The 235,150-nt window shown below is 39.8% G+C and overlaps 6 protein-coding genes and 1 long non-coding RNA gene across 12 annotated transcripts; 3 read left to right on the plus strand and 4 right to left on the minus strand.

Annotated features, from left to right (window-relative positions):
* Positions 1 to 4,707: 4,707 nt before the first annotated feature.
* On the minus strand, positions 4,708 to 5,543 carry LOC130602019 (uncharacterized). The gene is made up of 2 exons (XR_008972796.1): positions 5,501 to 5,543; positions 4,708 to 5,266 (listed from the first exon to the last, which is right to left on the minus strand). It is a non-coding gene; the product is annotated as an uncharacterized LOC130602019 (long non-coding RNA).
* A 7,449-nt stretch (positions 5,544 to 12,992) lies between these two features.
* NID1 (nidogen 1) lies at positions 12,993 to 57,826 on the minus strand. The gene is made up of 20 exons (XM_057414485.1): positions 57,623 to 57,826; positions 49,963 to 50,262; positions 48,534 to 48,763; positions 47,445 to 47,872; positions 46,178 to 46,327; positions 44,580 to 44,831; positions 43,199 to 43,399; positions 41,600 to 41,845; positions 40,221 to 40,364; positions 38,861 to 38,989; positions 35,396 to 35,539; positions 34,584 to 34,706; positions 26,686 to 26,910; positions 25,843 to 26,015; positions 24,379 to 24,505; positions 19,563 to 19,734; positions 18,883 to 19,040; positions 17,378 to 17,501; positions 16,135 to 16,247; positions 12,993 to 14,465 (listed from the first exon to the last, which is right to left on the minus strand). Exons 1-20 carry the CDS (start codon positions 57,824 to 57,826, stop codon positions 14,344 to 14,346), a joined length of 3,765 nt encoding a protein of 1,254 aa, XP_057270468.1. The 3' UTR covers positions 12,993 to 14,343.
* A 20,305-nt stretch (positions 57,827 to 78,131) lies between these two features.
* GPR137B (G protein-coupled receptor 137B) lies at positions 78,132 to 105,849 on the plus strand. Of its 3 annotated transcripts, XM_057414503.1 has the most exons (9): positions 78,132 to 78,245; positions 78,699 to 78,791; positions 80,301 to 80,747; positions 90,556 to 90,605; positions 95,590 to 95,812; positions 98,959 to 99,112; positions 101,208 to 101,332; positions 104,104 to 104,228; positions 105,240 to 105,849. In XM_057414503.1, exons 3-9 carry the CDS (start codon positions 80,379 to 80,381, stop codon positions 105,349 to 105,351), a joined length of 1,158 nt encoding a protein of 385 aa, XP_057270486.1. In that variant the 5' UTR covers positions 78,132 to 78,245; positions 78,699 to 78,791; positions 80,301 to 80,378; the 3' UTR covers positions 105,352 to 105,849. The 3 variants fall into 3 exon arrangements, with proteins under 3 accessions (XP_057270486.1, XP_057270487.1, XP_057270485.1); XM_057414502.1 differs by lacking the exons at positions 78,132 to 78,245; positions 78,699 to 78,791 and having other exon boundaries at positions 80,225 to 80,747; XM_057414504.1 differs by lacking the exons at positions 78,132 to 78,245; positions 78,699 to 78,791; positions 104,104 to 104,228 and having other exon boundaries at positions 80,218 to 80,747.
* Positions 105,850 to 107,897: 2,048 nt separating this feature from the next.
* Positions 107,898 to 139,470, minus strand: ERO1B (endoplasmic reticulum oxidoreductase 1 beta). Its single transcript, XM_057414451.1, has 16 exons — positions 139,236 to 139,470; positions 134,469 to 134,588; positions 130,633 to 130,716; positions 130,195 to 130,236; positions 125,654 to 125,736; positions 123,640 to 123,713; positions 120,965 to 121,085; positions 120,828 to 120,874; positions 119,681 to 119,692; positions 118,821 to 118,847; positions 117,289 to 117,381; positions 116,871 to 117,117; positions 116,020 to 116,089; positions 113,891 to 113,977; positions 112,328 to 112,461; positions 107,898 to 111,464 (listed from the first exon to the last, which is right to left on the minus strand). The coding sequence occupies exons 1-16, from the start codon at positions 139,332 to 139,334 to the stop codon at positions 111,404 to 111,406; spliced, it is 1,401 nt and encodes a 466-aa protein (XP_057270434.1). The 5' UTR covers positions 139,335 to 139,470; the 3' UTR covers positions 107,898 to 111,403.
* A 1,096-nt stretch (positions 139,471 to 140,566) lies between these two features.
* Positions 140,567 to 161,516, plus strand: EDARADD (EDAR associated via death domain). Of its 4 annotated transcripts, XR_008972791.1 has the most exons (7): positions 145,673 to 145,822; positions 149,951 to 150,012; positions 150,702 to 150,741; positions 153,422 to 153,510; positions 156,270 to 156,315; positions 158,837 to 159,774; positions 161,081 to 161,516. XR_008972791.1 is itself a non-coding variant. In XM_057414465.1 (6 exons), exons 2-6 carry the CDS (start codon positions 150,010 to 150,012, stop codon positions 159,211 to 159,213), a joined length of 555 nt encoding a protein of 184 aa, XP_057270448.1. In that variant the 5' UTR covers positions 140,567 to 140,585; positions 149,954 to 150,009; the 3' UTR covers positions 159,214 to 160,878. The 4 variants fall into 4 exon arrangements, 3 of the variants coding, with proteins under 3 accessions (XP_057270448.1, XP_057270445.1, XP_057270447.1); XM_057414465.1 differs by lacking the exons at positions 145,673 to 145,822; positions 161,081 to 161,516 and adding an exon at positions 140,567 to 140,585 and having other exon boundaries at positions 149,954 to 150,012; positions 158,837 to 160,878; XM_057414462.1 differs by lacking the exon at positions 161,081 to 161,516 and having other exon boundaries at positions 158,837 to 160,878.
* A 7,073-nt stretch (positions 161,517 to 168,589) lies between these two features.
* Positions 168,590 to 183,117, plus strand: LGALS8 (galectin 8). The gene is made up of 9 exons (XM_057414561.1): positions 168,590 to 168,651; positions 170,666 to 170,793; positions 174,382 to 174,470; positions 175,695 to 175,905; positions 176,544 to 176,660; positions 178,306 to 178,332; positions 180,150 to 180,238; positions 182,089 to 182,254; positions 182,705 to 183,117. Exons 2-9 carry the CDS (start codon positions 170,752 to 170,754, stop codon positions 182,852 to 182,854), a joined length of 891 nt encoding a protein of 296 aa, XP_057270544.1. The 5' UTR covers positions 168,590 to 168,651; positions 170,666 to 170,751; the 3' UTR covers positions 182,855 to 183,117.
* Positions 183,118 to 184,929: 1,812 nt separating this feature from the next.
* On the minus strand, positions 184,930 to 220,198 carry HEATR1 (HEAT repeat containing 1). Its single transcript, XM_057414560.1, has 44 exons — positions 219,913 to 220,198; positions 218,020 to 218,236; positions 216,940 to 217,081; positions 216,317 to 216,418; positions 215,463 to 215,603; positions 214,666 to 214,877; positions 213,306 to 213,439; positions 212,500 to 212,602; positions 212,054 to 212,164; positions 211,440 to 211,557; positions 210,081 to 210,188; positions 209,574 to 209,669; positions 208,505 to 208,593; positions 208,019 to 208,230; positions 207,634 to 207,755; positions 206,930 to 207,127; positions 206,253 to 206,436; positions 205,832 to 205,980; positions 204,170 to 204,362; positions 203,471 to 203,643; positions 202,984 to 203,151; positions 201,872 to 202,114; positions 201,037 to 201,168; positions 200,540 to 200,646; positions 199,161 to 199,304; positions 198,274 to 198,392; positions 197,882 to 198,003; positions 196,293 to 196,421; positions 195,459 to 195,689; positions 194,673 to 194,799; positions 193,632 to 193,798; positions 192,950 to 192,996; positions 191,989 to 192,112; positions 191,023 to 191,163; positions 190,525 to 190,814; positions 189,815 to 189,965; positions 189,168 to 189,326; positions 188,382 to 188,516; positions 188,018 to 188,122; positions 187,756 to 187,924; positions 186,885 to 187,039; positions 186,356 to 186,514; positions 185,571 to 185,679; positions 184,930 to 185,154 (listed from the first exon to the last, which is right to left on the minus strand). Exons 1-44 carry the CDS (start codon positions 220,052 to 220,054, stop codon positions 185,066 to 185,068), a joined length of 6,468 nt encoding a protein of 2,155 aa, XP_057270543.1. The 5' UTR covers positions 220,055 to 220,198; the 3' UTR covers positions 184,930 to 185,065.
* Positions 220,199 to 235,150: the final 14,952 nt, after the last annotated feature.

A 235,150-nucleotide genomic window follows, 5' to 3' on the forward strand; every position in this document is an offset into this window, starting at 1 on the left:
ACAGGAGTAAAAAGTCTCACAGTGTGGTGTGAGGAACTTGGTGACTTACTGAGTGGGCAGCAGAGCTGTGACCCGCTACTGTCACTGCCAGTGAAGCAGCAAATGTGGTCAGACCTACACAGCCTTTCTTCTCACCCATCTCCCCACATTAGACCAAGGCTGTATGTGCCCCAGTTCCGTCAAATGACAATTCTGTAGATGTTCCGATACTAATGGTCTAAAGCTGATCCTGACAGCAAAACCATGAGGTGAGAAGCTATTATCTCCTCTATTTTAAAGCAAAAAAAGTGAGCAAGCCATACTGTCTTTCTGTCATAAGACTGCCAACAGAAAAGGTTTGAACATAAAGCCTTGTGTCCAAACTTGGAATATGGGATGTTCTGTGCTCCCTTCCATGTCTGATTTACACAAGAACTGAGGCATATTTCTAATATTTCTGAATCTACCCATTATTTCTTCTCAGGCCTGTTGAAGTTCTACCATGCACAGCTTGCAGTCCTGCAGACTATTCAAGCAGAATGTGCACCCACAGAAGCAGAGACATCAGGCAGACCCCTCTACCAACCCCCAGCAAGTGCTACAAAACTTCAATGAACTCCATAACCCCCTCACCTCTCACTCTAACAGGCACTAACCACCAAACCTCTCACCTTTCCTGCTCTCTAACAACCTCTGCTCAGTAGCTGCCAAAGACTCTTTTAAATGCAGACTGGCTGCTTCTGATCTACAGTGAAGTATGTTACTTCTATTTCACACCTGTGCTTAAAACAAATTCCCCCCAGCTGTTTGCTGTAATAAATCACAGCTTCACACTAATCTGACTTCTTTCAAACAACAGGGATGTCAGCAATTTCATTTCTGTATCAGATCAGTCTGTTCATTGAGTTCTTCAGCCAAAAGCAGCAAAGACAACTTGTTGGAGTTTTACAAAACCAGTCAGCTGCCAGTGAGACTTTGAAGAGAGGAGGCGTCTGGCACAAGCTTCCTGATGTTAGACTAGGGAGAAAGAGCCGATGGTTGCTGGGTAGGTGAAAACCTGCAGGTGTTGGGGCTGTGTAAGGCTGATTGTACATTGATGCTCATTTCTTAAGAAGGTAGAAAAGGTAATTCAAAGTGCTGTCAGCAAGTCTGGGTGCAGTGTTGAAGTGGCTGTGCTCCCACAGGGACTGGCTGAGGATAGGCTTCCATGGATGCCTCTTAGGAAAAAAAGAAAGACTTGTGGTATCAGCATCATGTTTGCTACTTGATGCTTCAGATATTTTACCTAGTGGTAATGGGACTGATTAATAACAGGATTTAAGATATTCTATTTGTGTTTCCTATATCAAAGACTGCAGAGTCAATATTGTAAGAGTTTTCCCAGTAAAAATACGTTTGAGCTTGAGGCTTAAATTTACTCCAGTGTTTACATTGATCTCCACTTTTCATGCGGTTCATTGGAGACACCGGATAAAGCAAGACTGTATCTACAGGGTTTTCTCATATATGACTGTTAGCGCAAGATCTCTCATTCTGCTTTTATGTGTAGAACCTATATGTTTTAACATATTTATTTCAAGGCAGAAGTTCACCCCTCAGGTTTTCTGCGCGCAGTCTAAAGCTCTGGTAAAATATGAGCCTTGTCACAAAAGAGAATGAGACCCAGCTGCAAAGTTTCAAATTTCAGCCCCTCTCCGCTTCCTAAACTCCACTTTCCTCTTTGGATGCTGTAAAAACCCAGCTGGTTTGTTCTTGGAGAAAGCTCTGTTTTGCTCTCAGCAGCTCATATTAGATGCCAATTTAAGACCTTTGGGCTTCAAAACAGTGACCTTGTCTTCCACTTAACTATTGAAGAGTGAATGACTGTCAAAAAATGAAGTGAAAGGAATTGAAATACACTGCTAACAAGTGACATCTATTTGTGTTAGGAGACAGCTCCAGCAAGCAGGATGTAAACTCCATATCGGCTTCCTGTGCTGGAAAGAAATATCCATTTTAGAGAAGGGGATGAATTTCAAATTTGCAGTTCGTCAGAATTTTACCTTCTTTTGCCAAATTTTCATTCCCAACTGAGAGGCCATGCAGGCTTCAGGAAAAGAAAATACCTGGTACTGTTCTGAGGTTTAGTACCTCTAACAGCGTACAACAGCCCTGTATTAACACGGTTGAGATTTGTTCATTATTTTTCAAGTTGGCTTTATTCTGCTAAGAAAAGAATCTGTACTATCAGCTGAGAGCCTCCACAACTCATCCATCATGCTGTGCTTGCCAACACAAAATTACTCAACATCCTGTTTGCAGCACAAAAGCAAGCAGAACTCAGGAAAAAAAGTAACACCTTATTTACAAAAAACAACAACAAAAAAAAGGCAAAACACAAAAGCCTTAACATGTCTGTTTGTGGAAACAACATCCAAACCAAACACTGAATTGTCTTTCACATTTTTTACACTGCATTCTCCAGTTGAATGTGTGAAGTTTGACGCAAATATTAGGGAAAACCCATGTTGCGAATACTAAGCAGTACTTTACTTGCAAAGTTGTTCTTCAGCACTGCACTCAAGTAATTCATGCTTTTAAATCAGAGCAGAAAAAAAAAACCAACCAACCAACTTGCAACCAAAGAAAAACCCATGCATGTCTAGGAACCAACAAGTTTCAAATGCATTACTGAATTCTACACATCAGACTACTCCTAAACTGACTGATCATACTGGTTGGAAAATAACTTCAAATTATAAATACACTGGTGCTGTTTGCAAACTGGTAATAGATGATTTGACAAGAAGCTGACTTTTAATTTCCTGAGTTTATGAATCACTACTACAAGTAAGTTTTTGGTCTGTGATCACAGAAAGATCTTAAGCAAGAAGACTCAATATATTGCCCACCATAAGCTTTTGGATAAACCCCGGAGAACAGATCAACACGATTGCAATCAGATTATTTCTGATCTTGTGCCACTAGATGGTGTCCAGTTACATGAGCTGTAACCACACCTGCATTAATCAAAATACAGCCTTCTGAACTGCTGAATGCTCACTCTTACAGCTTTTGCTGACATTTTGGGAAAGCTATTTTCCAGGGGGATTTGGCTTTTTAAGTCATACTTTTGATCTCTGTATAGTCCTTTAAACGGGGAATGATAAAGTCTTTGATGTGGATTCTTGCATAAACAGAAGCAATGAACTACAGAGCACCTAACTGCAACCAAAGAAATGTGAGCCAGAGTTGAAGTAATGCAAAATATCCTCTCTAAAAGTTGGAGGGAGGGTGGAGGGAACAGAAAAGAGAAATGAAAAGGGGAGTCCAGAGAGCAAACACTAATACCACTGTCCAACTGAGCAAGAAAAAGAGATTATAAACAACAGTCTGAAAACAAACTAAATCCTTCCTGTGTGCTGTGGAGCTTGGTATGTGGTCTTTCACCTCTCATTTGAGAGCTACTGTAGAACCATACTGTTATGAGGCAAACTGCAAGAGAAAGAAAGGCTATGACAGCAGTAAAGAAATAGGGGATCCAGACACGAATGTGTACTGGAAGCGCGTTTTCTCCTTCGCCTTTATTCTGCTTTTACCCCTATAACTAAACGCAAGGACAAACGGAAAACTTAGTTACTGCAATGTTTCACGCTGCTCCCAGCTCATCTAATAAATAAGGCACCAGGGGGCCTCAGTAATTCACTAGCAAGAAACCCAGGGCACATTAACTCTTTACTTGCCGAGTTAGTACACTTAAGTTTTCATTTAGCAAGACTGAAAACAGCTTCTGCAAGGCAAGAGAGGAAGGAGCAATAGAAAAGGAGCATTAAAGCGCATTTATCCAGAGATTTGCAGTGAAATGACTAGAAAATGTGGCTTGAACTCACTGTTTGCATAGCAAGTCTCTGAAAGCATGGTTTCATTGTGGAAAAGCAGCAAACCCCTTTACTTACCAGTATCACAGTGGGGGATGGGGTGATTTAAAACTAAATATAAGAATTCATTTGAGACCTTTTGATCAGCTCTAGTGATTGGTAATGAGAGATTTGAGAGCTACCTATGCTGTTCATGGAGAAAGCCAACCCAGTGATGGAACTCAAGAATTCAGGACTGTTTAGCTGCAATTTAAGAGAATTCTCTTTTTCAGCTTCTCCTCAGAATGACACCTGCACATACAATTGGACTCTTACTCCATAAGAGTGTTAGAAACCAGTGTGTCCATCACAGGCAGACATCACTGATGTCAGTCAGGTTACATGTAGTCTTTGTAACTGCTAGCTTAATTAAACCATTCAAGTCCCATTTTCTATGGGATTACCTTCATTTTACTTTTTTGTTTCCCCACCCCTTTCCCCCACAAACCCCACTACAATTACAGATATCTGAGTTGCCGTAAGGGGACTGCACAGCAAAATAATAAGGCTCTAGGTTCCAGACAATTACAAGCAGCCTAAAAAAAAGTCTCTGACACTCAATCCATTTTCCCTGTGAAGCAGCTGCAGCTGGATGCATCTTGGAGCTCCAGGCAGCACACAGATCCAACATACAAAGCACAAAAGATCATTCTCTTGCACAGCTTTGGGAAGCCTCTCACGGAAATAGAGAAGTACCTACCAAAACTATTTGTGAAGCCTCTTCCTTTGGAATTAGTGATTTACCTAGCCTCCTGAAATGCTGAATTGGAAATTACTGTAACTTAAGTGATACTGGGCAATTTTGTGTTAAGATAATGATACCAGATCCATATGCAATGCTATGGTTAACTTTAAAATGATAAACTGTGCAGTTAGGTGGCTAAACATTGGTAGTTAGATGGTTTAAAACACTGTGTTATGCAAATTATTGATATACCTTGGCATCAAGTATTAAATTCTGTGACTTGCCTGAAAGTATATTGTACTCAGCTGTATTTGCTGCTGAATACTTTGGTATCCTGTGATTGGACTGTCTTTTAAATATCTCATGAGCTCATGAAAGCACTGACAACTCAGAGTGGCGCTAATGCAGAACCTGAAATACAGACAGATACAGAAACTAAGAGATCTCATAGCTTTCTGTGACACACAACTAGTTTCACATTCTCCAAACCCATTATTGTATTTCAGACTTATATTAGAACCATTATTTTGTTTGTATTATGCCTTGTTAGTAACTGAAGTAACAAAATCTTTAATTTAAACGTGTTCCAGAAGGCTCCCTTTCCTATGACAGCATCTATCATGACTTCAGTATAATATAAATGAGTTAAATGAGGGTTCTTCTTGCCCTACTGATCTTCTGAGATAATACTTAGCCTCATCCCATCCTCCTACACCTCCTCCTACCCATTTGCAGCACATGTATCTTTGCAGATAAGTCTGAGGGCTGCACTCCTGAACTTCATGGTTTAAGACTACAGTCTGATACGTAGCAGAGCTGCTGACATGATTCCTATGTTAATAATCTTTCTTTTAACCACCTAAAGTTTGGAAATTTTAACATCCCACTAGTGAGTTTGAAGCTGTTGATACCACTTCCTGGCAAATACTTGCAAGCAAACAGTAATTTGTCACAGAAAACCCCTTGACACTGGAACACCGCCATGAATCACATGAAAGGAATGGGGAGCAGACCCAGAAGGGGTCATACCCATCATCACAGGTGCAGCACGGAGACCTTCACACCCCGTTCTGCACACTCAGTCACTGTAAGATCAAAATTTTAGCTGGTGCATATCCTGCTCTATAACTTGAACCTGCCCAGTCCCTAGGCCCCGGCAGAACTTTAAATGAGACATTTCTTTGCCTCATGCCACCCTTCCCTGTGAAGCTCCCTCCAAGCACTCCTGCCCTTCTGTACCCAAAAGCCTTTTGGCTGCATTTTGACAGAAGCCTCCTGTGTTTACACTAGTCCTTCTAAAATTGCAGTTTGGTGGATTAACTCCTCTCAGACATGGAGTATATATAGAGCACTCTCATTTTCCAGGACTTCTGCCAGTTCCAGGGCTTTCAGTGGAGGGGGGTAGTGGCTCAGGCCCTTGTCTTGGTTTCAGCTGGGGTAGATTTAACTGTTTTTCTTAGCAGCTCGTACAGTGCTGTGTTTTGATTTTAGTATGAGAATAGTATTGATAGCACACTGATGTTTTAGTTATTGCCAAGTAGTGCTTCTGAAGTCAAAGACTTTTCAGTTTCCCATATTCTGCCAGTGAGCAGCTGCTCAAGGAGCTGGGAGGGAACATAGTCAGGACAGCTGACCCGAAGTAGCTAAAGGGGTATTTCCATACCATTGAATGTCATGCTTCTTATGGAAATTGGGAGGAGCTGGCTGGGAGCCATCAATCACTGCTCAGGGACTGGCTGGGCATCAGTCAGCAACTGGTGAGCAATTCTATTGTGCATCACTTAATTTTCTTTGGTTTTATTCCTCCCTCCTTCTCTCTCCTTTTCATTATTATCATTAGTATTACTAATATATTTTACTTTGTTTTGTTTCAATTCTTAAACCATTCTTATCTCAACCCACAAGTTTTACCTTTTCCCAATTCTCCCCCCCCTCTCCACCGTGGGGATGGCTGGCTGGTACTTAGTTGCTGGCAGGGGTTAAGCCAAAGCACCCCTCCAGAACTGAAAAGAGAACCAACAAATGGCTAAATACCTATTCTGTGTGCTGGAATAAGGCTCCAACAAGACAGAAATACAAAGAGCCATGAAGACTAACCTGCTTTTAGAATGACCAGGGGAAAAGCCTGACACCAACTCTCCCCCCTCAAAGGGAAGCTTAGTGTAAGAAACCAAAGTCTCTATAGACAGCTCTTCTTAAGAACTGCATTCACTATTGACACCCTAAGCATTAAAATAAAAGCCCTGGTCAGGTACCAAGACAATTACATCCATCTATTCGGGACTCACAAGACGATGTCTAGAGTACACATGTGTCATGCCTAAGGGCAGGAAAGATATTCACAAACTGGAGAAGGTCCACTGAAGACCACTAGGATGGTTCGAGGGGTAGACTATGTGTCATATGAGGAAAGGATGAAACAACTGCTGTCTTTTGCTACCTAGAGAAAAGACCTAGTGCCAAACCCTCCACAAAGTGAAAGGAGAAGAAGCAATGTCCACTAATTGCATCAAAGGGAATTCCCATTGGACTTGAGGACTTCCAACACCAAAGTGGTTTGGTACTGAGGGGGAGGTTGTAGCACCTCCATCTTCGGAGATTTCAAAAGTCGAGCAAAGTCCTGAGCAATCTGCTCTTATGTGAAAGTTGTCCTAGCTTTGAGCAGGCCATTGGGCTTGGCACATTCCAGAGGTTCCTTCCAATCTAAATTTCTGTATGGATTTTCTAAGGCGGCAGAAAGTTAAAATAGATTTGGGAAAAAATAGCATCACATTGTTAGCTTTTTTACTTGCTTTTTGCAGTCAGGGTTATTTGGGGTCATGCATAAGAGCTGAGGCTCCAGGAGAAAAAGCTTTTGATAAAAATCTGTGAACACATTCATATTGTGTATTTGTACATGTTGTACATTTGTTGCTCATTAAAACAATGTCTTATGGTATTGCTTTTTTTTATATAAGATTCTTCATTCAAGTAAAAAAAATTCAAGTTTAAATTGAAAAAATAAAAAATAAAAAAATTGCATAATCACAGGGACATAAATGTGTCACAGAACTAGAGACCAAAAATGAAACTGTATTTTCTTGCCCCACTAGTAATAAAACACGGTATCAAAACAAAAGTGTAATTTGCAGAGGTTTTCAGACTCTAATGTCATTTCTCACAGGGAGCCAAACTAGCAGACAAACTAAGAAACAATTAGACAAATACAAGTACTGCCAACTGGTAGTCAAAAAGTCTGGATTCCAGGGAACATCCAGAAAGGACTGAGCTTTTGCAGGGAGCACATAAATCTGTGGCAACACCTCTCCTGAGAGAATCAGTTTCCTCCTCTCTGTCTTAATCAATGGGTAACATAAAAAACATCTTTACTGGCAAAGTCCAGACACTCAAGTTCATAAAGTTAATCAGTAAGACCTACCAGGTAAAGGAGTGCAAGTCACAGACAGGTAGGGTAAAGCACACAAAGACCACAGCCATCTAACACTGCTGGAAGTTGCTCCTGCCATGACAGGACATGAACACATCTATCTGGAGAAGATACATCATGCCTATTTCTTTAGGGTCAGGACCAAATATGTTTTCTTTAATTGATACAGAAGCCACATCGGACTTCATACTCTGCCTTACTAGGCTCTAGCAGACATATCGGGATTTAGGCTGAAACAGATATAAAGCAAAATTCTATGTTGTGCAGGTGAAGGTCAGCAGAAAATGTCAGTGTGGCATGTCAGCATGCGTACATTTGAGTTACAAAGCATATAAGCACAAAAGCCAGTTATCACCCCATCAGGCTGTTGTGAAGAAATCAGTGTCAGGGTTGCAGTGTCACTTGGGAGCCAAGATCCTAGAAGGTTACTCTGCCTGGAAGAGAATGAAATTAGCTGTGTGGTTTGCATTTTCCCAAATGCGTATGTCTGAAAGGACAACAGGCTTCTAAGGTAAATTATTAATTACAGTGCAATCACTTAAAAATACATGAGATACATCTGCTCAAAGGTTAATAACCAGTAAGATAGCCTGTAATACAATGCAAGGAGAAAAAAAAATCTCATGCTTACAAATGTGTCAACAGGGACCTTTGGATTCAAGCTGCTGAATTAGGTTTAGCAGCTTGTTAGCAGACTAGTTTTTTGTCCTTGTTTATTATTAAAGAGCCCTGTGACACGCTTTGAAAGCCGTTAATGTGCACAGCAAGTCATAGGTAGAGGATCTAGTCCTGGAAGGGGTGGTGCAAGTGGGGATTAGAAACCATTTGGGGAGTATCAACATGGAAGAGCAGCTGCACCATGAAATGCCATCAGTGGCTCACCAGAGTATTCTGGGGCAGTGTCAGAAATGAGGGAAACGATGCTTGACAGCATGCCCTCCCTCTGGTAGGAAGCTGGATGGACTGCATTTTTACTCTCTTCTGGCTTATCTGCTTGGGTTTCTCATCTGCATAAAGTAGGGAAGAGAGGTAGAAAGAATTTGTGCTCTTGGGTTTTGTCCTTAAACAGAATTGGATCTGGAATCCCACAGTTTATCCCACAGTGCCTGAAGACATTGCTGTAGTCAGTGCAATACTGTGGTAGTACTGGGAAAAGAAGAGACTGGAAAGGTTTCCAAAACCCACTGTAGCTTAACAACTCTGCATCTTGGTCTCCTTCACTCCTTCCCTGTATCATACTGCTGAACTAACTGAGGGCCACAAAAGCACAGTATCACCATCATCATGCTAATTGCTTCCCCCACCTCCCAAACTTCACACACATCTGCAACCACTGTCATAAAATCTTGCCCTTCAGTTGCCTTCCAACACATTTCTCTTTTCTCCATAATACTACACAGCTCCTGGAAAGATTTCCACTGTCATCCCCAATGCTCCTGTGCAAGTTACTGGGTCAGATCCACAGCTGCCACTTGGCATACCCCACAAACATCTGTACACCACCCCATTCTTCTCAAGTTGAAGGCCCTGCACTAAGCAGCTCCTCTATGTGCTTCCTGTGTGTTCCAGACACCCCACTGGGTAGGAAACACTTCCTGCCCAGAGCAAGCAAAACCACCACAAACTGAATGGACTCCGGTGAATACTTAAGACAAAGAAGCTAAAGGCTCAAATATACCATCCTGATTACTTGCAGGAATGGCAGTCTGTCCCCATTCATCAACTCCACAATCCTTCTGGAAAAAGAAGGACATTAAGTTACTACAGTCACATCTGCTTTGCCACAAAGCAGCAGGGAAGCCCACACACTGCATTCAACTGGCAGCTGAGCCTTTTGTTAGTGAAGCAAAGCCCTAGAGTCAACAATATGCACATCGATAGGATACAGTATATTGACCTGTCACCTATAGTGTTGGCATGCTGTCCTAAACTTATCCTAAGATATAGGGCAGATTTCAAGTGGAGTAGAATTTAAACAAAGGAGGTGATTCGACCACATTATGACCAGGCTGCTGCCAAATCCCCAGCTAGGGACTCAGATAGGAACAAAACTTTCTGGAGGTAATATTTAGTTCTTGCAGACTGGCCAAGCAGGGGGCTTCTCACAACTGTATTCTGTATAGCCATGTGAGTTTCACATCCTGCCTTTTTTTTTTAATTAATCCCCAACAAGATATCTAAGCAATACACTATGAAATACTACACAGAAAGGTTTGCATTTAACCATAGGTTCAACTGATGCATTGTGACACTACCACTGAAAGGCCATTATCCTCTAGTATTCATCTGTCATTTTTGATTATATGCCTGCAACTTAAAAATCTAATATGTTGTGACAAAACTGTGCAATTGAAGAACTGCAGAGTAAGCAGTTTCCCAGCTTGGAACAACACTGGACAGGATGCTGTGTTTCAGAAAGCCACACTGAATTTCCACCATGAGGAAAGAGCTCTTTACAGGTTAAAAAGTGAGTAAAGTAGGGGTTTCCAAACACCCTTTGGATGGAAAGATAGCTGAACCACCCCATTAAGTCACCAGGAAGCCAGTGCTACTTTAAGTAATTTCACTGTTTTGCAACTTATTACATTGTTGTTAAACATCACTAATGGTCTTACCGTCAAATATTTCCATGTGTGCTGGAAGATCTGAATGGAAACTTTTAAGAAAACACTTATCTTACCTCTGGAATAAATTTAAGATGTATTTTGTCTTTTGTTTAACCATTGGAGCAACTGTTCTCCTTTCCTGGAAATCTACTATTTTTTGTAGCAAAACAAGTGAACTGTAGTCACACCGGATCTTTTCTTCAACCAGAGACTGATATGATTGCCAGTCCCAGCCTATTATAATGCTAAAAAAAAAATGTTAATAATGAAATAAAACACAACCCATTTTCCATTACCCTTTTAGCCCAAAATGCAATGTAAAAATATAACTGAAATGTACTTGCTCCCAAACAAAAGGACAATAGTCAGACACTAATAAGCAAGTCAGGAAAATGAGAAGGTAGATGAATTAGACACGTCAGCATGAGAAAGCTCTGTATTATAAAAAGATGCCATTAACTCTTTAGGGGTGAACGAAGGAACCAGAAAACTCACATTTGCAGCATTCAAAACACTTGTGAACATTTAACTGAAAAAATATGATAGGCATAGGACAGATACCCTGGAATAGCTAACGCCAAATCTCAAAGTATAAGATTCTTGCCCCAGCTGTGATAAAAATAAGGAACTCAACACCACAGATCATTTTGGAGAACAAAGATTGAGGAAGATTCAATGAGAAAGCAAATTTATATGGGAATAAAGAACTCCAGAGTGTCAAGACCTGGAGCACGCTCTGACCACTAGCAGCTAGCCGACTGTTCAAGGCCAGCAGGTTGATAGAAGGTATGAAGAAAACTTGGAGGAACTTCAGCAGAGGCTCACCCTCAAACAGTCTGTTGGGAGGCCTCAATAAGGGCAGCGCTCTTTTGCTTAAAGGCTGCTATAAAGCTGAAGCTCTCACCCTGGCTCTTGCCTGAGCTGTGCTATGGCCATGCACCCTATTTTGATCCAGATCCAGCCCATCTTCCCAGCTTTAACTGCAGACCTGCCTCACCACTATGGACGTGTCTGGAAACCACTGATGCTGGTCACTCTGTCCAGACCTGATTGTGATCCTGACTCAATTTCCCCAACTCGACTTTGGACCTACCTTGTCACTACAGAACTGCCTGATGTTCTGGCCCCTGGGCTGAACCAACTACCCTCATGGCATTATCTGCCTCACTTGGGGTACAGTGGGATTGGTTCCTTGCAGGTGAAGCCACCGCTTCTGCTGGGCTCCTTTCCCTGAAAGAACAGTTTAGCCATTGCTGCGCTCTGACATTAAGCTACAACAGCTAAAGTGATCAACAAGTATTTGCTGAGAAACAAAACCTGTTGAAGCCTTTAAAAAAAGTTCCTTATTTTTAGGGACCAGGGTGCTTAAGGTTGGTTCAAAGTTGTGTAAACTGCCACATCTATACTGCTGACACGCATCTGCTGAAGTTTCCCCTAATCTAGGTGTTACCTACTGCCAGATGTGATACCAGAATTAAGAGACACTCAGTTTAAAAACTGAGCCCATAGTAAAATAATTTCTCTCCTTGACCTGTAGACTACATAGGAGCTCACATATTAACGCTAGAAGTTCTGCTGAGGTATATTTTCTTTGACATCCGTCATTGTTCATTCATAAGCACAGAATTAGCTGACTGGGATTTAGTAAATTAGCAATTGCCATAATGCACAAAGAGAAATATTGTGTTGGTCCATACACAAAGCAGACAATCGTGAATTTTGAAGGATCAAAATAAAAAAAGAAAAAAAATTCAAAGCAGAGAGTGAATAAAAAAACTAAAGACCCAACTTCCTCCAATATCATGTGTAGTTTCCACTACGGATCAACACCAACCTCCTTCTGTAATTCCACACACCACCCTTTAGATCTCAATAGCTCTTTGCTGACTCACTGTCCACCTTTCCAACAGCTCCCTTGACAGGCATGCTCCATCTGTCTATCTACACAGTACTACAGAGCCTTTTGCCACCCTCCCTGAGGCACTGACAGGCTGTAGCCATAAAAGCTGAGTTCAAATCTCAGCATCACCACCTCACACTTCAGTGAACTTGCGACAAGTACATGCACTTAATCTAGTCCTTGCCCTATATTTCCACTAACATGCATGTCTGAAGTATGATATAACTGAATTTTGCTTACTTGAAAGTTCAGCAGCCATTAACAGTGCCCTGTGTCAGAACAGAGGGAGCTGTCTGTTTAAGCACTCTCACATACTTGTTTTAAATAAAAGTATCCTATGAGTTTCAACATACAAAAACCCAAAGAGCAGTTTTTCCCCTACAGTATTGCATCTTACAAGAGAAAGACCATCACTAGATAAAAGAGTTAGCTAAAACCCAGAACTCAACAGGAAAAGAGATTTGAGACACCACATAACACTTCCTTCTGCAGGCATAACTTTCTTTTTTACAGAAAATAAAACCCAAACATTTTTATTGACTGTACTGTAGATACCTGTACAGAGTGTAAACTTTAATATTTCACCAGATACGTGAATAATTCTGGAGAAAGAGTTATTAAGCACCTTCTTTTCAACACATTTTTGGTATTTACATTAAAACATACCTGATTAAGTGTATGAATAAAATGAATTAAAAGTTATAAAAAGTTATTAAAAATCTTTAAAATGTTTATATGCTTTGTTATTTTATGATAAATATACAATTAAAGAGGAAGTTGTCACACAGTTAAGACTCACTTGGCTCTATTTAAAACTGTTACTGTTGTGTCTGAAGAGGGAGTGAGGAAATGGGGATGTTAGCTTACTACTCTGATCATGACATTGTGAAATGTGCTCTGGCAGAAGCTTCACAAGCCCCATTCTGTTCTGCTGCTGCAGGCTGGCTTGTGGATAAGCTTCCTTCCCAACACACAGTGTGGAAGCCAAACTTCACTCCCAGATTTGTACTGCTAATTTGACATAAGAATATGCATTTTGATTTTCCCTACCTGCTCCAAACTCACTGGTGATAATTACATCAACTTTGCTTTGATTTTCAGCACACTTTTTGCTGTTACTAAACACTGGCACACAAATAGGGGATTACTGTCTTTTTTCTTTTAAGCACCAAGACACAGGTGACATTTCTGGAAATCAGATTTTTAACTGCTGTGGTTTCTCATTGTCTACAAAAAGGCATAGCACAGTTTGCTAAAGGAGGAAGACTTCTAGGCTAGAATTTAAAGACCACTTTCAGGCTAATAGAATCAAGCACAGAATTCTTATTTTAAAAGCCCTCAGGAAACAAATGTGACTGTGTGTCGCTAAAGCCAAATGTCTCAAATGAATCAACATCCATTCTTTGATGAACTCTCAGCAATTGAGATCTATATCTGAAGTTTGTTTAGTGGATTTTAGGAAACTGCTCAGGAATTCACCTCAGAAGAAAAATAAATCTCTTAAAATCTAACAAAAACTTCAAATACATCCACTAGGCAGTATTGATCACCTATAAAGAATCACTTGCTGTGTGAAAGGATCACATGAGCTACTGCCTCCACATTTACCTTTAAAAGCAAGTAGATAATATTACAAGGAACAAGATACAGTTGGACCCAACCTGGGCAGCTCTGTCTTGCTCAACTGCTACAAAACAGTTATTGCCTGTGTGTGTGCTTGTATATGTGCATCATGGCTTTCCTCTCAGCAGCAGGGAGCACTTATCTTTAGGGCCTGATTGTGTTGATAGGAGTGAATTGTTTACAGCACATTTCCAAAAGGCTTCTGCTGCTCTAATATATTTTAATGCTCAGTTTCTTTCTATACAGTCCACTCCCACTGTGTTGTCAGGGCAGCGGCAAGAGCGGCCTCCTGGGGTAGCCAAGCAGAGGTGAGTACAGCCGCCATTATTCACTGTACAGTAGTTATGTCCTGGAAAAGAACAGAGATATAAAACGTTAAAGAAAAAACAGCAAAACCTCAGTAAAACCAATCCGCATAATACAAAAGAAGCGCAGATTACATGACTACACTAGGAAAACAAGCTGTAAGAAGATTGAGAGTGAAACAAAAGTATGCTTTAGGGAGAGGAAAGTCATCATACCCCTGTGTCAGCTTCTGATATTCACCCCAAAGAAAGATCATAATATAAGGACAGAGCAGGAGAGGCAACATGAAAAAAAATGAGCTGAAATGCCTTTCATAAATTGGTCAAGTGGTCACAGACATTAGAATGAAGACACAGTGAGTGAGGAAATACAAGTGCAACACATGGGGACAAAATCCAAAATACTACATGACATCATCCCTGAATACCACCCACTGCAAAAACATGGAGGAGTGACCCACAAAACCAAAAAAAATTAAGTAGGTGGACAGGAGCACATTAATGTGGAAGGGTAAAATGAAAGAGAAGCCAGTGCCAGAAGTAATGGATCTGAGGGGTAAAGCATCTGTTCCAGAAAAAACACTTGAAATGGATATATGATAAGAAAGAAATGATACCAAGGTTCTGAATATTATAAACATACGCATTTACTCAGAGCACACAATGTTGTTTTGTCTTACACTGCCTACCAAAGTGGAACAGTGAATTAACTAGTAAAAACAATGTAACTGATGTCTTAATTATGACATTTATATGTGCTTTTAAGCTGTGAAGAAAGCTTTCAAGTAAGTTTTTCACTCTATATGTTGAATCATTTGAAGAGAAATTATCTTAGTTGTTTGTAGTCTTAAAGTAGAAACACTACAACTTCTGTATTTCCAGCCATGCTGTAATAATGAAAAAAGTGAACTCTTCTGTGATTTCCTAAGAACAACATAACTGAACAGTGATATTGCTTCCCAAGGACAAATTGTTATTCCAAGGGTATTAACTTCCTCTCTTCCAAGTTTCACAAGGAGCTTTTCAATAAGGTATACGAAAAATTTAACATTCCACAGAGCAGAAATACCAGAGCAGCCACTCTACCACCTGCTGTGTTCTCAACATTCCCTTTCTAAAAACATCGGATCTCATTAAGGCCATCTGGAAGACCATGATATTTCTGTACTTTAAAGTTAAAAATCATAGAATCACAGAAACCCTTCCAATGGGTTTGGAAGGGACTTTAAAGATCACCTAATTCCAACCCCCTAGCACAGACAGCGACACCTTCCACCAGATCTGGTTGCTCAAAGCCCTGTCCAACCTGGCCTTGAACACTGCCAGGATGGGTCATAATAATAAATAAGTAAATAAGGCCCTAACCATGAAAACAGCATTCAATTTAGACAATGACAAGATAGCAGCTTTTGCCATGTCAGATACTTCTATTGATCATACACTTGTTCTTTCAAAAAGGACAGACCAGACCCCTTCTTCCCTCTCTATTCTAGTTTCATATGGAAACCACAACTACTGCTTTTACAGCGGGAAAAAAAAAAAAAAGAAAAAAATAGGTAGCTTTTAATTTCTGAGTAATCAAATCTAATCATTGACCAGGTCATCACTAGCTACCTAGATCAGTTGGCAGCTAGTCAATGGGAACCACTACTACATTCATTTATCTGCCAAGGTGCTGCACAGCTGTAAAAACTTGAGAATCATCTGGATTACCTCCTGGGCACTGAGCAAAGGCAGTAGTGATTCCATAGAGACGGGAGCGCTTGTGAGGCTGGAAGTTATCATTTTCTGTTGAAATCGTGCGATCCACTGCTACAACAGCATCCCTGCCATATGCAGAACAGAACATACAGAATGAGATGAATGTGGAAGTACAGGGGAGAACAAAACAAAATAAACAAAAAGAAAGGAAGGCTTTTGAAGTTGCTTCTTTTTTTACAATTAGAAAATGATGCCAGAGGCAAAATCCTCCAAGACATCATCTTTCCTGGACAACTCAAATGAGTCATAACCTTCATTCTAGGCAGCTAAGAAATTTTAGACAGAGCCACCTTACTAAGTTTGAAGGTAATTCCAACACTGGACAATGTCTCTCTACAGGAATGCATTCAACACATTCCCTGTATTCTGCCTCCCTGATGTTTTCTGTGGGAGAGCAGACATTGCAGCTATTATACATAATGATCATGGACAATGTTGTATTTCAGATGGCGCTTGATATCTGGAAAGAATACAGCTAGTCATAAACAATCTTTTCTTCCTGAAAATAAAAGGGCATTTTACTGACAGACCTGTAACACAGTTTCCCATTTCACAAGCCTATTTTAGAGTAGCATTTCCCAGTTGTTAGGTTCTAGCTTGGAAATCCTTACACATATTAATAGCTCTTCCTGGTGGAATTGACGAATTCATTTGTGTAAGAGTTTGCAGACAGAGCCCACACAACCATTTATGTCAAGGAAAACTAAATATTGTTTTCTGTAAAATACAGTAAACTCTAAAGTCATGATCATATGTCAATGGTTTACATAATGTGCCACAAATAAAATGTCAGCAAGACAGCAAAATAAGTATGTTTTTTTTCTTATTGCTGGTTGAACACTCAGATAATATAGGGCATAGGAAACCATGAGTAATAAATTTCAACCCTCTACGACACAGCAAGAACAGCCATAAGGGAAACATGTTAGCTCCCACTCCTTTCCCAAAAACGTTCACTGTTAAAATACTGTCTTAGGGGACAAATCATTATGCTGAAAATGAAATCTCAGTTAACTGGCAACATCAATAGGTCAGCTTTACAGATCCACCCCACCCTGTATCATCTTTCACTAGGAAAGCAACAAAACAGGAATGGGTGAGAAGTCAGACACGAGAAATGCAGTATCTACTTCAGTTTCTACCAGGCAGAAGAACAGATTAAAGCAATCCATAATTTCTTTAGCAGATAACATACCTTCTCCAGTCTGTGTAGTATAAATTCTTCCCATAGCTTGTAACACTAAAAGGATACTGAATTCCTTCAACAATCTTTCGTCGACCAAGCTGATTAGGGTTCATGCATTCCAGCCTCTTGGTACCTGGGTGTAGTAAAACAATTAAGCCTTTGAACCAGAGCAAGAGAACTCTCATGACGGATTAAGGATATGCATAAATATGCAAGCATGAACTGAATAAATTCTCCTTGAAGTCATTCAGTCATTCAGTACTCTGCTTAGTCAAAGCACACCCCCATGCCACATCTCGGCGTGTGCCAAAGACTGGATGGTAAAGCACTTTGGTACTAATGCTAATCAACACACTTACAGGAACCCCACATGGCCAGTGAAACCATGGCCATTGTTCACAAGCTGAGATTCCCGTTTCAGATACCAGTATCCTCAGGCTGAAGTGGAAGCTGACTCTATTCGGGAGGGATACTTCAGCCACTAACCAGTTCTACCTCCTCTGGAAGGCATTTTTGCAAAGTTAGTTTGGCGAGAGTGTTCCCAAAATGCTTGCTGGGTTAGGCCATGAAGGCAAGACTGCAGAAAGAATATCTAACTTGTAGATGCAAATAGGATGTAAAAAGGTCTACCTGAAAGGCTACTATACACACTGAGAACACTGCCAGTGAATGTGAATGCCTGTAGGTTTCTCTTAAGTAGTTTCAAACTAGGGGAAAAGAAAAAAAACAGAAGAAAGAAAATGTGAGAATGAGAGGAAGAGAGAAAAAGAAGAGAAAAATAGCACCAGGAGATACATTTAAAGGTAGGAGAAAGTGTCTTACAGTGAAAAAGAGAGCTCGATCTTTTTAGTTTATCAAAAGCTTGAAAGGTGACTTGAAGTGTAAAAGCACCTCCACAGGAAGAGATCTCTGGTAGAGTCTACAGAATGAAAGACAGCAAGATAAAAAAAAAAAAGTTTAACTGAGAATTAAAAGCACTTTGTTGTTGTTTTTGACTGGCGGGACACTGGCACACAACTAATAATGGGTTGGTGGCAGAACCTTCATCTCTTGATCTTTAAATCTAGTGTGACCTGCTTTTTCAATAGTTGATTCAGTCACTTATAAGCTGACTTTTGCCCAAGGTTACAGGTCTTGCAACAGTGCCATTATGATATTCTGTAGGGCCAGATTAAATGAATCACTGTGTTTTCCTGGTCTTAAGATCACAACTTTTTTTACAAAGGCCTAAGCACTACCTAAAGACATAGCCACACACAAGACACACATATACAAACCTGTTGCATTTCTAGAAATTTTTGTGATCAGAATTGAAATCTTTCAGCTTTCACACACTCTGATGTAAATACTACAGCAGTAGTAACAATGAATAAATTGAGAAAATATTAAAGCCAAAAAGACAGACATGAAGACTGAGACGCAGCCCAAAAAGCTATTAATTGGCTGTGGATAATTCAGGATTGGATATACTTATTCTATTACTATTATGAAGAAAGACTTTAGCAGCTCTTCACCTGCATCAACCCAGCACAGCATTGAGGAATAAGGATCAAATGTCAGCCCATTTGGTAACCCAAGATCATCTTTAACAAGAATTCTTCTGTTTGTGCCATCCATGTATGAGGTTTCAATTTTAGGAGCTTCTCTGTTCCAGTCAGTCCAGTACAAGTTTCTTAAGAGGAAAAAAAGGTAAGAATTAAGACAGTGACTGATCTCAGAATATTGTTGTAATTAAGAAAAATGCTAAGGACATAAAAGTAATATGTGCACACCTTAAATCATTTAAATAAATAAGGATGACATTGTACAGAAAGAAGGGTTGTCTTGATGGAAATGAAAATATAAATATTTAAATCTAGTATTTTAGACCAGTAACCTTGAAAAAAGAAAAAAATATTCTTTTAGGTAAGAGCAACACTTGTCATCCTGCAAACAATGTACCTAAAGTGAGGTACAAATAAGTATTTGACAAACATCTCAACAAAATATCACAGTATTACCTAGCAGGTATTTTACAAGTTTTACTTCCAGTGTACCACTCAGACAGAGGACACAGGTACCATTTCTGTTTGTTAGTTGCTTTAGGAAAAGCTAGTGCTATTATTGTCTACATACAGCCTAAAAACATATGCCATTGTTAAACAAATAAATAAAACCCAAACTTTGCACATGCCTCTTGACAACATATCCATACCCTCTCATAGGATCCACAACAATTGCTCTGGGGTTCACCAGGCCAGTGTCAAAAAGGATGCGACGCTGGCGCCCATCCAGCCTGGCCACTTCTATTCTATCCAGTTGAGAGTCAGTCCAGAAGATGTTGCGACCCAGATGATCTACAGCTATCCCTTCAGGGCTTCCCAAGTCTGCAGGAAAACAGATTAAAACATGCCTATTTATTCCTAATATACAATGTCAGTCTCATAAGCATAACTGTTAACTAGAGATAGATTTTCTTCTGCTTTCTGGCTATGGTCCAACAAAAGCTGCTTCATGTCAGTTGGAAGACAAATATGCAATTTGCCTTATGAAGTTCAAATGCACAAAATTTTCATAAATACGTAGTATAACAGATTCTATGAGGAAGCAACTTGTCGTGCACGTGAGCTTTCCTTGGGGGGTGGGCACAAAAAAAAAGTTGATAGTAGAGAAATAAATAGAGATTATCAGAATCTTTTTCTATTCTCCTTAACAGGCCAAGATCTAGAATGGATTTTATAATCCTTAATGTTTCCTCTTCTTTGGTACTGTCATATGTGGTCTCTGAAAACCGGATTTATGCTAAATTTAGCCAATGCAATCCTTCAAGATAATCAAGCTCCAAAGCACTAGAGATAATGATACTAGTATTTAGCTCCAGTTCTTTGTTTTTGCAGAGCAATTCTTTTTGGAACATTTTAGTACTGTATGTACACAGTTTTTCTTGGGCAGTTAGTTGTTCCAAAAGCAACAGGAACTAGCAGATAATGACATTACTAATATTAAAGCAGTAAGTTCTAGCACAGATGAAGGATGCAGAGTAAATATGTAGCTATAAGGTTTAATTCAGCCACTATGAAAAACAAGATTCATACATCCACTGAAAAAGAGCAGGCAGGCTGTGTGGGTTATAGTGAAGTCAAAGCAAGTTAAAAAGCAAATTCAGTCTGATTTCTGTTCCAAAAGAAAGAGCATTGTACATAATCAGTCCCAAAAGAAGATGAAGTGACACTTCATACCAGCCAGCTGTTGAAAAGAGCCACCTTTCAAATGCAGATCCACACATCATGTAACTATCCAAGAATGACACAATGTGACCCTGTAGCATGCTGTTGATTTTCAAGTTTATTTACTGACAGCCATTAAACAAGCAGTATGTGAGACAAACAGCCTTTGTGGAGAAAAGGCATATGGTCCAGAACACTGGGCAGAGCTGGCTAAAACTTGCTACCGTGACTTCGCTATGAATAATGGTTGCACAATAGCTTCAAAATCAACAGAGAGAACCTCTGTCCTCTCACACAGGTAGATTACACTTACCACACTTAACCTGGACACATGACATTTTGGATGTATATTCATTGCTGAAGAGGCAGAAAAGAACAAATAAGATGCACCTCACTGCTTCTGACTCACAACTCATACAGAGTGGGTGCCCAAGAAAGTGAATCAGTTATATCTCTTGTCCTCCAAAGGGCACTTGGCATCCTTTAACTTAGTTACACTGACTTCACACTATTACCTGTACTTCTCCAACTGCCCCTGAGGAGCTAAACTTGTCATTGCAAGAAACCACCCTCCCTGTATATTTCTGACCCTCAAATGTTTCTACTTTTCTTCTTGCTCATGGCAGTGGCTTCCTTTTTTAAGGTGCCGTTGGTGATAATCCCCAGTCTCTGAGATTACCAACTGGCGGCAGTGGAGCTCCCAGTCTCTTTTAGGAACGGAAGAAAGTAGCAGGCAAAAGATCTTCTGCCACCGATTTTCAGGAGCCCCTGTTCCCTGACTGGTTTCCTTGCTTCATTTTTCTTGTGTCAGCTATATGCCAGGAGATTTAAAGAAGTCTCTTTGTCCTGTTGACAGTGAGCCAGAAAAAACTGTCCCCCATGGAAGGATAAATGAATACACAGCCTTCATGTATCACCAGTCTTTCCTGAGGCATAAATATATTCCTGCTATACTGTCATCAGGCCTGATAGTCACAGGCTCTGTCCCTGAGGACATGCTTGTATAGTCATGTATGGCTGATAAGTTACTAGTACAAAGAGGAAAGCTCTCCTTCCCAACCTGCCCTCCACAGCTGCAAAGCTCAGAAAGCCTCCACAGGCTATACAGCTGCAGCGATGGATGAGAACTGGATGGAGCTCCACAATAAAACATGTTTCTGCAAAGTAACACAACTTGGATCACAAGAGTTTTCACTAATAAAAAAAACAGTGCATTCCACAAAAATACATGAGAACTGAAGAAAGCAGCTGCAGCTCACAGGAGGAGAAGGCAAAGATCAAAACAAGTGATTCTCATGAGTTTTCTAAGAGGGAGGCATTCTCTTATTTCCTGAAATTTTAAAGTTTCAGTTTTGGGCAGCATTGAAGACATCCATTCAAATACTGAATATTCAGCCTTCTTTTATTCTGACTCCTTACTGAAGAGCCCGTTAACATATGGAAAGTAAAGTGCAACAGTGTTCAACATCTCTTCAGGAACGGCATTCACTTTGTATGCAGACAACAGAACAGAAATCATGAGATGTCTGTGCACATAAAATGTTATTTGTGGCAGATAAAACCTGTGACATTTCCATGTGGCATTGAAGCATCTTGAATTACCTAAACCAACCGAATTTAGTTGAAAGCATTCACAAATATTCTAAAAATATTTTATACATTGCAAGATTTTTTATGTGTGCTCACACTCATTAGACTAATTCACATCCACATCCAATTTTTTAGCAATAGCAATATCCCTCCATTTTTAAAGGGCAGAATCTGAGAAAATAATAGTGGAAATTAGAAATCCTTTACCCACAGAAATGGAGAATTTGTGAATATACAGGCACAGGCTTACACTACAGGTTAGAGTCCCTTTCAGATTAAATATGTTGAGATGAAAAAGACATCTTTCAAATATCTCAAACTGGACAGAAATATGAAGCTCTGTAATTGCCGGAATGGTTAGGGATGGTCTTAAGCTCTCCATTTGCAGGACAATGGTAGGATCCAAGCTGCTTCCATTTTCCACTGCCCCTAAGAGCCTGAATGGAGTCCCAGCAAGCTGGTTATTTTGAAGTACCAACTCCAGGCGGAGATACTCAACCCATCCAAAGAAAATTAAAGCAAGTTTGTTGTAGAGTTTTAAAACTGGTTGATCATTTTTTCTAAAATCATTTCCTAAGTATTTGTGACAAGGGATCTGCAAAGGATCAAAGCACAAGCAACTTCCTTAGGGGAAGGAGTGTAAGAAGAGGACATAAACCATAAAAGCATTAACTTCACAATACCCTCTAGTCCAATTCCCAAATCCTTGAGCAACTCTAAGGGCAAAAACTGAACAAGGTGGCTTTACTCACTTTTATTTTACAGCTTGACTGGGAGGCATGGAAAGGTGGTTAGAAACTGTTTCAGCTGTGACTTCACAACTGTTTGACCCACAGCCCAGGAACAGAGAGCAGGGGCTCTTCTCTTCAGCCTCTGCTCACCAGTCATTTTTCAGCAGAGCAGGCAGCTGACAGGCAGAGAACAGGAGAGAAACTGACACCTAAATCTCAGCTAGCCAGCATCTGTCTTGCTTGCCAGATGAAAAAAATAAGTGACACCCACAGATGATATTCCACAGAACATACAAATGCAACTCTACTCAGCCTGAGTTTTGATTGCATTTAATACCCATTCAACAGCAAACTGACAATCTATCATCCCCTTTTCAGATCATAAGTACACTGAAAAATGATGGGTCTAACTCCAGTACATGACCTAGGTTTTAATGATAACCTTCTTCACATAGTTACATCTTGTAGCCATTGCATGTAAGCAAGAATAATATCTATCTACAGCAGTGTGAGTTTAGCCTACCTATGCATTCCATTCTTCATGCCCAGAAGCATGGAACCTTTCCAGCATGGTTGACAAGACATGACTACAAAAGAGGTAGGCTACACAAAGACTGCCAGGCTGAGCACAACATAGCACAGCCACTCTTCAACAGGGGAAAGTGAGGCCTTGGCTTTTTTTAAAAATCCAGGTTGTCATGACTTGGGGATTTGCCCGGAGATTACTAGCTGTGCTGCCCCACTTTAGTGGCAGCCCTTAAGATCTCACCACATGTAGAGAGAAGTAAATGCCTCAAAAGCCTGCCTCAAAATTCCTCCCTAGAAGGGACAAAGCATCCAAAGGAGGACGAGTTTGGGTTTTGGTTTATTTGTTTGGTTTTGTTTTTTTTTTGTTGCTTTTTTTTTTTAAAAAACATTCCTAAATGCAGCAAAAACATAAGCAGTACCTAAGACTGTAATTAGGTACAGATATCCTCTAACCATTTCTGTGAGAAGCTGAGACACTGTCCAAGGCCCAGATTATGAGTCTCTGAACCCTGCACACATTAGTGCCTTGAGATATGCTTTAAAAATCACCAGAGCAGCTTGATTCATCTTTAAAAACTCTCAACTTTTTATAAAAATGTTACCAGTGATGTTCATAAGGTACTCCGTGGTTTGACAGATACAGTATTCTGCAACTGCAGATAAGGACAGAAACATCTCACTGACATGCTGCTCCACTTCCAGCCGTAAAGTTAGTTTATTTAAAGAGATCCGTCTTCTTGCCTATCTTAGCAGTAGAAAGATAGATGAAGGGCTATTGCGCAGGGAGCAGATCTTTTTTCAGTTTATGTTATCCATGCTTTTTGGCTATTGCTTATGCAAATAATTCCCACATATAATGCTATATCTCAGGCAATAGCTGGGAAATACCTGTTACTAAATTCATGTCTAATGCCATTCTTAGGGAGTAGCAAGAGGAAGAGTTTTGTGCTGTTACCTGTTTTGATGATGGTTGTTGGCTCCCCACCATTCAGGCTAGCCCTGCTGATTGAAGGGCCACTGATGTCTGTCCAATAAACCATCTTGTCTGTGCAATCGTAAGCAACTCCAATAACAACTTTGTCCTGTTGGTCAACAAACAAGTTACATCACCTTATGTTAAATAACAATTATTTGCCAGCAGCACTAGCTTACACATCTAAGTCTCAAGCCTAAAAAAAAATCCCAAATTCTAGTATGTATGTATCTGCAATTGTCCAGGCAGAAGAAGATAGAGTTTGAGTTTAGAGTTGAAACTCTTTCCTCCAGGCAAATGAAAGTGACTTTCAGGGTAAAACAATTTCACATGGATTCTCAGGTCTGTCACCATTGCTGCTTTTGTGACTCACAACTTCTTAGAAAGACTATCAAAAAGCATTAAACCAGACACTCTTACTCAGTGAACGTTAATGGCGTAGGTTACAAAATCTAAACACCTCTATGCTGCAAAACACTGTCACTTTGCAAATACACAATGCTGAGACAACACAGAGACAACACTGTTAGAGATGGAAAGATTTTGCACACTATTTTACTTCATTTTTATATTACTGCAACAGCACTTTAGTCAAGAGACAAAAGCTTGATTTTACCTTTACATCACAGCACAGTTTGTGATACTATTTACTGAACTAAATCTGTGTAATTTAGTCAGTATTTGGACTCTTAATATTCACAAGCAATGTCAAAAGCAGCCACCATACTACCTGGTCTTGCTATCTATTAGAAATACAGTACCACTGGAACAAAAACAGAAATCCCAGGCTTTGGGCAAAACAAATTAATGTGATGAAATTGGAAGCGAGAAGAGTTGGCTTGTGTCACAGGTGATGGGAAAGATAGGTTCTCAGAAGAAGGGATTCATTCTCAAGGAAAAGGATTCTTAGGACAGTAGTAAGAAGTGTGGGAAAAAGATTTGCCACCCACTGGGCCTGCACATGGAGAAGAAAGCAAAAAAAACAAACAATAATAATCTATATATATCTGTAGCCAAGAAGTGCAGAAAACTGACTGAAAACCAGGAAGAGATCAAGACTTAGGAAGAAAGCTGGAACAACTGAGAAAGAAAAATAAGGCCTCTCCATATACTCGTCTTGTAAGTCTCCTAGACTTCGATATCAGAGTCAGAAAGCAAATGGAAGTGAGAGTTTATGTGATGAACTGGTGGAAGCATGTGAGATCACAAATATTAGATTTTTGTCTTATGAGCTATTCTTTAAAGGCAAAGCATTTTTTCTATAGCTCAGTTTTAGGCTTTTGACTATGCAGGTCAGGAATTTTCAGTGGCAAAGTGATGGGATACTGAAATTTTAATCAAAGGTAAAATGGAGTTTGGAACTTAAATTATTAAGTTATATAGATAAAACACTCATCTTTGTCACACATCTTAAAATAAATAGATTTAGTATAGTAGGTTACTTACTGGAATATGCAGGAGTGCTTTTGCACCATTTTTCTTCATATTGTTCCCCTCTAGTGGAACATGTTCAATTTTACCACTTTGGGCAAAAAGCAAGTGCGTTCCTGGTGGCAGAGGTACTGTATCTGGTCGAACAGAGGGCCCAATAACAACAGGAGGAGCAGCTGTGCTCAGACCTTGTTAACAGAGAAGGAAACGGATAGGGATAAAATTAGCTTGTACAGCATAACAAACTTTGTTATTTGCAGAGACACAATTACAGTCAGACTTCATAGAAGGAAACAGTCCTATAAACAGACACTAATAGCTATAATTAGATGCAGAAAGCTTCCGATTTTTTTCCCCCTTGGCTGACAGAGAAGGACCAATTGACATAATAGGTCTTTTCATGTTCAGTTCTGTAGTTGCTCTTTCCTTCTACTCTTTAGAAGGACCTATCTTATTTCACAGAAGGATGCATTTCACAGCTGAAGTGAGGAAGATGTAGGAAGGAGCATTCTTATTATCCTGAGGCAAGTCTGTTACCACGCATTCAGATTTGCCACATCTCCCAGACGGCAGAAACTACAGGACCCCTCACAGTTTCAAGGCAGAAAAGAAGTAAGAAAACCAGATTTTTATCCAGAGGCTCACCACAGTGGTTCAGGTGCCCTGACTGAAGGCAAAGCACATGCTGGAGTTACTGAATGGCTGCAGCATGAGCCATATTATCACTGAGACAGCAAAGATCTGCATTGCTCCAAGCCAGTGCTGTATTTCTCAGGGGCATGACTAAGACCCACATTTGGGGGCCAATGCACCTGGGTCGAAAGACACCTACGAGGAACAAGTACTTCAGACACTTACATGGTGGTCGAACTCCTGGGCCACTTCTGGTGCCACCAATCTCATTTCCATCCCTATCCACACACCAACAATATCCACTGCCAGAATGGCACTGGGTAGGTAGGTAATTCCCATGTTCATCACACTGGGGAATGAAGTGATGAACTCCCATCTCCCTTGGAAAGAACGCGCTTCCACTTCCAAGAGCTGCTTCTCGCTCGTGTTGGCATTTGGTCTTTTCCACTTCTGTGAGGAAGGTAAAAAACGAAAAAGACCAGTGACTATTTCCATTATAACTATGTTCCATAAACAGTTAATGTATACTGACCACTTATGATGCAAGTATTCTTACTGCTGGAGGAGCACAGCAGTGTTACAAACCTTGAAGGCATATGCCTTCAGTGCACCATCAGGAAGTCTGCCCTGTGTAAATATGTCTCATTTGCCCTAAACTTACATCACTTTATTTTTTGCTGTCTAGTTTAAAACAGAACAAACAGCCCCCCCTGTAGCTTCCTACACTGAAAGGTCATAAACAGAAGCTGGAAAACCCAGTCTTTCTCCCTGAGGCACATTAGCAAGAACATTCTGTCCGGCTTATGAACCCTACATCTACTTACATGATGATTATCCATGGACCTTAAAATGTAACTAATCAGCCAGACCATACAGTGGATAAAGGATTTTTTGTAATACTAAAAGTCAAGTTTCCCTTCAGAGCCACAAGAGAAAGCCGCTACATGAGACAGATGCTGAGTCCTCTACAGAACCTAGGAATTGAAACTCCTCGTTGCTTTGATGTATATTAGATTTTTTTAGAGCTTGGTTATCAAGTTTGAGCACTCGTTTGATACTTTTGGACTTAAGAAGGAACTGCAAGGACAGAGTACCCATAAGAGCATAACTAAGGCTATGTAGAAAAAAGGAATACTACTGTGTATGCAGAGAAACATATGCAAACCAGCTACACCACATGCATATGTATTGTTGTAGAGATTACATAGGAAAGACTAACTTCCCAGATTAACAGGAGATTCAGGGTTTCAGTTAGTTTGGTTTCAATTTTACAAAACAGTCTGGACTAAAAGATACATCTTATTGTATTATCTGTTATGTGATAGGGAATGTCATCTGGATCGATATACCCTTCTAGATACAAAACAACATAATGAAATTAAAAGAATACAATAAAAATAACATCTTTCCTTCTCAGACAAAGAAACCTGGCTTAGTTTTACTTAACACTTGAGACCTTGAATAGTTCTGTGCACTGGGAGAGAAAGAGCTCTAATTATTTTCTTTTCCTTGTCAATGATTCCTGCAGACAGTTAGAAATACTTACGACAAACTGCCTGCTGAAGAGGCTTTAACATTACATTTCCATTTATTCCTTCCTTGTTTTTACATTGCCTGGTGGACAGCATTAGCTATGTGTGGTTCAGACTAGACCCAGCCCAGCTGAGTAAAGATAATCCCCCACACTCACAGACTGTTGTTGTGTAAAGCACACAAATAATAAAAAACTATCCTTCTATTTCATATTAAACTAGTTATGCAAGCAAAAGCTTTGGACAAATTTCATGCACCTGGACACAATTAGTGAAATATAAATGTCTGGAGAACAGCTCACTCTAAACAACTGAAATATTTGGCACCAGCTGTAATGTGGGTGGTGGAGAGCACTGAATCAACCTACAAAGCCAGAGGCTGAAGGAAAGTGCCTCTATCTCAAATTTTCTTTTCATGTATCCAATGCACTATGAATATACAGGTAAAAAATATTGATTCTAGCAACCAGATAATTTTGTGATAGGTTTTGGTTTGGTTTTTCGGTTGGTCTTTTTTTTTTAAGCTCAAATTATATGCATTTCTCACAAGAGAAAGCAGGAGGAATAAAGAATATTGGTAGACTGACCCACCCTATGTTTATTTATTGCAGAACAAAATCTTGACTGTATTCATGTCATCTTTGAGAGACACTATTAGCTCCACCTCAGTGGGATATAAAAGCAAGTGTAAAAGCTGGTTGGTTTTCCTTCCCATATGAAACTCCTAGAATTAGGGAATACTCAACAGTCTACATATTTTTTAATCCACAGACTAAATCAACTTTATGAAAATGAGTTAGCAAATATGAGCGTGTATAGACCCAGACAGGACCCAGGTATAATACATAAAATATATTAGTATTATTGGTAACTTGAAATACCAGTGTACATTCCAATTTCTAGACAATATTCACATTTCTATCTGCAGATTTTAAACAGGAATACTGATAGAATTTTTGAAGAGTACTGATCTTATAATGATCAAGATCAATCTCACAAATGGCCTGCTTGTGCAATTAGCCCCACTGAAGTCAAGAGACTAGTCAAGCAAAATGATTTTCAAAATTAGTACTCAGCTTCTAGAAGGCAGAAAATACGATTTGTTCTTTATAAAAAAGTCTCATCAACACTGATTTTTCGGCTGCATAAAGAGATGTCAAATACCCTATTGCCACTCACTTTTAGGGATAATTTTTGTGTTTTACTGCTTCTGTGCTCCTGAAAGCATCTTATATTTGCTATAACTTTTTTAACAGTATCAAGTGTGATAAGTAATCCATGTTAAAGAAATATTCTGGAAAGGAACATGGTAGTACTGGCTTTATTTATATGTGTCAACTCCATCATTTTAACCTGTCTTTCAACATTAAAATCCTTTCAACTAACATGAATTTAGCCAATATTAAAATTTATAAATCAAAACAACCCCTAAACTAGTTATAACGGTCCAAACCAGGCACTTGTAATTCACCCTGTATTTTTTTTCTCTCCTAATCTCTGAATCATGAGCAGAATTACTGTGCTTACAGTTTAGAGACACCCAAGGAAAAGCAAGCTGAATCCCAGTCCAGTGTTGTAGCCTATGCAGCAATAAAGGCTCAATAATCTGAGATAGCAGTGACATCTGTTTGGGATAAATGGTCTGCTTACACAGTTAATACATTTTACTCGGTGTGTTTAAGAGAAGATGGATCAGTTTTGTAAGTTTTAAATTCCATTGATTAACTGCCTGAGATGAGGCTAGCTATGATAGAGTTGGAAAGATGAGATTGACACAGTAAATAAAGCACATTCCCTGCCTTGATCAGCTAACAGCACAAGTTAAAATATCTAACAAGAACTGGCACATATTTAAGTAGTCCAAGGGCAAGGCTACTTTGTAAGCCAGCTTTCCAGACACAACCTTTTTAGTTAGTAACTTTCCTTTCCTTCATTACAGTAGCCTAAATGAGGTTTCTTGGTGCTCTTCCTTTAATATTAATACAGTAATATTTCATCCAGTCAAGACTTCAAAGATACAGAACAATTAACATTAGGACAGTTCTCTGATCCCTTGATTAGCATGAAAAAAAAACCAAAACACTTCCATCAACTACAGCAGGTAGAGCTAAGAGCAAGTAACACCTACTGGGTGTAGCGGTGCTGTTAGATCTGCTACTTTACCTGATTGTAACAAATGGAAACCAAGTCATGTCTATTTCAAGACTCCGTATCTATAGGTTATCAGCCCTGATTTTCAGAGGTTCTTACCAATCTTGAAGCCCACATTGGAAAGCCAAGCCAAATGATCATGTCAATAATAAGAAAAATGGTATACACTAGGGTTAGTTCATACTGCCAGAGGTGAAACAAACAGTAAGAGCAAGACCTGGGTTATCTTCGGTAATGCAGTAAGGTAGTGTTGGCAACAGCATTTTATGAGCAGCAGAACCAAGTTTCAATATTTTTCAGTATCTGTGTTTCAACATTACTGATTAGATGTTGTTAAAAAAAGTGAGTAAAAATCCATTCTCACTTTCTTTCAATGCAGTTGATGCTTGGCTGATGAGGGTAACACGCTGATCCAATAGCTTGTGTTTCCCTATGGCACTCTACCTACACCCACAGGACAGTATCATTTTCAAGACAAAGCAACATGGTGTGGGCTACCATAATTTGATACACAATTAAAAATTGACAAATCACCTGAGACAGTGGACAGATGTCATGAAGTAGTGATATTTCTAGTAAGTTTCCATATTACCTTAGCCTTGGTTTTAAATTTCCTTATCAAGAAATTTGATACCCTTATCAGGATTGCATCATTTCTGGAAGACAAATAGGCCATAAACATGACAGCAGGACCTCATCACTAGCTAAATTGAGCTTATGAAAATCAACCAGTAGATTCACACAGCCAAATGGAAAGTTACACTTCTTGGAATAGCTGTGTAGTCCATCCTCTAAAGATATAGACCTCTCTTGGAAACCACAATCAAAAAGAGCTATCAGCAGATAAGTGCAAGCAGATAAGCTGTCAACACCCAGCTCAGTGCTATAGGCATTGTGAGGGTGTATAAATAAGAGCTCAGCATGTACACAGGGAATAACACACAGGTATAGAAAAGCAATGTGGGATTCGGGAGATGATTCTCTGGTACCCACAGTTCAAAAAGAAAACGAAAAACTGAACCAGTGTAGAGAAAAGAGCTCTTAAGAGAGAAACTATAGCATGGAACAGAGATTAAAGGCTTGATGAAGAATTTATGTTCCATGGACACCACAGTACACACAAGTCAGATTAGAGATGTAGAACGGTGCATCCACTTGCTTGATAAGCTACTAGTAGCAATCTGAAATTTAAAAGTCATGGACATATATCATGGAACTTGAAAAAAATGAAATGGGAATAGCATGGATATGCAAAGCAGCCAGATGAAAACCAAACATGTAAGCACTTCTCAGGTAAGTAAAGAAATAAACAGAATTGGGGAAAAAAACCCGCAACCTAAAGCCCTGTAGAAGTACTCAAGATCTTAAAGGAAAGCTCTTGAAACAGCACTGCAGAAAATGATTTATGGACTTTTCCAAAAACAAGGGAGGCTAAGGAAACAGGATGAGAAACAGAGATATATGGGACATCTTCCATTTCGCAGGGGATTTTAGTATGAAACCCTAAACCAAATTAAATTAAATTCTGCAAAGACATCTAGAAATTTTTAAAGATCTGACATAGATACTCAAACAGGTTTTCATTCATCCACAAGCTAAAGGCAGAAGTAATTTAAAACTGTGTCCAGAATCAGTATGTAGTCAGAGAGTACTTTTTAATTTCCTATGTGGGTTACTTTATTCCCCATGTATCACAATGAGTTATATTGGACATATTTAATTGCTGTTCTCAGACTTTGTCTCCCCATTCCCCCCCCCCCCCCCCCCCCAAAAAAAAAAAAAAAAAAAAGAGAGGAGTATAAAACTCAAAAATCAACAGACTTGCTTTAGTCCCTTCATTTTTCCTTTGTAATCTTCACTTACAGCATTGCCTCGCTAAGTGCATTTCTCATGTGAAGTGGATTATATACAGCGGACCAGCAAATGACACTTAACAATCAGACCCCTAGTTCCAAGAATCTAGATTTGTTTCTGTTTACTAAACAGTGTCTGGGGTCTGCAGGGGTAGAAGCACTCAGACATCTGGTTTTTTGAAATGGAAAAATGAAGCGTGAGGAAATAATGAAGTACAGACTTCCTTAATAGCTGTGAGCAGTGGGACATTCCAGCATCATTAACTCTTTCCTTAACTTATTGGCTCACTCCTACAGACTCCTGTGCATTATTCAAATCCATTTTACTTGTTAATCTATTTGTTTCAAGAGTTACTGTTCAGCAGTGGTATGATTCAATAGTAGGTTTCATAGAATAATAAAGACACCAAAGAAGCAAGGAATTGTATGCATGGATTGGAAAAGGGTACTGCAAAAAGAACTGAGTATTTAGATGAATGAAACTTTCCATGCCATTAACAACCAGGAAAGACTTAAATTACTTGACTGAGGCTAATTAGATCAAAGCTTTAGTGGCTAAAAAGGGGAAGAAAGGGTCTGTATTCTCTCTCAGCTGAATACAGTACAGCCTCATCTGGAGTCTCCATTCTGAAGCAACTTACTTTACAAATCGGGTGCTAAAGTAAACTAAGATGCTTTTTGCTAGGCTTCAGAAAGTGTATTTTGATTCTATCTCCTGGCAATGATTAACTGTTGGATATATCCATTTAAGAAGTACTGACACTTTAGCAACAGATGACATCCCAAGGGCAGCTATTGTTCTATTAACTCTCTAAGAAGGAAGCAGTAGCTAAATTTGTTGCAAACACTGCCATTGCTGCATACCAGCAGAGCAACACAGCTACTCTCAGCTTCAGTCAGGATTCAACAAAAGTAGGACTTTTTAATCTACACAGATTTTTTTCTGCTCAATGCCTTTCATGAGGAAAGCCAAATTATACAAGTGATTCTAAAGCATGTCTTCTACTAGTAGTACAAGAGTGCTAAAACAGGAACTAATCAGAGAGGCATATATGAAGACTAACAAAACCTGGCAGATCCCACCGACTAAAACAGTAGGTACAACAAAAATTTCCAAAATATTTTATTACTACCATTAAAGCTGTGCCATGAAAAAAAAACAAAACCAAAACCAAACAACTAAGCAAACTAAACAAAAAACTAAACAAACAAAAAAAAACAAACCACAAAACAAACCCAAAACATTCAAGATACAATTGCTCTGCTTGTAGAATGTAAAAAAGCATACAGGATAAGGACAAAAAATAACACAAAGCTACTACAAAATAGTACACTGTGCTTAGCAGTTTAGTAGACACACTAACCACTGCATATGAAAAGGTGGTGTTCTTAACAACAACAAAACCAAACAAAACCCCCCCACTAAAGTATGCTCTCACATACACTCAGAAAAAATTGTGCCCTGGTAATAAAGTAAATCAGTTGGATTCAAGTATCAGCCTACCAAACCATCTGTTTCAGCTACAAAGGGGATGTGCCAGCCATGAAAGCACTATTTCTGCCTCTACAATTCTACCTGAAGAACTGGAAGCTTTGAGGTTTGATGTTGCTTCAAGTTATTCACATCAAGTTTCTCCTCTAGGAGGAATAATCCTGCTTTTATCAGCTAGTTAGTTAGCTAAATATTTTGACACAGGTCAGAAATATGAGGTAGTTCTTCGTTCATCTGGCATTAAAATGAAAATACACATGGACATTCATGCATGAAAAGCTAGCTAAACATAATACTGAAGGACTGACAAAGTGGAAAAAGCTAGAGCTTCAGAATTAAATACTGCAAAACAGCAATGGAAGCGTTTGACATTCTGCAAAACCTGAGTGCTGTCCCATGGGTTTGCCATGCTTTTTAATTAAAGCAACCTGAATGATGCTACTTTGTGCTTTGGTATTCCTTACTTTCTTTTCTTAAGCATACCTTCAAGATCAGAAGTTTTATACTTCAAGGCCCAAAGTACAACACAAGAACAGATGTGTGGGAGGGTGAAGAACTTTCTGCTAAATATAGAACAAGCTGGGTAAATAGAAAAACAACTAAGTACCATTCTTTTTGGACTCTGGCTGGCTATACGTGGCATGGTGGCATCTAGATCCCACTGCAGACAACAGTAGTTTGGTCTCATCCTTCACTTTTCTTCTGAAATTGTTGCTTTTCATTTACAGTGCCAATAATTCCAGATATTTTATGATAAGTAACTACTGGGTATGCAAACCAAATCAACCTGTGACCAAACTTTTACTCAAGGCAACTTCAAAAGACAGTATCAGCTTGGGGCTGAGAACTGCTGAGTATAGAACAAACACAGCATGAAATGGCACATTGAACAAGGTATCACAGAAAAGTGGTAATAGTCAAGATACAGATTTTGACACAAGTTTGGTGAAGTTCAAAAACTGAAACATTTGAGAAAGAATAAAGACCTCAATAAGACAATACACAATTTGTTCCAGAGAAGAACCAAATTAACATAGATCCTTCAATTCCCAAATTATATTTCCTATCCAACTTTCAAGAACTGTAAAATTTTACCTCCTAATACACACCGGAAACCATCCCCACGATACCCTGCCTTACACTGGCAGCTGAAGGACCCAGGAGTGTTGTAGCAGAAAGCATCTGGATGACAGTGGCCCTGTTGACATTCATCTATATCTGTAAAAGAAAAGAGCAATCTCAGGTAACTGTTCCTCCTGATGGACAAATGAGAGCCACAAACTAAAGTGCAAACCTGCCGTATTATTTTCAGGCTTCTGTCTTAGGTTCTGATTGGAGTTAAGAGACAGTTCTGTGAAAGAAAGTCTATACAGAAATGCAAAGAAGGAGGAAGAGAAAAAAAAAAGCAGGCATGTATTTTAGCTACTGTCTCCCATCAAATCTGTGCACTCTGCTGTTCTGATTAATAACTAGCATTAGCTCACATAGTACTTTAGAAATACGTGCCCATGTTCCTCAAGGAAAAGACTTAACACAGCAAGATAAGTGGGATTTGGCCAGCAACATTTCCAACACATAGTTAGGTAAAGCTGCTCCTCTACTGCACTCCAATTGATATGAAACAGAATATGATTTTTTTTTTTACGTAGCTTGAACATCATGTGCCACTGCCTCATTCATATACTTCAGTATAGTGCAAAGTATTGCATCAGGTGAATATCTTGTTTGCTAACTGCAATACTGCAATTTCTGTATTTAACTCATTTTGGACATTCTTTAGTTGAAATACTGAAGAGTGAACTCAAAAGTGAGGGGAGAAAAGGACAAAAGCTATCTTTCAAGTAGACACTTTCAGCTAAACTGTGCAATAAAGAGTATAAAACCCCCCAACAAATGGTGCTACCCACCTTCACAGGCTCGTCCATCTCCAGAGAAGCCAGGGAGGCATGTGCAGATGTAGGCAGACCCTCCGGTGTACACACACTTGGCGCGCTGAGGAATGTCACAGTTGTGTGTACCTGTCTGGCAATGGTTTATGGCATACTCAACAGCTGCAGGTTAGATATAAAGAGAGGAGATGAAAATTTGAATTTCCCTCCGTGAAGTCTAAAGCTGATGATAAGTTTCTAGGGAGAGAAGACTAGCTGTGAAAGCATACAGAAGAGAAAGGAAACAAGGGAAATTAACTGAGCTGGTTTGGGGATTGGGGGATTTCTTTTTTTTTTTTTTTTTTTTTGGTCAAGATCTCCCCCTTCACTGGTGTTAAATCCTCTTATGAATGTTTTACAAGGAACCTAATGCCCTCAGCATCTCCTAGATATTTGTTAATACTGAAGAGGGCAGAAAGGCTACCACAATGACAGATCCTAATATCCATGACAGTTTTGTTTAGAATAAGGGGTCCTGAATACAGAAATGCAAGTCATCTCACAGACATACCTCATGTGTCAGTTAGTGGCCAGTTCACTTCACTGTGAATTACTAGATATCCCACTATACTCATCTAGCACTGACCAAGGGCTGTCATCACTTGGCAACAAAGAGGAGTTGTGACTCACTCAATAGCAGATAGACACATTTGTCAACTCTTGGGGAGATTTTTGACCAACAGTGGAAGCTAAGACCAGTCCTGAAGCTTTTTAGAACTTTCTTGTTGACAGCAGTAACTTTGAAGGTATTGCACTGCTTTACACACAAATTATTTCAGGTAGTCACTGGAGCCCTGCCTATGCTTACCTGTTATGTCAAAGAAGTGGAAAAGAAACCATAGTATTTAAAACAGGAGGAGGCAAAATACTATGAAAAGTTGGGCCCAGAAAGAGGTGAGTTTGCAGTGTGTAGATTTAGGAACAGACTTCCAGCTGCTGTGACAGAGAATCAACTAAGGCTTTCTTTACACAGTTCTTACAGGGAGTTGACAGGGGTCCGAGACAAGACTTTACAATGCTCCTTTCATCACAGTACTCATATGTGAGCTACCACACTACCAGCAGGGAAATAACAAAAATCTACCAGAGTCACATCTGAAAACAGTTGTGTTTTCCATTTCTCTGGAGGAGATGACATCATTGTTAGATTCATTTATATCTCTGTTTGACAAAGCTTTATATTACAAAATAATCTATTCAGAACTGCACAATAAATGCATAAGACTGGGAGTTGGAGCTCAAAGGGAGGGCCCAAATCTTCCTGTTCCTCAGCCTACAAAAAGGAGAACAGGATATATTTACAACTCTCTTCTAAAGAGATCCAGCAAGTCTCACAGTTGGTACGAAAAAGCTGCAGTACTAGAAAAGCTGAATCAGAGTTGGTATCCCACTGCAACCTGCAAAAGCACAAAGATGTTAACTGTTGCCACTTCTGGGGGTCAAGTTGTCTGTGGGTTATAAAATCCTCCCCTGAGGAAAGGGGAAAAAGATTGCCATGATATTTATTTTCAGTTCATTGAGAAACTAGAGCTCATCTTGGTTCTCTTCAGTCTTACAGATGCAAAGTTTGGTTTTTGATCGAAGGAAGGGATCAAACTGAAGTCCTTCAAGCTGGGCAAGGAATTACTTAGTACTTGTTAGAAGTGTGACACATTAACTTCACGAAAAAGTGGTAAAGTGAAGCCAGCATGGTCATGGCTGGAGGGAGGAATGATCCCCTTCAGGTCCAAGTGATTGAAGTGCAGTGGTAGACATAATGGAAAGAACATAAAGTTGCCTTTACACATCTCACCCTATCCCTTCCAGCATTGTGGCAGAAGTTGCTTTTTCCAACTGTTCTGCAACAAAGGGGAAACTTGGGTGCACTGTGAACAGATGTGAATGGCAATTATTACTGAAGTGGAGAAATGGGGCTTGTGATGGAATGCAATATACAGCATGCAAAGCCACACTTTAAGGGAAGCAATGCAACTTTCTGCTGAAAGATGAAGGCTTCTCAGTCTTAACTGGAGAACACTCTTGGCTATAATGAGGAAAGACGTGAATGCATTAGCTTATCAGAGTGTAACTAAACTCCTACCACAAAGCAGTCACAACAGAAGCAAATGTAATCCTCAACTATTATCAGTTATTTCCAAATAAAACAGGAACTGGTTTAATGGTACTGGAAGAGTGTGTATAGGTTTTGTCAGTACAGAATTACTGTCAGGTTGCAAACAGACAAAATTTCTAACAAAGAAAAAAAACCCTAATCTATATCCTATCCTGACAGTTGCAGCTCTAGCGGGAGAGTCATTACCCCTCTTCTAGCTGCCATTTGTAGATTATTTTTTATTTAGCTTTTGATATTTGCAATATAAATGACACCAGAAAGAATCAGATTAATGTTCTGGGGTGTAAAGTTTATGGTTTTTCTTTCTGTATGGAAAATTCACTTTCAATATGCATCCCACACAATCATCTTGCAATTCTGCCAGATACCAAATGGCATTTCTACAACTTCAGTGAAAAACAGAGCAAACTGGAAAAAAAATCCCTTGCTAGGACAACCTTAGTCCAGCAAGTACAGATTAACTCGGGCTCCATCCAGAAAACAAATTATTTTTAATTAAATAACCAGTTCAGTGACAGCTACTGAAGTTTTAATGGCTCATCAACAGACCAGCTAGCTTTCCTCCAAATCACAAAATTTTTAACAGTGAAACGATCTGTAGTTGTAATTTCTTTCTAGCATGATTAACTATCACTTCAGAATAAGCCTGCAATAGCCAAGACACACTCACACTGGTTTAGACCTGTGGGTTGCCTTGTCAAGGGTTGAATCTGTAACTAAAGTCTAATCTGTTAAATTTAATTATTTTGGATTAGATAACAAAAAAACAAAACAAAATGAAACCAAACAAAACCACTAAACAAATAATAAACACCCCCCCCAAAAAAAAACACAAAAAAACCTACCCCTCCCAAAAAACAGCAAACCAAAAACCCCAAAGTCTGCAAAAGCCAAAGTGCAGTACTGCAGAAAATGCAGAAAAAGCCCTACCTCATCCTGTATGTGAGATGCTGTGAAATATCAACAAATCATAGAATCATAGAAATTAGTAACTGCTCACTTTAATTTTCCTGCTTTTAAAAATTTGGATTTTACTTCCATGTGAAATCTACAGCTAATGGTACAGAAAGGACAGAAACATTCAGTAATTTCCACTTTCTATTTGGAAACATTCAGAATGGGGAATTTCTGTAAGATGAAAACAAAGTACTTTGGGCAGCTTCTTCAGTTACTGTTACCTAATGGATTGTACCACTACCTGCACCATGAGTTCCTAAGTTCAACTCATGTTAAAAGTCACTGCAGATCCCTAAAGTTGTTATCTGTCCCTGTGAGATGAATAACAGCCCAAAAGCCCAGTGGGCAGTGCTTTTAAGAAATGTGAAACTTACCAATACAAGTCCGCCCATCAGCTGCAAACTGGTATCCTTCAACACACTCACAGCGGTAGGTTCCCGGCTGGTTGTTGCAGACCGCATTGCTGCCACATAGAGCTGGTTGCTCTGAACATTCATCAACATCTAGAATATTATAAGGAATCCAGTTATTACAAGGATACATTTAATACTGATATCAGAAAAACAGAAACCATGTAACTGTTCAATAATAGCAGACTTGCATATTTAAACCACATCTTTGATAGACCATACCTCTTAAGAGATATTAGTAACCTGAAAATAAGTTTTCAGAAAACTGTATCTTCAACTAATCTGCATTAAAAAAAAAAAAAAACAAAAAAACAAACAAACAAACCCAAGATGAACCACACAACAAAACCACAAAACTGAAACAAAACCACAGAAGAGGTCAGGAAATCAGGAAGAAGGAACCACTGAGAAAACAATAAATGCAGCCTACAAGGTGATCAGAAACAGTGATGACTACTGTGGGAATGTGAACTTCAGGAAATACTTCCCGTTTCATTATCCGTATACACTTCTAATCCACTGCTGCTCAGCTCACAGCACCAGAGGACTGAGAGGGACAACGTGGTGCTGGCATTTTCATTTGATAGTTGTTTTAAGGATTGGAGAGAGGGTTGTGTTTTGGGGGGGGTTTATTAAACAAACAAACACACAAGACTGCCTAAAACAACTCAGTTAATAAAATATGCATCATCCCTATTGGTTAATAATACACAATTTCATCTCTTGAAAACAAGTATTTGTGCTGTGACTTGATTATAAAACAAACCCCAGATATATTCAAAATACAGAGCTGAGAAATGAAAGTCTCCTTCAACAAAAAAGGATTTTCAAAGCAGATCTTAAAATAGATTATTTCAATTGGTTCCACATATCTGTATGTATGCCATTCTTCATCTCCCTCAAGAGCTCGTAACCTTGTTGACTCATTTTAACCAGAACTTGTATTAAATGTCTCACAACTTAGTTCCTACAGATTTTATGAAAAGACAAGCTGGGTAAGAAAGATGTTTTGCAAGCTAGAAAAACGTACCCAAGTTTGACCCTTCAAGAGAGTCAAATGCATACTTTGATTATTGAACTACGCCAGCTACCCCAGCATCCCTCTAACCTATCTTAGAATCATAGAATCAAATAGGTTGGAAAAGATCAGCAAGTCCAACTTTGACCCCAGACCGCCAAGTCCACCATTGACCATGTCACTTTCCCTAAAACAGCCTTTCAGGATATTTTCACTTTGCTGGAATGGCTAGTCCTAAGGGTCAATACACTCAAGCAAAATAAATTCTACATTAGCTGTCATTTTGTAATGAAAGTTTTCTGATACCGTAACAAACGCTTCCATCTCCACGGAAGCCAACTGAACATTCACAGAAGAAACGATTCCCAGTTCCTGGACGACAGATTGCATTGGTGTCACAGTTATGGGTACCAGTGTAGCAAGGATTCCGGTTAATGTCAGCAGAGCCATCTGAGAAGAGAGACCATATTTAATCACAACAGCCCTACCCAAGTCATAGCACTCAGCTAAAGCTCAGAAGGAGGTTGCTTGTAGAACACATGAAAGAAGGAAAGAGAATACTTTTTGCACCAGGAAGAAGAGGACTTGCAGGTGATACGCAGGACATGAATGTTGGACATGGCAACTGCACCCTGTATTCCTTGTTACTTGTGCAAAGGACTGCAGGGTTAAAAAAATAGAGAAGCTACACAAAAGTCTCTAAAGAGTAAGACTGACAATGATAATGCATCTCCCAGTCACTGCCACTAGACTCAAAATGTGATTCTTAACAGCTTGGTTTATTCATTTTAATTAGTAGAACTTTATTTTGCAACCAACAAAAGTGTCTTTTCTTGTACTCAGCCAGTGTTAATTTTCAAATTGCTTTTTTTCTGATTTTAGGGCAAACAGACAAACTTGAATAGCTCAAACAGAAAATACACTTCATAGGCTGCCTACTTTCCAGGATAGTGTCATGTTTCAAGATCAGTTATAGAAATGAGCTGTTTCAATGGCAAATTTTGTTTCACTCTTTTGCCCTTTGCTCTGACAATACAAAAAAAAATAAATCATTAATAGAGGAACTATAAATTAGGTAAATGATACACTCCATGTGTTTGGGCAGCAACAGAATTAAGGTGGCACATTGAGATTATTTCAAGCAATCAGACACAAACTCCACTGAATTTCAAGAGGAGATAATCCCTTAAATATTCTTCTCCAACTAAAGATACAAACTTTCAGAGGTCCCATTTTTCATCTTAATTGATGGACCTGGACAGGGAAGCCCCTGTCCTTCCGGGTAACTCCCAGTTACCCCTCACCCCGGGCATGACGTGCTGTGGTATGGAATACCTCCCCGGCTAGCCCGGGTCAGGTGCCCCGTCTCTGCTTCCTCACAGCTCCCCCTCCTCCCTGGCAGAGCATGAGCCTCACAGAGTCCTTGGTCAGGGTAAACATCACTTAGCAACAACCGAAAACATCGGCTTCACCAACACTGTTCTCAAACTAGAAGTCAAAACACAGCACTGCACCAGTTAACACAAAGGAAAAACATGACTGCTACTGCTGAACCCAGGACACTGACTAATGCAACAAATTAATTCAACTCATTAATACCCAACTAATGCACTCTAAAATAATATAGAAGCCTGCTCTTAATTACTCAAAAAAGAGAAAAAGAAAGATTTCCAATTCATACATACCACTGATTGGGCCAATGGAATTACTCATAGCATATCGCAGAATCTGCTCATCTCTGTTATACAAGACAAATACACCATCCACTGAGAGCTGCTGAGTAGCAGAAGTAGCATGGTGAGAGTCATCATGAATGCATTCATCAAATGAGATTGTCTGTCGCCACTGATAAGCGCCTGTGTACGTGGAAGCAACCCCATCCCTTTCTGGCTCTGTCACCGTGTACTCCCTTGTGGATGATGAGGTGATCACTGGAACATGGCAACAAAAACACTGAGCAGAACAGGAAATAAAAATAGTACACCAAATCCTATCTGTAGACTTAAGATACAGGCTGAGCAGTGTAAACCAAAATTTCAAAGTAAAGAAACTATGAAAGCGGACATATTTCTGTGCAAAGGAATAGGCACTTGACTAGGCTTACCCTGTTATCAGGTATTGCAGCTTTGATGAATGAGTCACACAATTTACCTTTACATTTCAAAAATTTAACTTTATGAGTTGCCAGGTAAAGGAAGGAAAAACTCAGAAAACTCAGAGGTTTCTTTAGATGGATCTGTAAGTGAAGGACAAGAGCCATCTCACCAGCACTAAACTACATCCACTTTTAGTTCATTGTAGGATACTGGCCTTGGATTTCAACACAGTCCTGAAGAAGATGCATGTCTGAGAGCTCTTGAATGCTTCACAAGTTTTCTACATTGTGAAAAATTGTGACCAAAACTCTTCAAAGCAAATCTGGGCTTCTGCATTCTCCCACCAACAGAAAAGCTCCTCAATACTCCACTATTCCTGGGCATTTCACAGACTGCTTTCTCTTTATTGCTCTTTGCTGCTGGCCAGCTAGCCTAGCTGTCAACACCTCAGCATCACTTTGATTTTGATGTGCTGAAATACCCATAATTTTATCCAGGAAGAGAAAAGCAAAAGAAGGGAGATTTCCCTGTATATGGTGAAATGAAGAATGGCTCTCTTACCAAATCTCAGAGTCTGGGGTAAGGAAAAGAGAGAGAGGAGGAAAGTACTGAAGAGACAACAGATGAAACTGATCAGGGAATAAAGAGCTTCCTAATTATCCGGTCAGTTGTTCAAATTGAGCTCAAATAATACTGACAAATGCATATCGCTACCACAAGGCACAGTTACTGCAATGTAGTTTACATGGTGTGTACTGGTAAATAACTGGTTTGCACACTCTCAGACAAGACCAAAGCCCACTTAATGACATTACCACAAAAAGGTACATACCAGCACAGCTCCTACTGAATTGTTGTAGACCATACAAAGAGCTTTGCAACTTGTATGACAGCCATCAGCAATGTAAAGATAAAGCCAACAAAAAGGGAAATTGAGAGTATTTTGCAAACATCTGTTCATAGACAGTTAAACAAATTTTTTCAATAAAAAGTTTTAGAAATATTTGCATTGCCCCACACAAAATCCACCTTCTTTTGGGACCTGTTCCTAAGAAGCAAAAAATCAACCTTCTGTAAATTAAAGGTTTCCAAGTATACTTGCTAAGAAGGGAATAAAATGATGTTTTCCAAATTATCTTACTGTAGGATTGTTTACTTTCTTATAATTTCACTCTTAAGGAACCTTACCAGAACTGGAAGTGTGATAGAGCTCAGTATATGGTTCTATATGGACTGATGCACCAGATGGGATCTCAGGTATTCTGCCCTCCATTTCTGTGCTGATGGTAAGGTGACCATGCTCATCAATTCCGCTGAATTTCTGCTTGATAACAAGTTTCTCATTGTTTCCAAGAAAAGTGACTTCAGTTTGACGTGTAAACTCACCACCTAAAGAAATAGTATTAGTTAAACCAGTTGATACCATATTTTGAAGCATATGCCAAATCAAAATTATACTTTCTATTCAAAGTATTGCTTCTAGTAGATAAAATATAAATAAGTCTTTTCTGCAAGCTTTGATGCAGCATAATTGCTAATGTTTTGGGTTTCTACAGAAATAACTTTAAGAGGTATAGTAAATATGACTGAATGCTGCGTGGAAACTATCTTTTCTTAAGCACTGGACACACTAAATTTCAAGTAAGCCTGAAGAAGCAGGATTTGGGTTTTTTTAAATTTAAAACAAACAAATAAAAAAGTTCCAACAAAACTATTAACAGTAGGTCTTATCCTACCAGTGAAATGTCAAAGGAGTTGTACACTTTAGAGAAAAACTCCCATTAGGAATACAGAGAGTTAAAAATAAAAAAAAAATAAAAAAAAAGAAAGAATTAAAAATCTGGTACAACTGTTTCCAAATCAAAACCAGATGAAATGTATGTTGTAACAAACTTAAAACATACCAAATCCAAGAATCCCTCCCAAAACAAACGGTTATGTGCAACTAAATTCATAGTAGAGGGCTGTAAAGTATAAAATTTTATGAAGAAACACATGTTCTTGTAGAACAGATGGGATCTACAACTTGAATTCATGTGCAAAACCAACCAGATTTGGCCTCAGATTCTGATGAAAACATGTAATTGTGAAATGGGGTTTTCCTCCAAAAAATTAACTGAATCATTTGCACCATAAAGCAATTGCTTCTGTTCAGAATTTCAGACCTTCAGGACGTCAGATATTCACTTCTCTTTTGCTCTGTTAGTACAATCAGGCAATTAACACGTCAGACCTCTTACCCTCTTGCAGATACAGGGACAGCTTTCTCCAGTAGCTCTGTAAACTCTAGTACCAAAAATCAGATCCTTTTTAATAATGAGTTTCTTGCAAAAGAAAAGACATTCTTCTTCCCAAAAGACTTATATGGTTGTGCACCAATAGTAAATTAAAAAGCCCAATATCTATACCCTCTAAACAAGAAAAATGGTGAGGTTGGTTATGAAAAATCTATTTTCAGTTCAGAATAAACATGTTTTCATCCTATATTGCTTCTAAATATACTTTTTTCTCTCAAGACAGAGGAAAGCATAGCACAGTTTTTTGAACATTATTTTAACTTAGAAATTACCAGTAATGCTGAAGCCATTTTTATATCCTTGCTGTTCCACAGCAAACATCCATCCTATGATACCTCCAATAGAGGCAAGAGGCAGCAAAGAATACCCCAAAGTCTCTGGGATTGTGCTGATAGCAGTGTAGGCACGCCCTTGGTTCATCACAACATAGGAGTGGAGATCAGTGTTCTCGAACATAATTGGAACAGGATTATTTCCTACAAAGATTCTTCCTTTGACCTTCCCATTGACTCTCTGAGGGGAACCTGGCAAATCAATACAATCCATCAGAACAAAATGACGGTTCTCACATACTTTCTAAGGAACATGTTCAGAGTGTTCACTGTGTTAAAAGATACTGATGTTGAAATAAAAGGCAAACAAACACTCACAGAATTCAAACAGGAAACTGCCCACAAGCAGTGTGTTAATTTGCTCACACATGTACATATGTGCCTGTGTGTGTGTTGTCATTATACAGATGATTATCTGGCCAAAACTGCCAGAAGAGATGCCCTCATTAACAGTTTTAACTATTAATTAACAGATAATCCTCATTAACAGTTTTGTCTGCAAGGATAACTCTGTAATGCTGGTACAGTATCTCTGACAGTAAGTGGCATACAGAAAGTTCTTTGAAGATCTCACTTCATATCAAAAGCTAATGAATGTGAATTTGTTCATTCCCTATTAGAAGGCTAATGCAATTGACCTATTATTCTAATCTATTTTATTTTTTGACTCAGTGGTCAAAAATATTGACCATTTTAAAGACTGTCAGTGTTTTACACCAATAGCTCTCTAGCACCAATACTCTCTACTGCTAGTTTTCTTCTGTATATAGTATCCTACATGCAAATTCAAATTCCATTATCACCAGATCCTTCTCTTTCTCTGGAAAATTCAGTTTCATGAACTGAAAGCTAAGTAGTAGCTTTTGCTTTCCTGTCTTATAAAGCACAAAGTCTGTAGTCAGCTATTTTGGTTGTTGAAATGTATCTATACTGTGGGTCATGTCACTGAGGATTACAAGTGTATACATAAGGAATTCTTTTATGGATTTTACACAGGAACAAAGTTTAAATGGGTATCTGACAAAAACCTGGCAGATTAGCCTATTAGTAAAGTTTAAGAGTCAGACAAAGAGGAGCCATGCTCTTTAGTTTAACAATCAAAGTAAATTTGTTCATCCTCTTTGAACTGTCCATTTCTAGAGTGAGGACCATATCAGATTATAACACATTGGACTTTCATCACTAATTCTAGCAAAAAAAAAACCAAAAACACCCCCCAAAAAAAACAAAAAAAAAGCCAAAACACCAGATATTACTCTATTAAATGGTGCCAATAACAGAAGAGTTTATTTTAGGCTGTCAATTATATGCATCAGGCATTTTAACATGACTTTCTAGAAATAATAATCTGCTTCATTCAAAAAACCCACACCATTTTAGAAAGTGTAGCTCACTTCCTAAGATATCTTTCAATACATCTCAGTGATAAGTCCTTCAAAGCATATGTAACCACGTCTTCTCTTGTACTGAACAGGTCACTTCACTCAAGAATGCCGTGTGTGATTGCTGCTTATGCACCTCATTTTCAAAAATGTTACCTTCTGCTATGCACTGTCTGCCATTTCCTTTGTAACCAGCAATACAACTGCAACAAAACCCGTTGGGATAATCTTTGCAGATGGCATGAACAGAGCACTGGTGGCGGTTGTTAGCACAGGTCTGTTGAACATCTGTATTGTAGCGAAACACTGTAGAAAAAAAACCCAGACACTTATACTTCATGTAATTACTTTAGTGCTCACATATACCTGCTTTAGTTTAAATTCTCTCTAGACTAACTTGATTAGGGTTTTTTTTCATTTTCTCTGAAAGGAAAACAAACAATTGAAATTGATTTTTGTTAACCTCGCAATATGCAAGTAACATTCTACTGTTTTGAAGAAAACATCAGGGCTTCCAGGTGTTAGAAAACCATTTAATTCTGTTGACTTCAGCCAATATGTTGAATTGTCTTCGTGAAATTAAAACACACAATTTTAACCTGCCCTCATTTCCAAAACAAGGCAAAAAGGAGAATTTCCAACCTCAAAATAAAACACATCAGTACGGTACCCAGGACCGTGCACCAGCTGATGCACCCTGTAATCCTAACTGCTTTACCCTTTCATTTCATGGAGAAAACAATTCTCACATCTGCTTCAAGAAACAAGTAACATCTGGACAGTCAGTCACACAGTTTTGACTTTTCTATAAACACCTGCTCAGAGGTTAGAATTGCTAATCCCACCCTGTAAAACTTGAGGCCATGAAACCCTAGCAAACATTTTTTACAAGAGTTACTATTCCTAACCTTTATTAAATAACCTGTATTCAGTAACACATCTGTGAAAGGAGAAAAAAAAAAAGCTAGATTTCAGTAGAACTGATCTACTAATTCTTACCAGAAGCAGCCACTTAATGCAGCTGTTTAAGTTAAGATCATACTTTTAACAGTAGTCCTGGGCAAAAGAGATGGAGAAATCAGTTCTCACTAAGAATGTGTCATCTTTAGGAATATGATATCTCTGTAGGAGGAATCTTTCCTTCAGAGGGATTCAGATTCCACAGACACGCTGTAAATGCGCTGTCCTGTGAGCTTGACAGGGAAACTAGTTTACCAGACTGGCAACATTTGAGTCTAAGATGACATCCAAGTTAAGTAGCTTGATGAATAACACAAACTTATTAAACATGTCTAGATTTTCAGATATGAAGGTAGTGAGAAGGAAATGGATTATTTCTTTAGTACTTCAATTTTTTTGCATGTCGCTGTGTTTTCACAGCCTATACATCTCGGAAGGACCCAAGCAGTACAAAAGACCTTACCTATACCAGTTTCATCAAATTCTTCCACATCTATGACTTGGGGTTGCTGTGGGGGAAACTGCTGGACCTGGAACAGGCGAGGTGGGGCTTTTGCTGTTGGGAAGTCTTGATGACTGTAAAAAGACTCAGTTGAAGGTGTTCTAGTTACATCTTGGTATGAAGTCAGATAGTCTTCTTCAGCCAGCTGAGGAACACTATATGTAACGTAGTGCTGATCCTCCTCTGTGCTATCCGTACTACTGGTGACATACTGCTGTTGTATTTCAGTGGAGCCATAATCTGACATAAATGGTTTTGAAGTCAAGTCCTGGTCTTGTTCATTGGACTCTAGGCTCTCCAAAATGTTGCTTATCTTGGCAGGCACAATACTGTCAGATGAACTACTAATCTTGAACACCCAGACTCCTCTCCTTCCAGCATTGCTGCTTCTATCAAAGATAAGCACACACCAAATCAAAATGATCAAGTACAAGCTGTGTGGTATTTCTAGCCTACACAAAATGCTATCCTTCACTGACAAGTATCAGGATGAAACTGTTGAATTATTTTATCCACATATTTATCTACACTTTATCTACAGGTACAGTTTATTCAGCTATAAAAATCCCTGACAGTTTGGATGGCATCTTTTTCTCCACACCCAGAGATCACTTCCTTAGAATTTCTAGTCTTCTTGTCTCCGAAGTGATGGGAATAAAAGGAGACAGTTGGGCCACAGAGATCTTGCTAACACTTACTAGAACTTCTTAACTCATTCCCTTTCCTTCTTGTTCACCCTTTCTTTCAAGAGAGAAGACTGTCCAGGATAGACTAGGAAAGTTAAAGTCTAAGTGGTCTTATTTATAGAAGGGATAACTAAAGAGTAGTTCCTGCCACTGACAATGGAACCATGGACTTTCAACAAATTAGAACAAAGTCCTCATATTTCCCATGAGGGTGGATATTTATCAATGACAGCCTTTGCAATTTCTCATGCAATGACTAATGGGATCTTATTGTTTCTCATTGGCTCATACTACAATTAAGAAAAATATGGAACTCCTCGATGTTTTCTTAAGGAGTTTAAACAAACAAACAAAAAAAGCATACTTGTGCAGGTTTCTAATGCTGTCTTCATCATTAGCAATGACATTGTAGGATCCTGGCTTTTCCCAGAAGTAGTAGTTTGTAGAGGCTTGACTAAAGCCAACCATAGCAGGAATCTTTTTATCATCTTTCTTGGAGTATGTGCTATAGAACTGCAAACTGTCTTCTGGATAAAGGAAAATAGCATAGGAACTGGAGTCAGAAGAGGCTAAAGCAGCCTGGAATGTGTTTCTCTGTGGAGGGGGGGAAAAAAAAAGGAAAAAAGGAAAAGCATCCATTTACTTATGAAAAAATAGTCATGATTGACAATGGAATAACTTATTTTTAAATACTAAGTCAAAATCAGAATTTCCATCACACATAATGCATCACGTTCTTCCTAGGAGAAATAAGTATTACACATGCTTAAGTTTTGCTAAGGCAGTTTTAGCTTTAGTATGCATAAACACTAAAAAAAAAAAAAAAGCATTATCAAAGGTAAGTTAAATCTGTTAAAACATAGCCAGAGAGGCTGCCTAAAACACAACAATTCCAAGTTCTATAGCTTGCATAGTATTCTATATCACCTCCTTAAAATAAAGGGAGTGATGTGCTAGACTAAAGAGAAAAGTTCTGTAAACAGAATATTTAAAGAAGAGTTCAAGTTTCATGCTGCTGAAAATACCTTGTCTTGGAACCATCAAGACAGCACCTCAGGCATCAGTTATTTTCTGCTACCTGAGTGCAGGGCCATTGCTATAAACACAATGGTTGTGCCTAACTCGACAAAATAAGGTTTTCTAAGTTGTGATAATGTTCTCAACTTTAAACACTCTGAGCAGAGTCATCAGATGGGATAATTATAGTACATAAAGTGACATGTTTTTTTCAGGATAGTACCTAACATGGTTTTAAAAGGGAAAACTGGTTGCATGTATTAAAAAAAAAAAAACAAAAAAACAAAGCAACCTCAAACTGCTTCTTCATTCAGTACTAGCTACAAAGCATTTCTGTAAATGCAGTGTCACTTGTCCAAAAGAGTGCCACAGTTTCAAATTCCTATTAGTCCACATAGTTAAAGAGTTTGATGTCAAAAAGATGTAAGAGTCTATTAAAAAATGCAAACTGACTGCATTAAATTGCACAGATGGAGGGCAGGATATCCTACGATTTCAGTTATTCCCAAACAAACTTAACATTGAGAGTAAGAGTTGTCAGGGAATACAAAGAAGTCAGCTATGTAGATTCAAGGATTTTCTTTTGAATAAATACAATACTCTAAATTAAAAATGAAGTAAAAATTCTAGAAACTCCTATTTTGCTACAGTTTTTTCAACAATAAAATACATTCTGAACTGTACAAGATTCCTTTAAACACAAAGGAATTCAAGCCATCAAGACAACAGCTTATGGTGTTCAGCTGACCATGTGTCCAACATGTCTTAAAACTCACCTTTTCTTCCAAAGCATGATCTTCTCTCAATGCCAGATAGGGAGCCACAAGCTTCCAGGTAACAATGACAACACTGCTGGGATCAAAAGTAGTCTCAGGAAAACCTCTTTTGATATAGTCTGATGCAAGTTGCAAGACATCCGAGGATGAATCTTCTCGGTAATACACATTTCCACGTTCATCTGTTGTGTCCAGGTCAGCCATAAAAGGAGCAATAGCCCCAAAACTGATTGGAAATTGACCGAGATATTTTTCTTCACTTGAAGGTTGATTCACTGCAATAATCCCATTAGTGGTAATCTAATAAAAAAGGTGGAAATTATAAAATAGATACTGTTCATATGGCTGTCTCCCACACCTATGTGTTTTAAATCACAATATTTTGATTGCATTTCCAAAAGAAATTGAGTCAAAAGTCAATCTTGTACTTGAAAAGTAACAGAATTTTTTCAAGTTTGGTTTTTTTTTTTTTATCCTATTTTGTCAGGAGTCCTGGGATTTCACTTGCCCAAACCCAGATGCCTACTTTACAGGTAGACCAACCTTTTTTCCTTAGATAAAGATTTTAGTTATTTAAAGGTCAGACACTTATTGCCTCTCCTAACAAAGGTTTACAACACCACCACATTTCACAAGTTTCCAAGTCTTTCTCAGGATGAGACCCAGCACAAACCCTCTCTGAGTCTGTCAAGAATTGTTTACAGACAAGTGTCAGCATCACTGGGCATGGAAAGGACAAAGCAAGTATTTGCAACAGCTACTTTTTTGGTTAACCAGCTAGCTAGATTCTTATCTGGTGTAAAGCAACGTAGACTACAGAGATGCTCTATCAGAGTAATAGCATACCCTCTGGGAATCTGGACTTCTACCATGAAGGCAGAGGAGAACACTCAGTCTGGACAGTTTAGAAAGCTGTCTGTTTCTGAGAAAGTCTGACGCCCATAAAAACAAACCACAAATGGGCAGGGGGAGGAGAAACTGAAGAGCCTTGTCTTGTCCCACACAGCAGGCCATGTCATTCCCACGAAAACCTCATTAGGAAGTCAGGATGCAAGTGGGTCAGCTGAGCTTTCACTGCTACTACAGCACTGCCTCAGAAGCTGATATAACTTCTGAGCAAAGAACTAATTTATACATAGATGCTTACCCAAAAAAACCTGTTCCACACTTAAGTGCTGTAATAGTTTAGGTGAAAGTCTTCTGGGAAGATGTACAGATTTCCATTTGTCTGGCCAGGACTGCTTTAATCGTCATTTCAACCATCCTTCTTGGAACTTCTCTGCTACCATGCAAGGTTGATTGCAACAAGCTGCTGCTCACTCTTAAGACGTACTGTGAGCTCAGCTCCTATACCAGAGGCTATAGAGGCTAGGAGACAGGCTTTCTACAGCAGATACAGGCTACCCTATAAATTTCCTTATAGTTGAGTGCCCTGACACTGTCCTGTGGCAAACTGGCCCTATTACTTGGGGGAGGAAAAGGAGAGGAAAGACAACACACAGGGGACAGACAACGTACAACACCACAGTAACATATATAAGTGAAATCTTGGTATGAAAATGCATATATACTGACTCAGTGAGATTTAGCTGGTCTGTGAGATGATGACTTGCAGCCAACCACCTGACTAAAAATAACATACATACAGGTAGATGCTGGGGCCTGTCCAAGCATGACAGCTGAAATCCCTTGGCAAACCAGAGCTCACTCTCACAGCCATAGAAGCAGCAAGCAAGACTACAGGTGTCAGGCCTCGAGGCAGCACACAAACTGCTCACACACAAGACCTGGGCCCTTCTTCCAGACATGTATGACACTGTACGGATCAGGCACTTAGAAAAGTATTCTCAGTGCTTGACTACCAAATAACAGGGCATACCTGACTACCTACAGGCAGCCAGGCACTCACCATTCTAGAGCTGCTGCCACACACACATGACTCAGAAAGAGATGGAGGTCCTAAACCCGGCACCATAAGGAATGAAACTAAACTGCAATTTCCCACAGGTTTATCTGACTCACAGGGATTCTTGGGAGTCCAAGAAGAACAAACTACTGCTGAATCTTCTCACACGGTCAAGAAGTTTATGACACTACACAACCTTTATTAGTGCTTGGAAAAGGGTCAGAATGGCCACTGTGACTCAGGCTGCAAGACCTTCTAGCCCAGTAGCCTGTCCCCAGGTCTATCTGCTACTTACAGATGCAGCAGAACAAGAGAAGGACATGTGCTCACAGCCCAGAAAGCCAACCATATCCTGGGCTGCATCAAGAGGAGTGTGACCAGCAGGTCAAAGGAGGTGATCCTGCCCCCTACTCTGCTCTCATGACACCTGACTTGGAGTATTGTGTGCAGTTCTGGTGTCCTCAACATAAAAAGGACATGGAACTGTTGGAGCAAGCCCAAAGGAGGGCCACGAGGATAATCAGGGGACTGGAGCACCTCCTGTATGAAGACGGGCTGAGAAAGTTGGGGCTGTTCAGCCTGGAGAAGAGAAGGCTGTGTGGAGACCTCATAGCAGCCTTCTGGTATCTGAAGGGGGCCTATAGGGATGCTGGGGCGGGACTCCTCATTAAGGACTGTAGTGATAGGACAAGGGGTAATGGGTTAAAACTTGAACAGGGGAAGTTTAGACTGGATATAAGGAAGAAGTTCTTTACTATAAATGGTGAAGCACTGGAATGGGTTGTCCAGGGAAGTTATGAATGCTCCATTCCTGGCGGTGTTCAAGGCAGGGATGGACAGAGCCTTGGGTGACATGGTTTAGTGTCAGGTGTCCCTGCCCATGGCAGGGGTTTGGAACCTGATGATCTTAAGGTCCTTTCCAGCCCTAACTATTCAGCTCACTGGATTCCCTGTGGTTTGACTGGTCATCCTCAGTGGATCTCCTTCATATACTTACTAACTCTTCTCATAATCTTCATATTTTTCTTTCCCTTTTCATTTGGAAAGAAGGAGGCCACTACTACATATATTCTTCAAGACAGAGAAAAACTGTGGGCTGTGCAAACATGTCAAGGATGTTGACTACATGTGTCTTGGCAATAGCCTTTAAAATTCGGACCACCCTCACTACTACTACATATAGCAAACAAAAAAAAGGATCTAGTACAGAAACTCATGCTACAGATCACCCCTTCATATGCAACACACACCTATATCTTGGAACACTTACCCTTTGGCTACCCATCGGGTCAGAGAATGCCCCCTGCCACAGGCAAGTGGTCAATCAGCTTGGTGCATAACTGGGCAATGGTTAGCATGAACCATTAGCTAAGCTTTGCATACAGTTCACATGGTATATCAGACTACTTTAAAAATGGCTTGATATATGATTACTACATTCTCTGCGGACGTATAATTTCATTACCTGCTACAGTGAAAAATACTAAAAACATCAAGGTCATGTTAAAAAAAGGAAGTTGGCTTTATGGATGAACAGCATATCTAAGATATATAAGCAGTACATAATCTGCATAAGCATGATGGGAGCACAGCTCATGTTAGAAAGTGAGAGAAGCAGCTGAGCATTGTGATTGGTTTTCCTCTAATCATTTGTGACTAAACAGTAGCCACAGATCCTAAGGTGAACTGTGAATTTCTGGAATACAGAACTAAAAAGACTGGGTTTCTCCAGTCTAGACCCTGCAATTGCAGGCAGACATGCATCAGAGAGCTAGTCCAGATAGGTTCCCAAAACTCTATGACATGATAGAAAATGCCTCAAAACCCTGTAAAGCAAAGCTGAAACCCTACTATACTGTTAAACTATACCACTGGAAAGCAGTAGGGAAGACAGGGGCTGGGGGGGGATAGGGGGAAGGGGGGTGGGGGGACATAACAGTCTACTTGCCAAGACCTTTTAGCAAGGAGATGCACTCCACTTTTAAAGTAATATATTTATGAGTAAATTAGAAGTTCTTCCCTTCCTTCTCCTTGCTTACACGTTTTGTACACAAGCACCCCTACTCCCACTCCAATTTCTCTTGTGAGAGATGACTGATGTTTGAAGTATTTTAAACAAATTCCATGCTCTCCATCAGATTTGGTGTGTGCAGACTTTGTGGCTTCATGATCCCCCATTTATGGCAGAGATTAAAATAACATTAAGAGAAAACACAGTCAGTACTAGTTAATACTACTGAACAAAGTAGAGAGCAGAAGAAATGACCCAACATTTGGCCCTTCTCTTTTCACCTATCAGGGGCATGCTTCTGAATACTCATTTCCTATCTTGCTAAAAACTTAAATGCAACAAGCATTTTCATTAAGAAAATGCAAAACCGCCAACCCCATTTTCATTTGTTTGTAATTCATAAATGAGGCAGTTCACTTTTAAATGTGAAGGGAATGCTTGGTTGCAAGTACTCAATCACCCAGAAAACATTTGCAAGCCATTAAATGAAAATACACACACAAACTGCTCACTTTGAAAAGGGATTTTTAGTGTAGAGAAAGAACATCCATTATTACTGAAAAAAAAAGTGCTTTTAGTTTTCAGATTTAACAATACATTTATTTTGACAGAGATGGTGAATAGTATGATTTAACTTTACCATGTTCCTTTTAAGGACACACAGGTTAAAATGTGAAGCCCAAAATAAAGATAAGTAACTCAGGGTAAGTAACTGGTTTCATTAAAGTATCATTCCTGTCAAAAGAGAAGAGGAAGGGGGCGTTGTCTAAAGACCAGCTGTACGGTGCATCTTTCCTTTTAGGGTATTATACTATGTAACTTGACAAGAACTAACACAGATATATTTTTAGCATGTTAAACTTCTGGATTACACGCATAGTTAACATACATTCGTTGTTTGTAGCAGAACAAATCACCCACTATGACAGGTCAACCTTGAAAAACCAAGCGAGAACCAAGGAACAAAGTACTTCAATTGAAAAAAAAAAGAGTATCTGTGTGTGTATAATAGTAACTAAAGTTTCAAACAAATGAGGTACTTCCCCTATTCAATGACTAGGCATTTTGAGGACTCGAGTATTTCTGCATAAGAGAGTTTAGAAAAGATGTCATTTATTTGTATAATGGAGTGCCAGTGGACTTAAAGCAGAAAAAAAAAAAAAATCTTTCTAATGCAAACATGACAAACTCTTAATTTAGGAAGTTAGTAAAGGTACTGAGCAAAAAATTGATCCAAGCTCGTCTTAAAGGACTCTGATTCTTCCCTAAAAGGAAGTTATCCCTAATCCTTTAACTTTTCCACACCAGTGAGCCCTAGTGTAAACTGCTAAAAGCTTAATAAAAGCATGCTATTAAAACAAATAGATCAGTATGGGTTACTGATACAATTCAGCGCTATAAATCTTACCTAGGAAAACACCATCTCAAAGATCATAGTATGTCAAAGTCTGTTTTCACTTATATTAAATAAAAGTTTTGTTGCCAAGAATTTTATGACAAGTTGACATTAAACAATCATTCCTTGGAATTCCTTGCATTTCTATTCATGTGTAGAGCTAACTCAAACAACTCAGCTTCTCAAATGCTGGGGTGGGGGGGGGGGAATAGAGAACGCACACAGATTTGCAACTGACTGAAGGCAAAAATCGCAAAAATCAAGCACTGGAAAATTAAGATAAGCTTATCACATTATCCTGATGAGCTATACAGAAAGATGTATTACATGACAACTCAAAATCTGATTCAGGAACTCCTTTATGTATTATAATGTGTCTCTATCAACACATCAGTGATATCAGCTTGATAATATTTACTATTAACTAGCAATACTGTGGTAAATTCTGCTTACTGAATAACATCAGAGAGCTTAATAAGTACTCACTGCCAATATACAGTAAAGTTGTGTACTGTGAAAGAGCAGTTAAGACTGCTCAATACATTTCCTTAACAGGTATGCTGAGACCCAGCACCTCCTTTTCCTATCCCCATATAGTTTGTACTGTTCTGTTTTGCAATACTTGTGACAGATGAAATGCAAGATAAAAAGACTCTGTATACTATGGAGACTAATACTAAAATACCTTTCATTATCAGATTTCGTATTAAAAATCACCCTTACTTCTTACTGAGTAATCATGCTGAAGAGAGCCCTAAAAGTGATTCTGGAACACAGCCTCTATACAGGTATTCCTTCAGACAAACACTAACTAGAACTGTTCCTGTTTTATGGCACAGGCAAGTAACAAGATCATTAAACTAAAGAAACCTAGTGTGGTTAGCCGATTTACTGCTCTTTGAAATCACTGTCCCCTTTCTGTCACTTATCTGCCACATTACTGGTTATCTTTTCTTCTCAGTGACAGGATACAGAGACTGCTATCTTTCAAGAATATGCCTGTACTTCAAAAAGTGTGGTTTTTACTTCTGCTGGCTAATCAGTGACCAACTTAGAGTATGGAAGACAAGACAATGAACTAAGGGTCACACCAAAGTCTGAACTCCACTTAATACTTGTGAATTACTTGGTCTTCACTGGCTGGCAGTGAAGACATCCATTTTCCACACAGACATAACTCGAATCCCTCAAAATTCTGGATTTTGGATGTAATTCCAGGATTTATATAGGAACAGGCAGGGTGGAAAATGAAAGAATATAACTTAAGTGGCAGCATGTTAAATCTTTGGTGAATGCCCATAAAACTGACTCAAGTACCTGGGAACTACATCACATTTTGAATAACTGTGACCAAATGAAGGCCTAGTTTTCCAAGTGTTTCCATGTAGATAAGTCCCCAGAGTCTCATGACATTGCATCAGTCCTCCAGACTGACGATGCCTAAAGCATGTTGTTTTTTTCAGACAGCAAGGTGGGTTTTAACTTGACCAGATAAACACACACTGGGCCTTCTTTACTAAGATCAGTCAGTACTCTTGCAGTATTTTGAAAACGTCCTGCCATTATAAACTTTTTTTTTCCCCCTAGCTACTTTTGACCAGCTTTGTTTCAGACAATCTGTTTTCAATCCCACCTTCACATACTAAATGTCTGCCATTAGCTATAAACATGCACACGCACCTCTGGGATGCGGATCCTGCTATAAGGCACGCACACATAGCTGAGCTCTGCCTGCAGCTCAAAGCCTGCAATTGCTCTGGGTGTGGATTTCCCCACCCCAAAGACCATTGAGCAATGAACATCTGAGAGTGCCCAAGATATTAATGGGCAGAAAGCACTCAGTGCTCAGAGGTGCTAATCTTGGATATATCGGGCTGCTGGTTAGAAATTCACGGTTTCAGTTTGTGACTTTGGCACGCTGAAGCACACAAAACATAGACCACGACGAGCATGTTCCTTAACTGGATGTGCACCCTATGAGGGAGCACAAAAAACGCCTGGGGATGGTGCTCACTCTGGACAACCGGTTACATTCTATTCTCTTACTGACTGTTCTATCGCCTTCCAGTACAGGCTGCCATGCACTGCAAAGAATCAGCAACAACCACACTGCGAGAACTAACACGGCCCTGATACCTAACGGAACACAGATGGAACAGTGAAGCTGTTTGGACCGATAACTGATCACGGAGCTCACACAACCGACGTGAAACCCAACAAGTACGATCAACCCCAAACCAGGCAACATCACGGCAAGAAGGGACAAGCCCCCCGGGGAGACCCCAACGCCTTCCCACCCCTCCGGCAGCCGGAGAGGGGCCCCGTGCCCTCTCGGTCCCACACTCACGTAGAGGGAGCGGACGGCAGCACCGTAGAACCGCAGCGGCGTGCTCAGCTCCAGCGCCGTCGACCGCACATCGTCCCCGTGCGCCAGCGCGGCATCGCCGCGCTCCTCGCCATGGGGCAGCAGCACCAGGCACTCTGAGGGCCGCGCCAGCTGCAACGCCAGGGCCAGCAGCGCCCAGCGCGGGCAGCTCCGCACAGTGCGCATCCCGTCGAATCCGGGAGCAGCGGCGCCGTCCCGCCGATATAAGAGCGAGAGGCCGGGCCTGGCCGGCTCCGCGGCCAATGGCTGCGCTGGGGACGAGGGGCTGGCAGGATTCATACGCCTCCCGCCCCCGTCCCCCCCCCGTCCCCCGTCCCCCGTCCAGAGCGACCCGGACCCAGCTTCGCCCGCCACTGCGACCCCGGGGTCTACTCCCACAGCCCGGGGCGGGACGTAGTGGCATTAGCTCCGGCACGGAGGGGCTGTCTCCGGGGGTCGCTGGGTGGTGAGGCTCAGCCGCTATCGGGATCAGAGCGTGCCGCTTGAGGGGTGAGGAACTCGGGAAGCTAAGTGAGTGCGGGGACGTAGGAGTTCGAGAGTTGCTTTCAAAGCTGTGGCTCTTCTCCCAGGACCGCTGCGGTTTCGGAGTTAGGGAAATGCAGACTCCAAGTTACTTCAGCAGCTGCAGGATCTTCCACCAGTGCGGCAACAGCTAACGCGCAAAGTACCAAAATCGATGTGGAACAAACGTATGAGCCCCTCTGCTGTATTCTGAAATCATTTTGATGCCAGCTGCTTATTATGGCGGTGGAAAACTAAGAAATACACTGAAATGTATTTCATAAATTAGTATCATCAATGACAGGCGTGCACTTAGTTGTAAACAAAAAAAAAAATCTGTAAATGAAAACTCACTGTTGACATGAGATACACAGAAAAGAAATACTGGATATCTACATATGTTCTTTCTGACTATGTCTTCTTAGTTTATAGCTTAGTAAAACTCTGAAGCAACTGAAGAATTGGGTACTTTTAATATATCTTTCCTAAACCTTTGAAGTGAAGACAGCAGTGTTTAAGCCTTGATCAGCAAACTGTAAGCCCCAATATTTCCACAGAATGTTTATAGCAGAAAATCACCAGAGGGAAAGCAGCTGAAATGCCACCCACATGCTTTGTACATGGCTTTTTTACAGTTATTTACAATTGACTTTCATATTTCGGTGTAACAGAAGCAAGCGCCATGGTGCTCTTGGAGGAAGGCAAGTCTCCCCTCCACACAATTCAGTTCTTGCTGTACTTGTACCTGCAACTTCCCTCCATAGTGTCAGAGCCCCTAAGACAGTAACTGGTGGATTCAGGGATAGCTGGCTAATCACTGCTAGAAAAGCAGCCTCTTGGCTGGATCATTACTCTATCTGAGCATAAACATATTCACAAAGACATCTCAAGATGGCCAGCTGAGGTATCTTTCTCCTCATTTGACAAATGGATACCTAAATGACAAGGAGTTAAACACTGTAACATCTTACCCACATTAAATGTATACAGTGGAATATTACTACCTTCACCATTCATCTTTCCGTTACAACCTTGTCTCTCCAGCATAAGCCCATTCCCAAACCTGCAGAACCTAAAGGCAAGATGTGCTTGTGCAGTGTAGCAAAGAGAAAGCCTAAACCAAACTCCTTAACACCTCCAGGATCCAATATACACATTCGCACATTCACAACAAAAAATGTCATTCCTATTAGGCTTGAAGTTTTCCATAGCCACATTTCCCTTCAATACTAAAGTCAATGTGAAAAAAAAAAGAAGATATAAATGCAAGAAGAAAACTGTGAAGGTAACATTTTCCTGTCAGATCCACATGATTTCCTATTATTATGTCCAGAATTCAGAGGATGAGGACCACTGGGGAGCCAGAAACTTACTGTAATAAATTTTAAATTGATTTGAAAGCCAAAGAATTAAGTATCTTCATCTGCCTGTTTAAAACAGAGTAACAGCAATGTCATGGTAAATCCTTTGTCCATTAGTCAGTATATTGTGATTGTTTATTCTGTTTTTAAGAGGATTGCAGTGTCTCTGTTGTAGCTGAATAATTTGAGCTTGCAGCTGCCACTGTTAGGGTAATGAGATATGTTAGTTCTAAAACTAAAAAAAAATTTTTTCAATTGTCCTTTCTAGCATCTTCAGTAATGACCTGAAAAAGGATGGAAAAGCATGCTTACATAATATGTAATTAATTGGGAGATACTAATTGCTAACACCAACCAGAATGGAGAACGTGAAAGACTTTAGCAAGATTTGAGAAGGAAGAAATATATTCAAGTGCAAACTGCAATATCATCAGCTAACACACCACCAAGAAAAATCTTCCAAAGCATAGCTCGTGAATGCCAAGATGACCATCACATTTTCAATAGATCATAAATCAGAGATGACAGCAGTTTACAAAGCAACAGCATTCCCAGAGCAGCTACTGAGATCCTGTAGAACAAATGAGCAGGTTTTACTGTGTTACAAGTGACATTTTCTAAGACAGAATGATGCTGTTTTTCCAGAGATTGCTTGTGAGATCAGTGTTATCACAGAAAATTCACCATTAGAGAGACTTCAGAGTTGAACACTAAAAAAGATCAGAGGACCAAAGGGAGTGGAATAAAAGGAATTGTTCAAGAACCAAATATGTGTACTTGGCTAAATGATAAAGGGGAGGACACTTGATTAACATCTTCCACCAAAGCTACAGAGTGTCTTCAAATATCTGAAGAGTGCTACCAAACAGACAAATTACATGGGTAAGTTTGAAAAGTACAGATAACTAGGAGATCACAGTAACCAAAAGAAGCCACGGAAGTGTCAGAAAATGCTTCCTTACAATGGTCTATTTTCAGAAAAATTATAGATTAGGCATAATAGAAGCAGAATCACAGAAAGCTCCAAGTGTCCAACACTAGGTTTGGTAGGGTTACTAAAGAATAAAACTTAAGAGAGAATTCTGTGTTTGATCATGAGAGAAGACAACTGATTTTGACCTGAGTTTCTATGGTCATACAGTACTAAAATAGCTCACAGGCATACACACACACACACACACACACACACACACACACACACACACACACATATTTGAAAACTTTCACTGCCCACATGTGAGGAGATCTGGAAAAGCGGATTGCAGATACTGTGACTCTCCTGACCTCCTCAATCCCCACCCTCAGGTTCTATCAACAGAGAGAAGAGAGTTAGTGATCCGTTTGCTGGCATGACTGGAGGGAGGAAATGATGGGCCCCTCATGATGATCTTCTGCTGTTGAAAAATGACAAAGCATTCTAGAGGACAGATCATCAAAGGAGAGGGTAACCATGTGGTAATAAAATGGAGAGAACTGAGCATCTGGGGTAACGACAGGAAAGAATAGGACTGAGGTCTGCTGAGAAGGAGCATTTTTTAGAGGGAGAAGGTCATGGGAATCAGGGTCAAAGGCAAGGCTTTCAGGAAGATCATGGAGTGAGCACCATAAATTTAAATCACTCTGTCTTGGAACTTAATGTTCGTTAGAGTGGAAAACAATGAGATTCCATCTGTAACTCTACATGAGCCATGTCACATCTCAGGATCAACTGCAAAAACTGTATTTTACAGCAGAACTCCCTACAGAAAGACTAATTTTGAAGCACTGTTAAATGCTCTTGAGAGGAGATGTACATGAAGGGCAATATTGCATCTCATCCTCTGCATTAATGTAGGGTACGGAAGATTGTAGAATTCCTTCTTTTTCTTGCACGCAGAGATCTTGCAGGTCAACAAAAGGACAAGCTCCTTGTGAACTCATATCCAGTTCTAAGGAACAGCTGGGCAAGAATAGGGAAGTGTTAACACTTGGCCAATGACCTGGTCACTACAGAAGACATACCCTCATGCGATGTAATGTTCCACGGCAGTAATGGATTAGTAACTGCCTGGAGCAGGGCAAGAAGCACAGGAGAAACAGTATCTCTCAGGCTCTTCCTAGGTCTGATGCTAGGAGAGACTGTTTACATTTCTAGGGTTACCTCCACCTCTTTCCGTGCAGCATTATTAGAATAGATAACTACATTAATAAGAGAATGAAAAAAAATTATCATGGAAGAATTTATGCAGTGAAGTTATGTTTGTACAGAATCATGAACACTGTTCTTCCTCCCAGTTTGTAACTGAGGGAAAATTAGATGGAAAACAGGACAGAAAAATATCAGCATCACAGAAATTGGCTACATAAAAAAGCAAGTCTTACAATCCTCCCATCTGTCATGTAGCCACATGAAAAATATGAGGCTTTTTATCTTTTTATATGTTTTAATGAAAATATCCTTCTTGTATCCTAATGCTTGTTGTCCTTCAAGAATGGAGTCTCTAATCCAGTAAGAATACTAGACCTCTCTAAGAGAGAATTGTAATAGTGTAAGAAGGTATGTAATTAGTCTTCTATTTCAATATTCAGCACAACACTAACTAGTACACCTACACCAAGTCAACTACTACCTCTACTCCTAGTCCTGTTTTGTTATTATCTAAGTTTTCTAGCTTTGTGCAACAGAAAACTCCAAAGAGACAATAAGTACTGACTTTTAAAAAACACACAGAAGACAGGAAGACAAAATGTATGAGCAGTTTCTCATATATGAAAAACCCAATCACAAATGAAGGAACACTGTTTTTTAAACAATGGGAATGACACGTGGAAAAGCAGTTTAAATACGAAAGGAAGACAGACGTAGAAAAGGTATCCTTTACCTCTCATCTACTCTGAGACTAGAAAAATAAGTACTTTGACCCACCGGTATCTTATTGTGTCAGATTTTAGGACAGAGGTAACATAGGCAGGGAACATACATCTTATAGTCTGGTGATGAGATGGTATTTAATGCATCTGAAGTTAAACCATCACTTCAGATTGAATGTGCACCCAAATCAAAAGCATTGCTAAATTTTGTATTCTGTTTTACTTGGAACCCAGACTTCGACTGCAATGACTGTGAATTTCGGTTGTACATGGAACACACAAAAAAGATATTGCATTGAGTCCCAGCAGCAAAGCTTCTACAGGACAATCATGAAGAAAAGAGAGGCAAAGCACTGGTCTGATGCTAGTGGCAGCTAGAAATTCAGTAACAAATGATTACAAGAGAAGCTCAGCCTCAACTTTTCTACATTCATAAGGGCAAATAAAGTTTGAAACATTGGCACAGTCTTTCCTGTGACAGCCAAGCTACTACCTCATGTCTGCTCCCTGTGCCTACAGAGCACCCAACCTCACAGTGCCTGGCCCTGCCTAGATTCTCTGCTTTCTGAAATATCACAACTTGCAACAGCTGTCATTTAGAAAAAGAATACATGATTTCTCAGGTGAGTCTGAATAACCATGATCATATAGAAAAGACACAACTCTTTTTCCCCCATCATCATTGGACGATCCTTTTTACAAGGAAAAAGACTATTTCTGAAACTGATTTTCTGAAGTGGAATCCATTGCCTATGCCTATGAAATTTACCCAGGAGAATATATCATCACCTTGAACAGCTGCAAGTAAGACAGAGAAACAGAATTTTATTCAGGGTAGGTGATGCTATGGTGCAGCAAAGGCCAACAATTTTAATTATTCTCTTTTTTTACAACAGGCTGAATAAAGGAAGAAATATTTAATAAATGTAACATCTATTCTTACTAATTATATGGTCTCGAACTTAGGCTTTGGTTCATCTTTACCTGTAGGTGAAACACAAAAGCCCTGCACAGAGAGAGAACAAAGTTCCCTGTATCAGTCCATGCTTGGCCAGATTGAACGCTACGTTTTAATATTTCCTTTAAGGAGGCTGCTTGAAAATATTTTTTTGAACTAGGTCTACTAAGAAAAAAATTCCTCCACCCCCCAAAAAGATGTGCTTCCTGACCTCTCCTACCTTTGGGAATTCACTCAGCACACACCAAAGCTTCCTACAATTTACTGAAATATATTTGTGAGCTTAAGACAATTTGCTGAGTGAGATTGATATAAGTGTGTGCTCAAAGGCTAAAATGTTTCTTTGCAAAACCTTGCCTGAGGATGGCTGAATCATAACCTTAAGACTCCAAGAATGGTGTCAGGAGGCAAAATTTTGAAGTGACAATTCTGCTGATCATTACACACAAACTACTAGTAAAAACTGCTGCATAGAAACTCAGTATTGGCACTGGGGCTCTTTAATTTATTTTTCTTTTCTTCATAACATTTCTACTACCTTGAGTTGAAATTGCAGCTATGAGGTCCTATTAATTTAATCATTAATTCTTAGCTTAGACATGCATAAATTCAAAAACTTACAGTACATTTTTGATCTGAAGGCTTAATTTGTGTGCTTATAGATATGCTTAAAATGTTGGACATAACACATGTAGCTGGCTCTAACACACTAGGCATCTACAGTGCTGAAGTATTTTTCTCTCCTTTGTTTTTAAAAGCTGTGTAAAGACTGTGAACTTTCCCCTTGCCTGAAACAGTCCAGATCCAAAAACCCAGGAGTAACTCCATGAATTACAACTATTTATTCTTCCTGACTCAAGGTCTTATATTGCTGTCCACTTCACTTGGAATCTGCAGACTAACATAAACAGTGGCCCACTCATTTCTTCCCAAACACAGTTTAGTGTTTTAGCCTAGGATGTGAAACAGTAGTTTTGTCATAGAGCAACAATAAAATATGAGGATTTGCCCTAAAGCAACTCTGTACAGAAACAATCACATTGCCCCTGGGAAAAAAAAGAGGCATTATTTGCAAATAGTAGGATTGATGCAATAACTTATTCATTGGAGAAGCTACAGGATTGGAGCAAGAAAAGCAGGAACTCTTTTTTTCGACAAGAGGCTGCTGAGAACAATCTCTGTGTGTAGTCTACATTCCCAATTAAAAGAGGGACAGGGTGTAATCCCTGAGGCGAAGTAGCAAGGACTGGATTGCGTCCAAATTGCTAACCCCTAAATCTTACTGGCTGTCCCCACGCCACACAGCATATAGCCCCTGATCTCTGCTGGGTTACTGTAGCCCTGGAACACATTTCCTTTATTTTCTTCCACCAGTTCACAGTGTCTGAAATAAAGTGAACTGTTAAGAATCCAGAAGTGGCTTAGTTACAGCAGAAAATTAAGGGCATACATCACAGCCTGTGACATGTGCAGGTACGTGAAGCTGCAAAGCCTTCGGGCTAGCTTTGGATAATTAGACGGGGCCACGAATGAATTCTGGTCCTGGCTTGGGACTGCCTTTTGAGCACGGTCCTTGAAGCAAACTGTCCCCAGACCACATCCTTGATTGGTCTTGGAAAGAGCAGTTTGGAGCAGGCAGGAAATCAGCTAACACTTAAGCAGTTTGGACATCCATTCAGAGATCTGCCTCTCTCATATAGCAATATAGATGTACCTGTGTATCTGCAGTCAGAGACACATTTTTAAGTTTTTCAAGAGGGAAAGACAACAAGATTGTTACAAATGAAAAAATTACACTTGCAAATGAAAGGTTACCTAAACCCTTTTCAAGTAATGTTTATTCTTGCTCTGTAGTCACTATTGGACTTCCACCTACACACATGATCTTTCTTGTCATACTTTCTCTCCCTTGAGCTCTCTGAATTTACTGTTAACATCCTCCTCCTTCACCTTTTCACTGATAGGGCCTTTAACTCTGTACTGGTTATGTTCACCCTGGTTTCCTTCCTTGTCTTTTTCCAGAAGAGGCATTTTATTAACCTTTTGGGATCTTAGGCCTGACCCGCTTCATGGCTCATTGACCAGTTCTCATTCCTTGAGTTCTTTCTCAGAGAAACTCATGTCTGTTTTCCTTTAATTGCAAATCTTTTATGATTCTCTAGCACTTCCTGCATGAAAAATATTTGAAAGTTTTCCAGCAGCACAGATCTTTCAAAGCACAATGCTGCCAGCATGGGCTATTCTTATTTAAAAGTAAGGCCACTAAACTTAAGGAAATTACTTAAGAAAGAAAAAGTATTATCCAAAATAAGACTATCTAAATCTGATCCCTAATTCTCCGTGGTTTTTTTTTCTTGAAATATACTAATTCTTATTTATGCATTTTATTTAATGCATTTGTTCCTTAAAACAATTATCTGATCCAGCAATCCCACCCATCTTTACAGCCCTTTAAATAGAATTTGAATTTGCCATTTAGAGACCCCCTGTTCACTGTGTGTACACAGCTTATGTAGTCTGAAAATAGATAGATGCAATTATTGAAAAGAAACAATGGAAGAAAACATGTATTGCATTGGACCTAAGTTTTAACATGATGATTGTTTTCTGTAGATGTACTGATATTTATATTTTTATCATCTGAGGAGGAATCTCACTTCTGAAGAATAAACCACAATGGCTGAACAAGGGCATTGTGTTCTTACTGAGGGAAATCTACTGCCCTCTGCTTCTTCCACATGAGTCAATACATTTCTGTTATTTAAGCACTCCGAACAGGACTTTGCCCCATCCAAAATGTAATTATTTTCTGCAGCATATTCCCTGCAGCCGTGCTAAAGTATAAAGCAGATTTTCATAGAGGAATCATGATAGTAATAGTCTCAACAGCGCTTTCTATTACTACTCTGTCAACTCTCAAAACCTTTCCTGGTGATTTAAGAAAGATTTATTGTTTTTCCACTTCACAAATAGAAAAATTAAAGCACCAAAGAAATACAGCTTGTCCACCTGGCAAATCAGAAAACACACAGGGAACTCAGTGGAGATTTCCTGACAATGAGAAGCAGCTTTCTGAAGTGAAGCAGATCATGTTTCTTTCCAAGACAAATGCCAGTTACAACTAATGACTTTCTCTGGGTATCCAGAGCATGGAGCTGAGTAGTTTTCCCTAATGCTCACTAGCCTCAGGAAAGCTCACCAACTTGAGATATTCAGGGGGCTACCACATGGCAGAAAGTAATTTAAAAAAAAAGAAAAAAAATCAGAAAGAAAAATTAAGAGTAATTTTTTTTCAAGGTGGATATGTGACAAATACTTATGTCGCTAGCTGCCAAATTCAGCCCAAAAGGGGGGCATATGACTGACAAATTATAATCCAGTAAACCGAGAAAGATACAAAATTTCTGCAACAATTTCCATTCTGTGTGGTAGAGGAATTAAAAGGCTAGCTTTCAATATCCACAAGCTGTTTCTGATCTCCATAAATTGTGCTGTCACTTTGAAAACAGGATGCATGCTTCAGAGTAAAGTAAAACAAACAGACTGATATAACACAACAGCAGCAGAAAATCACCCCTGACAGTGCAGTATTTTTCAAATAACTCCCTATCCAAAGACAGCAAAGTACAAAGAAATAGGGAGGAACTTGTTTGGAATGATTCTTGCTTAACACTTTACCATTAAAGTTTTCATAACATTATGTGCATTTTACATGGCAAACTATGACCAAAACTAACTTAATTTTCTTGTTTGCTGATGCTCATCAGCATACATCCATATGTTTCATGTATTTAAGTGTTCTCCAAAGTTGGCAACATTTCTGCCTGAGTATTTGCAACCTTGAGGCTTTTATGTAGTATCATATATATTATACCTACAGAAGAATTTGTAAGTGCATTACCCTTATTATTTCACTGCCAATAACTCTCATAATTTTTCTATTTTCTATGATTTCTGAACATTACCTACAGTGAACTATAGCATTCTCATGCTTTTTGGACTGACTTACAACAGAAATCCCCCCCAGACTGCTCAGCGTTGCCAAAGCACAAGACCTCTGTCTTCTCCAAAGAGTTTGTCTTCACCAAACATGCTTTATCTCTCTTGATACCAAACATTTGTTGTATGTGTTGCTTCAGCAGAGTAACAATTCCGTTACTGTTCCATCTTCCAAACCAGCTGCTTTCAGCTGCTCCTAGCAGTGGTGCAGCCTGACCCAGTACTGAGAAGAGGAAACCTCCTGGACTTCTATTGGCCTCAGTAATCTCACTCTTATTTTGAGAATGTCAATTGAGGAGGAATAAACAGGGAGGGGAAAAAATGGATTTCAAAAAAGAGTCAGATGAGATAAAGATGGTGGGAGAGAGAAAGAGAAGCTGTGTCTTTTAAGCCAGAAGATACAAATACAACCCTTGACATTACCAGAATTTGTGCATGTGAGTTGTCTCATTCACTTTAAGGGGGCTGATCACAAAGTAACAGCAACCAGAAGAGAACAACATGGGCTATCCAGTCCTGCAGGCAAAGAACCAAGAGGTGGACTGCTGCCTAACCATGAGCACACTCCCAGCCCTACCAAATGAAACCCCAGGTCTGCTGATTCTGCTGGTCTTGGCACCCTGCATGAAAGATCTCTTACCTTCAGCAATGCTCAGCTAAGGTGAGTTAATTCTTTAAATGAGTTCCTACTGTGTTTGAATAAAGGAGAAATTCTGCCACTTAATTAATGAGGAAGAGTGCTTAGAGAAAGGAAAGAAATAGGCATGCCTGACTTGATTGAAGGCACAAGAAAAGCACTAGTAGTGGTCCGAAGAGCAAAAACTGGGTGAAGTTAGTGACAACCAAAAAGACAAAGAAGTACAAAGGAGGCACTGAGAAGCTTAAACTGTGTATTTAGAAGTTATTTCTTCTTGAGTTTGACTTCTGCTTCTTGTGTCTTAACAGTTTATTTCTGTCTTCAGATCGCATTCAATATTAAAGACTTCTTGGCATTGCAGGCTTTCTCTTTAGGATATCTGGCAAACTGCCAATATAAGGAAGCAGAAGCTGAGGGCTCTGTTAAGTTTTTCCTTGTCTGAGATCCCATACATGTGAAGTCAACCAGCAAAGATCCAAGCATATGCTGTTCAACATGCATGGGCTACAGTAAATGATGCTTTTTGCTTACCTTGCAACCTCTAAAAGGTGACTCTTCAAAGTTGGCATCAGGATTGCTTGAAAACAGCCGAGAAGCTACAGTATCAGAAGGGAAGCAAAAGGTCACCACAAAGGATGTACCCATGCAGCCGAAGCTTATGCTAAAGGAGGTAAATCTCTGTTGCATAGCTCCACAGAGATACTTTGAAATAGAAACAGAGCTCAAACACCTAGTGTGACAGACAGGGTCCAGTGACTGACGAGAACCTCTTGCCTTGCCAAGGTGTCAAGTCTTAAACATTGAAAGTGAGACAAACAACTGACACTAACCACACAGTTCTTTGCAGCACTCTGCTGCAGACTCCTTCACAAGAGAAGCTGCTCCCTTCCTGCTCCCCCACCTCTCCCGGTCACCCTGTAGTTAACACAACCTGTGTTTCAGACCGAGATGGTGCTCACTCTCAACCACTATCAACCGCTGCATAGATTTTCGAGGCTGTGGGAGTTTGCACAGTTCATGCTGGCAGGGGAACAGCTGGCACACTGCGCTACTCAGCTTTCTTCCAGCGCGCTCTGCTACAGAACAATAACAACAGCACCCTCCGCTGGCCACAGCCATGAACACACATGCAGATACCAGCCTCTGATAGATCTGCTATGCTAATACACTATTTTACTAAACATACTAATAGGTCATGCTCTCTAGTAGTGGCCTCCAGCTGCCTCCAGTCACTGCACCATGCATACCTTAAAAGCAGAGGCGGAGACTATAAAGCTTATGCACAGAAAGAACACGTAATAACAAGATTCATAACCTGTGCTACCATATACAAAAAGATGTATTTCCCAAGCACACTGATCCTAATTAGCACTTTAGTTATAGTACCAAGTTAAATTAGCTATTATCATCATTGTATTTTTTCCTCCAAGATTCCCAGCAATTGGATATGTGCAAAATTCAACAAAAAAAACCAAAAACCACAACAAAAAAACAAGCCACTACATATGATGAAGACAGGGTGTCTGTGTGCATGACAGTCTGGCAAAAATGTCTTTCATTTGATCCAAAAAAAGTAAATAAAGACTCTCTGTGATTAAACACATTTAGCATATTTGAACTTGTTTTGTTTTGGGTTTGTTTTTTTTTTCCCTTTGAAGATCATTTGCATACTAATGATCTAAAAATCTTTATTTTGTATAGGTACAGAAACTCTTTAGCCATATCAAGGTATCCAATAATAAACCCCTAAAAGTGCATGCATAATGATTTACCTAAACCACTTCATGACCTCAACATATTTCTTTGGAGGAATATTTTCTTTCTTTTTAGAATATGTGCATTCATGCAGGTTAATAGTTTATTCTTATTTTAGTGGCTGCTCCTGCAGGACAGCAATGACTCCAAGGCCCAACTGATGTGTATGTTTGATTCTGACTACTCTTACCAATTATAAAACCAAAAATACCTAGACTGAAACAGGGGAAAGTCATTTAGAGACATTCTATTTGCTTACTGTGACTACATGTAATTTGAATATTTATGTGGAATTTAAATGGATAGACTGCATTTGAAATATGCTCTCCAAGATCATGTGAGTGGATAGACACAGCCTACGTATGCAGTGACTAAATGAATTCTTACCACAAATTCTTACCAGTACATTACACAAACTTGAGTGAAGTCAATACGTACAGTTGAAAAAAATAATAATTTCCAAGACAGAAATATAACCCTGAGTTGTGTAGTAAAACCAACATTATCTGTCTCTCTGCCCAAAACCACAAGTGATGGCACCATTAGTAAATTTACCCATTCCAATTCTAGTGATGCTCAAGCTTTTTTCTAATAATCTGGTAGTGTGTAGGTTCTCATGTAATTTAAAAATGCTTTCATTTTGCATTATCAAAATGAACAAAAAAAAACCTCATAAAATTTCTTAAATGTAAAAAATAGTGAAAAATGTGGTTGATGCTAAAGCAAAGCAAAAAAAGCAAAAAATATATAATGAATGCTAACACAGTCAGACTGTTAAGTCTGTATCACTTGTATCTCTTCCTTATTAACCTCTGTATTTTTTAGGGGGCCTATAGGGATGCTGGGGAGGGACTCTTCCTTAGGGACTGTAGTGATAGGACAAGGGGTAACGGGTTAAAACTTGAACAGCAGAAGCTTAGATTGGATATAAGAAGGAAATTCTTTCCTGTTAGGGTGGTGAGGCACTGGAATAGGTTGCCCAGGGAGGTTGTGAATGCTCCGTTCCTGGCAGTGTTCAAGACCAGGCTGGACGAAGCCTTGGGTGATATGGTTTAGTGTGAGGTGTCCCTGCCCATGGCAGGGGATTTGGAACTAGATGATCTTAAGGTCCTTTCCAACCCTAACTATTCTATGATTCTATTCTATGGTTTTACAGCAAATTAAAAAAGGCTGAGAACTTGCCATGGTCTCTGTCAGTGTTTACAAGAGAAAGCATCAAAGGAGAGGGAGTTGCTTTATTTTTAAAAGAAAGACTTGGGGTTTTTTGTTTTTTCTTTTCAAAATACACCTAATTTCTTTGTAACTTTAAATTCACTTTTTTTTTAAACCACTATTATTCACTTTTGATATACCACTGTAAGACTTTTATAAAGAGGATATACTGTGCAAATAATATCCCAACATATGGCAATCCCAACAAGCATTGGCAACTAGTTGAAATCACTTTTGATTTTAGCTTTGTCATTGATGCCACCGAGTGCTGTCTTTTAGTACATCTCCCACATTTAAACTGACAAATTAGGTTATGCATATCTCAAAACATTTCATACTGATTAATCAAAATCAAATTCAGCTGCTGTTTCTTTCTTTAGGGTAGTTTGAAATTCTATATGTTTTTTCTCTTAATTTACCAAGCAGCTGTACCCTTTGCCTAGCTGAGATAGAGACATTCATTACTCTTTTGGAAAGGGGCAACAAAATGTGAAAATAAAACAAAAGACAGCAGTTTCTGATGAAACATTCTCTGAAGTGGCATGGTTGAGATGAAGCAAATACAGCTGCACATAAGAACACACATCTTAAAACATTTTAATAGCAAAAGTGACTGAAGTCCTTTTACTGCAATGTTGTTTTTTCTATAAGAGGATTGGAAATCTGCCATTGCACCATACTGGATTTTGCTCCCAAATAAACTACAGCCAGCACAGCTGGAGGTGACAGAAGCTTGTCCAGGATAAACACCTACTCTCTGCCCTCCATCCCAGCTGTTAAGTCATTATACCCCTTTTCCTTTCACAGCATGTAGCACTGGACAGCTTCTACCCTCTCCTCTCTGCAAAACTCCTCAGATCTCCTCACTGAGTAATTACAAAGCCCTGATATGCACCCTTATGCAAACCCTTAGTTTACTAAACCTCAATTCACATATATTTTACACCCTACAACCAACCATATCACTTCCTAACTACTTTGATTCCTCCTAGAACACTTATTGCACTACCACTCTATCCTCTGAATGAAGCAAGGATCCTGGGGGAAAAACAGTCACTAAAGGTAACATCAAAATACACTTGCAAAGGCTTTAAAACAAAACGTGCATTTGCAACCTTAATTCATAATTTTCCTAATCTTTAAATAATATCTTATTGCTTAATAATTACATAATTTATTGTCTAGTTATAATTTATATTTCTATTAATATATAATAATATTGCTACAGAATGTATTTCTTTTTATAACTGTGTTGCGAATGTATTGTTAAATATGATTAAGGAATTAGAATTGCAACTAAGATGGTTATTTAAAATAATAAACTTACAGACACAAGTTAATGAAAAGAAATGGGAAAGCCAAAGTTGTTGCTAATCACATGATGATGCCAAACAACTTGCTGCGAGACTCTTAACAAAACTCCCCACAGGTTAAGAGATCCGTAGAGCGCTCACTTTCTCCAGGTAGAGTTTCTCTTTTGAGCAGCCCCTGAAGTAACAACTGCAGCTCTGCTTCTTCAAACTCTCTTCGTTTTTTTCACACTCTCACAGTTCTCTGCTCCACCACTGAGGGAATTTGTTCAGCTGAGCCACTTGAAGCCTAATGCACTTAATGTTCTGTCGCAGTATAAAAAACCATAAATAGCTTGCTTCATTATTAAATTCATGAAATTATCCTCTTCCATTTTACTGTTAGAAGCAAAAGTAGCTCCATATACAAACATACAGTATATTCTCAGCACTTTTCCCCCAGTAAACCCAGTTTTTGTTTAGCCAGCTTCTATAATTTTTCACATAAAGGGATTTTAATGATGTTAAGGAGGAGATAAAGCTGAGTTGATTTCTGCCACCGGGCCACAGTTCATGGACACATAAAGCCCTGCAGAAGCAATCAGAAGAAAGAGTGGGACAATCCTGGGTGCTGCTTTGCAACAGGGATAAATCTGGAAAAGCTGTTGTTCCGGACAGGAAACCAACCGCCTGGCTAAATGCAGCTGGCTGAAGGACATGAACCTATGTAACAACTTCTGTTTCCTTTCCAGGGGAGTTTTACGAAGAAAACTCCCCTCTTTACAGGCAGGCGTTTAAAAAAAAAACAGATGCCCTCAGGACAGGCAGCCCTCGAGAGAGCAGAAAACGCGTCCTTCTCAGGAGATCAGCAAGACCAGTCAAACGCCTGCCTAGCCCCCTGGCCTCTGTAACTCTGAATGCTGTACGTGGCAGCCTTAACAAATGAGCAAATAAATGATCCACAGCACACAGGTTAGTCCCCTCGCACCCTCCGGGGTGGGAGACCAGTACCCGCCGCACACGCTGAGGTAACCCTGGCGGCCTGCGGCCGGTTCCAGCCGGTTCCAGGCAGCTTCGGGCAGCGCTGCAGATACTGCGCTGCGCCACTAGGGGGCGCGGTGGTGCTGGAGAGACAGCTCCAGGGGGACCTCTGCAAGAGGAGCGGCGTTGAGCCTCTGCCCGTGTAATTGGAGGGGAAGGGCCGCCGGGAGCCCCTCTCACCGCACCCTCACACCCCTTTCCGTTCTTCTCGGGGCCGGCGGGTCCCTTCGAGCCTCTGCCTCCCGACCCGTGGTGAGATAGGTGTAGGACCTTGGCCACTCCCACAGCGAGGCAGCTGGAGGAGGCAGTGAGCGTGCCTTCTGTACCCCTTGCTGTTGGGAGGGGTGAGCTGGTGCCTTGAAGTGAAGGATCCCAGACAGCCGTCATCTCTTTTTTGCTGACGGAGGGGTACCTCGGAGGGGGTGAGGACACAGCTTAGTCCAGGCAGCTGTAGTTACCATCTTCTGCCCTGCCAGGTAAGGTGCCAGCTGTCTCCCATTCTTCTAATTGAACCTAGAGGACCTACCAGAGTCCTTTGCCCTCAGGTATGGGCTAATAGCTTGTACAAGTCATACAGCAACAGGGAAGTAGCTGCGCAAAAAACACACGTATGAATATAGTGTACAACATACAAGTGATACATATGTATGGGGCAAGGAAGGGTGCTGTTGGCTGAATACTGTGTGTTAAATTTTGCACACAAAGTTTCTGTGAAGGTTTGTTTGCAGTTTTGTTTTTACTCCAGGAGTTACTTTTGTCTCTTGGGTCTTTGCAGAGGTCTTAAGTACAGATTCATTAACAATCAAAGAAACCTCATCCTGTAGGAATTCATCCCTGACCTGTAGATTTGGCATGTAGATCAGGAATTCTTTGTTCCTCTGCACAGCTACATCACCTTGCAGACCCAGACATGATCCTTTTCTTCCAGCCACAGTGGCTACCACTTTCCACCCTGTTTTTGTATCCAAGAAAGGCCAGGTTGGAGTCCCTCACCAACAAAAATGTCTTAATCACTACTCCAAGTATAGCCCTACAGCTGGCAGGTTTCTACAGCAACCACTCAGAGGGCAGCTTTGCCAAATGAAGTTCTGGAAAGTGAGGAAATATCAAGCTGCTCAGTCCATCTGTGAGCCCACTTCCTACCATCCCACAGTCCTCTGAGCTAGTATGGATGTTAGTACCAACTGGAGTAGATTTAGGATATTGGAGTTAAAAAGCCTCTCCAGACATTGCCCTTGAGAAGGATGCAGCAAGTTTCATGGCTTTTTGCTTCCACAGCTGAATTCTTAGCTGCTGGAACAAGCAGATCATCAGGGCTGAAGCAGGTGATTTCTTACATGTGGGGCTTTATTAGCTGTGAGCCTGGTGCTTCTTATTGTTTGATTATCAGAAGCCAAGGGAAGAAAATTATTTAACTTCTTTTGCTGGATGTGGCTAAGATCATCCCTATTTAAAGGGGCTTTTATTCTTTACTTGTCAAGGTTGTTCCCTGCCAGAATGTGCCATAGATGACATGAAACCCCAGACATTGGGCCAAGCGATCTTTAGCACTCAAATCCACTCCCCTCTGTTGTCAGTTCACATCTAATCCACCTCCCTTTTCCAGTCAGCTCATACCCAGCTGACTGATATATCTAAAGGAATCCCCACTGAAGGGAAATACCTAACTGCTTTACTTCCTCTTTTATGGGTTTTTCCAGTGGGGGTGGGGTGGGAAGGAGTGAAAAGAACAGGGTAAACCATAAATCAAGGAAAGCAGAGAAGGCTACCAAAGGAGATAATATATTCTACTTAGGCTAACATGGATTTAAGGATCCTTCTTGGTTATGGAGGCATCTGGGAAACTGAAGGCCACAAAGAACTTAAAACAGTGAAAAGCAACAAATCCTTTTCAGTGCTTTTTAATCTTAGCTCTAAAGATGTTTTATACCCCAAGGAACATGCAGCATGGACAGAAATTTCATGGTGTTCAAGACTTTCTTACCAGTCTGGAATGCAGACTGCATCTCTGAGCTTGAGTCTGCTCCTGTTGCAGGTTGTGCAATGGAGAAGTCTGCAGGAGAGCGTAAAATCTATGTATAACCACCCTAATAGAAACAAAACTCCAAAATGAAAAAAAAACCCACTGTCGTTCTGATGCTTCTGTTTCACTGAATCTGCCTCTTTCCGTCTTCTATTCACTGGATAACATATTTAATTCTTCTAGAAAATTTTCTTCGGGTCAAGTATTGGCTGAAATTATGAAACCACAGTCTTCTTGCTTTAAAGCTACTTGGATTAGTCTGATTAGTTTGTGTGGTGAGTTCCTGCCCTTGATGCATAGGCATTACTTTATTTGAAGCAATGGAAGCTTTGGCTGCCTTAAGGATTATGGGTTAAGGCCCTACATTTGTAGTGTTGTATGTCAGTGTATGACCTAAATGAGATTAGAATAATAAATCCTGGTTTATTATGAAGGCTTTATTTAGACATGTTTTGAGTATGAGGTCTGTGTCAGGATTAATAGTGAAATCTAACATGCCCAGGCACAGAGAAAGCCCAACAATGAAAGGACATTTTTTCCCTTGAGAAAACTGGTTCCCAGCCCTCTGTTTGGCTTTTGCCAGAGTTGCTAAATGTTGAATGGCACAGAGACACTGGATCCCAAAGATGGTTACATAGTCCATGACTTGGAGATGAGCCCACATCAAATGAAGGACAGAAGTATCCCATCAGCAGTATTTTCCAAGAATAATTACTCATGCTGTGCAATGCAGTAACATTCAAAAAACTTCAAATGTAAGGTTTTCAGAATCCAAAGACAAATGAGGAATTACAGTTTCAGGATTTACTGGCTTAATTCATCCATCTTGTTGAGCAGGCAGGCACTAGTTTAGGTGCTTGCCCTGTAGTTAAATCAGATTCCTGAGCATCTTCCAAGGGAATGTCCATTGTTTTCAGCATTCCGGCCACCATCTCTAATCAGGAAACATGACATCATGTCATGTAATACATCAAATTGCAATGGCCTAAGAATTAGATGCACAATGTGTGTGCCTACACCACATAGTTAATTTTCTGCATTCTAGTGGCAGCATGACTCAAGGCTTCAGAGGAATTTGCCTTTCCAAAACCCAAAAATATTTAAATTGAAATGAGTGGACCATGCAGATGTGAGCTGCTGTATCTGCAGGACACAAAATGAAGAAAGAGGAGGTGTACATGTTGTGACAAATTTGGGGGAATTAAATCATCATGAATTCCACAGTACCACTGCCTTTTGTCTAATTCAGAGAGTCTTAATACTCCCACTCTCCACCAGCTATCTTGACACTATCTTGTTCTGCATCAGATTTTTGTCCCACTTGTTTTTTGAGTAGAAATAGCAGAAACTATTTCCTTCAAAATGTTATTGTCTAGTTTTGTAATCGTAGGCTTCATGGAGTATGGAGCAAAAGAAAGTGTTGAACCAGAATACCGTTTTCTTTTTCTGTGGTTTGGCAAGAGGCCTGCCTATCTGAAAGCCTCTTCTGATATGTCTCAGTTGGGATGGAACTGGATTGAACGGGCCCTCACAATTTTTCAGATAACCTGAGGGAAAAGCAGCTTTTAAAGAAGGACAAACTTTAAGGTCCAGCTACGATACTTTACTCAGTCCTTGAGGTTTAAACTGTAAGCCTGGTATTTGTAAGAAACACAATTCAATAAAGCATGAAACCTCAAAAGAATGAGAAACCTGCCAGTGTAACTGAGGACAAACTCTCTGGACTACCACAGTATAAAATCAAAGATGAAGATGATTCAGTATCTAACAAAATCTTAAATTACTTTATTTTCTTTACTTCTTAGAAATGCTCTTTTCTGCAAAACTCTTTCTAAAAGGCTTTTTGAACCAGTGAGAGTCATTAGGTGCAGAGCGCTTTAGCAAACAGTGATTTACTAGCAATCTTGCCAGCAAATTTATTAACTGCAAGTGACATCAAAGATGAGCACTCTAGACCTCTCTGCTCAGGAGCAGGGCAGCAGTTCAAGTTGCAGAATCCAGATACTTTATGTTATCTACTTTTTTCATTTCAAGTCAAATAGCAGTGGGACAGCATAGCTAAGCAAATTTTTAAACCCTTGAGTTCCACTCAAGTTTATTCTCTTGGACAATGACCCTTAGAAAGAAAACAGTAACACAAACAGATCACCTGGAATTGCTCAACATCCCTGGACAGCAGCAGGACTGTACTGAAGACTAAGCAGTGGCTAGATCTCTTAAGCACTGGAAAGCTGCATGGGAAGTTTGGTCTATCAAGAAGTTTCTTGTAATACTGCAATGCACTGTTTCCCAACCAGCCTTTGCTCACCTACTGGCAAGGACACATCTGATGCAGACTGTGTGACCACTGTTCTTTGCTGTCCCTTGGCAACACCTGACCCAAGAGAGAAGCAACTTTCTTTGGCTGTTTACAACATGCTGCCCATGAAGCATGAGTTGGCAATCACGTTCACAAAGGCAGTAAGGTAAACCAGCAGCTTGTTGAGTAGAAATGGATTCCTGCTTCTCTTTTTCATATACATTTTATAGTATTCTTCAGGCATGTGACAGTCTCAAAATCCTGGTGTTTTTTGCTACTGGTATGTTGCGGAAGCCTTTACCCTCATTTAGCAGGTTAAAGTCTTACAGCACAAGCTGTGAAGAGTTATTATGGGTCACTGATAAAAAGCAATAGAGTACTTATGGCCACCATGGGTTAATGTTAGCCACAAGCATAATCAGAAAGTTTATGCTGAAAGTAGAGAGGTGATGTGTAACCCACTGAATTTATTATCACTGTACTCTGTCCTCTAGATAGTGCATGTGTGCACTGGGGTTGTGGAGACCAAGGGATGTATAAGGCAGGCCTATTAGTGGAACTGGGAAAAGCTAGGAAGAGGTTTTCCTTGTCTGCCAGAAGGAAGTATGCATCAATCTAGGGGAGATGTTTTCCTGATCTGGGAGACAGAGCCTTCTGTAGTATGTATTGAAATATATATTGTTGTATCTATTCTATTCTATTTTTTATATATCTATGTGTGTATATATACATATATATATATATATATATATATATATATCTCCTAAGCTCCTGTCCAGGCCCTTTATCTTCTCCATTTTTGTGTAATGAACGTGATGGCCTGAAGGCAGACAGCTTCTCTGACAAACTTGCTTCAGTAATTGCTAAGTTTCCTATGTTCTATCCTGGTTTTGAGTAAATTTTACTTTTTTTCCCAGGAAATACACAATGTCTAAGAGCAGGTGGTAATTTAAAATTAAGTCCAAGTTTATTTATGTTGAATCTATAAAATTCTCTTTCTGTGCAAAGCTATAATGTATCTCTGTAAATGTACATGATGTTTAGTGGTTCAATGTTTCTTATCCTCTGTCCTCTTTCCCATCATTCATTTTGTGTTTTGTGTATTTCTATAGGTAGTCAAATCAACACAGCCACCTGGTGGGTGCTGTGTATTCCTCTGCCTCTGTAAGCTGTTTATCCAGGATTTCCAAAGCTGACTGCTCCTGGTAAGGATCTTAAAATCATAACTAGACACCACAATAGAAGTGACCTGATTTACAGAAGCACTTGGAACTCACAGATCCCTTTCTAGTCAATGGGAGCTGTGTTTGCTTAGTACCTTTAAAATCAAACCTTTTTTTTCAGTACCTAAACACAGATTTTGGAACATAGCTTTAAGTGTTCAGTGTGGGTATTTTTAGAGCAGAATGGATTTTACTTAGAGATCTTTTTCAGGGACTATGCAAACTTATATATACTGTGTTTCTATAAATAAGCACAGTTATAAAATTCGTCTTTTTCAACAAAACAGTAGTTCTGAACTCCTGTTGGGGTGACCATTAATAATAGAAATCATAGTTTTAATTAGTACTTAGTATCAGTATCTGTGTTCCCTGGACACTGTATCAGTTCATTTCACAGACTCTTTCATTAAAAGAATCAGATATGTGGGGTCCTCCCTGGGGATCATTCCAGGTAACAAGGACTTCTTGTAATCATCTTACTGTAAATGATAGAACAAAACATGGCAGTAATCCAGCCAACACACATCTGAAAAACCTTGTTGTCTGATAGTATATGGTGCTATACATGACCTAGAGATAATGAAGCGTTTCCACCACACTACAAATGTCTAAACCACTCAGTTTCAGTTCTCACTTCTCACCCCCATGAGTCGAACCCAGCAGCCTGCCATGGCACCTATTAATTTATAGATTTAATCCCAAGGGCACATCTGCACTCCTATGAGAAGGTATGTCTGGTCAGCTGTTGCCACAGTGATGGCACAAATAGGCAACAACCAGGAAGAAAAGAACCTGTAGCTGCATGCATGCTTTGGTGAATTTGAGTATTTAGGGGGGTTTATTTGTCTCTGTATACACACTACGTTTGAAAGCCCTGATGTGCCTTTTCTTCCATTCTAATGAAATGTTTTATGTTAGAAGAAAAAAGAAGTTACAGAATGTGTTAAATTTGCTGTAAATTGTATACTTCCTTATAAACACAAAGGTTTCTGCAATGCAGAGCTGAACTGTTACAGCTTATTACAATGGTTTTGATTTTATTAGTACTTTAAGGTGCTTAAAAATATTCCTAACAAAATGCATATAAATAAAGTGCTTGCTAAACAGGAAACAAGACCAAAAAAATCTGACAAAGATGCGATGTGGCTGCCACAGGGAAAATGTCAGGTACTTGCTTCTTGTAGAAAATAGAACATTACTTAACTAATTGAAAATCCAGATAATTTTCCTTAGGAAAAACAAAAAAAAAAACCACAAAACAGCAGTAAACCGTTCAGGGGCTGGTGGATTTCTTTGTTTCTTGAGGATGGTAAAGATTCGTGCACAGACATCAGCAAAGGGCAGCTTTCTGAGCTGTTCCCTGCCAATTGCTGACAAAGGCAGTCCTAATGAATCATTCTGAATAGTGATCATGTGCTACCAGCCCACAGTGAGCTGCCAAAGAGGAAGTGCAGCTTGTTTTCTTTCATTTTCTTGATTCCTATGCTGTAGGAAGATGAAAGGAGAAGAAGGAGGAGGCAACAGCGGCAGCCAAACTTAATAAATAATTCTGACGATTCCTGATATCAAATGGAGGCCCCTGAGTGGGATCCACTGAAAAATGACACCCTTCCACCGACCCTGACGCCAGCTGTCCCTCCGTATGTGAAGTTGGGCCTGACCATTGTATATACTGTTTTTTATTCGCTGCTTTTTGTGTTCATCTACATCCAGCTCTGGCTGGTCCTTCACTACAGGCACAAGAGGTTCAGTTACCAGACTGTCTTTCTGTTTCTGTGCTTGTTTTGGGCCTCTCTCAGGACTGTGCTCTTTTCATTTTACTTCAAAGACTTTGTGACAGCAAATTCTCTCAGCCCCTTCATCTTCTGGCTTCTCTATTGCTTCCCAGTCTGCCTCCAGTTTTTCACCCTGACCCTGATGAATCTTTACTTCACTCAGGTAAGCAACAGATATTTGGTTGATTAAATCTTGCAGAATGGTAAAGCATTATTTTATAAGAATCATACGAAAGATGTAAAATGCAATTTACAAATGTACCTTGGTAATGCAAAAAGAAAATTCCAGGTTTTCAGCTGGGAATTTTAACTTTTGATATATATTCAGGAGATCAGTGTTACAATGAAACTGGAACCTGAAGTTATCATTTCAGAAACGGCAAATTATATATATATATATATATATATATATATATATATACACTGTCTATTTAATGTGTGTCATTTAATTTAAAGGTTGGGAAAAGAATGTACAGGGGAGCTTGAAAACTGAACACCCAAAATGCTGTTCTTTCATTATTATTTTATTCCTATTGTTGTTGTTAGACTTCATAAACCTCCTGGTTTAGCATTCTTGATCTCTATCAGTCAGAATTGTAATATCTAATTTTGCTGAAACTGTTTTTCACAAGTTGGCTTATATGTTTCTGAGTGAGATTTCTGTTCTGTGCATCACATTCAAAACTGTTGATCAAGTCCTGCCGCAGACCCAAATTCCTATCGTCATCTGTATTACAAATAGCAGTGACTCTGGACCCCAGTAAGTGCTAAGTGCTGTATAAAGAGACACTCTCTTTTTCAAGGACACTTGATGTAAAGGTAAATTAGCTGTATAATGAGTTAGAGGAAATTGTATCTCCATTTCAGAAGCAGGTCTCCAGAGTGTACCTGTGCTGCGCATAGCTAAGCCAGATGAGTTAGGCTGCACAGCACTCCAGGTTACTGCTGGTAGACTTGCTTGGAAGTGTTTATGGTGAACGTGGGTATCTTGGCACTGGGCTCAGGATGGGATATTGGCATGCTGAGGCAAAGGAAGTCTGCCGGGCTTATCTAAGATCAAGCAGGGAGCTTGCAGGATGGCAGGGAGTGGATTCCCTACCTCCTCAATCCCCCTAAGGTGCCTGAAGCAAGAAGCCAAGCCTGTACTCAGATGACCCTTGTCAAAGTCCCTTTTCCCAGTGTAGGGGTAGTTGGCCAGGAGAGCACCCCCAGCAGTGCTTAGGATGCTTTGGGTGTTGCTGTGTGCCCCATTTGGAACCAGCTCGGTTCTGGGTCTGGGTACTTCTGTAGTACCTAGTGTATTTAACAGTGCTCTGAAGTGATGACAGGCATGACGATCCTGAGCAGCCTGGCTGGAGAGATCAGGCCTTTTGTGAGAGCTGCCATCTCAGAGCTGAAAAAGCAGCAATGGTAAGCATGGCAGCTTTAAGAAGATCACTTGAATTGTAGAAGGTATTAAATACTTAGAACCACATACACAGTTTGTGCTTAGGTTTACTTTTCTGGATTCAGTGTCTGAAACACCTGCTAACTCAACCTGCTTTGCTCCCTGGGACTTGAGATATATTAAGGGATTACAGGAACCTTTCATCTACATGCTACTCAAATTCAGCTCAGGCATGTGGTGACATATGCTTTATCCCATAGCTATTGTGAGAATTATTTGATAATGGTGCAGTTCCACAGGGGCAAATGTCCATCATCGCACAGCCAGTCCCCATCACTGGGACTGTCATAGCTCTAAGTCTAATTCTTCCCTCTGACACACACGTAGGCCTGCCATGGAAGTCTGGAGGCAGAATGCAGCATCCTGGCTCTTCACCAGGAGAAGCTGAGCCTGGCGTGAGCACAGGGGGGCACAGCAGCCTGCACTCTGTGCATTACAGTGCCAGCACTCAGGGGCTAGCTGTTGACAATAACTGATTCCTTTCATATAAGGAAGATCTAGAAAGAGAGCATACAGAATGCACACGTATGTCCTTGTAAATTATTTTTGGCATTGCTGTCTGATCTCATTCAGGAAGTACAAGTCAGTGGTGGGAAACAGAAAAAAATGCTAAGGCTATTGATTCTACCTTTGAGACAATTTCTGCTTTGTCATCATGAGTCCTCACAATCTTCCTCTGAGCCCCTCTGTAAAAGACTGCAAGAGTTACCTGTCTTGAAGAGCTGTTGTGAGGCTTTTGAAATGATATTTGCAAGGGACTTGCAGAGTTCGTGATGTGCGTCATCATCTTTAGAGATTGTGGGCCACTGTAGACAGGCGTATTATTAGAACTGTTGTTTGCTTTAGAGCTGGTGGCTCCCAGTGAAATCTCATCTCAAATATCTCCTCAGCCAAAGCAAAGCCTCAAGAAATAGAAGCGCAGCCATTGTACAATATATAACGTAAGACACAGAATAAGTGCTCATATTTTTAATTCGCTATTATTAATTCTTTACTTCTAACCATGAAAAGGTGGTTTGGCTTGAAATTCAGCATCCTCTTGAGACTGTATGTTTAATGTGCATCTAGCTTTCCACAGCAGGCAAGCAAGAACTAGCGCGAAAGGGGTGGGGATAAAGAATTTTGTTTTCAGTAATGGCTTATAACTTCACAGACCTGTTCAGAAGCAACTTTTATCCTTTTTTCTCTAGAAGGCAGGCAGGAAGGGTCTGCAGCTGTGTCTCACTGCATGAAAACCATGCTACTTAACTGGTTCTTAGCCAGAGGGAAAGAAGGGATCTATGTACAGTACAGGGACAGAGGACTGGAAGAGGCTTTAGGGATCTCTGGAATTTGCAGGTGTTTATCATCTGCTGTACAGCACCCACCATTTATAAATGTGGCACTGCTAGGAAAACTTCTAGACATAGATGTGAGAAATAAAAATGATTCAAACTATATTGCAAATCCTCCTGGCCAAACAAGAAACCTCATTTGGCAAGTGCCTGAGGACATTTTTCAGAATAATAAGCACCTTCGAACTTGACAGAAAGTTAACCACAACTATTCCCATTTTAATAGGTATCCTAAAGCAATGGGGACACAAATTTCAACTGTATTTCATGTGTAGCATGACAAATAAGCCACAAAGACGTCAGCACAGCAGGGGTTGTTCCCAGACTTGAGCATCAGCAGATACAGCAGAAGGAGCCGTAGTATATTGGGGCTGGTTGCTAAAGCAGGGGACCCATGGATGAAAGGGAAGTTACAATCAAAATAGTTTTGACTCAGAACAAGGGATCTTTGGATTAAGAGCCAAATTCATGGTCCTTTGCTGTGGTCTTGTTGCCCTACTTAGGCAGAATAGAAAGGGTGCTGCAGATAAGGCCTATACAATATTAACTCCTCTTAGAAATCCCATACAGGGGAAAATATGTGATTTCTAGTGAGAGCACAACACTTATTAGAATTTATTAGTCCTTTGTGTGTATTCATTCTCTTGTAAAGGAAACAAAAAAAAGAAATAATGTGACCTACCCTCTCAGGATAAGCCTCTGTCTGCTTACAAATCATTGAACTAAATCTCAAGTGAAGATCAGATCCAGTGGCACTTTTGTAAAACAATAGAAAAACACTGGCATATGACTGCATTGTACCAAGCCAGAGCAGCTCCCTGATCTTAACCCATCAGATAGGGAGCTGAAGTGTGTGTTTCCACCTACAGAGACCAAAAATCCCATAGATATTTTTGGCTCACACCTGCAGCTCCCACAGGTTTATTCTGCTGCTTGATAAAGCAAAGACTGCAAATCAGCAAATAAGGCAATTTCCACTTTCAGTGACTCCAGTCAGTGAGGATGCCAGGACTCGAGCATTCTTTTCCTGATGTCCTGCTTAGCCCAATCTTTCCTGCCCCTGACAAAGGGAGGCTGAGATGAGTCCTCAGGCTTTACAGTCAATACAGTGCACAAAAGTGTAAAGAGGCTCTGTGAAATCAAGTAAGAAGTTGCCTTTTCTGGTGTATATTGAGGGGAGGGCAGAGAAGGATTTGCTTCATTTCATCCTGTTTGCTCAAACTTTACATTTCCCAGGGGAACAGGATACAAATGAACCAGGAGGGGAGTTTGGATGCAGGGTTACAGACTCAAGAAAGAAGGTCAGGGCCAAAGACCGTGAGCCATGGAGAATGCTGGAAGTCCCAGGCCTCCCCCATGGTCAGGCATAGCAAATCATTTGGTGGGTGGTAGGTTTATCTTCAGGTTGGGAACTTCTCCAGGAACTAAGGAGCTGAGCTAAAGAACTGAGGCCGTATGGGTGGAGAGGGGCTGATAGGCAGATTTACTTCTTCCTCCTCCTTAACCAGTTTCCCTTTTCTCCAGATTGAGAAGCTTACCCTGCCTCCCAGGCAGGGCTGATAAAATCAGGGACTTTCAAATGAAGAGAAACTGCACAGAGGAAGACAGTGTAGAGGAGAGCTGCCATGCTGGCGGTGCCTGGCAGGGTGGGGAAAAACCAGCACAAGGCTTTCTGGGAGATTACGTATATCTCAGTGGAACTGGGGTACGTGTTAGCTCTGGGAGGAAAATTAAGAGAACTTCTCATCCTCTAATTACTGGGCATAGTATTTCAAAAATAATACCACCAGTGAGAGGACAGACACGGCTTTTTATTTAGGAGAAATATTTATTTTTTAGTAGGAATGAATATACCTATTATTAATTTAAAGCATATTTTAGTTGTACATAGAACTACACAGGAGTCTAACTATGGATAGTAAAGCATCAGCAAATACGTTGAGTGTCAGACATTGCCCTCAGTATTGGATCTATAGGAGACAAATTGCAGCTTCAGGCTGACAGCATCTGACAGCATCTGACATGAAGAATGACATTATCTGACTTAGAAAATAATTTGATAGGAAAGCTACACATGCAAGTTTACTGTGGCTGGCTGCCCATGATGGTCACTGTCCTTTCAGAGCTTTTGTTACCAACACAAAGCTGAGTAGTCACCTTGCCCATGTCTGTAGGTCTTACAGTCCATGTAGAGTTTAGAGAATAGAGGGAAAGCTTGCATGTTTTGAGGAATTTGATCCAAATGAAAGAATGAACAAAGGAGAAAGAGAGAAAGGGGAAGGTTGGCCTGGGACAGGAAGATATACAGCAAGGTTTGCAAGAAAGGTGTATGTGCTAATGGTGAGGGGCTATGGGCCTGCATGAAGTTGTGGCATATTTTCAGGGTGCAAAGAGAAGCTTGCATGTAGTATGACAGGAAGAGAGGGGCCATGGTGAAAGGAACTGGGAAGGAAAAGTACATCCTATGTTCCTTGTGGAGTTTTTGAAATGAGAACTGGTAAATAAAGCTGAGCTTCATTCCTGTGCAAAGGGCCAGCTTGAGACATATGTAAGCACTTAACATACCTGAGGCTTTTCGGTAAGCTAAGCTGTGGCTGCTGTAAAAGTGAATTGATCAGCTAGCACAAGAGGTACAGTGAGGTTTTTGCCAGCCATCATGTCAGTTTAGCTAAATCAGAGCTGAAACTCCAAAACTGAAAATTACTGCAGTGAGATTCTCTTTCTCTTTTGCTCTGGGAATATGTGACTTGGCTTTGACACCTGTTTCACTGATACTTATAGGGCCAGAGCGGCTGTTGATTTAACTTTCATAACAGTACCTGGAACCCCCTTAAGCTACAGCAGCCTGGCCCTGTCTGCCTACTGTGCTGCCCAGAAGTTCTGCAGAGCTGTCTGCAGCTGAGCTGCTGACGGGCTCCCATGCCATCCACACTGCTCCTCTGCTGGGGCCTGGTAAAATGCCTTTAAGGTCAGCTGTTTACATCAGTTCCTGCAACAGAAATTTTCCCTGACTCTACGAAGAGATTCTTGGAGTCTTTTTGTGCTGTTGCAGTTTTGTATGCCAGACATATACCTCAGGGGAGTGGAGGAGGGAGTGTGAGAATCTAATTTGAGGTTTTCAGTCCTTTGGCAAAAACAAGGAGTCAAAACAGGATATTTCTCCTTTAAAGCGCAAGTGAAAGGGGAAATACCTTTAAGAAGAAAAAGTAACCCTGTAGACATTAGAAAATTAGCAAGGACTTTCACTGAGTTTTCTGTGGTGCTGTTCAACTTGGGGCTCTCAGAAAGCTTTTTTTTTTAAAGTCTGCCTTCTGCTTGCTCTTTAGTCTATTCTTAGGAATAGCCTGGTTTGCTCTGGCTTGCTGGAAGACTTACTTAGATGAGTCAGATATTGACTGGAAGCTTTCTCAACACTATTGCAGGGAGGGGCCATTGAACAACCAGTCTCTTGAGCTGTTATAACCAAAAGGCTGCACCCACACATATAAAGTATATTGAGATCAGCTTCTGACATCCTTACTCCCACTAAACAGCTGTTTGTTCTGTGTCAGTCGTGTTGCTTCCAGCAGCTGAGGCCCCATCAGTGTTTAAGCAAAGGTGGCAGAACTTGGCTGCCTGTGTTTCTGTCTAGCAATGATTTAGTAAGTGTCCATGCTTTATACTGTAGCTTTCATTCCATATAGCATCCACTCGCTGTACCATGTTCATTTTCTTTCTTAACAGTCATTTTGCTCTGATAAAGTTCAGAAGCATTTATCATCTGGAGCAGGTCCACCACATGTAGAATCACAGTAACAGCTGTTCTAGTGACCTTGCATCTGGGGATCCTGCTGGATCTGCAGCTGGAACATCATGTTTGGTTTTAGCTGTTATGCACAGAGCTTTTGCTGGGTAGGGCAGCTTGGACTGGTTTATGTGATGGTTCTGCTCTATGACATTATAGGGACGAGTGGATCATTATGGGGAAACCACAGGAGATTGTATTCAGGTTCTTGTGAATTTCTAGGTTTTGTGGACCAGCACAAATTGTTGCCCACTGCAAACTGCTTGTCTTGTGCAGTTGTGTGCACAGGCTCTGAACACTCTGCAATTCCTGAAAGCTGTCAAAATTAACGGTACAGTATGTGTGAGTGCTACTCAGAACAGGTGAGGATTGTGGAATGGCCCTAGAGACAAATTTTACTTGTTTAGTTTCACCAAGGTCAGGAATCTGTTCCTCCTGCTTACCCACAGTCTCTTCAAGAATAAGCAGGGTGGGCAATAAATCTTGCACAGAAAAGTGTACGGGAAGAATTTTGAACCCCATCTTTTCTCTAATACATGACAGCCCTTCTTTATGCACCACAGAAATGCAGAATATACACAAGCCTCTTATACCTCTGTTTTCAGTAGCAAGTGAGTGAAACATAAAACTCCTTCCTGAACTCCTGTGAGAATTCATGATCCAGGAATCTGGAGAATGAATCACAGAAATCTTCTGTAAGGGCTGTGGCCAGAGATGTTAACTATTTGAAAACAGTATCCAGCAGGATATTTCTAGAGACTTTTTTCCCCAACCTTTCAATGTTATTCTCAGGTGATTTTTTTTCCAGGCCAGCTGAAAAGCTCAAGTGTTCTCTGCTGCTTCAATTGGTCCTGAGCAGGCTGGTACATCACAAAAATTATTTCCATGTCAAGGCAGCTGTGAATGGTGAATAGGAGTTAAATGACAAGTTGTTCCAGGAGCACTGGAACAAGTGGAGCTTGATTTTTCTCCAAATCTATGTCTCATGCTTGACTCTGAGCTGTTTCCTTCACTGGGGCATTTCTTACGATACATTGCTATTCAGACTCTCACATACTGGGTGGTGTGTAGGATCTTTACGCAGGGTTCTCCTCACAGAAGTCATGTATCAAATGTATTTATAGGGTTTCTCACTTCTTTTGAGTCATTAACTTTTAGAAGGGTGATAAAGGCTCATTTGTTGCTACTTCAAGTGTTTTTCCATCAGTTCTCTGACTGCAGTATTTTAAGATCAGTGTAGGGACAGATAAACAGGTTGACAGGCAGGCACATGCCTACACATACATAGTGATCATGTAAGTCCTATTTCCTTGGGAAAGCATGATAATCATAGGAAATATTATGCAAGCTATACTAAAGAGCATGCAAAACAAAGTTAAATGGATAAGGCAGAATAACTTGAGGAGAAAACAATTAGGAAAGAACCCAGAATAAGTAATGTTTTTTTTTGCAATACGAGCAATCAGTGTGCTTCAGTTCTGGTTTAAATGAACATTTGTAAACTAACTGTGTTTGGAAACCATATTAGCTTATGAAAAAGCAGTGATGCCTTCCTGTCTTTTTTTTTTTAGTGACTAAGATATAAAGTATGCTCATATATTTTTGTATAATTTCTGGTGGTGGTTAAACACCTATGACTAATATTACCTAGCGCTGTTGCAGAAAACATCCAGGTTTTGTCTTTTCTCTTACAGCAAGGTAATTACTGGGCCTGAGCTCTCTCTCCGTAAAAATACATACTGTTTAGTGAAAAGACAGAAAGCAGAAACCAGATAATAACTCAGACTAAAATAATGAGTTTGGTTCTTTATGGCATCTTTTTTAGCTATGTAACATGGGTGCAAACATACATAGAATCATAGACTAGTTAGGGTTGGAAAGGACCTTAAGATCATCAAGTTCCAGCCCTCCCTGCCACGGGTAAAGACACCTCACGCTAAACCATGTCACCCAAGGCTTCGTCCAACCTGGCCTTGAACACTGCCAGGGATGGAGCATTCACAGCTTCCCTGGGCAACCCATTCCAGTGCCTCACCACCCTTACAGTAAAGAACTTCCTCCTTATATCCAATCTAAACTTCCCCTGTTTAGTTTTAACCCATTACCCCTTGTCCTGTAACTACAGTCCCTAGTGAAGAGTCCCACTCCAGCATCCTTATAGGCCCCCTTCAGATACTGGAAGGCTGCTATTAGGCTGAACAGCCCCAGCTTCCTCAGCCTGTCTTCATACAGGAGGTGCTTCAGTCCCCTGATCATCCTCGTGGCCCTCCTCTGGACTTGTTCCAACAGTTCCATGTCCTTTTTATGTTGAGGACACCAGAACTGCACACAATACTTCAAGTGAGGTCTCATGAGAGCAGAGTAGAGGGGCAGGATCACCTCCTTCGACCTGCTGGTCACGCTCCTTTTAATGCAGCCCAGGATACAGTTGGGTTTCTGGGCTGCAAGCTCACGCTGAAGCCAGCTCATGTTCATTTTCTCATCGACCAACACCCCCAAGTACTTCTCCACAGGGCTGCTCTGAATCTCTTCTCTGCCCAACCTGTAGCTGTGCCTGGGAATGCTCTGACCCAGGTGTAGGACCTTGCACTTGGCATGGTTAAACTTCATGAGGTTGGTATCAGCCCACCTCACAAGCGTGTCAAGGTCCCTCTGGATGGCATTCCTTCCCTCCAGCGTATCAACTGAACCACACAGCTTGGTGTCATCGCAAACTTGCTGAGGGCACACTCAATCCCACTGTCCATGTCAGCGACAAAGATGTTGAACAAGACCGGTCCCAACATTGATCCCTCAGGGACGCCACTCGTTACTGGTCTCCAGCCGGACGTTGAGCCATTGACCACAACTCTTTGTGTGTGGCCATCCAGCCAGTTCTTTATCCACCAAGTGGTCCACCTATCAAATTGATGTCTCTCGAATTTAGAGACAAGGATGTCGTGTGGGACAGTGTCGAATGCTTATATATCCAACTGCATGCCAGGGTACTATGATGGGCTGTTCATGGGAACAGGGCATCTGATGCAATATGCTGGTATAACCTCATCTACATGAGACACATATGCTGCTAGGTCATATAAGAGCCTAATAATTACTTGCCTCTATGATTTTACTGATACTTGTCTTCTAATGAACCCTGGTATCTAGGATCTTAGTCCCAAGGCAGAGTAAGTAAAAATAATGGAGTAGACAATTTGTGTACAAGCACATCATGATCTCCTGCTGAGTGATTTTAATATTTTACTTAGAGCTTGCCTGCCATGGATAAGCAATAAATGCAAATCTCATGTAATGAAACCTATCATTGCCTTTCTTGTGGCCTGTGAGACAGGATTCCTGCAGATCACAGCATCTTGCCTTATTTATATGTATCATGTATTTGATGCAGTATTTTTCTGGTTTGCAGGTGATTTTCAAAGCTAAGTCAAAATATTCCCCAGAACTACTGAAATACAGGTAAGAACCATGCAAACATTTAATGTGCTAGAGAAGAGTAGACATGCTTTTTGAAAAACATTGCATCTTTTATAATTTGCGGCACTCATATCTCAGCTATTCGTATTTATGTACCAGTGTTTTATGATGACAGTTCTGAGGCCAGCTTCTTCCTATGGCATTTAGAAGTTTGTGTCATTTCTCAACACAAGCACCATTTTTAGATATTCACTTATTTCAAAGGTAGATATTTCAGATGCAAGCAGGAGAAACAGACCCTGGTGATTAGTTTACAGGTTCTTAACATAAGTATTGCTAGGTGAATTCAGATCCAGTGCTTTGGTAAAGGTAGCAAAGTGATATATTTATTTTGACAGGAATGAGTGGGACTGGGTATATGTTAATCTGTGAGGTCAGTGGTAATAAAAGACTCAAAAGTTTTGTGAAGGTGAGAGAAGACTTTTGAAGGGAAAGACCAAGAAAGAATGAATTCAACTTGATGCTGTGTTTGGGAGCTCACAAATAATGTCCCCTGACTCCATGAGATTGAGGTCATCATAACTTTGCATTTAGGTGGAGATATTTGTTTGGGATCTTGTTGAGCAGGAGAAATTGTCAGGAACTACTTGACAGATCCCTATAGGGCAGTAATGTCCAGAAAGCTGAGGAGGAGCTCGATGCATTAATGTTTATTGTGGCAATGCCTAAAAGCCTCAGTTGGGCAATGTTTTTTAGACAGGGGGGAAAAGCGTGGTTGTCTCCATTCTGAAGAATTTACACTCTGAATTCAGGATAGGAAGATTAATTTGAAACTGAAATCTGACCTGTTACTTGCTTACTGTTAGGAGAACATAGTACTGTATCAACAAGTCAAATACTAACATTGTCCTTGCCCTGGAAAGTTCGTTATCCAGGTGGGTTTTGATACAGCTGGAGAGGTGATCCTCTGGAGCAGGTGCTTCAGAAACCACGTTCAGTAGAAAGGCAGAATGGTGAGAGTAGGCTTGGGGTGGGCTGTGCTTAGTGAGGGTGTGGGACACACAGGGGGTGATGGCTGACTGAGGGATGTGGGCTCCATGCTGAACCGCAGCTGATGCAGAAATTATCAGGATGGGAACAGAGAGGCTGCATCTATTTTGGTGGCCTCAGGAATGCTTTCAAGTTAGTGGGTCTGTGTGTGTACCTTGGCCACATCCCAAACCACAAGGAGCAAGAGATGGATGCTCTCTGGTAAACACCGTGGTATACGAATACATTCACCCCACCCTTTGCACTCTGCTTTCTGTGGGAAGGAAATCCAGGAGTATGGTGGCCAGACAAGCACAGCATATACCAGCCAGGTCCCCAGCCAGCCCCCAGTGCAAGAGTGCCTGCCCCTGGTGGTACACATAGGCAACAGGAACAAAGAGGATGGCTTTGCCCAAGGCCTGGGCTGCAGGTCAGGGTGATATAGGGCAGGTCTGTGAACATGTTCCTGGCTGGCTTTAGAGATGAGAGACAGAAGCTCTGAATCCCATCTGTTACTGATGTTTGTGGCAAGGCTTTATTCCTGAAAAATGCTTGATAATGTCTTTATTCCAGCAAAGGGAGCTTGTGATATTTAGTCAATACCTGTCAGCACTGCGCATGAAGTTCTTGGAGCATTTCCGTTCCCAGCTACTTAAGTACTGTGACTGGAATTACTCATGCACAGATTACCCTCCCCACAACACCTCCACCCTGACTCTTGCCTACTGCATTTCTAGCACAGATCACTCTTGTATCTGGTCTAGCCCTTTCTTTCTTATTTAGGTCTGTTTGTAAAGGACTTCAGTAGTATTTTGTTTTAAGGTCTAGCTCTCTTAGCACGAAGGAGCTTAGCCTGTGTGAAAGAGCTACATAAATAAAGCTGACCTCGTTTCCTATCTCACACAGTGCCATTGATGTGGTGTAATACATGCACATCCACAGCTGAGGTCCTGAATTTTAATTATAGCAGGCTAGTGAATGATCACAGACTCACAGAGTTGTTTGGGTTGGAAGGGACCTTTAAAGATCACCCAGTCCAACCCCCCCATCCCATGGGCAGGGACATCTTTCATGTTGCTCAAATCCTGATGGAGAGATGGATGATAGAAAGATGGACAGCATACAGACAGGGGATGGAGTCTGCACTTACTGAATTTGATCTTTTTTCATAGCTGAATATTTACTTTTGGTTTTTTTCCCCATTTCCTTTAAAAAGTGTCAGACCTTATTGACTGGTATTGGCATTTCTGCAATAGATAATGGCAACATAACAGGGCAACAGAGGGGTAGGACTGCTGTATGTATTGGCAGAAATCAGAGTAATTTCAGATAGAGCAAAACCGGATAAAATCCTACCCAGAATGTTATCCGATCCAGAATGTTAAGTAAACTTTGCTCAGCACAGCCTCCATGATGTTAGTCATTGTGGCAAAAGACCTCAAGGCGAAGCCTGTGCCAGTCCAACTTTATATTTAAACAGCCCTTCTGCACATCTCCCTGAGCTTGGGGACTTCTCACAGTAAGTGGGTCTGAATGAGGTTTGCTGTGCTGTGTGTGCATGCCTTGTTACACACAAGCCTCAGACCCTGTATGGGTTTGAGGAAACCACATATAAAATACAGTAGTTTCAAACAGATTTTCCTGTTAAACAAGGCAATGCTCACTGCATTGATCTGAAGTTTGATTTTGAGCTCAAATTAAAATGTAAGGGTGCATCCAGCCCAATGCAGAAAGAATAAAAGACCCTGGCACGTGCCTTCCCTGGCCAAGCCGGATTACACACAGCTCCTTTTAAGAGACTAGCCCTGAAGTGGGGTTTAGGCACAATGAGCTTTTGAACAGTCACTGGTGCAATCTGGAAGCAGCTTTCCTGTCCTGCTTTTCTATTTTCTAAAAAAATCCCATATGTTTATTCATGCCTTGTAGGTGCCCTTGTAGTTGAGATTCTACTTTTAAGTTGAGAATACTTTCTGCAGCTACAGAGACCCTAAAACTGCCCTGAGACACAGCCTGCATCTCTATCAGTGCTTATTCAGAAGTTCAGCAACAAACTCCTATTGTCAAAACAGGCAGCCATTTCCCCAGCCACATCATGTTAATAACGAGGATGGAAGATCATTATGTGAAGAGCTGCACCACTGACTGGCCATGACAGCTCGCTCTGGCACGTACGGACTGTGTGGGCATGAAAGCGTGACAATGCTTTTTGTTTCTGCTAAACTCCATCAGGGAGCCTGGCCTGCTGGTTAGGGAAACCTCTAAGCCTTGCTGGTGGCAAGCCAGAAACAAGGACAGGCAGGCTGCACTGAAGCAGAAGGTCCTTCTGACTAAGATGGGGAAAAAGAGAGCATGTACTTATTGTCCAGCAAGTAGGCACAGTGTGCGAGAGCATACCTTTCCTTGTAAGCCTAAACCCCACAAGAATGTTTTACCTGCACTATAATAGTGGAGCAGAGATGAGACTATTGAACAGACTTTGGGAGGGGAAGAAAGGGAAGACACATGACCATCACTTTTGAGATATTAATTAAAGCTATAAAGGTACAATCACTGCAACTGGGAACTGCATTCCCCAGAGGAAGCTTTGTAAGAGGAGCTTCAGGACTGCAGTGCTTCCAGCATTACACTTTGAGATTTAAAGGAACTATCTCTAGCTGCTAATCCTAAAAACAGAGCCCTGCACTGGAAGGTTAAGAGTGAGCACAATCTTCTGCCTGAGAGGAAATTTCCATGACTGTCAAGGAAAAGACAGCATCCTCATTCACTGCCAGATACAGCTGGAAAGGGCACTGATTCACAAGCAGGGACTTTTGGGCCTTCAGTTCTCCCTGTTCGTTACACATTTAAAAGGTCTCAAAGTTACACCCCTTCCTTTCTTGCCCTCTGGAAAGAAACCAGCTGTGCTTCAGCTTTACGGCTTCATTGATGCTATCCGAAAAGGATACAAATGTGTGAAAGAAAAAGGCCACAATTAAGTAAAGTATTCTTAAGCAATCAGAACTGGATTTCTCAGAGACAGTCTGGGTGTTTGTTGTTTGCCATATTCAAAGTTTCCAGCAGGCATAAAAGCTGTGGCCAAAACCTCTTGTTCAGTGTCTGCAGATTATGACTCTTATTAGTAATTGTGATGACAATGAAGTAAGCAAACACCTGAACTGGAGACATGCCCCTTTTTTTAGTGGAAAGCTTCACAGCTGTGTGTAGGAGTAGAGAGGAATTAGAAGCAGCTTTCCTTGAGTATGTGGTATTATATTGCAGGTATCAAGGCTGAGTAGGTGAGAAAAAACAGATGGAGAAAACCAGTCCAGCTCCTGGGTGTCTGTCGCATTTCTGTTCCAGCTCTGCAAATACCCCTTCTGCCTGGCATAGATGGCAACATGCCAGCCCAGAATCAATATGCATATTTAACTTTCTTGATGTTTCTTTCAAGAAGTTGCTTATGACCAGGTTATTTAGGAAAAGGGATGAAGATGCTGGGGAACCATTAACTCAGACATTTTCCCTATTGCTAGACAATTCCCTAATTTAATATGAGATCTCATGGCAAACATCAACAGTCAGTGATGATTCTCACAGCAGTGTTGGTATAGCAAACCCAGGGTCAAGCCCAGTCCATTCCAGGCAACTCAGCCTTTTGCAAGATTTCTCCTGTCAGTGAGTAGTAGTTAGACAGTCTTGCTGTGTATGAAGTGCATGCTCTAAGAGAGTACACGTGTATTTTAAGTAGTTTTTAAGAACGGTGCTGTTGTATTTCTGCTGCAGTCTTACATGTTTTGCTGCTTGATATTAGTTTTTTTACTTACAGCTTGTTGTGTAACTGTAAAAACAGGTTTGACATGAGCTAAATTAATCTCTCCGGCAATCTGGAGCACTTTGATTTGGATATATGCTGATGGTCACTCTGTCAGCTGTGGCAGCCTAACAGGCGCGACTTGGGTCTCATTACGTACACTTTCTGAACAATGTTGCTAAAACTGTTTTCTCCTCACTCTCCCAGGTTACCCCTCTACCTGGCTTCTCTTTTCATAAGTCTCCTCTTCCTCTTGGTGAATTTAACATGTGCAGTATTGGTGAGGACACAGAATTCAGAGAGAAAAATCATTGTCTCTGTCCGGGTGGCAATTAATGACACGTTGTTTGTGCTGTGCGCCGTTTCACTCTCCATCTGCCTGTATAAGATTTCCAAGATGTCTTTAGCCAACATTTACTTGGAGTCCAAGGTAAGGTACATTTTCAGTTCTTTTCAAGTACCTTCTCAGAGACAAGGGCAGTGCAAGACAAAAGCCATGCAGTTCTTCAGATCCCCTGAGAGCTGGAGGCCTTAAACTTCATGGCTTGCACTTGGCTCACAATGTAGGTCAATATATGAATTAAATACTAAGCGGCAGTAAGGGTGCTTTTGGCCAATTCCAGTGGCCCCCAAATATGTATTTTTTAGGCAGCCTTTACAGATCTTACTGGCTGGAGTTTTTCACAACTGCTTTCAAGTGGATACTGCTTTCTCCAGGTCCCTATCTGAGGACCACTCCATTTCAGTACTGCCACAAAGAAGTCGTTTATACTTCAGGATCCTTCAGCTTGTCAAATTATTGACTGATTAAGTTAATTGTTTAAGTTAAGAGCAGGCTGAAGATAAACCAGACAGAGGAATCTCCCTGTGTATATTTGCATAATGTCCTATAGATAAGGAGAATGTGTTTTAAAAGACTGAATATAGTATAATTTAGCCAAGTGGGGAGAAGGGGAAAAAAATTTCTCCTATTACGCTACAAAATATTCTTTAAAGAAATATTGTTAGGTTTACAGCTTTGCACACATTCAGTGGTCAAGGTGCTGAGTGGCATCACATAAGCATGCAGTGTTTATTATGAAATCAGCGAAGATGGGTTATATTTATAAATAATGAAACAGGGTTTTCAAAGGGCCTTGCATTTGCAGTAGATATTTGAATCTGAAATTATTAGTTTAATCAATAGCACATTACTATTACCGCAATAAACCCTTAAAAATGTAAGTTTCAGCTGCTATTTAGAAAACCATATAATAACATTCCTCTCTCCATTTACTTAATCAGATGAAAAGAGTACTTTTCCTGTTTAATAAATCTGGCCATATTGCACAACAACTGAAAGTTCAGGGCTGAATAGATTTAAAAACTCAGCTTAGTTTGTTGATCTTTTTTTTTTTTAATTTTCTTTCAAGCCTCTCATTTGCTGACCAAAGGGCATGCATGGGCAATGGATTATTTTTACTAGTAAGAAAAGTTTTTCTGCTTTTGCAAATCATGGAAGTGTAAATCTCTGTAACAAAGCAGTGTTAACCTGAGGGAGGCTTTGGGAGATTACTTTGTTCCGTTTCCTCCTCCTGCAGGAAACCTGATCTTCTTTACTTCAAGTTATTTCACAAAACCCAAACAAACTCTAACATTGTTGCAGACGGGAAAGGTCAGAATGCTCAGCTGATGAAAGTTTGAATGTAGAAATGAGAATTAAAAAGTGCTTTGCTGACCTGAAATGGAAGTTTCTGTGGGGACTTCCAGTAGGATTTGACTGCTCATACCTTAGGGACACAGATGGCTGGAGCTGGCAGTGAAAAAAAACACATCCTGGTTTATTCTGCTACTGTTGTGTGAAAAAAAAACAAACCCTAGCTAAAGAAGAAGAATCCATCCTCTGCAGTGATACAATAGAAGCAGCATTGGAGATAATGTGTGCTCTGCAGTGTCTGTAGATAGGCATTGATACTGGCAGCCTTTTATTTGCGTCTCCAATCTGCTGGCACCTATCTTCTGACAACATGTGGGAACACATTCACCTCCATGACCTGGCATGGGGATCTGGCCTGGACCTCTGCACCACGGCTACAACAGCACCAAGGGGGGTGCCCTTTGGTCCCCACTTGGGCCAGTTTTGGGCTGGCTGGAAGCATCACGTAATGGGACATGCTACCAGCTTGGAGCGACCCCTCTTTTCTGTAGGGGCTTGCGAATGATGAAGGATTCCTCTGGCTTTATTTTTACTGCTGCACTCTCCCTTCTCCAAGCCACTAAGTTGATTTGACTGGCAGCAAAATCAGGACGCTTCTGCCCCTGTTTTTGTATTTGTTGGGGTTGAAGTTTGTTAAATCTCTACCATATTTAACTATTAACTATTAAAGAATGACAGCTATGTTGGGAAACCTCAATAGGGAGATACCAATCCCATTCTGCTCTTCACTTCTGCAATCACCAGTCTGCGAATGCCACTGAGCTGTGATATGGTATGTGCCAGTCAGCACCTTCTCTCTCCTGCCTCACCTCCAGTTTCCATGACGGCGCCACTGGCTTGCTAATACCAAAGGAGAACAGAGAAGTGCCTAGCAAACATTTCCTCTTTGTGGCACTTCCTACTTGCTGGTCTTGCCACAGTTTTCTCCACTGCTTACTATGGATCTGGCTCCAATTCCAGGCTCTTGGCTCACTGCTGACATGGCTGCAGGATATAGTCTGGTGAAGAGTGGTAGTTCCAGTGAGCTGTAAGCAGGAATTCAGTCAGGGAAGTTGACTGTACTGGGGGTTTTGTAATGCTCCTAAGCCTGGCTGTTCCCTGAACCGACATTATTTTGCTGGGAAAACAGGCAAGCTGGTTTTCTGCAGGCTTTTCTAACTACTCCTGAGCTCCTTCTTACTGACACCAATAAATGCAGGCTGAGGAACTGGGCTGGCAGAGCTGCAGGGTCCCCTGTCCACTTTTCTCTCAGGGCTTAGGAACTGTTGTGGTTTCACACTTTGTAGTCTCATTCTTCTCCTTGTGCGTAAGCTCCCACTTACAGGCTGCCCTGCCGTGGTCACTCTGCCCATAAACCGTGCTTCTACTTTGTCTCCTCTGTGTTGACATTAGGCAAGGCAGGATGTTTTGTTCCTGCCTGTGTTGTATTTAACTGCTGACTTTTGCCATCTACTTGATACTTAGGAAATAGGTGCATAGCAAGCACTTGTAAGAAGATGCAAGGTTGCATCCGGCTAACAAGCCAACACGTGATACAGGATGCTCTATAGCTAATGGAGAGCTGAGGGCTGAATTCTCTTGCTCCCTCTGATACCAAGTGTATTTCTTATGTGTTTTCATTGCTCTGAAAATAGCATGCAGACAGAAAGTTGTAGGAATTAATCACACCTCATCTTGGTAAGGGATGGAATTGCTGTCATTGCCTGGAAACCACTGTACTGATGAAATACAGGAAAATACATAATGTAGGTTGTGCTGATCAAAGAAGGAAAAGTCCATTGAATTACAGACAGTTGCCTGACAATCCGTGAAGCCCATGCAAAGCAATGCTCTTCTCAACTTCCCTTATGAATAATAACCTGTGCTTAAATCTCTTCCAGGGCTCATCTGTCTGTCAGGTGACAAGTATAGGAGTGACTGTTATACTACTTTATACCTCACGAGCCTGTTACAACTTGTTCATCTTATCGTTCTCCCAAACCAAGAAAGTCAATTCTTTTGATTATGATTGGTACAACGTGTCAGATCAGGCAAGTGTGAAAATATTTGATAATGAAAAAACTCATTCTGTAAGTGATGAATTTTTTAAATGCTATCAAAAGAGGAATTAATATATTAAAACCTTTTTTTTTTTTTAATTCAATGCCCTAAGATTTTTTTGCTCCAGAAACACAAATTTCTGGTAATTTCAGCTTAAGGAAGAAAAAAAACCCCACCTTCAGTGCTAAAAGAAAGAGGTACACAATAGGCAAATAATGATAATTAAAAAACCCCTCAATCTTTTATCTATCTTGACTTTATTGTTAAAAAAAGGTGCCTTTTATTAAACCAGGCAGTTATTTTGTCCATTAGAAAGACTGTTCTGTACTTGGAGAAGCAGAAAACCAGCACCTGATTCCTCTGAAATGCTCAGTTCTGAAGTCACCACCAAATCTCCCACTGGCATCCTGAGCTGTGGAGTTACTTACTTTAATCCTGTCATTAGCATGACAACTTCCGTAGTCTGAGAATAAGACTAAGACTCTTCCCAAACTTTAGTTGCAAATGGCAATTCAGCTCACAACCTAACAGTGATAAAAGCACAGAGGGATATAGCAGGGGATTCTTCACTGAATTTTATGAAACTTGGGCATCCAGCTCCGTTCTCTGCTTGGAAGCATGTGGTTAGATCCCCAAAGTTTTCCAGCTCTGTCAAAGCCAGGCAGAATGGCAGGCCTGCATTTGGACCATGGGTATATTTTTGTGGCCTCAAGTTCCCAGACACTTGATGTCTCCTCACCCTCTCAGCAAGCCCCTGCATTCCAAAAGCAGTGCTCCCAGCCTCACAAGGGCATTGTGTTGCCAGGGTGGCCAAGCAAACCTGGAGCCATTAACAGTTCTCTGTTGAGCGGTAGATAAAACTCTAGATGAGAAGCAAGGTAAATGGTAGGGTAGGATTGCCCAGAGGACTTCATTATGAGTTAGTTGAGCAGGGTCTGTCAAGGGGCCAGGAATCAACCCTGCTATGGTGCAGAGAAGGGGTGCGCAGCAAGGTGTTCTCAGGCCATGTCACTAGAACACACAGGTTTAGGCAGAAGGGCACTAGATTGGGACTTACCTCCTGAATCAAACATTTGCCCTCTTGTTGCTGGGGCTTGGAGTGTCGCTGCTGCTCCTGCTGAGCCCCTGCAGGGGCCACTTCTTGTGCTGACTCATGTAGTTTGGAATAACAGGGGCTGGAACTTTATGGTCAGAATATTTGGTCACATTTTCCCGTGGATGCAGAGGTTGTTCATAGGGAGCTCACTGGAATGCTTTAGGCCTTAAGTCACTGCTACTGATTTTTGAACATCTGGTCTGACTTGTTGCCTGGATTTTGGGGTAAATTATTTGAGCCATATGTAAAGGGCCTGAAACTAAGGAGCAGGTATTCAACTTGGTACCAGAATCAAAAGTCGCTCTTGAAAGTATAGCCCAATGTTTGTACTGTGGTACTGCCTCAGGTCACTGTCAGAAACATTACCCTTTTCCCTTCTGTACACAACACAGAAAAGGACAGGATTTTCCCTCTGCAACTATGGTGAATGGCGGAGGGGAAACCTAGAGAGAAGTTCAAAGCTAATGCCAGAGTAACAACATGGTTATTCAAGCTAACAGTGTGTACCAATTTGAAGGGATACAAGCCTTCATTTTTAAAAGCAAGATTGCCAGGAATGCCCTTGAAGACCTGGGCATGAATTGTTTCTTTATGTATTATTCCGAGCTGGAAAAGACTGGAAAACTAACTTCTCATTACCTGCATTTGATCACTTGATCAAACGGTTGCTTGCCAGGCTCTTAGGCTAGGAAGACCCCTGCAGTAAACTCTGATTTTGCTCAAGCGAAGATAGCAGCAGGAGGAGGAGGGACGAGGGAAGGTAGAAAGAAAGGGATGTACCCAATGAGACAGTGTATTGATTTTCTCAGTATGTCTTTAATCATTAGGCAGGTTAATCTGGCTTTACCAAATGGAATTTCTGGCCATGTTGTCCAGCAGTTCAGCCACTTAAATACAAATCTTTATAAAAAGACACGTTGCTCCTGCACCTTTAAATAAGCTGCCGTCTTTATTTCTTTTGAACACTTTTCTCTCTGACTTTTAAACAGGCAGATCTGAAATGTCAGCTGGGAGATGCAGGTTACATAGTGTTCGGAGTGATCCTTTTCATCTGGGAGCTCTTGCCTACTTCCTTGGTTGTGTATTTCTTCCGAGTCCGAAACCCTACAAAAGATCTGGTAGGTGGAATTTGTTACTGTATTTGCTAGTGTGGTGTCCAGGCAGGTCTGGAGGCTCAGCTGCTGAAGCAGCTTCTGCTTCTGTACGTTTTTGACTTTTTTTTCCAATGTGTCCTTGGCAGAATAAAAGCAACTCAAACGTCCCGCTTCCTTATACTAACTCCCCATGAAAGAAACTCATTGTATCTACCCAGAAGGAAGACAAGGTGGTTGGTTCTCAGGTTTAAGTTTACCTTAAAAATAGGAAGCCATCTTAATGTAGGGACATCTTCCCCTTGAGTTAATACAGTACTTTACTGGAGTCAGTAGAAAAGGAGTTAGTTTGTTACCCAAACTTGGGATCTTTCACCACATAGCAGTGAAAATGTATGTGTGCTGACTGTTCAAAAGCATGTATGAAATAAAGGATTGAATTCTTTCAGCCGTGCATCTGTTTCCATGTTAAAGACCAATGCAGTAATAAACACTTGTTGACATATTTGTCTGCTATTTCAGCTGAGCAGAGATTAAGGTGTGAGTTGGAAGGATAATTCCCTGTAAGTATCCTTAATATTTAGGTAGTTAATAGATGGACAAGCATTTTTTTATAGCTGTAGGCAATGTCTCCAGGTTAGCATAGGATGTGTTGGTTGAGAGGCACATGGGGAATATCAGCCCTGCACTAGGATTACCTCTGTTTCCATAGGCCAAACCAAAGATAGTATTCCCCAAGATGGATGTGAACGGTAAATTCCCAAGTAAGAGAAGCAATTAACACAATAAGCTTTTACAGAAGGCGGTTTTTATTTTCACATGCAGATTTCAGAGACAGTAGTAAAGTCAGGCTGATGTAACACCTGACAGCACAGTTAAAGGAACCCCATGGGCCTCAGTGTCCATCTCAGCCCCACTCCTGCTGAGGAGTTACCCAGGACAACTGCAAAAGAAGAGATGTTTTAAAGGACAGTCCAGCGCTGCTGCTCTTCTAAAAAGTGACCCCAGAGAGTCGTCATTTTATTTAAAGTCAGTTTAGTAAGGCTGGACCTGGTGGCCAAGCTCGGATAGTGTGGGAGAGATTCCCAAGAAGATGAAAATAAGGGATGTGGCCTAATCTCTCCTTTCCAAAAGCTGGTCACATAAAGACTTGGAACCTACTCAGATGAGGGCTGACAGAGTCAAACAGGCCATATTCTCTCACAAGTCAGAGAGCGCTGCAGTAACAGCTGTAACGTTATGCTTTTGCATTGTGATTTGCAGAACGCCTTAAATCTCCAACTTCATAATGGTACAGTTCAGAAGAGCCAATCAGTGATATCACTTCTTTTATAGGTACATTTTTTAGGGTATGACGTTATCTGTCATAGTGGGTAGGTCACAGATGGATTTTTTTCTACACAGTAAAAATATTTATGTTAAACAGCAGCACGGTAAGAAGAAAACTGGGAACAACAAGTGTTAGAAAGAAGCAAAAAATGAACTCCAGCAAGGCAAAAGTGAACTTCAATGCAAGTGTGCCACAAGAGGGAGGCCAAGGCCCACAGGACCCTCGGTTCAGAGGCTGCTCCAGCAGGCTGTTACTGCAGTTAAACACCAAATTGGCCCAGCGGCTGAAAACACTTGACCAGAAAACATGGGGTTAGAATTAAAACAAACCTTTTTTAGTTAAAAATCCTAACAACTCCCATTTAGTGAAAATCAAAAATGTTCGTTAGTAAGTAACAATCCCAAGAAATAGTTGTTCTTTGGTGTTAAGTTTCTCTCTTCAGAAGGTTTGAGTAGAGACATCTTGTGTTCACCCTGGAAGGAGCTCTCTGCCTGCCTTGGTGCTGACACAGGGTCAACTGCAGCACGCAGTCCTTTGCCTTGCCACACTTTCAGCCAGACAGTTTGGAGCTGGGGAGACAGCAGAGGTGCACCTATTTTTATTTCATCTGTGTCAATTCTTTAACATCAGTAACATAGGGGGAGATTAAACTGCTCTCCGCTTAAGGCCAAGAAGATGTTGTCCTGGCTTATCCGCAGGTGCTGGGAACCCTGTTCCCTGGGGATGGAAGCAGTGGATCAGTGGAAGAGGCTCAGCGGGGTCCTGTGTGTCCCTGTGCACTATTTCCAGAATCAGACTGCCCTTTTGAATATTTTGTTATTGGTTTTTTTTTGTTTTCGGTTTTGATTCATAGGGAAATAAAAGCAAAACGCTTTGTAAATGAAGGCGTTACATGTATATCCCATTCCCTGTTTTATCAAAGGGCCTTTCCTTGGGATTTGACTCTCACAGCACTGTAGGGTAGATATTGAAATTGCTCAGAGAGATCCTAAGGGGCTTTCCAGCTGTGGCTTCATGAGGCAGGTGCCAAGGTTCAGCATGAGCAGTTCCTGAGGCAGGGGATGTAATGCACCAGGATAGAGGGTTACAAATGTGGGGGGTAAACCACAGTCTCTTTAGGCATTTCCTATCTCGCAGCTCCTCAGCTGCTTCCGTACTGCTCACTCCAGGCTGAAAGTGCAAAGTGTCCAGGATGGATAGGAATTCAGCAGCCAAGTGAAATGCAGAGCAGAGGGTGGTTTCAGGAATAGGTTCTATCTGTTGGCCAGAAGGAAAAGGAAAAGCCGTTTGTAGACTATGACTGTGCTGGTAGAGAAAAACAGAATGCAAACAGCCTATAGGAAATATAAACCTGCCAGTTTTACTTTGGAAACCAGGAGGTAAGTCTGCAGTGACATCTTTTAGAAGCCAGGCCCCAAGCAGTTGATCTCTCTGTTGCAAATACTGACTGAGGTTTCCCTTCCCCCAGGCCAATGCAGGAATGGTCCCAAGCCATGGCTTCAGTCCCAGATCTTACTTCTTTGACAACCCCCGCAGATACGACAGTGATGACGACCTAGCATGGAATATTGCACCACAGGGGGCACAGGGCAGGTGAGGTACACGAGGGAACTGCTTGCTTCCCGTAACAGAAACTGGAGGAGGAAAACCCCTTACACACTGCAGAAGACTAATGTAAACTGTCTAGCTCCAATTGTGGCATAAATTCCAGGGGGTGAGGGGAAGCTAAAGTGGAAAGCACTGAGCCAAGGGCTCTACAAGGAATAAGAATGAAAACATACTATAAGAATTGTAACAGCACTGCCACCTTTTGAAAAACTCAGGTCAGACCTTTGGGCTGCAGGCTTCACCCTCTGTTTCTTCCAAAAGTGGCCTAAGTGCCATTCACTATTTTAAGTGTGTGAGCAAGGCAACCTAGGAAAAAAATGCTGTCTCCCTGCTCAGGGTGAGTGGGGAAAAGCTTGACAGCAGAGAGAGCAGCTTGTGATGGTGGTGAGAAGCCTCTCAACTTTGGTTGCCCTGTAATATGGCTAAATGTCTTGGGGTTCACCTGAAATGAAGGGGGCATTTGCTTTCCAGCTTGCTGAAAGCTTATTTGAAGCCACCTAACTGCCAAAATCCCACACAACCCAGAACTGGGGTAAAAAGTCAATTCTCTCTGTGTAGCTATGAGCTTTAGGTAAGGATTCCCTTCCAGGAAGGAGCAGTTCCCAGCAAGCATGATAGCACCCTGTTCAGAGAAGGAAAAGCACTGCCAGGACACTCTCCTGCCCAAAAAGGAGCTTGTCACATTACTCATTCACTGTTCCTGTATCTGCACTATGGTAGTAGTAGATTAATCAGTCATCTTAAAATGAAAGCTAACCTGGATATAGTTCTTGTCACTCGTTTACCTAAGATTGCGTAGTCACTGCCTCTGAGCCCAAACTATGGTTCAGTACAGCTGGATATTCACTATTTGCAGTTATTGATCATCCTACCCCCTATTTCTGCACTTGAGTGTGAGAACTACCTCTATGTGGTTGCATGCTCCCCACATTGCCTAACAGGGTATATCTACAGAAACAACCTGCCAGTCACAAACTCTCCTGTTTCCTTTTCCAGTTTCTCTCCAGACTACTATGACTGGGGCCATCAGAACAACAGCTTCATGGCTTACATCGGATCCCTCCAACATGATCCAGCCCTGGACACAGACCGGCCAAGCCCTATATAACTTCAACCAACTAGAGCGTCCCAGGACATTCCAATATTAAAACAAGTGTTCTGCAAAGCAAAGCTTAGCAATTTTTCACCTTTTGGTTTTTAGAAGTGTTCCTAAGCACAGATAAATGAAGAACTTGTCTTTGCCACAAGCTTTCCATAGCTAAAGGAAAAGTATAAGCTAATGATTTAAACTTTGAAGACTGTTCTAATTAATACCTTGTTCTAAGCCACAGTATTTTTGGCTGTGAATAGAGTTGTTAGAGCACATAATTTAATCATTTTATGCTCATTTTAAAAGAGCAGATTTCATGAAGTGAAATGGCATAATTATTTTCTAAGTATTTTTATTTTTACAGTGTATATTAGGTTAGAAATACATGATTATGGTAAATATAATGTAAGCAGCTGAACTGGTTGTTCAGACGCATGACAGCAGCAATTCTTACATGCACATGAAAGCCTGTACAGGAAAAGTATCAACCCGATTAAAGACTGTCTTTTCAACCTATTGCTACGTTCTCAGAGCACAATTTACTCTTTGGATCATCACTGCTTAGTCCATGTGGCCAGCTGGTTGGAGGCTAAAGGTTATCTACACTCTAGCTACCACCCCAAAACACACGACATTTGTTTAAGCCGATTGTTATCTTCTCAGCAGCTGGAGGGTCAGTCTCAGAGCACAGGGATGGGCATCTGCTCTGCTGGGGCATTGTGAACAGCAAAGCAGGCTGAAAATTCCTATGTTTGAAAAGTTAGTTATGTGATCACCTCTGTCAATCAGCTCTAGGTATATTATGTAGAAGAGTAAGCCAAATACCTAGCCAGAATACTGTAACAGTACTTGGTTATATATTAAAGACCTAGGAAGCACAGTCTGTGAACAGGGCAAGTGCCAGGAATACATACAGCAGAAAAACCTCAGGTGGGCCTAGAGGATAAATTCTGTATAACTAGAAAAAGGTCAGCCAAGCCCTGCTTCAGCCTTGTACGTTCAGGGCTAAGTGTGGGGGTTTGGGGTGGAAAGGGTAGATAAATATCATGCTAGTGTGTGACATTTGCACATAGATTTAGTGCATAGCATTAATTATTTTTAGGCTTGCTAAGGTGAGTAGGAACCCCTACTCCAGGTCTTTTTACTGTGCCCAGTACGGACTAGTATGCTCTACTGTGAAGTACTCTACACCTCAAGCATCAACTCCTCCTTTCCCATGTGAAACAAATACTGCCAATCAATTCAGATTTCCCTAGGAGAAAATCTAATTTCTTTTAGTAATATTTACTTCTATAAACATGTAGTTAATTTTGAGATGAACTACAGCATCCCTAAATGGTGGAACAGGCTTGATGTTTTCCTCATATTCAACTTCAGAAAGTACTAGAAGTAGAGAATTCTGGTACACATTTCACAGAGGATAAAAAAGAGATGGGGACTAGATCTGATCAGGTCTGTTTGGAAGCTGAAAGCACAGTAGGGCCACATTAATATGACAAGTCTTCCACAGTGTCTTTGATTTCTGTGGTAAACCCAAAGTATAAAGCTCTGGCAGAAGCAGAGCACATCCTGCAAACCCTCCAAAGCTCCAATTAGTTTCTTCACTTCCTACCAAATGTTCACTAAACAAGCCGATTAAATGATCAGCCAGAGACTGAAAAAGGTGCCACAGCACTGGGAGAAGAACAATAATTTTATTAAAACCTTTGGAGTTCTACGATCATGTCTGTACAAAACTGCCTGACTTCATGCAAGAAACGTCTGCAGGAACTGTATTTCTTCCACAGCAGGTAGAACTGCACAGCTAAAAAAAAGTCAGTTATGAGAATTCTGTGCTTAAAACAAGCCTGATCTTTGTGTCCCAGTATACACAAGTGTGGAACGGCAAGAGACTATAACCAAGCACACCAATGAATTAAATACTATCAAACCACAGATTTAAACAACAATGGGAAAGGCAGGATCTTAAATTAAATCACTATAATTATTACCACCTGTGTAACAAGTACTTACCCACCTAAACTGGGGATGAACTGTGTCTATCACATTTATTACGGAGATAATTTGTTACAAATGCATATGTGGAATGAAACAGAGCACTGCAGAAACCCTGTAAGGGAAATAATTTCACATGAAGAGTCCCACTGGGTGAACCAACCAGAACAAATAGTAACAAAATTGATGTTATAAGCTATGCTGAGAAAAGGACAGAACAGACCCAGCTTCATTTCAACATAAGCCCTTCTGCCTCTTAAAACGATTGAACTTAAAATGGAGCTAAACTGGGTCATGTTCATGCAGAAACATACTTCTGGGACATGAATTTCTGATGTGCCTACACACACACACAATGCACTGTAAACAGCAATAGACACACAGGTTGCATTCACCTTCTGAACAGCATTAAAGTGAGAACAAAAGCCTGCTCATCAGCTTAAGTTTAAATGGCTGACCTGTAAATAATTTACTTGATTTCTACCACATGTAGTTGAAAGGTAAATGAAAAGGTAAAAAATACAACCCAATTCAAATGAAAATCAAAAAATTACATTCACAAAAAGAGGTTGTAGCAGAAAATACTTTAATTTGCATTTGATCGATTCAAACGTAGCAAAGATTGGGAAGTGTTCAGATCTCAGTAAGCAGTTCCAACATTGATTCTGGTTTTAATAAATATTACATTTTCCTAGGCTAGCCATATGGAGGAGTTGTCAGGTGATGAGTTGCCAATTGCTACTTTGTAAACATAAGCATCTTGGTTATTCACAACATATTACAGGTCATTTCCCAGAAAAGCACAAAGCAAGGTCACATAAAGGCAACCCAACCATCCAAACTCAACTCCAGGAAGTGTGGCACAGTGTATTTCATATACATACAATAACATACAGCACAAGTCTCCAGCTGAAGTAGGGAACCACTCCTCCTAGCCCAGCTTACATAAGTCTATTTCACTGGCTTGCATCTATACTCTCACCTTCCTCCTCAGGCACTAGAGAGGAAGTTGCTCAGCAACAGTGCCCTACATTCTACCTATGTGGTCTCCACCAAGTCTTTTTTACCATTTCACATAAGCCTTCATGACTTGGGAAGAAGGAAATGTGCTTTGTCTTTGTCTTCTTGCTACCTCTGGGATTACAATCATTGGGTCATTTGTTCAAGGAAATGTACTTTAAAATGAACAACAGACAACGCTGACAAGCTGATCTCCAATAGGGAGCTGGAATCTGAAATAGTTTACAAGTGATGGGCAGTGTAACTAACCTTGTTCTTTAGTATAAAAACAGATCTGTAAGTTTCTAAAATTTAACATATAAAGAACTAAGCCATCCGACTCGCATGGCAAAACTTCATAGGCAGCAGAGTCACAGAATGTACATCAAATACAGTAAAAAAGATGGTGACAGGAAAATTGTTTCAACTGGATTTGTAACCGGAAAAACCTTATGTCCTATTCCTACAATGACAGGGAAATGAAACGCCTTCCTTATTTGACCACCAAGCCAGACGTACCTTCAAACGCAACAGAACTTAACGCACACAGAGGATTTGCTGGTCAGTTGCACCCTGTGTTTTCATGAGACAAAGGAAAAGAAGAAAAGCTTCCTATCTCTATGTCCTTACCCAACAGCATTAACCGTTAACATTAACTGCCTGCAGTGTGCCAATGAAGGCTGCAAAGAGCAGGTGACCAGGGCCATTCCCATCCCATGTGCAAGCACATGATGGTAGTACGTGGTGCTGCTTTAGTGTCTAGATTTTAGCCAGGCACAGGTGGAAAAAAAAGTAGCAAGTTGCACCCCCAGAATAAGGTTGGAAGCAATTCACTTTCCCCACAAAGCAAGGGGGAAAAGGAAAGAAACAATTCTGAAACTCTGGTCCTTCCTGGGGCAGCACAGACAACACTTGCTTTTCAACCAGAAAATCCTGCCTCAAGCTTTAGGCACTATACAACAGAGATAAATCCCAACTATACAGCATTCTTCTCACAGGTGAGCCTACAGGTTCTAGCCTTTGCAGGTCAATCCAAAAGAATTAATGGCCATCTGAAAACTACGCTATGTCAGTATATACAATTACTCAGAAGAGTTAGATACCTGTGGTGTAACTCCCTTACCAAACACAACTATTCACATCTGAGCTAATTACCCAGATTCCTACTTCAATTTAATGGAGAAAAATGAACTCCTGGGTGCAGATGCAGAGTTCAGAATAAACCAGATGAAACCACCTAGAAATCACCCGCTCTTCTCCACTAACTAGAAAGAGGAAGCCTGCGGTGATGTGCTCAGACAGGCGAGTGCCCACAGGCAAGAGAAGCTGCTAGGTAAGACTGGCATCAGCCTTCTCTAACACCACATTAACTACTGGCTTAAACAGAAACTTCCCACTGGTTCATTGTCAAATTGTGAAACTACCACCAAAACCTGGGGGAGGTGTCTGGTGGTTTGTTTGGGGTTTATTTTTTCCTTTATTTTTTTTCTTATCCCAGTTTGACTCAGGAGGGTTGACTTCCTTGAAAAACAATATTCATTCTAGTAGCAAGTGCCAGCAGGATAGTCTGTCATGTTTCCAGTCAGGTAGAAATTTGAGGCTAGTCTGGAAACAAAGGACATAGAACATATTCCAGCTTTCAGACAATCTCAGCTGTAAAATACCACATTACTGAAGCCAACACAGTTACAATCAATTATATAAAGAGGGCACTAAATATCTGGTAGGGTGAAAAAAGTTTAAGAGCACTTTATTTTGTGTTTTAAAAACAGGAGATGCATCTACGCTGTACCAGCACTTCCCACATTCCTAACTTCACTTTGAAACATGCTGGTTTAAAACAATTTATTACTTCCTTTCAAATTAAACCAACATTTGGTTGCTACTAATCATTTTCTGGATTCTGGTTTGGACAATGGTAAGTTACCACTCACATCTGTGGACAATGATACATGAGTAATTTCTTATTTTATGAATGTTATTAACATACCCGTTTTTTTACACTGAATGTCCTTTTAAAGAAGACAGTTAGGGATTGCATAGATAGAGTATGCAGTGGTAAATGTCAGTGTGAATGAATTTTAAAAAGGATCTTTTTTTAAAAGTCACTACAAAAACACAAGTTGTTACTTTTTGCACTGACCTTGTAAGCACAGCACTAAAACACAACCCATAAAGAGCAAATATATTTCCATAGCTCAAAGACTGAAATGTGCTATTTTAACATTTCAGACATCAAAAAGACCATTTCTGGAAACTGAACCTGTGATTACAAACTAGAAAATAAAACGTGGTGGATGCGAATTTGATTGACTGAGGCTTTCCAGCCAGCAGTGCTCCACTAACCACCCCCCCGCTGGACCACTGCGCCCCCAAGCAAATGCAGGTAGCCAGGGGGCTGCAGAAAAGTCACTTTGAGCTGTGCTGAACCAGAGACAAGGCAGGTGTTTTAAACGAAAAAGGAAATTGTGAAAAGCAGCATGAAAGGAAAAAAAACATTGCTATTAGCACAATGCAATAGAGCTCGTTATGAAATGCAATCTCTGCTCAGTCAATTTCCATTAAATAACTTTCCTATTACAGTGAGAAGGCAGAACTCAACAGGAGCCCCACTTCCTTTTTGATTTTATTGTTTTTCTCCCCTCTTTTCTTCTTTCAGACAGCCAGAATCAGCATAACCCCATCCCCAGAATATACTGAAGCTCAGTACTGGGGAGAGGCGAACACCCTCCCTCAGAACCGGCCACGTCAGGGGAGAGGTACATATGTTTTCATATAAAACAACTGTCTCAGAAAGGCAAGGAAATAAGAACATTTATGAAGTTTCAGTACAACAGACTGTGAGCAGAGAACTTAAAAATAAACAGATCAGCATAATTTACACATTTAAAAACTATAATATTTCATTCATAAATATCTCCTCTAATTAATAACCATTCGTAGCTTAAACATAAATATTCAAGTTGGTATTCGATTTTACTTTTCTCAGTTCATGTGAGTCCTGTAAGGATTAGCTCCTCCTGCTCAATGCAGTCATGTAAATGGTCTTCACTAGTGAGTTGTGCAAAGGCCTTCATTACCTCGTTTGTTGCAGTAAAACTTTAAAATTCTGCAGCTCTTTTATACTTGTGGAAAGCCTGTAAAGCAAAAACCCTTCAGTGTTAGTAAGTCAGCTGTGAAAGAGAAGTGCAAATCATCACCTTCCATCCTTCCGCGGGGGCTTTTTGTTTCGTTTTTAACAAACACAGTTTTGTTGCAAAAGATGAACACGCTTAAGATACTGCTTTCTCTCGAAAGATCTGGCTCACCATTGTATTTATGTATTATATTACAGGGATTAAACTATATATATATACACACACTTAATGGTCTTGACTTCATTAAACTCTAAGCAGAGGTAATAATGTTTATTACATTCCTTTAAACAGGAACTGATTGTTAAATTCAAGATGTGAGGAGCTAGCATGATGAACAAAGCAAGTTCTATACATCTTTTAAAGCTGTTAATTTATTTCATCACTTGAATAGGATAAAGTTTTAACAATAATTACATCATACACAAATATCCAAAAGGCTAAGGGCTAAAATGAGAGTGTTAAAAGTTTCCCAAGTACTTTTCATTTCTTTTCACTACATTTTACATGCACACATTTAAAACAAATACAAAATGTAGAATAGCTGTAGTCCATGCTCAAAAAGGGGAACATGTACTCAAAGTCTAATGATTACTGGTGTTTACGAGACTTAAATCCAGCTCTCACAAGATGGACTTTATGAGATTAGAGATAGAAAGATAAATTAGATCCAAACACAGAATGATGACCAAGGCTAACATATCAACACTCCACATACTCAGTTTTAATGGCATGAAGTTTATCAGTACCACTAATCCAGCCTTTAAAAAGCTAAAGCTACCTGTAGAGTGCCAACTTTCCATAGAACACGAGTGCTGACACTGAAGTTGTATGTTTTTTCTACAACACAAATGGTAAGAACTTACCTTCCAAAGGCATTTACAAGAGCAACTATTTCTTGACGTGTGAGCTGAAAACCTTTTGATGGGCTATTCTCAGGAAGGCTTTGTATTTCCTTCTCAGAAAACAAGATTTTCAGAGCAGTTCCTAAGCCTTGAGTCTACAAAGAAAAAAGTGCAGCGTTTTTTGGGTTTTTTTGTAGTAAGATCACTCCTCCAAACACTCAAGAAACCATTAAAAAAGGTAAAAAATTACTAATCCAGGCAATTCTTCTATACTGACACTCCCTTTACCCAAAGAACTACACACCAACAAGGACACAAATGCAAACGCTTGCCATCGACTATGTACCAGGTTCACTCACTTATTTGAGAACATTTGTTTCCCCAGGTATACTTGCTCTTCATCCTCATGTATTTGATCTCTTCTTTTCCCACCTCTTTTATTTTCGGGCACAGCAGATGCATATGAAAACATGCCTGTTACATGACTTCCAGTCCCTCCTGCCTCTTGCTTTAGAGATGCTCTGCTGTGGCAGGAGCTGTTGGATCAGCTCGCCCCTTATCCTCTTCCATCCCCCTTCAAAGTCAAACTAGATTTTATTATGAGGTATCACAACACTTCTGCTTTTTCCACCTCCAGTCCTAGGGGCAGACACTGCAGTTTCAGTTTCAAATCCTATTTTCTATACAGAAATAGAACAGCAGAAGCTATTCTTATTTCCTCTTTTAATTGGACAACAGAAAAAAAACACTGGGTTTTGACAAAAAGTGGTCAAGTCTGGCTGCAAGAGAATTTTATAGGTCAGGGAACCTGGTCCTATGCCATTTTGAGTGAGAAGGAAAAAACAACAGATCAGAAGTGTCCACTAGGCCAGAGTAGGCAAAACTCCAGAAATACAGCGGAGACGACCGAATTTTTGATGTTGTAAATTTCTTTGAAAACTGAACTCTGATAAGCTTAATGCTACAGAGGAATATATAGTACAGTAGAAACCTCACAGGAACAACTATTCTCTCAGCCTGGACTTAACATTATTCTTGAGGTTTAAAATCTTGTTATTAATAAAATGAAAACAGTAAGTGTCCAGAAACTGATATTGGTTTGCAACTTCCAGCTTTACTATGCACCTCTGCATTCATTTGCTGCCTTCTGCATAAATTGTGAACATCTGAATTGCTTCTTTTTCTTATGCCTCAGTTTGTAGAGTTAAGTCCCACACTGGATTTTCTAACAAGTAAGCAAGTGCTGTATTTCCAGGAAGGCTTCCCACAGGTGATTCTACTGACTGCCAGTAAAACTTTGCCATGAAGCATCTGGTTTAAATAATTTTTGGTTTTGTTTTTTTTTTTTTGAGAATAAAAACTATAGCTTTTAGTAAACTAAACAGCTGTTGGCTAAACATAACGACCCTTTTTTTGAACTCCGTTTTTAACAATGAACTAAAGATATGTCCTTTTTTAATATACAGGTAAGGATATCAAATATCAACCATGTACAGAAAGTCTGAATGCTAAGGTAAGGGGCATCCTGGCAGACTGAAACAAATGCTTACCTTCTAACCTCCCCCTCCACACAATAAACTGTACCTGTAGTTTGCCCCACAGCCTGCATTTGTCACATCCAACACAATCCATTATGCGGGATATGTTCTTGAAATGCAATCTGAATTCTTCCTATCCATTAAAAAACAAAACAAACAAAGAAAAAGGTTAATTTAAAGTGTCTCTTAGCTTCGCAAAAACACAAGGCTAACTAATCTAGTACCACTACAGTATCAATTCTCTAGTACTAAAAAACCCCACTACTTTTGTGGTCAGGCCATAACCAAGTTCCATGTAAACCCAGAACTTTGTTTACAAGACACTGCTAACAGTTAATTCCATAAAAACCAAACAAACTCAAAAAAAAACCCAAAATACAGAACATTCAGGGTAATACACTGAGTTTCTACCAACTATCTCAAAATGTTCTGAGCTGTAAGTACTGTATTTGTGTCCCTAATCCAATTTTTCTTCTATTATTCAAATCCCTTTCGAACCAACTCGCCTTTCTCATGAGCAGGAAAACATGTTACAATTCACAAAAGACATTTCCTGTCCAAAGCTATGGGTAGCTTGCTGCTTTGCAGCTTCAGTCAGAGCAAAAGCAAACACAGCACAGAACTAATTAAGATGATTTCAATTAAATATTTAAGGTCAGAAAAACACCAGCTGAGCTGATGATGGCACCCTTCTAACAGCATTCTCTCTAATGCTGATGAAATTCCATACTACTAGTGAGATAAGTATTAAAAGTGTTAACAAGTATTAAACCAGACTTTTTTTACTGAGGCACATTCCAGGTGTGTAATTGTAGTGCATACCAATCTGAATACCTGCATGTTAACACTGGAAGTTGCTAGGTAGTAACAACATTCACATTAGGTTCCCATGTCTAGGAACTATGCTTTTCTGATATTAAATGTAATATTATATTGCATTATATTATACTATTGTGAGGCCCTGCTTTCACGGTCTGTATTCATGCTGAAAATCAAGATCAAGCGAGCTTTTGCCCTTCTGCTCCGCAGGAGGTTTCCATCCTCCCCGAGCTCGCCTTAGGACACCTACGTTACGCTTTGACAGGTGTACCGCTCCAGCCAAACTCCCCACCTGCCGCTGTCCCCGGAGCCTAAAAAATCCACTGCGCAGGCTGGAAGGGCTTACTCTCACTTGTCTGTAAGGACAGGCGAGGGTGGAAACGGTAGGTGACAAGGTGCATGGGTAGCTGCAGATCCAACGCTGCATGTGGGCGGACCAGCGCATGGGTAGCTCAAGATGGCTCAGGAGATGACAGTCCTGGTCGGACACTTCCTGATTGCCTAAGCACCCTTTTTTCCAACCAGATTTGCATATCTCACATGCCCTTGGTCATCGTGCTTGTAGTTAAGCATGGTTAAAGCCCCTCCCAAATCTTCGCTCACTAAGCCAAGCCACCAATCAATCAATCAATCAATCAGATATTATACTATAAAGGGCATGTATTTTTTTAAGCAGACATCACTGTAGCTGCATGGAGACCTCATAGCAGGCTTCCAATATCGGAAAGGGACCTACAGGGATGCGGAAGAGGGACTCTTCATCAGAGACTGCAGCGATAAGACAAGGGGCAATGGGTTTAAACACGGGAAGCTGAGGTTCGGTATAAGGAACTTCTTTACTGTGAGGGTGGTGAGGCAGTGGAATGGGTTGCCCAAAGAAGTGCTGAATGCTCTATCCCTAGGAGTGTTCAAGTCCAGGCTGGACAGGGCCTTGGCTGACATGGTTTAGTGTGTGGTGCCCCTGCCCATGGCAGGGGGGTTGGAACTTGATGATCTTAAGGTCCTTTACAACCCTAACTGTTCTATGATTCTATATTGATGTGAAACAGGTACTATCTAAAAAAACACCATTGTGTCTACTGGTAATCCAGTTCAACTCATTTGCCTCACCACAGTCCTAATGGCAGACTCAAGGCACTACACCACAGATTTCAGTCTGCTTGGCTCAGGACAACACATCATATTCATTTATTATAATGTAGATTAATTAAGAGGCCTCAGATATGATTCTAAGTTTTTACCCCAGCCTTTTCCCCTCTCTGCAGTACATTTCTGGTTGGTAGAGAGATTTTCTAAAATAAGGCAACTTAATTCCAAAATGGGTATTTTGGATGTGATTCAGAAAACAAATTTTACCTTTAATGACTTGGCTCCTTTTTTATCTCCAGCAAACATGGACTTTTCATCAAAGTGCATATGGAAGGACCTAATAAAGACAAAATGCAAAATAAAAAAACCCCAATGCTGACATACTGTGTTCCATCAAGCTTGGTGAGCAGCTGATGCCATCAGTATGCAATACTTTTTAGAGTTCCTAGTTTTTACAAAGTAGCTCTTAAGAATTTACTGAATGGTATCAGATCTACTGCTCAATCACTGTAACTTGAAATATGTTATTTACAGTTTTGTTGAGAATTTTCTTCACTCCATTTCCACTGATCAAGATTTCTTTCTAATATACACTGCAGCTGTTTTAAATGTTCACCTTTCAGTTGATTGTTGTCTGACCACATCTCAAATACCTACCAAGACTGTTAGCAGGGACAGCAACAAAACCATACAGAATGTTACAAATCACAAAAATTAGCAAGAAGGAACCAGACTAAAAAACTTTACAGACTAAACAGAAGAAAGAAGGGATAGCTAAAACCCCGGAAGTCTATGATAAAAGCTGGATTACTCACTGTGTTCTTATACTGAAGAATCAGCGAAAGCAACAAATAGAGAGTAGTAGGGAGTTGTGTGGGGTTTGGGGGAGGAGGGGAATTTTTGTTTAATTTTTTGTTTTTTAAAGATTGGTATATTCAAACTGAAAAATATTCATCTCTTCCTGTCAAATGTACAAATTCCTCTTGTTCTCCCATTACTTAATGTTATTTCTTCATTCCACTCTCCTTCTTGTCCTGTCAAGGACTCATCTGTTCTCACTTGTGAATATAAATGAGAATTTCAAACAATTCATAAAAAAAAAAAATCCTATGCCTTACTTGGTGTCCCTGAAGATATCCAGTAAGAGAGCTTTAGATTCAGCATCCTCATGGCCATTTCCAGTGTAAAGGTCAACAACTGAACGCTCAAAGTATGGTGCAACCTTCGACAAAGCACGTAACTCTATCAAATACAGGAAATACAAATTTTTGAGCCTCCTTGGTCCTTCTCCTTTTGTTTCAAGAGGGTCAAAGCGGCGAGTAAACTCCTTCACATTTGGTCCCCAGCAAGGCTTCCCCCATGTTTCTATACAGAGGGGAAAAAAAAAAAACAAAACAGGTGAGGGAGAAGTAAAAGACACATATTTAGAATGAAAGAAACAACTAACTACACAACAAAAAATAATCAGAAAACAACAAATACATATTACAGATACTGTAGAATTCCATCCAGCAATTTTAAATAGATTTAAATTACCTTCAAGAAGGTAATTTGCACACAGATGCAAGTTGATGCTAGCATGAAGTCCAGAAATGAGCTTATAAAACACTCTTTTCTCAAGGCAAAGACCTATCCAGGAAAAAAGGCAAACAGACCCCAAATTAAACACTAGAATTAATGTATTAAAATGAATATACCTTGATATTTCAGTTATGCAAGTCCACATTGTTTAGATTTCAAGAGTTACAATTACAGCACTTAAGCATTGTTAATAATTCCTTGGGAAAAATTTACCTCTTAATTCTTTTATACAAAGCAGTACTAAGAATGAAGTTTGACACTTCTTACTTGGCATTTCAGTGTTCTAATAAATACAGTCAAATAAGCCTGCAGTCAACTAATACAGATAAATCGCCACACAAAAATATTATGCTTACAAAGTTTGAGCAATAAATATCAAATAGCCTTGAATTTTAACATTCTGGAGGCCAGAACTATATTGTGGCATATCCTAATTAGAATTAAACCTACCACTGAATTAGCAACCTTACAGAAAAACATCAAATACCTCAGGAAACCTTCTGGCATTGGAAAACAGCGAAACTATTTCTTCCCAGCTCTACTGTAAATTCACTGACAATTTAAATACACAGAGCAAAACCTAGCAAAAAATGACTTTGATAGGTACTGACTTCTACAGTGGAAAGAGAAATGCAACAGCATTGGGTGGCCAAAACAGAATTTAAATGCAGAAATTACAATACCACTTAGACCCAGGGACAGAGATTACACTTGGAATTAAGAAGTTTGTTCCTTTCTCAAAGGTATGTTTGGGTGACTTCTCTGCCACTCCAATCTCCACAAATGGACGAAGCAACAGCTGATGGTGAAGCCCATCTGTGAGGCTGAGATATGACTTCATTTACAAACACTACCTATTAAATAGCAAATAAATTTGTATGCTTTCCTACAACAGCACCAGTCAGAGATTTCCAATGAGACAAGCGAAAGGCTTATGAGAGCCAGAATGAAATTTAAAATTAAATACATTTAACTCATTTACTTTTCCACATACCTCCAAAATGTGATTTTGATTGCTACCACTGTAATAATGTTTTCCATTTAAATATGAATAAAAATCAAATTGCTTTGCCTTCTGAACACACATTACACTCATGTTAGTTTATATACTGGGAACAGAGCCATCAAAAACTCTGATTTTTTTTTAAAGCTGTTTTTAAATAAAAGGTCTTAGCAATGTTATTAATAATAATGTCCCCATTTAAATGCCTAAAATGAGCAGAAAATTCAAAGCAGATGGTACTGGAGTGAACTCCCTCATTGTAAGAGGTAAAACACTGAAGGGTTTAAAGGAGCAGACCATCTGAATGACTGAGATTTCCAAAGACCCTCAAGAAAAAAGTATTCTTTGAATGTCACTCAGGAGTTCTGCACAATTTATTAAGGATCCCGCACTATGGAAAATATTTGGGGAGATGAAAAAAAACCTACTACAATGGTTCTTCTAGTGAATTTAACATTATATTAATCCATCCAAGAGCTTTTACCTTCTAGCCATGTGTAGAAAGATTCTCCTGCAAATACAAGGTATATGGTTAAATGAAGAGTATTCATTTTCAACATCACAGTAGCTTTGAAATACTACGCATACTAACATTAGCTGCCATCTGGACATAAAGCTAAATAACTCTGCTATTAAAGTGAGAAGAGGCACTGAAGTGGCTTAACGTTGAGGTTAGTTTAAATCTGTGGGGGTCAGAATAGGAGAAATACAAGAATGGGCACAACTAAGCTGCTGGTCAGGCATTCAGAAATGTATAGAAGCACAAACCTGATTAGATGTGCTAGCAGTGAAAAACGTGACTGAAGAGTGTAATTATATCTGATAGCCTTTATCTTGACAGTTTTCTGAAGATTTCCTGTAGGCTTAGGTCTTTGCCTGAGAGCTTTCGGCTGACTGAAAAATCTTAGTCTGTCTCACTGTAGACAGACCAAATTTTCTCCCCACTCTCTCTCCACCTTCTCAAAGGACATTCAAGAAAGTACATAAAAAACTGTCCCTCTTCTTTTAAGTAATCTGACATCAGTATCAACCAGGCTCAGCAGGAGACCCAAGAATCCTTTAATCTATGCATCTCCAGTTACCTTGCTAGTAACATTATCACAACACATATTCTGTTACAAGGATAAGAATCAACAACAGAACTGTATTCTGCTCTTACCCACTCATTCCCCTACTCCAAATGAAAGAATTACCTCAATAAAAACATTTTCTGATCAATCATCTGCCTAAAATCATAGCTTTCCTGCCCCTTAATGCAACAACAATAAAGCAAATAAATCAGATATCCAAAACTCTTCCATGTTTACTTCATTTCTGCAAGTCAAGCAAAACAAGGTGACTTACCATCATCTCCTCCTTAGGGGAAAAAAAAGAAACAAAACAAGAATTAAAAATCCATAAGCATTAAAAAGATTATTTCCACAGCAAAGCAGTAATGAAACACAGACTTTACTACAAACACTGAGAAAACAATAAATGCAAGAAACCTTATTTAATCTACAAAAAGTAGGCTACTTTCCATCTTCCTCCTCCTCAATATCACCTGAGTTTAAACAAGTAATAGTAATGAAAGTCACTAAGAATTTGAAATCTTAGCAGCTTATTTGCATACTCTTGGAAGTTATGTTTCACCTTCAGAAAGATGATTAGGAAGTCATCTTTGTATTATTCAATATTACCAATGCTCCTTTATGAAACTCTGACCCCTGAGTTAAACTGCTCTTGAACTTCTTTTTGTGTACACCAGCAGTACATGATCTTAATAGCTATCATTACTAAAAGCTATCTTGATTTCCTAATGTGTAGTGATGTTTTCTAACTCAATCTATTGGCTATTTTTAAGGGAAATGACACATACTGATGGAGAAAGTGGATTCATTTGCAACACCAGGTTATAGTTTTCAATTTAAATTTAAACACTTAAACCCCAAGTCACCGGCACACTTTTTTTACCCATGCTTGCAGATAACTGAGCCTTCCTAAGTATCCACTCTTTCTTCAAATAATGCAATTATTTGTACATTTGTAATGCACTAAGTATTATGGATGAAAACTGTAAAGCTACATTATACCAAAATGACTATGAGCTAAAGTGATAATGTTCTAGAAAAAAACCCAAGCAAGCAACAACTCCCAGCCAACCAAGGGAAGAACACAGAGTGCTGATTTTTTTATTGAACTTTAACTCCTTCCCATCCACATTGGAAAATTACTGCAACACTTACTAAACAGTTTGAGATGTATTTTAGTTTTCACATTAGCTCCCCTGACATTAATATGCCTATTCCTATGCAATAATTTTAAGCATGTACGTCATCAAGTCTCACAAATCTTTGTCTAAGTATTTGAAAATGAACAGCTACTGCTACAGAGGAAATTTAAAAAGCAGAAAGCACATCTACAGACTGAACATTACTATTTGTATCACTTCTATTGGGAAAGTCACTATATTAAAAGAAATGCATTAGAAAATAAAACAGGCAAGACCTACCCCTACTAGGTGCCAGTGGATTTAATGGACGGTAAACAGATCGAGGCCTAAAAAATAAGATAGAAAACATAAATATCAGTTTTAAGCTAAACTGAAGTGCAAATATAAAAGATCGGCTTCCCCTCCCTCCCAATTACTTGAAGCAGTTTTCTTCATAGATGCTGTTCCACACTCTCCAAGCAGAGGGCCCCTTGTATCCAGTGTAACGTTCTGGATTCAGAAGCAAATCCACATACTGTGCATCTGGAGATCTCTCATCTAAATAGGAAACCTTTTGTTACATATTCTAACTCATCAGTTAAAAAAGACTTTATCTTAAAAAACAGTCACAGATTTTAATATAAATAAGAGGTCTTATATAATACTATCTTCTGGCTGGATTATAGATGCATTGTACACAAAAATACGGCAATATCCACAACAAACAGAAAGCTCGAAAGTATAGAATTTATTCCAAAGGCTCTTATGTGGCCATAATTTCTACAGTTTCTGAACATCCATATGGCTTCGTCAACTCCACCATACACACTTGTCATGCAATATGTTCTCTCACCCTATGCTAAGATATAAACAGTATTTTGTTTTAAATGGGCTTCAAATTCAGGGTTTATTTGCCTGGCAGTATTTCACTGGAAGGGCTGCTTTTCTGAAGTGGGTATACTGCTAAAAGGGCTTCTTAATAAAGACAAGAGTGAAGAAGTGCATCTTGTAGTTGGTATGTATTGTATATTTTAGCTAAATCACTCTTTCCCCCCACAAACCTTTGTATACTGGCAGAGAATCTGGATCACATTGCTTAAATGAAGAAACTTTCAACATATTGCAGAACGCTCTATTGGTTATGGCAAGAAACATGTTATTTCAGTGCATTTCATCTCTGAAGTTCACTACAAATTCAAGCAAGATATCCAAAGAAAATTTTGAAATAGTACTCTCTCTGCTTAAAACCTCTATATGAACAGAAACTTAAGTTTTGAGCTACAACTAGTAAAAAGCAGGAAGAATTCCCTCTTCTTTGAAATTCTAGGTCAAGAGCAACTCATGCTTAAAAAAAAGCCCACATACAATACAAGCCAGTAGTCCAGAGACTTATTCATAGGAATAGGCCAAGTACTGCCACTGCATATTTCCTCAGATGTCAAAAAACACCACAGAGTGGAAACTGCTCTAAAAAGATGATTCTGCACGAGCAGTTAAGCCTTGCTTCAGCAATAACAGCAAGAACAAAGCAAAGAGACAGACACAAAAGACACACAAGACAGTGCGTGCCAGATGAGACAATGTCAAATTACAGCTTTATTTATTTCTTTGACAGCATGCCTGACCCAAGTAGTTCCTACACTTCCTGGGCACCTCAGGTCTCCACACTTTCTTCTCATTACCCATATAAAAGAGAGTCTGTGGGGCACTGCAACAGAAAGATGGAAAGCTGATCTGGGCTATGAAGTTTTTTTCAGCTAGATCAATTCCCGTATCTAGTTTAACATTAAGCCCAACAAAAAAAAGTAAAAAGTAAAACTGATTCTATGGTCTTGTGCTACAGTTGAGTGAATTAAGAGCTCTCTCACTATCAGAAAGAGACAAGACAAAAGGGTTTCTACCTCCTACTGTCACTGAGAGTAGTTATCCTCCCTCATGTCTCTCTGCTCCAGCTCACAAACTCACTTGATAAGCCAATTCATCACAAAGATCCAGGAACTGCAAGGCAGAGGGCAGCTTACTTTCCTGTTATTCAAATAAGCTGAATCAGCTTAACATGTGAAAAAATGAACTGGAAAAACACAGCTGAGGGCAGTAGGGCAGTACATCCCCCTTCAGCAGGGCATGATGTAAGGAGAGATGGAGTTATAATCAGGAACCACTTAAGCTAGTATATACTTCTAAAAGAAATGCTCCTAAACTACACCTTTCCCAACTGAGTCCTGAGTTGAAGACAGTGAAGAGAACTGCAGCATATTGCATTAATAGTTCAGAACCACAGTAACGCTCACCGACTGTTTATTACAGACACAGCTTATACAGAAAACTTTCAAAGATCAGACACAGCAGAAGTGCTAAAGAACTGCAGTTGGAAAGTCCACCACACCTATTACTTTCTCAGGTGACTCCAAACATCAGCCTAAAGGTAGATTAAAACACTTTCTATTATGCTCTAAATCTTCCTAGCATAGTAAACTTTTAAAGATATTTATTAGAAAGGCCTTTAGCAGTCATTCCTGAACTTGGCAATTCTCATGTTTTTCTGAAGAACATTCCTTTGACCTTTGACCATTACAAGCAAATAAAAAGATTTACATATGCGGAGCAGAGGAAAGACACAATCTAGTATCCTAATGTTTTAACAATAAGAAAGTCCTTTCAGATAACAGGTGAATTTAGTGCAGAGATCATCTGGAAACATAGCAAGGCTGGAGAAGGAACAAACTCAGTCTAAGCATAGACAGAAGAGCAACAAAAATAATATAGTAGCAAGAAACAACCAGCTGCAAGTAATTTGTGTTGTATTTGTGCCAGATGCAACTTCTTTTGTGAGAAGATTTTTAAAAATTAGATGCTAACTCTTCCCATTTATCTTCTTTATTTCCATCAGTCTCCTGTGCACTATACCAAGAGGAGGCAACAGTGAATGTGCCAAATGCTCCTTATAAAAAAAGGCATATTTTGCATGTAAGATGATATGAACTGTCACATCTCCATTTAGCCCAAAATTAAAACTTTTTAAAAACAGTTATTTGCAGAGAAACTATAATGTTTTGTTTTTTAAGAGACAGCAAATAAAACAAGCATTGTGAGAAAGCTTAAATGTTTTTACCATCAAGTTCACAAAAATGATCCTGTGAATCATCGTATCTTGCCCAGTCAATGAAAGCCTCCTTACTTTGGTTACTGAGGGGGAAAAAATATATTTTATTTTAAACTTTTAAATAAACAACATCAATAAGAGCTACTGAAAGAAATACAATTCACATACAGCAGTTAACTTGAAACTGCATTCTGAATTACTGTATCTGAGACTCAAGAATACATGGAGTTACTAATTGTCAGTTGCAGAGAGATTCAAGCAGGCATCAACTGCAATACTTTAAAAAGTCATCTTCATGTTAAGACAGCAAGAAAGATTTTTACCATCATTACCTGAACAAACTGTGCTGCAGAAGCAACTTCCTTCAGTAGGAGCTTGGTAAAATGCTTTCATAGCATACATTTTTAACACTTCAAAATACTCCTTTAGCAGCTGTCACTTAGGGCAGGGGAGAGAGGAGGAATAATCCTGTTTTCATAACCTGTACTATCAATGAGATCTACAATAGTTAGCCTTGCTTTTTAGCGGGAGACTGGATGTCTAAAAGCCCCTTCTAAGCTAAATTATGCTATGAATATGATTTATCTTAAGCCTTTTAAATAATAATGCTATTCCATTTTCAAAGGTGCACTGTACCAGAGACAAGTACTTTGAAGTTCCCATGCTATGAAATACAAACATTGCAAAAAGCTGAATGCTTTCTTCTATGTGGCACAGAACTACTGGTGCCACACTACTGACAGCAAAATGTAAGCAAAGTCAAGATTGGGAATTTTGCTCCAGGGTGCAGTGAAACACTTTGAAATAATGAAAACAACCTATTCTGTTTGATCAAATTAGTACTAGCTCAATTCTACAAACACAATTCTATAATACACTAGATTTCCAACCTTCTGCCAAATCACAACAGGACACTAATACTTGGCATTAAGTGAGGAACTTCTCCAGTCATTACTAGCAGGCAAGATTTGATAATCACAAGTAATACAGCTGATAAAAAAAAATAATCCAAAACCATGAGGATGATGCACTGGTAGGCAGAGAACATGGAGGTTTGCCTAGAAAGCACAAATTCTTCCTGTACTTGCAGGATCCTCTCCCAGCTTTAATTGTCTATGTTACTCTCGCAAAAGACATTCTCTTTAGCTCTTCATATGTGTACTTAATCTCATATTATTTTGCCCTACAGGAGTGGAGGAAATTTAATAGCTTCTTACTTCTAAAAAAACCTTGGGTAAGGGCTCTGCCCAGTCTGGTTTATAACACTGCAAACCAGGCAGAAGCAGTCACTCTTTCATAGCAGTCCCATTTTGTCAGATGACAGAGTAAAGAGCGTCAACATTTCTATCAGGTAGAACTGCTGAAATCTGTGGCCAAAGGCACTACGCCTCTTCAACAGTGAAGAATTGATTTTTCTATTTCTACTTTTGAAAGGTGGGGAATCTAGTAGAATGCAAGTTTTCCTAAGTGCTGTTCCACACACTTTCCTACTCAGGGGCAACACCATCCTGCAGAATTCCTCCCACTCAACCTTGACAGCGTCATGCATCAAGTAAGATCGGGGAACTGATCCAAGCTAAAAACAACTTTGCCAACAACACAAGTAACTCAACAAGCTCCCTGACCTGGTTCACCTAATGATCACAAACAGGTGCATCAGTGTAACAAAGGGACAGAGCAGAACAGAACCCCTTAATCCAGCACAGTCATCAAGAATGACGACTGATACTGGCAAAAAGTGGAAAAAAAGGTAGGGTTATTTGCAAGTTTCCTCAGAGTCTTGATACTGTAAGTTACCTTTTTCACCTTTTGCAAATAGTATCAAAGTGTACTTAAAAGAAGTCTACTTATCACATAAGACCTTCAGATGTTCTTGCATTATTTTACATTTACTTTCTAATGAGTTATGGAAAGAATGAAGAACAAAAACTAGCACATTGCAAAAACTAGCACATTGCAAAAACACGACGGACAAAATGAAATGCTCCTTTGTGACAATTTTTTGTTGTTAATCACAGCATACCTTAAGGTACTGTTAACTGCTCCCAGTTTGTTAGCTTGCTCGCAGTCTTCCAATTCTTTGGAATTATTTGCTGCTTTTGAATACTGGAAGAAAGTTCATATTTAATATGTAAATGAATTACATACAATTCTCTGAGAACAGGTGATGTGAAAGGTATTTCTAGGTTTAGCAGTGAACTGGCAAATATTAGGGAAGATTCTCAGATTCTTGATGCGGTAAATAATTTTGGAACATTTCTTATTTCTTTTTCTTCACTTAATTTTATCAAGTCCATTGCACTTCGTGGGTTTAACTACCACAGAAAATTCAGCTGAACATGTAAAAATTTTGTTTCTTTTGCTTTTTCTTTCTGTTTAAAAGAAATGGTGTTCTGAAGTCTTTCAGATACTTATTTACAGTCTTACAAAAAGACCCTGAAGACAAGCAGTGTCATACCTATAATCATACCTTGTATTTTGCAAGCATAATCATACCCCAAGTTGCATTGGTCATTTCAGTATGTCTGGCCATTTTCCCCTCATGTTTCACTTAATTCTATTCATTGGCATGCTCCAGATATGCACAGGTCTGAAGACAGACTTTTCAAGCTGAACTCAAATTTCGGTTATTTGAAAGCCAGAATTGGAGTATTTAAGCTGAACCCTGATTCTACAGAATTTTTTAAAAAGTAATCCACTAAAATAGAGTTACTACTAGAATAACTCCAAGGAGAGCATTTGAAGAATTAAAGATTCGATTCCACTATTCTACAATAGCATAGTTATATCAGCAGGGGATCTGTCCAGCATGTCAACTTAAAGCTCAAAAAACCCTTTTAACAGTTTTGGAACATGACAGGTAGTATCAGGGCTCTCTGAAAAGATAAAGAAACCAAACTTCCTCTTTTGGGGGGATTTTGGAGCTGGGCATGTTCAGGGTTGGTTGGCTGGTTGTGGTTTTTTTTTGTATGAGTGGTTTTTTTTTCAGACTGAGCCTTAGGTTTACATAGATTTCTACGTTACTGCAGTCCTTAAGAAATAACAAAAATTATTTAATGTTAAGTAACTGATAGCTTCCATAAAGCTAAACTGGTTTAAACCACGACACTTCACTTCAGGGCACATACATGCTGACATGAAGGATTATAATCCAAAACTAGCTGAAAATAAAAACAGAACCTAAAGGCCTTGGTCAACCCTTTGGAAAACAACAATAATAATTTGATAAATTTAAAAGGAAAAGGAATAGTTCGTATCTGAAGACAGACTTGTGGTCAAGATGCCAGAGGCAAAGCACCAGTACAATACGTATCACAATACTTGTCAATAAAAATGAAGGGTTTAATTAAAACCATTTAGATGAGTAGGCAAGATGACTTCCTTTAAAAATACATTTGCCAGAACCAGTACAAGGAAAAACAGCAGAACCAACTGAAGACCAAGAAGGTCTGAAGGTGATTAAAACCCCCAAGTATTTTAAAGCTAAAAAAATCCAAGTAATTTAAATTTTATTAGTGGCCTTGCCCATAAGAAATATTTACTCTAGAAGGAACTTCTCACTCAATTTTCTTGGATTTGCCAGATGTGGGGACTCATTCTTTAGCATCATATGGATGTCAAATGGAAAAATATGAACAAAGAACAGATCTGACCTAGAATGAAACAGATATTGCTGATGAATTAACATACTGAGATGCTGAAGTAAACATTCTGCATGAGTTGCAAACCAAACCCTACCCTGAAGTGAAAAAAAAATTACTGCCAAGAATATAATCCTAAATTGAAGGTTTCAAACAGAATGAACATTCAAGTCTCAAAAAACATGCATCCAGTCCTCACTGTTCTCCAGTGTTCAACAGCAGTATCTATCAGATCAGTGCTCTCTGATCACCGACTAGACTTAGACAAAGTATCTGCTCCTGCCAAGGCAGGATCTTGTAAGAGCAGTGTCTGGAAGAAAACAGAAAAGAGGTGGGCAGGAAGTAAAGTATTAAGTTAAATATTGTAACTTGAGTTACTGCATCCCAATCCCTGCTTCCAATATTAATATAGCAGCTGTCACTACAGCTACTGTAATGTCTATTCTCCCAAAACATGTTCACCAGTCAAATGGAACAAGACTACTGAAAGGGAAACTACTTTGTGCCTCTCCAGCACCATTTCAAAAAGCTTATCTTGGTTACAAGAATTAAACAGATCCTGTATCGCTAGCTGCATTTTTACAGGGAAGCTCTGCTAGTGTAACCCAGGTCCTTATGGCTTGATGAGCTTTCAAAAGAACTACTCTCTCCATTGGTCAGCAAACAAACAAAAATACCTCTAAATAGCCTAAATAAAGCTAGAAGTTTACAAACTCATCAAGGCAATGGGAAACTGAACAGAAGGCAAGCACTTAAGACCACAGACAACTCCACAGGATTCTACCCTGAGTATATCTACTCAAGAGATTGTATCTCTCATTATTAAAAAGATGCCTTTGACATTTTCACCTTTCAAGGCAGACACTGTTAGGACCAAAGAGAGCAATTGGGCATGTATCTTACCCAGGAGAAAACACACCTTCTATTTCTTTTTTTTTTTCCGCTCCTAAACTAACACTTAAAGGATAATCCACAAGATGCAGGACACTCCCAAATGGACCAAGCACAGGCTAATATAATAGCAGAGTACCTGCATAGTCACTGAAACAAAAAATTCATACAAAGATGAGTTTGATGTTTTCTTAAAAGGGATATTAAACGGCTCCAAGAAAGACCTTGTACTGAATCTTAAGAAGTAAGAAAACAGGGTAGCTAAGATTTAAATCAGCCCTGATGACAACTTTCCTGCAGAAATATTTAATTTTCTTACAGAGAAGCAACAGATATTAGTGTCTTTGTTCTGCCACAGATTAAAGGTACTGAATTGCCAAATTTTCAGTACTGTAGCTGGCTGCAACACCTAGAAGGCAATTCAAAAGAAACGACTATAGCAAATATACCAGCAAATGACAGATTCCCAAATAAGCTATCCCAGTTCCTTTACTATGGTGAAAGCAAAAGGTGGCTGATTTGTAACTTCCAAAATTGAACTCGATATGCCCATGTGAAGTATCTGAAGAACAGCATACCTTACAGCTATTAATTAACAACTTTGTTATGGTTCTCAAAATTATCAATGAGGAAATTAAAATGCCTGTAAGAATCCTTTCTAAAACAGTCTTTAGAGTCTTGAAATGCCTCTTTGGGGATCCAGAAGTCAGTTTCTCTACAATTAAGCTTGAAAGAGAATAGTCTCGATATAAAACAAACAAACAAACAAACAAACAAACACCTCAAAAACTCAAGATCTTCTGCCCAGATAGTGCCAAAGATGTTCCAGAACAAGTACTGCTACTTGTGCTGAAACAGTGAATGACTGACATTTAAACCAGGTCAATGAGAAAGATGTTTCTTCCCCAGTCAGCATAAACCTTCAAAGAAAGAGGCACACTTTACTTCTGAGTGAGCTTAACAATGTATATATAAACAGTAGATGAGACTTCCTCTTGAGCTAAAGCTTGGCCAGACTTGCCTGCACTCTTTATGACAGCAGAACACAGAAGTCATCAAATCACAATAAAGTATTCCTCTCATCTATTTTTGGTAATCTTTCTTGGCACAAAAGTCTAAAGCTAATGCTAATGGTCATTTATGATATGGTGAACCACACTCAGGTAAGCAAGTGCCAACTATGCCTGTCCAGCAGAAAGTACTGGGCAGGGTGGAGAGTAAGTATGAATCTGCAACACAGCCAAGGCACTCAACAGGAAGATCTCTCATATGGACACTATTATCCCATTAACTGCTAAAATCCTTACTCTTGGGCACTGTGTTTAGGATCTGGGGGTGGAGAAGGGTTGTTGGTCTTTCTGCTCTGACCTCTTTTCTAGGCATATATACATACCCTCTTCACTTCCTTGTGTTTGCTAATAGCACTTGGTGATCTAGGAAGGATCACTTGGAGAGAAGCAATCGAATGCCAGAAGCACAAACTGACTACTTAAGCTTGCACTGATCACTTGAACATATATTGTCTTTAGACTAATTAGACTAATGACCTGCTCAAGATTAAATATGGCAAAACTACATGTAATCCTTCAGGTTCTTTCAATATTAGAGGTTGTGGTTGTACATGATGCTTACAAAAGACTGCACTGCTGTTCCCTTTGTGCATCTTAGCCTATGGCTTTATAGAAAATGAAAAAAGAAGCCTGTATTGAAAATGAAAAAAGAATTTTGTATCAGGCATTCTGTGGCCATGTACTGATGTCCCTGGTCATTCATTCATTGACTGAGAGCCTGTCATTGATTGAGAACCTGTCATTGATTGATTCAGAACAATACGACAGTACCAGCTACGTCTGAAACACTATTATACATAAAAGTAAAAGCATACAGCTACATACAGGAACTGATAAGTTATGTTAACATTTTCATCACTATGCCAAGACTGAAGGTTTGTAATAAAAAGTTACACAGCTACCATAATGTTAAGTTAAAAAAAAAATATCAGTAAGAACTTAGCAAACAAATAATTACTTACCTTATTAGAGCTCCCAGCCTTAATGCCAACTGGTATTTTGCTCTGGAAAAAAAACAAAAAAAAAACCCAGTTTTTAGACTGCTCATAGAAATCATCATGCCTGATTAAAATCCACAAAGTAAATATCATTCCTACAGAGATCGAAGTAAACTTGTTTTTCAATAATTAACTTGCTCCTTTACCTTTTCAACTTGTTATACCCAAAACAGTGCTGGAGCTTAGAATAGACTTACTCTTCAAGTTATTTGTTTTATTGGTAAAATGACTAAGATTTTAAAATACTTTGTTTGTATTTCTGCTTTTGAAATGGAAAAAAAATTTATTGTCACTTATTTAAATTTCAGTTCTCATTAGTAAATATAGTTAGCATAGACACTGAAAATTTGCAAAATTTTTAAACAAATAACCTTTTTCTATTTTATGTTATTTGATCCATACCTCAGGACAAGGCTCTACATGACAATCTTTGATAGAACAATGGCCATCATCAGCCCAAAATGGGCATGGTCTCTTCAGGTTGACCTAAACATACAAAAGAAAACGTTTGAAATTGACACATAAGACAATTTTTTCGGGGGGGGGGGGGGGGGGAGGAGCTCTCAGCATCAAGAAATTTTTTAAAATTAAAGGAGAGGATACAATGAAAAAGCGTTAAATTCAAGTTTGAGGGTTTTGTGGGAGTCTGGTCGGTTGGTTGAACTACTCTCAAAGTATAAAAGATGAAGCTTGCTGCAGTAGAATGGTTAGTGATAATGATCTCCAATGGAGACAAATACACAGTATATTAAAGCACAAATTAAATCTCTTACCACTAACTTCAAAGCAGTAAATAAACCACTAAAATGAAGGCAAATCAGTCATATGTTGTTCTAAAATGCTTGCAGTTACAATGAGTTGTACTTGTACTATACAGATCACGAAAATACATTTGATGTAGGATAGACTAGTGCACAAGTTTCCTAATTCAAACAAGTGCTTGGGTGATTTCAGATTTCAAGAAATAAAAAACAAGCAATCATTACTATACATCATAGCTAGTCAAGGAAGAATGAGTATCATAATGTCCTCAAATTAGGGATCTGATATAGTACAAATACAAATAAAGAAGAGAAACCATTTCAGAAACATTACCACCAAACCCTGTGATGATTAGTGCTCCTATTTTTCATGACATGGCACAATCAAGGCAAGAAGTACCACATATATTCGCACATACTACACTGCAAGAGATTAAAACGCTTTACTACATTTGGACTGTCAATGTGAAAACCAGTGAAGGTAAAGAAAAATAAAAAATCCCAGCTTTCCTTTACATTAGCCTTACACAAAGAAACATCAGTGATAAAACCCATTCTGAGTGGCCTGGTTTAGGGGGGAATACGGTATCACTGAATTGTCAAACCTGAAACTCAGCAATAAGAAACCCTGAATTTAATTATTTTTTTTAATTATTATTTTTTTTCTGCCCGGCATTATACACTGTATACTAAGCATAAGGGAAACTAGATCAATATGCCTCTGATACAGAACTGGCACAGTATGAAGAATCTGAGATGAATTATAGCCAGATTTTACTCTCCCTATTCTATTATTTTATTAATAAATTAAAATACTATAAATATAAGGCAAAACTATGGACCTGAAATAAAGACACAACTGCTCCTTGAAGGATAAATTGTTCTGGGACACTACATGCCCAAACTCAGGTAAAACAAAAAGAATTCCCTCTTCAAGTGTACTGTCAATACCACAAGAGATCCCCAAAGACTAAAGCTTAATGCTCGACCTGCTCATCAGCCCTTTATTATACTAAATTCCTCTACCAAACTTTTCAGCAAGTAAGTTCTCTATTTTCAACACACACATACACAGTTAATTGCTATAGAACATGTGAAGAAAAGACTGCTTTCCAGGTTTCCGTTTTGATGTACTTATTCAGCATGACTGGGAATTGTAAATTCAACTTTAAAATGCTAGAGATTCCACAGTCAAAAAACCTCTAACAAGACATTCAACAGATGGTATGACTTCTTAGAAATGATGACAACTATATTCTAGTTACAGTTCAAGCCATGCTAGCACAGATACATCTAAAGCAGAGATTTTAGGTTGCTTCACCACCCTTTCCTCTTGTCACTCTACAAACATCATCCCTAGGAAAAAAAAAAGTGTAAAATTCTAGAACTTTTTGTACCTCTTCACTCATCTTTTTTTTAAATAAAGCACAAAGTGTTACATTTTACATCACTTTCACAGTAAGATCTAATACATAAAACACGCTCCTCCCACCAATTTCTGACAGCAAAAGACCAGCTGACAGTTAAGACTACAACCTCATCCAAAGTAAATTCTAACAATAAAAAATCCTAACTTAGGGAAGATACAAGCAACTCACGCAGTAACTTCTTACACAGAAAAAACTGTAAACAAAAGAATACTACTGTCTAAAGTGCAGATTAAGAAAGAACACCTGCAAATATACTAGTCCTAGGTCTGAGACAAACTGAAGTTGTACAGCACTTGTACTTTAATCAATACCTATCATTAGCTGACTATACCAAACTTCTGCTTTTTTCAGGGTGTGAAGTATTAATTTCATTATTATCATTTAGAGTATTACTCAATACTTGTCACAGATTAAAAGTTAGACTTGTTATCATGAGGCTTCCATAGCCTGCATGCTTTGATGTATAAAACTATACAGAGACAAAATTTTTTATTCCTTTCTTTCATTGAGAAGTCTTGCACTATCTAGAAATCACTCAGCACAATTTCAGCAAGAGTTTAAAAAAAAAAGTAGTTTTCTTCATCCTTTAAATAAAAATTAGCTAGTCCATCCAGTATTATATATTATGACTGTTGAACTGTAACACAGTGGAAACACTGTGGCTGGTAATTAGAAATGTTCATGATCCAAATTCTGCTACAAACTAAATTACTTCAGAGTAGGAGTATTTTCACACAGAACAAGTATACTTCACCTATGCTTACTCAGTATTTATTTACACTGTAGTTGACCTAGATGATCATTGCCTACCCTCACAATTTCCACATGCATCTATGTGCTTAACAGAAATTTCATGATTCTCTGCAGGGACAGAAAAAAAAACCCTCTGTTCCTTATTCAGAAGGGAAAGGGTGAAAAAAGATGACTTACTCAGTTTGCTTGTTCAACAGAAATTCTTCCCTGTCACATCTGGAAGTACTAAGTAACGTATGGTGATGGGTGGACTTCACATTGGCCCTTGTAACTGCCCATTCATTAGGAAGATGGGGTAGGACTGTAACACACCATTAAAGTATGGTCTGCAGAACCACTGTTGAAACTAAGATTAGCTCTAAATTTATAGGATGAAGTTACTGTTGTATGAAACCCATATACCTGTTGCTCATCCTCTTCAAATACTTTGGTTTGTATCTTTCTGGTGCTTCTGGAGAATCTAATTACTGCTACTATGTGATGTATTATCACTGAAGTTGCACATATGCTGTTTTCCTGAAAAGTGAAGTTAGAACTGTACCATGGAGCAGGAGTTGATTTAGGGTGAAGCTACACATTACTGGTTGCTCAGACTAGAAAAGGAAGATTTTAGCAGTCTTTTCTCCTTCCTCACATTCATAACCCTATCTTGCATTAATGTAATGCTTGTCTGATACCAGATCAGCTCAATAGCTTGCTATGTCCTGAGAGGGAAGAAGAAAAAATAAAAAGCAGCAGCTTTCAAGCTAAACATATCTGAAAAGAGTAGTATCAGGCTTCAAAGTCTTATTTTTCTTATTAGTCTAATACAAACAGTATTTAAAGTCATTACAAAGTGTTATTACATACTACTTGAAAACTGAGTACTTTTACCAGTTTATCAAAGGAATAACAGTTCTCTAGATAGCAAATACTAAAATAACTAAGCAACTTACAAAAAAAAAAAAAAAATCACTGCAATATTTCAGCTCCAAATTACACAGGTTTCTTAGAAAACAAGTACTGCATGCTGTCAGAAAGTTGCTAATATACAATCCTTTCTAGATGCAGCAGTACAAAGATACTGCCTTTAGTAGTAGCCATGATTTATTGTCACTGACTCCAGGATTAACACAGCAAACACAACTTACTACCAACATAACTGTCAGGGACTGAAAAGCTGCTACAACCAAATTAAAGAGCTGTTGGCTTCTGAAAGACAACTTAATACAGACAAGTTGATTTAATGTGTAATCCTCCCTACATTTTCTGGATTTTATTTAAATTATTCAGGAAAATACCATTTTAATTGTACCTTGTAATATCTGAAGTAATCACGTTCTTGCAGTTTCTGTATTTTTGGGAAGATCTTGAAAGTATTGAAGTCATCAATGCTTTCTATGTCACACAAACAATCATCTAGGACTCCTGTGAGCTATCAAAAAAATACATAAAAATTTATTTTAAATCAAGAAATGCAATATTAGCTACAGAAAAATCCCCTAAAGAGAAATAGATGGTGATCAAAAGAAATACTAGTGAAATGCAAATACTTTATTTCTTGTCATTAAAATAGTCTACAACATACCTTACACATACACATAGAAAATAACAGACTTTAGCACTTTTTTTGAGTTTAACTCCACCTCTACATACAGGGCTAGCCAGACTAACACTCTTTATTTCTTGACAGAGTCAGCATATAGAACTTTCTGCAGAATGAGCAGCAAGATTTTCCAGACTACAAACACAAGGTATATTAGCCCATTAGAGTTCCATACCAAGTATTCTCCTAGCAAATGCTCGTTAATTGAGTTGCCTAAAAAAACTTCACAATCACATACTGTCATCTTATTTTTATAATTCTTGTCAAAGCACAGAAATGCTTCAGCTAGTTTCTTCAGAGGCACTGGATACAGGGAAATAGGTACTTATCTGCCCAAAAAGTTAGTAGCTGCACAGTTAGATTCTGCAAATAAATACTAGGAAAACCAGGTGCAGGCACCTGTACTGTAAGGCTGTAAATCTATCGTGAAATTAAGTGTGAACTTTGCAGGTCCCATCCCACTTCTTCTGCCAGGAGAGCGAACTGGTTCAAGGTACTGCACTAGCTTAAGACCATGAAGAGGAGGGTACACAAGCGCAGAAGCGCTACAGCCAGCACAGCAGAGGAAGGCAGGATTGTGGCAAGCAGCAGAGAAGAAAGGGCAAACTAATTTAGTGGACTGAGCTATAGCAACACTTTTGTCGAGACTGTGACAGTGTCTTAGCAAAAGGTGGAAACAGTGAAAGTGTTTTTCTATGGACATTTGTAGGATAAATTTAATTAAATCCAAACTAACTACTCCTAATCACAGCATCTTAAAAAACTACAAACATGTTTGAAAGGCCTTTCAAACATGAGGTTGAAGGCTTAAGATCATATGTTAAGGAATGGAACCAAACACTCCTGTTAACTACTACTGTTCTTCAGCCAGACAACAAATTAATTGACATAAATGATGGCCTAGAAAGCATATAAAATAGGAAAGTCTATGTTGCATGGCCCTGGAAGAGCTTGTAACCATTCAAAGGTTATGTGCAAAAGGAGACAAAGAGTATTTTGTGGTGCTTTTTTTCTCCATAAATTTCACACAGATGAGATTATGAAATCACCTAATCTGTTTTATGCATGATAGATCACTACAGAACAGATAACCTTATATAACCAAGCTTGATGCAAAAAAAGTCACTAGAAAACAAACTGTACGCTTCTGTTCTTTTATGAAGCATAAAAGAGGCCTGGAAAATTAATTTCCCCCAGCTCTCTGTGAGAATAAAGGGGTGAAGGTTTGGCAATAAAGCACTTAAGTAGAAAATTCAACTTATGTAGATCTTACATTTCCAGAGGCACTAAATAGGCTGTCACAATTCTACAGAGTAGATATGGACAGCAAAGAAGTAAAACTCATTTAAGGGAAGTTACTTTACCCAAAGTCTTCCATACTGTTATGCTCGCCTTGTTAATGCTATCTAGCATCAAACCAGAGCAAACAGCAATTACAGGCTTTTCACAAAGCCAAGAAAGCTCTCAGCCCACATGACTGCCAACCCCAAAGTCAAAAGACAAAACATATAAGGGCTTACAGAAATAGCCCCCCCCCCCCCCCCCCCCCCCCCATTTTCATCTATAATGATTTCATTCAAATTTTAGAATTTTCTTATTGGTCACACATAGGCAGAAATTAATTTTGCAGTCTTTACAGGTAATACCATACCACAAAACAAACAACAGTACATTTCACTGGAATATAAAAAGGCAAAAAAGATAACTTCCAATATTTTGCTCAAACATTTAACTGTATAAACAGTGAAGAACAATTATTAAGCTGAAAGCAGTACCAAAGATCCACGATATTTTCCTTGGACTCAGGAAATAAAGAGTGGGAAACTATTTTGATGACCACCTCATGGAGCTATCCACTGCTTACAAAAATATTTTTACCATCTATGCAAAACCAAAGATGCTTTTCCAGGGAAAAAATGCTCCAAATAAATATGCAGTAATTACACTCAGCATCAAATCCCCACAGAAAAATAAAAAGCTGCAGTTGTCTTATTCAACTAAGATGGCAGACTACTGGAGGTCACCCCTTTGCCAGCTGTCTCCGATAAAAATCTCAATTCTAAGAATGGCTTTCAAAATGCAGTACAGTTTACTTAGAACACTATGGAGTTTCAGAAATAAGCCCTCCCCAAAAACTAGAATTTCCTAACAAATTATCAAAAGAAAAAAATAATTTGAATAACAAGAGCAAGGAAACAAAATTCTCCATTTCTTTCTCACAACTTTTTCAAAATTGGAACAGTTAGCTCTCTGTATACATAGCACAGCAAAATCAACGTTTCCTTGGAAGGCATGCTCTAAAATTAAACTATGCTATAGCTGCACCAAACCACAATTTATAAAATGGTTTGACAGCACATATGAAACACCAATACTGCACAACAGTGGAGTCAGTTAACAGCACTAATAAAACTCCAACACTGCCTTCTAGTATTCCAGTTGGAGCTCTTTTATTAGTCCAGGTGTAGTCTTCAGTGCTCTCACATAACGATGTAACACTATGAACACGCAGAAAATTGTTTCATTTCTGTCAACATCTGGATGTTCCAGTGAATACTTTTTTAAACTGGAGACACAAAACTAAGAACAGTGTATTACCCAGTTAAAATTACATATCATAAGACTTCCTTTGGTATTCATACCATTGTTTTTTGCCTTTTTTGTAACTGAACTATACTAGTGAACTTAGTCCACATATATAGTCAACTGTAGTGTAAGTTATCACAAATTTTATTACAGTGGCCAAATATCATGCCTTTTTTTCACCTGATAATTATTTGCAACTGTATGAGAAACTCTAAAAGCATGAGCCTACTATAAGCTATGTTAAAAACTCGTCTGACAATTGAATAGCTTCAAACTCTTCTCTATTTCCAGTATGCTTATCAAAGTATTTCCAGGTATTGTCCAACCTAGCTTAGTTCTTGTACAGGTATGAGAGCTGTACTGCAGATGCTGAACTTCTAACTCATCTTCTCCAAGATAAATCAAACTTTCAGATTAAAAGGTCAATGTCCAACCTGTATCAACTTCTTATGAAATCTGTAAAGAGAAATGTATTCAGTACTTTAACATTAAGAAAAAACTGAATAAACGCATGCACTAATGAGCAGTCTATTCATACAGCCAACCTTTTTAGTGTTATCAGGTGGTTGTACTTAAGTTGCTTCAACAATTAGAAGACCAAGGGACACCTTGTTTTGTTCCTTAATATTTTACTTTGCCATAGTCGCAGAACGAGAGAAAAGCTATAGGTAACAACTCCAAGAACTACTAGCTAGCTTATCTTTTCTCTGTGTAAGTCAAATACAAAGTATTTAAACTCTAAATACAATATGCTGACAATTTGCTGGAATAGCAATAACCAATCCCTCTGCCAAGTGTCATAATAAAACCATGCCAGTTAATGGCTTCCTTCAGAATTCAAATTCAATTAGCATTTAGGTACACTAAACCAGCTTCTAAAATAATGGATTTTTAAACCGGGTAAAACCTTGACTTACAACAAAAAAAACCAACCCTGCAATTAAAGCTATATGCTAGACTAGTCATTACTTTGCATGGTCACTTACAATACAGCATGTTATACAAAGCAGAAATTTAAAAAACATGTGAAAAATAATGTTAGGATACAGAAGCCAAATTTTGCTCCACATGGACATTGTGACTTTCCATATAAACTCGCTCTAATGTCTTTGACCCAGCTAAAATCCTTCCCTACTTGACATGAACTATTATTTCAGGAACGGTCACACTGCTGATGAATAGCAAACTCTCAACTTGAGACACCTGCCCTCCTGAAACTGTAAAGACAATTTACAGAAAGCAGCAGCATTCTCATCCTCCTCTGCAATGTGGGCAAATAGACACAGACCTAAACACAAGCCAAGCCGGGCCCTTGCTATTTCCACTTGACCATATGGCTTCTCACCAACTTCATGAGTACATCAAAGTTTCTGCCTACAGTCAAGGGTATGATGCAACCCAGAACTCTTCAACACAACACCCCACAGACAACAAGCAGATTTAGCTACATGAAACAACTCCTCTGTATGTCTGGACCGTTATATACGTGTACCAGCAGTGCTTCCCAAATCGACCAACTTCTCCCCTGACGGCAGCAGCGGGGGCCCACAGACCGGTCCCGCACTGGACCCCAGAAAGGAGGAACCGCACGGTATAGAATAGGAAGGACGTGGGCTGCAGACTTCAGCGGAAGATCCGCCGACTTCTCAGCCGGGGAGGCTGCACAAGACTCGGCCCCGAAGCTGCCCTCTCCCCCACGACCCTCCGAAGCGCCCTCGCGACCTCCTCCAGCCCACGACAAGGAGGATCTCTGCTCTCCCTTCCCTCAAGCACGGGTCCCCAGCCCTGCCCGCGGCCGCTGGGACATCCCTGCCCGGCCACGCTTCTCTTCCCGCTTTCCTCCCCCGCCATGAGAGGGCTCCGCCGCATCGTTCCACCGCTGGCTCCTACCTGGGCCTTAGCTGTCACGACGCAGCCGAGCACCGCCAGCAGCCGCGCTGCCACCCGTGCCCTCACCGCTGTACTCCGCACAGCACCGCTGCCGCTCATGCTGCTGCTGCCGCCGCTCCACCCGCCGCGGCTGACGGGGGAGGGCGGCCCTCGCCCCGCCGCGCAGCAGCCGCTGCCGCCACAGGAAAGCGACGGAGGAGTCGGGAGGCAGCGGCGGCGGCAGGGTCTCCTCCCTGCGCGGCCGTTCCCGTTTGCGGCGGGACCCGTCGGGCGGGGGCGCCGCGCTCACCTCAACCTGCCCGCGCGCTGCCGCCGCCACAGCACCGACGCGCGCGCACACCCTCGCTCCTCGCGCGCAGCCGCCACCCGCAAGAGCCACGGCTCCTCCGGCCGCCGCGCGGCACCCCGGGAGCCGTAGTCCGCGCGCGCAGCCCCTGGCGGCGGCGGGGCCGGGGCGGGGCCCGACGCGGCGCCCAATCAGGGAGGACCACGCGCACCTCCAAAACAAGCGGCGAAGGGCGGGCCCGCGGGGCGCGTGCGCGCGGTGGAGGAGGGCCCGCTCCTTGCGCGGAGTGAGCGTGAGGGGAGGCATGAAGCGTCCGGTGTTCGGGGGTGCCCGCGTCCTGCCTCAGCCGGGTGTGCGACCGAGACAGAAGTACTGCGAGAGACTGTGCGTGTGTTCGCACCTGCGGCGTGCGGGGAGGAGCCCGAGCGCTGAATCGCGTTTATTGTTTAAAAGGGGCTTTTTTTTTTTTCTTTCGGGTCACACTGCTTTTTCTCTTAGCACGGTTTCTTTTATGAGAAGCTGTATATGCGAAGATGGGCTCACCTCATTATTTTTGCCTTGTTTGATTCTTGTTCCCTTTGAGAGCAAGGCTGAAAGTTAATTGAAAAACTACAGGCTCTCCATTCGTTGGCTATTTTTTTTAATTTTTTTTTCTTTTTAGTTGCAACACCCACCTCCTCCTCCCAGGTTTTTTGGTTTTGTTTTGTTTTGTTTTTTTTCTGGGAGGCACAGGCTACTGTGAAGGTACAAGACGTTAAGAAGATGCTTTCGGATATGGTTTTACATTGCAGCTAAGATAATGAAATACTGAGTTGTGTGGAAAGAGGCAGTACTGTTTTTCCATCCATCTCTCCTTCCTCCCCTGTATCTGAGCTAGCGCTCCTGAAGCTGCATGTTAACTCAGCTGCTTGAGTGATTTGTATGTTCTTTATCCTAGGGATAATTTTCTGCCAGAGCAGCCAGCTGAACTGGCTCACTCATGTCTGCTTCCTCACTCTACGTGATCCAGAGAGGAGGCAAGGGTGCATACATATCCCAGTAGGAAGAAGAGAGGGCCCCTTGAGGTGGCTGCTTAGTTAAGTTTAGCTACACCTTACTTTTTTTTTTCCTACGACCCCTTGGGGAGACTGTTTGGCACAGTTGGTTATGGGATGACATCAGCTGAGTTTGTCTAGCTGTGCTTTGCCAGTAGCTATTGGAACTGGTCTGAGGCTTTTACTGCTGCTTCTTTTCAAAAAATTAAGAAACCCCAAAAACATGCAAACACCCTAAAATTTCCCACAACCAACCACCACCAACCCTAAGCAGCTCAGCACAGTCTTTTGCTTCCAACAGTTAAATGAGTATCTGTAATTCACTTCCAGAATTGCAAAGTGAATTTCCTGCAAGAAGATGAGTGTTGCACTGATTTCATGTGCAGGGTTGCTAGAATTAGGGTTTTATTTTCAGTCCATCTGCTACCCTTGTTCAGTTAGAGGAGACTGTGCCTCTACCAGAGTTTGGAAGCAAACTTTAAAGTTGGGGTGACTCTCATCTTAAAAGTTTTCAGATTTGCCATTGTGATTTACTTACACATTAATTTAGTTTCCCATTATATTTGTCCTTCAGTGTCAGTATGTCACAGATTTTGCATTGCTGAAAATGTCTTGAAAAGCTGAAGGATAGCTAGCTATACAGAGAGCATGAAACGGAGTAGGCTGTAGTTTTACAGTTTGGTCTCGGAGAGATGATGTAATGGCTCCTTCCTTTCCTCTCTGAAGTACAGACAGTACACCTATCATTTGGGAACGATTAAATGAGAATTTATTTCTACTTTCTGCTGAATCAGTGCTTTTTAGTCAGCTCTTGCTTGCCAGAATTGAGTTTATACACTCTGGGTGCACACAGAAATAGTGATCTGTGTTCATCACCAGTGTAAAAACGTGTCTCAGAAATGACTGCAGACTAATTTAAGTGAACAGTCAGGCAAAGAGGCTGGCTTCACGTTTCATGTTAGGAGAAGTTTGGTAAATCCCAGCAAATTTTCCAAGTTCATGAACTAGATTTCAGTAATGTGACGTGGATTTTGGAAACTTTTTGCCCTTGAAGCTTTTGCCTGTATTTATTTTTCCAAAGTAACATTTGAGTGAGACCTTTCTAAACTTAGGAGAGTAAACCAGAGGGATCAATACATCACAAACTTCTGATTCAGACTTCTGATTAAGTCTGGCAAACAGGAGCGGTGGGAGTGTGGTGCCTGTTGAGCAATGGAACATCTTGTGGTAGCCTAGTTATGAAGATTTGACAGCAAGGCAAAGCTGTGGGTGAGAACTGTTAGTAAACCATCTCATGTGACTACAGACAAATAAAAAGCAGACAAGTAGTGGGGCATGTGAGTGCTGTGGTCTGTCCGGCCTGCTACAACTGAAGAACTCGTACACCCAAATCCCTGTTTTATCCAGCTGTAGTTAGGCCCAATATAATGTTTCTGTCAAATGTCAAAATTGTGACATCTCTGTACAACTGTAAAACAACAGACCAATATCATTATTGGGAAAGAAAGTAGTTTTAACTTTTTAGGTCCTGGTTAATTATTCCTACCCCAAAACAACCTCAGAATTTTTAAAAACTGGCTTAGTAACACACTGAAGCTACTGACAATTGAAAATAGATAATTTTCAACTGATAATTGAAAGTTATCGATAGGATATCCAGGAAAGAAAATGCAGGGAGGTATTTCCTAACTGTACTGCAATACATTACCGTTGAAGAGCTTACGTTGAAACAGAAGTATTTTACTCAATACAAATGTCCTTAGATAAAGATGTTTGAAATGTATAAATCAAAGAAATGAGGAAGAAAAAACAAGATTGCTGCAGGCCCACAGTTACCATCCCTAGTAGCAACCCTTGTCAGGGGGAAGGTTATACTGTTCCTCTGTGTTAGTGGTATTGTAATCAGGAACAGAAGTTCTTTATTTCCATGGGGAAAAGCCATAGATGATGAGTTAAAACAAAAAGTGTTTCATCTTTTTTTTTTTTTTTGTCTTTTTTTAGGTGTGGGGAAAGGGGTGTGTTGGGGAAATAGCAATCATATTCTGCTGGAGAGGAATATATTGTCCATGGGATGAAAACTGCTTCATCTGCAGCCTTGTACTCAGAAGGCAGGAAATCCCTTGAGACTGTGGGTTAATTGCTATTTCGAGCAATAAATTAACTGGCTATGTATTACTGGATAGTTTGCAGATTTTAGGGAGAAGTTTCTGTGCTCATCAAATACAGCAGCTTTTTGATGGGGCCAGGAAAGGGGTGAGAAGAGGCATCTGTAGACTTGATCTGTAAAAACTGTTTGAAAATATTAATGCCGTATTTAAGTGGAGATTTACAAAATGCTGAACTCTTCACATCATTAGTTACACTGAATTTAGCACTTTGCAGGGTTACAGCAAGACAATCTTTAGATTTTACTTAAGTATAGAAATTTGATGAGAAAGATAATCTGTTTTAGAGAATGCTGTTACTTAAAGTTATCTTTTACTGGATTTAGTTTTTATGATACAGTTATATTTAGTTTTGCTAAAATAATTGCTGACTTTCTGGATGGGTCAGTTAAGTAACAAACAAAGATTTCTGTATCACTCATTAAACAATGATACAAGAACAGGCATGCAACAGCCAAATTAAACGGTACTGTTGACAGTGCTCTAGAGATACTTCTGTGTAATTGCAGACTCTTCCTTCAGTACTAGGAAAAAAACTGCTAAATTATGATGACTAACCTAAGTTTTGAGGCAGTAATGTTATCTAGACTATTCACTTATAGTATTAAATTTCATTATTTTAAAGAATTATTAATGAATAATTTGTTCAAAAATCTGTTTCAGATTGAAAAGCTGGTGTGATTTACAGATACACTTTTAAAAATACACAATTTTTAACAACATTAACCAGTTTTGGTTGCTGACGTGTTGTTCAGCTATACTTATTTTGTGATTGTTTACTGAAGTAATTTTTTAATTCTGATGTAGGAAGATTTAATGTTGTAAGTTATCAGAAGAGTAAATGCTATGTTGATGGTAAAACCTGGTGCAGACCACAGTACCGATGCTGTGTATGTTTCTGCAGTTAACGGCCACCTGTGTAACAATAGTACATTAGGGGTATTCTGAATGACATTAATAAATACATTTTTATATGGATTATATATATATTTCTCCAAAGCTTTTTTAGTCACTGACTATATCTACTTCTGGGGTTAAAGCCAGTAGTCCAAGTAGCACACAGAGGCAGCACATATATGCAAGTCCTGAGGGCAGATACAGCATTCATTTTACTGAGGTAAAATTTGGCAGGTTTAAAATCCAGAAAATTCTTAGCTCTACTGTGGCTTTGTCATTCATTACAGTTATAGGAGAGGCTCCAGTTACTACTCTGGCATTTATTCAGACCTGTGTTGGTAAGAATACACTTTGTTGGTCCTCTTAATTCTCAGGCTGATTATCCATCACTAAAACCATTGTGCCTCTGAGGAAATCTAAGCAAGCATACAGAATCAGCAATTTTATTTCTAATTAGACTTGATGTTGCCCTTTGAAACTAAGAAATGCCTCTGTTCTTTCAGAATGATATTCAGTATTAATGTGGAAAATAACAGAGTCAACCCATATCTTGGACAGCCAGACTCCAGTAATATGCCTAAAAAAGAATACTTCTTTGGGTTTTATACATCATAAATTACAGAAATGTTGGTGATCTGTTAGCTCTACCTTGGAGATTAAGATATTTAGAGATATACATGTGAGTGCGTGTATAACCTAATGGCAAAACCTCCATTTGTCTCAGGCAAAATAAGGGTGATGCTCTGTATCTTCCAAATAACCATGTCAGTATTCCCACTGGTAGGATAACACAAAGACTTGCTCTTCTACAAGAATGCACAAATTCAGTACCAGAATCATTGAAGAACCTTAATATTATTGATGTTAATGAAAAGCCAAATAGCACGAAAAGCCACTGTAGTTAATCTAAATTCTGAAATTAATCTTTGTAAGTTTGGTTTTGGGGTTTTGGTGGGGTTTTTCTGTGTTGTTTTTTTTTTGTTTGTTTTTTGTTTCTTTGATTTTTTTTTTTTTTGGATGTTGTGGGGTTTTTTGTTTTTTGAGGGTTTTTTGGTTGGTGGGGTTTGTTTTTTCTTTTTGTTTTGGTTATTAGATTTGTAACATGCATGAGAAATGAAAACAATCTGTGGGACACTCAGTTTTTAATGTGTTATATGGACCAAAGGCTACTTTTAGTATTCCAGTGCAAGCCAGTTGACTGAATTGGAACTCTCCCAGTATAAGAGAGTAGAATGTGGCCATAAAGTTACCTTGTTAATAGATGAGGAAGATGACTAACACACAAATGTGGCTGGTTTCTTCTGTTTGTATTGCACAATAAATAGCAATATGTGACTTTCTTATTTAGAAAGTGGTTTCATGCATAGACCCCATTTAAGAAATCTGTATTACTTTAAGTATATTAAGTAAGAGAATTTGCCAGAGATGACAGTGGGGACCCGAACCAATTATATACAAAGATTTGACATCATCACGGTATTTGGAGTGCCTGTAGCATAAAAAGATGATTTTTGGTGTTTCTGAAAAAAAAACAGTGCAGTTTGATTGTTGCTCTGCAAAACTTGAATTAACTGTACCCAGGCAGTGCAAGCCATCTGCAGGTCAAGACCACCTTTCTATGTCTGCAGGTGGTTATTGAGGCATGTAAATATCTGTAAGAGCAGGACAGCAAGCACTTGATTTTATATTGCTGAAATAACTTCCCTTAGGTTCAAACTAGTATTACTCGACAAGCCACAGTATGCACCCCTTGCCTGGGGCCGTAACTGAACAGAGTTTTCACACTGTCGAGCGCCTTCCACTCGAAGGAGTTGGATCATAGAGCCGTAGAATGGTTTCGGTTAGAAGGGACCTTAACGATAATCTAGTTCCAACCCCCTGCCATGGATAGGGATACCCTCTACTCGACCAAGCTGCTCAAAGCCTCACGCAAAATTAACCCGACGTATCCGTGGGAGAGTGGTGTTTCCTGTTGGGAAGTGCGGGCCCCCAGGCAGCCGCCGCACTCGGCACCAGCGGGAGCAGCGCTCGAGGTGGGACCTCCCTCCCGCGGCGGGCCCTACCTGCAGCGGGGCGGTGGCAGGAAGGGGGCGGTGCAGTGCGGCGGTGGTTCCGGGCACGTCGGCGGCTGCCGCTCGTTCCTCGCACTGGGACCCGCCGCCCCTGCTCGCCTCATGGCCGCTCCGCAGGACCCACTGCCCCCAGGTGAGGAGGACCCCGCCGGCGGCAGGGGGAGGCGGCGGGAGGGGTGGCGGCTGCGTCTGATGCGAGCGCCTTCCCCCATCACCGCCGGGAGTTCGGGGCTGCGCGGTGCGGCCCACTGCGCCCCGCTTCCACCCCGCCCGGGGGTAACCTGCGGCCGTGGCTCACGGGAGCCTAGCCCCGGGGGAGGTTAAAAGGGTTTATTAGTTGCGCCCTTCCCCCTCCGCGCACGCTAATTAAGCATGGTAATAATTTATCATGTGCTCTGCTAATGTGATTTAGTGCAACTTGTCTTGTCAAGCCTGCGCCGGTGTTTAGTGTGTAGGTTAGCTTGTGCTTGCTAACAGCACACTGAAAAGACACTTTCATGAAATCCTACACTCCGGGTGTTTGAAAGTCCAAACTCTTTAACGTGTGTGGCTAACGGTGTAAATGGCTTGAGTACCTCATCTTAGGTGTGCCGGCATCACAGCTTCTCCCTATGGATCTGCTCAGTCAGTGATAAAGTTTTGAGTAGTTAACAGGAAACAAAAATGCTCAAAAATGATGGACTTGGATTTTTCAGGTGACCAGATATTATAGTATTATTTGCTGTATTTCCTCCTCTTATTCAAATCTGAAATTCATGTGCCTCTGATCAAAGCACCAGTTGATTTGGGTTTAATCAAAGGGTTCATTTTTGTGAACGATATTAGCACTATGGTGATCACTTTGCGTTGTAGTGAGTTGTACTTTTAATGTATATGGCCAACCTTGGTGTGTATGTTTGAATACATAACTGCAGTAGACCTTATGTGCTTCATTTGCTACTGGTGGTGTCAATGCTGTGTTGCAAGAAAAGACCTGTAATGGGGGGAATACCATCTCTGCTTCATGTTGCTTTGTGAATCTCCTCCTGCTTAATGGTCAAAATGCTGTGATCTCCTTCAGACTTCTTTCCAATAAAAGGCGCAAGAGCAGATGTAGGATTAGAAGTTTGAATGTGTATATGCATAGGCATATATATACATCTGTGTATATATAAAATTGACAGATTGTTCACACTGGTAAGTGCATAGCATTGCACCCCTGTTAAGAGTGTCAGTATTGAACAAAGAGAAACAGTAGTGATGGGTACAAGTCCACTGTTCCGGTTGCAGACTGATTATGCTGGATGGTCTCAGGCAGAAGAGCTGTGGCAGCCACTGACAGCATGCAGGGGATGTGCAGCAGAAGGGAACCTTGGCAGCAGGCATAGAGCCTGATGTATGTTTGTCCAAGTGGATTTGCATGTGCTGATTTATGTCCATCTGAGTCAACTCACGTGTGGTTCCTGGCAGAAGTGTGGGGAAGTAAATACAGACCTGCAGGAAATGTGGCTGTATGCTGTCAGTGGGCAGTACAGTGATAGTGACTTTTATAAGGGATCACAGATAATGTTACAGGCTGCCAAAGTGACTATGAAATCAGACAGTCTGCAATGAATAGTCAGTCAGATGATACCTGGATTTCCTGTTGGCCTTTCAACATGCAAAACTGTGGATGTTTTACATTTGAGATGGACAGTGAACTTTCCACCCTGCTGTTTTGTGCACCTGCATCCAGCTGTATGACATGAGCTGCAGAGTGCTGTAGGAAAGAGAAAGGGGACATGGCATTTTAATTGCCTTGTTCAGAACTAAATATTAAGTCTGTGGTTTTCAAATTACCTGCCTATTATCATTGGTCAACAAGACCATGGTGAATTACTTGCAGCCCCGTATGTGGAGCCTTTATTCTTAGGTACAAATATTCATATACGTGCCGCTTACAGAGAATGCTGGGACTTGGTAGTACTCTACAACCTAAAACCCATGGAAATTACTGCTCTTCACAGAGAACTAGAAAAACAAAAGGGAACAAATTGAGATACAGGAAATCTGTTTTAAAATATTTTTCAGGATGGATACTCAGGAAGATACAAAGTGTTACAAAGATAGAGATTCACAGTGACTGTGTTTCTGTGCAAGACCTTAGAAAGCAGGAGGCAATTAAAGGTGCCACCTTGCAGGGTGGTACACCCTAGCACCTCTTGTACAGGCACCCTGGGGTCTGTGAAGTCCTTATTTCTAATGACTGTGTTCTTGGGGCTTCTCTCATTTTTCCAGTGCTTCCCTCTGGACTGTGAAAATTAAATTACCAGTGTTGTAATGTACATTGGCTGTATCTTGGAGATATAACAGAAGACAACGGATAAAGCCCTTACCATAGCTGCAGTAGCCACCAGGGTTCACCAGGGCATGGACCTTTTGTGGGCTCTGCTTTCAGATACCTCAAGGCTTCTTTTATATTACAAGAGTGAAGGAAGGTTTTTATTTTTTTGTAATGCATCTAAGAATCCATAAGGAGGAGCTGTGAAGCCTTCAGAATAAATTGACGATAAGCTGCGTGCTTTGACATTGGGTTTGTTGGGTCTTAGCTGACAAAGAAGGAACAGTGAGACTAGGGATACCTGGGCTGGTCTTCTACCCTGAAGCTTTTGTTGTTGTTTTTCAGCTTTCCTTCACAGGGTAGGCTTCTCTCTTTGCCCCAGCTCTCTTTCCAGTTCCTTTGCGGCTCTCCACGACAGTTCCCAGTTGCATCCTCTGTTTTTGCCCCTGCTGTCATGCAGGGTCTTACAACAGTTTATTGTGTTTTCTCATATCCCAGTCTGACTCTCAGTCTCTCTGTGTTTGAGTTGGGAAGATTATGGCAGCTTGTGCTGCCCCTTGCTATCAAGGCAGGCCTTATCCAGAACATTCAGTTAATACAATGTTTCTATCATATTTACAAAAAAAGGTGCGTGTGACAGGAATATGGGGTTTGGCTTGGGATTTTTACGTCTTCTACATATGTCTTCCTAAACTTTGTACCGTAGTGTGAACATTCTTATCTGAAGTTTCATAGACCTCTGAATTCTTAAAACACTCAGTGTGCCTGTGTGCAAAGGGTGTGCTCAAGCCTCGTAGGTGTGCCCCCTCTTATGGTGCGCCTCCTGCCTCGACAGTGTGGGTGTATTTTCTGTGGGCACTAGCACTGGGAAACACTCCTCCTGACTTTGCAAAGAGGGCCTGGGCACAGCACCAGACACCCAGGAACTGCTGCAGCTGTATCACAGAAGCAGGAGGGAGGATGGCGCTGTCCAAGAGCCGTGGGGCTGCTTCTGTCTCACTGCTGGCACCTTTTTTATTTTCAGGCCTGTTTATTGTACTATCTTGTGTTGTCAAATGCTTTAGCTTGTTGTTGTACTGTACTGAGTATATTTGTAGGATGTGGTCCCAAAATAAACAGTTCTGTGCTATGTTGGGACACAGTGTTTATAAATTAATTTCTGGAATTGATTTCTGGGCCTGTGTTCTAAATGCACTGATTTTTATAATTGGGAGAAGGTAATCACCAAATACTGATTCAAATCACTTCTTTCTTGAGGAAATGGCAGGATGTTGTTGAATTACAGGAGTGGTTTGTGAATCCTGACTTCTGTATGAGATTTGTTTTGGATTCTTTGTGTGCTTCTGGTCAGTACACCACTAGTACTTGTCAATTTAGCCATTGATGTAGAGGGGTTGACGTTTCAACCTTGAATCATCTGTAAGTACTACGAAGATTTATTCTTGTATTCTTTTGATGTTAATATAATTGAAGTTTATGATTCTATTGTATACAAATAATGTTTACCTCAGATATGTTTTTCACTAGGTTTTGTACTATCTGCTGTTTATTATAGTATTATTTTTTGTTGTAGTGGGTATGTTCACTATTTGAATTACTGCTTTGAGGAAAAGAGTGTTGTCATTAGGAGAACAAAACAGCTTGTAGCAGTTTTACTGGATTTTATCCTTTATTCCTGAATTATTTTGTGGTTTAAAATTTGTTTCTTTTACTAAAAAGAATTTAGAATTTTCATTTAAGTCTGTTTTTCATTATCTTAGAGTTGGGTTTCCTTGTTGCATATAATTTCTCATCTATGAGCTAGTAGCTCTGTCATTTTCCAGTTTGTCACGTTTTCTTGTGGAAATGTAATTTGACATAATGCTTGCAATGGCTTATCTTGGTCAAAGAAAAAAGCAAAATATGAATTCCCAGACAGAAATATTTTGAGATTACAAAGTGATAAAGCTTTCTTATTCCCAGCAGATCATGCAGCAAAAGAGCCAGTGGAGGATACGGATCCAAGCACTCTTTCATTAACAATGGTATGTGTTTTGAGTCTAACGGAGTTCAAATCATTATAGTTCTCTATAGTTAGCTATGTAATGCAGAACTGAGGTAAAACATTCAAGAATGTTAAACTGTGAGTATATATGGGGTTTTGCTTATCTGTATGATTGCATTAAATTTTAATTTACTAACCTTGTGCAATTAAAGTAAAAATACCAATATGTAGATAAGTTGAATTGGATGATACCAGCTGAGCAGGCTTTCACAGTACCATTTTTCTTTTTAGTTGAAGATTGGTGACTGACATTCTTCTGTAGTATATGGGTTGGAGGGATAGGAAAACCCACTTAGGCCTTAAAATTTCAATTGTCCTAAGGGTTACTCCTTCCTGTACCTATTTTATCTGATGAGTTGAAGTCATGGGAACAGCGTAAGACAGCAGGCATGAGTGAACCTGGGGAGGGACCAAACAGCGCTCTCTAGTGCTTGCTGGCAGATCAACACCGTTTATGACAAGGTTTTATGTCTTAGGATATTAAGTGTGCCAGTCTTACGCTGATATATCAGATAACAGTAATATGAGTGTTACTATATGTGATTGTAGACAGATCAACAGATAACAATTTAAGGGATGTAACTATAATGATGCGTTGTCACATACTCTTTCTCCAGCACAATTACACTCAAAAGTAACAAACACCTGTCTCTTGCCTTTTTATGATAGACTGAAAAATACCCTGTTCAAGACACAGGAGTTCCTAAAGGTAAGTATTGCGAGTTCTGTCTGTTCAGGTGTTACAGATCTGTGTTATTATGTGCAGTAAAACAGTTGGTGTTACCCTACACATTGAAATATCTTACTTTTTTTCTTAGATTCATATGTTTTAAATGCAGTGTCATCTTGTGTATTTTTGAGTCAGTTTATATATAACTTCTGAAATTTCCTTCCAAAGCTTAATTTTGATGAAAAAGTCAGTTTAAAGCTATCCTCAGAAGATCTTGGTTCTCACTCTGGAAGGAAAATACAGTGCTGCCATTGAAAAACAGTGTGCAGAGGACAGATGGTAGAAACACAATAGTGTTAGAAGGTGGATTTGAGGAAATTACCAGTGCCTTCAGATTATCAGAAATATAATCCAGAAATACCTTCCAGGTTTCTTGCCTCTGATTGCATTCTCAGCTCCATAAGAAATCAACTCCTCATGCCATCTTTTACCTTTGTCAGGTATTAATAGCATCTGAATTCATTTTCACTGAAAATGAGGTGCTGGAGTGCAGGTTCTGTATTGCACCGAAGTCAAATACTTGGATTACACAGTGTGAATATCTCCTTTATGGTTTCCTTGACAGGTGGCGTGTTTTGTTTTTTTTTGTCATCCTAGGCTTCACCATTGGCTTTTGCCCATGGAATACACTGCAGAGGCTCAGTTGAGGAGCGTTCTGCAGGTAGTATGTTCTCCATCCTGTGTTGCACAGCAGGACTGCAGTAGGGACAGACGCAGGAAACCATGCAGAAGCTAGTCACAGTGGAAGCTTTTGCTGTGTAAGCAGTGTACCACTGGGGTTAAAAGAAGGTTAGAGACTACTTTGGGGGCTTGAGGGAGCCAGCCAGAGGAAAAGAGCATCTTCTCAGAATTGCTGCTCAGTAGGGAAGGAGAATGCGGGATGAAGACTATTTGAAATCATAATTACTTTATTTGCAGGCAGGTGGTTTGTTCCTTCAAAAGTGTTTATTAATACTAAATCAATTTCTCTGTAATATTCTTTGTCATGTCCTGTTCTTTATTTCACCTGTGACATTATGTCCTCCTCAAAATAAATTAGATAAATTCCTAAATTTTGAATTTGTGAAAGTTGTTTGAAATCAGAGATTGCATGTTTTAAATGCATTTAATATAAAAAAGATTGCCGAGAGGAGGTAGAAATTTCAGCACTTTCTGTAGAAAGGAAGTGAACTCAGTTTTATTTTCATGTGAATACTAATGTAGTTGACATTTTACCTCTTGGTATTCTGTTCATTTCCGTGGTTTAAATTTTTTTATGAGAATGATTTTTCAAAACTATTTCTGTAAAAATGCATACTTAGAAATATGAATTTGTGAGCTAAAAATTGGTATCAATGTGCATGTCTGTTTCTCTGTAACACAAAGTTATGTTTGCTTCAGATTTAATGTTTGAGTAGAGTAGGCTTAATGTTTACATCATGATTTGATTATAATTCTACCTCCGCTCAAATATGAAACAAATTCACACAAATTTTTTCCACTCAAAGGAAGTGGAATGTTGGTGCCCATGCTCTGCATTTTCAGCCAGACCTTTTTGGTTTTTATTATTATTTTTGTTGTTGTCTCTGGACCTACAGTCGTAAAGAATAAAGGTGATCCTCATTAAGCATTTATCCTGCTGGGGGTGGAATGCAATTTGGCTTTAAGTTCCAACAGTGTTACAAGACCAGAAAAAGAGGAAAATTAATTTTAGGTTTTTTTTTTCTTCCAAGTGTAAGGATAAATTCTTTGATTCAGCTCAATTTCTTGAGTGAGATGAGGAGCTATGCCATGTTTCTGCTATCTGATCATTCATAAGCAGCTATTCTTTAATGAGATCTTACCATTAAACAAACAGCAAATGGAAAGGCATGAGCACTACAAACAGCCATCACTATGGCTTACTTGTGTGTAAAAACGTGTAGAATATAATCTCTTCTAATGCTGTGTTAATGGTTGGTCAGCACCTGACACGGGAATTATGCAAATGGTTTTATATTAATCACGCAGAGTGAAATTTGTCTGTTTGCACAAGGTTCACAAAGGGCTTATATATCACTTGTACCTTGTTTTGAGGGCTGAAGTAAGGCTTGAAAGGTAAATAAAGTTTATGCTGTTCTGGGGAATGTTGTGCTTTTCAGTGGGCTTCCAGGTCAGTCAATAAACACACTGAAATAGATTACTTCAGCACTTTGGAAAACTCCTGTGTAGTAGCGATAAGTAGTATGAGCTTAATTTACAAAAGGGTGGAATAAAAGGTAAATATTTGTGTAGTCCGTATTTCAACAATTGTTACTGTAAGTGTGACAAGAAAAGCAAAGCAAAAATTACAGTGACTTGGAACAGTTGTCTTCAGCCTACTTTCATATATTGGTTCAGTTTGGCCTTTTGAAAGAAGAGCATGACTCTTGTTTCAAAAATAGTGTGGTGTTTGTTTAAAAAGCAACTGCCACACTAATACCTAGTCTCTGCAAGGTTTATTTTAATTCACACGTTGTGCTCTGCATGATTGTTGAAGTCTCTGCCAAGTTAATATTAGGGCTTTTAAACCAGCATTTCTCAGTGGCTGTGGTATGCGGCTAAAGGTTATAGGTTAGATACCTGTAATTTACATTTGATAGTCTTAATATTTAAATTTGTATTTGGGTGGAAGACCAGTGTTTCACAATCTTTGTCTTAGATGAGGAATACCTAACAGATCAAGTTACACTGGAAATTGCATCTGTGAACATCAAGACCCTTACATCAGATTCTGGCCTAATCCAGCAGGTAAGAAAAATGATGCCTGAATGTAAACTGAATTATTGCTGTTTTTTAAATAAGTATGTTAACAAATAAATCTGTCTTCCGTCTGTATCAGGAGAGTGTGGAATTACTCAGTAAAACAGATCAGGAATAGACTCTCTTTTTTGAGTTCAATGAAGTGAGCTTTTGTGGAGAACAGCAAAAGAAAGGTTATATAATCATGTGTATTTCATAGTTTAAACAAGTTTTGATTAGTGGAAGATGCTCCAAAGAAGAACTGACAAAGAATTAAGGCTTTGTCATGCATGCTTTTCCTCTTTCCTGCTGAGAATAGAGCCAGGGCAGAGAATAAGTGAAGAAGTAAGCAATCCTAGGTTTTGGAGTTTTGCTCTGCGAGAGGCATTTTACTCTTCTGCTTTGAATATGGGACACAGCTCCTAGTATAGTGGAAACACTCTCGTGTTTGTCAAATCTTATGTTGCAGTAGGGTGGGCAGTGCTGAGTGACCTCCGTGCTCCATGGTTACCATCTTTCAACTGAATGTTTTTTGCTGAATTTTAAATAGATTCTCTTTGGGTTGAGCAGAAAACTTGGAGAAGAGAAATGAATGAGCATTTTCCAGCAAGACAATTAAAAGGAGTTCCTTATGCCAGAGTCCCAGCTGAGTTTCATCAGGAAAAAAACATGGGTTTGATATGCATTTCACAGATGGTGGAGCTAACAGTCTTATTCCCGTTATCAAGAGGAGATCATTTGGGGTTTTCATTAGACCTGTAGAGGTCACGACTAAAGTGGGCAAAAAATATTCTTGCTTAATGACTTCCTTTCATGGGCAGTAACCCTACATTGTCCTATTGCAATTACATTACAAGAAAGTTATCTTGAATAAATCTGAGTGCATCTGACTTGATAAAAGTGGATTATAACTGATCAGTAAAAATAGAATTTTTTAAAACAGATGTGTGGCACAAGTAAGTATCTCCGGTTTTCTTTGTACTTTTTGCAGTACTAGCCATTCTTGTTATTTTTTACCACAAGACATGAGTATAATGACATCTCTTAAAGGCATTTAGATACTAACTTTCACAATATGGTTTGAACTTTCATGAATTCATAGAATCTGGGAAATGTTACTGGAGCTCTGGAGCTCAGGACAGGAACTTAGCTATTGCAGACTAAGTGAATGGTAGCCACTTTTTTTCTCTTTTTTTTTTTTCTTTTTTTTTTCTTCCTTTAGTTGTTATTTGCTTGTTTATTGCTTTTCAAACAGGTCTCTGGGGAGGCTGGATCTGTGATGGGCAGCTCCTCATTCTCCCGGTGATTTATCCCTCTGGGGATTAGTTCGTCAGGGTTCAGTAATAATGTTCTACTTTTTTAAGGGATTTGTGGGAATGGAGACAATTATTATAATCAGGATCTCCAGACTTAATTTTTCTTAAACTTCTGGTGCTCACGTGGTGCCATGAAGGTAAAGCTCATGTTTAAAAAGCTCTGTCCAGAGAAAGCTTAAATGGTGCTGGTGGAAAAGTAAACTACTAGAATATAATAGCAAGGATTATTCTGTTGGAAGTGGCATGTGTAGTGTTAGGTCTCTCAAGCAGAGAGCAGACATTTTGTGAGGTGAACTGATGTTGCACATGTGTTCTTGCAGTTTTCAGGGAATAAAGAAATGCTGAAAACAGCATGCAAATTTTTCCTTTCCTAGCAAAGTCTTTAAATATTTTTTGAGGTAGTTTACCTTCTTTATAATTGGACTGTGAATGGCATGTTCACCACATCAACTGAAACTGCCTATATTCTATTTTTAGTGGATTTCTTAGTAAACAAGGTGTAGCAGGTAGGAATAGAGTATCTTATTACGCTGTGTTGTTAACGCAGTTGACTTGTGTTTGCATGCACTGCCTGCAAAATGTAAAGGAGCCTGCTGTGATAGTTTTGGAAGGGTGAAGTGATACAGAAAATCAACAATGTTTGATTGCAGCTATCAAAGGGGAAAATCCCTGTCTTGAAATCTTTCATCTTGAAATCATCAGCAGAAGAAAGCTATTTCACCTGGCTCCACACCCGCAAAGTTAATGTAAGGGCAGCTGCAGTTTCCTGCAGTCCTAGGAGCAAGGTACTGCCTTTCTAGATTTTACATGTTGCTCTCTAAATAGAAGAATAGAAATGTTACAATGTGTGTTGCAGACTTAAGCTGCTAAGTAATTTCATGATGTTTAATTAGCAGGCAAAAAGCCACAGACAGAATGTTTACTTTTAACAGGAGGAGCGTTACACATGAGTCAGCAATGTTCAAGTCCACCTGTTGCCTAGAAAAGCTTCCTATGTATGTGAAGAAGTTTGTGAAAAAGCTCCTCCACTTTTCCTAGATAAATGAAACAATCCCTTACTGCTGCATATCACAGGCAAATTCTTGATTTTTTTCATTACAAAGCATTTAAAAATGTTTTTAATAAAAGCATATGAATTGTTGAACAGCTGTTGAGGGTTTTATACTGTATTATTCAAAAGATGTAACCCTATAGCATATCATTAATAAGGACGGCATTGTTGAGTGGGTATAACCAACAGGGCAGTTCTGTGAGCCAAAACATGAGAATGCTGTCTGAAAGGACTGCAGGCTGTCAGTAATTCCTTGAAATCGGATATATTCTATGTCTGACTTTACAGATAGCTTGGGTTCTTCTAAGTAATCTCCTGCCATGTGTAAATTAGCCAAATAGTTATTCTGGTGTTCAAATACATTGTTTTGCTTTCATTTATATTTGTTTTCTGCTTTGTAGCCAGAAGACAAAGACATGCAAAGCCATACTGACGACTCACTGGCAGGTAATATGTCAGCTTTACTGTTCTGTATATTTTATTTCTAGGTTATCTTTTAAAGTACTTTATTAAAAATTGGTATTAGTCATAACCAAGAACTGCCTTGGTAAACTAAGGCATTACCAGAGTCATTTACTCAACATAGCTCCCTCTATGTTCTAAGGGGATGGTGATCAATAATACAGACCATACAAAATGTGTGAGTTGGGCTTTCCAAATAAATATAGTATATCCACCTTTGTAAGAAATCTGTAAACACCTCTTGAATAAGCAGAAGCTGACAGAAGGCTGTGGGGCTTTATCCCATAATTGTATGAGCTGTCCTGGGGATGGAGTGTGTGTGGATGATACACAGCCCTGTTAATCTAACAGTGAACAACTGAGGATTTCCTCTTAGTAAAGAAGCTTGCCCTATTGTGTAGCATTAGGATCATGCAATTAGGTGGTTAGGTCATCATTTGCTTATCGGTATCTAACACCAGGGCTTCTTAGAAAAAGCAGGATCTTTTATAATGCTTTTGGTAGTCTGTACACAGTGTAGCACACGAAGCAGGTTGGTTTAGTTTTGTTTACCTATAACTGTGCCCTGTGTTTTCCTTACACCTTCATCCCTGCTGCTATTGGAGATAAAACTTACTTTGGCATCCTTGCAAAGCAAAGTAAGATGAAATTGAGATAGGTTGCTTGCTCTCCTGCCCTTTGAGCCAGAGGCTCAGCAAGGGCTTTGACTGTATATTCATTTTGCCTTGTTTGTGTAACTAGATATTGGTACAAGCGAAGCAAACAAATTTTGTCTCACTTCAACAAGAGTTTATGGTGCACAAAAAGAACAGAGTACTTAACATAGATATTTCTATACAGAACAGCTGCAAGGCCTGTGGAATACCTGTGAGTGAAGTTGTCACCAGAATGTGTTTCCCCTTAGCAGGGAATCTGAGCATTTGTATGAAGTTATGTGTCTGCAGCAGTGTTGCTGCATGTCCTAACTTGTTGAAAACTTCAGAAATTGTCTCTGGCCTGCTAAAAAAGCAAGCTGATGAGCAATGTTACAAAAATAACAATAGCCTGTTCTTCCCTTAAAAGCAAAACCTAAAGCCTGTGCAGAAGCTACATTCAGCTCACAATTTGATGGTCTTTCTGGATTTTTCACATAATCTGACAATAATTACTGCAAATGAAACAAAAACCCAAACAAACACAAAACAAAACAAGAAAACCAACGACCAAAATAGGATACCTTCCCCACCAAAAGAAAACAAAAAGTCACAACCTTAACAGATGCTGTCGTCTGTATGAATAGGTGGCATTAAGTACCAGATCTGCCCTTTGCCAGGGATACAGTTCAGGTCTCTTAGACTGGCACTGATCCAGCACTTGTATATTGTGTGTCACAGTTTTATATTGGTTTTAATTACTCTTTTGATTAATACAAGTTTTCTTATTGCAGTGTCCCTTTTTCAAAGAGTTTCATCCCAAGTAGGACCAGTTATTTCCCAAGCTATCCAATAAGGCTGAAGGGAAGAAGCTTTAGAAAGTGCTTGTAGGCAGCATTCATTATCTACCACTCTTTGGAGATACCGCATTCTCCTTGCCTTCAAAAAGGAGCAGGGAGGGTTAAGGTCATATTTGCAGCTAAAATGCTCACACAGTGACCTACACCACTGCAATGTTAAAGGTTTTGGTATTAGTTTTTAACTAGCAGTATGACTAGAACTGGTTTCTGCAAACTTTTACAGGTTATTAATATATAATATTGCCTGACAGCACCACATTGTTCACACTGCACACCACATTGTTTCACACTGGGGAAATACTGACTGGTGCGTGTGGAAGACCTCAAAATGGCAATTTTTGGTATTTGATGCACATTTTGGAACATATCACCACCTACATCCAGCAACTTGGTATTCTGGAGGAGTATGCACTTTCTTCCTTTCCATAATGTACATTTTAAACAGGCTTGCTTGGTAGAACAGGGCATCTATTATTGTAAGAGCCCTATAAAGCAAAAAAACATTTGAACTTACTCATTGTTTTAAAATACTAAATGTTGTGTTTGCAGCTGTCAGCAGAGATTCTCCTCATGAAAATGTCTCATGTAGTTATGAAGGCAGCAGCTCAGAAGTGCAAAACCTTTTCCTTCTTCCTCCATCACATGTTTATGAGATGCATGTCATATGCACATAATCCTGTTGGTGATGTAAGCAGGGGTTATGGCAGATTTGAGGAAGTGACATAGTCCAACAGCAAAAAAAAGGAATTGGCTGGATTGAATTGCATGCCCTTTCTATAAAGTATAAATACGATACTTTCAAAATTACCGCCTTTTGATTATAGCCACTGAGTGTAGTGGCTGTTTCATGAGTACTTCATAAGGAAAGGCATTATATGTCACTATTCTGACTTTCTCTGAAATTATTCACAGGAACATAATACTTTACAGCCTTTTGTGCTTTTAACTTTGTGTGCCTGGTGAAACCACAGCAATAGATCCTAACTTCTTCCCATGTAATGGTTCTCACTGCAGATCTCAAGAAAACCTGCAAGGAAAATGGCACCTGCTCCTTGTGCTTATTCCGTGCACCAACCATCAGTGACATGCTCAATGATGAGGACTTGTTGTATACAGTGAGGATAAAGCTGGATCCCTGCCACCCAACAGTGAAAAACTGGAGGAATTTAGCAAGCAAGTGGGGGATGACTTATGATGAATTGTGTTTCCTTGAACAGAAGCCCCAGAGTCCCACCTTGGAGTTCTTGCTACGGAATAGTGACCGGACTGTGGAGCAGCTGATTGATCTCTGTAAATTTTATAAGAGAATTGATGTTGTGAAAGTGCTGCTGAAATGGGTAGAGGAGGAATGGCCCAAAAGAGGGAACAGAACTTACCAGAATGACTTCTAGGTCAAAGAAAGTTGTTAGTCCATGCGTGTTAAATGCTGGGACTAGCTGCTACATGGGAAGTTTCCTTTGCAAGAGAGAGAGAAAGCCTGTACTGACGGTTTGTATACTGTGTAAGCTCTATGTACTGTATACACATATATATGTTCTGTGCCCTCGGGGTTGCAAAGATAACCTTGCAAAAGTAGATGGAATATGCAGGTTGGTTCTTGAGTCTATAAATGCCTTCAGTTCCTGTGGTGCTGTTTGTAGGCTTCCTAAGCAGAGGAGGTATGAAAAAGCCAGCCCTTGGTTTCACAGCAGTCCTTGTGAACCATGTCAGTTGTGTGTTGTTGCTACTGGGAAAGGCACCACTAGAAGGCAAGTCTTTGGGCCTTTCTGGCAGCCCTTCCTCAGTTTTGTATGTTCTACCTGGTAGAAGATGTGTTATTTTTTTCTTTTTTTTAATTTTCTTTTTAAGCTTTATGATACTGTTTTTGCCACAGGAACACCTCAGTGTTCCAAGCAGCAGTTTGGATTTGCATACTACAATTGTTCCAGTGTTTCAACATCACGTTCAGGCAAGTTAAGCTTTACATCTTTTTTAGACAAGAATAGGTGTTAAAATAATTATTTGCATCACAGGGCATATATTTGCTATAGAAGAAATCATGCAATTCAGAGATACTTTCCAGCCCATAACCAATAGGGACCAAAAAAGTACTTTCCAAAGTTTTGAAGACAATATATACTCTGAGTGCACTTATCTTGAATGCCTCTTGCTTTGCAGTGTGAGGTGACAGCTAATGCCTCACTCACAGTATATCCTTAGTATTGAGTATAACTTCCCCTTTCACATGCTGTGGCTTGACCTACTTTCTGTCTCATGCTGAAGTAGTTGCACACTTGCATGAAACTAGCACAAATTTATATATTGATGAAAGCCACTTTAATGGGAAATTAATAGGTAAATTCATCTACAGTCCAGGTGGATGGTTATTAAAGCACTTACAATGGTTTGGACTGATGTTTCTCAAAGAATTTTGATACTATGAATTACAATTTACACTTTAAATATTTTAGAAATTGGTATTTTTCCTACCATTATTCTGTATTCTGATGTTTAACTCCTGAAAAATCAGTTGCACAATACAGTGTGTAAAGTACTTAAGCTATGCCACACAAAAATGTTGTAACTTTAAAATACTTCTAGTTGTTACCCGTACCAAAAGCATCTCAAGACAATACTAATATGTACATAGGTGTATATACCAAAGCACTGGTGAACAGTATGTCAAGATGTGGGAGAAAAATAGAATGGGGTACAGGTTGATGCACTGTTTACTTTTCTCTAGTAGAAATTACTAAGCATTAGTAGCAAAGCTGAGGGAAGTCTAATGCTGTATACTGAGTTTCTTACTCTTAAGAGAATGAAAAGGGACCTCTAGTAATACTATACTATAGATGCTGAGTGATACAGTTACAGAGGAGGTGGAAGTAAAGACTAACATTTTCAATGTCAGGCACTAGTTCTGAGGTGGCAATTTTATTTTAGTGACTTCAGGAAGCTGAAGGTACAGTTTCAAGGGGAAAAGACTGACCTAAATTTGAGATTTGATTTTTTTTTTTTTCTTAAAACTTGTGGAAGACTGGAATTTTTAATACCTTTTTTTAAAAAAAAAACCATTCCTCATAAAAGCTGCTACCCTTTAGAACAGTAAGTCTTCTAGCTATATATTAAAGAGGAAATTGTTCTTGGGGCTACAGTTCAAATGTTTTATGTTCCTCTTCTAGAAACAGGGGGTTTGTGTTTCTCTTATAGAAAAAGGGGTTTCCTGATAAATGTCTGTCAACTCTTAATTTTTTAAAATAATCTTCTGTCTTTAGGCAGGAGCTCTAGAATCTTCTTTGAGGACTCCTGCTGTGGCTGGGCTTCCTGCTATGTTCAATACCTACAGAGGCAGCCACTGCATACATGCAAATAGCTCATAATGCAGCTTGTCCAATGTAATTCCTATACCTTGGGCCTACTATATCCATGATTTAGGATCATTTGTCAGTGTATAAGTTGTTCTTCTGAGTGAAGAGTGCTGGCATATATGCCAACAACTTTTCTCTCCCATAATATACCGCAGCTATATGTGTGTGGTGTTATAGCATGCTCTGCTTTGGTAGATGGAGTCCAAGAAGGAGCTGGAGCCCTCACCTAAGAATCACGATGTGAGTATGAGATGATGCAGCAGCATTCCTGAATCGGGATGTGTTCAACTGGAATCTACCCCTTTTCCTGTTTTATGGCTAAAACTTTTAAAATTTTGAAGAAACACTGTTGTTCCTGATCCCTTCTGATCCCTTGAAGACCTTGAAAAGTCAATGTCAGCTGCTAGGATTTATGTCTGATGGAAATAAAGCTGCTTTTGAGAGTTCATAGGTGGATTCTGCATAAATCCAGCACTGAAGGTTGAAAATGTTAGCCTTATACTTCATCACACACTGGATTACTAATTAGTATACTTGAAATATTTTTTTCCTCTTTGTATGGATTGAGATGTGCACACATTTTTGGGTTTTATATCTATTTACAAGATATGGGGTCTGAGTGTTCAGTTTATACTTGTATCTTCTGTTATAATGTATACTATTTTTAGAAGAAATATAGATTGTCAAGGGTTGACTTTATTGTATTTGTTTTTATTACAGCTAGGAAAACAGCTGTTTTTCTCTCACCAGTCACCTTGGAACCACTGAACTAGGTGTGCTCTGTAAAAATGCATTTTATCTACAAGACTTATGGCGTCTTAGAGCACCTATCTTTGCAACAGATACAGCTGTTCAAGAAAGGAAGAACACTTTTTAATCTTTAGAATATGAAAAAGGAGTTAATTTTGATAAGATGATGACCAAAGACGTTTATCTAGACACTTGCAGTGGAGTTACTAACTATAGAGAGGTATGAAACCTACACTGGTTGAACTGTTCCTGAATTAATAACCTACCTGATAATGGTTAGAGAATCATATAGACACTGAAATGGCTATCAGTTTTGTTCCATTACAGCTTCTATTCTTGTATGAGACTCTCTCTCTCTTCAGGTATTTCTGGGTTTTTTTGGCTGCCATCTCTGTGCCTGCAGAATAATCAGTGGCCCTTCCCATCCTCTTTAGCTTCTATGAAGATATCCAAACCACTGTATTCTTTCATTCCTACAGCTTTATCTAAGACATGATGAGTCTAATAACCATTCTTCAACAACAAAGTTGTGTGCTCCAGGAGCCCCTAGTTTTGCTGTGAGGTCAAGTATGGGGCATCCCCAGCAAAATGGTAATTCTTGTCTTCATGCCTTTCTTTCTGCATGCCCTTTGATCTGTGGAGAGGAAGGCAAGATGAGTTTGGGGCTGTCCTTTGGAAGCCCACTGTAAAGGACAGGGTAGTCAGTATAGGTCCAGGTCCTTGCTTGGAAATAAGTTGTACAGAAACTGTAAACCATGCTTCTTTATTCACTACTGAATAATGGAGCTTGCAGCACTTTGTGCAAGAGAGTGCATGTTTTCCACTGTCTCAAGCTGCCTCACTCCCACAGTTCCGAGTCAAGCTGTTAGCAAGTGGGAAAAAGTGTGAATTCTGCCTTATGGTGGTTTAACTTAGGGTCACACTGTTGACTTGTGGCCAGATATATTTGGAAATTTTTTGTCAGCAGAATCGCTTAAATAATATCAAAAAAAGTACATGGCATTTATAGTAATGTAAGGAGCAGCCTACTTCTGTAACTTCTACAGCATATCATGTTGTTCTGTCCATGAAGGAAATGCAATTAGTGATTCTTAACTAATTTCAATGTATCTTGTAAGTCTGAAGTTTTGGGTCAGTTTTGGACAGTAGGGCAGAGTGCTGCTAAATGAGGACTTGGGCTTGTTGCCTGTTTTGCCTGAAAAGTGCTTTTCCTAGTCCCTGAGCTCAGCTAGTCCTGATTGCATTACTAAGGTCAGTTGTTGCCCTTAAGTGGGTAGAGAAGATATGGACCTACTGGTCATACAGGCTGAATATAGCAGCCCTAAGAAGAATTTATTTGGAAAGGTGGAATCTGTAGTGTTTGTTTGCCTGTACCTCGGCCAAGGACTGGGACTGACTCCATCTTACAAGAAACTGATGGCAAAGCAGAGTTTACAGGCTTGGGGAAGGCTTACCTGTATCCTCCCTTGGGGGAAGAGGGGAAGCAGCTAAACAGCTAGACAGACTTACTAGCTGGTTTGGTCTGTGTATTTTACATTTGCAAAATGGTGATTCTTGATTTCAAAGGCAGGTTGTTGGGGCAAATGTGTATTTGTTACTGTGGTAAATGTGAAGAAAATAGAGCAGCGTGAGTTCTGTTAGGGTGGCATCAGCAAGGTTGCTGTCGCCTTTTTAAATTTCAGCATGAAAGAGTACTGGTATGTTTGCTTTATTCAGGCTTTGTTTACTGGCCTTCACAGTACTATGAAGATGAAAATTAAAATTTGAGAAGAGATGACGAAGTATCTTCTGTCAGAAATAACTGGTGAGAAGTAATGTATGTCTGTGGTGTTAATGTTCTCTTTCCTCTGATGTATGTACAGAAATAGTTTCCTTGACTAAAAATTTTAGTTATTTACAACTGCATTATTTTTTCTTTTTAGAAAATTCCAGAAACAAGGCCAAATGTGTTAGCAGCTTGGATAATAAATGTTCTGTGTACATCATGAGACAGATATGCAACTTTACATAGCCACGTGAAGCTGCTTTTTTTTTTTTTATTATGAGTTTGCTTCAAAATTACCCCGTATTTAGAATCGTAGAATCTAAGAATGGTTTGGGTTTGAAGGGACCTTAAAAATCATTCAGTTCCAGTGCATTTGTCTCTGAAAATAACCAAAGTTTCATGTTTTTGATGACGTAAAACACATTCACACAACTAAAAAGTTTCGTAACAGGAACAGTCATGGTAAGAATCAGACGGGCACCCAAATCCTTACACTAGCAAGAATACCTTCAGTCTAAATTGAGGATATTTTTTTTTTTTATGTTTGTGCTTAAGATATGTGAGCTTCCCATACCGTTCTCAGGCTTCAGTTCATTCACAATCCTATAAATAGTTTACTAGGGTTTTTTCTTGTTCTAATTTACTCGTGTGTACTTTTTCTGAAGCTGTAGAGTTTACGTGCTCAAAGGGCTATTAAAAGACTATTTCACTCTAACCATCAGGAAACACCTACCATCTCGTGGTAAGAGGTGATATTGCAGCCCTCTCGTATCCTTCCAAAAATGCAGGAAAGGCTGAGGCCAAGTGAGCGGATTGGTAAGTGCAAAGACCCACCGAGGAAATCCAAAGACAACTGCAAAGAGGATGATGGTGTAGCTAAGGTGTGAAGGTGTAGTCCTAGGGATCTTGAGTCTGGCCACTATCTCTAGTTTGGAGAACATCACACAGTTTTGCATTTTGCACAGATGTGTGATGTTTCTTATCTCCCTAGGTAGATAGGGACTGAGTCACTATGGTTAGACTTTGGCACAAGCATCTTTTCCAAGGCAGACAGGGCAGGAATAGGCACAGGCTTGCACTAGTATCTAGTGGTGCATTGCCATATAAGCAGTATGTACTATGGAAGAAGCTTCTAGTTCTGGTTAGGATTTTCCTTGTGGGTTAATCAGACAATGATTCATTAAAATATACTACATGCTGCCATGGAGCATGTTGTTGAGGCCCAAAAGTGGTGTCATTGACCTAAAAATGAATTGAGAAATTCATGGTCTGTTTATTCTGTAAGATGGTGCAATTGTAGCACCTGGCCCAGAAAGTCCTAAACAGCTAATGGTCAGAAGCTGAGGGTGTTGTAGTGTTTGCTTGTCTTGGTTCTCCCTCTGTTCCTCCAGGCAGCTTGTTACAGCCACTATCTGTAATGGCTGTAAGACTCTTTGACTTGATGTGGTACAACCAGCTTTGTCTTTACCAGACCATTGATGTTTTGTACCAAGCTTGAAAGAACAGCAGTACTTAAGAAGCTGTTATGGTACTGTATGAATCAGAAAAAGGACAAATGTAGCCAGTGGGGCACCCAACCCTGCCCTCCTGCTAAAGTCAGCATAATTTGGGGCTTTGGTACATAAGCTAGGAAAAAAAGCAAATAAACATATCTGAACATGGGGAAACCACAAGTAACCTATTACAGAAAGTGCTGGATAGGCCTAAAAAGGAAAAGCAGCTGCTTACATAAAGGGAAGAATGGTGTTTTGAATTGTGGAGAGAAGTGTTGAAAAAGGGACCTGTGAAAGGTTTTGCAATGTGTTTGTGTCAAGTCTAAGGACTTCTCTTTAAGTAGCTCACCGTTGCTTGGTAGAAATTTTATAATTGGAACTGTGTATAAAATATTGGGCCAAGTAAGTGTGACTGTGTATGTTGTTATCCTGATTCTAGAATCATAGAATAGTTAGGGTTGGAAAGGACCTTAAGATCATCAAGTTCCAACCCCCCTGCCATGGGCAGGGACACCTCACACTAAACCATATCACCCAAGGCCTTGTTCAACCTGGTCTTGAACACTGCCAGGGATGGAGCATTCACAACCTCCCTGGGCAACCTGTTCCAGTGCCTCACCATCCTAACAGGAAAGAATTTCGTCCTTATAACTTGCTGCCCTGAGAGGTACAGGTATAGAGGCTGGGAAGCAAGGATGGGAGTCTGCTTAAGAAGTCTCCTTTGAGAAAGTAGGATACCATGTAATCATGTACTTTGTGGTGCTGCTGAAAACTGGGAGGCCTTGGAGAGCAGGAGCAGATAGCCAAATGGCAGCACATTGCTAAGGCAGCTTGCAGAGCCAAATCACTGCTGGAGTGACTCCCAAAGGACAGAGCAGCTTGTAATGCTTCTGGGTCTGGTGCAGTTTGGATGCTGCCCTGCTGCGCAGCAGAGAAGGCACCAGTCTCTGCTTTGGAGAAATGCAGATGTAAGATGAGGTGTTTACTGCAGGATGAAAGAAGCAAACATAGCAGCTCCTTTACCAAGAAATTACAGGAGGGCTCAAAGTCATCTATGGCTGTAGTCTTTCTATCCAATGAAGTGGTGTTTGTTAAGCTAGTTAAGTGAATATGTGAGAAGAGGTTAAAAATAGTGCCTGGTCATCAGTTCAATTTTCTCAGATCTCTGAGTGAGCTTTAACTGTTACTAGCATGGCCTGTGTTGCTGTCAGAAGCTTACAGTGAAGCATGCTGCAATTATACAGGTGATTGTAACACACTGTGTCAAATCCATTTTTGCTGACAACAGACTCGGCAAGCACAATCTTTATCTAAACTAAAAATTCACTGTCACTATTAGACTCTGTAATCTAACAATAGAGCTGCTTATGTCTTGAGGATTATTCCTCTCCCAGTTCTTGTAGTTGGGGCAGGAAAGGCAGGTACACTTTTTTTGCTCTAAAAGCAAAAGCTGGAATTAGGATTTGGACCGTGGAAATAAGAGAAGACTTTATTTGTTGTCATGACTGCCATTAGTAAATGGTGCTAAAAATAGCAGTCATAAGAAACCAGCTGGGAAATGACAGTCTGAACAAACCAGCTGCAGTGTAATGCAAGGCTGCTCAAGCAGTAACCAGACTGACTCATTGTCAGGGGCTCAATAGGGTTGGGGGCTGAAATAGGGGTTTTCCTATAAATTTCATAAACTGCCTTCCAAGAGGTGTTAGATTAACATGTTAATGTTAATCTAACAGCTGTTCTGCTTCAGTAGAGAACTGGTGCATACTTTAAATCACCATATTTCTTTGGATCATTTCTTCCCAAAACTACAGGAGCTGAGCCAGAAGGAGTAGTAAAGTAGCAAACCTTTATTCTCTATGGTTCTTCGGGAAACACTTCCACTTAGTGCTTCTCTTTTCAGTATCACTACTTCTTTATTCCAGCTTGTCAGCATCTTTCCTGTCCTTGTTTGACCTGCATTTTCAAACCTTCTTTAAGGTTGCTTTCTGAGAAGTGAAGGCATTTCATGTCCTTCTGTCAGTTTAGTTTTATCAAAACTTTCTACTTTTTAAACTACTGGAACAATACTTCAAAGGAAAATGTATGTGGTAGTTCAAGCTCTAGGACCTTTTCTTATTCCTTTTTAGAAGAGTGCTGTGGAATTTTGTACAACGATTGAAAAGCATGCTTTTTGCTACCACCTGACTACAGGCAATAGTTCTCTGTTCTCTCTCAAAACCATGCATGACTCTTAAGGCATCTTTCCCCAGGCAATCTGCTTTGCTGCTCTTCAATCGAAGTAGCTGCAGTTCCTAAATGTTACCATACCTTTCTGTGAAGGAATCCTTCAGGTCTCATAGAGCTAAACTACTGTATCCCTTAAAGCAGAACCCGTACAGCTAGTAGCAGTACTCTAGCAAGTAGATATGATTTGGTATGTTGTTGGGTTGTTTTTTTTTTTGGTGCTGGTTAATTGTAGAATAGAAGATATTATCTAGCTAAGCTGTTGAAATGGTCTTTGTGACAAAAGTGGCTGAATACCATTCTAACTCTGCTGTAGCCATGTGCGCTGCTTCCTGCAAGGCAAAGAAATGCTGAATCCCTGTAATTGAATAGGGTATGGTGATTTAATTTTGTGGGCATTTTCTGTTGCAGCCTTTATTTTTGTACTCATTTCCCCCCCCATCCAGCTTATAAACAGGGAGAGCTTTAAGTAATGCTTCTCTGAGCAGCTCATTGTTACACATCATGAGCTGCAAAGCTACTAGGGACTTCATTGCCTTATGTGCTTACTCGACAGAAAAAGCCAGAAGCACACTTTGTGAGGCCCGTGAGGGAACAGGAAGGTGAAAGCACAGCTTTGGTGCGAGGGGTGTAAGATTTCCAGGTTTCAGAAACTTCACTGTACTGGAGAAACAAATGATCCAGTCGGCTTTGAAAATCGCATTTGTGTCTGGTCACAGGTGATGGGGTCTTCCTGGGTATCTATCTGGGAAGAGATGGGTTATGCTGTAAGAAGGGACCTACAGAAGACACACGAAGCAGAGAGGAAGTGAAAGTTTCGCAAAGGAAGCTTGTGGTAGCCTTAAGGATTTGAATTAACTCCGTGACCAAGTTGTTGCTTTAGCGCTTGTAAACCCGAGCCCAGGGGCCAGGGTCCTGTGGCACGGCGTGGCCTGGGCCCAGCCGCCCTATATGGGCGGGGCGTGAGCCACCCCAGGAGCGGGTCGGCGCGGTTCCCGTGGCACGTCAAACTCACCTGGGTACCGGGCGCAGCCGCGGCAGTGTATCAGCCACCAGCACGGCCGGTCCCGGGAGAAACAGTGCCCGCTGTGGAGCCCAGCGTAAGGTTCACGCCTTGCCTTGCGCGGTGACGTCGGAGGCGGCCGGAAGCGTTTGGGAGGGGCCAGTGCGGGCACGGAGCCGGTGCCGGGGTGCAATGGTGTGGGCGGGCAGCTTTAGCCCGCGGGTCTGCAGGCGCTGCTAGGCACGGAGGTACGTTGTCCCGTCGGGGGAAACCGGAGGGTAAAAGTAGTAACAGCACCTCCCGCCCTCCCCCGGGAGCGCCTGCACGGCGGGGAGAGTGGCTGCTCCCCGGTGGGGCTGAGGCGGGCCCGACTGAAGGAGGGGTATCTGTGCGGCCGGAGCTCTCTCGGGGCGCGGTAAGGCAGAGGTTTCCGAAGTGTCCCGGTGGAATTAGCCCTGTGTCCTTACAGCGTGTTGTCTGGTCGGGTTTATAGCTGGGAGGGGGGAGGGCACGGGACTGGTGGTTGGTACTTCAGTCGCTTGCAGATACCCAGAAAGTGTCTCGCTTACTCTCTCTGCAGACGTCTTGTGTGCCTTGGTGTAAAACCTTGGTTTGATTATAAAGCCTAATTTGTGTTACCCTCATGAAAGGCATTTTCTGCATGTCACACTGGGACAGTGTAATACCTGATTTTTGGTCTTTATGTTTTCCTTTTTTTGTATTGAAGAGGCTTTCAGCTGCTTTGCAATGTGTGAAATAACAGGAAATCATATGTGCCTTTTTCAGTTCTAAAAGTAGTCAGAAAACCTTAACTTGGAGTGCTGCATACTTAAGGTTTGGCGTTCCATGTTACAGAACCTCATCCCATTGCTTTGCCATAATGCTACCTGGTCTGCCAAGACCAACAGTCCTGGATCCTCCTTCAGCAGGATCCCGATTTCTGTTGCACACCCAGGGGAGTTCAGTGAGCAGGCTGTTAGACATGGGGTTGTAGCTTTCGGTTTTGTTTTCTTGGGGGTCTGCTATTGGTCTTTCTGATGCTAAAGGCAGAGTTATAGTTTCCTTTGGTCTTGATTTCTTCCTTTTCAAAATTAAAACAATTAAATTTGTCTGTCTTTGCATATTCCTGTTGTGAATTGATGGTGTTCTCTCATGAGAAGATCAAAGGTGCAAAACAGGGTACCTTATATTCTCTGAATTGTATTCTAGATATTGGTTTTAAGTATGAGAAATAATACCCTTCTGACCCAAATCTCCTGCAAGATAAGCTAAATGTTGCAATGGGCCACTCCATTGTTGAATCATTGCAGAAGATTAACCCCGGGGCCCTGTGGAACAGGTCACAGACCTGAGGGGTTTGATTTAGTGGTGTTTTTTTTATTCCTCCTTTTTTTTTTTCTTCTGATATTGCTGACAGTTGTCACCCAGTAACGATGCTAGAACTCTCACCTTTGACTTCTACCCTGTCTGCCTGTCACCACCACACAGTTTGCATGCTACCTTAAGTTGGTGGCATTCTCCATAATGTGCAAGAAATAATTACTTAGTAGTTTCAACTGGGCTCTGATTTTTGGTCACCTCATTAAAAAATATGCAAAAGAAATTGCAGTGTAGCTGAATACACTCACAGACCGTTGTTTCATTTTTTATTAATGCTGTGCATTTAATGAAAGTAGTTAATTGTGGAGTTCAGGGATTGTGTGTGTTGGAGGAAGGAACATTAAGCACCCTTTGCTTCCCTCATATGTCTTTGCCTAGGATCTCTTAACTTTATGCAAGATAAAACTGGGAAAATCAAGTTCAGCCCCTAGGGCTTGTCTGCCTTGGGAAATTTGGGTATAGCACAGAAAATGTTAAAGGAAGCAGAAGTGGTTGGTTGGTTGTCTTGAGAAAACTGCTTTTGTGCCGGGTTTCTTTTCCCTGTCTGCAGGCAGTAGTCAGCTGCAAATGGAGAGCTGAGGGGCACTGAGGTGTCAGCGTTCCCCTGTACAATGATGATCTTTATGTGGGATTCTGTCTCAGTAGACATAATATCTGGAAGCTGCTGATGACATTGTCTACCTGTGTGCACTGCCCCTTGTTCGGGTGGTGCCTTATTTTTTTAAGCAAGCCTTTAATTTTTGTTTTTCGCAACTCCAGCAAACTTACTGGAAAGATGTTTGCATCATGTCTTGTGCTGTTAAAGTTACCTCGGAGGGTTTTACTCCATGTAGTTTCATGTCACTTTGTTTCTTTCTAATTGAAAGGTTTGTTGTCTCAAAGGGATCTGTCCTTTGGTGCTGTCCAACCAGTCCGTCCTTTAAACACACTCCAGCAGTGGTCACAGAACTTAAACTGGAGGAGGGAAGATGATGGCCTTGAATGGACAGGAGACGACAATCAGTAACCCGGTAACTCCCCTGTTATGTCAACAGCTTATCCCTTGGGAAATGGGACTTTGCTGTTTTATGTCAATAGTTATTACTTGTACTGTTTTGGACAGTGAGGGGTGTTACTGAGAACTACTTGCATCTCTTGCTATTTGAGGGAGAATGTCACAGGCGATACTAGGAGCTGAGGTTTAGAAGTTGTGCTGCAAATAAATGGGCACTTAATGCACAGGACTTTTAAAACAGCAAGGAAGTTCTGTTTGCCTTGGAGGGTAATCCTTTTTCATACACAGCTTATGTGGATGTCTGGCACGTTTGCAGGACATGCTGTATTGAAAGTGAAAGTATGCAAAGTGGTGTTTTCAGTCCTAATACTCTGTAAACATGGGTATTGCCTGGCAGCCCTTGGAAATGTTTGGGTTTGTTGTGCTTGTAACTTGAGTCTGACCAATTACACTTGGAATCTTTCTCAGTAGTTGATACCTTACCTTAGAATAAATCCTGTTTTTTTTTTTTTTTTAGGGAAGACTTGAGCTAACACAATTCAACAATTGCAGAGAGCAGATTGGACAGAATGTTGTTTGGCTAGCTTGGAGAGTCTGGAGACTTTCTCTGAAAAGCGCTAGTGTTCTTATGATCACGAACAGTGGTCTGACACTGGCATATGGATAAAAGGGTGGGCTGGAGCTGTGTTTTTTGTTGTATCTTTAAAAAGGTAGTTCCTTTGAGCCTGCAGGAAATAGTCTTTTTAACGTTCTGTGCTTAAACTCTTATAAAGTCTGTAAGGTATCTATGTGGAATATAGAGTAGTGCAGATCGGCACAGTACTTTCTTACCTATTATGGCTTTGCACTGACACACACCTGTGCCCTAAGTGAATCTGACTGTTCAGTCCCACTATATATTCACTGCTTGCAAAGTGGATAGAGCTAGGGATGATGAGCGAATAGCTTCAGCCTTCTTCATAAGAACCCAGCTGGGAGGGGAATGAAAGCTCTGTGGAGATTAGATAGGAAGAGTGAATTGCAAAAGGAAAGTTGATAGATGGAGATTTTGGTGGGAGAGGAGGTGTGAAGAGGAGGATCTGTGTAAGGAAGAGAGTAAGAGTTCAGCAAGATTGGGTGGCTGCAGGGGGACTGATGAGTATGATGGGTAGGAAGACCAGGCTGGAGAATAAAAAGGGGTAAATCTGGGTTTAGGGATCAAGAGCCTAAGGCAGCAGTAAGTGTGAGTATTTGGGATTGGAATGTGGAGGCAGAGCTGGGAAAGAGTGTGCTGATGACCTCAGGGCAGCCTCCAGGCAAGGCAACCTGCTCTATCTGGCCTTGCTTTGATCAAGGCATTGGGCTAGAGACATCAGAGGTATCTTGCAACCTCAGCCCTTCTGTGATTGTGTCCCCTGTGATACCACAAGATGAACTTAAGAGGGATGGAGGAGGGCAGGCTATGAAGATTTCACTATTCCAGCGGTTGTTCCATGAAAAGCAAAACTTACGAGCTTTATTACAGGTTTCAGTCTGAAACGAATTTCTTCACTAGAGTACTGTTCTGAATCATTCAGAAAATTCTGCTTTCCTCTTCATGCCCTTTACTCCACCTGTCTGGCAAGAAATGTTGTCATGTCCCATCTGATGAGGTAGCTGTCTGCTACCCAGCAAGCTGGATGGAAGTTGTGTTATCACAGTTCTTTCCTCTGTAAAACCGTAATCTGTCCTTGCTTTATGAAAACTGGCAGATATTAGGGAGAACTTGATCTTTGAGACCTCTCAAACTCAGTTGATGTTGACCAGTTGGCTTCAGAGGTAATTTTTGGAAGTCTGGAAGAGAGCTGGGATGCTGGTCGATCATATGATGTTACAAACATTAATCTTAATAAATAAGGAAAAATTAGTAGAGGAATGTCTTGAGGTATGAGGAATTACAGGCACATTCTGTCATAACAAAACCTCATTAAGGCTGTAGTACTGCACCCAGGAAATGCTCTATTATGGCCTCGCAGATTCCATAACTTAGCTTCTGAAGAGTTGGTGCTCCTGCTTATGCCAGTAAAATACATACGTGAGACTTAAAACAACTTGACCATCTCTGAGTTCATGCTTGAGGAGCAAGTTCTTTAAGTCCATTTTGCCTGATACAGGAGACGACTGCAAATTAGGTTTTGTGCAAAGCATGGGGAGCTGAGAAGGGAAGTGGAGAGGGGGCAGAAAAGGGTATGTATCTACTGGCAGAAGTAATCAACATTCTAGATTTAGACAGTTTTTGCTGTCATTCCCCCTCCCCTCCTCAGCAATTCACAAGAACAGGTGTCAGTAAACGCATCCCCTTTTCATACCTTCCTCTTTCCCATGAATATACATATATTTAAAAAATAAAAATCTCACCTTGTCCTTTTATAGTTCAATATTCCATTAAACAGTTATATTTTCAGTCTGTTCATTTTTTGTTGTTAAATTACTGGAACTCATGTTGACAATTGATGTTTCATTTCAAAGATGTCCTAAAATCTTACACACTGTTCCATTGATAACAGATTTTTTTTTTGAGAAAAACAAAACAAAAACCCCAAACCCCAGCCCAGTCTTGGCAGAATTTTTTGTCTGTTAAGCAAAGCAAATGCAGCATTTGCTACCATTTACTTCCTCCCTCAACCTGAAGCACAAGTGATGATATGCATACTTACGGCTTTACTTTCAGATCAGTCACTTGTGAACTTCCACAGTTTTCTGTTAAGTTGCTCCCCTTCTCTCCCTGAAATGCTAGATGCACCATCTGATGGTCAGGGTAGGGGCTTCTGTCAGCATGTCTGAGCCTTTGCCAGAGAGCCTTGCTGGGTGTTCAGGGCTTTTATTTTAACTGACATGTCCTCTTATATGGCTTAACAACTCCTACTGTGTTGCCATTTAGTTTAGCATAACGTGTGTGCGTGTTACCTTCTCCAGCTATCGATATGGAGTTAAAAATGGAACGGCTTTGAACCAGACTACATGCTGTAGATACCACAAAGACCAAGACCCCTGAACGGGGCTAATTCATTGCACCTTGCAATTTTTAGCTCATTAGGATGAGGTATTTTGTTGTATTTGTCATGTAGTTTTTACTAGGAAGACACTCTGTGACATAGCTTCTTTTTCCATTACTGTTTTCCAAAATGGAGCAAGAGCAAGCAAAAAGGCAGCTGCTGTAGCCTGGGGTCATAAGTGTTGTGGAAGGTTCTTCCTTCTACCAGCAAAGGGCTGATAATAGGTAGCCCTTAGCAATGACCTATTTTAAAGTGAATCCTTTTTATACTCTATTAATGAGGCAATAAAATATTACCACTATTCATCTGAGAGCTAGCAATGGGGGCTGGAAATGTTAGTTTTAATTTTATCTGAGAAGCCTTGTTTACACAGGTGAAAATATGCTGAGTTTTTCCATCCTGTTGTGGTGGGTATTTAGTGCTTTTCTACTGTTAATTTTAAATAAAATGCTAGCTGTGTTTCTTTTAATGTGTAAGAGCACCACATAACTAAGCATTATATTATTATTTTAAAAACTATTGTGGTTTCTTCTGCTTCCATTACAAAATGTTATTTAAATATTTTTTTTCTTCCCCCCCCCTTCTTTGAGATCATTCCATATGTTGGGACAATATTTGGTGGCCTTGCTCCTGGACAGCTGATTAAGATCCATGGGACTGTTCCTGATGATGCAGACAGGTAGTGGTTACCGTATCACTTTATGCAGTGTCACCATGTGAACAGGAATGTAATGAATAAAATGTGTCCAGGGATTCTACTTATTATGGTCAAAAAGGATTGGTCTAAATACTTGTGATAGCATCAGAGTGAATACAGGTTTAAGTGGTTAATTAATGGATGAACTGATTTTTTGCTTTATGTTGATTCTTTCTTTTTGATTTTTGCTTTGCCTGCTTTGGCAGTTATTTTCCCTGTCATATGTCTCCCTGTCTAATGGGATTATCTGAGACTAATAAAATTGATAACTGAATGTGTTGCATGAAGGAATTAATTTAAGCTGGGATAGGTAGGTATGAACTATTGTCTCTGAGAGTTATCCAGTGTGCAAAAGGCAATCAACACACTCAGTTATTTGCCTTTATTGCAATTCTGCTCAAAAGAGCGTACCAGAAAGCTAACACAGCCGGCATATCTTTTAGGGAAACAGGTAAAGCCTTTTATACAAAATGCTAACAAGGGAGGAACCATGTCAAAGTAAGTGTCTGGTTACCTGCACTTTACGTAATGAAATCTCAGTCATGCATCTCTTGATTTTTACTCAGCTCATTATACCAAGGTGGTCCTATACTTATGTATAAAATCTCCTCTTAGAGGTGTGTCTTGTAGTATTATAATTACCTAAGGTAACTACAGATTATATCTTGGTCAGATACCACTAAGTTCTTGCCTGGCCTTATATCCTCTTATGGTTCTCATTTGAACAATAGTTGGCCATAATGTAGGCATTCACAGCATTCCATTTTGAGGATCTTTCCAGTCTTGTGCTCCCATTGTCATGGTCTTGAGACAGGTTGTTTATTTTGTACACTTTTAACTCCTTTTGACATCAAACTAGAGCATGTGCCTGATATGGGGGTTCTGTTCACTGACTTTGCCCAAGGTTCATTTGGTTATTCTCCTGAAGATGGTGGGAGAGAAGGTGGTGAACACAGTAAGTGAGGAACTTACGTAAGGCAATTTATAACCATTAAGTAAGTAATGTAATTAATTGCAAAAATCATGGGAGAGCTTTTCACAAATGTGTAGAGGTTGGACAAATGTGGGTTTGTTGTTTTCTTTTCCTTATCCAACAACACTCATTGTGTCTACCTGTTTGGATCCTCCACAGTAAAACACAAGTTTATCAAACTTTTAGGTGATTTCTTGACAGACTGAGCTAAATATGGTTTGTCTTATGATTAGGTTCCAGGTGGATTTACAGTGTGGCAGCAGCATAACACCTCGAGCTGATGTGGCATTTCATTTCAACCCCCGCTTCAAAAGGTCTGGCTGCATTGTTTGCAACACGCTAGAGAGGGAAAGATGGGGCTGGGAGGAGATCACTTACGAGATGCCCTTTCAGAAAGGGAAATCATTTGAGATTATCATCATGGTTTTAAAGAATAAATTCCAGGTGAGTCTGTGTCAATTCTTTATCACGAGCCAGTTGTTCAAGTCAATAAAAAAGAGGTATTTTGTATAATTACACTGAACAGGAGGAAGCCTTGGTTTCTCTGTTACCTAGGTATAGTCTAACTACAGAAAAGTTTGTAAGCTTTTCTTTAAAGAGCTGCTAAATAAATCAGACCTTTAATTTGTGTTGCTTCCCTCTAAGTTGGATGAGTAGCCAAGTAACTTCCTGCCATAGCTAATGGCTAACCCTCCCTTCCCTTATGTGCTGACCTTAGGATAAATATTTTTTGTGACTAGTGTAGGACAGCCCTCTCGGAGTGAATGTGTGAGGTGTATTTGTTGTGCTGTGTTAGACTGCATTAATAGATTCTGTTACATTGGTAATACCACATTGATAAATGATCAGGTGATAGAAACAAAAGGTGTGAAATGCAAATTTTAGTGTAGGCAAATAAATCTCATAGTGATGGAAAAAGACTGAATCATAGATGAGCTGAACTTAGTTGCTCTGAAATTTCTAGGACGCTCCCTGCTTCTGTACAAAACCAGTGTAAAACAGATACATGCATATAATCTGATACATGCCTGGTGTAATGTATGTGTAATATAATTTTCCTATTTTGTTTCCTATCTCTCTAGGTGACTGTAAACAAGAAGCACTTGCTCCTCTATAACCACAGAATTAGCCTTGAAAGAATTGATACTCTTGGAATATATGGCAAAGTGCAGATCAAAACTATAGATTTTGTTCCTGATGTAAGTTATATTGACAGCTGACTTATTCAGTTCCTTTTCTCTGCCTTGCTAAACTACAGAGTAGGATTTTATGGTGAAAAGGAGACAAAGAAAAGCAGCTACACAGTCTAATGCTAGTAACTTTTTTCTCCCGCCTACATTTCAGCATGTGAGTCTCATGTGAGGACCTCTGTGCCTCTGTTTTAGCCTTGAAGCTAAGGGCAGAAGAGTGACAAAGTTCACAGCTTACAAAGTTAATGTAACAGATGGTGTAAGAACTGATGGGATACTGGATCTGGGAGTGCATTAGACTTTTCAAATATTGCAGGATCTCCAGAATGAATCCTCATAATTCAGTGCTTCTGACAAGTTTGGCTACGACTGTAAATTGTTGCTTGGCTTCCAAATGCCAAATTCAGCCACAGCTGGCACTGCTTTTGCATATAACCCTGTTTTTCATGCTAAAATCACTGAGTTGTTGAACAAAGTGTAAAGTAGGAGTGTACGTTTGTTTCTGGGAGGTGAGGTTATCTTTTTTCAAAGACTTGGTGGCTTCATTTGCACTTGAACCAAACTTCAGTGCATCTGAAATTAAGGCTGTGCTGAGCTTCCTCAGCTGCCAGCTCTACTAGAGAAAATAAACCAACAAGGAGGAGTTGAACAGTATTTTCAGAAGGGGAGATCCTTCTGCTCTGGAAGGGTGAGACTTTTAGAGCAGAAAAGGTGATAAATTGCAGGGAGATACAGAAGGTTAATGCCTTTTCTTTTTCTTCCTGCCACTTCATTAAGGCAGCCTACGTAGTGCTGTGTAATATTCTGGGTCTCTGCTGCCCCATCTTCACTACCCTGTGGGCAAAGCTTGAGTCTCTTACTGCCAAACATCAGGTCTAACTCGGGTCAACAGACTAATAAACTGGGTTGATAGACAGTGGAGATGTGGACCTGAATGAAATGGGGTCTAGGCTTTAAAATTATGTCTATGCACTGAGCATTTGCAAAGCCTGTGCACAGATTTTAGTGGGCCCCATCACTTGGCCTTGGGCGTGTTGCCAGAATAATGTTACTCCAAAGCTGTCTGAGGTCTTAAATGAAAGGTCTTAAAGGACATAACTCCCAGAAGAGCTCTGGGGGCAAGCAGGTTCTGCAGGTTGATTTCTGTCCCAAACACAAATTGAAACAGAGTTGTTTTAGTCTATGGTTGCTGATGCTGTATCCTTTGGGGAAGAAGGGAAAATGGAGAAGGGTGATTGTTTCCTTTTTGTCTTTGCTTCAAATATACTCTTCTGAGGAGGAAGGTGGAGGCTTGTATTGAAATAAAGAAGCTGAAGACATAATTTGGCTACAGCAATTGATCTTCAGGACTTTTTCTTGGTTTGTAGGGCTTTGGTTAACTTTTTTTTTTATCATAGCCCTAATTTTCTGTGTTAACATTTAAAGCTTTGGAGCAGCATGGGTCCTCATATGGTTCTAAACCAACTTCATGTTAAAGTTCTGTGTTGTTAACAGTGACATCTAAATATCTCTCTGCAGTCTTTACAAAGCTCTCAGCCATCAGCTCTAGGAGTAACAAAGATAAACACAGAAAATATATGTATGTTTGTAAAAGGTTGAATGAATCTCCCCATTATGTGATAAACTAGTTAATGTTGTTTGTTTTCTCATGCAGGGGGAAATGCCAGATGGTTCACAATTCGTAAGTAGACAATTCTCGTGTAGACTTGTGGTAAATGTGAAGAGTAAAAAAAAATGAAAATAAAAACATCTCAGTTATTCATGACAAAAGCATGTACAAAACAAGGGGATTGAGAATCTTCTGGGAGATGACTATCTGTGAGGTTCTGTAGAGAGTAATCCTCTTTTCTCTCGCTAGTAAAAGTGAGGCTATTTGTTAAATCATTTAGAAAACCCGAAAGATAAACACAGCATCCGCAGCCATAAACAGAAAAATAAAAAGAGGTGCCTGAAGTTTTAGAGGACCAAATCACATTAAAAACTTTTTCAAATAAGCATATTTAGCTTTCTCCTTGGTGACTACCTGCAAAACAAAAGTATTCTGCAGTCATCTTGCACCAGATGGCCTTATGTTAACGTGTGTGTCTCAGAACCTGTCTGGCTACATCTTCCTCTATGCACTTCAGGTGGCTGGATGCCAGCATTGCACCTTAGGGTTGGAATTCACATCCACATAGCAGAGAGCATTGATGGAGTAAGGGCTCATCTTTTTGCAAAAAGCTGTAGAGGTGGACAGTATCCAGGCTGGAGTAGGGACCATGCTCAGACTGAAAAGGGGTTGGAAGCCCAGAATATATACAAATAGAATTTGTGGAGAAGGTGAAGTTGCAGTGAGCACCATGATTTTAGTTGTCTCACTACTTCAGTCAGCCTTATTCAGTCTTCTTATCAAAACCAAATAACATGCAATATTGTCATTTGCCAGTGGTGGACTTCAACCAAAAAGAAAAAATAAGGCCAGGTATTTCTCCATTCACTCCTTTTCCCTGATTGAAATAACTTGTAACACAACAACAAAAAAAAAGGGGCAAATAAAATGTTTGCATTATCTATGTGCTGGTGCCAGGAGGGCAGAATGCTGTTGTGGTTTAAGCCCAGCCTTACATCAGAACCACACAGTCTCTGTCTCACTCCCTCCCTTGTCCCCCCACTCCCGGAGGGATGGGGAGGAGAATCAAAAGAATGTAATTCCCAAGGATTGAGATAAGAGCAGTCCAGTAACTAAGGTATAACACAAACCACTATTGCTACCACCAATAATAATAATGATAAGGGAAATAACAAGGGAAGAGAATAAAACCGCTCACCAGCCACTGACCGATACCCAGCCCGACCTGAGCAGTGATCTAGCCCTTCTGGGTAACTGCCAGTTTGTGTACTGGGCATGACGTGCTGTGGTATGGGATACCTCTTTGGCTAGTTTGGGTCAGGTGTCCTGTCTCTGCTTTCTCCTGGCTTCCCCTCCTCCCTGGCAGAGCAAGAGACTCAGAAAGTCCTTGGTCAGACTAAACATGACTTAGCAACAACTGAAAACATCGGTGTTATCAGCGTTGTTCCCAGGCCGAAAGTCAAAACCACAGCACTGCACCAGCTACTAAGAAGGAGAAAAATGACTGCTACTGCTGAACCCAGGACAATACTCAGTGACCCTATTTCTAGTACTTAGGCAACTGTGGGACTGAATCTTATTCTTTAAAGCATTACTGAAGATTTCAGAGAGGTCAGGATGTCTGTATCTGTATAATTATATGATACAAACTTAAATTAGTGCAGGGAGTTTTGTGCTTACTTTTTTCCCCCCTTCTTTTTTCCTTTTTCCCCTCCTTCCACCATTAGTGATGGCAGAAATGTTTATTTTCAACCCAAATTGGTACTCTAAAGAAAAAAAAACAATATTGATATGTTTATCTCAGCATAACTTGGTGCTGTAGTTAAGTTCAGTTTGTATATTTTAAAAAAGTAAATCAGTAAAAATTTTTACTGGTGATGTACTTCCAGACTGTTCCTTATGTTAAGAAACTTGACACAGGACTTCGTCCAGGATGCACAATTACCGTTAAAGGAGAAGTGAATAAAAACCCAAATAGGTAAGTGTTGCTGATTTTTTTTTTTTTTTTTTTCTTCTATTTAGCTGAGCTACTCTTGAGAATGAGTAGGCTTTTTCATGCCTCAGTAGATCCTTACTCATTTACAACTTTGCATCTGGAATCATCTGAAACTACAGTGCAGTTTCTCAGGAACCTGCAGGATACTGCTTTAGAGAGGACTTTATGAAGAGCAGCTCCCTTGTGAAAAGTGAAGGTAAAACCTGAGCGTCTTACCTGCTCAATCTGCATCATTCACAAGACTGTGTGTCTGTTCAGGGTTTCCATTGTGTGAGGCATGTGAGCACATGTCATACAAGATAGCTTTTATTCTTAAGAGATCAAAGAGCAAGAGAACTAGTAGAAGTAAATGGAAAATGAGTGAGGTGAGATGTTGGTGTGCTCAAATGCTGCATGTTGCAGCATTTCTCTGAGTATTTCTTGATGGCCTCCTCTGGGACAGCATTAAGCATGAAGGTGCCTGACGAGTGATGGAAGCTGGTAGGGCAGTATGAGCTATAATTTTGATAGCAAGTTAGGAACAAGAGGTTGCCAAGAAGAGATGATTTCAAAGAGGGTGGGGGTAGGGGAAGTGCAACTCTGTCAAAATGGAGCTGAGGGAGTGTGGGTGCTTCAGCATGCCCTTTGCTTGAAGAGTAGTTTTGGCTCTGTGAAGCACGCCTAAAAATGAATCAATTAGTGCAAACAATGAGAAGCATGCTTTTTACGCTGTGTGTACGCATTGCATTCCTGCTTCCTCAGAGCACATAACCTCCCTGCAGCTGAACAGCACTCAGAGTTCATATTTATACAGGAACCCAAGGACTAGAAATGTCAACACTGTGTGAATGACTTTAAATTGGACAGGATAATTAATACTTACATAGGAGCATTTGTTTTCAGACTTTTGGCTTGAAAAGCTTAGTAGCTCATCTCAAATGCTGAACGTACTGCTTACAAGTGTGAAGAGGCTTTTGGGTGTTCAGTTAAAACATTGCCGGTTACTCTTTGTGCTTTTAAGTATATTGAGTTTGTAAGTTATTGAATGTCTTTCAGTTCACAGAGTTATAGATACTCCTTTTCCTTGGTGAAAAAGAGAGCTTCACAGCTTGCTATTTTGTACTTGGACTAAGCAATTCTAGCCTTCTCAAAGGGCAGTAACCTGGCAGCTGGAGCTTATCTGGGGGAGGAATATTTCTTCTTCAAATGCAGTAAGGTCTTTGCCACATGTTGAAGTATTCATTTGAATTTGGATGACTTTTCCCTCTGATCAGTCTCCTCCAGACTTCCCCTTTAGGCGCTCTGTGTTGTGGACATAGCTGACATTAGACAGTATTCATTCAGCCTGGGCACAACTTACTACAAAGTAACACTGTACGCATTGTGTCCCACGACTCTTAAATGTACAGAAAGAATCTTCAAACTTTTCCTTAGAGTCTAACTAGTTCGGTAGCAGAAAGACCATCTTTAGGCAAAACAAGGCTTCCAACTCCACTGCCCGAGTTAAGAGATGGTGGAGCAAGTAGCACCACATGGTTCTGTGAGGATGCTGCTTCCTCATGCTGTAGGGGAGCAGCACTTGGCCCTCTTGGCTCAACACCTCCTTACTGAGAAATGAACAGAAAGCTGTGAGTGATGAAGCAGATCTAGCAGGGTCATGTTCTGCATTTACTGCTTGTAGCCAAGTTTTCTGTGTGAAAGAGGCATGTTAAGTGCCTGCTTGGTCTTCAGGTGAATCACAATCCTGGCTTCCACACTGTTCTGAATATTGGCTAAGGATTCAGTAAATAGCATGTAATACTGCATTGTGTCTATAAACCCTTGGTATAGTAAACCTAAAATTTATCTTCCAGCTTTACAATAAATCTGAAACCAAGTGACTCCAAGGACATTGCATTACATCTGAATCCCCGAGTGAAAAATAAAGGTTTTATAAGGAATTCATACCTTCATGACAGCTGGGGAGAAGAAGAAAAGGAAATTGCCAATTTCCCTTTCAGTCCTGGGATATACTTTGAGGTAAGGTTAACTGAAACACAGCATCAAACTGGTAATTTTATCAAAAGGATTAGCAGTGGTGCTTAAATATCTTGTCACTAATACAGATTTAAATAAAACTGACATTCCTGCATTTCAATGTCTTGAGAATACTTAGGATTAAAAGGGAACTGTAGGGAGCAGAGATTTCACTTGTGTTTAATGACAGCTTTCTTTTTAAATAGTTGCAAGAACTCAGTCTGTGCTCAGAACAAATTGTAATTGAAATGAGTCAGACTCACGGGTCCCTTCCAACTTGAGTTATTCTATATGGATTTTATTGAAGTTTTGCTTATTTTAAAATGTGTCTTTTGCATGAAACGTTCCTTGTAACAGAAGCAGGGCTTGCCCAGGTCTAGGCTTGATCATCAAGTTCGTTTTCCATGTCTTACCTGAGCTTAAAACTTAACTGTTTCTTTTCTTGCTTTTCAGCTGATCATTTTCTGTGATGCTCACGAGTTCAAAGTTGCTGTCAATGGTGTTCACACTCTGGAATACAAGCATCGTTTTAAACAACTTGAAAAGATCAACACAGTAGAAATCATAGGAGATATTCAGTTGTTAGATGTGAGGAGCTGGTAGTATTTCTCAGTCAATACTAAAAGAATTAAACCTCTTTTAATAACAGTGCCTCCTTGTCAAGTACAGACAGGTGCTGATTCATGCTGAGCCTGCCTTTATCTGTCTAGGCTTCTGGGTCTGCCTCTCGTGAGGCGAGTACCAGAACTGCTAACTGCGAGATTAAATCCTCCTCTACTTTACGGTATCCTGGCAAGCTAAGTGTTTGCTCAGATAAATCTCCTATATTACTGAACCTAAGAATATGAAAATGCTGCATCATACTTCATCTAACAATTGCACTCGGTGTGTTCAAGTTAAACTACTACTCAGCATTCCTTGATAGCATACATTCAATATACTGAAGCAAAACTATACTGAAGTAGGATCTTAAGATATGGTTATCCACACCACAAATAATTCATTTAAAATAGAATTCTTAAATATACTACTTATATTAGCACTACTTTACTAGTTTATATTAGCAACTATAACCTTTTGACTGAGGTGGATTAAGGAAACAATTGACCTATCAGTTCTAGCAAAAGGCAAGGAATTTTATCTTCTGAGCCTGCTGTGCAGTAGGACATTATCTGACACCTTCTGCTTGTAAGTGTTTTAAATCAAACATAGAGCAGCATTTCTAGATTTTAGTTTCCCAAAGTGTTACAAATGAAAATTATTTCACTGGTGGCAGCTGTGTGAGCTTTTGAAAGCTTGTTTGATCTGAAATGGCTCTGAACTGAGTTGAGGTTGCTCAGGGACTGAAATGGATGTTTGCTGTTATCACTTAGAAAAAATAAATGTGTGAACCCAAGTACTCCAGGCAGGGTTTCAGCTGAGATATAAGACTCAGATACTCATCAGTGGAACAAAGAATGAATCCCTTTTCAGTCTTGTATTAAAATACTATCTGAAACAAGCTGTTTCTGTTCAGTTTTCTGTACAAATGTCAGTCTCAATTTTTATACTTTTAAAAAGTTGTTCCTGGATGTCAATACATGTATGAGGGATGTTCATATTTATCTTAAAAAGAGTGAAGCAATTTCAAGAATAAGATATACCTTAAAAGACTGTTTAAAATTAATCACCAGATTTAATGTATAAAAAGCATAAATAAAAACATTTGTGAACTCTGCCTTTCTCTTAATGTAGCTACATAGCTATTACCCCTTTTTGGTTTATATTTTCTCTTGTGTTGCTTATTATCTTACTCATATCTCCAGGGTGACACAGTGATTGTGTCTGGAAGACCACTTCCCCATTGAGGAGTTAGTGATCCACAGACCAGTTACCCTGAGTAGGTCTCGGCTGTGCTGGTGTGTCCTTCAGGAGAGTGCTGTAGTGCACGATCAACTTAGCTGACTGATGGTAATGGAGGAGCCGGTAGGCAGCTCCCAGTTGGGTGTCCTTGCCTTTATCTAGGAGTTGAGCAGGAAGTTCTCATGTGAACATTCTTTTTATTTGGCAGCAGACATGATAAATAGTTGTTTTCTAAGAAAATCCTGTAAGAGCATGAATGACCACAAAGGGGCAACCTTGCTGTAGAGATCTGCATGGCGTGCTATACCCTGAACAGAGGCCCGTTCCCAGCACTAGATGGGACATATGAGTACCTTCTTTATAGTGTTCTTACCAGTTGCATTTTAAATCATACTTTAGAATTTCAGTGCCTTTCATATTAGTGATGTAAGGAACCAGCACCTCCTGGTGCAAAACAGGTGGTGAATTTTTTGGTACATTTATTAACAGTGCAAACAATTTATTCTTCAGATAAGTAAGTGCTATTGCTTTAGCTTGTCTTTAAAGACTAAAAAAACATGAATCCCGATTTATTAGGATTTATATGAATCCTAATTTATTGTAACTTCCTTTTCAGTATCTTCTGTGGCTTTACTTTTTGCTTCCCTGAAAAGACAGAAAAGCAGATTCTCAGTACTGTACCCCAAACATAGCAGAACTCAAGTGTCTTGCGTGTCACTCTGTGCCCTATCAGAATTTGCTTATAGCTTGCTCCAGTCTCCCACTGTTAAGAAAAAAGCAGTTAAGGAAAAGTCATGCAGAAAGTCCCAAGACCATCCAGAAATTACAAAGCCAGATTCTTACAATGTTTTATTAAAAAGTTAAGATCTTAGCTCTGATAAAAATTAGTATGACTGACTAATTTTGCCTGTAACAGTAGCCTGTGTGAAGCTAACATGATTCAGACAAAATCTGAAAACAAAGGAAATCAACTTAGAAGTAGCTTTGAAGTGGTTCTCCTAAAATGACTTCTAGTTGTTGAATTGTCTTCTGACACAGCTGTTCAACTTCTTCACACTCATCTAGAAAAAGAAAGCAAGCAGGAATTAAGTAGAGCAACCACTGAAAGCTACCCTAGGAAGGCCTCATCACTCGTCAAGGCCAGAACTAGCTTGAAACACCAGGTATGAAATTATTATTAAAAAATACTTTGGCACTGCCTCAGGACTTGGGTGAATTATTTCTATTGTAACACTGATCTAAAACATGAAACTAGGCAGATGCGCACACTGAAGAAACTACCATAATTGAACTTTTAGAATTGTTGCATGCAACCCACTTCAGTTTGCATCCTGTGCAGTTTAACCTACTGTATACCAATATATAAGTTTTACAGCAACTACAGCAATCATACTGTCTGAACCTTTGAAAAGTGACCCTTTATTCTCTTTTTTGTCTTAGGCCAGTTGTCTGCACCAGTGCCACTTTATAACATTACCTTCCATGAGTTCAGCTAAGAATGGAATGGATTCAGGTAGCAGGACCAAGTAGTTCTCTTTCAGTTTTTGTGCAACTTCTACCAAAGCAAGCAGAGCAGCAAATCGGACCTAAATCAAAACAGTAATCTTTGTAAGGAAACAAACATTTCAGTATAATTCTGTTTTCTCCCCTGCCTGCCTCCACTTTCTTTCCATTGAAGTTTGTAAACTAGCTCCTGCTACTGAAAGGAACTAGTTTTACACCAGTTTAAATCTCAAGATTTGGGTTAGGATAATGTGAAAGGAAAAAATAGGTCGCAAGAAGCAGGTAAGTTGATAAAATGGTCTTGAACTTCCGGTTGCAATGAGACTGTTTCAATGTATCAGAAGGACTTAGCTCATTACAATGACAACCCAAGTACTCCCCCGAAGAGCTACAGCCTGTCAAATAGGAGAGCCTTGACAACTGTATGTAGTAAAGTCTGGAGGTTTATATATAAGTGTCTTCCAATTCCCCCTCTTTTTTCTTACACATCTTTTACTCCAACAGCTACCCAATCTTTAAAGAACCTAAACCACACAGTGTGGAAGCTATCCACATGTGGAATATTGACAGAGCAGAAGGCCATCTTGTTCACATCTCTCTATGGCCTGGGAGTAGCACAGTACTCCCAATACAGTATCAGTATTTTAACTTAGGCGAGTATTTTAGTAGTGACTTGGCTAATCCAATTCTGTTTTCAGATACACTGTTCCCATTTTCTAATGCAACAAAAAAACAGTTTGAATGCTGACAGCTCCCAACCTTAGAAGAGGTGTGCCTCATTTTCAGCAGGATCTGGTAGTTCAGTGGTTTCCAAAGAGAATCATCTGCCATTGCCACTGCAAACTGAGCTATGCAGGGTATCAGGTGCGCTGTCACTCTGTCCTGGAACTTCTCATCTCCTCCAAGCGTATTTTCTAGCTGTGGAATAAAAAGCTTGTCAAACAGATCCAAACAAATAAATCAAGCCAAAAGCACTTCTAGCTTTGGCTTTTAAGTACTCAAGAGTTGCATCAAAGACCATCAATGGGAGTGCAACTGGTCTGCAAGAACTCAACAACATGCATGAACCTTACAGAATGATGATGTTTAGAAAGAGGATAAAAACGTAATTCAGAGCCTTAGGCAAAGCAATTAATACTGTTTTGTCTTTGGGCCACAGACAATAAATTAATTCCTCCCTTTTTAAGGGAGAGGACTGAGGTAAGGTTAAATAGGTAAAAATAATAAACCTTTCAGATGGGGAAAAAAAAGTCAGTTTTGAATTGTTTTTTCCTGTATATGTCAATACCTGATCAACCAGAGGCATCATCAAAGTTTCTGCTCTTTCCTTACTCAGGAACTTCTGGGTGTCAAACAGGAAGAGCTTGTGCAGACAATTCATGGTGAACTGCAACAGCAGACAGCTCTTCTCTGTGCTATTCTCACAGTCAAAGAAAGCTTCATCTGTATGTCAATCAAGAAGGGGAAAAAAAAAAAACGTAAAAAAAAAATCCCTGAAGCTTTCCCACAAGATAGAAACATCATTCATTTGTGAATATAGCTAAAGGATGACTACATAGCAATTATGTACTCATCACTCAGAACAATAAAGATGCAATATATTATCTGGCTTTTAGCTAATGCCCTAGCAGGTCTGGCACTGCTGTTCACAGTCAGCTGGGGATAAAAGGGACTAGACATGGGCTACAGGAAGCCACAGGCCATACCAGTGGATGTGGAGAATTTCTTCACTACAAATAGGATAAGCAAATAAGTTTCCCATACAAAAAACTAATACCTATTTTTGCCAAGAAAGCAGAGGAGTCTGAATACACCAGGTAACATGTAAGAGAAGTCAAAGTATGGAAAAACAAGAAAGAAGGCTGAACAAATTGTCCTTTTCCCACACAATTTCATTCTCATGGAATTCACTGGGACTGACATTGAAAATTTTCATGTGGTCTCAAGTTTGTACTGGCAGTCCAGAGCCCATGGATGAAATATGTCCTTTTGTTCCACTAGAATAAGAAAGATGCCTTATTTATAAGATAAAGAAGAAATGAGGTATGTGCCATGAAGTAAATCCTGTAAGACTAAAGTTTCATCAGTTATAATTAACCTATTTCAGCAATTAAATTAGCCTGCCAACACTTCTCTATAGTTAGTAACTGAAAACTTACCAGTTTTAGAAACATTGACCTGGTTCAGTGTCTCAGCAAATGGCTTCAATAAATGACCAGCAAACAGGGTGAAGAGGCCCTTGAGCTTGTCTGCAATGCAATCTGCTATTCGGTGGAATGTCAGTAGTCTGTCTTTTAGGGCAGACTCTGTTTTGGACCAGTCAAAGAGCTGAAAGTGGAAGTCAGATTAGCTCTTTACTGTGTCTGTCCACTGGAAAACACAAATGTGCTGATGCAGATGTATTATATTTAAACTTCTTACCTTAAAGAAGAGGGGTCTGAAAGAAGCCTCGGAAAGTTTCATAACCATACTTATTAGACAATCAATAATGTAAGTCTCTGTCTTACCAACTTCCTCTAAATCATCCTGGGAAAAATTAGAAAAGAGAATTCCAAGTTTGAAATGTAAGACTTTCAGTTTTCAAATCATATTTTAGTTTGTTTCAGACTAAATACCTAACTGTGATGTTTTCTGCCCCAAGAACAATTCCCGAACGTAGAGTATTTGATACCCAGAATTTCCAAGCACAAGTGCCATGGAAACTACTAATATTTTTTTAAAAACAACTGATAGAATTAGCACGCAGAGGTTGAGCTGCTGTTGTTCATCCCCCTAAACAAGTCACCTTGGCATGATCTGTTCTGAAGTCCAGGGCTTTCATGAAAAACGCTGTCAGCTCAGACTGATGAGAGATCAGGTGCTCCTTCTCCATAGTAACAATGTGCTCCTTCAAAATGTTCATAAGGGGAACCAGGCAGTTCTGCAAAACAAAAGCAAAGCAATGCGAAGGCAACTGTGATACTGATAGTAACTGAGAAACATCATAACAATGAAATAGGATTTCAGCACTTCATACATTTACTCATTAAAATACTGTTGATAAAATAGATAAGCTTTTTCCTGTAATTTTGGGGGGTTTAAAGTAGTAGGATTCCTGAAAAGAGTCTGGTCTCTCTTGGTTGAAAATTATGACTCAACTTGTGTTCCCAGCAGATAAATCAAAGCCTTTATGAATGGACAATCTCTCAAGCATTCATCATCTAATATGCTAAGGATATTAAACTGGTGCATTTCTCCCAGGTCTAACTTTCCTGAATCACCACTTCAGTACAAAAGAAAACAGAGATAATATAAAGACTGTGCTAGGTTTGGCTGGGATGGAGTGAATTTTCTTCACAGCAGCTCACATGGTGCTATGTTTTAGATTTGTGACCAAAACAACACTGGTAGCACATTGACCAGTGCTCACAAAGCATTAAGACTTTCTTTGTTTCTCACTCTGCTGCCCCAGCAAGACAGGACACAGCCAGGACAGTTGGACCAAATTTTGCACTGCTTGGTTGTATTTTTTTTTCCCTTTCATTCTTTTTAATCAGAATGCAAAAGAATGATAAAAAATAGAAGTCCTTACCTTCCGGGTATTTGCCACTTCACTGTAACACTTCATAACTGCAGGCAAGAATATTCGGGGAGCAAGTCTTGTAGCTAGGATAGTTTTCAATGATGATACACGTAAGCTTATCTGGGAAGAAGGACCAAACTCGACCACAAACTTTTCCAAGCAGACAACCTATCAGGAAATCCAACAGAAGTGAGACATACTTGGAACAACAGGAACTTGTCTTACAATAATCTGTTGCAAATGGCAGACAGGAATGTTGCTGTTTGCAGCACCTGGAGCACCTTGTGTTAAGATGTCTGTGTACAAAGCTTCGCTGTCTTTTTCAGACTGAAAAAACACACGTCAGCAGTAAGGGGTCAGAATTATCCCAACACATTTGATGATATCATGGATATTATAGAAAGATCCTCCAGGATTCAGCTTCTTTTCCAAACAGGCAAACTACAATCTATCAGAGGGAGGAATAGCAGATGCTCTCATATTCTTTTAGTTATCTGCATAAGAAGGTGAGTGGAAAAGTAATATGTTATGACCTTCCACATAGTTGGCACATCTATTTCAGTTTCAGACAGAAAAAGTAATCTCTGTTATCTTCTTCTAGGAACTGGGCAGATCTTGTCCCCCTTTACATATCTGTAGGAATTAAGAGAACTCACCTGCAGCAAGCAATCCAAAAGATAAGGGCTAAGGAAGTGTGGTAATGTTTCTGCGACCTTCAGGAGAGCAGTAACAGCACTCAGCAAGTAAATCTCATTGGAGACCAGGTCCTTCTTATTTTTTAAAGTCTTCAACAATGCTGGCATCAGCCTGTGAATAACCAAGCATAGACAGAGGAAGGTGAAACCACTGAGCAGTTGGCGACACATTTCCAATCCCATAAATCCATCTGTTAAGCCCGCAGGGACAAATTCTACACAATTTTTTACATGTGTATTTGAGAAAACTCAGTATTCTTGGCTATTCTGCTGTATTTCATTTTTTCAAAGCTAATGAAGGGCATTAGATTTCAAATTGCAGAATGGTTCTGATCAGAAGCTATCGTTAAAATCACCTAGTCCAATCCCCCTACCATAGGCAGAGACATCTTTCACTAGTTCAGGTTGCTCGAAGCCCTGTCTTTTGTTTAAAGATTTAATGACAATAAGAAACTTGAACTCTACTGGTTCTAAAACTCTTACAATTTCACCACTAGCTTCTTAGTTCTATGACCAGGAAGCACCTTTAAGCACTATGAATATCTTCATTCTTATCTACACAAAACACACGCAGGCAGACTGCCACTTGGCCTTCACCAGCATTCCTTCAGTAATGCATTTTAGCATAATTCCTGCTTCAATTGGTTCTGTTAAAAAGAACCCAACACTACCTTGGAAGCTGAGGTATTGCTTGGGCTTTCAGTGTATAGGTGACCTCAGCTATACATAGCAAAGCACTTCCTATCACATTCTTTTCCTCTTTCTCTGAAGAAATTAGATCAATGGCAGTTTTCAGAACAGGAACAAACGGCACTGGATTTTCTGCGCCAAAACCTTTGCAGAGCAGCTTGAGGCTGAACAAAGCAGTTTGCCTGTTGATGGCTTGCTCCTCCTCTTCGTCTTTTCTTTTACACTGTGCAATAGCAATGAGCTCAGGAACTAGCTCTAAGAGCTGCAGGATCTAAAAGGACAAGAGAACACACTTTAGGCATGCAGTTAGAAACTCAGAACATGCAAGGTAATGATGGTCAGGGAGCCTACATCTCACTACTCCTATGCTGCCTGCCAGACCTGGCTACTTGTCATCTTCATATAGACCAAACCACTTCTACATCTATTTCGCTCTGGTTACTTCTGCTAAAGGACTGAGCTTAACCACTTAGCCTCACCTGTCTCTTCTGCCACTTTGTGCGTTGCTGCACCTTATTGTTCAAAAGGTCCATTGCCTTACGTCTCACAGATGGAAGCTGATTTGTTATTAGTCCCCTAATAACAGGGATGAAGGTTTCTGTTGGCAATAAGGCATTAACCTACAAGAAAACACAAACAGAACAATACCATAAATGCTATTCCATGTGCTGTGACCTGGCAGCCTCCAAATAAAACAGGAAAACTCTCTTTGACTTCCCACATGGGTGTCAGGATCAAAGAAGAGAGGACAGGCCAGCAATGCTGGATCTGAGGCAAGCAAAAGAACAAAGCAGGTTCCAGTTACAGTACTTAACGTATGTTCACTGGCTGCTAAGCAGCCATTATCCACTACCTCTGAGATTTCCTCAGCAATTCCTCTTTACACTGGTGAGCTCTCCCTCCTTACCCTAAAATACTTCTGGTAGTGCCCTGTGCACATACATCAGGAAAACTGGAATATGCTTCACAGGCAAAAAAAACCACCCCAAATCCAGAAATAAAGACACATGCTCCACAGCATAAAATGAGATAGCCAGTCCAGTTCTACAAATATACTTCTGATCAGAAAAAGATTAGAAAGAAAAACATAAGGAATTTTTTTCTCAACTTCAATTTCATGTAGAAATATACAACAATTCCATTAGCATTAGTTAAACCCTTTTATGAGTTAACAGTGAGAAATGCTGCCAAAAGCCATTATTTTCCACCATGTAGTGAAATGACTGCATCCAGCCAGTAGAATACTAACTAAAAGAAACAGGCATTCCTGTCTAAGCTCTTAGCTGTAGTTACTGAAGTTAGAGGAGTTTAATCAATGATGCACCAGCCTGCAGACCATCCAATAAAGATTAGTACTAATCCACTAGGAAATCCTAAAAAAGTTGTATTAATAAGCAAAAGCTTATTAATGTCCCACTGCTAACATGAGAGCTAATGAGACATACTTTATCCAGCATATCATAGGACTTGTTAAGCAGAACCCTCCAAAATTTGGCTGTTGGCTTGTCCACATTTCCTTCTACTGAAGATGCCACAGTGTTAATATAGTGAAGAACTTCTTCTAATAGCCTAGGTAGAAAGGAAGCATCTTTTAGTAATAACAAGGACACTACAGAAGTTGACTTTCTTTCTGGTAAACATGAAATTTCACAAAACAGCAACAATTAAAGAAAATGAAACACCTAATGGAGAGACTAGCAGATCACATCATTAACAAAAAGCTATGGCAATAAGGACAATCACATGCACATTAAAGAAGTCTACCTATTACTCCCAGATTAGCATCTACATACAGCAGTAGTTCTACTTAACAACTTTAAAGCAAAAACGATCTGGAAAAATGTAGATGTTTAAAAATGAGCTTTTAAGGAACACAGCATTTAAAATAAATCCTATACCCTTTTTCACTTAAGTTAAGCCTCTGCAAAAGAAACCCTCAATTTTGTATCATTGGCTGTTATAGCCCAATGACTACAACTGTGATCACTGGTAATTTTATTACACCAGCATAGGAGCACCTGTGAACAATGATTTTTTTTTTTTTCCTATTAATGAAGCAACAAGTTTTGCTAAAAATCTGCAATTCTTTAAGAGACTCCATCAGCAACAGCATAACAGTTATGGCCAAGTATGCAAATAAGCACAAGCAGAAATGTAGAAAGAGTGGATATTGTGTAGAGCAATCTTTCAGAAATAAAAAGCTCTACATCATATAAAAACCAAAAAAATCAAACCCCAAACAAAACCCCAAACTAAATAACCTTTATATAATAAGTACAGGTTGTTGCTGAGCACAACTGAAAGTGTCCTTGGGGCGGAAAAAAAAGCCTAATGGAACTATATTTAAAAACAATCCCAAGTTGTAGTAAAAGCTAAAAATAATAGTGGAGCAGATTTAAAGCATACCTCTGTTCCAACTTCTGCAGCTCTTCTGTTTCTTCACATTCAACTATCTGGTTTCAAAAGTAAGAATGAACATGCCAAGTGTGAAACTTCCATCTCCTCACTGAGTTACCATCCCAGTATATGCAAATTCATTTGTTCTAAATGCAATGTCAACTAACATGGTAAGCATGAATTCCCCACATCTGCACCTAATCCATCATTCTAGAAGGAAATATGAGAATCTTAGGCAAAGCAGTCACAGTAGCAAATACATTTGATGCTGGTGGACGGCATTCAGTTGAAAAACAGGGAAGTACTTCCAGCTAGAGCCGCAGCCTAAAATTTGTAATATTTATTTTCTCTTTTCAGATTAATAGTATGAATCCCAGTCCAAATTTTGAGTTAAAGGCTGTGAGTGAAATCCCGGACTCCATAAAGCCAGTGGGAATTCACTGGGACCAGAATTTCACTTTATTACCTATTTATCAATCACACAAACAGTCTATCTGGAAAAGCTGTATTAAAAACCAATTAGCATTACTGAGAGGCTTCAAAACTCTGTCAATAAAGGTGTCAGTAAGATACACCAGATTTCATCCCCTTTGCATATAAAGCCATACTAAAAAGCAAATTAAATCTCATCTATTACAGTATGGCACAATTACTTAATGTGGTAAGTTTAAAAGCAATCTGCCATTATTACCTTCTTCACAAAATTCTGAGAGGATAAAAGCTGTGACATGAAGGAGACTGACAAGAATTTGAAATGCCGAAGTTGTTTGTCTGAGTGACACTCCACATCAAAGAGCTGCCCATCCTGATTTTTTAGCTTTGTCTTGCATGGTTTTGACTTTTTTGGCCCAGGATCATCTGTTGAAAATGTTCACAAAACAAATTTGTAGCCAACAGAAAAAGATAAATTTTGATTTCTGGTTATGGAAGCAAAGTAAAATTACAGTCAGATGTCTTTCAAGGATAGTCATTCTGCAGTACCCAAAATGATGTCAGATTTCCAAGGAAGATGCTCTGGAATACCACAGGAGATTAATTTTTCATTTCAACAGCCTCAAAAGAAGCAGTGCCATTTCACTGCCGTGCCAGCTGATCATTTTTACATAAAGAATCTTTTTTCTTGGTGCTAAAGCTATGGTAAACCGGCTACAAACATGGGTCTTTAGAGGCAGGACCTTATACACTGCATCACACACCAGAAATGATTGGCAGTCCCTGTGATCTTGTCTTCTATAACAGCTAAATTTTTCATTTCGGCTAAATGATGTACTTGATCTTTTAAATGAGGAATACTGTTTGATTCTAAGTGATCAAATTAATCTATAATTAAAAGGATTAATAAAAGGTAAATAATCACATATCAGCTGTATTATTAAGAAGCCATTATAGTAATTCATCTCCCTCAGTCGTCTGTCTAGAGGAGTAACAGAATCAGAATCATACAATGGTTTGAGTTGGAATGGACACTTAAGGTCATCTAGTCCAACCTCCCTGCCATGGGCAGAGACACCTTCCACCAGACCAGGTTGCTCAAAGCCCTGTCCAACTTGGCCTTGAATGTTTCCAGAGATGGGGCAGCCACAGCTTCTCTGGGCAACTTGTGCCAGCGCCTCATCACCCTCATCATAAAATATATCTTCCTTATATCTAGTCTAAATCTATCCTCTTTCAGTTTAAAACCATTACCCCATGTCCCCTGCAACTGGAGGGTTTACACGCATTTTGTGGTTACCTTCTTTGTTCTCAGGCAGTTCTGTCAAATACTGGATTATTTTCATCATGCCCTGGAACTGAGTCTGTACATTAAATTCACAACAGATGGAAATCCAAAATGCAGTGTCTGCTTCCAAAACAGCATCCTGTTTATGGTTTCAAAATTAAGAAAAAAAATAAATAAAAAAGATCAAGAATTAGTATTACTAATAATGATGAAAAGACTCAAAAATGCCTTACTGAGTTTGTGAAAATGTCCTTGTGAGCTGGATTAACACCAAGGGTAACAGCACTAAGCTCTTGGAAAGAATGTAGTTAAACAGTGTAGAGATTAAGTTGCTACAGCAAAGGCTGCATCTTTTCACCAATGTTGCTTTAGCCTTTTGATTTTCCCCATAAACTGTGCTTTCACCTAACTCATGGGCCTGCCTGCACAAAAACATTATAGTTTTTATCTTGGTCCGTACAGGAAGACGTGTATCATGTGTCACAAATACATGTATTAGAAAAAAAACTCTTAAAATATTGGAGCCCTTCATAATCAGATTATCAGCTCTTCAGGTCAAGCACTGCTGTACAATACGATACGATTTATTCAGGCTCCAGGACAAAACAATATTGTGTCTGCAATACAAATTCTACCAACATCCCGATGAGGTTCTGCTCTATTGCACAAGCTCAGAGCTCACTATATATTTTACTATAATCTAAGGGCTTGTCTTGAACCTCCTTAAAGGACAGATTGTGAAGAGAAAGGGGAAGCTCAGTCACTTCAGGAGAAAGGTGACCCCACTTGTCTTCTAACCTTGTCTGTGCTTGACGTTGCAGTCACAGTCTTGGTGACATACTGCTCGAACAGCAGCACTAGCAGAACCCAGAGGAACTTGTCTCCTCCCACTGTAGTGATCAGCTGAGCCAGGATTGGCAGGCGGCGGTGCTCCGGCACATGGGGCAAGGCATCCACAAACACACGGATGATCTTGATCACCACCTCTTCCACACTTCCAGAGGACTCTGACAGATCACTGTCTTCAGCCTGCGTACAAACAGGTACAGCAGTTCAAACAGATTAATGCAGGTGGGTACAAGTTCGTTCTTGTAAATTCAGAAGATAAGAAAAAGCCCTGCGTGCCTGACGATGGTATTACCAAAAGCAAAATCTCAAAGAAAAGGTCAGCGCTCCAAAATAAACAGTTTTGAATCACACAGTTCCTTCTCAGTGTTTCAGGAAGATGCTGCAAATAAAATCAGAAAAATAGGAAGGGGAAAAAAGAAAGGAAGGGGGGAGGGAAGGAAGGGAAATGGAAAAAAGGCAGGAGATTACTTGGCACCAGTTGATGATGAAAAACCTCAAATTTAAGTCCGTTTCAGGTCCTCTTTAGGTACAGGTGTGATACTGTTTTAGCTAAACCATTTATGAAGTGCTGGAGCTCATAACATTAAAAAGCAGTAGTCTGATGAACTGAGTTGGTCAGACAAGGAGCAACCTGTTAATACAGTTATATATAATTGAATTTCTATCTAAAAATAATCCTAGATTAGGCTACAATTTATTCTACCACTGATATTCTAAACCACTTACTCAATAATCTTATTGTTCACCTTTTTTGACACTTCTGCATCACATAGACAGATTTACCTGTATAAGAGCTGGAATAACCATCTGCACTGTCTTATTAATTACTTGGAATGTGTAAGTATCATCCAGACGCAAGACGTTTGCTCCCATGAATGTAAAAATAGGCATAATATTGTGGAGAACTTTATCCTGGAAAAGAAGACAGATGAGATTAATTTATTTTTTGAATTCTGCTGCTCTGCATATTATACCTTAAGGCACTTCTCCTTCCCACAAATGCCACACGGCTCCTATAAAAGAAAATGAGACTCATTAGTATCTTCAAAATCTCCACTGAACTAATTTTAAATGTAGAGTGTCCCTTAAAGCCAATTACTATGTGACAGTTAGAGTTCTAAACATTATTTAGAAACCCAAGATACACTTCTAAGCAAGTAATTCTTGAGTGGAAATTGAGAGTTTAATCTGATGAAATACCTAGTGCCATGTAAAATCAGCTATGGGGAGATTTGCAGCAGCACAAATGTGAGTGTGGTGCAGTCGTTTTCATACCTTTCCCACCCACCCTTTTTTATATCTGTAAAACATCTGCAGTATCTACAATCATACAATGGAAACCAACCATGTTCATTTTAAGTTTTGTATTTTTGGCGGGGTTAGACTGTAAACACAGTAATTACTTTGAGGGCTGGGTCAGAGATGTCACCTAACTCAAGACTTAGTTTCCCAGATTTTACCAAAACTTAGAGCAAGAAAATATGGGCACATTTTTCATTCAGTTTTAGTGAACTGAACTAGTGTTTTAAATCTAAAAAAGAGAGATGAGACTCAGACAAAAATACTTCCTTGTACTTTGACCTTGAAAATCTTGTAAGAGCTAATATTAATGTAGAATTAAAAGCTTGGTTCTGTAGCAGGTGATGGCAGTATAATGGCGACAAAGGAAAACAACCCCAAGAATCAAAATCCAAATCCTCCACAGATTTGTCAAAAACATCCCAATTTATGCTTTTCAGAAAACACTATCCTTCCAAATGTGTGGAGAAAGTACTGAGGTAAAGATGAATATGCAAATTGAGTCTGATACATCTGGATACATTTTGTTGCTTTTATAATTTCAAAAGAATCTTAGAAGAGTGAGCGTACAGTCAAATATCAATCCATAGGCCTGCTTCTTGGTCAATTAAAATCACACCAACCTGGGTTTACCACCATTCAACTACATTTCCCAGTGTTGTACAAGTTAGGAACTTGTCAGAATAAGAATATATGTGCTACCTAATCTTACATAGAATAAGTAAACAGGCTGAATGTTTTCGCTCTGGCATATGAAAAAGCAGGGGAAAAAAGAAACAAGGCACAAGAATTTTGACCACAGTGGGAGAGTGAGGCAAGACTGTTGTCAGAAAGCTATTTCCATTTTTAATGCACTTATCTGCAAGTCATAAATGACTCGTGACCAAAATATCAAGACAGATTTGATCTCAAGTTAAATGGAAATGAAAGCCCTAAAAGAGCAGGGAACCTGTATATTCTGCCTCTTGCTCCTTTCAGAAAGTTTCTCCCCATGCAGCAGTTCTGTCTGTTCTTCACTCTTCCCAGTATTTGGAACCTGAAGACTCAACACATAAATTTCAGGTACTACTTACAGGAAACATGCCAGCAACAGCACCAAGGAGAAGCAGTGCATGGTGATGTGTCTGGGGCATTTTAGAAATCCTGATGCACTGAACTATCAGTTCCACATTGAATTTTTCTTTGTCGAGGGTATCTGCCAGTAAAAAATATTAATTATTAAAAAATACTGATACTTCAATGGTCAACCATATAAGGAAGAAACAGCACGCTCAAGCACTGGTTACAATTTGCAAGCCATACCTAAGGGATCTATAAAAAATGACTTAGAAGGCAACTCTGTGTACACTGTAGATGAATCTCTCTCTCCTTAACAATACTATGTAGACTGAAAGAAAGAAAAAGCCAGAGGCCATTGTTTCAATGTTGTGCTGGTGAGAGAAGAAAGGAATCTAGCAATTTTTACCTGCTGGTATCTTGCTACGATCTGAAGTCAGTTTCTGACATATGCTTAGCAGGCAGCTGAGGATTAGCTGCTTTGTATATTCCATATTTTCTTCTTCTGATGCCATAGGTTCCAGAGACCTACACATTCAGGAATTATATTTAGAGATTGAAAAAGGAGACAAAAGTAAGTGACCAACTGCATACTAAGACACAAATAACCAATGGCAATCTTCATTCTACAGAAGTTCTAAATTGAGGCTTCTAAAAAGCATGGAAAAAAGTGTCTCCTTTTTTGTTTTCAAACACACCAACTGGTCTTATAAAAGACATTTAATCAAAGTGCTGTCAAGAGCATAAGATGTTTACCTGAAATATGATTGCCAGCCTACGTAAAGGCAAGTCTTAAGTAAAAAAGATAAATACCCAACCTATAGGTAAACTTTCCTAAGTGTCTGGAGATAGGGCTGGCAGGAAAGCAACAATTTTCTCAGGCTGCACTGCGTGAAGGCTGCTCCAGAGTGTTTTGAGAGGATTTCAGCCCTTAAGAGTATTATTGTAATAGCTTTGCAAAATACACAAGTCCCGTTGATTGTGCCAGTTTCAGCACTGGTATCATCCTTCTTAGCAATCCCAAGCACTCCACCTGAGAAACAAAAGCTTCACTAAGAAGCTATGCATCTTAACAATCTTAAAAAGCCCATCATATTGTTTAAAGGGGAAAAAAATCATAACAACGTCCTATTCCCCTCATCTGATTTACTTAAAAGAAGTTCAAGTAAAAAAAGGAAAGCTAAGCTACCAAACATGGCAAAAAAGTAGAGAGAAAGTAGCCCATATTTAACATTTTACAATGTCTGCTGCAGAAGAGAATGGTCAAGGACTTATGTGTTATGGAGGCATGATTACCGGCTCAGCAGGTTAAAAAGTGGAGATATCAATGCCTGCGGATGTCTGAGTTTCTTCTTATGCTGCAGCAATTCTAGAATAAGCATAATCCTCTGCCAGCTGAAGTGGCTTGTTTCTGGTGCCAATTCTGCATCTTGAGGTTTTCTAAAAAGGCAAGACAATCAATCAGGAGACACAAAGAAAACAGTAAAGTGTTTCAAGGGACAAACACATGTGTAAGTGAAAAAATGACAAGTTTTCTTTCACATAGCAATATCCTTTACTGCTTCTCCTGCGAGAGGTAGCAGTATGTTGGCTTTTGATTGAAACAGTGACGCATTTTGAACAATCAAGAGAAAATCCAGACCAAACTTGGAAAAACAAACAAGTATAGCATGCCTTCTGCATGTAACAATTCTACACAATGAAGCAGTCTTCTGTGGAAAAAAAACAAAATCTATTACCAAATAACTGTCCAAATGGTGATCTGCATGCCATCCAGGAAACTTCCATTTTAGAACTGTTGTCTAACCACTGACTGTGCAGGAAATGGGAGTGTGTGTAAATGTGTGTGTGTTTATAAACTCTGACAGACATTTACAGATGGACCAATCTAATGGGTGATGATTGCTAAAAACGGTCAAGTGAAGGAAAATAAGAACAGCTATTCTAGGTCAGACCAAGAAAAGCAACTCAATATCCTGTTTCAACAACAGCTGACAGCCAATGCTTAAAGAAGAGAATAAGTACAGTGGACAAAACAGCTCCTTCCTTATGAGAATGGAGAGAAAAAAAAAGACTAAGATTTCTAAAAACTATAGAATCACAGAATGGTTTGGAAGGGACCTTAAAAGATCATCTAGTTCCAACCCCCCTGCCATGAGGAGGGACACCTTCCCTGCTGCTACATTCTGACTGTACCTATTTTTAATGTCTGCAGTTTTAATGATTATATTAACAATTTAACTGAAAAAAAAATTACCGGTTTTCAGTCAACTATCAGGAATACTTTGATAAGTATCTGTAGGCTTCCACCTACAGATGTGTAATACACCTACATATGTAATTTGGCCCACACATCTTTATTACTAACAAAGTTTAATACCTAAAAAACAAAGAATTTTGTCCAATTGTGTCAAGCCAGATTTATAAGAGCAAATGTCAACATTAAAACTACTGGATCTTTAAGTTTGGGGATTTTTTTATTTTTTTACTATAGTTCCATCAGTTCTCAAACAGCAACAGGAGTTGGTTTTCTCCAAAATAGCTCAGTTATTTTACCGTGCAGAGGAAAAGAAGAAATGGATGCTTATGCTTTCAAGATAAACCATGCAACACAGTAAAACACATCGCCTTTCCAAACTGTACAGTAATTATTTTGGAGTTTGTAGTTATTTTACCTCTGTTGCTGCATTTTCTGCCGTCTAGTTTGCTGAACAGTGGCCAGACTTGTGTTTTTTTCAGGAGGCTCCAGCTCTCTGACAATCTGCTCAGCACACACTGAAATCTGAAACAGTAGCAACAGTACCAATGAACAATGTGTTGTATCACACATTGATTTTTATTTTAAAATCACATCCCTTTCAGGCACATATGCATATATAATCCACATATTCAAGTCATATCCCAGAAAATGGAAATCAGTGCAGCAGAAAGAAGTGATTTTGGGTGAATTCATTCGCATAGTAGAGTGACTAATGCATGGCTTTTAAAGAAATACCTTCTAAATCAGTAATTTAATAAACTTTTCATGCATTAACCCAATTATATTCTGTGACAAATTGTTTCTGATTCCTTTCATGTTACAAATGATATAAACAACAAGTGTTACTGAAGTGACACAGAACTACTGCAACAAGTCTGAACATATTTCTGTGTTCTAGAGTTTGTCACTTACCCCTTTAAACACACTGCTAATTGTCTGGGCACAAAGTGGATTCTTGCAGTTTAACAGTAAGTCAAACAGCACTTTCAATAGCTTCTGTTGCACCATCCCGTCTGACAGAGCCGCAAAGAATGGTTTAGTAATCTGCAAAAGGGAAAAAAAGGATGCAGAGAAGTTTACTGTAAGAGGGCAACAAAAGTCACAAGCTCTGGAATTCAGCTATGTTGGATTATGTATCCAATCACACGTGCATGTTAGTGTGAACATATATCCTAAAAATATGCATATTAACTATGTATTTGTACATAATACAGGAATCCCCAGATGCAAAGCACATACTTGTGCAATAGCCATCAGACCTACTGATGCATGATATTTTTCATATAGCTTGCCTGGTGGGGGAACAAACTTGCTATTGCCAGCCTTTGGTAAGTATACAGTAATACCTTGTTAATAGAAGGCCTGAATTCGTAGCCCCCTTCAAATGAGACCATTTCTCACCTACTGTATTTTCTTGACAATTTTTCCTCAGAAGACAAACATGAAGTAAAGCTTCTGCCTGACTGACAAAAACTAAGGAGAATGGAACAGACAACGATAAAGGTATTAATTTGCATGCAAATACAGTGTTATTTCTATTTTGTGCTTGTCAAAATAAAGAAATAAAAGCAAGCAGCAATTTCTCCTTCTGGTAAATTTAAGAGAGAAAGTTTTGCAACCTGTTTAGATGTTTCCAAGACCCTATGGAGACCATTAAAACTAAAAGAAAAGCAGGTCAAAAGCTATGGACTCTTTAACCCTGAAAGTCCTGAACACTGCTATTGGCTTTAAGCATAAAAAGCCATACCTGCCCAAGAGCTGTGATCTGAAATGGTGGAATTTCTTCATAGATTTTTTTGGCAACATGCATACTTTTGATAAATAAATCCAGACTCTGCTGATTCTTACACAAGAGGGTTGCTGAATATTCATTAAACTTTCCAAGGATGAGATGCAGGAGAACAACTTCATCTTTCAACATTGCCTCAGGATTCTTAAAGACCTTCTCTAGCAACCGGTCTAGTGCAGGCAAGAGGTGAAAAAGAATCATCTGCAAACAGAGGAAATTCATAACAGAAGTTTTTATCCCTTCTCACTTCAACAAACGTCCAATAGCACACCTTTATTTTACTGCGACACCCCCTTTGGCAACAAACCGGTTACAGTATTTCATGCAACAGCTATTCAAGAGGAAAAATACAAGACTTATTGCAAGATATCACAAGTACATCCTCATCTGCTACTTTGCTATTCTCCTTTGCAGGGCAGTATTTCATATTTTCAAAGAACAGAAAAAAAGCAATTATTTTTCACTGATTTATGATTGCTGTCTCTTACAAAATCCGAATTTGAGCAAGAACACTCATCCTCTATGCAGTTCACAGTCCTTTTGAGACACATACAACTGAACAGAGCATAAAAATTCATAATTTCATTCATTTTTTGAATATCAAACTCATATATTTTCCAGCACTTGGAGAAGTCTGAATATACCGGATAAAAGGAAGTTAATACACACAAATAAAATTGGTATTATTATCTAATACATTATGATTCTGTACAGAAAGCTCTACATTCACTGATACCTAACCAAGGTAATAAATTTCTTCTGGAAGAATCTTCCTACAAAACAGTCTTTTTCAGTAACATCAAGAGAGTTTCCTTAAGAATTCTACTACAAAATCCTGCACCCCTTGCATTCCTGGAGTATGCAAATATTTTGTATCACTAAAACATACTTTGCAGCACTACTGCATATTATTAGAGGTACCAACTTAATCCCTTAATACATTATAGTCTAATGTATTAGACTATAATAAATTAAAAAGTTATTTAGCAGCATTATTACTAAATGAAATTTTATTTCAGCATTTCAATCAAATGCAAAACTGAGAAAACGACTAGAAAGGTGGTACTTACCTCACCATGGACTTCATGAATCATTTTCATTAAGTTTCTTGTAATATATGATGGAAAAATGGGGTTCTGTACACAATCAAGTATATTTTCCAAAGTTTCTGACAATTTTTTCTGCTGGGATTTCTGTTTTGGTTGAGTCTCAAGCTCCTCAAATAGAGTTTCCATAATCTAGTTCATTAAGAAAGTGATAATTAAGTTCTTTCTTTGAATAAATATGCCTTAAACATCTATTGAATGCATTTGTAATAATGCAATCTAGATACAGAGTTCTTCATCTATAAATAAACCACAAGTTAATACCTCTTATTTGACTGATATTCTCAATTCTCTGTAATAAATCACTTAAATGTTTTTATAGCCTTAAAATAATTAGGCTACTATATTCTACAATGAACTTTCCCAGTTAACTTGATTTCTTTTAGAAAAGATAGCAGCTCACAGCAGCAGACAGAACTTGTATTAATGGACACTTCAGTAATGAAGATACCTGTGCTATGTATTTAGGGTCAGATATGATTTCTTCTGTCTTTTCCTCCAAATGCTGAAGAACAGGATGAAATAGAGACTCCTTTATCCCTCTCAAGGAATGGAGGCAGTTGAGAGCAGCCCTTCGTACTTCACTCACAGGACTACCCAAGTTAATTAGCAAAGATATCACCACTGCGAAAAGAGTGAGGGAAAGAAGGAGGAGGAGAAAACAGAATAAAGTGAGTGGTCAGAATTCAACATATCTGTCCTTCTAGAGGCGTCAACATTACTCTGGAATTAAAGTCATCCCTTTTCACTATAAACCACTACATCACACAAAACCAACATGACTCACAGATCATGGCCCTGAACTTCATCACGATCCTTATATTTGTGTTTAAGCTCAGACAGTTCATACATTGCTGCTGCCTGCCACATCCTATACTGCACAGAAAGTAAGGTGCTGTAGCTGACTTTTTCAGCATAAATGTGTTTCTTTAAAGCTTTTAAGAATGAAAAAAAAGAAGTGACTTCACCTGCTTTCAAGCTTAGGCTGGTAACTGCTGTAGTGAATCAGCAAGAGCTGTCTCCGCCTAGTACAGCTGAACATAAATAACCACAGATACCCTTTGTGGTATAAAATATATTAAAGTAGCATAAAATTAAGAGATACTGTGATTTAGTCTTAAGGTGAGAGATATAAACTGTTTTACTTTACCTGGAGATGATGGCAATAGCAGTTGTTTCTTTTTTTGGTGTGTCTGTGATTCAAGTAGTGCATAGCCAATATATAGAGCTTGAGTCTGTAGCATCGCATTGACTTCATAGTTCAGCTGATTTGAAAGGTTATAACTGTAAGTCCATAAAATTGAAAGGAACTTGAAGAGAACCTCTGAATCTTTTAGATGCACCTTAAATTTAACAAAAAAAGATAAAAACCACTTGTTTATTAACTAATTTATTTGGCAAAATGCTACTGGCAACATCTGATAAGCCATCCAAATTCAAGGAATACACAGAGAGAGAATTAGAGAGTCAGAAACAGTGTCTTTTGGGAAGAAAAAGTTACTGAGTTGATGCATTTGGGTAAACAGTACTTGCATATCCACAGGTCCAAATTCTTCTTAACAACTGGCTTATTTACAGATAATATGTAGTCTGTAGGTATGTAAATACAGTGGGGTTTTTTTTTCAGTCATAACAGACTGAAAACACATCCACATGAATATTTTTATAGTGTGTCAACTGCACAATTGTTATATGCAAAATAAATAACTTCTACTTGCTGTTTTGTGCAGCAGTAAGCTTAATATTAAAAGTTCTCCAAGTAATCCCCAAATTTTTCAGTCAGTCATACAACGTGATTTTTCAGAAGTCTATAAAGCAGTGTCTCGGAAGGGCTGGGCAGCACAGCGTTCTGCGCTGAATATTCACACCAAACTTCATTCTTAGAATTTACCCTGGCCGGGCTCTGGACAAAAAACTAACAAACTCTGAATCACAAACGTATCACTGACATCACAGACACAGGTCAGAGCGCCTTCTCCCCTCCCCGCCCCCCGTAGTAATAGATGCTCCAAGAAGATTCATTTCAGTTTTTCACTCATCGCTGCCTGTAACTAGCCAGGCACTGAATCAATCTCCTTAACAGCTCAGTGTCAGTACAACTTCACTAGATCTTGGAGTGCCTGATAATTAGACAAAGTTATATACATGAATTAACACCAGAAACATGTTTTCTCACTAAATCATTGCTATTACGTCCTTTCACTGTTTGTGCTTGTTTGTTCTTGCTGAAACAGATCACATTCTAGTAACAACAGCTTTCTGTCAATTACTTGCTTTTCTTTGCCTCAGAATGAACAGCTTTTACTCTCTGTCATCTAAACCCCAAACTGCCAAAATCCTTTATTCTCTTCACAAAAGTGCATTGCTTGATGTGAGAAAATGTGGAATGATGTTACAAGGAAACATGTAAAGTCTTGTAAAAGTTTTCTTTTAATATTTTAATGTCAAAACTAACAAATTTTACAGAGCAACTGTTTGGTTTGCTCCCAGCTTGGACCAAAACTTTCAGCTCAGACTTCAAGCTCTTGACCTTGTCCTGCAAATCAGTGTGATGTTTCCACTTCTGCCTCAACTGGGACATTTATTGGCTTGTCTGGGTTTGCCTTGATTTTTTAAATTTTAGTTTTCTATTATTACTTGTAATCAGGCTTAACTAACCAGCTGAAGCTTAGACTTTCATCTGCCCACATCTAGCATGCCACAAGCAGCGCTGCATGATCAGTTCTCCATTTTCCTCAGTTTTCCTTGAAATTATGTAACTGCAGTAATAGTTGATGAATAATAATTCAAGCAAAAAATGCAAAAGTAATACCCTGAGTAAGAGGTTCATCAGTGCTCTGTACTGGACAGCGTTGCTTCCCTCACTTGCACCACAGACAAGCAGGTCAAATAGCCCCAAAAGGAGGTGCAGGTAACCTTGGCCATCTTGATTCAAAGCTTCGGGATTCCACCAAGTTTCCTCTAAAAAACACAGGGTATAAGTAAGACATAGTGGATGCATATGAACACCTTCAGAAACTAAAACAAAACACACATCTCTAGTTAAAAGAAGACAATACACTTGGCTGATTTCATGTTCATAAGTAAGTAATCTTTACAGATCCCAGTAACAGTAAAGGAATAAGGTTGAGGAAGCAAGTCTTGCTTGTTTCCAACAACTTCTGAAGACAAAATAATTCACCTTCCTTCTTCAGTTCATTGATATAAAAGACAGTTAAATCCTTAACACTTACCTTCTGAAAAGGAGAGAGGAGATTTTAGGCCATTAATGAAGGTTTTCAATAAGAACAGGAACATGGCTGACTCTTCTGCATGAGCAGTCTGATCGCTATTGAGCTTATCTATATAGGCAGTTAACAAGTCCTTAGGCACTAAAGTTTCCTCTGTTGTTTCAACAGACCAGTTTAGGGGAATTTCCTGTGAATGAAAATTCATTTTAGTTCATACTGTCACAATTTCATGCCATGGAAGACAGAAACTGAGCATTAAAATTCAGCAATATTTAACTTACAATCCTACTGAACAAGCCAGCAAAACATTTACTCAGTGAGTAAACCCCTGATATTCCTAAGCCTAACAAAGAGAGCACATGATGTTATGGGGTAGCTGATGGAAAAGCCCCATACTTTGTGCCAAGCTCAAAGCACTGAAGCATTGAATTAGTTGGTGGGATGCTGGCTTAAAGCTCTGGAATTTAATTTTTCAATGCAGACTCACCAGAGTGGTAAAATAGAAGAGTGATTTTTAATGGCAGCTTCTAGTACTGCTGCCAAGTGTGTGGTTTTGCTCTGAAAAGAAATGAAGGTGAGATTTCCAGTCCTTCTCAAGGCTTCTGAGCTTCTTTTTCTCCAGTAAAACCAGATTTCTCCATCACAAAGAACATGGCCTCTCCACAATGTTTACATCTTACCTCTTCAGAGTCACAAGCTCTGAGACTTCTTATTTTTTTATCCAAGAAACGGAAGACTCTGATAGCCACTGAAAAATAACTCTCCTTCATCTGTGTATTGCAGCAGCACTGAACAAGCACTGAACCAATTATATGGGTAGTTACTTTCTGTCTCACACTGTCAGATTCCGATTCAGCAACGAGTATCAGATTATCAACCTTAGAAAGAGAGGGGAGGAAAAACAACAATAAAAAGTATGTAAGTCACTTAACTATGACCTTACACCTTTTCCATTTCCTTGTCCAATAAAAACCCTGTTACTTTCTATCATCAGTAACAAGTTACTGGCTGCTGTAATGGTACTCTCTGGAATCTAGTAATGCACAAACATCTTTTTCTATGAACTAACTGCAGGTATACTTGTTTGATCTCTGGAATTTTTATTCAGTAAACTAGATTCCTGGAATTTAGTTACACAAATCATTTGTCCAAAAAAGGTAATAGCTTTGCTTCTTCTTTTCCTTTTATGAAGGTAGAAATCTGTTTTATCTAGATTGTATTAGAGTTTGTTACGCAATGTATACATATCTGCCTAGCAGCTTGATGACAGCACACTAATGCTAAGAAGAGCACATACAAAGTTCTTAGATATCATGTTTGTTCTACTCCAGTGTCCACCTGGAAAGTGGGATCTCTGAAGGTTAGGGTACCACGGTACACCTACCATTTGCAATAGTAAAGAAGGGTCCTCTGAAGCCATGTTTTCAGCAAACAGCAGAATCATTTTCTTGTTGGTCACTGCAATTAACTCTGCAGTCTTACTGGTTTTAATTGCCTCTTCAAGAGCTATTCCAAGAAAAAATAATAATCAGACAATCTAGGTATGCAAGTCACATTAAAACTGATGTCTCAGTATTCAGAAGCACTCAGAAACACACTAGACAATTTCTCAAAGAGTTTTTAAAAGAACTTCATGCACACTCACAGCACGATAACTTGTTAATGACAGCCAGCCAGTCTCCCTCACCATGTGCTCAGGTTCAGTAAGGATGATGTTCTAAACTGTCACAAGTTTTCATTTCCCAGATTAGTTACAATCAATGCTTTACCTTCTTGCCAGCCTTTCAGTAAAGGGTGTAGGGAGCAGAGATCAGACTCTGACAGGCAAACAGCCATTTTCCAATGTGAAGATTCTGAATCTGCATCAGTGATTACCATAAAAGGTAACAACCTCATTACTGCTTCATCCAGGAGTTCCTTTTTCTCTCTCAAAACCTCCTCTGTGACCAAAATTTTTATTGCTTGCTCCAGAACACTGCACCTAAAAAAGAACAAGTCACACTGAAAGCCCATTGCTCGATCATACCACCAGCATTCCCTTGGCTTGTTCTCCATTTTCCATGGGAATTTTCTGAATCCAAATAGCAGTGAGAACAAACAAGGAATTCATGGGAAAGAGGAGGCAAATAATTGAATATTTTTCTTGTAATAAAAAGTATCTGAAGTAAAAATAATTTTTTAAAGTATTCTTTGGAGTTAGTTTTTAAAATGTGGTTTATACAGAAAGAATGTAGACTGAAAATGCACAAACATACCACTTTCCATCCTTTGAAACATCAGCCTTCTGGAAGATGTTCAGAATACTTAAAACTACTACTTCCGGATCGACTTGTTTCCTGAAAATCTGAAAAGTAATCAGGAAAAAGAAATGAAAATGTAATAAAGTACATATCATAATGGAAAATGCATCTGCTCTATCAAGTGGAAACAGGGATCTACATCACTAATTGCATTCCTAGTGATAATCATGTAATAAAAATATTACCAGGGTAAACAGAAGCATATTGAGAGATATGCTAAAGTCCACAGAACTTATTGCAAGCAGAAAGGTCCTTCCCAATCCTAACTAATCTATGATTCTATGTCTGGTAAAATTGACAAACAATAAGCAAACCACTTTAAGAATTGCTTTTACTTTACATAGCATTAGTATGACAAAAATATAAAGCACATTAACAAAAGATATGAAAGTTTAAAGAAACACTCATATGCTTCTATTCCTATTTTTTAGTGATTGAGAATGAATGAACACAAAAGACCGATAATACTACTGCTAATAATATTCTGCACTACTACTAGCAGAAGCAATAGACAGACAGTTACTCTAGCTGGAAACAATCAGCACAATGCATACCAGAGTCCCATCCAGTAAACCTGAGCTGGTGTTTAGGACTTTGTGTGTCACTATCAACTGACCAAATGACTCTCACATGGAAAAACTCAACTGAGCACTTCTCACTAGTGCAATGACTTGTCACTGCATCATTTTCCATCCAAAAGGCAGATAACATGGCTTAGTCTTTTGTAGAAAAATGTATAGGATGAGCAGGAAGGACACTTCAAATAATAATCAAAGAATAAAAAACATCAACACAACCAGGTTAACTGCAAACACTTTGGGAAATATCAGCAAGCAGAAATTTGAGGTGGAATTGTGAGGTAGTAAACACAAGCCTCCTAAATTTGTGCTGCTTCATCCTGTTAAAGGACGAAAGCCATACACCAAGGACGTGAGTAGAATAAGGGCAACTACAATGAATATATTTCAGATACATATATTCAAGAAGAGCTAAAATCTCATCTGACATATCAAAAGCTACACACCTCCAAAGAACTGAGAGCAGACATTACAACATCTTTGTCGTCATCCTTGAGGCGATCAAGAATTGCTTCTTCTATGAAAGACCGATCAAAGCCTTCCTGAAAAAATGAAGGAAAATGAAGAGCCAAACAAAAAAAAAACATCATTTTTGGCAGCACAATTTACAGGCTTTTAATGAAATACCCGAATCTTTGCACAAGAAAAGTGGTAACATCATCTAAATTAAAACTCACAGGCAGACTTTCAACAACAAAAGAAAGCCACACATAAATGTTAACTTAGATCTTAGAATACAAGCATCTCTTAACAAACAAAAGCAGCATCCAGACTCCAGAATATGGGAAAATGGTGACAGAACCCTACTGAAAACACTATGAAAAACAGTGAGGATGACACACGCATAGTTTAATGTACCACCAATCTTCAACTGTTGTGTCTGGCACAAAACAGCTTTTTGAAGACATTGTATGTTAAGTCAGTTCTGTAAGTGATAGACTCAGGACACAAACCTTTGATGTCTCAATAATATCTTTCAAATGCTGAAGAGCCAGGACCCGCACAGCTGGCTGAGGATGATTCAAACTAAGCAGAAGGGAGGTATCAGAGTCTTCCAGAAACTGAAATACAGATTTCAGAGTGACACACTGCATGTTAAAAATACTTTAAGTACATAAAAGCATAACAGCAGTAATTTCTTTAGCATTTTTTGTATCAGAAGAAAACCTGCATAATTCAGACCCAGAAAGTGTCAATTACGGAACAATGATATTGTGTAACTGTTTCAAATTTGTTCTTCTTCACTTTGACAGACAGTTTTTGGAATATAGCTTCAAAAGTACAGTAAGCCACAGGCACCTTTTTGTCCCAGGAAAGCACTACACTTATCTAAGGATTCTGAGAAAGCTCTGGTGACACTGTCAGTGTGACAGAGCACAGATAGAAACCATTAAAAAGTTATCCCTGCCAGTCCAATTGCATGCACTTATCTCAGGAACCTTAAAGGCTAGAAGAGAGTCATATGAGCCTTTGCTCTGCATGCCTTGTTCTTCTGTTAATCCACTTGCTATGCAGTCACAGAATCTGTGCCTTTGTTAGATCAGTATAAAAAATACATGAAGCACTTTTTTACATAGTTTATCATCTTTTCCCAAGTGCTTTCAGTCTTTCAATAATTGCAAACAACAGCCATAACACTAACCATCTCTTAATAATAAATTCCTTGGACATACCCATATCTGTTGTATTTGTGGTTATTCTGCGTTAGGCTGAGTTTCAATTGCTCTTCAGAAATGCCACAGAAGAACTCTGTAGTCACTGTATTCATCAATGTTACTGACTGTGAACATCCATAAAATCAATGCAACAAACAGGACCATATCACCTCCTCTCAACAGCAATAAAGTTGTCAACTTTCGCAAAGCAGACACCTCTGACACTGACAAAATCTTTAAATGAGATGAGGCCTCGCTGGGCACCACCATGTTGTCACTATCGACCACAACAGTATATGTAGTGGCCATGTTCCTAAGGAAAAAAACTGTCGATAGCAACTGGGGCAGGTGGAAGTGTACAGATTTTAACCATGACAAGAAGCTCACATGGCTGTTCATGATAAACAAAACTTAAAAGATCTGACAGCTTTTGATTGTACCACAGTTTCGGTCAAAGCCCTCTCACAACACCACATTTAAGTAAGTTGTGGGTTTTTTTGGTGGGGTGTTCTGTTGTTATTTTTCTGTGGTGGGGTTTTTGATGGGAATGGTAAAGACTGTTTTGAAAGAGGAAAAAAGACCAGAACTTCGCCAATATCAGCCTTCTGACGGCATGACCAGATAAGAGCTAGGATCATGGACTGAGCTTCTACCTACCTTGTATTTGCCACAGCTTAATGAAAGAGAAATAAATTGGTGAAAAAGATTTTGGTCAGCTTCATCTGTGCAACCTTCCAGATGTTTCTCCAACACAGATTCTAATGCTTTAGGATACCTGCCAACAAACAAAACCCCAATGTTTTCCACAGAGTATTACAGAAGAATGTGTAGTTATTAGAGAAAGGGAAATACAAGGAAGCTGAATGCACACACACTCATCTGAATGCATACACACACCTGAACTCATCTGAATGCATACACTCATCTGAACCAGCTGCTTTAAGTAGCTTTGCAAAGGCAATCAATCATTATGTCTTAACACAGATGAACACTATGTAGACTGCTAGGATAAATAATGAGCACAAAAGGTAATGCTACACAGCAAACAGCTGTACAAAGCCAGTAAGTCTGTGTCCACATATTACAGTGATAGTAAAACATGCAAGGACAGAGCAGTAAAATAAAGTTTGGAGGCAAAGATTAGGAGTCAGTTATTTTTACTGTATTTACTTGGGCAAGAATATTGTGCTTACTATAGCAAATAAGCCGAGATGATAGCTGACATCACCACTCTACAGACTGAGAATCTGTCATAGCAATATGGAACTTACTTTCTCTCAAGAAGTCTGATAAGAGGAAGCACCTTTTGATTGAGTGCAGCCATTTTGGTGGGATTAGATTCAGTCTCTGTACCACAGGAGATAAACTCTTCAAGAAACTTGCTAAAATTACAAATGAAAGAAAAAGCCATGTTTTTGATAGAACAGTTTTCATTAATGTTATAAAGCACATTGCTAAACAGGTTAGGATTAATACACATTACTCATTGCAAGTACAGATTTGCTGCTGATCTGAAGTTTCACTTTGTCCCACAGGTACTCCCAACCAGCACTAAAATCATGGGTCTTCTGGATTACGGAATGTTTTTGTTTCGAAAATCCAGGTTTGCAGTTAACACAGAAAAACATGCCCATATAATGCTAATGCCATTGTCTGGAATTAGTTATTAAACCAGAAATTGCTGTAGTACTGCAGAAGAAAAATAAAGTTAACTCACGAAGCCAATAGATTATCTAAATCCTTTTCCAGTGGTATACTCTGAAGAAGAGCTTCAAGATGTCTGACATAAATCTCTGTCTCCTCAGATTCTTCTTGCTCCTCTGAGGACAACACATAATCATAAAACATGAACAACAGTTCCAGAATAATCCCCTCATCCTCATTAAAGCTAATAGCTTGTACAGGCATCATGATCTGGTGAACCAAGCACACAACTTGAAGATCACAATGTTTGTGGATTACTACCATTAACTCTCTGTGAGCTGCTAGCAATGCTTTATCCCAATTTCATTAAAATGACAAAGGCTGTATTGCTACCAATAAATTCAAGAATGCTTTAGAATGTTCTAGACCTGCTGCCACAACCAGTGACAGCAATTCCCCACAGCATTCCCTGGCGTGAATCTGGACCTCTTCAACAAAAGTTTTCCCCATAACAATTTGGCAGTTACAACCCCAGAGTAAAAACAGACTTAATAGTGTAGACACAAGCTACTGTGTACTCTACTCGAAAATGGTTTTGCAGTACTGCGATACATCTCTAAGAGTCAGAATTCATATATCAAAATTGAGCTACCGCTGAAATACTGCAAATCACACCTAAATCAAATCAATGTAAATGTAACAATGCCTAAATAGCCTCCACTGTAGAGCTTGGAAAAACAAAAACCAACACACAAAAGCTCAATCAGGCCTTCAAAGGTATTGGTGCAATTTTAATAGCGGAAGCAACTAAAACTGGACAGCTACAACATTCACCATAGCCATCTGTCAACAAAATTGTAATACTGCATGATAACTTACCTGTATCACCTTTCATGACAGTGCTAACAAGGTGAGGCAACAGGTAATGCAGAAGAGGAGAAATATCGTAGTCTGTTGAAAGGCCTTGCAAAAGCGTTACAAGTTCTGGGGTTTTGCACAGATAATGAAATGGCCTGCATAATGGAACAAAAGAAACAAGTATGTATTCTCCTGGTTACCAACACTTCCAAACCACGCAGAGTTCATAAGGATTCAATTTTCAGCAATAAGGGCAACAGCCTCATTGTAAACAATGCTGAAAAGACTCAAAGGGTTCCACTTCCTTATTGCCAGAGGTTCATTGGCACCTTTAATAACCAAGAAGAAAACAGGCTGCTGCAGTCATGTTGAGCACAGCTGCTGCGACAGCACAGTAACGTACCCATGTTTTTGCAAAGTTGGTAGTACTAGAGAAAGTGCTTGTATAGATTGCATGAAGAGATATCCCCATATTTCAAGGAGCATATCTATTACCCAGTGGCAGCAAAAGGAAGGGTGGAGAAATAATAGCTCAATGACAAGAGATCCACAGAAAGAGTAGAAGTAATTTGCCTTCCTGCTAATAAATTTCTCTCATCTTGTCTCCTTTTATGCCAACTGGCTGGGTGCTGCACAATGCATCAAATATGCCTCCCCTTAGTTCCCCACACCTTAGCTTTTAACTTATTTTCCTTTACTATGACTGTGTTCGAGTATCTGGAAGGTAATCACTGTACTTTCCTCAGATTTATTCTACTGGAATACCCACACTAACATCTCTGCAAATTCCCTGTATCCTGCAGGAGTTCCACCACCATGTTCAACATGTTCACGTCAACAGCACTAGCTAACTGTACCTGGGCAGTGAAGACAGATCGATGGGAATGAGATAATACATGTACTTCCAGAATACCTGACTTGTGGAACCAAAGAAGTGCTGGTATAGAAACATGTACACTTCACGTGTCAAACTATATGAAATCAAAGCCCTTCCACTGAAGGAACGGACTATTTTTTTCCAAGCTATTCAAATAACCTCTGATTTGCACCACCATTATCATGCTGTCTTCTCTTCCAGGATTCCCACTTTCCAGTAAACCTACTGGCACAGCTCAGTTTTACACATTGACAGCAATCCTTTACTGAGGGAAGTGGCTGAAGATGGACCAAAAGACGACACTCACCCCACTGAGACTCCTGAAGCTGTACCCAACATACAAATTTTCAAAGCAAGCTCAAGGAACTTCCAAGCCCTTTGAAATGTCAACTACCAAAATTTCTGACAGAAAAGTATCCCATTAATGAGGATAAAACCCTTCAAATTATACAAGTGGAGTCTGAGCTTTTAAAAAGTGGGAAAACTCAATTCATGTAGACTTACTTTTTCCCAAGTTTGTCTCTCTTCTGAGTTTGCAGAAGCAGGTTCAAGCACGCCAGCCCATCCCTGACCAGTGAGGGCACTTTAGATAATGTTTTGCTTATTTGTAACATCAAGGAATTCACCAAGGAAGGCTCCACGGTCACTTTTACTGTCATCTGACAGATTATCATGTATGTTGCAGCTCTGTAATCCTGTATAGATGATTTCAAGCCCTAGGAAAAGAGACAAAGGTGAATTTTTAACACACACACACACACACACACACACACACACAGAACTACTAAAAAATAACCGTAATACATTAACATAAAAATAAGTGTCATTATGACATCCATGGAATCACACTACCTTCTCTATGGGTTAACTTCTAAAGGATCTATAAAGTAACTTTCAAGAAGAGAAAACTGTCATGCAGGGTGCACAGATACAGAAGATATATCCGCTAACTGCTGCTCTATTCATTAACAAAGTAACAATCCTAGAGGAAATAGGATATTAACAGGGGCTGTCCACCCTGACTCCATTTCCTCATCATTTAGCACAAGCCTCTGAAACAAGGCTAATTCAAACTGTGTATCCATTTCTCACAGTTCCAGTCCTCATGCATACAGTTCTTAAGTCTTCATCTGAGGTGTGAAAAAACACTATCCATGGACCTTTACCTGCCTGATGTTTCAAAGCAGGCCAAGTGATATGATAAATTTTACTTGGAAAGTCCCTCTCAAATGTTAGCTGCAGATGCATGTCTGCAGAACACAGTACACTTCACACAGGAAGCAAAACAAAGCTTCAGGTACCTTTTGAATGTAAGGAAGCAGCATAGAGACTATAGTGTTTGTTATCTTCTCTGCGGCACCAAGAGCTGATACAATGGTGGAGGCATAAAACACAAGCAGAACTCTCAATTGAGCTGAGTTGCCAGGACACTCTGAAAAGACCTGGACCACAGAGAAATCAGTTGTTCACACATCAGGAAAAAAGAAAACACACATACAGCTTCCTCACAAACCAGCAAAACCTCAGAACTCCAGCATGTAAGATCTACCAGCTCCTGCTGGCACCACTGAAGTCACCATCTTATCCTAGCAGTAACCCCCACCAGAGGTTACTGCTCCTTCCTGTAGATGAGGTAGAAGTAACATATTCTAGCTCTCTAAATAATTTGAGCTGTCACACATCTTACCCTTCTGACACTATAAAACTAGTTCTCTATTTGGCATTAACTGAAAAAAAAAACAGATAAATTTACTCACCTCCTAACATTCTGAAGTTCTCATTAATATTTGAATATGTACATTTGAAACACCTATGACAACCCTCAAAAAAGATACCCAAATTCCAATCAGTTACAAACTAATAGCAGAAATTACTTTATTATAGAAATTAAGACAATGAAGTACTTTGAAGTGATACAGTATCGTTAAATAATACAGTATTGCCAAATTGTTTTGTCATGTCTCATTCCTTACAAGAATTTCTGATAGACTGTCTGTATAAATAATAAAAGATATTTTCATATTATTTACTAATAAATTACTCCTTATACTGTTTGATCTGTAATTCAAACTATCAGTAAATAGCGTAACATTATACAAAGATGGGGAAAATCAAGTGATAACAAACAAATAATCTGCCAGAATAAATGAACAACCTTCACAGATTTTGCCACCAGCCTGCAGATGAAATCCATGAAATCCAGGTCTTTGTAGCAGTGTGTAATGACAGTACCCCTTGCCAGCGGGACTCCGGGTTTCTTTACATGGTGAAGAAAGTAAAATCAGAACACTCCAAGGTAAAGTGAAGCACCCGAAGCAAAAATTAATATAATCTCTAAATTAATCCTACTGATAAGTTAACATCACTTAAACAGAAACAAGCAATGGAAACCCGCACACCCCTCTGGAATTTTTTGTACCTACATTCAGACAGACAACTGAGAGCATTACATGTAATCTATATTCAAATAAACATGAATTCTAGTAACTGACATATCTTCCTAGTAGTAGCAAATACTTGCACCCTAAAAGCACACTTTAAGTTTGCCCAAGCAAAGAGTAATTACAGTCAAAGCTTTTTATAAGTAACTTTATATTTGAACAAAGATAGGAGAAACAACAGGTGGGCATCCAGGCTCCAACCCTGCAATTAAATCTTTCCATACAGTTCTACAACTAACCACATGAACAGGTGGACCTGTTCATAAACCCAGTAAGAGAGTTATTATTAATAAAGTCACTCATGTTTATCCTAGCTTGCATCTGTTCAATACTTTACCCTTATTGGATCCATCCAATGCCATTTATGAGTTGGGCTTGTTATATTTAAAAGCTGAATAACTCTCACAAATAGATTAGTCTCGTGATATGGCAGAACACAACCAATCAAACTGTCTTGATTGTAGAGATGGATGTGAAATCTAAGGGAGAAAAAAAACCCCAAACAAAACATTACATCCGCCTTGTGTATGTATACATATATACACACTTGGTTTTTTAGCAAGATGAGAGATCACTTCCACAGTGACTCAGACATATGGTCCACCTACAGTCCAGAATCCCAAGGTGGCCCCTAGCCTGCATGTGCTACAGGAGAGAAACACTGCTAGCAATTTTTTCCTCACTCATTTTAGACTCCTACAGAACTTCAGATTGCCGTATTTTCTTCTGCATAGATTTCAATATTAAACCAAACATTACAATAATCTAGCATGAATTTCAGTATAATACATATATTGGAAAAAAGTTGTGATTAACAGGCTGTATCGACAAAATCACCCACTCTCCCATGACATATTACATTTTCTGCATCTGGACAGGAAAATGTATATAAATAAATACAACACCACTCACAAAATAATCGGTTTGTTTTTTCTTCACACCTTTCTCCATAACCCTGAAACAAGAATACTTAGCCCATGTTATAATATAGGGGCATGCTAGCCATGGTTCACAGTTAATACTGAAAATTAGCCATCTTACACAGCCCATTGCTAAAAGTGTATTATGTAAATGCCTCTCTAAGTCCTCTGTAACACGGCTAGAGCTGGGCAAATTTGGTGAAAACTAAGCACAGAAATAATTGCTTTTATACAGAATATCCTGACAAATCAAAATTTTCACAGAGATTTATCAAAATAAAACATCTAATTGGAAAACAAGACCATCTGGCCCCATAAAGACTAAGCCTGTACATTTTAAGATTTTAACCTCGGTTTTGGTTTGTTGTTTTTGTGGTGGTTTTTTTTTTCCTCCAAAAAACTAAAGTAACATTATTTGAAATTATTCTAATTAGGGAAAACAACCTGACATTTCTAGTAGCATTATCTGTTGACATGTAGGATATTCAGTGGATTACCTGTGAATCAGCCATTCAAGGCACTTCTGGGCTGGTTTAAGCATAAAATAAGGGGACAGGTGAATCAGAAACAATGAAATATTCTTATTGAGCTGCTGATTTACTGCCTTAGACTGAACACTGCGTTCCAGGCCTTTGGACGTGGAACTAAACAAACTGGACTGGAACACTTCAAATGAAGGATCAATTCCAATCAGTTCTTCTAAGCCAGTGCATCCTGTGGAAAAAAAAACCAGAAGAATGCTTTAAGTGCAACAGTTCTCTTTCCTAGTCCTACCCACTTATCTCCTCACTGATATGTCCAACTTCTTTGCTATACTGGTATACATTACAGTCACTAAGAACGCTAAACCAAATAGTAAACAGGTCTAACAACAAGATGTTTGCTACGCTTAAAGTATTTAGCTGACAAAGAACTCTCACAGGTAGGCAGCAGGCTGAGAAAGGTGAACTGTGCTCTCCATTTGCAAGAGTAAGTACTACGTACAATTCTGAGCTCGTCAGTAGGAGAAAAACATTACCATATAGGAGTGAGTCCAGCAGAGGAACGCGAATATGGCAAGGGGAATGGAAAATAACACAGAAGGAAAAGAAGGAACTGAGTTTGTTCAGCCTGGAGAAGACAGAATCAAAACGAAATCTTCCTGCTAACTACTTAATGGGATATAGTGTAGGTTTTCTAGAAGAGGGAGCCAGACTCTCCTCCGAGATCCACAGCGGAAGGATGGGAAGCAACAGATGCAAGATGGAGCATATGAAACTTCCAGCCAACATACAGATTTTATTCTTTTTTTTTAAACACTGGGGTGGTCAAACTGAATTAGAGGCTAAATATTGGATCAGAAACCATAAAACCTCCATCCTCAAACTGAACCAGACACAGCCCTGTAAATATTAATGGCTAATCCCAAAGGAGGCAAATTCAGCTGAAAGAAAGAAACCAGGCAGCTGACTGAAACGTGGGGTTTAAAAATTATTATATGCAGCAGTTCTATAGTAACTATTTAAGAAACCCCAAAATGCTCTGTGTTGCATCAAAGACATACATATCTACAATCTTGTTAGGTAAAACTGATTTACGGTATCAATCTTCATGGTTTTAGAGAACAGTTTTCTTATTCAAGAAGCATCCCATTCCTAGGTAAAGTTCTATATAAAAAATAAAAAGAGATAAGCACAATGGGTTTGAAATTTTTAAATCTCTTCTGCCACTTTACATTACTTGTGGCCATAAAGTTACCAAAAAGCAGGGCATCTCAGCATGTTATCATGAAATCAGAGAATTATGGTTGGAAGGGACCATGGAAGATCTCCAGTCCAAGGTCCCACTTAAAGCAGGGTTAGCCCTGACATCACACCAAGTTCCTCAAGGCATTACTCATTTGCAGTTTTCAAAAGGATAGAGAGCACAACCTCCCCGAACAACCTGTTCAACTGCTTGACTGTCCTCAGAGATAAGATGCTTCTTTTATATCCAGTTTGAACGTCTCTTGTTTCAACTTACACCCTATCCTCCAGCCATACCCTTCTTTGGACCACCTGATCCACTTGAACTCTCCACACAGGTATCCCCAGGCTGCTCCTAGAGCCCTCAAAGCCTTCCCTTCTCCACTTCTCCAGACTGAGACCAGAGATGTTCTTCCCACCAACCTCCCATTATAGGGCAAATTCTCCAGCTCTCACCCACTTTGGGGTCCCCGACTCTTCACATGCCCAGAAATGTGCTCCAATAGGACCCACTCCATTATTTCCCCGAGGACCGGAGTGATGCTGACTACCCTGTAGTTTCCGAATCACCCTTCCAGCTTCTTTTGAATACGGGTTTGGCCCTCCCATTTATCTTTTTTGGGTAGATGATTTTCAAAGTCACGGCATCCGGACAGCCCAACTCACCAATTGCAAAGAACGTGTCCCTGTCAATGGCAGCGGCTTCCTTGCTACTGAACAGCAGCGATGCTACTTCGCTGCGGTTTAGGAGGCTGGGATCATTCTGGGGAAGCGCCAGCCGCTTCAGCTGCTCCGCGAGGGACGTCATGCTCCGTGTGCCCGGGAAAGCAGCCTCCAAACAAACCTAACGAAAGGGAAGCGGACCAGGCCCGCCGGTAACGCAGCTGCACGGACACACGCCGCCTCCCCCCAGCTCCCGCTGCGGGCCCCGCTGCCAGCTGCCCCCCGAGGGGCGCGCACAGGCGGGGATGGTCAGGGCCCAGCCAAGCCGGGAAGACGCGAGACAGCGGCCGGCGGTGACAGCGCACCCGATCCCGATCCCGATCCCGATCCCGATCCCGGTCCCGGTCCCGATCCCGGTCCCGGTCCCGGTCCCTGTCCCGATCCCGATCCCGATCCCGATCCCGGTCCTCAACACCGACCTGGCTCCGCGCTGCACCACTCCACGCCGGACCCCACGTGCCCTGCGCGCTCCGCTAACCCGGAAGCGAAACGGGAAGTTCCCTCCCAGGCCCGGCGCAGAGCCGCTCGCCTGGTCCCGCCGGCGGGAGCGCTGCTGAGAACGCGCTGCCATGCCGGAGGGGGCCCGTGGTGTGTGGGTGCTGCGGGTGCGGCGGGTGCTAAGGGCGGGCTCGCGAGTCCGGGCGGCTGCCTCACAGTGCAGCCCTGGGCCAGGCGAGGGTGTGGAGCCCCGTAGCGCCGGCGAGCGGGTGGTTTGGATGCCGCAGTGCCTGTGAAGAGGTTTTGTGCTGACTCCGGCAAGGCAACATCTCAGGCTGCTGGTGTAGGGGTGTGCGCAACAGCTGATGCTCACCGTAGGATTTTTCCGTATCTGGAATGAGATGGTACTGTCAGGGAAGTGCGGTACTCCTATGAGGAAAAGGAAAGCTACAGCAGTGTGTGTAGGCTAGATCCCAGCTGCAGCACCATGGCTTGTAGGATAGAAGAGCCCTCTAAAAATCAACCAGTCTAGCCCCAGAGCAGGGCCAGTTTAGAGCAAGTCGCTCAGAGTTTTGTTCATGTGCATTTGGAGTATCTCTTTGGAGAATTCCACAGCTTCCCTAAGCGTCTCATGCCAGGTTTGGTTACCTTCAGATTTAAAAGAAATCCCTCATATGAAAACCCATGGTTGGACAGGTTGAATGGGGCTTTGAGCAACCTGGTCTACTGGAAGGTGTCCCTGCTCATGGGAGTTGGAACTAGATCGTCACTGTCCCTAGGAGTGTTCACAAACCGTGTAGACGACGCCCTCAGTGACATGGTTTAGCGGCAGACTTGGCAGTGCTGGGGAACTGTTGGACTCGATGGTCTTAAAGTTCTTTTTCAACCTAGCTGATTCTATGATCCTGTGACTCTATGGCTTGTGACAAACCAGGAGAAGCCTGAAAAAGAAAAGGGGGCAGCAATAAAGCTGACTTCAGTTGATGTCAGCCAATGGACAAAATGGAGCCAAATGTAACCATTCCAACAACCGATCTGTAAAATTATTTCCATATATTTGCTGAGAAGCTGTATAGCTATGGCAGAAATAACAAATATGTTCACATAGTAAAGCTGTCTTTATTGGCAATCATTTAGCATACAGTATAAACACAAAAAGCTGATAAACATTTAGGGTTGAAGAGGATTGTTTAAATGCTTAACTGTATCCATTAGGAGTATCCACTGATTTCAACAAGACTTTGCTTACATTAAGTTAAACCTGTGTAGGAGTGGGATCAAAGGGAGGAAATGAAGCTGGATGTCACTGTGCCTAATTGTATTTACTGGTGCCTTGTCAGCATGTACTAACTATATATCCTGTTATTTCTGACATGGTATTACCTGGATGTAATGACAGCAGCTGCTGACCTGTTAAGGGTTGTTACCACTGGAGTTATAACAACATTAAGGTGTTTGAGGGATATTACTGATTGCTATAGTTTTTCTGATTGTTCTAACACTGAGATTCTGATCATCTGGCAAATGAGCTGGGTAGGGGTGGTGCAAACTAAGAGACCAGTTTATTGCACTTTTCTACATTCCCTGTGGCTTCTGCGCATCTTGTTCCTTTATGAAGCCTTCATGTGACCTTATTTTTAGCATAGTTTAAATCTGCATAAATATGCATGTTTCTGTGTCTAAAAATACCAAACATTAAAATATGCAGATTTCACAAAGGACAGAAAGCTGTTTCTAAACCAGAAAACTAGTAATTTTTTAGCAACATGGTTCATTATTTGAATACTCTAGCCAGAAATATAAACCAGAAGTTTTAAATGCTAAAATGTGTTCAGGTTTTCCAGTACTCCAGGTTTTCTGTGGTGAGCTGCAAGACAAGAGTTTTATACCTTTGTGCTTTTTGTTCCATCCTTATTTGGTTTCAAAGTAAAGCTGGGATTCCCTTTGGAAGCTAATTGGAGGAACATAAATACCTTCTGCAGAAGGAAAAATATTTATTCTTCATTCCTTTTTCCTGGGAAAAATTCAAACCCAGGAAGTCTATTAAGAAATATGCTTAGTTTGCACTGTAATTCTCCACTGGTGAAGCTGAATATCACAGAGATTTCCTCCATGCTGGACTACAAGGAGGTGCTTTTCTGAACTTAAATCCAAGCCGCTTTCAGCTAGTCGCCTTGGTTCTCAGTGCCTGCATCTTCATATAGCTTGTCTGTACAGATGTACAAAGCCATACTACAGCAGAGATCACCTCTGCTGATGGCTGCTATTAAACTGCATTTGACCAATTAGATTGCCTGTTAAAAAATCCACTAATTTTTATATGGAAAAAAAAGATCTGTTTCAAGTGTTTTCTGCCAGCCCATTCACTCATAAGCATTGGTGTTTGAAAAGATTTGACTGAGAATTGCAAACATTATGGCATATTTAATGTTCTTTACATCTGGGTAAATCTGTGCTATTGCTGGGGCAAATATAATTGTCGTCTTTACAGAGAGAACTATCTAGTCTTTATACCCCTTTACTTCCAAGTCACCTCACCAGCTGTGCATATGTAGGGCTATGTCTACCTTGGGAAGTGATGCAACCCAGAAGGAGGAAATCTGTAGAATGATGTGGTGCTGAAGAACCTTCACGGCATGGTGTGTCAGAGGTTTTGTGCAGACTAGATCTTGTTATGCCCTATACACCAAACTCCCATTAGGTACAATCCCAGAGTGCATCTTCTGGTTTGGTTTCATGCGCAGGCAACAGGTGGTGAGGGATTTCATTTTAAAAGGAAAAGAGAATAATTTCATACAGAAAAGGAGTGTACAGTAGCATTCACTAGCAATAGATCAAAATGAAGGTAAGGAATTGAGTACTGCCTATAGAATTTATTTACATACAAAGAGTGCTCTTAAGTACTCTGAAAAGCTTATTAATTCATTTGCTAAGATGATGCTTCTTTTTCCTTCTTGTACCACCTCCTGTAGTCCTGCGAGCCGCCATGATTTTGGATTGCTACAACAGTTTGGAAGGAGATTGAAGGGAACCACCTTCTGTGTGCTTCACTGTCACTTGCTAATACTCTTGGTATGTTCTCTGATGTTTCCCCATGCCATTTCTAATAGGGAGTGTGACAGTGCCTGACATCTAAAATGTAATCTGATTGCAGCATAATGAAGTAATACTAAAATCTTTCTAATATATGTGCAAAGGAGACTGTAACTTCCTTAGAGTGTATCAAGTTTTCTAAATTTTTAAGCAACAATAGATGCTAACAGGTATCTGTGTTTAATGTGGCTACAGGTATGCTAACTGACCTGCAAACCAATCCGTATTCTGGAGCAATGGCTTCCTATTTTGTAAGTAAAGGTATCCTTATTGTCAAAGGACATATCTTGTTTTGCTGTTGATTGTAGGAGGCATGCCAAAGTTTTGTAGTTTTGCAGGCTGTGCAGTTAAATCTGCTACTAGGAGCTAATCTGTGTCCTTTGGTCTTAATTTGTGTAAACATCTGTTCCCTATTGGAACTTTATAATTAAGATTGCATCAAGGATCTCTGAATTTATAGAGTTACTGTAATTATCAGGAAGAACAGTGCTTCATAACTTAAGGCTGCAGTAATGTATTTTCCTCTGTTTTCAGTTCTTTGTAGTCTCTGTGCCAATGCAGCAGTCGCTCTTCACCTCTGGGCATTATGAAATGATGAGACAATACCCTTCTGCAGCGTATACTTTGATAAGGCCTTCAGGCTGTTATTCATTGCCTAAGCTTTTGTTAGAAGCAATGAAATTGGAGCCATTTTATCATGTAGCAATGCAAATACATAAAACAAGAGAGCTAAGATTTGTTTTCCCTACCTACACTTCCTTCCCTAAGGGCTTGATCTTTTGTGCTCACATTAGTGAAACTCAGGGTTAATTCTGATGAGGTCAGTGAAGTTGTATGAATGTGCAGCTGATGTAACTGGAGTCCGAAACAAGCATGATTTGATGATGGTTACAGGGAATTTCAGTTCTCATTGCTGGAACATGACTGAAGGGAGAATAAATCTTCAGCTGAACTGAAGGGCTGGAAGAAGCTTCCATGCTAGGCAGTGTATCAAGCACATCATCGACTTACTGACTACTATGGCAGGCAGAATCACATTTCCCTGGCTTTTCTTGGAAAATCTACTGCAGCTTCCCCCAGCCATAAATTCTCATGTGTAGCTGCATGCCAGATCTAATAATAAATAGAAGCCCTCTGGATGGGGTGATGGGAAGCTATTTTGGGGATTTTACTGTATCAAAGGCTTTCTGATGTGGTAATTGTCGTGTTTAAACCCAGTCAGGCAACTCGTTCACTCACTCCCCCCCTTCTTTCCCTCCCCCTACTCCCGGAGGGACGGAGAGGAGAATCGAGCACACACCCCCCCCCCCCAGCCCAACCAAGCACTGACTGATACCTCCTCCCACCCCGCAGTCTCCCAGCCCTTCCGGGTAACTCCCAGTTATCTCCTGGGCATGACGTGCTGTGGTATGGAATACCTCTCTGGTCAGTTTGGGTCAGGTGTCCTGTCTCTGCTTCCTCCCGGCTTCCCCTCCTCCCTGGCAGAGCATGAGGCTCACAAAGTCCTTGGCCAAACCAAAACATTATTGTTATCAGCTCTGTTCCCAGGCCAAAAGTCAAAACACAGCACTGCACCAGCTACCAAGAAGGAGAAAAATGACTGCTACTGCTGAACCCAGGACAGTAATATAAACTGGGTGCTTTTGCATGAAAATTATTATAAAGGAAGATTTTAAATATGTATTCTGAATAATTAGAAATAAAACCCAAATAAACAAGCTAGCTTCAGCTAGGCACATGCAGAGAAATCATTGGCTTGAAAAGGGTAGGTAATAGTCATCTTTGTAATTTTGTAGGTCTAGTTTGACCCAAAAACATCACAGAGTGTAAGGAAGATAAATGGAGATGGTGAAAAATGGAAGAAAAAAGCAGTCCTTTCAGTGCTGAGCAATTTGATGAATTGTGATTTTTTTTGTTTATTGTTTGAAATCTCAAACTAGAAAGTTGAATTTTAATGACTGCACAATTGCTGCAATGAAAAACAGGAAGATGTCTCATAATTGCTGTGATTGTGATAGTCCCTTGTCATGATGTGGTATTTATTAGGCTGGGAAATATGATACTGTGTGCGTATGTTAGCTGTTTATTATTGTGAAAAGGTACCTGTGCCAGACAATCTACTGAGAGAGTAGGTGTCATAGATGTACTGTGTGGTAGTTGTGGGTCACGCTGTTTAATATATTGGGAGAACTTTGTAATCGGAGTGTAGCAATGTGGCCATTAGGGACTTGAATGTAATAAGCAGTAAGGAGAGTTTTGTGTATGTGTACTAGACGTGTCTCTTCTTTCACAGCAGGGCTGTAAACAGTAAAAGAGACAACAAAATGAAGGATGTGGAGAAGGAAAAAGGGATCAATAGGGAACATACTTAACACAGATACATTTCTTACTGCAGTATGCTGTCTTGCTATCATCTCCTTCAATTGCCAGTTATTCAAACAACTGCCAGGCACTGGAATAGGAGTAGATCTCATATGGTGCAACTATCCATTCCTGATCTGCAGCTGTTGGAACCTCTATTTGCTTGTCAGACAACCATTTGTTGGGGTTTTTTGAAATGCTGAAGGAGAAAGTGTCATTCCTGTCTGGGTGCACATTTCAGCTTTTTTCCAGGTTGGCCATTGGAGCCAGTACTGCTTTCATTTCTTCATTTGCCCCAGTCATTGCCAGTCCATGGGCCTTGTCCATACCTGGTGAGTATGTGGTTTGAACTAGAATGAGCTCCCAACTTTACATGGTAATGCCTGAAAACAGTATGATCCACATTTAGTACCAGAGAGAAGAATATATATCTGCCAGTTTTGCTGTTCCATTATATTCAGTTACACGTTTTTATCTATCCACTTTCAAAAATTTATTTATTTTATATATTTTTTTTTTTGTGTAGGAATGAGTCATGTGTTCATGTAATGTCTACTGGGAACACTAGGAACAACTGAACGTGTTTTAACATATATATATGTGTGTATCTGCATTTCGGTGCCATTTTAAAACATTTTTTGCTTTTGTAGTGCCTTTATTGTGCATTGGAAGCTGTTTATGCTGTTACGCATCTTTGGAATGCTTGGGAAAAGCCCCTGTTATTAGAAGAAATAATGTGTTTGATTTAGATGATGAGGGCATACAACTGAGTTTGCTGGTGGTAAGCCTCGATTTCCAGATTTGCTGATTTACTAGATGTGCCATGTTTACAGAGTTAAGATAGCGGCCCTGCTGTCTCGAGGTGATGTAAAGGCTCTGTGCTGCCTTTCATAAGATAATCTTGACAACTGGAAATGTTCCTTATAACGGCTAGTAACTCTTACTGGCAAAAGTATATGTCAGTGTTTTCTTTGATGCATTTCTTACACTCATTCTGCATACTTTGTGTATGCCGGTGACTTAAGAGAGTTCTCTGCAGAGAAACTACTTGGGAGAGAATTAAAGGCCCAGTGACATCAGAGGCAGCTCCTTGGGCACACTGAGAGAAGGGTGCTGTTTCTGCAGAAGGCTAGACAGGCACTTAGTATACTAGGTAGAAAGGCAGCCTGGTCTTGAACATGTGGTGAAGGGGAGTGTGTGGTGCTAAGAATCACGTGATTCTGCACTGATGCTGATACATCTCTTTTAAATAAGCCTGGCGGTGAGGGATAAAACAGTTCCTGCTGCAATGCTCTCTAATACAAAACCACTTCAAAATCTTACTTGCTTTACTTGTAGTAGCATCCCTTTGGTTTGCAACGCCATCTGATTCTTAAAAGTATGGTGATGTATGTGCCTTGTTTTAGTCTGCAGAGGGGGAACAAAAACGTAAACAATTTATGACTCATTTAATCTTGAAAATGTGCGTTGTCTGACTGTGTCATTATAACACATTTAAAGACTTGTGTGTGAACTACAACAGACAGATCTGAGATGCAAACCATGGTGTTCTTTCTTGAGCAGAAGCTGTAATGGTTATGTAACTGTAAGACCTCACTGAAAACCTTGAATGCTTTCCTTAGTTTTTTTTATTAAATGTCATTCAATTCAGAGCTTATTTCTAATTACTTAATTTATCATGTATTTATAATTAGTTGTAGAGTGTATATCTTAAAAGACCATCAAGATCACAAGTCAATGATTGATAGACTATGCCAGTTAAGTTTCCTAAGTCATCTTAATTCAGCTGTGTCACAATGCAGACCTTGGCTGCATAGCCACAAACTACTTTGTTTCCAGAAATCCTTCTGTTTCAGAGTACTGCATAAGCAATAAACAGTGCTCTGCAGCATTATAATTTCTCTTTTTTGCTCAATGAAGGTCTGTTGCACTCATCTGAAGCATGTTCATGATACATAATTTGTGATTTTTGGCTCTGGTCATCACAGTGTTGGTATTTGTCTTCAAGTATTCCACATCTCTTGGGTATTTGATTTTCACATATTTCCTTATTCTTCATAGCATTAGTATTATTCCTGGCCTACAAAAAGAAAACTGAGGCACATACTCCAAACTGTTCATAGTTCTATTTCCTCATTCAGTGGGTGGTTTTAGGAGAATGAATGCTGGTACTGTGAAGTCTGTCTTTTCCCTAAATATCTTAGAGAGTACAATTGCATACTGTCCTTTTGCCGACTTGGTGTTTTGCACCTTCAGGTCCAGCAGAATCCTGTATTTGTCTGTTATTTCCATCACACGTTGTTTTAAACATTCTCTCCTGCAATTGAAAGCACAGTCTGAGACTCTCCTGACTTCCACACTTGTACTTACCAGTAAAAAATCAGGCCCTGCAAAAATAAGAGTCTGATTGGCCTAATTTTCCACAGATCACCTGTGTGCCAGGTTTACCCATAGAGGAGACGTAATGGGGATTGCTGAGCCATGTGGAACAACTGAAAAGGTGTCTTTGTGTTCTAGAAGTGCATCTGTAGCTGAATAGACTCCCCTAGAGAAGTCCAAGCTATATTTGAACTGCAAAATAAGTGTTCTGCTGAATGCTTTTATCTTGGGAAAAGAGGCCAGGAGAAGATGTGCTCAGACATCTTAACTAAAAAATAAATTCCTAAGTTTGTATAAATACATGTCTTCCAGCCTATAAGGGCAGGTTCAATTTTGTCCTAGTTGCTGACTTCACCTCCAGTAACTGTTGTCCATCTGAACTGAAAAAATACCTACAACAGCATCTGGCTTGAAAATAAAACCATACACAACCAAGTCTTGAGATTGGCTCGGATATGGAATTCTGGAAAACTACAGGTATTGTGGATTTAGCTGTGGGACACAACAGAGATCTAGACTGCATATTAGCATAACTCCACTGCATTTATCCTATAGACAAACTGGTTTCAAAGTGAAGAAACACACAAATACTCTCCTCTCCTCTTTTGCTTATGCTAAATGGGACTTACACAGAGAGAGAGGTGAGCCAGTTAAGAAAAAAAGGACTTGTCCACATTCAGAGGGATTGACATTCTGCAAGAGCCTTCACCATGAGTAGGTTTTGCTGGTAAATCAGAAGAGCAACTGGTCTCATACTGGAAAGTATGTTGTGCAAAACTGATATCATTGCTCCTGAGATGATAATATGGCCAAAGTCAGTGAGAGAGATCAGAGTTGGACAGGGAACAATTGTCTTCAGAACAGGAATTGGAAAATTCAAGCCTTGCTGCTTTCATGTCAGGCATAGCAGGAATGTTGCTCGTTTTCTCAGTGCTGATTCTTAATACAGCTGAGTGTCAAAGTAAAGCTTTGTGGGGCAGGACGTAAGTGCAACAGTTCTGGAAAAAGAAAACTTGTGCTATACATGTTGCAAAAAGAACATGTTATCCTTGTTTGTCAGTAATTCAGGTTATGCCTAACACTGCCTTAGAGATGAATTAATTGTCCGTTTTAGTAATCTTTGTATTGCTGCTGTGGAATGAATAGTAAGTTGTAGCTAGTATTCATTGTGACAGACTGGCAATTTGTTCAACCAGCTTTCCTTCTTGAATGTGTAACCTTAATTTCATTAATGTTAGTGAAATTACACCAGTATATCTGGAAAGAGAAATGAGGGCATTAAGACTGCAACTTGTCTAAGGTCATTCAGGCAATCCATACAAATGCTGAGTGTAGAACACAGCAGTGTCTGATATCCAGTGCCCATATCCTGTGCCCATAATCTCTACCTCATACCTCAGTGACTTAAAACCTGCCAGGTCTCCTCTGTGCCCCTTAGATAATTCTGTAAACTCTGATTTAGTTGATGATGCTTGTTTCTAGATAAATAAAGGCATGTTGTCTGTGCATTCCTCACACACATCTCCGTTCTCTCTTTTCAGTGTGGCCAAAACTATTGCTGAATAATGTGCTTTTTTAGACAAATAGTCTTGGGTAAATCAGTTATGGGTCAGAGGCTGGCTCACTAAGGGATTTTTTAACTAGTTCTATTCATGAAGTACAAATTGTACGGTCAGTTGAAGGCTTTCACATTGCTGTGGTCGCACACTTTCTTCCTTGCTTAATATCTTTGTGTGATAAGGCTAAGCCAACATAAAACAGGAACACAGCCAGGATTCTGGAAACACGATGATGTGAAGGTTTCTTCAGGAGGTTTGTAACAGGCCATGCTATACCCCTAGTCCTGCCCATTGCATTCTCATCACTGAACCATTTTTAAAATCCTGGATCTGCCTCACCATTTTTTCCTATCTTATGCCAGCACTATTTGCAGTTTCCCCACCTGTTCCTGTGTGTATTACGTTGTAACTGTGCGTATTGCTCTACAACTTCAGAGTGCTAGCAGTCCAACCGCAGCGTTGTGTGTGAGCTGCCATATACATTTCCCAGTTTTTCCTTTGATGTTACATTTCTAATCCATGCAAAGCATTTGTTGAAGCTTCTGATATTATTTAGTTTATTTAGTGATTTAATCTTTGTGAGTTGCATCTACCCAGACAAGAACCATTAAACACAAAAGGCACCCACAAGAGGCTAGCTGAAGGGATAATGGTTTATTCTGAAATATTTAATAGAAATACGTCAGAATGTAAGGTTTGAGGGCTCTTCTCATTCAGGAAAGGTGATCTTGTGTAGTGTTGCCGGGCAGTCACCATCACAAGGGGGTTTGCCGCTGCTGTATTACGTCTTTCAGCACTCACATTGCAGTTTTTGATTGTTATTATGTAGCACAGTAATGCCTAATGATACTGTGGCAGAGACCAGATGTGGAACGTTTCATACTACTATCTGCCTTGAAACCTCTCTAAGAACCAGGACCATCTGCTGCGCGGGCTGCAAGGCAGCAAGTGTGGCCCTACAAATAGTAGGGACAACCCCTCCAGAGTATAAGGGACCCTGAATGCCTGAGCAAGCCTGACATACTAGCTAATGGTAGGCATTTTTTGGTGCGGGCTACACACAGGCACGAGAGACAAACAGGGAGGTGAAGGGTGTACGACAGGTAAAGCATGCTGTAAACATAATTGTTCTGTAAGCTTCTCAGGGCTTTTAGACAGGAAAAGCCTCTACCCCTGAGAACTTGTGTTGTAGGTGGACATTAAGGACCAAAGGAAGCATTGCTAACACTATTTTAAAGATGGGATAGTGCAGCGTGAGAAGCTTGTTTCTGTGTCTGTCAGTAAGAGTAGTCTGATAGGCCAACACTTAGCTTTTGGGGAAAATTTTATCTGAATTGACATGCTCAAGGTCACACAGGGCATGTTAAGCCAGTATGGATCATCCCATGTCTCAGCCCCGTGATTTTCGTTCCACACAAAAAGTTGGCAAAAGCCAGTGGTCTCAGCGCAGTCAGCATTTTCTCCATACTTCTGAAGCCCAAGATATGCTTTGGTAGTATTTGTCTGTCCTATAAATGCTTCTTGCTACACTTCATCCATGGCTGAATTTCAGGGACAGAGTAAGTTGCCTCTATATATAGCTGATGAAACACTTTGGGATCTTCTGACAATGTCAGTTGCTACTATGAAGCCAGCAATGCAGGTTTTTTTTTCAGATTTCTATGCTTTTATTTCCAAACCTGTCACTTGAAACAATATACTTTAAAAAAATATAAGGTACACTTGGTTCTGTATAGTTAATATCATCAAGTGTGAATAGAATGGGTATTTTTCAGTCAGAGTTTGTGCCTCTTGCTGCAAGATATGGGGGGGCTAATATGTGCAATGCCCTCAACATTTCTTAGCTCAGACTAAATCAAAAGTTTGGTTCCCAGATAATGTTCTTTTCTTCTTCCTTTCTGCCTTTCTTCTGTATGTGTTCATATTGGGAATATGAATCAAGTGTAACATTTATTCGTGTTGTCTTTGTACTGGGTTTAATTCCTCATTTTGTAAGTTTTTTCTAAACTTACAAAATAGTGCATTTCCTCCATTGAAGAAGATGGGTTGTGTTTATTGTGTTAGGAAAAAAAAAAAAAGGCTATTTCTCCCAAACTAATAAAAATTAAATACATTTTATAACACACCCCACAGTTCTGTTTAGCTTTGTCTGGGAGATTTAGCATAGTTTTTGATACAATCCAACATTTTGGCCCAATCTAAATTATCAATATCTTTAAATAGTTCAGATATTTGTTTGCTAAGCTTTAAATGAGTGGATATTTACCACAAGCAAAAGTACATTTTTAGGGACAGTTATGACATGCTTTGAAAATACGAGGTCTTTTTGACCGCACTGTTATTATTCTTCTAACAATTTACACAAGAGGACAATCATTTTGAATTTATTTTCTTTCATCTTTCATTGACTCCTTTCTTGAGAAGCCATCCTATTGTTCTTTTTCACAAAGAAACAGGCTGTGCCTATGGAAAGAGGATTGCTTAAAGACTCTTCAAGTCGTAAGATGTCATAAGATTCCTTATTTCCTACGGCCTTTCTGAGACAGTTTTGGCGGAGATGAACTATTGTATTCCTGCACAGGAGTGTAACACATGAAAACTAATGGTAATCGTTTTCACATCAGTTGCCTGTTTCATATGTGATTGTTTAAGTAGGGAAATCTGGCTAATTTCTTATTCTAAATCTCACTAAGTTCAAATAGAAGAATGATCTGGTGAAATATTGTTGCAATGTTCAGCATTTTGGAAGTTTTATTAAAAGTCTAAGGTTTTGTGAGGAGGAAGAGCAAGAAGCGGGTTAGAGGGATTGAAAGTCTGATGAACATCGAAAATACAGAGGAGTGAGTTCTGGATAGAATGATATGATGGCTTTTGGGAAGCAAATGGGTGTTAGATATAAACTGAGTGAAACAATTTTCATTTCATTTAAAAAAATAATTATAAAGGTTGACACAGGAGGTGAAAACTCTGTTTTCCTTTAGTTAGAACAGCCCTTTGATTCTCACGGAGCTTAATGCAAAGCATGCCAGGAGGCTTTCACTTAGGTGGTGTTAGATTCAAAGATCCCTCCTAAGTTGGAACAGTGATAAGAAATGCTGAGTAAGTTCGTCCACAGGCCTGCTGCTGCTGTTAGGAAAGTTCTGGCCTTCTCATGGGCAATGACATCTTGTTGCCATGGTGTTCTCCTGGGGTAAAGGCATTCTTCCAGATAGGCCCTTCCTACCATTTATGTTAACATGAGCTCACACCTTTTCCCAAATAAAAGATAAAAATAGTTGACAATTCAGCTCTGCCATCTCCATTTCTGGCCTCCCTGTGCTACCTTATTTCTTCTGATCTGTTTGGCAACCATTGATGGTGCTTGGGTATCTTGCCATGTCAGCTTAAAATTCTGTATATATGGTTTACTGTGTTTCTTCCTCTTTCTCTGCTTTAGGTTTTTGTCCTTTCCTCCCTGCTCAGCTCCCTTATTTCTGTTTTGATTTGATTTTCTTTCTCCTTAGGCATAGTTTGTAGCTGTGAGGCTCTGCCAGCTTCAGTGGGGATAGTCCTAACCTATCTCTGATGTGGGAATAAGCTGATTGAAGCACATTGCCTTATTCATAACTACTCTCCTGGGGACAGCTTTCCTTTTCTCTAGGTGAGCTGGAAGAGGCAGATCCCTTTCCATTTCAAGTTTGGCATCAGAGTTCCATTTTGGCTCTCTTTCCACTACGGACCTCCATTCATATGCTTCCCATTTACCATCCACACAGTTCATTTATAAAATTAAATTAAAGTAGTAAACAAAACACTAGATACTCCTCCTAAAGCTCCATCTATAAATATCTCTCCTGCCTACTCATGCTGTCTGATTAAGGGGAAGTAAGCAGTTATTTAAAGAACCTGAAATGGGTCAGATTCCATCAAGATAAGCAGGTTTTTAAAACGGGGATATTCTCTTTAGCTTGCTGTTTCATAGGTAAAAAGCCCAACTGTCTCAAATGCACATTGAGGAAGTTGAAGCCGTTTATGTTGAGTTAAAAACAAACAAACAAAAAAAACAACAGATTTTTCATTCTGAAATATTTTCTTTTTCATCCAAAATGAATTAACATAACCTACACAAAGTGGTTTTTGAAATATTTGCACCTTATAGAAAAATGTGGGTCTATTCCTCTTTGGAAGTAACTTGAAATCTTTTTATTTTCTCAGACTAGATGAGAGATGATACTGTGGGTCTACCTGTTGGTTTCTTAGGACAATGGTGACTCCAGTGCTAATCCGTAGTGTGACTGGATACCCTTTGTCATCATAGTGCCTCAGGTTTTATTTCATGACATGAGCACTCTGGCCTTTGTTACAGGATAAGGGTCAGCAAATAAAACGTGGCTTTTAACTAATACCTCCCTGTACGAAGCCTCTAGTACCCGTAAAGCTCCCCTGTACTGCACAGTGGGAGTGGTGTGGTACTGTCTGACTTCGTCAGCCTTTAAAGGTTGGAACAGATGGTCCTTGAGGTCTTTTCCAGCCTGGAGTTCTATGATGGCATTCTATGATTCATCCAAATAGATCCTCAGAGCAGGCAGTGCCAAGAAAAGACATGAAGATGGTTGCAATGGCTCACCTCTAGTGAGGTAGTGTGTAAAAAGTCACAGGTTTTGGTGGTGCAGGAGAACTCTTTGCACGAGAGACAGCTCTGGTTCAGAGCATTACAGCTTTGCATGTGTACTTCTGGGACTCCTCTGGCTTCTCCCTGCTCTTCCTCTAGAAATAGAATCAGAAGAAATAGTTTTACTGACTTCAAAGGCTTACATAGTCATTTAGGTGATTGAAATCAGATATGTATCACAATCTACAGATGTCTGCCCAGCTGTAAAAATAAACCACACAAATTACACCAGGATACACATAATGTGTGCATACATTAAGTATTTTGGTTTGTAATTGCTATTTGATACTGTCTGAGAGTATCCGAAGAGAATGATCATCACAGGTGGAAATGTAGCAACCTTGAGAATATTTGCATTGAGCAGGTGAAAAGCATGTGATTCTGACTTTTCTGCTTAGATTCGAAATTTGATTTTTAGACTGTTTATCTTACAGTATATATACATCAGTCTTTGGAAGTTCAGCTTGCTTTGCATGAAACATGTTGCAATCCTTTTCTGAATTCCAGTCTGCAACCTTAGTGCTGCATTTATGACATTTTTTGAGCTGATGGGCAGGTATTAGTGGTGCATGTATGCATGTTCTTCTAAATTGCGTAGACTCATGGGATAGAAGGTGGCTTGGCAGGAAGTGCACCTTTAGTTAGTAATAGGAAGTGGAGGACACATGATGTTAATTGCACTGGTTATTTGTTCACATTG

Source organism: Pezoporus wallicus, unplaced genomic scaffold, assembly GCF_028554395.1.
Source record: "Pezoporus wallicus isolate ANWC-B61680 ecotype Strahan unplaced genomic scaffold, APGP_CSIRO_Pwel_v1 contig_8042, whole genome shotgun sequence".
In the NCBI taxonomy this organism is placed as follows: domain Eukaryota; kingdom Metazoa; phylum Chordata; class Aves; order Psittaciformes; family Psittacidae; genus Pezoporus; species Pezoporus wallicus.

Coding starts and splice junctions, on each gene's coding strand:
- NID1 (XM_057414485.1), bottom strand. CDS start 57,826: ATGCGCACTGTGCGGAGCTGCCCGCGCTGGGCGCTGCTGGCCCTGGCG. Junction 43,400..44,579: donor AAATGGCTTCAGCATTACTG/GTAATTTCTAAG, acceptor CTATTTCTTTAG/GTGGTGAGTTTACACGTCAA. Junction 19,735..24,378: donor AACAACCATCATCAAAACAG/GTAACAGCACAA, acceptor GTTTTCCTGCAG/ACTTGGGAAGCCCTGAAGGG.
- GPR137B (XM_057414503.1), top strand. CDS start 80,379: ATGGAGGCCCCTGAGTGGGATCCACTGAAAAATGACACCCTTCCACCG. Junction 80,748..90,555: donor TGAATCTTTACTTCACTCAG/GTAAGCAACAGA, acceptor TCTGGTTTGCAG/GTGATTTTCAAAGCTAAGTC. Junction 104,229..105,239: donor CCACAGGGGGCACAGGGCAG/GTGAGGTACACG, acceptor TTCCTTTTCCAG/TTTCTCTCCAGACTACTATG.
- ERO1B (XM_057414451.1), bottom strand. CDS start 139,334: ATGAGCGGCAGCGGTGCTGTGCGGAGTACAGCGGTGAGGGCACGGGTG. Junction 134,589..139,235: donor TCGTGACAGCTAAGGCCCAG/GTAGGAGCCAGC, acceptor TTTTTTTGATAG/CTCACAGGAGTCCTAGATGA. Junction 130,237..130,632: donor ATGTAGAGCCTTGTCCTGAG/GTATGGATCAAA, acceptor TTTTTTTTCCAG/AGCAAAATACCAGTTGGCAT.
- EDARADD (XM_057414462.1), top strand. CDS start 145,792: ATGGCCGCTCCGCAGGACCCACTGCCCCCAG. Junction 150,013..150,701: donor GCACTCTTTCATTAACAATG/GTATGTGTTTTG, acceptor TTTTTATGATAG/ACTGAAAAATACCCTGTTCA. Junction 156,316..158,836: donor TACTGACGACTCACTGGCAG/GTAATATGTCAG, acceptor TTCTCACTGCAG/ATCTCAAGAAAACCTGCAAG.
- LGALS8 (XM_057414561.1), top strand. CDS start 170,752: ATGATGGCCTTGAATGGACAGGAGACGACAATCAGTAACCCG. Junction 170,794..174,381: donor AGACGACAATCAGTAACCCG/GTAACTCCCCTG, acceptor CCCTTCTTTGAG/ATCATTCCATATGTTGGGAC. Junction 174,471..175,694: donor GTTCCTGATGATGCAGACAG/GTAGTGGTTACC, acceptor TCTTATGATTAG/GTTCCAGGTGGATTTACAGT.
- HEATR1 (XM_057414560.1), bottom strand. CDS start 220,054: ATGACGTCCCTCGCGGAGCAGCTGAAGCGGCTGGCGCTTCCCCAGAAT. Junction 218,237..219,912: donor GGACACGTTCTTTGCAATTG/GTGAGTTGGGCT, acceptor TTTTTTCCACAG/GATGCACTGGCTTAGAAGAA. Junction 215,604..216,316: donor TGGTGGCAAAATCTGTGAAG/GTTGTTCATTTA, acceptor TCTGTGGTCCAG/GTCTTTTCAGAGTGTCCTGG.